This window comes from Canis lupus, chromosome 9 (assembly GCF_011100685.1).
Source record: "Canis lupus familiaris isolate Mischka breed German Shepherd chromosome 9, alternate assembly UU_Cfam_GSD_1.0, whole genome shotgun sequence".
NCBI classification, from domain to species: domain Eukaryota; kingdom Metazoa; phylum Chordata; class Mammalia; order Carnivora; family Canidae; genus Canis; species Canis lupus.
This window is the reverse complement of record NC_049230.1, coordinates 17,622,573-17,851,819: the sequence shown is the minus strand read 5'-3', so window position 1 is coordinate 17,851,819 and position 229,247 is coordinate 17,622,573. Positions and strand designations below refer to the sequence as shown.

The 229,247-nt window shown below is 39.3% G+C and overlaps 2 protein-coding genes and 1 long non-coding RNA gene across 3 annotated transcripts; 1 reads left to right on the top strand and 2 right to left on the bottom strand.

The window, feature by feature from the left end:
• Positions 1-21,151: 21,151 nt before the first annotated feature.
• Positions 21,152-148,325, bottom strand: EFCAB13 (EF-hand calcium binding domain 13). The gene is given in 29 exon segments (XM_038546015.1): positions 21,152-21,163; positions 21,737-21,890; positions 52,438-52,491; positions 62,977-63,048; positions 65,169-65,294; positions 77,497-77,640; positions 80,819-80,890; positions 83,049-83,192; positions 86,679-86,729; positions 88,326-88,475; positions 91,560-91,631; positions 92,393-92,536; positions 92,603-92,648; positions 96,153-96,199; positions 98,596-98,742; positions 101,038-101,112; positions 104,957-105,007; positions 105,279-105,371; positions 111,950-112,021; positions 113,368-113,409; positions 113,412-113,501; positions 115,745-116,237; positions 117,546-117,547; positions 119,230-119,301; positions 137,423-137,505; positions 138,277-138,404; positions 140,866-140,934; positions 140,936-140,981; positions 147,893-148,325. Coding segments are annotated over 29 exon segments (2,979 nt in total). The 5' UTR covers positions 148,123-148,325; the 3' UTR covers positions 21,152-21,153.
• Positions 148,326-158,210: 9,885 nt separating this feature from the next.
• On the top strand, positions 158,211-164,040 carry LOC119873237. The gene is made up of 3 exons (XR_005364343.1): positions 158,211-158,368; positions 163,165-163,339; positions 163,981-164,040. It is a non-coding gene; the product is annotated as an uncharacterized LOC119873237 (long non-coding RNA).
• A 3,933-nt stretch (positions 164,041-167,973) lies between these two features.
• On the bottom strand, positions 167,974-216,466 carry ITGB3 (integrin subunit beta 3). Its single transcript, NM_001003162.1, is given in 15 exon segments — positions 167,974-168,058; positions 169,954-170,120; positions 175,592-175,711; positions 177,789-177,889; positions 178,801-179,023; positions 183,601-184,030; positions 185,393-185,527; positions 186,242-186,331; positions 186,752-186,847; positions 188,731-188,892; positions 189,527-189,689; positions 191,003-191,255; positions 192,578-192,773; positions 200,463-200,548; positions 216,400-216,466. Coding segments are annotated over 15 exon segments (2,355 nt in total). The 3' UTR covers positions 167,974-167,992.
• Between the last annotated feature and the right edge of the window lie 12,781 nt (positions 216,467-229,247).

The window sequence follows — 229,247 nt, the reverse complement described above, 5'->3', positions numbered from 1 at the left end:
ATATCTTCTCCCATTCTGTTGGTTGCCTTTTGGTTTTGTTGACTATTTCCTTTGCTGTGCAAAAGATTTTTATTTTGATGAAGTCCCAATAGTTCATTTTTGCCATTGTTTCCCTTGCCTTTGGAGCCAATGTTTAGCAAGAAATTGCTGTGGCTGAGGTAACAGAGGTTGCTACCTGTGTTTCCTCTAGGATTTTAATGCATTCATGTCTCACATTTAGATCTTTCATCCATTTTGAGTCTATTTTTGTGTATGATGTGAGGAAATGGTCCAGTTTCATTCTTCTGCATGTGGCTGTCCAGTTTTCCCAACACTATTTGTTGAAGAGACTGTCTTTTTTTTTTTCAGTTGGATATCCTTTTCTGCTCTGTAAAATATGAGTTGACTATAGAGTTGAGGGTCCGTTTCTGGGTTCTCTATTCTGTTCCATTGATCGATGTGTCTGTTTTGTGCCAGTACCATACATACTGTTTTGATGATTATAGCTTTGCAATAGATCTTGAAGTCTGGGATTGTGATGCCACCAGTTTTGGTTTTCTTTTTCAACATTCCTTTGGCTATGAAGGCTCTTTTCTGGCTCCATACACATTTTAGGATGATTTGTTACAGCTCTGTGAAAAAAGTTGATGGTATTTTGATAGGGATTGGATTGGATATATAGATTGCTCCAGGTAGCATAGACATTTTAACAATATTTGTTCCTCCAATCCATAAGCATGGGACATTTTTCCATTTCTTTGTGTCTTTCTCAATTTATTTCATGAGTGTTCTATAGCTTTCTGAGTACAGAAAACTTTGGTAAGGTTTATTCCTAGGTATCTTATGGTTTTTGGTGCAATTGAAAATGACATTGACTTCTTAATTTCTCTTCTGTTCCATTGTTAGTGTATAGAAATCCAACTGATTTCTGTGCATTGATTTTATATTCTGTCACTTTGTTGAATTCCTGTATGAGTTCTAGGGATTTTGAGATGGAGTCTTTTGGGTTTTCCATATAGAGTATCATGTTATCCCGCAAAGAGTGAGTTTGTCAATTCAGATGCCTTTTGTTTCTTTTTGTTGTCTGACTGTTGAGGCTAGGATTTCTAGTACTATGTTGAACAACAATGGTGATAGTGGACATCCCTGCTGTGTTCCTGACCTTAGGGGAAAAGCTCTCAGTTTTTCCCCCATTGAGGATGATATTCGCTGTGGGCTTTTTGTATATGGCTTTTAAGATATTAAGTTATGTTCCCTCTGTCCCTACACTATGAAGAATTTTAATCAATAAAGGATGCTATACTTTTTAAATGTTTTTTTCTGCATTTATTGAGAGGTTCTTGCCCCTTCTTTCATTAATGTAGTGTATCACATTGATTGATTTGTGGATGTTGAACCACTCTTACAGCCAGGAATAAATCCTACTTGATTGTGATGAATAATCCTTTTAATGTACTGTTGGATCCTATTGGCTAGTATATTGGTGAGAATTTTTGCCTCCATGTTCATCAGGGATATTGGTCTGTATTTCTTTTTGGTGGAGTCTTTGGTTTTGGGATCAAGGTAATGCTGGACTCATAGAATGGGTTTGGAACTTTTCCTTCCCTTACCACTTTCTGAAACAGCTTCAGAATTCCCCTGGAAAGCCATTTGGCCCTGGACTCTTGTTTGCTGGGAGATTTTGATTACTGCTTCAATTTCCTTGCTGGCTATGGGTCTGTTCAGGTTTTCTATTTCTTCCTGTTTCAGTTTTGGTAGTTTATACATCTCTAGGAATGCATCCACTTCTTCCAGATTATCTAATTTGTTGGCATATAGTTGCTTATAATATATTCTTATAATTGCTTGTATTTCCTTAGTATTGGTTGTGATCTTTCCTCATTCATTCATAATTTACGTATTTGGGTCCTTTCTCTTTTCTTTTTGATAAATTTGGCCAGGGGTTTATCAATCTTATTAATTCTTTCAAAGAACCAGCTCTTAGTTTCATTGATCTGTTCTACTATTTTTTTTGTTTGTTTCTACTTCATTGATTTTTGCTCTAATCTTTATTAATTCTCTTCCCCTACTGGATTTAGGCTTTATTTGTTGTTCTTTCTCCAGCTCCTTTAGGTGTAAGGTGGGCTTGTGCTTTTGAGGCCCTTCTTGTTTCTTGAGAGAGGCTTGTATTGCTATATACTTCCCTCTTAGGACTACCTTTGCTGCATCCCAAAGGTTTTGAGCAGTTTGTGTTTTCATCCTCATTTGTTTCCATGAATTAAAAAAAGAAAAACTCTTTAATTTCCTGGTTGACCCATTCATTCTTTAGTGGGAGCTCTTTAGCCTCCCAGTATGTGAGTTCTTTCCAAATTTCCTCTTGTGATTGAGTTCAGGTTTCAAACCACTATAGTCTGAATATATGCAGGTATTGAGCCCAATCTTTTGGTACCAGTTGAGACTTGATTTGTGATCAGAGTAATTACTGAAAAATATGAATTTAGTGCCATTGTACTCCCTATAAAGTCACTGTTTCTGTATATTCTCTCTGTTCCCTTCTGATCTATGTTACTTTTCGGCTCTCTCAATCATAAGATAACTTTAAAAACAAGTAGAATCTTAGCACCTTTTTTTGGTGAAATTCACATAAAATTAATCATTTTAAAGTAAACACTTCAGGGGCATTTAGTACATATTCATGGTGTTGTACAAATATCACTTCTAGTTTCAAAACATCTTCATCATCCCCAAAGGGGAGCCCAGACATATGAAGTAGTCCCTCCCTACTTCCCTTTCTAACCAGCTCCTGGCAGCCACTAATCTACTTTTTGTTTCTATGGATCTGACTACCATCTTCCTACATAAAAAGCTCTCCTTACACAACTCCTTGAAAATTTGGTAATCCTTTTCTTTACAATTTGCTATGCATGATTAGATTTTTCCATGAGTATGGATTCCCTAGAAAGATATATTGAGACATTACAGTATAAAATATTATGATGATGAAAGTAACTAAGTAATCTGTACATAGGAAGCTAGACAGGATTTGTAATCTAAATGATAAATGTGAATCTTGAAGATTTCAGATATTCCTGCCTTTCTTGTCAGGCTTTTAACTTACCCTTAATGGATTTCACATCATCCAACATTTTATTCTGAGATACATTTCCAGCAGCTATAGGAAAAAGAACAATTCATATCAGAAGGGAAATGGTATGAACATTCACTTACTTATTTTATAACTGCAGTGAGACAACTATTTATAATTGAGTGAAGAATGTGTTCTGTCTCATTATTAAATTTAAAAAGAGATTACAGAAAGGAAAACTGTGACAAATACATGCATTTTTTGGCAACTAGGAAGAGATTGATGGCTGAGGGAAACACTCTTTTGTTAAAACAATCACTTATCTTCCTTCTTCTTTTGACTTCCCCTTTAACTTCTCTTACTAGTCCTTGTAGTTTTCTTCTGTTTTTAATTAGGATTTAGGCTGATGAATTATCTGACATTCTGATGGCATAGCGGTTGATAAACTGCAGACTAAATCTAAATGACAACATCTTTTCCTAATCATTTTCAGTAATTTCCAGAAGGGCCTGAACAGGTAAAAATTTTTAATTGTTCACACAAGCCACAAAACCAAGTTCCCTAGAAAGTCTTTTTGGCTTCTATGTAGCTCACCATCAATTGGCAGATTTTCCTGTAGTTTTTTCAGTTCCTCATCTGTGAGCTCGATCCTCAGGCTTCCCAGAACTTTCTTCAGGTCACTGACATGAACATTTTTTCCTTTGAAAATACAAGAACATTAATGCCTGAGAATAATCATTACATGAAATGGTGAAAAATTCATTCTTGCTATAATGTATCTCCCCCTATTTGAGGAGATATAAGGGGAAAATGAAACATAACTAACTACATAGAATTGTGAGGAACTTACAAAATAGAACATAATCCCTTAATATTTACAAAAGAAATGTCTCTTATTTCTGGGAACAAGTCTGTCCTGTAGAGAACAGATTTGTTTTACAATCGCAAATTATGATAACAGATGGACATTTTATATATTCAGCTGTCATTTATTATATTTATTACCTTGTGGTTTGAATAACATGATTTTCTCTTCATGATGACAATAATTAGATATCAGTTTTATAATACAATTGTAGATAATTGTACAATGTACAGTATAATGATCCAACAGCTTTATACATTACTCATTGCTCATCATGATAAATGTACTCTTTTGATGGGATCATTTAGCCCATTCACATTCAGAGTAACTATTGAAAGATATGAATTTAGTGTCATTGTAATACCTATTCAGTCCCTGTATTTGTGGATTGTTTCTTTGGGCTTCCTCTTTCTTTTACAGGGTCCCCATTAATATTTCTCACAGAGCTGGTTTGGTGGTCACATATTCTTTCAGTTTCTGCCTATCTTGGAAACTCTTTATCTCTCCTATTCTGAATGAGAGCCTTGCTGGATAAGGTATCCTTGGCTGCATCTTCTTCTCATTTAGTACCCTGAATATTTCATGCCAGCCCTTTCTGGCCTGCCAGGTCTCTGTGGAGAGGTGTGCTGCTAATATGATATTTCTCCTCATATAAGTTAAGAATCTCTTGTCTTGCACTGCTTTAAGACTTTTCTATTTGTCCATGGAATTTGCAAGTTTCACTATTAAAGGTCAAAGTGTTGAGCAGTTTTTATTGATTTTTTTTTTTTTGGTGGGGTCTTCTCTATCCTTGGATCTGAATGCCTGTTTCCTTCTCCATATTAGGGAAGTTCTCAGCTATGATTTGTTCAAATATACTTTGTGATCCTCTCTCCCTCTCAGCCTCTTCTGGAATCCCAATCATACATAAATTCTTCCTTCTCAGGCTATCATTTATTTCCCTAAGCCTTTTTTTCATGGCTTCTTAATTGGTTTTCTCTTTTTTCCTCAGCTTTCTTCCTTACCATCAACTTGTCTTGTCACTCACTCTCTTCCACCTCATTAATCCTAGCAATTAGTACAACCAGTTTGGATTGCATCTCATGTAATCTATTTTTAATTTTGGCCTGATTAGATCTCAATTCTGCAGTGACAAAGTCTCTAGAGTCCTTTATACTTGTTTCCAGTGCCATCAGTAGCTTTATACTTGTACTTCTGAATTGACTTTCTGACATTGTATTGAAGTCCAAATTCTGTAACTCTATGGCAGAGGGTACTGTTTCCATTTTTTTCTTTTGTGGTGGATTCTTCCTTCTAGTCACTTTGTCCATTGCAGAGTGGCTATATGGATGGGTTGAGTCAAACATATCAACCATGATATAAGTAAAATACACCCTATTTTACTGATTCTGAAGAGGTCAGAGACCAGAAAATAAAAGAAAAAGAACAAAATAAAACAAAAGGACCACTAAAGTGAAAAACAAACTTTAAAACAAAGTAGTAAAAAGGCCCAAAACTACAAAGAAGAAGAAAAATGAAAAAGAAAAAAAGTAAAGAGGAAAAAGAGAAAAGAAGGGGAGGGCTGGGGGATGGTGGTGAAGTGGTAGTGGGAGAGAATGTAGTCTACCTGAGGGGTCCTAGATGGTGATCCTCTTGGTTCTGAGTGTATTTTGTTCTGTCTGTTAGAAGATGCACAATCCCAAATTTATATAAACCAGCAATACTTTTATAAAGCCCCAACATTGACCACCAAAACATAAACAAGATAAAAGATGGGGGCAGAATGGGAAGGAAGAGAGAATATAATCTCACAGAATAAACCAGTACGGTATTCCACTTGGTTCTGGGTGTATGTTGGTCGTATTTTAGAAAGTATTAACTTTCACCATTGTAAAACAAAACAAGGCAGAAAAAACAAAAAACAAAAACCCATATCTCATATATCTACCAAAATTAAACTGAACATGTTGAAGGGAATCCAGAAGTGAAAAATATATTTAAGACATGTAATTGTAGAAATATCAAAGTCAAAAAGGAAACAACTTAAAAATGAGAACTGTAAAATATTGTAGTTAAGGTGGGAAAAGGGAAAAAATATAAGACTAATATATTTAGTATGATATAAAAACCAGTCGTAATGGAAAAAGAAAAAAAAGGGGGGGACCCTCTATTTCTATGTACTATTTTCCCTCGATTTTCTCTCGGACTTGGAGCTTTCCAGCACTGCTTGGTCAGTAAACTTGCTCTTCTCTTGTTTTTCCAGCTGGTCTTCTGGGGGAGGGGTCTGCTAAGCTGATTCTCAAGGAGATGCCCTGCCCAGGTGTCAGGCTCACTGTGACCTGTTTATCCTGTGAGGCCTTTGTTCCCTGGCAGCCCCGCCTCTCCCAGGCACAAGGTAAAACAAAGAGGGAAAACAACAATGGTGGTGGCCAGATTTCCAGCTCTGGAGTGTAGCCCCGTGAGTAACTAACTGCAGTCTCCCAGTCTGCACTGGCCTAGATGCTCCTGGAGGCTGGCGCGGGTGCACTAATCTGCACAGCTTGTGGGTACCCAGCAACAGGAGAGTTCTTGCTGTCCTGTGCTCTCCCTGCTTCTGCCAGTCCCAGGGGGAATGCAGAATCTCCAGCATCCACTTGGGCGGCCTGGGATCCGGGGCCCGGTGATGCTGGATCCACGCTCCTGGCTGTTCCAGGGAATGAAGCACAGCCACCACGGTCTGGAGATGGCCCGCCTAACCCCCGGGCTTCTCCCAAATGCTCCGGAGGGCTGCGGCGCTCCAGCCCCTTTACCTATATCAGACTGCGGTTTGCAGTGAGCTTTTCCCCAGGCGTCCCTCCTTTTATAGTGACTACAGGAATCTTGAGGCTTCACTCCCCTCCTGTGATTCTGCCCCTTTCCCTGCTGAGCACTTTTTCCATTAGAGAAAACAACCACGCAGATTTTAAAGTTCCGGTTTCTCGAGGTCTGGGCTTCCCTGTCCTGGAGGCTTTCATCGCTGCGCTTTAGCCCAGCTACTCGCGATTCCCCTCCCCCACTATTTATTTATTTATTTGTTTGTTTGTTTGTTTGTTTATTTAGCCTTCCTACCTTGTTAGAACCAAAACTTTACTCTCGGTAGCTTTCCAGATGTCCTCTCTTTAAATCTCAGGTCAGATTCGTAGGTGTTCAAGATGTTTTTAAAGTTATCTAGGTAAGTCTGTGGGACCAGGTGAGTTGAGGACCCCTACTATTCTTCCACCACCTTACCGCTCCATCTATTATTTTATTTTTAAGAATTTATTTATTTGAGAGAAAGAGGATGAGTGAGGGGGAGGGGCAAGTGGAGAGGGAGCAGCAGAGACAGACTCTGTACTGAGCAAGGAGCCCAATATGGAGCTGGTTCCCAGGACCCTGAGATCATGACCTGAGCTGAAGGCAGATGTTTAACTGACTGAGGCCCCCAGGCATCCCTATTCACCACTGTTTTAATTGGGATTTTTTGAAAGTATATTTTTCTCTACTGAGGTTCTAATTACTATTTTGCTTTCATGTTCACTAACCTAGGCAGATCAGTTCACTCTTGAGTTACATGATTTATGATTTACTTGAACAAAATATTCATTTTGAGGTTAACTTCCCAACTCTAATTATTTACATAATTTGTATTGTATTCAACTGAATTTTATAAAAATTAATATTTAAAGAGACTTAACATAGAAACATATTAAAGTACAAAAATTATGTCACAAATAGATGATTTTGGGGATACAAATTTTGTGAAGAAAGAGAACCAACCTAAAAAATTGTCACTCTTGGTAAGTTGAAAACTACCTGATTTTTTGTCAAATTTTAAGTGATAAAATACAGAATGTAATATACACAAACCCCTATATCATGAAAAATTTACAAATGAAGGTCTAGATAACAAATACTTACTGAAGAATTATAAGTATGTAGTGACTTAACGAAGTCATGTAACACTTATAGGTACACATATAACAAGTATTAGAACAGAGAACGGGAAAAAAAATATTATTCATATGATTGTTAAATCTAGGCCAAATAGAATCTTTGTTCTTTTTCTTCTGGATCTGTTGAGGCAGGACATTCCAAAAATTGTTTCTTTTCTTTTCTTTCCTTTTCTTTTCTTTTCTTTTCTTTTCTTTTCTTTTCTTTTCTTTTCTTTTCTTTTCTTTTCTTTTCTTTTCTTTTCTTTTCTTTTCTTTCTTTTCTTTTCTTTTCTTTTCTTTTTTTTTTAAGATTTTATTTATTTATTCATGAGAGACACAGAGAGAAGCAGAGACATGGGCAGAGGAAGAAGCAGGCTCCCTGCAAGGAGCTTTATGTGGGACTCAGTTACAGGACCCTGGGATCATGACCTGAGCCAAAGGCAGATGCTCAACCACTGAGCCACCCAGGTGCTCCCAAAAGTTATTTCTAACTAACTAGAAAATCAGCTAGCTAAGTTAGCAAAGCATGAAAATATCCATCAGTTTTATGGGGCTGCTGGAAATTTTCAGAAACAAAGATGATAACACCTAGTGGGTGTAAAACTCATTATTTGAGTATATGCTTCCTTGGGTCACATTTCAACTAACCTTGCCTTCTCCAGTAAATTCACATCTCCATCCTGACAGACATATTATGAGGAAAGCTTTTACCTAAATGGGAAGTTCAAGGTCTATTTGTCCTCAGGATTATAACTGGGGATCTATGCTTGAGACTTAATCTTTCAGAAAACATTTTAAGCTCAATCCTGATGGTAACTCCCCAGATGACAGATCACCAATAAGCAGTAATTTAAAAATTCTAACTCTGATTTTTAAAAAGAAGGATGAATCATTCAACATGTCCATGGTATTTCATGTATACTTTTTTTTAATCTAACAGTGTTTGTCATTGTCTTGATTTTAAATTATTATTTAAAAATGAGAAACAGAAATCAATGGCAATACTAGAAGATAGTCCCAAATAATGGCTATATTTCCCACATCATTCTACTTATTTTAGCAATGTTTTTAAAATTCCATAACCTCAGAAAGACAAAGAATAGTATTCTGTTATGAAACCTGGGGGTTCCACATTTAATCTCACTTTTCCTGTTTTTCTTATTTCATTGCAAGTAAAGAAAATAAGACAATGAAGACCACTTACATATTCTTTCTGGTACACTAAGTGGTAAAAATTAGAGTAAATTAAATAAATTAACAAAAATATATTTGAGGGAATAGTGTCTACCTTACATAATGATGGAATTAAATGTGCCTCAATAGGATAAGCAAGTATTGATTCCTCTAAGGTTATAAGATGGTTAAGTAATGTTCCAGACAGTTACTTCTTAGCTCTACTATAATGTTCTCAGACTAATATTGAACTTTTGCTTATTTACTTTGAGAATTCTTTTAGCCCCCATTCAGAATTTACTAAAATTTATTCAATGTTAGACTACCTTTAGCCCATCAAAGGATATTAGAACTTTGGGACAGTCCTTGGATCATGGAGTCTGGCTCAGGAATGTGTGGATTTAAGCAGAAGCTCAAGTGGTGCTGCTGGGCCTTCAGGCATTCCACACATTCAGGCCTGAGTGATCCTTTTCCCTTCTGGGATATCTGGAAGACATGGTCTTGTTCATTTGCTGTAGGAAATAAGTCCTACACTTCACATTCCTCCTTTATTCTGTCTTTTTAAATGTTCTTGAAGATGGTAGGGACAGAAATGCTATTTTAATAACTTCCTGCTAAGAGCTGATGCAGTTGATAGAGGATGTGATTCCTGATCTTGGGGTGGTGGGCTCAAGGCCTAGAGCTTAGTAAAAAAATAAAATAAAATAATTTCCCACTTTGGGCTATGTTCTATAATTTTTAAAAAATTTTTCCTGTGTTAAAGTTTCTTCTATTTTATGCATCTCATTCTCTTCCCCCCACAGCACTGTCTTCCTCTAATTCTGTCCAGGTCTAATAGTGGCACTGGCCATATTCCAGGCAGAAATAAAGTTGCTGAAAATATCAAGGAGCAAAACATGTTTACATGTAGTCTGAGTCACCTTTAATATTTCCATCTTCTTAATGCCAGAGTTTTCAGAGATTCTTTTATAGAAGCCCATACTAACCAATTCAAATATATCTTAAATACTCACCATCAACTGGTAGATCATGTATCAGATCATTAATTTCCTTTTCTGAAAAGTTCATCCCCATATTTTGCAAAGGAGTACCACTTTATTGACATCAATAATCTCTTCTGTGGGAAAAAAAGAATATAGGAAAAACTTATTAACTCCAAAATGTGACCATTGATATTATTTATGGTGCATTCTGATTATTTGCCTCATGAGAAACACCAAGATTCAATAAAGTCCATTCATAAATATTAAAGGGGTCAATAAGACTGTTAGAATTAGAATAGAAATCTTCTAGGTGATTGGGAAATTTTTAAATCATTTACACCAAAGGTAAAATCAAAATATGGTTAACAATTAGGTTTTTTTTTTTCTGAACTTTTAGACACCTTAACTTTATTTTTAAAATTTTTTTAAAAAAGATTTTATTTATTTATTCATGAGAGACAGAGAGAGAGAGAGAGAAGTAGAGACACAGGCAGAGAGAGAGAGAAGCAGGCTCTATGCAGGGAGCCCAACGCCGGACTCGACCCCAGGTCTCCAGGATCACACCCCGGGCCAAAGGCAGCGCTAAACCAACTGGGCCACTGGAGCTGCCCGACACCTTAACTTCAGACAAAAATCTGTACTCACATTCTGTTTCCATTTATGTGGAGGCCTATGTTATTCAGACCAATCTTTCTGCTAAAAACTGAAATCTTTGATAAAATGTAAAAAGCATTGGGGCACCTGAGTGGCTCAGTCAAAGTGTCTGCCTTTGGCTCGGGTCATGATCCCAGGGTTCTGGGATCAAACCCCACATTGGACTCTCTACTCAGTGGGGAGCCTGCTGCTGCTTCTCCTCCCTGCTTGTACTCTCTGGTACTATCTCTGTCTCTCTCAAATAATAAATAAAATCTTTAAAAACAAAGCATGTCCTCAAAAGTATTGAAAAGCTGGTAAGAGAGTAAGGAATTACTACTGCAAAATCTAATGGAAAGCAAGAACCTAGAGAAGTGAGCAGAACATTGTTACTGTTTTTGCTCAAATGATATTTGCTCCATCTGGATTTGAACTGTAATGGTTTGCCTCATAGAGTGTGGGTGATTCTGTCCAAATGCCCAGCAGAAGCAAGTATTCCCTAGGAATGTACTTCCATCCTTAGCCTCAAAGGGTTCTTTCAATAATTACCCAAGGAAAATCTCTCACAGTCAAAAGAATGCAGAATAAAACAAGTTACCTAAGAGAGAATAAGCATAAATAATAGGCAGTAGCAACATGCTTACAAAAACTTCAGATTTAGAAATTATCGGGCACAAATCATAAAACTATAATGGTTACTATGTTTAAAGCAATGGAAAACAAGCTACAAAATACCTGCAAGAAACGGGAAACAATACAAAATGACCTACTTTAGCTGAAAAAGAAAAAAAAAATACAAATGAAAAGAAGAGGGAATGATGAGGAAGGAGGGAGGAAGGAAATGGTCATCTGTACAGGAACATGAAGGGGACCCTGAGCCATATGGAATTCATCTTCCACCCACTAGTGAATCTACGGTTACAGGCAAGTCCTTGGGGCAACCATTGACTTAGTGCCAAACAGAGGTGCTGTCTTTCTTTCCTGAGCTTCTTAGTGGGTGACTCAGGATGTCTATGGGGCACTCTTGTTATGCACAACTACTGAGGCACGTATGACATCATCTGCACCCCTGGAGGCCCAAGCTAGAGCCAAATGAATACATCACCACATGGTCTAATCTTGACTCAGAATAATGCAAATCTATAGTGAATGTGGAATATTTTGATGTTAAATTTAAATTGGAAAGGATGGTCAATATTGCTGTACCAAAGAAAACAATAAATAATAGTGTACTATATGCCTTCATATTTCTTCATTATATTGGAATTTTTAACTTGGCAAGATAATAAACATGTACATGTGATAAGTCCTCTGATATCCTAAGTGGTTTCTAAACCTTAAAAAATCAAACTTCTTCTCATTAGGAAATACTTAACACAGCAAATGGAAGATGGGGGAAAAAAAGAAAAACCAAATACCTTACTATTAAAAATCATACAAAAAATATGTTTCCATAAAGAATAGCCAGAGCCAAGGTAGGGGGGTGGGCATGAGGAGCCGTGTGTGTGTGTGTGTGTGTGTTTGTGTGTGTGTATGAGGGCTGGGGAGTGAGGTGTTAGATCTATCAATATTAAAAGATTATAAAGCTATTAATATATTCAAAGCAATTTGGAACATGAATAAGCAAACCAACAGAACAGAATGTAAATTCCCAAAATAGACAAATGCATATAGAAATCAAATATATAATTAGGATGGCATCTCAAAATGAAGGGAGTGGTGACAAACTTTTAAGTAAACGATTTTGGACAACTATAGAGCCATTTCAAAAAGGTAAATGAGATCTGTATTTCCTGATGGAATGGAATGTGAAGTACATAGTATTACTTATGAAGTAACTCCTGGGATGGAGTTTCATATCAGGCTTCCTATGGGGAGCCTGCCTTTTCCTCTGCTTATGTCTGCCTTTCTCTGTGTGTCTCTCATGAATAAATAAATAAAACCCTTTTTTTTTTAAAGAAAAGAATTCTGGAGGTGGGTGGTGGTAGGGGTGGCATGGTCGCATAAAAATGTGAATGTATTTAATACCACTGAACCATACACGTAAAAATGGTTAAGACAGTAAATTTTATGTTATGTATATTTTACAACAATAAATAAATTGAAAATAAAAAAGAATGGAATACTGATACATGCTACAATATGGATGAACCTGAAAACTATATAGTAAGTGAAATAAGCTAGTCACAAAGACCACATACTATCCCATTTATATGAAATGTCCAAAACAGCCAAATCTATAGAGACAGAAAATAGATTAGTGGCTGCCTGGGACTTACAGCGTGGTGGGAAGAATAAAAGGGTGGGAGTTATAGGGTATGGGGTTTCTTTCTGCGGTGATTTGGACACTCATCAAGTCCTTTGATAACTCTATTAACCATAATGATATTGTGATTAGTCCCCAAAAAGTAAATTATAACCCAAAAAGGCAGATCCAATGACTCAGACTAGAAGGACATGGGGCTAAAATGGGGAGATGGCAAAGAGGAAATTAGAAGCAAGTAAGAAAACAAGTTTTGGTCTGTATCTCTGCATTGTATATGAAACTGTCTTCCTACCATGTCACTGAGAATTGAATAGACAGCAGTGGATTACAAACTTGCCTGAGAACATGGGTTCCTAAATGCAAACAAGGTAATAGTACTTCCTATAATGTCAGAAGATGATTGTGTGTGGGATAACTATGAGAGCATCTGGTACTAACAATTGGTAAAAGATTAGTATAAAGCTTTTGATTAAGTACAAAAGTCAGCAAATATTCAAGACATCTATCAATAGTCTACCCTAAATTACCAGTTTACTTCTCATTTGGTATAGAAACTCCTTTCATTTATTCTATTCATTAATTATTTATTATGTGCTTAATATGTAAAAGATACTCTGTTGGGAGGGATAAAGATGCACACTGAAGGATCAGGCATGGTCTCTGCCAAAAGAAGCTCTCATTTTTAAGAAGGGAAGAGTGGTACTCGTTCGTAATACAACTAGTTAAGTCAGTGCAAGGTGAGTAAAATGTTGCCTCTCAGGATTTTAGCTTATATTACTAGGATAATAATGATGCTACCAAAATTGTGAAAGAGTATGAAAACAAGAGCCAGAATTTCTCAACTACTGGAAATGCCATTGGCACCTTCTTCAGGAACAATTCTTCATCATGTTGAAAAGTCATATGAATTGCAAGGCACTTAGTATCCCTGACACTCAAGGAATTTAATGCTAACAATGCCCACCCTTACAATCACTTGGTGACAGCCATTTGTGACAACCAAATATGCCCTCAACCTATTTCTAAAAGCCCCATGTGGCTACTTCGGTCAAATACCACAATGAAAACTATGAACTCAGTTTCAGACAAAGTCTATGATGTCTGAGGGATGGTCATAGAAATGTCCTATAGAAATTCAAATACAAAATTCAATATTTGAATGAGAAAACTGATCTGAAGATATTAATCTGTACATTCTTAGAATATAGGGACATGGGAGGAAAAGAAGTTTTTCTAGAGAGAGTGTTAAATGAAACAATGAATTGAAGACAGAGCTTCATTCTGCTCCCTGGGATTTATAAAAATGAAAAAATAGGACTTATTTTTACATTAGGAATTAATTCTTCCTGAAGATCTACAAAATATCTTCTGAGTACCAATGTCACTAGTTTTAGAAATTCTCAGATGCAGGTTCACAAGCACAAACTCCCTTTGAAGGTACAGTCATTTCTCAAATACTCACCATTAAGTAGCAGGTTTTCTGTTGGTTTTTCCTGTTCCTTTTCTGGGAGCTTAATTCTCATTTCTCCCAGAACGCTGTCCGAATTACTCACATTAACCTTTCCTCCTTAGGAAAGCAATAGGGATAGAAAATGAGAAAAATTGAATGTTTCCAAAATATTAAAAATGCATTTGCCTGTGTATTATTAATTAGCCTGTGCTAATGCTATAAAAATAGAGAAAATATAACTCCTATCTTTGTATTATCATTTAACATTTTTAAAAAATTTAAATTCAATTTGTCAACATATATCATTTAACATTTAAAAAAGGACTATCAAGACTCATTTGACTTTTCTAATTATTCAGAAAAGTTTAATAGGATGGATAAACTGGAACCTATTTCCTTTTACCTTATCTTATGACAACCTGAGAGCAAAATGTGCCTAAGGTATAATTTAGCACCCAGAGCTGTTGGACCACAGATCACATTGTTCCAAATAAGAACAAGTAGTCATTCTCATTTGTCTAAACTTCCAGATCATTTCTGCTGAGCAATTGCTAATCCTTCACTTCAATGTTTGCTGTGTAGACCTTTATTTGATTTCTTAATTTAAGATTTTCTCATTTTATTTCCACTCTCCCTGTCCTCCGTTTTCTTTTCCCTGACTCTTCTCTGACTTTTTGTGGACTTTAGAAACCTCAGCATTGCTTATGATTCACAGTGAAAACAGTTGCTGATATAATAAATTTAACATAAGGTTTTAGGATGGCATTTATTTCTATTTAGAGATGTGTTCTTCTGTGGGTTTTTAAAATGTCTTCTTTGTGCCAAATTAGTAGCTTTAGAGATTCTTTCCATCACTTCATAAACCCAAGACTTCCCGAGTGGCTCAATGTTGTGTTAAATGCTCAGTGTTAATTTGCATGTTCAGGCTCAGATTTTTAAATTCCTTTTCTGTGAAATTCAACCTGTTTTCCAGAAGATTGTACAATTTTTTGATTATTAATCATCCCTACCTCCTTAGGAAATCGAGAGGAAGAAGACCAAAATTTAGTGACTCTTAAATGTGACCTAAACTATTAAATCCTATATAATACAATTATAAGTTTTAGTACAAAGACTACAGCTAAATAAATTCTTTGAATATTTAAAAGATATTCAATAACAGAGTTAGAATAAAATCTCTTTCCTTGATCAGTCCATATAGCAGAAAGCTTTAAAGGAAATCAATGAACTCCTCAGTGAAGTATAGTAGTGGGGATAACAAATTTCATACTTTCACCTAATAAGTGTGATTTTTAAAAAATTTTATTTAAATTCAATTTGCCAATTGAATTTATTATATGTAGTATAACACTCAGTGCTCATCTCATCATGTGAACTTAATTATCATCACCCAGTTACCCCATCCCCTCACCCACCTCCTCTTCTGCAACCCTTTGTTTGTTTCCCAGAGTTAGGAGTCTCTAAGGTTTGTCTTCCTCTCTTCTCTAATTTTTCACCACTCAGTTTCCCCCCCTTCCCTTAATAAGTGTGTTTTTGTTGACGATACCCAGAGAAAGTTTTCTTTTTCTGAGTAAATTTCCTTAAACATTATTAATTTTTTGTTTATTAATCACTCTTCAGGCTAGCCTTATTTTCTTCTTTGCCATAAATTATAAAATTTCAATAAATTATGGAACTCTGTCCTCCAAGATATAATGTAGACTGTCTGCAAAAGTACAGATGGATTAAAAGAAGCATAAATGTGCTATCAAAATATTTGAAAGGTGGCAAGTATCAAAATTTAATATTTTATGTCTTTTTTCATCTTTAAAGACCTTCATTGCACAGCAAAGGAGACCATCAACAAGACATGAAGACAACCTAATGAATGGGAGAAGATACTTGTAAATTATGTATCTAATAAGGGGTTAAAATCCAAAATATATAAAGAACTCATTCAACCGAACACCAAAACAAATATACAAACAATTAAAAATATACCTGCCCTATGACCCAGCAATTGCACTGTTGGGGATTTACCCCAAAGATACAAATGCAATGAAATGCCAGGACACCTGCACCCCGATGTTTATAGCAGCAATGGCCACGATAGCCAAACTGTGGAAGGAGCCTCGGTGTCCAACGAAAGATGAATGGATAAAGAAGATGTGGTTTATGTATACAATGGAATATTACTCAGCTATTAGAAATGACAAATACCCACCATTTGCTTCAACGTGGATGGAACTGGAGGGTATTATGCTGAGTGAAGTAAGTCAGTCGGAGAAGGACAAACATTATATGTTCTCATTCATTTGGGGAATATAAATAATAGTGAAAGGGAATATAAGGGAAGGGAGAAGAAATGTGTGGGAAATATCAGAAAGGGAGACAGAACGTAAAGACTGCTAACTCTGGGAAACGAACTAGGGGTGGTAGAAGGGGAGGAGGGCGGGGGGTGGGAGTGAATGGGTGACGGGCACTGGGGGTTATTCTGTATGTTAGTAAATTGAACACCAATAAAAAATAAATTAAAAAAAAAACAAAAAAAAACAAATATACAAACAAAAACCAGGCCAAACAAATAGTCTGATTTAAAAATGGGCAGAGGACTTGAATAGATACTTTTCAAAAAAAAGACATACAGATGGCCAACAGACACATGAAAAGATGCTCAGCATCTCTCATTATCAGGGAAATGCAAATCAAAGCCAAAATGAGTTATCACTTCATGCCAATCAGAATGGCTAGATTAAAAAAAGATAAGAAATAGTAAGTGTTGGTGTAGATGAGGAGAAAAGGGAGCTCTTGTGTACTACTGGTGGAAATGTAAATTGATGCAGCCACTCTGGGAAATGTAGGGAAGTTCCTCCAAAAACTAAAAATAGAAGTACCATTTGATCTAGTAATTCCACTTCTGGGTATTTATGAGAAAAAATAAGAAAACACTAACTTGAAAAGATATAAGTGCCACTATGATTATTGTAGCATTACTTATAATAGCCAAGAAATGGAAGCACCTAAATGTCCATTGGTAGATGAATGGATAAAGAAGATAATGAATGAATACACACACACACACACACACACACACACACACTGGAATACTACTCAGCCATAAAAATTAACAAAATCTTGTCATTAATGACAACACAGATGGTATTATGCTAAGGGGAAAAGTGAGACAGAGAAATACAAATGCTATATTTTGCTTACATATGGAATGTAAAAAAACAAAGCAAATAACAAACTCATAAATATAGAGAACTGGTGGTTGCCTGAGTAGAGGTGGGTGGAGGATAGGTGAAACAGGTGAAGAAGATTAAGAGGCACAAGCTTCCAGTTATAAAGAAAATAAGTCACAGGGATAAAGAGCATAGTATAGGGAATATAATCAATAATGACTCTAAGGTGTTACCTGTGATAGCTTTTACTCCATCCATTCCATCTGTTAAGATACTGACACCAAACTTCCCATTAGCTGTAAAAAAAAAAAAAAAAAAAAAAAAAAAAAAAAAGACTTAGTTGGAATCCAGAAAAAGAGCTTTAGAGTAAAAACATAAAGTTCCTATGCTGTGAAAAAACTCCAGGGAGAATCTAGTATTCCCACTATTTTATTTGAGTACATTTTCAATTCTTAATTTCGGGCGTACTAGGATTCAGTCTGAATTAGCAAAATGAACTCTGAGAGTCTAGGAAAAACATTTTGTGGTGCCACACTAGTTCATAAACTCTATAGGACAATTCATGCTGTCCATGTTTTCTCTGGAAACTCTGTTCTGGCAGGGATACAGAACTCATGAAAGTACCAAGAGTAAAAAAAGACAAGACCATAATTCTGATCTCATGTCTTTTACTAATAATGTACTTTCTGTTCTTTTTAATCACTGTGTCCATTTCAGAATGGCTGATGACTAATTATTACTTTACCACTGCATCAATGGCTACTAGTTCTTTGTTACTCCATGTGATTTTTTTCTTATTCTTTTCTTCTTATTTCAGTTTATCTCTTGATTCATCTTCCCAGACTCATTAATTCTCTATTCATTCATTAATTCATAATAAAAGGAGACAGAGAGAAAATCTCACTCCAAGGAACCACCGAACAGACCAATTAATGCCAGTTCTTAGGAATTAAGACTTTGAAACCGCTCCACTCCCCCCACTGTTCCCTCCAGTGGCTTCCAGGCTACTAGTTCTCCCTGCAAATAAATAATGTTACTTTTCAAAACTATTATGGAGCTGTCAGAGGATGGGAATAGGGCAAATTAAAATGTCACAAAGCTCACTATTCTCACAGAGATTCAGTCTTTTTAAAATAAATGGTCCCCAGATTGCAGCAAAACTTTGGTTAATTTTCAGGCCTGAAAATGTTAATTTTGATAATTTGCCAATTTTCTAATTGCTTTTTATGGAGGAGAGGATTTTTTTGGTGGGTCTTACTCTGCCTTTTTTCTGACATCCCCAAGTGAGTTTCTGAAGCTAAAAATTACTTTGTCTGGCAATTTTTGATAGCTCCACCTAACTGTTTTTTTCCTGATATCCCAGTGAATCTTAAAAGCATAAAGAAAATAAGCAAATAAGGATCCCTGGGTGGCGCAGCAGTTTGGTGCCTGCCTTTGGCTCAGGGCACGATCCTGGAGACCCGGGATCGAATCCCACGTCGGGCTCCCGGTGCATGGAGCCTGCTTATCCCTCTGCCTATGTCTCTGCCTCTCTCTCTCTCTGTGACTATCATAAATAAATAAATAAATAAATAAATAAATAAATAAATAAATAAATAATTTAAAAAAAAGAAAAGAAGCAAATAAAAAACTAACTACATTATTCATTGGTACACAATAGTACTGGAAAATTAAGGAATTATTTAATAAAAAATATCTTTTGGAAAAAAACCCTCACTCTATTAGAAGGGTATGAAACTTATGGCAAAGATATGACTAACTAGCATTTGAATCATAGGAAAAAACATATTTAGGGATGTCTGGTGGCTCAGTGGTTGAGAGTCTGCCTTTGGCTCAGGTCGTGATCCCAGAGTCCTGGATGGAGTCCCACATCAGGCTTCCACAGGGACCCTGCTTCTCCCTCTGCTTATGTCTTTGCCTCCCTGTGTGTGTCTCTCATGAATAAATAAATTTTAAAAAAAAGAAAAAAATTTACATGTAAGCAGTATTCAGTAAAATGTTTCTAGGTGATATTGCTTGATCTCACTGGATTGTGTCTAGCTAAATATTCTATTTTAGTTTATTTAAAGTGGGGATCACTTTGTGATTCATCAACTTCAATCCTTTTTTTTTTTTAAAGATTTTGTTTATTTATTCATGAGACAGAGAGAGAGAGAGAAGCAGAGACACAGGCAGAGGGAGAAGCAGGCTCCATGCAGGGAGCCCGATGTGGGACTCGATCCCTGGTCTCCAGGATCACACCCTGGACTGAAGGCGGCGCTAAACCGCTGAGCCACCCAGGCTGCCCATCGACTTCAATCCTAATGAATATTTTCTTTTTTTTTTTTTTTAATATTTTCTTTAATACCTATAATTCTGACCTTGAATCATGAAATCTGGCCCAAGGATATGGTAATCTGTGCATATATATAACTAGGAAAAATGTCATACATATTGGCTGAAACCCTGTAATCCTTATTCCTATGAAACCAACATTCTCAGCTTTAACTAGAATACTAAGAATTGTGAAATACTAGACATTAAGCTCTTTAGGTCAAGGACTATGCTTATTTTTACTCACCATTGTACCTGTAGCACTTAGCACAACACTTGATATATAGTGCTCATTAAATATTTGCTGCATAAATAGTGAAAAAGTACCAACTGTAGATTAATCTATTGAGAAAAAAATCATTCTTATTTCAAGATACATAAATCCTATAAAATATATCAGCCTCAAAACCCAAATTTTCACGAAGGCACATATCTAAATCACTTACCATCAACTGGTAGATTGGGAGTAAGATCATTAAGCTCCTCAACTGTAGGTTTGATTGCCATGTTTTCAAGAATAGAGTGAAGGTCATGGTCATCAACCTGCAACCCTATAAAAAAGGAAGACATGAAGAAATTAAAATAAATGTTAAAATATAATATTAATTCCTATATATGCTGGTTATTAATTTCATCATAAAAAGAGGCCAAGGACATTTAAGTTTTAAAGAGAGTCATTAATGGACTAAAATTAATCTATTCATTTCTAGTCAAAAGATCCAATTGTGAAGATAAGCTTGCATAACACAATACATCAAATAGTGCTGAGAAACCACTCAAGTCAATTTTAGCAGCAAAACAGCAGACCAAACAGTTTTTAATATAAATATCTTACAAGTCAAATTCAGTTTGTTCACTGTATTTCAAGATATACTATCTTAAATTTTTATAACTAGGCCTAAATTTTATTATGTCCATATCCTAAGTTGAGGTAAATCTTAATATTTAGAACATCTTTTAAAAATAAAGCAGAGGAGCAGCTCAGTCAGTGAAGTGTCTCCCTTTGGCTCAGGGTCCTGGGATCAAGCCTTGCATCAGGCTCCCTGCGTAACAAGGAGTCTCCTTCTCCCTCTGCCCTTCCTCCCCACCCCCACTCATAGTCTCTCTCTCTCTCTCCCCCAAATAAATACCATCTTTAGAAAAAATTAAAATAAACCAGAAACTTATTTCATCAATATGAACATACATATGCATTCAAACTAATTATGGAAATATATATGAGAATGGCAGGAAGCAATATTTAATAAGCAAAAAAAAGCAAAACCCAAGAGTCTCAATCTGACTTCTCAATTTGCATCTCACTCACCTTTTATATCTTCTGCACAAGTCAGCAATCTATTCTTATATATTTTCGACTAGCTGTAGCTGGAAGAAACACATAATTTAGGTCATAGACAAAGTAAATAGACATGCTAAAACAATAGCAAATATCCAAGTTCAGAAATATAGAGCATATAATAATTTTCTCCAAAAATTTACCTAATAACTTCTAGAAATAACAGAAAATATAAACAAAATTCTTAATAGATATGGTAAATCTATCAACTCTTTAGCATCTACCATGCCAAAGCAAAACACTTCTATATGTTGTATTTTTTAAGTCCACCATTTTTTTCCCTCTACTAGTGTAGATCTGCATCTCTCCTTATCCTCCTCCTGTTTCCTAGAGGGCCTAACCAAAGGTCTTTCAACAAATGAAAAATAACTATTAATATTTCTTATTCCAGATGACAAGAATTATGATTTATGAGCCTCTTGATTTACATGTTTTTAAATGGCAATTTATGCATTCCTATATATTAAAAATAATCATCTTTAAAGTTATGGATCTTTTAAAATTCTAACTTAAAAATGATATATAATAAACTTGGAGTATTGGATAATAAAAAAATCTAAGGATATAATCCTAAATCCCTGAAGATTCTACCTGACACTTACAATGCTGAATAACTCTCTTGAAGACTATTCTGATATTTGAAATGCCCACCATTAATTGGATGTAACTTCTCTAGCTCCAAGTGGTCTGTAGGGGAGGCCTCTATCCCCATTTTTTGCAGGACAATATCCAGCTCACTGAGGTCACCTTCTCCCCCTTCAAAATAAAAGAAGTAGAGAAACATATTTTTTAAAATACCATAATTTCAAATTATTAAAGAAAAGTAACGCATAATAACATCTGCTAAACAACAAGCAGTCAATTGCAGATACAGACAATAGTATTTCTTAAACATTGGTAAAAGAGATGCTCCCATAATGATGGTTATAAAGTAATATTTCACAAATAACTTAAATATAGGATATGAAATTAAGCTAGAAATCAATAGCAAGAGATACTAGGAAAATCCCGTAAGTTTGGAAATTAAAGAATCCCTCTCTAAATAAAAATCATGTGTCAATAAACTACACTGGAAGTTAGAATACATTTTGAATTGAATAACAATATTACATATTAAAACTTGTAAAGATGTGCCCAGAGGGAAATTTACACTCTTAAACACATATAGTAGAAAAGATGAAAAGATCAACAACCCAAAGTTCTATCACAAGAAGTTAGAAAAGAACAGTAAATTAAATCCAAGAGGAGAAGAAAAAAAATAAAGACAAAAGCAGAATTTACTGAAATGAAAAACAGACTTCAAATAAAATTAATGAAAGTGCTAAATGCCTGCACTAAGACTGACAAAGGAAAAAAGAGAGAAAGTACAAATAACAGATATTTCTCATGACAAAAAGGACATCACCAAGAATAGCACCAAGAAACAGGTTTAAGGAAGTAAAACAAATTTGGAGGATTTATACCCTAGATACCAAGACATATTTTTTTAAAGATTTTTATTTATTTATTTGAGAGAGAGAGAGAGAGAGCGCTCCAGTGAGCATGAGCAGGGGGAGGGGCAGAGGTAGAGGGAGAAGTAGAGGGAGAAGTAGACTCCCTGCTGAGCAGGAAACCTGATGTGGAGCTCCAGCCCAGGACCCTGGGATCATGACCAGAGCCAAAGGCAGACACTTAATTGCTTAGTCAAATGAGCCACCCAGGGGCCCCAATATCAAGACATTAAAGCTAGGTTAAACAGAAGTGTACTGATGCAAGGACCACTAAATAGATAAAAAAAGAAAAAAACCAAAAAGAATAAAAAGTTCAGATATAGCAACACATTTATGGTCTTTGATTTATTAAAAAGTTAGCCTTACATTAAAGGAGGGAAAGGATCACCTTGTTAATAAATGGTGCTGAATATCCATTTAGAAAAAAAATAGTGAACCTTATCCCATATCATATAGAAAAGTCAATTCTGAATGGATTATAGATCTAAATGTAAAAGGAAAATAATAAAACTCCCAGAAGATAAAATAAGAGATGTTTTCATGACCTTAATATATGCCAGTATTTCTTAAACAGGCCCCCAAACACTCTAATTATAAAAGAAAAGATTGACTAATTCGACTACATGTGAAAGAGAAACTTTGTTCATCAGAAGATAAAACACAACATGAGACCCTGCACCAACACCCTGGCAGAGAAGCTGAGGTCATCATCAAGTTTGAAATATTTAAAGTGGATATAAAATTCTTTCAGCAATACAGATAATTAAAGTGTGGTGTTGTGGGTGATGGTGCCATTGGTAAAATGTGTCTTCTGATATTCTACACAATAAACAAATTTCCATCTGAGTAGGCACCAACTTTTTTTTTAAAAGATTTTATTTATTTATCCAAGAGAATGCATGGGAAAGAACATGCAAATACATAAGTATGGGGGAGGGACAGAGGGAAAGGGAGAAGCAGACTTTCCACTGAGCAGGGAGCCCAAAGAGGGGCTCAATCCCAGGACCCTGAGATCATGATCCGAGCCAAAGGCAAATGTTTGACTGAATCACCCAGGCACCCCTGTGCTGACTGTTTTTGACATCTATGCAGTCACAGTTCTGACTGGTGAAGAGCCATACTCTTGGACTTTCTGATACTGCAGGCAAGAGGATTATGACAGAGTATGACCACTGAGCTGTCCAAAACCAGATGTATATCTAGTCTGTTTTTCAGTGGTCTCTCCATCCTCATTTGAAAAACATGAAGGAAAAATGGGTACCTGAGATAGCTCACCACTGTCCAAAGACTCTTTTTGTGCTGGTTGGAATTCAAATTGATCTCAGAGATGACTCCTCTATGACTGAGAAACTTGCCAAGAACAAACAAGTCTGTTACTACAAAGACTGTTGAAAAGCTGGCCCATGACCTGAAGGTGGTCAGGTTTGTGCAGTGTTCTGCTCTCACACAGAAAGGCCTAAAGAATGTATTTGACAAGGCTACACTGACTGCCTGGAGCCTCCAGACCAAGGAACTACAGGTGTACGCTGCTATGACTGTCTCTCCAGAGCCCTTCTGCACAGCTGGTATCAGCATCATACTAAAAGCAATGTTAAATCAAACTAAAGGTGAAAAATTAAAATGCTTTTGCAATAATGACAAATGCCCTGCACCTGCCCACATGCACTTGTTTGAGATAAGGTCCATGAGTATGGTCCCCTTCCCCCTCTTGATACTAGTTAATCTGAATAATTGTGTATTGTCAGAAAAGTGATTAGTACTAGTTTTTGTTTTGTCATTTCAAAAATTTTGTTTAACAGCAAGGCATGCTTGTGATGACTCTGTAACAGACTAATTTGGGTTGTTGCAGCTACTCCCAGGCTCCATCTACACTGGAGAATAAGCTGGAACATCTAGGTTTTTTTTTTTTTTCTTTTGTGGAGGAAAGGGAGAGTGTGTGGGAGGTTGTTTTTACTTAATCATGTTTTTAAAGTTCATTGGATTGCCCTTATGGGAGAAGGGTGGATTGATTCCACATTCCATTTCCTAGATCTATTTTAGAATGCTTGTTCCCCATCTGGTGCTCTTAGGAAGGAATATAGTAAATGCCTCAATAACATATGTTGAAAGTTGCCTTTCTCTCCATTCTTGAGTGGTCAAGTACTTGATGAATCTCATGAAAGTGGGTGAAACCTGTTCTGCCCCTCCTCTTTTCTAGAATGCATATATGTGACTAGACTGTGACTTTCAAGGAAATTTGTTTGCCATTTGCTGATTTTTTTTTGAAGTTAATTCCTAACTTCTTTCACTGATAAATGAAGAAAAGTATTGTACCTTTTGAAATACACCAAACGGATTGAGTATGTAACTTAAAAATGTTTTTCCTGGGGGATCCCTGGGTGGCTCAGTGGTTTAGTGCCTGCTTTCAGCCCAGGACATGATCCTGGAGTCCTGGAATCAAGTCCCACATCAGGCTCCCTGCATGGAGCCTGCTTCTCTTTCTGCTTGTGTCTCTACCTCTCTCTGTGTCTCTCATGAATAAATAAATAAAATCTTTAAAAAAATAAAAATAAAAATGCTTTTCCCTGTCAAAAAAGAAGATAAAATACACTGAAAAGGCAAAATATACAGTGAGATATTTACAATTTATAAAACCTGCAATGGACTTGTATCCAGAATACATAAAAAACTATAGATAAAGACAATAAATAAAAAATTCAATATGAATTTTCAGGGTAGGTGGTGAAGTAGGAGGATCCTAAGCTCACTTTGTCCCACAGATACACCTATATACATATACATTAGTGTAACTAACCCAGAAAATGACCTGAAGACTGGCCACACAGACCTTTCACAGTTAATTGAAGAGAAGAGGCTATATTGAAAAAAATTTTTTTAGAAAGGTGGGGATGTGTGGGGGTCCCCTGGGTGGCTCAGCAGTTTAGTGCCCGCCTTCAGCCTGGGGTGTGGTCCTGGGGTCTTGGGAGAGTCCTGCATTGGGCTGCCTGCATGGAGCCTGCTTCTCCCTCCATCTGTGTCTCTGCCTCTCTCCCTCTCTCTGTCTGTCATGAATAAATGAATAAAAAAAATCTTAAAAAAAAAAGAAAGGTGGGGATGTGTTTGGAACCAACTCCCAGAAAGACTAACCACAAATGAGAGGGACACCCCAAGCACAGAGAAAGGAGAGCAACAGACCTCATGCCAGGCATGCAAGATATGGAGGACCTGCACTGTGGAGACAAATCCCCATAACATTTGGCTTTGAAAACCAGGAAGTCTTAATTTTGACATTTTACCATCAGTGGATCACAGTAAGAACTTCACAAGAATATAGATATAGAAAACATAAAAAAGAACCAGATGAAGAACTCATTAATTGAAATTAAAAACACTAGAGTGAATAAATAGTAGACTAGCAGAAGCAGAAGAACAGATCAGCAAGCTGAAAGAGAATAATGGAAAGCAAATAATTTGAACAGGAGAAAGAAAAAATAAAAACAAAAAGCGAGAAGAGGTTAAGGGAACTCAGTGACACATCAAGCATAATAACACTATCATTACAGGGATCACAGAAGGAGAAAAGAGAAAAGTGTACAGAAAATTTATTAGAAGATATAATAGTTGAAAATTCCTAATTTAGGGAAGGAAACAAATCCAGATTCAGAAGACACAGTGTGTTCTCAACAAAATCAATTCAAGGAAGTGTGCACCAAGATATATAATAAAAATGGCCAAATATAGTATTAAGGAGAGAACTTTATTTATTTATTTTTAAAGATTTTATTTATTTATTAATGAGAGACACGGAGAGGGAGAGAGAGAGAGGCAGAGACATAGGCAGAGGGAGAAGCAGGCTCCATGAAGAGAGCCCGGTGTGGGACTTGATCCTAGGTCTCCAGGATCATGCCCTGGGCTGACGGGGGCACTAAATCACTGAGCCACCCAGGCTTCCCTAAGGAGAGAACTTTAAAAGAAGCAAGAGAAAACAGTTATATGTAAGGGAAACTCCATAAGGCTAACAACTGATTTTTCAGCAGAAACTTTACAGGCCGGAAGAAAGTGGTATGATATATTCAGAGTGCTGAAAGAAAAAAACAAAAACAAAAACCCTGCAACAAAGACTACTCTATCCAGCAAATATCATTCAGAAATAAAAAGAAAGCATAGTTTCCTAGACAAATGTTAAAGAGGTTCCTCACCACTAAACAAGCCTTACAAGAACTGTTAAAGAAATTATTTGGAAAGGAAAGCCCATAATCAAGAGTAAAAATATTAGGAAAGGAAAACGTTTCACAGGTGCATACAAACATAACAAAAGTAGCGGATTAATCACTTATAAAGCCAGTATGGAGGTTAAAGTACAAAGTCAGTACAATCAGTCAAGGGATTCACAAAATAAAAGAATGTATAGAAAGATATTTTATATATCTTTATATATATAAAGATATATAAAAGATATATATATATATATCTTTATATATATATATATAATGTGGGAATGTAAAAATATAGCACTTTAGAATGGGTTCAAACTTAAGCAACCAGCAACCTAGTATAGACTGCTAAATGCAAAAGATGTTATATATAAATGTAACGGTAACCACAAATCAAAAACCTGTAATAGAAATGCAAAAAACAAAGAGAAAGATGTTCAAGCATATCACTCAGGAAAGCCATCAAACCACCAGGGAAGAGAGCAAGTGAAGAAAGGAACAAAGAACTACAAAAATCTATCATAAAACAAGCACCATAAATGGTCATAAGTGCATACCTATCCATAATTACACAGAATGTAAATGGACGAAAGGCTCTAATCAAAAGACATCATGTTGCACAGCCATCAACATCTGTCTCAGACACCCATCAAGTGGACCCCAAATAACTACGAGCTTTGTAACATTGGGGAGGTGTGTCAGGAAACACTTCTGCTCATCGACGTAGATGCAACAGGGCCAGCAGTACCAGTGTCTTGTTGAACTCTCTCCCTCGTTCAGCTGCCCCTGCCCCGGGAGATTTGCAGTGTCCCGTCTGTCTGCAGATCTTTGGATCCTGCCCAGAAAACCCAGAAAAAGTTACATGCCCCAGTGGCACCACTCACTGTTATAGTGGTTACATTACTCTCTGGGAAGGTGGGATATATTCTGCATTGGACATTCAGGGCTGCATGACCCAAGGTTCCAGCTCCTTGTTGAATCATGCCAGGACAATTGGGGTCTTCTCTGTGATGGAGGACTCTAAGAAGAGCCGGACCCAGTTCTCCAGACTGGGGAGGTCCCTACACAAATGATGGGGTTTGAGCTATCCCTAGCCCCTGGTGTGGGATGCCTCTCTGCTGACCCCATTTCCCTATGGCTCTTAGCTCCTTGCTGACCCCTAAACTAACCTTCCCTCTGATTTCATTAACAAACCGCCTTGGACACTGAATTTGTTTCCTTGTCCTCTCCATGAATTGCCATCCCCTGGTACATCCAGATACTTCATGGCCTGATAACAACAAGTGGAAGCATCTGGGGGCAGCTGAACTTGCCCTCTGGGTGAGGGGATAGTTAAGCAGTGGTCACAGCTGTCTGATGATAAAGATATCGTCCTTGGGGCTCCTGGGTAGCTCAGTGGTTGAGCGTCTGCCTTTGGCTCAGGTTGTGATCCCGGGGTGCTGGGACTGAGTCCTGTGTCGGGCTCCCTACAGGGAGCCTGCTTCCCCCTCTGCCTATGTCTCTGCCTCTCTCTCTGTGTTTTTCATGAATAAATAAATGAAATCTTAAAAAAAAAAAAGACATTGGGTGATGAAATGAATAAGAAAGCAAGAACCACCTATATGCTATGTACAAGAAACTCATTTCAGATCTAAAAACGCATGCAGATTGAAAGTGAAGGGATAGAAAAACATTTATCATGCAAATGGAAGTGAAAAAAGAAAAGATGAGATAGAAATAACTATATTGAACAGTTGCTGGAATAGGTTTTCTTTCTCCTTAAAAGTTAGGAAAAGAACTCAGAAAGACATTTAAGACATTTAGCAGTTTCAACATAAGAAAAATACCACCCATGCTTATATATTATCATTCTAATACGAGAAGATTTGAGACATCTCCAGTTAATTACGCAGACTAAAATGAAGTCATGTTCTGGCTTACAAGTCTAGGTCAGATAAACAAAGCTTGTAGTTTTGTAACTATTCTTTGAAATTACATTATGTATTAGTAGCACTAATGATTCCATTAACAGATTGTTATTTTCTCTTGAATTATAAGACTAATTGTCTATAAATATAAAAGTGAAATCTGAAGAAAAAATACATATATTCTATCCTAATATTTACCCTCTAAGCCTCTGGTTCCTCATCTATAAAATGAAGACTGTAATAGTACCATAAATATACTGTTAATAAATTATGTAAAGCACTTAACTCAGTGCTGGGTACAGAGAAAGAGCCCACTAAATGGTACTTATTCTTATTTTTATTATGAAATTCAGACTTCTTTTTTCTGAAGTGTGGCAAAGAGAAGCGCACCATTGGTAAAACCTCTGCAGAAAGGAACTGGAAGGTATTATGCTGAGTGAAGTAAGTCAATCGAAGAAGGACAAACATTATATGGTTTTACTCATATGGGAAATATAAAAAATAGTGAAAGGGATTATAGGGGAAAGGAGAGAAAATGAGTGGGAAAAATCAGAGAGGGTGATAAAACATGAGAGACTCCTAACTCTGAGAAACGAACAAGGGGTAGTGGAAGGGGAGGTGGGGGAGGGGATGTGGTGACTGGGTGACAGACACTGAGAGGGGCACTTGACAGGATGAGCACTGGGTGTTATACTATATGTTGGCAAATCAAACTACAATAAAAATATATTTTAAAAGGGAACACTTCTGTCAAGAAATAGTATATTTTTTTTTTCAAAAATACTGGCGGAATTCAAAGTCAAAATTGTTCATTAGAAAAGATATTTCTATTAGTTGTTAAAGTGGCAGGAGTCACAAGGCAATGCTTACATAATTCAAAATAGTATTGCAAACCTCTATGTTTACTGCAGTATTATTTACAAAAGCCGAAATACAGAAGAAAACTGTCTATTGATAAATGAAGGAAGACACACACACACACACACAAACGCACACTGAACTATAGCTAGACACAAAAAAGAATGAGATCTTGCCATTTGTGACAACATAGATCTAGAGGGTATTATGCTAAGTGAAATAAGTTAGAGAAACAAGTACCATATGATTTCACCTATATGTGGAATCTAAAAAGAAAAACAAATGAATAATCATACAAAAAATAGAAACAGACTCATAAATACAGAAAGCAAACGGCTGCCAGAGGTAAGAGGAGTGGGAGGATGCATGAAATAGGTGAATGGGATTAAGAGGTACAAACTTATAGTTCTAAAACAAGTCACAAATGACAATTACAGGAGAGTGAATATAGTCAACAATATTATAATAATGTTGTATGGTGACAGAGGGTACCTACACTTACTATGGTGGTGAGCATTTTGTAATGTATATAATTACTGGGTCACTGCAGAATGCCTGAAACTAATAAAATATTTATGTCAACCATTCTTCAATATAAAAAAATCATGAAGAACACAGTTGTAAACAAATGTTTTGAAATCATGTGTATCTCAGTCTTTTTTAAATCTTTGTTTTTTAAAAAAATTTTATTTATTTATTCACGAGAGACAGAGAAAGAGGCAGAGACAGACAGACATGCAGGGAGCCTGATGAGGGACCTGATTCCGGGTCTCCAGTTTCACACCCTGGGCTAAAGGCGGCCTAAGCCACTGAGCCACTGGGGCTGCCCTGTATCTCAGTAGGACAGGTTTCGCTTTATTCATTAGTTTATGAGGTTCAACTTTTCCATCAGCTGTAAAACGAAGTACAAATTATAGAGATCACAATGAAGTTCACGAACAGTATGAATGTATTTGTTGTGAACCAGAGCATAAAAACCAAGTCTCCCATGATTGTTACTACAACTGTATTCTTTCTATCCTCCCTCTCCACATCATAAAACATGAAAAAATGAGTACAATACAAATGGTACAATGCTCTTTTAAAGTATTAAGATGTCAAATTGGCAAAGAAGTAGTCAAACTCTCCCTCTTCGCAGATGACATGATACTGTACATAGAAAACCCAAAAGACTCCACCCCAACATTGCTAGAACTCATACAGCAATTCGGCAGTGTGGCAGGATCCAAAATCAATGCCCAGAAATCAGTGGCATTTCTATACACTAACAATGAGACTGAAGAAAGAGAAATTAAGGAGTCCATCCCATTTACAATTGCACCCAAAAGCATAAGATACCTAGGAATAAACCTAACCAAAGAGGTAAAAATCTATACCCTAAAAACTACAGAACACTTCTGAAAGAAACTGAGGAAGACACAAAGAGATGGAAAAATATTCCACGCTCATGGATCGGAAGAATTAACATTGTGAAAATGTCAATGCTACCCAGGCAATTTACACATTTAATGCAATACCTATCAAAATACCATGGACTTTCTTCAGAGAGTTGGAACAAATAATCTTAAATTTGTGTGGAATCAGAAATGACCCCGAATAGCCAGGAGAATACTGAAGAAGAAAATCAGAGCCAGGGGCATCACAATGCTGGATTTCAAGCTGTATTACAAAGCTGTGATCATCAAGACAGTGTGGTACTGGCAAAAAAACTGACATATAGATAAATAGAACAGAATAGAGAATCCAGAAATGGGCCCTCAACTCTGTGGGCAACTAATATTCAACAAAGCAGGAAAGACCATCCACTGGAAAAAGGACAGTCTCTTCAATAAATGGTTCTGGGAAATTGGACAGCCACACGCAGAAGAATGAAACTAGACCATTCTCTTAGCACCATACACAAAGATACTACTCAGAATGGATGAAAGATCTAAATGTGAGACAAGAATCCATCAAAATCCTAGAGGAGAACACAGGCAACACCCTTTTTGAACTTGGCCACAGCAACTTCTTGCAAGATACATCTATGAAGGCAAAGGAAACAGAAGCAAAAATGAACTTTTTTGAATGGGACTTCATCAAGATAAAAAGCTTCTGCACAGCAAAAGAAACAGTCAACAAAACTAAAAGACAACCTACAGAATGGGAGAAGATATTTGCAAATGACCTATCAGATAAAGGGCTAGTATCCAAGATCTATAAAGAACTTCTTAAACTCGGAGAGGGAGGAGCAAGATGGCGGAAGAGTAGGGTCCCCAAATCACCTGTCTCCACCAAATTACCTAGAAAACCTTCCATTCATCCTGAAAATCTATGAATTCGGCCTGAGAATTAAAGAGAGAACACCTGGAATGCAACAGTGAGAAGAGTTCGCGCTTCTATCAAGGTAGGAAGACGGGGGAAAAAGAAGTAAAGAAACAAAGGCCTCCAAGGGGGAGGGGCCCAGGAGGAGCCGGGCTGAGGCCGGGGCGAGTGTCCCCAGGACAGGAGAGCCCCATCCCGGAGGAGCAGGAGCTGCACCAACCTTCCCGGGGGGGAAAGGGGCTCGCAGGGAGTTGGAGCAGGACCCAGGAGGGCGGGGATGCCCTCGGGCTCCCGGGGACACTAACAGACACCTGCGCCCCGGGAGAGTGCGCCGAGCTCCCTAAGGGCTGCATCGCGCACGGCGGGACCCTGCGGGACCTGGAGCAGCTGGAGGGGCTCCGGCGGCGGCTCCGCAGAGGGGGCTGCACGGCCCCGGGAGCAGCTCGGAGGGGCTCGGGCAGAGGAAGAGGCTCCGTGCGGAGGGGGCTGCGCGGTTCCAGGAGCAGCTCTGAGGGGCTCGGGCGGCGGCTCCGCGGAGGGGGTTGCGCGGCCCGGGGAGCGCGAATCCAACAGCGCAGGCTCCGGAGCACAGAGCGCCGGGACACAGCCCAGGATCCGGCCTCCCCCGGGACAGGCAGAGGCCGGGAGGGCCCAGGACAGCAAGGAAGCTCCTGCCCCAGCTGAGCAGATCAGCGGCCCCGCCCCGGAGCCTCCAGGCCCTGCAGACGGAGTTCCTGCCGGAGCTGAATCCAGGTTTCCAGAGCTGGCCCCGCCACTGGGGCTGTTCCTCCTGCGGCCTCACGGGGTAAACAACCCCCACTGAGCCAGGCACCAGGCAGGGGCACAGCATCTCCCCCAACTGCTAACACCTGAAAATCAGCACAACAGGCCCCTCCCCCAGAACACCAGCTAGACGGACAACTTCCAGGAGAAGCCAAGGGACTTAAAGTACACAGAATCAGAAGATACTCCCCGGTGGTTCTTTTTTTTTTTTTTTTTGTTTTGTTTTGTTTTGTTTTGCTTTTTGATTTGTTTCCTTCCCCCACCCCCTTTTTTTCTCCTTTCTTTTTCTTTCTTTTTTTTTTTTTTCGTTCTTTTTTTCTTCCCCTTTTTTTTCTCTTTCTCTTTTCTTTCCTTCTTTCTCTCCTCTCTTTTTCTCTTTTTCCCAGTACAACTTGCTTTTGGCCACTCTGCACTGAGCAAAATGACTAGAAGGAAAACCTCACCTCAAAAGAAAGAATCAGAAACAGTCCTCTCTCCCACAGAGTTACAAAATCTGGATTACAATTCAATGTCAGAAAGCCAATTCAGAAGCACTATTATACAGCTACTGGTGGCTCTAGAAAAAAGCATAAAGGACTCAAGAGACTTCATGACTGCAGAATTTAGATCTAATCAGGCAGAAATTAAAAATCAATTGAATGAGATGCAATCCAAACTAGAAGTCCTAACGACGAGGGTTAACGAGGTGGAAGAACGAGTGAGTGACATAGAAGACAAGTTGATAGCAAAGAGGGAAACTGAGGAAAAAAGAGACAAACAATTAAAAGACCATGAAGATAGATTAAGGGAAATAAACGACAGCCTGAGGAAGAAAAACCTACATTTAATTGGGGTTCCCGAGGGCGCCGAAAGGGACAGAGGGCCAGAATATGTATTTGAACAAATTCTAGCTGAAAACTTTCCTAATCTGGGAAGGGAAACAGGCATTCAGATCCAGGAAATAGAGAGATCCCCCCCTAAAATCAATAAAAACCGTTCAACACTTCGACATTTAATAGTGAAGCTTGCAAATTCCAAAGATAAGGAGAAGATCCTTAAAGCAGCAAGAGACAAGAAATCCCTGACTTTTATGGGGAGGAGTATTAGGGTAACAGCAGACCTCTCCACAGAGACCTGGCAGGCCAGAAAGGGCTGGCAGGATATATTCAGGGTCCTAAATGACAAGAACATGCAACCAAGAATACTTTATCCAGCAAGGCTCTCATTCAAAATGGAAGGAGAGATAAAGAGCTTCCAAGACAGGCAGCAACTAAAAGAATATGTGACCTCCAAACCAGCTCTGCAAGAAATTTTAAGGGGGACTCTTAAAATTCCCCTTTAAGAAGAAGTTCAGTGGAAAGTCCACAAAAACAGGGACTGAATAGATATCATGATGACACTAAACTCATATCTCTCAATAGTAACTCTGAATGTGAATGGGCTTAATGACCCCATCAAAAGGCACAGGGGTTCAGACTGGATAAAAAAGCAGGACCCATCTATTTGCTGTCTACAAGAGACTCATTTTAGACAGAAGGACACCTACAGCCTGAAAATAAAAGGTTGGAGAACCATCTACCATTCGAATGGTCCTCAAAAGAAAGCAGGGGTAGCCATCCTTATATCAGATAAACTAATATTTACCCCAAAGACTGTAGTGAGAGATGAAGAGGGACACTATATCATACTTAAAGGATCTATTCAACAAGAGGACTTAACAATCCTCAATATATATGCACCGAATGTGGGAGCTGCCAAATATATCAATCAATTATTAACCAAAGTGAAGAAATACTTAGATAATAATACACTTATACTTGGTGACTTCAATCTAGCTCTTTCTATACTCGATAGGTCTTCTAAGCACAACATCTCCAAAGAAACGAGAGCTTTAAATGATACACTGGACCAGATGGATTTCACAGATATCTACAGAACTTTACATCCAAACTCAACTGAATACACATTCTTCTCAAGTGCACATGGAACTTTCTCCAGAATAGACCACATATTGGGTCACAAATCGGGTCTGAACTGATACCAAAAGATTGGGATCGTCCCCTGCATATTCTCAGACCATAATGCCTTGAAATTAGAACTAAATCACAACAAGAAGTTTGGAAGGACCTCAAACATGTGGAGGTGAAGGACCATCCTGCTAAAAGATGAAAGGGCCAACCAGGAAATTAAGGAAGAATTAAAAAGATTCATGGAAACTAATGAGAATGAAGATACAACCGTTCAAAATCTTTGGGATGCAGCAAAAGCAGTCCTAAGGGGGAAATACATCGCAATACAAGGCATCCATTCAAAAACTGGAAAGAACTCAAATACAAAAGCTAACCTTACACATAAAGGAGCTAGAGAAAAAACAGCAAATAGATCCTACACCCAGGAGAAGAAGGGAGTTAATAAAGATTCGAGCAGAACTCAACGAAATTGAGACCAGAAGAACTATGGAACAGATCAACAGAACCAGGAGTTGGTTCTTTGAAAGAATTAACAAGATAGATAAACCATTAGCCAGCCTTATTAAAAAGAAGAGACAGAAGACTCAAATTAATAAAATAATGAATGAGAAAGGAGAGACCACTACCAACACCAAGGAAATACAAACGATTTTAAAAACATATTATGAACAGCTATACACCAATAAATTAGGCAATCTAGAAGAAATGGACGCATTCCTGGAAAGCCACAAACTACCAAAACTGGAACAGGAAGAAATAGAAAACCTGAACAGGCCAATAACCAGGGAGGAAATTGAAGCAGTCATCAAAAACCTCCCAAGACACAAGAGTCCAGGGCCAGATGGCTTCCCAGGGGAATTTTATCAAACGTTTAAAGAAGAAACCATACCTATTCTCCTAAAGCTGTTTGGTAAGATAGAAAGAGATGGAGTACTCCCAAATTCGTTCTATGAGGCCAGCATCACCTTAATTCCAAAACCAGACAAAGACCCCACCAAAAAGGAGAATTACAGACCAATATCCCTGATGAACATGGATGCAAAAATTCTCAACAAGATACTTGCCAATAGGATCCAACAGTACATTAAAAAAATTATTCACCATGACCAAGTAGGATTTATCCCTGGGACACAAGGCTGGTTCAACACTCGTAAAACAATCAATGTGATTCATCATATCAGCAAGAGAAAAACCAAGAACCATATGATCCTCTCATTGGATGCAGAGAAAGCATTTGACAAAATACAGCATCCATTCCTGATCAAAACTCTTCAGAGTGTAGGGATAGAGGGAACATTCCTCGACATCTTAAAAGCCATCTATGAAAAGCCCGCAGCAAATATCATTCTCAATGGGGAAGCACTGGGAGCCTTTCCCCTAAGATCAGGAACAAGACAGGGATGTCCACTCTCACCACTGCTGTTCAACATAGTACTGGAAGTCCTAGCCTCAGCAATCAGACAACAAAAAGACATTAAAGGCATTCAAATTGGCAAAGAAGAAGTCAAACTCTCCCTCTTCGCCGATGACATGATACTCTACATAGAAAACCCAAAAGTCCTCCACCCCAAGATTGCTAGAACTCATACAGCAATTCGGTAGCATGGCAGGATACAAAATCAATGCCCAGAAGTCAGCGGCATTTCTATACACTAACAATGAGACTGAAGAAAGAGAAATTAAGGAGTCAATCCCATTTACAATTGTACCCCAAAGCATAAGATACCTAGGAATAAACCTAACCAAAGAGGTAAAGGATCTATACCCTCAAAACTATAGAACACTTCTGAAAGAAATTGAGGAAGACACAAAGAGATGGAAAAATATTCCATGCTCATGGATTGGCAGAATTAATATTGTGAAAATGTCAATGTTACCCAGGGCAATATACACGTTTAATGCAATCCCTATCAAAATACCATGGACTTTCTTCAGAGAGTTAGAACAAATTATTTTAAGATTTGTGTGGAATCAGAAAAGACCCCGAATGGCCAGGGGAATTTTAAAAAAGAAAACCAAAGCTGGGGGCATCACAATGCCAGATTTCAGGTTGTACTACAAAGCTGTGGTCATCAAGACAGTGTGGTACTGGCACAAAAACAGACACATAGATCAGTGGAACAGAATAGAGAATCCAGAAGTGGACCCTGAACTTTATGGGCAACTAATATTCGATAAAGGAGGAAAGACTATCCATTGGAAGAAAGTCTCTTCAATAAATGGTGCTGGGAAAATTGGACATCCACATGCAGAAGAATGAAACTAGACCACTCTCTTTCACCATACACAAAGATAAACTCAAAATGGATGAAAGATCTAAATGTGAGACAAGATTCCATCAAAATCCTAGAGAAGAACACAGGCAACACCCTTTTTGAACTCGGCCATAGTAACTTCTTGCAAGATACATCCACGAAGGCAAAAGAAACAAAAGCAAAAATGAACTATTGGGACTTCATCAAGATAAGAAGCTTTTGCACAGCAAAGGATACAGTCAACAAAACTCAAAGAAAAACTACAGAACGGGAGAAGATATTTGCAAATGACATATCAGATAAAGGGCTAGTTTCCAAGATCTATAAAGAACTTACTAAACTCAACACCAAAGAAACAAACAATCCAATCATGAAATGGGCAAAAGACATGAACAGAAATCTCACAGAGGAAGACATAGACATGGCCAACATGCATATGAGAAAATGCTCTGCATCACTTGCCATCAGGGAAATACAAATCAAAACCACAATGAGATACCACCTCACACCAGTGAGAATGGGGAAAATTAACAAGGCAGGAAACAACAAATGTTGGAGAGGATGCGGAGAAAAGGGAACCCTCATGCACTGTTGGTGGGAATGTGAACTGGTGCAGCCACTCTGGAAAACTGTGTGGAGGTTCCTCAAACAGTTAAAAATAGACCTGCCCTACAACCCAGCAATTGCACTGTTGGGGATTTACCCCAAAGATACAAATGCAATGAAACGCCGGGACACCTGCACCCCGATGTTTATAGCAGCAATGGCCACGATAGCCAAACTGTGGAAGGAGCCTCGGTGTCCATCGAAAGATGAATGGATAAAGAAGAAGTGGTTTATGTATACAATGGAATATTACTGAGCTATTAGAAATGACAAATACCCATTTGCTTCAACGTGGATGGAACTGGAGGGTATTATGCTGAGTGAAGTCAGTCAGTCGGAGAAGGACAAACATTATATGTTCTCATTCATTTGGGGAATATAAATAATAGTGAAAGGGAATATAAGGGAAGGGAGAAGAAATGTGTGGGCAATATCAGAAAGGGAGACAGAACGTAAAGACTGCTAACTCTGGGAAACGAATAGGGGTGGTAGAAGGGGAGGAGGGCGGGGGTGGGAGTGAATGGGTGATGGGCACTGGGGGTTATTCTGTATGTTAGTAAATTGAACACCAATAAAAAATAAATTAAAAAAAAAAGAACTTCTTAAACTCAACACCCAAAAAACAAATTATCCAATCATGAAATGGGCAGAAGACATGAACAGAAATTTCCCCAAAGAAGACATACACATGGCCAACAAGCACATGAGAAAATGCTCTGCATCACTTGCCATCAGGGAGATACAAATCAAAACCACAATGAGATACCACCTCACACCAGTGAGAAGGGGGAAAAGTAACAAGATAGGAAACAACAAATGTTGGAGAGGATGTGGAGAAAGGGGAACCTCCTTGCACTGTTGGTGGGAATGTGAACTGGTGCAGCCACTCTGGAAAACTGTGTGGAGGTTCCTCAAAGAGTTAAAAATAGAGCTTAGCCTATGAGCCAGCAATTGCACTGCTGGGGATTTACCCCAAAGATACAGATGCAGTGCAATGGCAGGACCCCTGCACCCCAATGTTTATAGCAGCAATGTCCACAATAGCCAAACTATGAAAAGAGCCTTGGTGTCCATCAAAAGATTAATGGATAAAGAAGATGTGGTCTATATATATAATGGAATATTACTCTGCCATTAGAAATGACAAATACCCACCATTTGCTTCGACATGGATAGAACTGGAGGGTATTATGTTGAGTGAAATAAGTCAATCGGAGAAGGACAAACATTATATGGTCTCATTCATTCAGGGAATATAAAAAATAATGAAGGGGTTTATAGGGGAAAGGAGAGAAAATGAGTGGGAAATATCAGAGAGGGAGACAGAACATGAGAGACTCCTAACTCTAGGAAATGAACAATAGGTAGTGGAAGGGGAGGTGGATGGGGGGATGGGGTAACCGGGTGTCGGGTACTGAGGGTGGCACTTGATGGGATGAGCACTGGGTGCTATGCTATGTTGGCAAATCGAACTCCAATAAAAGTATACAAAAAATACATATAAAAAATAAAGTATTAAGATGTTAAACTATACAGCAGTAGAACAGAAACCTAAAGATTTAAAAGTTTTCTCCTCCAAACCATCATTTTGATTTGACCTCCTGACCTCTCTAACCTGCTCTCTTTTAGTCAGGGAAGGAAAGAAAACTGAATTTAATAAGTGTCTACTAAGCATATAGTGTGATTGGTGCTTCCATATACTATATCTCAAACTTCTGTTACTATTTTCACTTTTTAAAGAAAAACAAAGAAACAGCCTCAGAAAAGTAAAGATTCTTGTCTAAAGTCACAAAGCTAGTAGGATAGAAAACTGTAGCTGTCAGATTCCTAAATCAACACTTGCTCAATTCCACCAAATCAACCAGGCTGCTGTAGAATTAAAAGCAGCACAATCATTTGCATTAATATTTTTAAAACCGACCATGAGCATCCTTACACCTCAGAAAGAACCTTCCCTAGTATGATACTCCTAACCTCTTAATCAAATCTTCACTTCTGTTTTTTGCCTACATATTTCTTTTCCCACTTTAATGAAATGCAACCTTAAGAACAATAACTATGCTTTGTTTATCCCTGCATGGGTTGATGGACATTAGGATTGTTTCCAATTTGTAGCTGCTATGAATATTCACACACAAATATTTTTGTGAACATATATATTTATTGACCTTGGAAAAATACCCATCAGGGGAACTGCTGGGTCTTATGGTAAATTTATGTTCAGCTTTTCAAGAAATGGCCATACTGATCTCCATGGTGGTTAGAATACCCTCTAGCAATTGTATGAGGTATAATTGCTCCATATTTTGCTAAAACTTGGTCTTGTCGATCTTTTTAAATTTTGCTACTCTAAGGGATGGATAGCAGTGTCTCCTAATGATTTAAATTGCATTTCTCTTATAACTAATAATGTTCAGCCTCCTTTTGTATGGTCATTGGCCAGGTATATTTCTTCTTTTGTGAAATGTCCACTCAAATCTTTTGCCCCTTTCACTGGGTATCTTCTTATGATTGAGTTGTTCTTGTATTCTGGATATCAGTCCTTGGTCACATACATTATGCCAATATATTCTCCCAATGTGTGTCTTGTCTTTTATTTTCTTAACTGTCTTTCATAAAAAGAAGTTATTAAACTTGATGAGGTCCAATTAATCATTTTTAATATTTCCCGCCAACAGTGCAAGAGGGTTCCCCTTTCTCCACATCCTCTCCAACATTTGTTGTTTCCTGCCTTGTTAATTTTCCCCATTCTCACTGGAGTGAGGTGGTATCTCATTGTGGTTTTGATTTGTATTTCCCTGATGGCCAGTGATGGCATTTTCTCATGTGTTTGTTGGCCATGTCTATGTCTTCCTCTGTGAAATTTCTGTTCATGATTGGATTGTTTGTTTATTTGCTGTGGAGTTTAATAAGTTCTTTATAGATCTTGGATACTAGCCCTTTATCTGATATGTCATTTGCAAATATATTCTCCCATTCTGTAGGTTGTCTTTTAGCTTTGTTGACTGTTTCTTTTGCTGTGCAGTAGCTTTTTATCTTGATGAAGTCCCAGTAATTCATTTTTGCTTTTGTTTCTTTTGCCTTCGTGGATGTATCTTGCAAGAAGTTACTGTGGCCAAGTTCAAAAAGGGTGTTGCCTGTGTTCTCCTCTAGGATTTTGATGGAATCTTGTCTCACATTTAGATCTTTCATCCATTTTGAGTTTATCTTTGTGTATGGTGTAAGAGAATGGTCTAATTTCATTCTTCTGCATGTGGCTGTCCAATTTTCCCAGAACCATTTATTGAAGAGACTGGAGCTATGACATTTTAAATTGTATTAATGTATTTTTCTTTTTCATATTTCCTTTCTTCCATAAATCTTTTCCTATTCAGCCATAGATAAATAATCAGAGGGTTTTTTTTAATTTTCTAAAGCTACTTTTTACAAAACAAATCTGAACATTTAACATTTCATTTTACTGTCAACCAGATGGTTGAGGGGCCAAAAAAATGACATAGGGTTGTTCCTTTCCTATTCCTTTCCTTCTTTTTTTTTCTCCTTTCCTTCTCCTTCCCACATCCTGTTTGGATAGAAGAGGGGAAAATTCTACTTTATGTTCTAAGAAAATGCAACCAGGAAGAGAAATAGAAATAAAGATCTCTGTGTCTCTGTCTCTCTCTGTTTAAGTGTTCCTGCTGCCTACTGGAACTGCACTCATCTCTACTCTCAATTGCCCTTTCCAAGTCAAACTCTGAGAAAAGGCAGGATAGAAGAAAAATTCTAGATATTTTGGTGGTAAGCAGGTAAGGGTGGTAATCAAGGAGACCGTTTGTCATGTTTCCTATTTGGATCTCTGACATGTTAGCACCTCACAGAGTTTCCAGACAACATGGCATTGTCACCAGAATAGATATTGTGGTATGGTGTCTATAGGTAGAGGAAGGGCTGGCAACAGGCTACCCTGTTGCCCCTTTGGCTTGGTATGATATGAAAGATATTCAGTTATTCTCATGTACTCCCGGTAAGAAACGTGTAAGGTTTCTCAGAGATGGAGTCAATGGATCTGCCATGGGACACCAAGTCAAAGGGAAAGGTGATCTCTAGCAGAGGCTACGGGGTAGAAAGTACAGTCTAGGGACTAGTAGAATACTTGACTGAGACTCAACGGACCTCACGAGCAGTGAGTGCTAAGGCTTACCCAGCCAAATTAGTGAGGGAAGGACCATAGATCCTTGACTTTGTTAAAAAATAAAAATAAAAAATAAACAAACAACAGCAGACCACAAATTATTCAAGTAGTGAACTTCAGCAGGAGAGGTCACCAGAATGCTCAGGATTCTTGACATGTGAAACACTGGTAAAGAGGCTATCAAGAATCCAGAGGACAACATAAGGTCTGGCCACCCTTCTCTATCAGCAGGACACCAAGCTTTCCCTGACACTGGGATACTTTTCTCAGGGAAAATAAGGGAAAGGCATGAAAAACTGAGAAGTTCCCAAAATAAACTGGATCAACCAAAAAGAAACTTTTAATTTTAAACCAGAATAAACTAGGTTAACTTTATTTTTTTAAGTTTTTACTTAAATTCCAGTTAACATATAGTGTAATATTAGTTTCAGGTCTACAAGATAGTGGTTCAACACTTCCATACAACACCTGGTGCTTATCACAACAGGTGCACTCCTTAATCCCCATCACCTGTTTTATCCATTCCCCACCCACCTTCCCTCTGGTAATCATCGGTTCTCTGTAATTAAGAGTCAGTTTCCCGAGAAAAAAGGAGTGAAAATATCAGTGAGGATGACAAAACATGAGAGACACCTAACTGTAGGAAAAGAACAAGGGGCAGTGGAAAGGGAGGTGGGCGGGGGGTTAGGATGACTGGGTAATGGACACTGAGGGGGGCACTTGGCAGGATGAGCACTGGGTGTTATGCTAAATGTTGGCAAATTGAACTCCGATAAAAATAATTTAAAAAAAGAGTCCCTTTCCCAGTTTGCCTCTTTCTTTTCCTCTCTTTTCTCATTTTGTTTCTTAAATTCCACATATGAGAGAAATTGTGTGGTATTTTTCTTTCCTTGACCAGCTTATTTCGCTTAGTACTCTCTAACTCCATCCATGTCATTGCAAATGGCGATTCTACTCTTCTTTACGGCTGAATAATAGTCCACTGCATATGCATGCATATATACACATCATCCTTTTTTTTCTTTCTCAAATCTAGAGTTAGGGTTAGGGACAGTGAAGGGGATGTGCTTGGTATCCTGCAGTTTATAGGCCAATCCCAGAGTTACCATAAACCTAACCCTGGAGAGAAGTCTCTGAAATTAGATGAAATTTAATTGGCCAACTTAAGTCCTGTCCTCTCACTTTTCAACATATTATATCCCACTCACAGCCAGAATAGGATGGTGATTGAGAGGGAAATTAGTTAGAAAGAAATAAATAATACCAAATTTGATTCTGCTACATACATACACCTATTTAATATTTTTTTTCTTTCTGACAACTTTCCTACTTTCTGTTTCTGTTCCTCTCACATCATTTGTCTTTTCTATATTTAGACTTCAGGTCTATCAGTGATTCCAGAATACCTTTAGAATCTGCTTAGTCCTGATGGCAAAACCCAAATGAATGATTCTCTAGTATCCACATTCTAAAAACTAAATCACAAAATAGTTTCCTCTTCCAAGATAGTCATATCTAAGCTAACATTTTTCTCAACATATTTTACCAGATATGTATAGATCTAGAAATTATGACACAAAATTCTCAAGACAAAACTTTGAAAGGAAATGCTTTTGATCCACTGCCAAAGTTGTCAGTAAACATTTTACTTATCTGTGTGTTTAATTGCCATACTCCCCCCAAATATTTTGAAAGTTGATAATTTTCTTTCTTCTGAAGTTGGGAAAAGAACCCAGAAATATGTTTAAGACATCACCAGTTTCAACATAAGAAAAATGCCACTCATGCTTATATATTATCATTTTAATTCAACTGCAGATGAGAACAAAGATATGAGACATCTCCAATTAGTTACACAGACTAAAATGGAGTCATGTTCTGGCAATGCTCTTAGAAATCCAGGTTAAATCAACAAAGTTTGTAGTTTTGTAACTGTTCTTTGAAATTATATTATGTATCAGTAGCACTAATGATTCCACTAACAGCATTGTTATTTTCTCTTGAATTATAAGACTAGAAGGCGGAATTGGGGAGACCCGGGCTTGCGCAACCTAAACAGCGCCGGGAGCAAGGAAAGTGGCCGATGCGCAGCGCTGCCATGCTCGGGCACTGCTCCCTGGAGGACGGTTGAGAACCCGACCGTGTGGCTAGCTGGGCTCAGAGTGGAGGAGGGTCAGGATGGACGAGGACGTGCTGACTACCCTGAAGATCCTCATCATCCGTGAGAGTAGCGTGGACAAGTCCAGCCTGCTCTTGGGGTTCACAGATGATACTTTCGATCTGGAACTTACAGCAAGGATAGATTTCTTGTTCCAGAAGCGAGGCAGTGCCAGAAACCACTAGAATGGAAGCGAAATTGACTTCCATGCTCTTCCTGAAGATGGAGAAGTGGTTAAGGCCGTGATCTTCGGGGACGAACCAGACGGCCACTCTGACCAGGTGCCCTACATCCTGATCTGGCAGGACATGATCGAGAATCCCCCTCCTTGGATAAAACCATTTTTACCCCCCCAAAGCAGGACGTACCAAGATTCTAGCCCTGCGGAAAGCCGAGAAGGAGACCGACTCTACGACCCAACCCCTTTATCCGGTCTTCCAGGATTCCTCCCCGGAGAACCAGATCCTCCCGCTGACCTACTGGGCACCCCCTCCCCCTTCCACCCCTCCATTGGAGGCACTGGGGGCTGCAGAAGGGGCGCCACCCCTCCCTGATGAGGGAGTCCCTGTGCACGGGTCAGCAGTGGGGACACGTGTAGGGACCCACCTGGTGGCCCCACCTCCAAATGCGGGGTGGCCGACTCCACCACCCTTCCTCTCCCTGCCATGCCCCCCCCCCCAAGATGAGACTGACGGACAGCTAATGTTATATTGCAAAGTTCTCTGATAATGCGAGAGATCTAATGGGGCTTTTAGATACTGTTCTCTTTACCCACCAGCCTACTTGGGATGACTGCCAACAGCTCTTGCAGGTTCTCCTCACCACCGAAGAGAGAGAACGAATTCAGGTGGAAGCCTGGAAGTCTGTCCTGGGAGAAGACAGCTGACTCAAAACCCAGACCTCATAAATGCTGCCTTCCCCTTATCCTGCCCCACCTGGGACTACAACTTGGCTGAAGGTAAGGAGAGACTCCGGGTCTACCGCCAGACTCTAATGGCAGGTCTCAAGGCTGCCGCGCAAGCCTACCAATCTGGCCAAGGTCTATGATATAAGACAGGGTAAGGATGAGAGTCCAGCAGCCTTCTTAGAGAGAATCGTGGAGGCTTTTAGGCAGTGCACCCCTATGAACCCAGAAGCCCCAGAAACAAAGGCCGCAATTATCATGGCTTTTGTTAACCAGGCCACTCCAGACATTAAAAAGAAATTGCAAAGAGTAGAGAGACTAGGAGAGAAGAGCAGTCAGTAATAGTAGCACAAAGAGCCTATAATAATAGAGGAAGTCCGGAAGAACAATAAACCAAACTAAGTGAGCAGCAGACCCAAAACCTGGCCAAGATCCTGCTAGCTACAACCATGGATGACCCACAGGAAAGACGGAGACACCTCAAGAAGCTGGCTTCAGGGACAGGTAAGGAGGATGGTCCTGGTCCCCGTCGGGAGTGCCCTAAGGTGAACAAAAACCAATGTGCTTTTTGCAAAGAAAAGGGCCACTGGGTGAAAGACTGCCCTAAGAAAAGATCTTAGGCCCCTGCCAAGATCTTGGAAATGGAGAACCTGGACAATTAGGGGAGTTAGGGTTCGGCACCCCTCCCCGAGCCCAGGGTAACTCTTAGAGTGGAGGGGCAACCTGTTGAATTCCTAGTGGACACTAGGGCACAACATTTGGTTTTATTACAACCCCAAGGGAAATTGGCAAACAAGACTTCATGGGTACAAGGGGCCACGGGCACCAAACAGTACTCATGGACTACCTGAAGAACTGAGGATCTCGGCATGGGCCGGGTATCCCATTCCTTCATGGTCATCCCTGAGTGTTCCTACCCATTGTTAGGTTGGGATTTGCTCACCAAGATGGGGACACAAATTTGCTTCCACCCCGAAGGAGCAAAAATCCTAAACAAGGAGGGGCACCCTGTTCAAGTGCTTGTCCTGAGTTTAGAAGACGAATATCGTCTCTACCAAACACCATCAGCCCCAATGACTGACATTGACCGCTGGCTGTGGGAATTTCCCCAAGTGTGGGCAGAAACGGGGAATTGGGCTGGCCTGGCACTGACCAGCCATATACATAGAACTAAAGCCAGGGGCAGACCCTGTCAGGGTCTGTCAATACCCTATGTCCTCTCGTAGCATGTACGGGAATCACACCCCACATACAGCAACTACTGGACTCGGACATATTAAGGCCTTGCCAATCGGCATGGAACACACTCCCTTGCTGCTGGTTCAGAAACCGCACTCTAACGATTACAGGTCAGTCTAGGACTTAAGGGAAGTCAACTGGCGGTGAGTAGAGGATATGCACCCTACAGTCCCAAACCCATACACCCTCCTCTCCACTCTGCCTCCAGACAAAACTTGGTATACGGTATTAGATTTAAAAGGCGCCTTTTTCAGCCTGCCTTTAGCACTCAAGAGCCAAGACCTCTTCGCCTTTGAATGGACGGGCCCTGAGAAAGACATCAATGGACTCAACTACCACAAGGATTCAAAAATTCACTGACCATCTTCAATGAGGCCTTACACAAAGACTTCGGTGAGTTCCATTCCAAGCACCCTCATTTGACCTTATTACAATATGTAGATGATATCCTGTTGGTGGCGGAGGGGACCAGGACACATGACTGCAAGGCACCAGGGACTTGCTCCAGACAATAGCAGCTCTAGGATACCGGGCCTCAGCTAAAAAATCCCAGATCTGCAGAGCACAGGTGAGCTACCTTGGGTACAAATTAAAGGATGGACAAAGATGGTTAACGGATGCACAGAAGGAAACCATCTTAAAGATCCCACAGCCGCAAACCATCCGCCAGGTATGTGAATTCCTGGGGTCAGCAGGGTTCTCTGTCGATTATGGATTCTGGGTTTTGCCGAGATGGCCAGACCCCTCTATGAGGCCACCAGGCACCAGCAAAATTTTGAATGGACAGGGGCCATGAACAGAGCTTTTAATGACCTTAAACAGGCCTTGCTGTCTGCCCCGGCTCTCGGGTTGCCTGACCTAGCCAAGCCCTTCTACCTGTATGTGGACGAGAAAGACAGGGTGGCAAAAGGGGTCCTTGTCCAGTACATAGGTCCCAGGAAGAGACCCATAGCCTATATCTCCAAAAAGCTGGACACGGTGGCTGCTGGATGGCCCCCATACTTAAAAATTATTGTCGCGGTGGCCACTATGGTTAAGGACACAGGCAAGCTGGCCATGGGGCAAGAACTGCATGTTACCATCCCACATGCTATTGAAGGGGTACTCAAACGCCCCCAGACCACTGTATCAACAATGCCCATCTGACCCATTATCAGAGTCCTACTGCTAAACCCCTTCAGAATTTTATTTAAGCCACCAACAACCCTGAATCTGGCAATGCTACTCCCTAATCCAGACTGGGACCCCCCCCCCTACATGACTGTCAAGAAATTTTGGCACAGGTGCACAGAATCAGAGCTGATCTCCAGGACTAGCCACTGCCAAACGCAGACGCCACCTGGTACATGGACGGCAGCAGTTTTGTCTGAGAAGGAGTCAGATATGCGGGGGCCGCCGTAACCAAGGAAACGGAGACAATCTGGGCAGAGCCATTGGCAGAAGTGATCACACTGGCCAAGGCACTGACCATGGGAGAAGGTAAATGAATAAACATTTACACCGACAGCAGGTACGCCTTTGCCACCGCTCACATCCACGGAGCCCTTTACAGAGAGAGAGGGCTTCTGACAGCAGAGGGAAAGACTATTAAAAACAAAACAGGGATCCTTGAACTCCTGAGGGCCCTCTGGCTGCCCAAGGCATTAGCTATCATCCATTGTCCGGGACACCAAAAGGCAGACACACCAGTAGCCAGGAGAAACCAGCTAGCTGATTTGAAAGCAAAGGAGGCAGCCCTTTCGGTGACCCAGGTCTTAGCAACCACGCTACCCGATCCGGGGGCACCGACCCTGCCGAACACCCCCAACTATACTGATGCTGATTTACACTGGATCAAACACTTGCCTATGACCCAGTGCTTGCGTGGCTGGTGGAGGGCTGCAGACTCCAGCATCATCCTGCCAGAGGAACTAGGACGGCGAGTCCTATCCAAAATGCACTGGAGTATTCATATGGGAACAATGAAGATGGAAGACCTCATACGATACACAAAGATCACTATTAAATACTCTTGAGCAAAAATCGAGCAGATTGTGGCAAGCTGCCACACATGCCAGTTAACTAATGCCACCGCCCATGGATCTAACCCAGGCACCCGGCTCTGAGGGGACTACCCAGGAGCCTACTGGGAAGTGGACTTCACTGAGGTAAAACCTGGAAAATACAGATACAGGTATTTACTCTTTACTAGTATTTGTAGATAACTTTTTCAGGATGGACAGAGGCTTTTCCCACCAAACGTGAAACAGCACAGACTGTGACCAAGAAATCCTGTTAAGATTGGATCAGACAACAGCCCAGGATTCATCTCTAAGGTAGCACGGGGAGTGGCACTAGTACTTGGGGTAGATTGGAAATTACATTGTGCATATAGGCCTCAAAGCTCAGGACAGGTAGAGAGGATGAACAGAACATTAAAGGAGACCTTAACTAAATTAGCCCTGGAGACTGGCGAGGACTGGGTGACTCTCCTCCCCTTTGCCCTGTATAGGGTGAGGAACTCACCTATAAGATGGGACTTACCCCCTACGAAATCATGTTCGGTATTCCTCCACCTATTATCCCCAATTTAAAACCTGAGGTGCTTATGAGTTTGATGATCACCAACTCCTTTTCTCCCTCCAAATGTTACAACGAACCCATGAACAGGTGTGGCCTAAGCTGAGGGCCCTCTATGAGACTGGGCCACCCCTGGCCCCCATCGATACCAGCCGGGTGACTGGGTGTATATCTGGAGATACCAACACCAGACACTTCAACCTCGCTGGAGGGGACCCTACGTTGTGATCCTGACCACTCCCACTGCTCTCAAAGTCAACGGGATTACTCCCTGGGTCCACTACACCCACGTCTGGCCAGCTGATCCACACTCCACACGCCATTCTCAAGGGCTTTGTTCCAGAATGGAAAAGCCAACCAGACAAGGACAATCCCCTAAAGCTAAGACTGTGCCGTTCTCACTTATTTCCCACCTCCAAGACTCCCTAGGCTGAGGTTGTCCTTCAAAATAGATTAGACTCAGTCTTCTTACAACAAAGGCAGGGGGGTGGGGTGGGATGGGTTATGTGCTGCCTTAAACACAGGATGTTGCTTCTTCACTGGGATGTAAACAGGAGCGAGAACAGCAACAAGGTTGGTTTGAATCCTGGTTTAATCATTCCCCCTGGCTCACTCTGAGAGCAACCTGGACCCATGATAGGGTCCTTCCTTAGGTTCCTCTGAGAGGGGGAAATGTCAAGGCCGAGAAAATTAAGGCCATTCCACCTTAAGTTCAGCGTTAGCACAAGTACAGCCATCTCAGGCCCTTTTGGATAAGAGCTGAAATTTACATTACCTCAGTTACAGGAAAAAAAACAGCTTATAGGTTAACCCTGGAAAGCCCCATATTAGAATGAGAACAAAGCTCAATGCTCTTGAAAGCCCCATATCAGAATGTAAACAGAACTTGAGAAATTCCTCCACCCCTTCTGGAGGTCCCCTAGACCAGCCCATAAAACTAAGCTGGAACCCACCTCGGGGTCCAAGTCCCTGCTCCGCTGTGTCGGGTATACTTGGACCTAAGCTCAAGCTTGTAAATAAACCCTCGTGTATTTGGAAAAAAAAGAATTATTATATTATTCAATATAAGTGAAATCTGAGGAATACATACATTTTATCCTAGTATTTACCCTCTGGCCTCTGGTTCCCCATCTACAAAATGATGACTATAATAGTACCTATATCATAGATATAATATTAATAAATTAATAAATTACATAAAGTGCTTAACGCAATGCCTGGTACAGAGAAAGTCCCCATTAAATAGTAGTTATTACTATTTTTATTATGAAATTCAGGTTTCAGATTTCTGAAGTGTGGCAAAAATGAGCACATCATTGCTAAAACCTCTATAGAAAGGAACACTTCTGTCAAGAAATAGCAATATAGTGTTATTTCAAAGATACTGAAATTCAAAGTCAAAGTTGTTCATTAGAAAAGTTTTTTTTTAGTAGTTAAATTGGCAGGAGTTACAAGGCAATGATTACATAATTCAAAATACTATTGCAAACCTCTATGTTTATTGCAGCAGTATTTACAATAGCTTAGACATAGAAGAAAACTAAGTGTCTATGATAAATGAATGAAGATAGATGCACAGAAGACAGACACACACACACATGCACACACACTGGAATATATTATTCAGCTACAAAAAAGAATGAATGAATGAAATCTTGCCATTTGCTACAACATGGATGGATATTCCGGGTATCATGCTAAGTGAAACAAGTGAGACAGAGAAATAAATACCAGATGATTTCACTTTTATGTGGAATCTAAAAAACATATAAACAAACATACAGAAAACAGAAACAAACTCATAAATACAAAAAGGAAACGGTTGGTTGCCAAAGGAAAGAAGAGTGGGAGGATGCATGAAACAGGTGAATGGGATTAAGAGGGACAAACTTCTAGTTCTAAATAAGTCACAGAGATGAAAAGTACAGCATAGGCAATATAGCCAATAATATCATAATAACACTGTATGGTGACAGATGGTAACTATATTTATTGTGGTGAGCATTTTGTAATGTATATAATTTTTGAAACACTGTTGTATGCCTGAAAACTAATATAACATTTATGCCAAACAAACTTCAATAATAAAAAAAACTTTAATAGTTGCATAAATATGTTTTGAAAACATGAGTATCTCAGTTTTACATTAACTTCTCACCTATGATAGCTTTTGCTTTATTCATTAGTTTATTAGATTGAACTTTCCCATCAGCTGGAAAATGGGATACAAATTACAGAGATCACAATGAGATTCACAAACAGAATATGAACTTACTCATTGTGAAATAGAGCATCAGAAATCAACAACTTCCCATGATAGATGTCTATGTCTCTCCTCCATCTCCACATCATAAAAAATTTAAAAATGAGTACTCTGCAAATGGTACAATGTTCTTTTAAAGTACTAAGATGTTAAACTCTACTTACAGCATTAGAACGGAAACTTAAAGATTTAAAAGTTTTCTCCTCCAAACCCATCATTTTGATTTGATCTCCTGACCTCTCTAACCTGTTCTGTTTCAGTCAGGGAAGGAAAGAAAACTGAATTTAATGATTGTCTACTAAACCATGTAGTGTGATGGGTGCTTTCATACCATAACTCAAACTTTTGTTATTATCATTTTTTAAAGAAAAACAAAGAAACAGCCTCAGAAAAGTAAAGATACGTGCCTAAAGTCACAAAGCTAGTAGGAGAGAAAACTGTAGCTGTCAGATTCCTAAATCAACACTTGCTCCATTCTACCAAATCAACCATGCTGCTGGGGTAGAATTTAAAAGCAGCCAATCAAAAAATAAAAATAAAAAAAAAATAAATAAAAGCAGCCAATCACTTGCATTAATATTCTTAAAACTGACCATAAGCATCCTTACACTTCAGAAAGCACCTTCCCTAATATGATACTCCTAACTCCCAAGTCAAATTTTCACTTCTGTTTCTTGCCTACATATTTCTTTTCCCACTTTAATCAAATGCAACCTTAAGAACAATCACTATGGGGGATCCCTGGGTGGCGCAGCGGTTTGGCGCCTGCCTTTGGCGATCCTGGAGACCCGGGATCGAGTCCCACGTCGGGCTCCTGGCATGGACCCTGCTTCTCCCTCCTCCTGTGTTTCTGCCTCTCTCTCTCTCTCTCTCTCTCTCTCTCTCTATGTCTATCATAAATAAGTAAATAAATAAATAAATATTTAAAAAAAAGAACAATCACTACAACTTATCCCTGCATGGGTTGATGGATATTAGGATTGTTTCCAATTTGTAGTCATTAGGAATAAAGCTGCTATGAATGTTCATTCACAAATATTTTTGTGAACATATATATTCATTTATCCTGGAAAAACACCCATCAGGGGGATTGCTGGGTCTTATGGTAAATTTAGAAAAAAGAAAATCCTTTTCTACCCTAAGATCACAATATTATTTACCTATGTTTTCTTCAAGAAGTTCTCCTTAGGGCAGATATATAAATAGTTGTCTTTAACTAATAAATGAAAATTGAATTTTGGGTTTAGTTTTTATTAACTAAATTCATTGGAAACAATCTAACGTACATTACTTTTCAAAAAGTGGCAAAATATGCAAAATATACAAAAAAGAATTTGCCACAGATACTACTGAAAGTTTATTTTATTATTTTAAAGATTTTATTTATTCATGAGAAACAGAGAGAGAGAGGCAGAGACATAGGCAAAGAAATAAGCAGGCTCCTCACAGGGAGCCCAATGCGAGACTCAATCCCGAACCCCAGGATTATACCCCGATCCGAAGGCAGACACTCAACTGCTGAGCCACCCAGGCATCCCACTGCTGCAAGTTTAAAAAGTTTATATACTTAATTAAATCTCTAGCACTTAACATAGTATCACTTATTTAGTAAATATCTGTTAAATAAATGAATGAATTAGTTCATTAACAAATTTTTCACTCACCAGCAGATGACCTCCCATCTTTTATCCCATTCTTCTCATTCATGTCTTTATCAGCTGTAAAATAAGAAACTAGGTCACAAAGCTAAATACTTATAGTGAATTTTATAAAACTATTAATGTAAATATAGCAATTTAAGGAAGTTGTATGTATTGATCTAAATATGATCCAACTTAATTCCAAATAAATATAAGGAATAGGAAAAAAGAAAGCTATTAGTCAATGAAGATTCCTGTTTCAGAGACATAATGAATCATAATGACCTACAAAATAAGGCAGTTTGAAATAAATAATGAACAAAAAAAATCAGAATTCAAGTTTTTAGTATCTTTCAAAACTCACAATGAGTTCCCTTTTAGAAGGTGATGAAAAGAAGACACATTCAGGGTGCCTGGGGGGCTGGGTTGGTAGAACATGTGATTCTGGATCTTGGGGTTGCAGGTTTGAGCTCCGCACTGGGCAGAGAGATTGCTTAAAAATAAAATCTTAAAAAAAAACATTCATTCTGCTCATGTAAGGAGATGGTGATAAGGCATCTTTTCTTTCCTTGTGACCTAACAAAACTTTTAAGCAATCCATTTTAATGAGCTGCCTCTTAAAATTGTGCAAACCAACCAAGAAAAACAGGGTCTGTGCTTGATAGTATTTTAGGAGCCCTGGAAGGCAGCATGACATGCAGCCTGTGCTGAGAAAATACAGTCAGAGGAAAGTAGAGAAGAAATGGGAGCACTGAAGAGGGAGGGGGCAAGATGGCGGAAGAGTAGGATCCCCAAGTCACCTATCCCCACCAAATTACCCAGATAACTTTCAAATCACCCTGAAAACCTATGAATTCGGTCTTAGATTTAAAGAGAGAACAGCCTGGAATGCTACAGTGAGAAGAGTTCACGCTTCTATCAAGTACAACTTGTTTTTGGCCACTCTGCACTGAGCAAAATGACTAGAAGGAGAAACTCACCTCAAAAGAAGGAATCAGAAACAGTCCTCTCTCCCATAGAGTTACAAAATTTGGATTACAATTCAATGTCAGAAAGCCAATTCAGAAGTATAATTATAAAGCTACTGGTCACTCTAGAAAAAAGTGTAAAGGATTCAAGAGACGTCCTGACTGCAGAATTTAGATCTAATCAGGCAGAAATTAAAAATCAATTAAATGAGGGCAGCCCCAGTGGCGCAGCGGTTTAGAGCCGCCTGCAGCCCAGGGTGTGATCCTGGAGACCGGGGATCGAGTCCCATGTCAGGCTCTCAGCATGGAGCCTACTTTTCCCTCTGCCTGTGTCTCTGCCTCTCTCTCTCTCTCTCTCTCTCTCTCTGAATAAATAAATAAAATAATCTTTTTAAAAAATCAATTAAATGAGATGCAATCCAAACTAGAGGTTCTAATGACAAGAGTTGACGAGGTAGAAGAACGAGTGAATGACGTAGAAGACAAGTTGATGGCAAGGAGGGAAACTGAGGAAAAAAGAGAAAAACAAAAGATCATGACAGCCTCAGAAGGAAAAATCTACATTTAATTGGGGTTCCCCAGGGTGTCAAAAGGGACAGAAGTCAAGAATATGTATTTGAACAAATCATAGCTGAGAATTTTTCTAGCCTGGGAAGGGAAACAGGCATTCAGATCCAGGAGATAGAGAGATCTCCCCCTAAAATCAATAAAAACTTCTCAACACCTCAATCTTTAATAGTGAAACTTGCAAATTCCAAAGATAAAGAGAAGATCCTTAAAGCAGCAAGAGACAAGAAATCTCTAATTTTATGGAGAGAAATATTAGATTAACAGCAGACCTCTCCACAGAGACCTGGCAGGCCAGAAGGGGCTGGCAGGATATATTCAGGGTCCTAAATGAGAAGAACCTGCAGCCAAGAATACTTTATCCGGCAAGCCTCTCATTCAGAATAGAAGGAGAGATAAAGAGCTCCAAGATAGGCAGAAACTGAAAGAATATGTGACTACCAAGCCAGCTCTGCAAGAAATACTAAGGGGGGACTCTGTAATAGAAAGAGGAGGTCCAAGGGAACAATCCACAAAAACAGGGACTGAATAGGTATCATGATGACACTAAATTCATATCTTTCAATAGTAACCCTGAACGTGAATGGGCTTAATGACCCCATCAAAAGGCACAGGGTTTCAGACTGGATAAAAAAGCAGGACCCATCTATTTGCTGTCTACAAGAGACTCATTTTAGACAGAAGGATACCCACAGCCTGAAAATGAAAGGTTGGAGGACCATTTACCATTCGAATGGTCCTCAAAATAAAGCAGGGGTAGCCATCCTCATATCAGATAAACTAAAGTTTATCCCAAAGACTGTAGTAAGAGATGAAGAGGGACACTATATCATACTTAAAGGATTTATCCAACAAGAGGACCTAACAATCATAAATATTTATGCCCCGAATGTGGGAGCTGCCAAGTATATCAATCAATAACCAAAGTTAAGACATACTTAGATAATAATACACTTATACTTGGTGACTTGAATGTAGCACTTTCTACAATTGACAGATCTTCTAAGCACATCTCCAAAGAAACAAGAGCTTTAAATGATACACTGGACCAGATGGATTTCACAGATAATTACAGAACTTTACATCCAAACGCAGCTGAATACACATTCTTCTCAAGTGCACATGGAACTTTCTCCAGAATAGACCACATACTGGGTCACAAATCGGGTCTGAACCGATACTAAAAGATTGGGATCATCCCCTGCATATTTTTAGACCATAATGCTTTGAAATTAAAACTAAATAACAAGAAGAAGTTTGGAAGGATTTCAAACACGTGGAGGCTAAGGACCATTCTGCTAAAAGATGAAAGGGTCAACCAGGAAATTAGGGAAGAATTAAAAAGATTCATGGAAACTAATGAGAATGAAGATACAACCATTCAAAATCTTTGGGGTACTCTCACAGAACATGAGAGACTCCTAATTCTGGGAAAAGAACAAGGGGTGGTGGAAAGGGAGGTAAGTGGGGGTGGGTGTGACTGGGTGACGGGCACTGAGGGGGGCACTTGATGGGATGAGCACTGGGTGTTATTCTATATGTTGGCAAATTAAACACCAATACAAAAAAAAGAAACCTAAAAAAAAGTCATAGAATATGTAACATCTTGGGATAAGCTTATTAAACGCAGTATAAAGGCAAAATCTTTGGGATACAGCAAAAGCAGTTCTGAGGGGGAAATGCATCGCAATACAGGCATACATCCCCAAACTGGAAAGAATGCAAATACAAAAGCTAACCTTGCACTTAAAGGAGCTGGAGAAAAAACAGCAAATAGATCCTACATCCAGCAGAAGAAGAGAGTTAATAAAGATTCGAGCAGAACTCAATGAAATAGAGACCAGAAGAACTGTGGAACAGATGAACAAAACCAGGAGTTGGTTCTTTGAAAGAATTAATAAGATAGATAAACCATTAGCCAGCCTTATTAAAAAGGAGAGAAAAGACTCAAATTAATAAAATCATGAATGAGAAAGGAGAGATCACCACCAATACCAAGGAAATACAAACGATCTTAAAAACTTATTATGAGCAGCTGTACGCCAACAAATCAGGCAATCTATAGAAGAAATGAATGCATTCCTGGAAAGCCACAAACTACCAAAACTGGAACAGGAAGAAATAGAAAACCTGAACAGGCCAATAACCAGGGAGGAAATTGAAGCAGTCATCAAAAACCTCCCAAGACACAAAAGTCCAGGGCCAGATGGCTTCCCAGGGGAATTCTATCAAACGTTTAAAGAAGAAACCATACCTATTCTACTAAAGCTGCTCAGATAGATAGAAAGAGATGGAATACTTCCAAATTTGTTCTGTGAGGCCAGCTTCACCTTAATACCAAAACCAGACAAAGACCCCACCAAAAAGGAGAATTACAGACCAATATCCCTGATGAACATGGATGCAAAAATTCTCAACAAGATACTAGCCAATAGGATCCAAAAATACTTAAAGAAGATTATTCACCATGACCAAGTAGGATTTATCCCTGTGATGCAAGGCTGGTTCAACACCCGTAAAGCAATCAATGTGATTGATCATATCAGCAAGAGAAAAAACAAGAACTATATAATCCTCTCATTAGATGCAGAGAAAGCATTTGACAAAATACAGCATCCATTCCTGATCCAAACTCTTCAGAGTTTAGGGATAGAGAAAACATTCCTCAGCATCTTAAAAGCCATCTACGAAAAGCCCACAGAAAATATCATTCTCAATGGGGAAGCACTGGGAGCCTTTCCACTAAGATCAGGAACACGACAGGGATTTCACTCTCACCACTGCTATTCAACATAGTACTAAAAGTCCTAGCCTCAGCAATCAGGCAACAAAAAGACATTAAAGGCATTCAAATTGGCAAAGAAGAAGTCAAACTCTCCCTCTTTGCAGATGACATGATACTCTACATAGAAAACCCAAGGACTCCACCCCAACATTGCTAGAACTCATACAGCAATTTGGCAGCATGGCAGGATACAAAATCAATGCCCAGAAGTCAGTGGCATTTTATACACTAACAATGAAACTGAAGAAAGAGAAATTAAGGAATCAATTCCATTTACAATTGCACCCAAATGCATAAGGTACCTGAGAATAAACCTAACCAAAGATGTGAAGGATCTATACCCTAAAAACTACAGAACACTTCTGAAAGAAACTGAGGAAGACACAAAGAGATGGAAAAATATTCCATGCTCATGGATTGGAAGAATTAATATTGTGAAAACGTCAGTGCTTCCCAGGGCAATTTACACATTTAATGCAGTCCCTATCAAAATACCATGGGCTTTCTTCAGAGAGTTGTAACAAATCATCTTAAGATTTGTGTGGAATCAGAAAAGACCCCGAATAGCCAGGGGAATATTAAAAAAGAAAACCAGAGCTAGGGGCATCACAATGCCAGATTTCAGGTTGTACTACAAAGCTGTGGTCATCAAGACAGTGCGGTACTGGCACAAAAACAGACACATAGATCAATGGAACAGAATAGAGAATTCAGAAATGGGCCCTCAACTTTATGGTCAACTAATATTCGACAAAGAAGGAAAGACTATCTACTGGAAAAAGGACAGTCTCTTCAATAAATGGTGCTGGGAAAAATTGGACAGTCACATGCAGAAGAATGAAACTAGATCATTCTCTTACACCATACACAAAGATAAACTCAGAATGGATGAAAGATCCTAATGTGAGACAAGAATCCATCAAAATCCTAGAGGAGAACACAGGCAACACCCTTTTTGAACTTGGCTACAGGAACTTCTTGTAAGATGCATCCATGAAGACAAGAGAAACAAAAGCAAGAATGAACTATTGGGACTTCATCAAGATAAGAAGCTTTTGCACAGCAAAAGAAACAGTCAACAAAGCTAAAAGACAACCTACAGAATGGGAGAAGATATTTGCCAATGACGTATCAGATAAAGGGCTAGTTTCCAAGATCTATAAAGAACGTATTAAACTCAACAGCAAAGAAACCAACAATCCAATCATGAAATGGGCAAAAGACATGAACAGAGATCTTACAGAGGAAAACATAGACATGGCCAACAAGCACATGAGAAAATGCTCTGCATCACTGGCCATCAGGGAAATACAAATCAAAACCACAATGAGATACCACCTCACACCAGTGAGAATGGGGAAAATTAACAAGGCAGGAAACAACAAATGTTGGAGAGGATGCGGAGAAAGGGGAACCCTCTTGCACTGTTGGTGGGAATGTGAACTGTTACAGCCACTCTGGAAAACTGTGTGGAGGTTCCTCAAAGAGTTAAATATAGATCTGCCCTATGACCCAGCAATTGCACTGCTGGGGATTTACCCCCAAAGATACAGAGTCAGTGAAACGCCGGGACACCTGCACCCCAATTTTTATAGCAGCAATGTCCACGATAGCCAAACTGCGGAAGGAGCCTCGGTGTCCATCGAAAGATGAATGGATAAAGAAGATGCGGTCTATGTATACAATGGAATATTACTCAGCCTTTAGAGATGACAAATACCATTTGCTCGACATGGATGGACATGGAGGGTATTATGCTGAGTGAAATAAGTCAATCGGAGAAGGACAAACATTATATGGTCTCATTCATTTGGGGAATATAAAAAATAGTGAAAGGGAATAAAGGGGAAAGGAGAGAAAATGAGTGGAAAGTATCAGTGAGGGGACAGAACATGAGAGACTCTAACTCTGGGAAAAGAACAAGGGGTGGTGGAAAGGGAGGTGGGCAGGGGGTGGGGGTGACTGGGTGATGGGCACTGAGGGAGGCACTTGATGGGATGAGCATAACACTGGATGTTATGGTATATTTTGTCAAATTGAGCTCCAATAAAAAAAATAAAAAATAAAGAAATGGGAGCACTGCCATCTTCAGCAGAAGAGTGTGTCACAGCCACCACATTTTCCACAGCTCCAAAATAGATCAAATAGCAAAAGATCTCCTGTGACCCAGTAAAAGGAAAAGAGGTTAGAGACAGAAGCCAAAAGTCCCAATGTGCCTGACAGTCAAGCGGAGGTTCCACAGCCAGTACAGAAGGCAAGATAAAATGCCAAGTGAAAAGGGAGGTCATTGAGTGAATGCCAGCATGAAGATTTAAAAATAAATGAGGATAGGAGCAGACATATTATCATAATGATGGTAACCTCTGGTTTGTCTCAACTATAGTAACCTACCTGGCCGAAGCTGCTCCTTCATTTTCTTTTCTGAGCCCTACAACACCATTTCCATACCCGGACACACCAGTATTTCTATTTGGAATGCCTGAACCACCCGTCCTAATCTATAAAGTCCAGGTGAGGACTACTTAACCTCTCTTCCCAGTCTTCTGCAAACTAGGGAGTCAGGTACAAGAGCAGCCAGCTTTTCTGTATAATTCTATTGTCAAGGATTCATTCAGTGCTGTTTCCTTCACATCCATTTCCCTGTCAGTGTCAGGCCTCCTCTCCCAAGCTCCGCTTGCCTAGGGAACATTGTCTGGTCCTAGCTGTGGTTCCCCCATCACTCTTTCCTCACACCCCTTATTGTCATCATAAGGCAAGATGCCCATTCTCAACACTTCTAGTCAACATTATACTGGAGGTGCTAGCCAATAAAATAAGTCAAGAACAAGAGAAAGAAATAAAAGGCATAGAGAATGGGAAGAAAGAAGTAAAATCATGTCTATCTGCAGATTACATAATTATTTACATGAAAATCTTAAGGAATCTACCAAAATACCAGGGCTAATAAGAAAATTTAACAGAGCCACAGAGTACAAGGGTAATTCAAATAAATAGATTCAATTTTATCATATTGGCATCAAACAATTTTTCCATTTTATTCTTCAAAACCATGCTTCCAAACTGTCTTCTGAAGAACACAGGAAAAACTAGTATGTGAACTACAAAGGGTTCTGTACAACTTGAGGTTAGCCTTGGGAAATGAATGAGGAAGTAAAGGTAACAGAATTGAGAATAGTAATGGGGGCTTCCACTATAACAGAATATTTTTATTTCTTTAAAAATCAAAAAGTTAAAGGTCCAAAGCAAATATAGGAAACTATTAAATGTTGTTAAATCTATTATTTCCTATAATTTCTGTGTGTTTGAAATATTCCATAATTTTTTCAAGTTTTTACTTAAATTCTAGTTAGTTAACATATAATATTGGTTTCAGGTATGGAATATAGAGATTCATCACTTATATACAACACCCAGTGCTCATTACAAGTACCCTTTTTAATCTGTATTATCATTTTACCCATGGTAAATGGGTAAAAGTACCCATTTTACCCATTTTACTCACCTCTTTCCATCAACCCTCAGTTTGTTCTCTATCATGAAGAGTCTGTTTTATGGTTTGCCTCCCCCTCTTAATCTCCCACTATGTTCATCTAGTTTGTTTCTTAACTTCTACATATAAGTGAAATCATATGGTATTTGTCTTTCTCTGACTGACTTATTTTGCTTAGCACAATACACTCTAGCTGCATCCATATCACTGCAAATGGCAAGATTTCATTCTTTTTGATGGCTGAGTAATAGTCCATTTTATATGTATATACCACATCTTCTTTATGCATATATCAGTCAATGGACATTTGGGCTCTTTCTATTGTTTGGCTATTGTTAATAATGCTCCTATAAACATTGGGGCACAAGTACCCCCTTCAAACTAGTACTTTTGTAGCCTTTGGGTAAATACCTATTAGTGTAATTCTGGATTGTTGGGTATCATTTCTAAAATTATCAAAACAAAATAACAACAATGAAAGAATTCTGTGATCTGGTAGATTCAGGGTCTGCTGTATATCAACTCTATCAAACTCTTTTTTTTAATATTTTATTTATTTATTCATGAGACACAGAAAAAGAGAGAGAGAGAGAGAGAGAGAGAGAGGCAGAGACACAGGCAGAGGGATAAGCAGGCTCCATGCAGGGAGCCCGACGTGGGACCCTGGGCCAAAGGCAGGTGCTAAACTACTGAGCCACCCAGGGATCCCTCTATCAAACTCTTAAATGTATAAAGTCTCTTAATAGTCTGGTTGCAGGGAAATTTGTTTTATACTCTAGTGTTTTTCATATTTAGTCACAGGACTCTTTTTTATGACATATTCATAGATATCCCATGGGCCAGCATTCACGGATACCAGTTTTTGATACACTGCTTCATAAAGAATGACTTCCCAAAATAGTTTAAAGAATTATTCAATGCAAATTAATACACTAAAATAGAAATAGAAAAAATTTTAAAACACACAAGAAAAAGGTAGTAAATAACAAACAAAGCCAATAGTTATAATGATTAAATATTAAATTTAGATCTGAACTTTTTGGAAGCTAAGGCATAATGGGGAACTCAGGTTACTGTCTACACAAAGAAGCACACTGGTCTTTGGGAGAGAGAAAGGTTTTTTTATATATTAAATTTCAAGACATTTTTCATATTCATCACTAAATAGCATAATGGGCAATGCTTTCAGGAGATACAGTGACACTTTTGTTATGGCTGTTTTTGGCACCAGTTCTCAAAAACAGCTGAGATATATTAGAAAGTTGCCTCAAAAAAGGCATTTCTACAAAACATCTCTTCATAAATATTTTTGGCTTGTCAAAGCTACACGTGTGTGCCTATCCAAAAGTAGGTGGAGATGGTTGAAGAAGTAAACCTTGAGCTTCTGCAACCAATAAGCATGCTTAAAAATGGACAGTATAAAGTGATTTGAATGTGTGTATAATTTTGGCTTGGTGTCAGAAGTCTTCTTCTCACTTAAATGTGCAAACTATAAATCGTTCCTTCCTTTTTCAGCACCAGAGGGGCAAGAAAGGGCAGCCTACCAGGGAACTCAGAGGCCTAAGATTATGGAAACACCAGGCAAACCAAAAGAGGGAAAGGGTTCTTTTTTTTTTTTTTTTTTTTTTTTTTTTTTTTTTTAATTTTTTATTTTTTTATTTATGATAGTTACAGAGTGAGAGAGAGGCAGAGACACAGGCAGAGGGAGAAGCAGGCTCCATGCACCGGGAGCCCGATGTGGGATTCGATCCCGGGTCTCCAGGATCGCGCCCTGGGCCAAAGGCAGGCGCCAAACCGCTGCGCCACCCAGGGATCCCAAAAGAGAGCAAGTCTTTTTTTTTTTTTTTTTTTAATTTATGATAGTCACACAGAGAGAGAGAGAGAGAGAGAGAGGCAGAGACATAGGCAGAGGGAGAAGCAGGCTCCATGCACCAGGAGCCTGACCTGGGATTCGATCCCGGGTCTCCAGGATCGCGCCCTGGTCCAAAGGCAGGCGCCAAACCGCTGTGCCACCCAGGGATCCCCTGTTCTTAACGTTATAACTGACAAACATTGTGCTAAATTTAAACTTTGAATTAGTGTATAAAGAGAAATTTTTTAAAAACCCACAGAGCTAATACAAAGAAATAGCCAAAGAAAACAATATTCAAATAAAAGAAAAATAACAAACCTGAACAAAAATTCTCCTAATAGTAACAAAGGTTTTCACTAGTTTCTTGATAAAGAATTATTATAAATCAGTACCAGGAACCACTAATTATCATGTTAAAATGTCTCATGCAATTACACTTAAGTTAAAGAAGAGTAACTTGTAAACAACCTAATGCCAAGTGCTGTTTTAGTCATTTTAACTAATAATATTCTTTTCTTCATAAGGCCCTTACTGAAAAGATAACTGCAGTCAAGATTCTGGTCTCAGACTAGGCAAAAGAGGTAACTAGTACTCTCTAAAGAGTATGTTCTCTTAGTTGTCCTACACATTTGACATGTATAGAATAAAGACATTAGAAAACTAAGCCAGTGTTAAATCAGTTTAAGAACACCTCAAGAAAGGGAGGTGGGTGGGGTGATTGGCACTGAGGGGGACACTGAGGGGGGCACTTGGCAGGATGAGCATGGGGTGTTATATGTTGGCAAACTGAACTCCAATAAAAAAAAATTTTTTTTTAAAAGAACACCTCAAAACCCTAGCTGGGATTTTCCCAAGAGATCCACAACCCGCTTATTATCTATATTCAACTGAAAATTCTTACTTTCAGGTAGAGGTGAAGATCCTGAATTGATTAAATTGCCAATAAATTCTTCTAAATTTACTTTTCCATCCTCTGAAAGAAAAAAAATGCATGTCAATGAACAGGGAATATGATCAGAGATGGGCAACCATAGCATAATTGCCATACTGAAAAACAGTTTATAGATTTGGCCTTGAAATATAGACATACATATTTAATCAGAAAGACAGACTCATGCATATCTTTCAGACACATACACTAATCTCCTATAGATCTTCCTTTGTATGATGCTACTGAAAATGAGTAGGATTCAACTGGGTAGTAGGTAGAAAAGAGGCTTGGATAATCCATGAAGCAGATAGACCTCTTAAGGATTCTTGAAAAGTTCAAACAGATGCATGTCAGCTAAGATAAAGGATATCTAGAAATATTACTCACCCGTGAGAGCCACATTCTGCACTGATCTTTGAAGTGCATCTTGAGGTAATGGAACTCCTATATTTTTCAGGATGGAGCCTAGATCATCAGGAGTGACCACATTTTTTCTAATGGCAGCCAGAGCTTTCAGGGGGCCTTCGTACAACGTACAAAGTTTTTTTTTAAAAAAGCCACTCAAATATCAATAATGGGTCCTGGATAATAATAGTAATAATAATAACTACTAGTTGTAGTACTACTGCTACTTCTACCACTTATTAAGCATTCAGTCTGAGCTTCCTGGGCACTATGGTAAGTGCTCTATATATACCATTTCATTTAATACCACAAAAATTCTGTGAGGTTGTTACTAATATTTCCCCTTTTTAACAGATGAGGAAACCCAGCCTTAGAGAGTCTAGTCAGTCTAAGCATACAGTTACTAAACATGAAGCCAAAAGTCTAGGCTATCTGATTTTATAGGCAGAATGTAGCCACTAGGCTACACAAATCATTGCAAATATTTAATTAAAGACTGAAGAATGATTACATAAAAAGAAATCTCAGGACATTTGCTTATCTTCATCTCTGGCATATCTGAGGCTGGGAATTCCATCAAAGCTATGATAACTAATCATACAAGTAATTCTCTTGCCAAAAAATAGATAACAAGCCATTGTTTGATGTTGCTATTCTTAATTTTTTTATTCATTGGATACTTGGATGTATCCAACATATATACACAAAAATGTCCCCCAAATATTGGAAAGACTGGCACTGCTATATCAATACCAAAGAAAGGTAACATTGATTTCAGAAAGCATCATGCATGAATTGTTCAAGTAAGAAAGAAATTCTAAATGTTGTACTATGATAAACCCTATCATATCATTAATATTAACCCTGCAAGAGATTTGTTTATAAACCACATATCTAGGAAAGTTTTATAGGCCCATTTAAAAAACCAAAGTTTAAGGACAAAATATTTTGTCAATTGGAAAACATAACATTTTTGTTACATCCTAAACATCTTGGCTCTGGCAATAATTTAATTTTTGTAGCTACCTAAATTCAGCCTAAAACTTAGAGGAAATTAATCTCAAGAACATGGGTGACTCCAAGGAGACCCAGGGGATCCAAAACAGTTGTAAATTTACTAACCAAGGTTCATTTAGCCTAAACTTCAAGGAGACCCAGAAGTTCCACAGATATCATAGATATCTCACATTTGGAGAAGTCAGTTAACTTCACATCAAAACCAGAGTACATTCAATGTTTCATGGGTAAGATAGTAGAGTAATGGGAATACCTATTACATAATATGGAAGAAGCCTGTATGCTTCAGTATTTTCCTATAAGTTTTAATAGTTAATCTTCTTATGATAAAACCCCATTTTAACATCATCCTGCTAAATATCTCATTGGCAAGATTCCAAAAATACCAGTGTACCCCTTTTAGCACCATGGGGAAACAAAACTGGTAGTGTGCTATCACCACACCAAGGCCTGGCCATGTGCTTCATAGACATGAGAGAGTTTCATAGCTCCTGTCCAATAAGAACATATAATTCAAGCCTCAAGAGGCAAAGAATGGGAAAAAGAGGAATACAAAACTTCCCTAGGATAATTCAATATGAGAATAACCCCAAACAAATTCTCATCCAAGCCTAATAGAAAATACCTAATGTTACTGAATTCATTACATTTGATTCCTAATTGATCAGCTCTGTGGATTTATTAGTGAAAGTAAATACAAGTTTGGTATGTAATAAATGACTCAGAAAAGGAATACTTACTATCAAGAGGAATGGATGTAAGCACCTCCTGTAATTCTTCCTTTGGGAAATATATTCCCAGGCCTTTCAGCATAGATTTTACATCATCAACATCAACTTTCTCATTGGTGACTTTGTTTAAGGCATCTGCAAGTTCATTAACCTCTATCAGAAAATATTTTCAGTTTAGATACAAATGCTAAATAATTAGTTTAAGTCATAATTCAAAATATTAGTATAGATATCTAGCAATTTTAATTTTTTTTTATGATAGTCACACAGAGAGAGAGAGAGAGGCAGAGACACAGGCAGAGGGAGAAGCAGGCTCCATGCACCGGGAGCCTGACGTGGGATTCGATCCCGGGTCTCCAGGATCGCGCCCCGGGCCAAAGGCAGGCGCCAAACCGCTGCGCCACCCAGGGATCCCTCTAGCAATTTTAAAAGATGATATAGCACTCACCTTAAATACTCTCTCAAGGTTCATATGTATCTAATTCTCATTTCATACATATAAAACAGATCAGTTATAAAGCAGACTCATAGAAGTTAAACCTTGATATGTGTCTCCTTCTATCCATCTATCTTTACTTCTCATGTTTCCTATGTCCTTTCTGTATGTGTCCAGTGATCTCTCTGCTGCTCCCAGTCACTAACACCTTAATCTGCCTTTTCCCCATTTCTTTATTAAACTTAATTTGTCTTATACTGACTCTCTTTCACTTAGAGTTGAGAACCTTGGTATATAGGGTAATAGCTAATAAATTTGTTAACAGAACGGTTATTTTTTAAAATAATTGGAAACTGAGGTTAATATAAGACTTTTGTGCCTTCCCCCATATGTCAGTCTTCTTATTTAATAACACTAGTGGCCTAATATAGATAATAACATATATGTTACTTCCAACCCTAGGACCATTCACAGCTTCTTCCTTCAATCTGGAAAACTCTTCTCTCAACTCTTCAAGTAGTGGAATCCTTCTCATCCTGTAGTTTTAGCCTAAAACTAGTTTAGTCACATCTCAGAACATGCTTCCCTGACTATCCTATTTAAATTAAGCTACTACACCTTAATGTTGTACCTCCTCCTCGCACATTTTCTCCTTAACATTTAGCACAATTTGTAGTTATTTATCTGTTAATCTTTCTTCAATGAGTTCTCTGGGGTCAGAGATCAGTATTTACCTATCTTGCTTACCAGCACAGTGCCCCTTGTTTGTTAAAAGAATGGACTGAATAAATTGTCTTCCCACTTCTAGTGGCTCCTTAATCCAATACACTGTTAAAGTCAATTTTTAGAGACAGCTCAGCACCTGACACTCTCTTACCCAAAGAATATATTAAGACCTATTTGAGCTAACATTTGATACTCCCTTCAATGTAGACCTACCAACTATCACTCATTCCTCGTCTTTCAAATCTTTCTCATGTCCCCATTCTTTTCTTCCCTTCTAATCTCTAGGTCTTAGTGTTTTCTTGATTCCCCTCTACCTACCAAGATGTTACCCTTCCTTCAAAGACTTCCTCCATTTTGTTTCATAGGAATCTAATCTTCATCTGAACTCCTAAAATAATAAATATGCATCACTAATTTGATCTTATAGAATATTAGTTTTTATATAAATGGCCTAGTTTTTCATCTAAATTTTAAGATTCTCACAGCCTACCTCATGCATTTTTTGTGTTCAATGTATGTGTGCTGGTCATGATTTTAATCTGTAAATTATAATATAAAATTAATTTGTAAGCTAAACTGTTAAGCTATAATACATAAAAAATATATCTGCACGTGGAGTACAATATTTGCTTGTTGTGGGGTTCTAGGTAAGGCACAATTTATTTGAACTTCATTTTTCTCATTCTTTCTAAGACTCCTACTTAACAGGAGAGTCATAAAGAATAGTTGATAGGACATAAATTATGTGAAAGTGCTTACTTAGTACAACATCAAATACTATACAAATGTATTATTATTGGCAACCAACTATTATGACATTATTTGAAACTAAACCAAACAAAATATATCTTTAGAGACTATGAAATAAAACTATGCACTTTTGTCACTAAGATACTTTTTATATTGAAAATAAGAGTTGAAGAGTTTTGGTAAGTTCATAAAACATTAGGCTATTAACTCATTTCTAAAGGGAGTTAGAGTTTTTCAAAATTATACTCAAAAGTTAGATATTTCATGGAAGATATCTATCAGGTGATGCCACAAAACATTTCTGGGTGCCATAATTGAAAAGACAAATATTCAAGTTGGATGAATCACTGATCCCAATAAGTTAAACGTAACTATCTCCATCAGAATGAAAATTCACAAATTCTCCATACAACTACAAAAAGGAATGAGAAAGCTCTTTATATTCTGATATGAACAAATATACAAAATATATTGTTATATTAAAAAATCAAGGATATAGAACAATGTACACATTATACTTCCACTTATGCAAAAAGTGGGTAGAGGGAGAATAAGTATATATACATATATATATATATATACACAAATATATTCATATTTTCTTGAATGGACTAAATACTACCTATATAAGAAACTAGTTACTTATTATAGTTACTGGAGAAAAAGAATAGGAACTGAAGGGAGAGGCCAGATAGGAGAGAGATTTTTACTGTGTATCTTTAAATATTTTATTTATGAGTTATATTTTTATGTAGGTGGTCTATTACTTTTTGACAACTAGATTAGAATTTCCTATATTCTAAAAGTGTATAAAACTTCCTAATTAGATAGAGGAGGGGCAAGATGGCAGAAGAGTAGAGTCTCCAAATCACCTGTCCCCACCAAATTACCTAGAAAACCTTCAAATCATCCTGAAAATCTATGAATTCGGCCTGAGATTTAAAGAGAGAACAGCTGGAGTGCTACACTGAGAAGAGTTCGCGCTTCTATCAAGGTAGGAAGATGGGAAAAAGAAATAAAGAAACAAAAGGCATCCAAGGGGGATGGGCCCTGCGAGGAGCTGGGCTAAGGCCGGGGCGAGTGTCCCCAGGACAGGAGAGCTCCGTCTGGAGAAGCAGGAGCTGCACCAATCTTCCCTGGCGGAAAGGGGCTCACAGGGAGTTGGAGAAGGACCCCAGGAGGGCGGGGACGCCCTCAGGCTCCCTGGGACAGTAACAGAGGAACTGCGCCCCGGGAGAGTGCGCCGAGCTCCCTGAAGGGCTGCAGCGCGCACGGCTGGACCCAGGAGCAGCTCGGAGGGGCTCCGGCGGCAGCTCCGCAGATGGGGCTGCCCGGCCGGAGCGCGAATCCAACAGCGCAGGCCCCGGAGCACAGGGCGCCGGGACACAGCCCAGGATCCGGCCTCCCCACGGGACAGGCAGAGGCCGGGAGGGCCCAGGACAGCAAGGACGCTCCTGACCCGAGCTGAGCAGATCAGAGGACCTGCCCAGGAGCCTCCAGGCCCTGCAGACCAAGAGCTCTGTAGTTACTGCGAGGGCTGACTCCAGGGCTCAGAGCTGGCTGCTGCCACTGCAGTTGTTCCTCCTGGGGCCTCACTGAGCCCTGCACCAGGCAGGGGGCAGAGCAGCTCCCCCAAGTGCTAACACCTGAAAATCAGCACAACAGGCCCCTCCCCCAGAAGACCAGCTAGACGGATAAGTTCCAGGGGAAGTCAAGGGACTTAAAGTATACAAAATCAGAAGATACTCCCCTGTGGTTTTTGTTGTTGTTGTTGTTGTTTTGTTTTGTTTTTTGTTTGTTTGCTTTTTTATTTGTTTCCTTCCCCCACCCTTTTTTTCCTTTCTTTCTTTTTCTTTCTCTTTTTCTTTTCTTCTTCCTTTTTTTTTTCTCTTTTCTTTCCTTCTTTCTCTCCTCTCTTTTTCTCCTTTTCCCAATAACTCGCTTTTGGCCACTCTACACTGAGCAAAATGACTAGAAGGAAAATCTCACCTCAAAAGAAAGAATCAGAAACAGTCCTCTCTCCCACAGAGTTACAAAATCTGGATTACAATTCAATGTCAGAAAGCCAATTCAGAAGCACTATTATATAGCTACTGGTGGCTCTAGAAAAAGGCATAAAGGACTCAAGAGACTTCATGACTGCAGAATTTAGAGCTAATCAGGCAGAAATTAAAAATCAATTGAATGAGATGCAATCCAAACTAAGAGTCCTAACGACGAGAGTTAACGAGGTGGAAGAACGAGTGAGTGACATAGAAGACAAGTTGATGGCAAAGAGGGAAACTGAGGAAAAAAGAGACAAACAATTAAAAGACCATGAAGATAAATTAAGGGAAATAAACGACAGCCTGAGGAAGAAAAACCTACATTTAATTGGGGTTCCCGAGGTGGCCGAAAGGGACAGATGGCCAGAATTTGTAATTGAACAAATCCTAGCTGAAAACTTTCCTAATCTGGGAAGGGAAACAGGCATTCAGATCCAGGAAATAGAGAGATCCCCCCCTAAAATCAATAAAAACCGTTCAACACCTCGACATTTAATAGTGAAGCTTGCAAATTCTAAAGATAAAGAGAAGATCCTTAAAGCAGCAAGAGACAAGAAATCCCTGACTTTTATGGGGAGGAGTATTAGGGTAACAGCAGACCTCTCCACAGAGACCTGGCAGGCCAGAAAGAGCTGGCAGGATATATTCAGGGTCCTAAATGAGAAGAACATGCAACCAAGAATACTTTATCCAGCAAGGATCTCATTCAAAATGGAAGGAGAGATAAAGAGCTTCCAAGACAGGCAGGAACTGAAAGAATATGTGACCTCCAAACCAGCTCTGCAAGAAATTTTAAGGGAGACTCTTAAAATTCCCCTTTAAGAAGTTCAATGGAACAATCCACAAAAACAAGGACTGAATAGATATCATGATGACACTAAACTCATATCTCTCAATATTAACTCTGAATGTGAACGGGCTTAAAGACCCCATCAAAAGGCGCAGGGTTTCAGACTGGATAAAAAAGCAGGACCCATCTATTTGCTGTCTACAAGAGACTCATTTTAGACAGAAGGACACCTACAGCCTGAAAATAAAAGGTTGGAGAACTATTTAACCATTCGAATGGTCCTCAAAAGAAAGCAGGGGTAGCCATCCTTATATCAGATAAACTAAAATTTACCCCAAAGACTGTAGTGAGAGATGAAGAGGGACACTATATCATACTTAAAGGATCTATCCAACAAGAGGACTTAACAATCCTCAATATATATGCCCCGAATGTGGGAGCTGCCAAATATTTAAATCAATTAATAACCAAAGTGAAGAAATACTTAGATAATAATACACTTATACTTGGTGACTTCAATCTAGCTCTTTCTATACTCGATAGGTCTTCTAAGCACAACATCTCCAAAGAAACGAGAGCTTTAAATGATACACTGGACCAGATGGATTTCACAGATATCTACAGAACTTTACATCCAAACTCAACTGAATACACATTCTTCTCAAGTGTACATGGAACTTTCTCCAGAATAGACCACATATTGGGTCACAAATCGGGTCTGAACCGATACCAAAAGATTGGGATCGTCCCCTGCATATTCTCAGACCATAATGCCTTGAAATTAGAACTAAATCACAATAAGAAGTTTGGAAGGACCTCAAACACGTGGAGGTGAAGGACCATCCTGCTAAAAGATGAAAGGGCAACCAGGAAATTAGAGAAGAATTAAAAAGATTCATGGAAACTAATGAGAATGAAGATACAACCATTCAAAATCTTTGGGATGCAGCAAAAGCAGTCCTAAGGGGGAAATACATCGCAATACAAGCATCCATTCAAAAACTGGAAAGAACTCAAATACAAAAGCTAACCTTACACATAAAGGAGCTAGAGAAGGGATCCCTGGGTGGCGCAGCGGTTTGGCGCCTGCCTTTGGCCCAGGGCGCGATCCTGGAGACCCGGGATCGAGTCCCACGTCTGGTTCCCGGTGCATGGAGCCTGCTTCTCCCTCTGCCTGTGTCTCTGCCTTCTCTCTCTCTCTCTCTGTGACTATCATAAATTAAAAAAAAAAATTTAAAAAGGAGCTAGAGAAAAAACAGCAAATAGATCGTACACCCAGGAGAAGAAGAGAGTTAATAAAGATTCGAGCAGAACACAATGAAATCGAGACCAGAAGAACTGTGGAACAGATCAACAGAACCAGGAGTTGGTTCTTTGAAAGAATTAATAACATAGATAAACCATTAGCCAGCCTTATTAAAAAGAAGAGACAGAAGACTCAAATTAATAAAATCATGAATGAGAAAGGAGAGACCACTACCAACACCAAGGAAATTCAAACGATTTTAAAAACATATTATGAACAGCTATACGCCAATAAATTAGGCAATCTAGAAGAAATGGACGCATTCCTGGAAAGCCACAAACTACCAAAACTGGAACAGGAAGAAATAGAAAACCTGAACAGGCCAATAACCAGGGAGAAAATTGAAGCAGTCATCAAAAACCTCCCAAGACACAAAAGTCCAGAGCCAGATGGCTTCCCAGGGGAATTCTATCACACGTTTAAAGAAGAAAGCATACCTATTCTCCTAAAGCTCTTTGGAAAGATAGAAAGAGATGGAGTACTTCCAAATTCGTTCTATGAGGCCAGCATCACCTTAATTCCAAAACCAGACAAAGACCCCACCAAAGAGGAGAATTACAGACCAATATCCCTGATGAACATGGATGCAAAAATTCTCAACAAGATACTGGCCAATAGGATCCAACAGTACATTAAGAAAATTATTCACCATGACCAAGTAGGATTTATCCCCGGGACACAAGGCTGGTTCAACACCCGTAAAACAATCAATGTGATTCATCATATCAGCAAGAGAAAAACCAAGAACCATACGATCCTCTCATTAGATGCAGAGAAAGCATTTGACAAAATACAGCATCCATTTCTGATCAAAACTCTTCAGAGTGTAGGGATAGAGGGAACATTCCTCAACATCTTAAAAGCCATCTATGAAAAGCCCACAGCAAATATCATTCTCAATGGGGAAGCACTGGGAGCCTTTCCCTTAAGATCAGGAACGAGACAGGGATGTCCACTCTCACTACTGCTATTCAACATAGTACTGGAAGTCCTAGCCTCAGCAATCAGACAACAAAAAGACATTAAAGGCATTCAAATTGGCAAAGAAGTCAAACTCTCCCTCTTCGCTGATGACATGATACTCTACATAGAAAACCCAAAAGCCTCCACCCCAAGATTGCTAGAACTCATACAGCAATTTGGCAGCATGGCAGGATACAAAATCAATGCCCAGAAGTCAGCAGCATTTCTATACACTAACAATGAGACTGAAGAAAGAGAAATTAAGGAGTCAATCCCATTTACAATTGCACCCCAAAGCATAAGATACCTGGGAATAAACCTAACCAAAGAGGTAAAGGATCTATACCCTCAAAACTATAGAACACTTCTGAAAGAAATTGAGGAAGACACAAAGAGATGGAAAAATATTCCATGCTCATGGATGGCAGAATTAATATTGTGAAAATGTCAATGTTACCCAGGGCAATATACACGTTTAATGCAATCTCTATCAAAATACCATGGACTTTCTTCAGAGAGTTAGAACAAATTATTTTAGGATTTGTGTAGAATCAGAAAAGACCCCAAATAGCCAGGGGAATTTTAAAAAAGAAAACCATATCTGGGGGAATCACAATGCCAGATTTCAGGTTGTACTACAAAGCTGTGGTCATCAAGACAGTGTGGTACTGGCACAAAAACAGACATATAGATCAATGGAACAGAATAGAGAACCCAGAAGCGGACCCTCAACTTTATGGCCAACTAATATTCGATAAAGGAGGAAAGACTATCCATTGGAAGAAAGACAGTCTCTTCAATAAATGGTGCTGGGAAAATTGGACATTCACATGCAGAAGAATGAATCTAGACCACTCTCTTGCACCAAACACAAAGATAAACTCAAAATGGATGAAAGATCTAAATGTGAGACAAGATTCCTTCAAAATCCTAGAGGAGAACACAGGCAACACCCTTTTTGAACTCGGCCATAGTAACTTCTTGCAAGATACATCCACGAAGGCAAAAGAAACAAAAGCAAAAATGAACTATTGGGACTTCATCAAGATAAGAAGCTTTTGCACAGCAAAGGATACAGTCAACAAAACTCAAAGACAACCTACAGAATGGGAGAAGATATTTGCAAATGACATATCAGATAAAGGGCTAGTTTCCAAGATCTATAAAGAACTTATTAAACTCAACACCAAAGAAGCAAACAATCCAATCATGAAATGGGCAAAAGACATGAACAGAAATCTCACAGAGGAAGACATAGACATGGCCAACATGCACATGAGAAAATGCTCTGCATCACTTGCCGTCAGGGAAATACAATCAAAACCACAATGAGATACCACCTCACTCCAGTGAGAATGGGGAATATTAACAAGACAGGAAACAACAAATGTTGGAGAGGATGCGGAGAAAAGGGAACCCTCTTACACTGTTGGTGGGAATGTGAACTGGTGCAGCCACTCTGGAAAACTGTGTGGAGGTTCCTCAAAGAGTTAAAAATAGACCTGCCCTAGGACCCAGCAATTGCACTGTTGGGGATTTACCCCAAAGATACAGATGCAATTAAACGCCGGGACACCCGCACCCCGATGTTTATAGCAGCAATGTCCACAATAGCCAAACTGTGGAAGGAGCCTCGGTGTCCATCGAAAGATGAATGATAAAGATGATGTAGTTTATGTATACAATGGAATATTACTCAGCCATTAGAAATGACAAATACCCACCATTTGCTTCAACATGGATGGAACTGGAGGGTATTATGCTGAGTGAAGTAAGTCAATCGGAGAAAGACAAACATTATATGTTCTCATTCATTTGGGGAATATAAATAATTGTTAAAGGGAATAAAAGGGAAGGGAGAAGAAATGTGTGGGAAATATCAGAAAGGGAGACAGAACATAAAGACTCTTTTTTTTTTTTTTTTAAAGACTCTTAACTCTGGGAAACGAACTAGGGGTGGTAGAAGGGGAGGAGGGCGGGGGGTGGGAGTGAATGGGTGACGGGCACTGGGGGTTATTCTGTATGTTGGTAAATTGAACACCAATAAAAAATAAATTAAAAAATAATAAAAAAATAAGAAAATTTAATCTTCTGCATGCATATGATTATCAATTTCCATTCAGTTATTTCCAGATACTTCTTGAATGTATCACAAGGCTAGTTAACACCTACGTTTTTACAACATTATTAAAAATCTATGTCATTAGTCTCATTTCTCTACATTTATTTTCCACAGTGCAGCAAGAGAGGTCTTTGTCTTTAAAAAAAAATCTAGTTATGCCTCTGAATAAAACCCTTCAGGAGACAGAACATGAAAGACTCGTAAGTCTGAGAAATGAACTAGGGGTGGTGGAAGGGGAGGTGGGCGGGGGTGGGGGTGACTGGGTGACGGGCACTGAGGTGGGCACTTGACGGGATGAGCACTGGGTGTTATTCTATATGTTGGCAAATTGAACACCAATAAAAAATAAATTTATAATTAAAAAATAAAATAAATAAAAAAATAAAACCTTTTAGTAGCTTCTACTTGCCCCAAAAGTACAAAAAACAAAAACAAACAAAAAAAAACACATTGTGGGTAGGGTAAGAGGCTATAGACCAATACTCCTTACAAATGTGTTAAAGTCTAAGTAAAATACTAGAAAACAGGATTTAGCAGTATAATCAGAAATTAAAGTTCTAGATACTTAAGACATACAGGGGATCCCTGGGTGGCTCAGCAGTTTCGCACCTGCCTTTGGCCCAGGGCACAATCCTGGAGTCCCGGGATCGAGTTCCGCGTCGGGCTCTTGGCGTGGAACCTGCTTCTCCCTCTGCCTGTCTCTCTCTCTTTCACTCTATCATAAATTTAAAAAAAAATAAATTTTTTTTTAAAAAGACATACATTCTCATGGAGGGCAATTAGGCTTTCAAGGAGGAAAACTAGTTCTTAGAGAAAGAGAAAAAATCTTAGCTGTTACTATGGTTTGTGGCCACAGTACATCAGCAAATATTTATCTGTGGTATTAAATGTTCATGGGCTATGAGGCAGTGAAAAAGAACAAAAATGTCCAGAGTCCAGAAATAAATCTCCATATGTATTCAGCTAATATTTGACAAGGGATCCAAGAACATCCAATGGAGAAAGGACAGTCTCTTCAATAAATGGTTGGGAAACTGGATAATTATATCCAGAAAAATGAAATTAGGCCTCCATCTTACACAAAAGTTACCTCGAAATGAGTTAAAGACTTAAATGTAAGATCTGATATTGTAAAAATCCTAGAAGAAAACATAAGGAAGCAGCTTTCAGACAATGGTCTTGGTAATGATTTTTTTGGATGTGACACCAAAAGCACAAACAACAAAAGCAAAAATCAACAAGTAGGCCTTAAGTAAGCTCCAACTTAAAAGCTTTTGTACAGCAAAAGAAACAATCAGCAAAATGAACAGGCAACCTACAGAATGAGAGAAAATATTTGCAACCATATATCTGATAAAGGGTTAATATCCAGAATATGTAATTCACACAGCTCAATAACAAACAAAATGATGGGGAAAAAATGGAAAAAATGGGCAGAGTAACTGTATAGACATTTTTCCAAAGAAGACATTCAAATGGCCAACAGGACATGAAAAGGTGTTCAACATCACTAATCATCAGGGAAATGCAAATCAAAACCACAATGAGATATCATTCACACCTATTAGAGTGGCTATCATCAAGAAGACAAGAGATAAAGGTTTGCATGGATATAGAGAAAGGGATTCCTTGTACACTGTTGGTGGCAATGGAAATTGATGTAGCCACTATGGACAACAGTTGGAGGTTTGCCCCAAAATTAAAAATAGAACTACCGTATGATCCATCAATCCCCCTAATGGGTATATATTAAAGGAAATGAAAACAGGATATTTAACAATTATCTACACTCCCATGTATTTTGCATCATTATTCTCAAAAGCCAAGATATGGAAACAACCTAAATGCCCATCAAAAAGTGAATAAACAGATGTAGCATATATATATATATATGGATCTTGAGGGCATTATGCTTGCTTAAAGGAAATAAACCAGACAAGGACAAATACTGTATTTATCACTAATTTGTGAAATCTAAAAAAGCCAATCTCATAGAAATGGTAGTGACCATTGGTAGTTGGTAGTTTCTAGCAACTTAGGAGGTGTGGTGAGTTGTGAAGATGTTAAAAGGTACAAATTTGCAGTTAGAAGACGAGTAAGTTCTGGAAATGTGATGCTATGCCAACCTAATATGATATTATATACTTAAAAGTTGCTAAGAGACTAGACTTTAAATGTTCTTACTAGAAAAAATAAATTATAATTATGTGATGTGATAGAGGTGTTAGCTAACACTATGGTGATAATCATACTGCAATATATATGTATCAACGCATTATAACCCTTAAAGTTACACAATGTTATATGTCCATTATATCTCAATTTTGCAAAAAGGAAAAGAAAAATTCTATGGAGACTGAGTGAAAAAAAATACCTCCAAATCACTAATATTGAGAATGGAAATGAAGATATTATTGCAGATCAGGGAGATACCAAAAAAGATTAAAAAGTAGATGTCAATGACAACTTTATCCAATAAATTTGAAAATTCATATGAAATGGACAAATTCCTATAAAAACACAGCCTGCTAAAATTAATAAGAAAATATAGTATTTTTTTGTAATCCCATACAATTTAAGAAATTAAATCAATAATCCAGAACTTTCCCATAAATAAAACTCTAGGCCCATAAGGCTTCACCTGTGAGAGTTCTACTTAACATCTGAGGAAGAAAAAGTCACTTACAGAGGATAGAAAAATAAAGACTACTTCCCAACTGTTTTGAAAATGCAGCAAAGATAATATTCAACAATACTAGTCATTAAAATAATTAAATTATTTTGTACATTTATCAATATCTGCTTCCCTGAGCCAAGACCATGTGTAACATCCTCTGGTATTCCTGGATATCAGCATAGTTTACCTTCCAAAGGGTTAACACCCAGCAAAGGACCTCAAAGACTCTGTTGTACTCCATGCATTCTGATCGAATACTGTCCATGCCAGTCAGTTTGCAAAGTAACCTCATCTCCCAAGCACCACCACCTCCAGGGATAAACTAGGCCCTGACTTATGCCTCTGTTTGGTTTCATATGGCTCAGGCTTGGCACACCAGAGCAGCACTGGTATTCCCCAGTCATCCCCCTGTCACTGCCACAGGCTGCCTTCCATTTGCTGTGTATCCCATCCATACATCTCCCACCCCCACTGGTAGACAGATGATGGCCTTTATAATATAAATGCATTTAAACTACTAACCACGTTCAGGTACATTGCTTAATATTTCATTAAGTGAAACATTAGCTGCACAAAAGTCATTGTTCATCAATAATGCCTTGAGTTCAGAGACATCAATTAGATCATTCTGGAGAATTTGGGTGATAGCTAAGAGTAGCTGTGTAGCTGAAAAAAAAAAAAGAGCAAAGACTAATGTTTCAACAGCAGAAATAAGATTATTCACTTTCACTTAATAAGCTTAGGCTGCATAAAATGTTTTTTTTAAGATTTTATTTGAGAGACAGAGAGTGCATGCTCATAAGAGACAACCCGAATTGGGAGGGGCAAAGGGAGGAGAAGCAGCAGGATCCCCCTTGAGCAGCCCAGGATCATGACTGAAGCCAAACGCAGATGCCCAACCAACTAAGCCACCAGGCACCCCAGCATAAAAGAATTTTACATGAAACTACTCGTATAGTTTTAAAAGCCATTGTGTATTATAATAGCCAGCAGTTACTGAAAACCTACTAAGTGCTAGAGACTGTTTCAAATACTTCTGCTTCATCTATTTAAGCCTTATAATAATTCCAAGACAGGCATTATTATCCCTATTTTTGAGATGAAGAAATTGAGATTGGTGAGATTAAGTGATTTACTAAAGAATATATCAGTAGTGAGTGGCAGGGCCAGGATTCAAGTCCAGACACTATAGTTCCAAAGCCCATGCTCTTAACTAATATGCCTTTTAAGTTGACATCTCTAAGTGATCAACTTTATACCTTTGGCTACATAATACTCCATATATGGCCCCTGAAATAACTGTGAAGCATTACAAATAAATTTATATCAAAATTTGCATTATTTCACTTAAAGTTATGTTACAGAGACAAAATAGATAAGCAGCAGCAGCAAAAAAAAAAAAAAAAAAAAGCAGCAGCAGGTGCTGTTGCTGCTACAAGTCATGCTCTTTGTATTTATCTTAAAGCCCCATAAATCCTGACAGCTTTGGTTCCTTTCTAATGCCTTCAAACAGTTGTGGTTCTTGACGCTGTTTAATTTAGTCCAGATTTTACTAGTTATTCTCAGCAGGAGAGTTGGTTTGATAAGCTACTCCATCATACCCAAAGTAGAACCAGGTGGATCAAGCTTACAGGTAATCCTGATGCCCTGCTCGGGTTAAAGATTACTGCTTAGGTTATTACTTTACCACAAAGCTATAGTAATCAAAACCATGTGGTACTGGAATAAGAATAAATAAAAATCAGTGGAATGGAATTGAGAGTCTAGGAATAAATCCATACCCTTATGATCAATTGATTTTTGACAAGGATGCCAAAACCATTTAATGGGGAAAGAATAATCTTGTTAACAAATGATGCTGGGATAACTGGATATCTGCATGCAAAAGAATTACAATTGATTCCCATCTCACACCACATACAAATATTAACTCAAAATGAGTCAAAGATTGAAGTTAAAAGGCTTAAACTATAAAACTCTTAGAAGGGAACATTAATATAAATTTTTATGATCTTGGATTATCTTTAGGCGTGACTTCAAAAGAAGTAACAAAATAAAATATTAATTTAATTTCACCCAATTTAAAGACTTTTGTACTTCAAAGACACCACCACCAAGAAAGAAAAAAAGGCCCACAAAATGGAAGAAAAGATTTGCAAATCATGTGTCTGATAAAGCTGTAGTATCCACAATGTATAAACTACAACTTGACAAATAACTCAATTTCAAAACAAGCAAAGGATACATGTCTTCAAAGAAGATATACAAATGGCCAATAAACACATGAAAAGATGTTCAACATCATTAACCATCAGGAAAATGCAAAACCAAACCCTGGTGAGATCCTTGTTAGACTAGACTATACTTAGACAGTAACAAGTCTTGACAAGGATGTAAAAAATGTACATTGCTGGTGAGAATGTAAAATGAGGCAGCTGCTTTGAAAACACTCCAGCAGTTCCTCAGGCTGAATATAAAGTTATCATGTGACCATTAATTCCATCCCCAGGAATAGGGATGAAGAGAAATGAAAATATACATCTATACAAAAACTTGTACTCAAAAAATATACACCAATGTTCATAGCAGCATTATCCATAATAGTCAAAAAATGGAAACAACCCAAATATCTATGAACTGATAAATGGCCAAAGAAAATGTGGTATAACCATATAATAGACTATCCCACCACAAAAAGGAATGAAACACTCATTTATGCTCTAATACAGATTAATCCTGAAAACAGTATGCTAAATGAAAGAAATCTGCCATGAAAGTCACATATTCTAAGATCCCAATTATATGAAACACTCATAATAGGTAAATCAACACAAACAGAAAGTGGATTAGTGGTTGTCAATGGCTGAGGAGAGGTGGATATAACTACCAAAGGGTACAGGGTTTCTTTTTGAGGCAATCAAAATGTCCCAGAACTAGAGTGTGATGGTTGCACATCATCATCCATACACCTAAAAATACTGAACTGTATACTTTAAAGGGATGCTTTTATGGTATGTGAATTATATCTCAATACAAATGTACATCTGAATTGCATCTCAGCCTTTGGGCTAAGATCAAGTGTAAAATGTACATCTGATAAATAATGCCACCAGTTACAAAGATGTACTAATTTTAGAGAGATTAAAATGCAAAAAAAGAAAAGAAAATGTAAAAAGCATTTAGAAATACATTATTAACAGAGGTGTCTGCATCTGTGGAGAGTTCTTTGGTAGGTGTTCTCTGTAGACATGGGGGTTAGGAAAAGATGCCTGTATTGAAATGGTCTCCCTAATTTCAAAGATGATGAGAGGAACTTTGGGGACAAAGATCAACCAATAGTCTTTATACAGCAGGGGCAAAATGATGTCCTTAGGCAGATGATATGAATGATACGGAGATTAATACCACAAGGAATTAGACAATTAACTGAAGTTAAGATTTCCATAAATGAAATCAATGGGCAGTCCAGTTGGGGAAACCTGAAAACTCCAGCAGGCCTAATTTGAGATGACACAATAGAGAGTAGTTATGCTTCATCCAATTTCCCGATTGGATTTAATTCATCCATCCAGAACCCCCGGAATGAAGAAAAACTTACTGCCTCTTGGGTTAGCACTTTGTAATAACAGCAAAGATGTTTCCTATGTATCTTCATCAACCCTATTTCATTTCTTTCCATTCTGTTATAACTTTGTCCCATTTTCCTCACTTTGTCTTTTATAAGCTGCTCAAAATCCTTTTTAAACCTATAGATGCTATAGAGTAAAAACCTGACCTCTAGATAGTAATTTTTTAATATTTCATTATTTTAGTCATTTGTCTTTAACCAGTACTATTCACTTACCCATTCACTCTTTGAAATGTGGACTTTCTTTAATTCTTGTAAAGAAATCTTTCAAATTCACCTCCTTATTATCTGAAAAGTCAAAATCAAGTATGCTGATTGATATGCTTGGCACGAATTGGTACATAAAATAAAGACTGATTTATGATATCTAAAATTCCATTCTACCTTATTTTCTATCTCAAATGATTGAAACTATTTCAACATAATTTTTCAAACTTTAAGGAACCATCCATTGAACAGCTGATGATATTAATAGCTAACTTTTTTGAGTTCTTACTCAAAAGAACTTACATAACTTTTCAGTTCCTTATATATAAGTATCCTTTTATAATGCTTTACATTTATTAACAATCTTCACAATAATTCCATAACAAGGGCAGCCCCAGTGGCTCAGTGGTTTAACGTCGCCTTCAGTCCAGGGCCTGATCCTGGAGACCCAGAATTGAGTCCCGTGTTGGGCTCCCTGCATGGAGCCTGCTTCTCCCTCTGCTTGTGTCTCTGCCTCTCTCTCTCTCTCTCTCTGTCTCTCATGAATAAATAAATAAAATCCTTAAAAAAATAATTCCATAACATGTGTATGCTTGATCTGCCTATCTTTAAAAGATGAAAGCAAAGAGAAATTAAATAACTTGTCCAGGTCACAAAAGCCGAAAGTACTGAAAGCTATAGTATTTGAACTGAGGCAGTATAAGGTCAAACATGACAATGTTAACTATTAGGACATATACACACGCTTGAAGTAAGATGCAATAGTGTAACCACAGCAGAAAATATAGGACTATCAACTACATTAAGAAGACTTTAACTTACAACACAATGGAAAGTTGGGTAGCACAGAAACTATCACACTGCAAGTCCCTAGAGATGCTGTGTGAACTACAATATTCTACAAATACATGACTAAGTTATATGAAAAGGAAATAATAAGTTAGGTGAGCACAGAAATCCAGAGTAGGAAATAGTGAGTACTAAGCCTACAACTATTTAGGGATATGTATCAGATCCCATAGTGGCAAGGTGTTTTATCTAAATGCTCATGCATATTCACAAAAGAAAACTTGGGTCCATAATACATGAAGAGTTTGAATTTATTTTTTTTAAAGATTTTATTTATTTATTCATGAGAGACACACACAGAGAGGCAGAGATGCAGGCAGAGGAGAAACAGGCTCCATGGAGGGAGCCCAACACGGGACTCAATCCCAGGACTCCAGGATCACGCCCTGGGCTGAAGGCAGGTGCTAAACTGCTGAGCCACCTAAGCATCCCAAGAGTTTGAATTTAGATACCAAATACAACTGGGATGTTTAAAGAAGTTCAATCCTGTGAAAGGGAGATTAAAATATTGTATTCACTGGCCCAGATAAACAAAAAGGAGACCTAAATATTCCTAAGAGGCAGTGAGGAAAAGAAAATCTCCTGTAAAAAATCTCCAGCATCTCATGTGGGTTGGGAGTCTAAATTTACACTACTCTAAACCACTAAAGAATATACCATGATATGAGAAACCCCAGATCAAAACATAAAAATTGACTGAGGTCAATAATAATCTGTTTCCTGGCAAAGGCAATAAATAACCAAAATGTGATGGGGAGGTACTCTTAATCCTAAGACTCATGGGATTCCCATTGAAAAAACAACTAGATGGTTAAGATAAGCCCCAAAACCAGTGAAACTCATCAGTTTCTAGAAGTATTCCCACCTGATTTGATGCTTAAGCATGGCTATATAAAGGAAGAGATCAAGTACATATTACATGAACTTAAATGTAAAACAAAGGTAAATACATGCCCACCTGGAAACAACAACCAAAAACTAAATAATTGTTTTGAAATGTAGAGACGCTTGGGTATATTCTTTGGTTAAAAAACAGAACAGGACAAGTACTATAAAAGGACAGTTGAAGGTGGACCTCCTCTGAAGAAAGACTGCATGTCAAAATTAAGCTACTGGTGTCATGTCTTTGTTTTATTACATAATAGTATTTTCCACCCATGCTTATAAGAAATGAATGGGAATTATATAAATAAGCATATATATATCCAGATGAGTATGACCAGATAGATATGATCAATAAATATTTAAATTAACAGACTATTCTGGCTCTAATTTGTATCAGCCTAAGTCTCCAGTGTGACTACTATTTTATCCACACATATATGCTTTAAGACTGTTTCTCATCAACAGGGAAAAATGGAAAGAATCTCAAGCCAAAAAAACTGCTCACCACTGATGTCGCAAAACTTAAGGGCTTCACTGATAGCCTCCTCAGTTATATTAACATTCAAACTTTTCAGGGCATGCTCCAAGTCAGGTATAGCAATTTTGCCATTATCAACACTTGACAAGATATGAGCAGCTTCTTTAATCTCTACAAAAATAATTAAATATATATATAAAATACTATTGTTTTTAAAAGTTCAAAATCGTTTGTTCAAACTCCATTATAGGTGAACTCTCAAATTAAGTATATATAATTTAACTAAAATCTCTGTAAAAAAAGGAAAATATTTTCTATTTATAACAACCCACTTATTTCAAGCTGCATTTAAAACCAAAAAATTATGTGCCAAAGAGAGTATGATGAGTTATCTGAATCCATCAATCTATTAAATACTGAATGAGCTGTAAGCCTTTCTTAAATAATAGTTAAGTCTTTACCTAACTCTGGGAAATGAACAAGGGGTAGTGGAAGGGGAGGTGGGCAGGGGAGTTGGGGTGACTGGGTGATGGGCACTGAGGGGAGCACTTGGCGGGATGAGTACTGGGTGTTATGTTAAATGTTGGCAAATTGAACTCCAATAAAAAATTTTTAAAAAATAGTTAAGTCTTCTACATGTAGGTCTAAAGATTTCTATCAACTAATAAACAAAAAATGGCTAAAATTTGAGAGGAGAGCTTTTGATCCTGAGGGCCACTACCAGTCCATATTGAGCTTTTGTGTGATTGTCAAAGGGCACCCCTCTGTATGTTTCAATTACAAAGAGGCACACCTGCCTCTGGGCAGCTGCAGTCTAGCACTGTGGTCCAAGCCTGAAGAGCACAGTGAAATATGGAGTGCATTTCAGTCTCTACTTGTACCCTCTCAACCAGGCATCTTTGTGCAAGGCACAACCCATACAACCAAATGGGGTAGTCCTGTTGATACCCCACCAGTTTAAAATATAAAATGTGATCATTATTGGGTGTTTTAATTTTTCATCAATATCATTTCCCATTCTGTTTCCCTCTCAACCTCAAAATGAAGTCATTGTGTTTCCACAGTCTGAAAAATTGTTGTGTTATACCAACAGATCTCAAACTTCACTTGGAAAGAACCCTATAATACCATTTTAGACTTTTATTCATTCTATTAATATTTATTTTATAGCTACTAAGACCAACAATGAAAATGTTAGCACTCTCATCAGAGTTTCCTATAAAAAAGTTTTTCTATAAAACCCTGAAAACAGAGACTGAATCTGTCATATCTGCAAAAAAAAATAAATTATAATACATTATATAGTTGGTACTATGAGAAAAACACACACAAGTTAGTATGAAAGCACTGAGACAGTTCATCTAACCTACAACTCTGAAAAATCTTATGGGATGAGAAGTGACATTTGAGCTGAGTTTAGGGGGGAAAATGTGAGTTTGTCAGATAGGAAATGTATCGAAAGGAAACAGCACATGCAAAGATATGGAACCAAAAGCAAATAAAGCCAATTTAAATTATAATAAGTTAGGTGGCTAAATTATAATAACTGGTGGCTCAGTTGGTTAAGCATCTGCCTTCAGCTCAGGTCATGATCCCAGGATCCTCTCGCTTGCTGTCATAAATTAATAAAATCTAAAAAATAAATAAATTCTAACAAGTAGTATGGCTACAGAATAAATACAAGTGTAAAAGTGATGAGAGATGAGACTAATGAGATAAAACATTTATTGTCATTCAATCATTCCAAAAATATTTACAATTATATGAGTTAATAACAAAAGATTTGGAACAATACCTAGTTCAGTAAATATTATATAATACTATAATATTAGCTACTACTAAGAGCCTGCTAAAAGCCAGGATTATGCTAGGATCTGGAGCAAAGTGAAGACATGGTCCTTGGCCCAATGACCCTTCCAGGCATGTAAGAGAAGAATTATTAATCAAATAATCAAAAATATGACTGGAAAATACACAGATTTTAACATGGGCAGAGGACCTAAATAGACATTTTTCTGAAGAAGACATTACAGATGGCCAACAGACACATGAAAAGATATTCAACATCATTAATCTCAGGGAAATGCAAACCAAAATCACAATAAAATATCACCCTACACCTGTCAGAATGGCTAAAATAAAAAACATAAGAAATAATGAGTGTTGGCGAGGATGTGTAGAAAAAGGAACCTCTGGGCACTGTTGGTGGAAAGTAAATTGGTACAGCCACTGTGGGAAACAATATGGAGTTTCCTCAAAAAATTAAAAATAGAAATACCATATGACCCATTTAATTCCACTACTGGGTATTTACACAAAGACAACAAAAACACTAATTCAAAAAGATACATGCACTCCTATGTGTATTGCAATATTATTTACAAAAGCCAAAATATGGAAGTATCTCAAGCATCCATCACTAGGTGAATGAAAAAAGATGTGGTATATTATGAAATATGACACTGCTGTGAAAAAGGCTGAGATTTTTGCCATTTTGCCAACATGGGTGGACCTAAAGGGTATTATGCTAAGTGAAATAGGCCAGACTGAGAAAAAAAATTGATTGTACTTGTAAGTCAAATCTAAAAAGCAAAACAAACAAAAAGCAGAATCAGATTTATAAATACAGAGAACAAACTAATTTTGGCCAGAAAGAAGGACAATAGGAGGATGGGCAAAATGGACGAAGGGGAGTGGGTGATACAGGCTTCCAGTTATGCAATGAATATGTCATGGCACAATGTAGGGAATATAGTCCGTGCTATTGTAATAACATTGTATGGTGACAGATGGTAGTTACATTTGGTGTAACTAATGTGGTGAGCATAACATAATGTATAGAGAAGTTGAATCACTCTGTTGTACACCTGAAACGAATAAAACACGGTCTCCCATACTCAAATAAAACATGCCTCCCATACTCAAATAAAAAATTTTTAATGAAAATCATTTTATTTTGGTCTTAATGAATTAAGATGATTTAAGCTAATATTTGTGTTACTTTATTTTTTTCTAAGTAAGCTCTATACCCAACGTGAGACTTAAATTCCTGACCCCAAGATCAAGAGTCACAGGCTCTACCGACTGAGCCAGCCAGGTGCTCCATTTTTGTTTTTACAAGATAAAATATACTGAGCATTTCTAGTATTGTTTAAAAAATGAGTATTTATAATATGAAATAAATGCTATGAATGAGATATGATTTAATGAAAGCATATAACAAAGGAAGCTGACCTAGACTAGCAGGTGGGCTCCCTAGAGGAAACTGATGCATACCTGAAAGATGAGTAAACATTAACCAGACAAAGAGGGTCAGGGAATAAAATATGCAAAAGCTTTGTGGCAAGAGAAAAAGAGATTATCTAAGGAAATGAAAAAGCCAATATATTTGAAAGTACAGAAAGCAAGGGTAATGATAGAAAATTATGCTAGAGAACTAGGACACGTAGGATTTTGGTCTTTATCTAACAGCAATGGAAATGTTTAGAGAGTTATAAATAATGTGACATAACATAATCAGATTACTTTTTTTAAAAAAACAATATCACTTTGGCTAAAGTAGGAAAAATGGATAGGAATCCACTGGCACCTGGCAATGATCCTAAAAAATAACTCTTTTATAGAGAATGCTTTCTTATATACATATAAAGTTCTTACCATCTGCTTTTGGTAGTTTCAGATTTGAAGACAAAGTCTCTTTCCTAAAATCTGCAAATTTAGAGAAAGAGATTATGCCATAAGGAATAGCATCCTGATTTCATCCAGTTTCAAAAAAAGCCAACTGATAGATTAAATACTTCATTTCTCAGTAACATTTATTATTGACCATTCCCTTCTCAAAATCTTCCACTGGCTTCCAAAATATTATTCTCTACTCTTCCTCTTATTTCTTAAATTCCATGGATTTGTCAACCTCCAAAGCTCCTTAAATGTGGCTGAGAGTTTAATGTCACAAATGTTTCCTTTCTTCCTAAGAGGGCAGGTTAATCCCCAGGCCCATATATTCAACAAAATGTTTAATTATTAGTTTGAATCATCCTTCCGTAGTTCTGCTTGCCTATCTACCTAATTCTGAAGCTTTTCATAAGGACAAGTTGCAGTTATACCCTTCATTCTATACACTTTCTACAAAAAATGCAAATTGCTAGAGAGATCTATTTAAGGAACAAGTGATAGAAATAAAATATGTCCATTTGCATAGATGGACCATATTACAGTTAGAGAGCAGTTTAGAATAACTCACAACGAGTCCAGGTATTACCTTGAAACAAAAGGTTAGAATAAAGATGCATTATATTTATCTTAATTTTTTCTACTTGTTCTAAGCAAGATAAAAAAAAAACTAACCTATTAAAAAGTACTTTCAAAATAGTAGGTTTGGCAATTTTATAAGATAACTCTAAAACAGGATTTCTCAACCTCAGAAAAATTACATTTGGATCCAGATAATTATTTGGGGAAGAAGTGTCCTATACACTATAGGATGGTTAGCAGCATCCCTTGCTTCTACTCACTAGACGCCGGCAGTCCTCACCCATCAGTTTTGACAATCTAAACTGGCAATTTTTCCCTGAGAGGTAAATCTGATCTTATTTTCTAGCTGAAGCTAAATTTAAAGATAGGAAATGGCTTTCCAAATATAGATAAAATCCATCTGGGTATATCGCAACTGAGAATCTAGATGGGTCAGATAATTCCTTTGCAAATAACAGCTCAACACTTATATTATATAGAGTGTTATATAGACAATGTTTTTATTGTTCATTTTTTTTGTTTCATTTCATTGTTTCTATTGTTTATTTATTTAAAAATAAATAGAGTCAGTAACTTGTACTTTTCAAAGGGTCTTTTGCCTAAAAAGAAAGAAAGCTAGAAAACTATTAAGACCTCTCTAAAATTCATAAAAGGAAAGGGATTAACTTTGAAATGAAACTACTATAGAAAGAAACATTTTTTTTTTTGAAAGAAACATTTCAAAGCCATACAACAACATATATAAATACTTGGAGACCAACTTTACAATACAGTCCAGGAGATCATCCAGGAATCTGATACTATAATAACTAAATGCAATAACTTTGGATGTAGAAAATAAAGTATATTCCTAAATTTGATCTGTAGTAAATCACATTTCAATACATTTATAGTATTATTTAGGAACTGAATATTAACTAAATATTATTTAGTTAGAAACTATGTGTTAAGATTTAATTAGTATTTTAGTAAAATATTTTTAAACTTTTAGATAAAATTTTAGAAGAAATACTTATTACAAGTCACTGGTTATCTGCTCAATCAATTCACCCTCAACAAAGGAATCATCCAGTATTTCTTGAAGAATTTCATCAGTGAAATAAATTCTATTGGTGTTTCCAAGTGTATCTGCATATTTGTCCTTATAAGACTGATCACTTTCTTCCATAGAATCCAATGTATTGATGATGTTATTCAATGCTACAAACACAGAGAATATACATACAACATGTAATTCAGCCCATGGATCTAAATCTTTAGAACATAACAATAAAACTGATGGACTCTTCTACATTTGCCTATCCAAAATGGCAGTCACTACCCATATGTGGCTATTGAAATAAATAGAGCAATCCATTCTCCACTATAGTTTTCCATAGCCCCTTATCTTTATTTTTAAAACTATTTTGTTAAAATTCTGGGTGGGCTATTCCTGTATGAACAAAAAAATATGCTAAAGTTTCTCTAGTTATCTATTGATGAGTTCACCATTTCAGTAAAAAAAAAAAAAAAAATCCTCCATTCTTCACAACTGTTCTCAAATCCCTATCCTTCCCTTTCCACTTTCTTTCCCTATACCCCTTGCTTTTGTAAGCTCACTTCACCCAATTTAGAGAATCAGCAAAGCCTATTATGTTTAGCACAATAACATCAAACATATAGACTAGGAAATCTATGACTGATCTCCCTTAATTAAAAAAAAAAAAAAACTTCAGGGGCACATGGATGACTCAGTCAGTTGGGCATGACTCTTGATTTTGGCTCAGGTCATGATCTCAGGATCTTGGGACTGAGCCCCACATACATTGGGTTCTACACTCAGCATGGAGTCTGCTTGGGATTCTCTCTTCCTCTCCCTCTGCTCCTCCTCTCACTGGTACCCTCTCTCTCTCAAGTAAATAAATGAATGAATAAATGAAATCTTTTTAAAAAATCATTTACATTTCTAAAGCACATATCTAAAAAATCATCTGTCAGGATTCAACAAGAGAAATGTATAATACATTACTTTAAAATTAGCTAATTTATGTAAAAGTATAATTTAATACATTATGGTGTTCCATGATTTAGTCATTAGTTATCGGTAAGGAATTTAAAAAACAGGCTATGTGAGGAAGGGCTGAAAGGAAATGTGAATCTAGAGAAAAGATGATTCAATGTGAAAGAGAAAATCTAAGAGTTCTCCTCATATCCCTGGAAGGCTACTGACAGGAGGAAGAGTCCAAATGTTAAATATGGTTTAAGAATGGAATTATAATGCAGGATTTCCACCAAATAATTGGAATAATTGACTAGTTCTACAACTGTCCAAAATTATGAAATGGGCTGCTTCAAAAAGTCACAAGGATTTCCATGATAAATATTAGGATAAGTGTGTACTACCATTAGCCTGTCCCTGAAAGCCACTAATGTGGCTTTTAAATAAACATATAATAATGAAGAAACTCCATATCTAATGAGCATGGAAACTATCAAATCCTCTACTACAGACCTCATTCTCTGGTCACAATAAAATAAAACTAAAAATAAACAATAAAGATAGGGCAATAATGAAATTAAAATTGATTTAAAAAAATTTTTAGGGCAGCCCCAGTGGCTCAGCGGTTTAGCACCACCTTCAGTCCAGGGCGTGATCCTGGAGACCCGGGATCAAGTCCCATGTCAGGCTTCCTGCATGGAGCCTGCTTCTCTCTCTGCCTGTGTCTGTGCCCTCCTCTCTCTCTCTGTGTCTCTCATGAATCAATAAATAAAATCTTTAAAAATAAATAAATAATTTTTATGTAGTTATTTATTTTTAAAGATTTGTTTATTGATTCATGAGAGACACAGAGAGAGGCAGAAACATAGGTAGATGGAGAAGTAGGCTTCCTGAGGGGAGCCTGATGCAGGACTCAATTCCAAGACCCCAGCATCATGACCTGAGCCAAAGGCAGATGCTCAACCACTGAGCCACCTAGGTGCCCAAAAAATTGCTTTAAAATTTAAAGTTTTCTCTTAAACAATTCTTATATTAGGAGAACATCAAAATATGCCTGAAAATACTTAATTCTTAAATTATAAATAGAAACACTAAATATAAATCTAAGAGGTAGTGCTTTAAAAAGAGATGATTAAAATATTATATTAGTAAGCATAGAAAAAGTACATATTAAAATAATTTTTTACAGAAGAATTTTTAAGAATTAATATCCATTATTGATAAAAGTTTTTGCAACCCTTTCAGAGGATAATTAAGCAGTAGTTGTTAACATCTTATATCTGCATATATTTTGTTCTAGCACTGTGACTTCTGAGGAATTTTATTCTCCCGGAAAACTTTGTGCACATATATACATACAAGGATGCTCATCAAAATGTTTGAATGATGAAAAATTGACAATAACCTAAATATTATCAAAACTGTTGTGGATAAAATTATAGTACACCCCCACAATGGAATATTATGCAGTCTTTAAAAAGAATGAGGTAGTTTATATGACATAATGGGACATGGAACAGTATCTAAGATACACTATTTCTTCAAAAAAAGCAAGTTGTGAATATTATGGACATAGTAGTTTACTATTTAATAATTTCAGAATATACAAATATTCATAAATACAAATTAAAAAGCCTATAAAGTTACTTACCAAACTTTAATAGGGGTATTTACAGAGGGTAACATTACAAGAGCCTTACGCTTTATATTTCTTACATATCTGGTCACTAAATTTTTTTAAAAGACTTATTTATTCATTCATGAGAGAGACAGAGACAGAGACCGAGACAGAGACACAGGCAGAGAGAAAAGTAGGCTCCTTGCAGGGAGCTCGATGTGGGACTCAATCCCCAGACCTGGGATCACGTCCTGAGCCAAAGGCAGAAGCTCAACCGCTGAGTTACCCAGGGGTCCATGGTCACTAATTTTTTTTAATAAAAGTTTAAAAATTGCCATTATTACAAAATAAAGTTTTCTTATTTAGATTTTGGAAAACATTACAACTTTGTGATTTTCCCAATTTTTTCCATTGAAGTAAACATTTTAAAAAAGATTTTATTTATTTATTTGGAGAGTGCACATGTGCACTCTGTAGAGGCCCAGAGAAGGCCAGGGAGAGGAAAAGAATCTAAAGCAAACTTGGTGCTGAACACTGAGCCAACAAGTCGAAATGTTCAAATATAGATGAAACAAACATTTGACACAATTATTACAAAGATTTAAGCACCAAGTGTTTGACTAGGTGACCTCTGAATGAGATCTGAATGTGCTGTGGTAGTTCAAAAGTTTTACCATAAAACTCTTACCAATAAAGTTGGAAAATTCCTGGGTGTTCTTCAAAGTCTTCATACAGTCTTTAACATTTACCATGTTGTCATCTGGAAGAAAGAGAAAAGTGATAGACAAGAATCCATGGACAAGGTCATATTACAAAGCTAGTATGAAAATCAAAATCAGAATACAATTTCTTTTTTTTTTTTAAGATTTTATTTATTTATTAATGAGAGAGACAGAGAGAGAGAGGGGCAGAGGCAGAAGCAGGCTCCATGCAGGAAGCCTGATGCGGAACTCGATCCCGGGACTCTGGGATCATGCCCTGAGGCAAAGGCAGACACTCAACCGCTGCACCACCCGGGCATCCCCAGAATATAATTTCTTAAATTCTTTATGTGCAAGATACTTTGGATTCATTTTCACCCATTATGCCTTGCAATTCACCTTACAAGATTGTAGATATACTAGTTCTTATTCTACCTGTAAGGGAGCCAAAATACCAAGAAGATTATAAGTCCAATAACCACTTGGCACAAAGTGGCAAAGCTCGGTTTACTATTCAAAGAACTGGAATTTCCAAATTATTCATTAGTCACTAAATCAAGACCTATCTCAGGAACTGATACCCAGAAGCCCACTCCCCGCAAAATTTCAACCTTCTTATTAAAAGCATTCTCATAACTGCAAAAGAGGATATAAAGGAGGAAAGGCTCCTTTTCAAGATGTTTACAGTAATACAAGCAAATATCTGTAGATATTTGCTCAAAGAAGAAACCACATTTATTTGAACAAAGACCTTGCACACTTTCTTTATAGGTACTCCTACCCAAAACAAAAAAACTGATAGTAATATTTAAATGCTTACCAGAAACAAAATTTGATTGAAGAATTTTCTCTACCTCCTTTTCAGGTGACTTAATCCCAATATTTCCTAGAAAGCTCTCTAAGTTCTTCCTAGGTATCATGTCACCTTCAAGCAAATCAAGAGCTAAGGTAATGTCCTGTAACTCTAGAAATAGAAAAAAGTTATTTGGTAATTGAACTAACCTCTGATTTAAAAAACAACAGTAGCTACCACTAAAGACTTTTGTCAGTGGCAGTCTGAGAGTTCTTATCGCATCCTGAATTGAAGAATAAGAAATACCAGGGAAGAACCCAGCCCTCAGGGAATACTAGTCCAGCAACAGAATACCCTTAGTCTGTCATGTTTCTTTGGTGGCCAATATAAAATTGGCACAACCAAAACGATCCATATACTGAATTTTTCACTGCAATTACACAAAGTAGCTATTTGACCAGGAAGCTCTAATGGTAGCAAACAAAATTATCTGTATCAAAGTAAAATAAATTTCAGAATCATGAGAAATGTAAAATATGAAACATGAATATCACAAGGACTCCTTAATCTTTTTTTTTTTTTTTCAATTCTACCAAGATCCAGTTGTACCCTGGCATCTGGAATTTTACTTTATTTCCAGCTCTTACAAAGGAGGCAGTGTTAAGTCAGACAGACTTGCATTCATATCCTGGCTCCAGGATTTGTCACCTGGAACTGTGTGACCTTGAGCAAATTATTACTTACCTCCTTTATAAAATTCAGAAGTCATATATCTAAAATGAGATAATACTATCTACCTCACAAGGTTGAAGTGGAGATTAAATGTGATGATGTATGAAAAACATTTAAAACAATATTAGATTTATGGCAAGCACTTAATAAATGTCATATTAATAGCAATAAAGTTACTACTACTATTATTACTAAAACCATCAGGAATTAGCTATAAATAGAAATCACAGCTTTTTAGTACCTTTGATCCTGCCTTGCTTTCTATCCTCCTAACATCATAGGGAGGCAACTGCAAATGGCAATTTGAGCTTTGCTAGCACCTAAAAACCTGTATCAGCTCTGCTTCTTTGTTTTAACTACAACTTGGTTTCCTTTAAAATACAGTTTCCTTGCATAAACCATCTTGAGTAGAGACTGCTCATCCTCTTATGTTCCACATAAGACTAAGAAGTAGAGAAACACTTCTAAATTTCTGCTGCTGCTGTCAGGCTATTTTAGTTTCAACTTCAATCAAACCTTATCCCTCCCCTCTGCAGTTCAGGACTGTCATTCACCTACACCACCCTCCTGACACCATCATCTATTACTTTCTGATCACATTTTCACCATCTCTGAGGATCTTGGTATCTTGTTCATAATCCTCCCTCAACCCCATTTCCCATTATCATTTAATGATGATAAGGATGACCTTGACCTTTTAACTCCAAAAAGCTTCTACTTCCTTTCCAAATTCATCCATACCATTGGTCATCCTTGATTATCATTAACTAAAATTTCCTGCCCCCCCCAAATCTTAAACTACAAGATCATATACCTGACCATAATCCCTTAAAATTATGTGTGTATGTCGAAGGAAAGCATAGAACTTTATTCACAATATGTCTACTTTCTAGGACCCTCCAAGTTCACCAACAGTCAAGGCACAGTAGACTAGCCTTCTCCATTAGTAATGAAGGGAACATTTTGAAAACCAAGTTCTAGTATGCCAGACAACCTCGCAAGCAGGCTTTTCTTTCTTTTCTTTTCTTTCTAAATATTTTATTTCTTTACTCACAAAACACAGAGAGAGCCAGGAACATAGGCAGAGGGAGAAGCAGATTCCATGCAGAGAGCGCGATGTAGGACTCAATCCCAGGACCCTGGGATCGCAACCTGGGCCAAAGGCAGATGCTCAACCACTGAGCCACACAGGTGCCCTGCAAGCAGTCTTTTCTAAAGAGAGAAGCTTAAGGCCTGCTGCATTAATACTTTTCTTCTACTGTGGTACTTCCTAACTCTTCCCTGTAGTTATTGGCCTTATAGTGTACTAGCTGACAGGTGCCATCCCCCTAATCATTGTGACCATCTCCCAGATTCAGGTACCTAATCTCTATCTGTTCTCTTTTCTCAATTCATTTCAAGCTTCATTTCAAAATTTTTTTTCTTCCTCCTCATAAAAAGTTACCTGTCCTAAATACCAGTCTCTTTCTGAGCTCTGCATTCTGATCTCAAAATTAACTACCATTTACCAAGTATATAATATGTGCCTAATAATTAGGTTGTGTGCTTTACATGTGTTTTTGTAGCTGAGTCTGACAACTCTATCAGAAATATGATTTTATCAGCTTCCTTGTTTTAAAGATGAGGAAGCCAGGATGGCCTAGAGAGATTACCATCTCTCTCTTGTTGTGGTAAGTCAACAAACTACAAACTCCATAGCCCGTGTTCTTTTCTACTTCTTTTTTTTTTTTTTTAAAGATTTTATTTATTTATTCATGATAGTCACACAGAGAGAGACAGAGAGGCAGAGACACAGGCAGAGGGAGAAGCAGGCTCCATGCAGGGAGCCTGATGTGGGATTCGATCCTGGGTCTCCAGGATCGCGACCCGGGCCAAAGGCAGGCGCCAAACCGCTGCGCCACCCAGGGATTCCTCTTTTCTACTTCTATGCATTGTTTCCTAGAGCACAGCTAACCTAATTAACTATACTATGTTGGTGCTAACTATATTATGTGACCCAAGTAACACATTTATATGTCAACAGGGAATTATTAAATACTTTTCCTAACCTAAAACAGAAACAATAATGTCAGAAACTTCATATGCCAGGGCAGAGTGGTTATTGAAAATCTGAAAAGTATTTGCCTACTTCTTCATATCCAGAAATGATTCAGCATCTGTTTCCCTAAAAATATACCTATGTTGTTACTCTTTTCTTGGTAAATGCTTATTGATCGAATAATCATTTGAGTGGGTTATTCAAATAAATTAGCAGTGGTACAAAGTTTTAAACTTATTTTCCAAACAAAAAGGTACACAGACTCCATGAACATGATCTTCATTGGTTTTAGTTCTGTTTTTAACTTTTAAGCAAAAATGGAAGTCAAGGAGTAGAAAATACCTATGCTACCAAAATGTACATGACCACTCTTGTATTTTAACAAAAACCAAAGAAAGAAACATGAGGAATGTCTACTAAAGGAAGTAGTAGAAGATTTCTGAGAAACTTTATAATACAGAAGCCTATATACTGGGTAGAATCCTAAGTCTGAGGCTTAAAATGATATAGGAAATATTCATATCTGAAAAATTTTAAAGCCAGTAGCTGACTTTACACAAAGTCAGGAAACAAAAAAAGGGATTTAAAATAGCTTTACACAAACCCCATTCCAGAAAAAAAGCCTTTTTCTTTCATCATGGAAGTTGCCAACTTTTAATCAAAACCAAATTTTGCTTTAAAACAGATCAATGTTGGGCAGCCCCAGTGGCGCAGCGGTTTAGCGCCGCCTGCAGCCTGGGGTGTGATCCTGGAGACCCAGGATAGAGTCCCGCATCGGGCTCCCTACATGGAGCCTGCTTCTCCCTCTGCCTGCATCTCTGCCTCTCTCTCTCTGTGTCTCTCATAAATAAATAAATAAAATCTTAAAAAAAAAATTAAAACAGATCAATGTCAACACTTTAACCAGAAATTAGCAGAACTAGAAACACTAAAAAACAAAAGACACCCATTCAATAAAAGTAAATTTAACAGTCACAAGTAATCTAGTATTTACCTTTTAACCTGGAGGCATCACACGTCCTTTACTACTTTTCCAAATTCTTCTACTTGTATTTCATCATTCTCTGCAAGAAAAATATTTTCCTTTTAAAGAGAACAGAGAAAGAGAGAGAGGCAGAGACACAGGCAGAGGGAGAAGCAGGCTCCATGCAGAGTGCCCGACGTGGGACTCGATCCAGGGTATCCAGGATCACACCCTGGGCTGCAGGCGGCGCTAAACCGCTGCACCACCGGGGCTGCCCCAAGAAAAATATTTTTAATAGATCAGTCTCACTAAGCAAAAGTCAGGATCCAATGAAGCAATCTATAAAAATGTAAGTCATTTGATGTACTCATAAGAATCATATTTCCTTTTCATATTGTTGACTAGCCAAAAGATTAATTTTATAGAAAGAATAAACCTTCAGATTACAGGAGAAAGGCTGAGTTTTCAATCTCCATCAATCAAGAGACTGTGCAATCCATAATCCATATTCCTAGAGATAACACTAACAAACTTCAGTTTTAGTTTAACCTTTTAAATATTTGAAGATAAAAATACTGTACCAGATTAACTTTAAGATTTTTCCAATGCCAGATGGCCCTATAATTTCTAACACATGTTTATACCCATTTCTTACACAAGAACATGCAGATACTAGATTACAAAGTCAAAGTGACAAACACAGAAGACAGAAGTTAACTTTGTTTTCCCAGTCAGAGACAGGGAACCTCAGACCAAGGATTTAGAATCACTGTAGTTTATGATCATAGGATAGAACAGGGCGCTATAAATAAAGTGAGGTATTTGGGAAGCATTTCTAAATTTGCCCAATGATAAATACCATTTCTAGTTTTCAATGCCTTTTTGTAACCATCATAAAAATACTTTTAAAAAAGTTTAAATATACTTTAAAATATTAATGAGTCGATATGTCATACCATCAATAACCAATAAATAATTTTTCAATCTCACTAAGTAGAGGGAATCTAAATCAGCTTTTTTTTCCCTTTTTAACACACCATGATCAAAAAAGAATATCCTAGGTCAGTCATTTTTAAGTTTTTCTTTGTTTCTAAGTCTCTGCTGAACCATGTAAGCAGTTCACTTACTCAACTTTTATAGATTAGTCAGTGAAACTCAACCTTTATGATTTATATATTGAGGTACTCTGTAAGATTTCATTTAGAAGAAAAGGATTCTACTGCTTTAACAGCGCCAACTTAAATACAAAACCAAAAATAACAAGGTTCAAAACTTTGCAAACCACTGCATTAAAATAAGAATTAAATCACTTTGTACTGAAGGTCCAATGTTAAAAGAAGAAATGATATGACAGATGGGGTTTACAAAGTTTTCAAAATCATGCGTATATTTGGATTTAAATGGTAGAAAAATCTACATTTTATACACTGTGTTTTTCCTTTGTAAGTATATAATAATGAATAGGATACAGTATATGGGGTTTTTATTATCAAAATAAGTAATTTTACATATAGCCAAGTTACTTTAATAATTCATAAAATAATACCTTATTGGTCTGATTAAAATAAATGTTATCTAATACTTTTTCTGGCTACGTATTGCCTTCAAGTTCCACTCACTCTATCAAAAGAAACTGAAGTTTTGCAATAAAAGGGGGGGTTAAATCTATCTCTATTATCGAGTAGTAAGTACTCCTCTATTTTGACCATCGCTCTTCATCTCAAATATCTCAATAAACAAAACAATCAACACATCTAAAGTCCAAAATTACCAGCAGCACTTAAGCAGCAGCTTAATGGAGAAAAAGGGGTAAGTAATCCTCAGAGGGAAAGACAGTTCTTTGACTAAGACCCCAGACACATGCTTGTGTTACTAGCCTAGTTTGGCATAAACATTATACATACAAGAGTTACAGTAATACATTTGTAACTTCATGAGGGAGTAGAAATGTTCACCTGTGCTTGTATACTACCCTTTCTCCTGCCTGCAGAACATTAGCAGTAAATGATAATCTTATTTTAAAAATTCTAGTCTATGATCTTTGTTTTACAGTACTTTTGTGAACTTATTTTTTGTTTTGATTCCTTTTTTACTTGCTAACTAAGTAGAAGTGGTAGCCACCATCAGATGTGTTTTTCTTGCAAATTAAGTAAAAGCTTATTTCAACAAAACCATATGGATATCCTAATTAAGTAGTGTTAATAAAAAAACTGTAATAGATCACTTAACATTTCCTAACAATCCCTTCTGTGTTCACTGTGCTCATTTTCCAGTAACATGTTACACAACTTGAAAGTAGTGAATGCATATTTGATTAATTTAGAGTAATAATAAATTAGATATTAACATTTTTTCTATAGGACAATTTGAGCTTTATTTTTCCTAAATGTGTATATTGGCATATCACCAAATAGAAGATACAAGGAAAAATAAAGATTGATAGAAGACAGAACATATTCTTGTATATCTTTTAATTTTAGTATTTGGAATACTTACCATCAATTATTGCTAATTTCAGTGCATCTATGAATTCTTTTTTTTTTTTCAAGTTACTATTCATCCTAGACAGAGTGTTCCACAGGTGAGATGCATTCATCTTCTCTTTGCTGAGCTTGTGGAGGTTTTCAATGATAGCAGGCAACACTAAAGGGTAGATAACACACAAGTTTTAACAACATGCTTGTCCAAGAAGTTAATACAGTAGGCTTATTATCTCGACTAGTCAGGAATCAAGGTTTTTATGGTTAAGAATAATAAAAAATACAGCATAAATGATTGCCAATTTTCTTTCTTTTTTTTTAAGCTTTTATTTTTATATAATTCCTATGCCTAATGTGGGGCTCAAACCGACAATCCCAAGATCAGGAGTCCCATGCTCTACTGACTGAGCCACCCAGGCATCCTTGCCAATTTTCATGTATCAAAACACAATAAAATATTTAATATCAAAATTAGTGTGTCTGAGGATTCTGAGATATTCTAAGAATTTATAGTGATCCCACCCCTGAATAACCATATAAAGAGTAATTTGCATTGCATTATAATTTAAACATGTCTGAATTCATAAATAAACCCAATTGATAAAACCATGAATTAAATAGCTTTTGTTAGGGCAGCCTGGGTGGCTCAGCGATTTAGTGCCACCTTCAACCCAGGGCCTGATCCTGGAGACCCAGGATCAATCCCACGTTGGGCTCCCCGCATGGAGCCTGCTTCTCCCTCTGCCTGTGTCTCTGCCTCTGTGTGTGTGTGTGTGTGTGTGTGTGTGTGTGTGTGTGTGTGTCATGAATAAACAAAGTCTTAAAAAAAATAAATAAAGGTTTAAAAAAATAGCTTTTGTTCTACATCTTCCCCCAAAATTCTTCCCTGGATCTTATTTTCTCTTCAATCTATCACTGCAGACCATGGGATGAAGTTTTTGTGTTTTTTTTTTTTTTTTTTTTAATTCCAGCAGACTTTAATGGAAGTTTAATGTGTGTGTGGGGTGAAATTATCTCACTACAAATGTGTAAAAGATCACTCTGCTGCTGTATTGAGAAAGGATTCTCTGGAAGATCAGGCATCTAGGAAGTTACTGTAGCAGTTCAGAGAAAAAGAGGACAGTAGCTTCAACAAGGGTAATAGTGATGAAGCTAATGAGAAGTGGACAAATAAAGGATGTGTTTTGAGAATGAACCTGAGAATATATTAACTTTTTTAAGATTTCATTTTTAAGTAATCTCCACATCCAAGGTGGGGCTCAAACCTATAACCCAGAGATCGAATCACATGCTATACCAACTGATCTAGCCAGATGCCCCAAGTCTCAGAGTATTTAGTGATGAATTAAATGAGAGGCTGGAGCCATCAAGAACTCCTACGTTTGAGAACTGAGCAATTGGGTGGATAGCGGTATTAAAAACTGAGAGAAGAGGGAGGGGGTAAGATGGCGGAAGAGTAGGATCCCCAAGTCACCTGTCCCCACCAACTTACCTAGATAACTTTCAAATCATTCTGAAAACCTACGAATTCGGCCTGAGATTTAAAGAGAGAACAGCTGGAATGCTACAGTGAGAAGAATTCGCACTTCTATCAAGGTAGGAAGACGGAAATAAATAAAAAAAATAAATAAGCATCCAGTGGGGGAGGGCCCTCCAGCCGCCCCCACCCCCCGCCACCTCCCCCGTGAGGAGCCGGGCTAAGGCCGGGTGGGGAGAGCCTCCAGGACAGGAAAGCCCAGTCCGGGAGAAGCAGGAACTTTAACAATCTTCACGGATGGAAAGGCGCTTGCTGGGAACTCAGGAGGGGCAGAGTGGAGCCCCCAGGTTCCCGACATCACTAATAGAGGAAGTGCACCCCAGGGGAGAGCGTGCCACACACCCAGGTGCCACTAACCCCAATTTTTAAAGTATTAACTTTATTCCATTTAAAAAATACATATGAGATCTTATATTTCTTTACAGGTGAGTTAATGAGTGGCAAGAGTGTTTTTCTCAGCTTAACACACTCACAGCTTAACATAACACACTCACAGCTTAGCATTAAGCCTGGTACGTAACAATGGCTCAATAAAGTTACTGAATTGGAAGATTACAAACAGCTGAAAGTAGAAAATCTGCATATTAGCACTCAGCTATAGTCACTAGATGGCATCACTTCCCCAAATTGGGAAGACATTTTAAATCGTCCCAAAATGCATTTTATATACATGGTTCTAACTCTCTCTAGCATGAGGATAAACAGTAAGATTATGATAGTTTTCAATTCATTTGCACGTGGAAGGTGTTATAGATATAGGGATCATTAATGGAGAAAATTAAGGCCAACCATATTAGCAGTAAGCCAGGCATTTATTTGCCTGATGACCTGTAGAGTGACTACCTCTTTTGGTATATTATAGTCTTCTAAAATCTGTCATACTATTTGATATATTAAATGCACAAAATATAATGTTCTTACATAGTTTTTCAGAGAAGCATACCGTATTGGTCATCACTGTATCAATGAATTCTTTAAAATTCACTTTTTTTGTTTCTAAAGGGAAAAGAACATTTTCTTCAGTATCTTCAAGTATTAAATTATTAAGACAAATACTGAATTATGTAAAATATATTCTCTATTTAGGGAGATTAACTAATACCACTAAAAATATACAAGTATATGAGGAAAAAGCAATTCACCTTACAGGGAGAAAAAAAAACACTGAAAATTGCCAGGAAAATTAATCAAAATACTTCTAGTCACAAGTGTACATTTCTAATTTTAACTTACATTACTTTATCTTGGCCTTGCAACAACTCACTAAGGTATGTAGGTCAAAAATTAGCATGTTATTTTCCATATTTAAAAAAATACTTATACATGACATCATGATTTTTTTTCCAAGGTCATAAAAGGAAATATGAGATCAGAGATTAGAAGTGAGCTATCTTGACTTCTGATTTCTTTTACATCAGGCTACCATTCATATTGCTATCTCTATTCCAGTATACTACTGAAACTATTAAACACTTTAATAGTCATTTTTACTTAGAAAATGTCTTTCCTTAATTATATATAATATCCCAATATTAGGATGGATAAAAAATTTTTAAGAATTTTCCAGGGCCACATATAAAGGTTTTATATAAATATAACAAGGTTTTGAGAACTCTACTCCTTTGCTTATCCCACACACACAAAAAAATTCTAATTCTAATCTATAAAAGCCTATTGTCCTATTCCCAAGATTAAATATCTTTGAAAAGTTTACTTTAAGGACTACCAAATCATTTTGTATTCTTTTTTTTTTCATTTTGTACTCTTAACCAAATATTTGGAGACTTTAAAAAATGAGATTTTAAAAAATTCTGGGGGAATGTTAGAGTTAATGAAGATTTATATTCACTAACAGGAACATACAACTTTCTAAAGCAATAGATTCCCTAATTTTTGATAATATCTATTTGATACACATACATTTCAGCTCACCACTGAACCCACCATCCAAGAACATTATTAATACCACTGTATCTGCTTCTGTGCTTTTCTAAAACATTCCATTCTCCTGTTTCTCTACAGAGAAACATGGTTAAACTTTTAAAATCTCTTGCTTTTCTACATGTCATTTTAAACAGGATAAACAAAATATTCCTTTATAACAATCTGAGACTTGCTTTTTTCATTCAATATTATATTTCTAAGAATGATCTATAGTATATTACTATAGTTTGCTTTCATTAACATATACACTATTAGTATTTCGTTATGCACCAAAGGTATATATCACAACCTCTTTATACATTCTATCACCAATTATGTTGGTTTTTTTTTTTTTTTTTTTTTTTTTTAGCTATTAAGTTCAGTGCTGCCATGAACATTTTTAAACATGTCTCTTGTACCTGTGTGCAAGAGATTTTCTGAGATCTATAGCTAAACATGAATTTTCTAAGTCACAATGTATGAAAACCTTACAAAATACTACATAATGTTTTTCAAAGTTCCTTTACCATTTTTGCTGTATTTACCAACAATTAAATTAATAGATTTAACTTTAGCCAATCTACTGGGTATAAAAAGATATTTCATTGTGACCTAAATTTTGCTTTTCCCTGATTATTAATGATGTTGAGAGTCTTTTCATATGATTATTAGTAACTTATGTTCCTTCATCTAGCAATGGCTGTTCTTGTAATTTAGCCATTTTTGTATTGGGTTGTTAACTTTAGGGGTTCCCTATATATTCTCCACAATGATATTTTGCTATTATGAGTGTTCCAAATAATCTTCACTCCATTTGTGACTTGTATTTTCATTCTGTTTGTATTATCTTTTAATAAAGAAAAGTTTTTAATTGTAGTCAAATTTATCAACTTTTCTTTTCTGGTTGATTTCGTATCTTAAAAATAAACCTTCCTCTAAAATTAACAAGTCAGGAAACAACAAATGTTGTTGGCAAGGGTGTGAAGAAAGGAAAACCCTCTTACATTGTGAGTGGGAATGCAAGCTGGTACAGCCACTCTGGAAAACAGTATGGAGGTTCCTCTTCAAGAAGCTAAAAGTAGAGTTACCCTATATGACTCAGCAATTACACTACTAGGTATTAACCCCAAGGATACAAATGTAGTGATCCAAAGGGGGATGTACACCCCAATGTTTATAGCAGCAATGTTGATAACAGCCAAACTATGGAAAGAGCTGTCTATTGATGGATGAGTGGATAAAGATATGGTGTGTATAGATACACACATACATACACACACACAAATGGAATATTACTCAGCCATCAGAAAAGATGAAATCTTACCATTTACATTGACATGGATGGAACTGGAGAGTATTATACTGAGCAAAATAAGTCAATCAGAGGAAGACAATTATATGGTTTCACTCATATGAGGAATATAAGAAACAGTGCAGAGGATCCTAGGGACAGGGAGGGAAAAACAGAATGGGAAGAAATCAGAAGGAGACAAACCATGAGAGACTCTTAACTATGAGAAAGAAACTGAGGGTTGCTGGAGGGGAGGTAGTGGGCAGGGGTAACTGGGTGATGGGCATTAAGGAGGGCATGTGATGTGATGAGCAATGGGAGTTATACACAACTGATGAATCACTGAACTCAACATCTGAAAATAATGATGTTCTATATGTTGACTAATTGAATTTAAATAACACATAAAAATAATAATCCTTCCTTAGAAAATTTTTCATCTCTTTTCTTCTAAAACTTTTACTGTTCACATCTAGAAATTATTACTGAATATGATAAATAGATAGGGATCTTTTTTTTAATAGATAGGGATCTGATTCCATTTTTTGCGTTTGAGTAATTAATTATTGCAGCACCATTTATCAAATGGTGTTTTCTCCCCTCTGTGATCTGCCATCTCATTACATATGTTTCCATTTTTGTGTGTGGATATATTTGGAAGTTTCTGATCCTGTCCTATCAGTCAATTTCTCTATAACCTGTGCCATTCTTACACTGTTTTATTTACTATAGTTTTATAATGAGTCTTCACATCCAGGAGAGCAAGTTCCCTCCAATACCACATGTTTTTCTTCCTCAAGAGTGTTTTAACTATTCTTGGCCTTTGTTCATACATACAAATATTAGAATTAACTCATCAAAAAAGTTAAGGTTTTAATAGAATTGCTTTGGATAAATTAATTAGGAGAATTGACAGTCTTGGGCTCTGAATTCATGAATATGGGATATATTCCCATGTAGGTATTCTATACTGTCTTAACAAAGTCTTATCATTTCCTCTACATAGGTCTTACATGTCTTATATTTGTTTCTATTTCTTTTTTCCTTTTTTTTTTTTTTTACTTATTATGGAAAACTAAATATACACAAAATAAAAAGTATACACAAAAAGCTTTTGTAATAAAAGCTCATGTACTCTCCTTGTAGCTGCAAATATTATCAATTCATGGCCTATCTTAGATTACCTATAATCCCACCCACTTGTCTACATCACTACCACCCATTCCCTTCAGAAAAGTTGTTGCTAAGTTACAAGAGTGTAGATACTCAAAACTAGTACCTTCATTATGAATTGTGGGCTTTGAAATAATAAACAGTACTTTGTCTCATGTAATGCTTTTGTCCTGACTTCTATCTTGTCAGAAAGCAAAATCACAGAACTTTCTTTTTGTTTGCATTTTTGCCTATAGGAAAAAAAATGTCTGAAAAGGCAGTTAATACTGGTTATTTCTGGTTAATGGGATTTTGTGGATTTTGTTGTACTTTGAGTATTTTTCCATATTGATTTAATTTTAATGGACTTTTTTCTAATAAAAATAATGAAGTTATTATCTTGAGGAGAAAAAATAGCAAAGTGATCCTCTTTCATATGTGTCAACTCAGTTTTCCTGAAAACGTATCACTTACCATTAGCTTCAGTCAATTCTAAAATCTTCTTAAATTCTGGCTTAGAAAGGTCATTCATTTAGGGAATATAAATAATAGTGAAAGGGAACAGAAGGGAAGGGAGAAGAAATGGGTAGGAAATATCAGAAAGGGAGACAGAACATGAAGACTCCTAACGCTGGGAAACGAACTAGGGGTGGTGGAAGGGGAGGAGGGCGGGGGGTGGGGGTGAATGGGTGACGGGCACTGAGGGGGACACTTGACGGGATGAGCACTGGGTGTTATTCTGTATGTTGGCAAATTGAACACCAATAAAAAATAAATTATTAAAAAAAAGAAAGGTAAACTCCAAAATGCTGAAGACAAGTATTCAGATCCTCATAATTCATATTTTCATCTTTACTTTCATCAACGGCTTTAATGACATCAGTGAACACTAAAAATAAAGCAGTATGCTAACAAGTATTAAATATCAGTCAAGAGGGATCCCGGGTGGCTCAGCAGTTTAGCGCTTGCCTTTGGCCCAGGGCGTGATTCTGGAGTCCTGGGATCGAGTCCCGAATCGGGCTCCCTGTATGGAGGGAGGGATAATATATTTAATAATTCCTCTGCCTGGGTCTCTACCTCTCTCTCTCTGTCTCTCATGAATAAATAAAATCTTTAAAAAAATAAATATCAGTCAAAAAAGAAAACACCAATAGTAAGATGAATTTTAGTTCTAACACTAAGTTAACAAACATATAAAAGAGCTTCAGGAATGTTATGCAAAAAAAGAATTACCAGGATCTTTAATAATACTAAAAACTAATAAGGTAAAAAATCAGAGCCAAAAATATATTCTCCTTTACTACAGTCTCTGTATCTAAGGAAGTGCCAATTTAATTACAATTTAAATGCATAGGAATAAAAATATTATACAATTTCCCCCATTTAATTCTCTAATAACTTAAAATTTCCTAGTAATCTGTTTCTCAGTAGCAGAGACAGGAGTAGAAAATCTTCAATCTCATATGACATAAGGGGGAAAGGTTTTGTAGCAATACATGGCTCAGTCTTTGGTAAATTTATCCTAGTTTATCTTCTGTATATATAATTACTTGGAAATAACTATCCTACATGTCTTTTTAATATCTTGGACTATGTGTTTCACAAATCTGGGCAGTATTCCATCCATTGAATTTAAACAGATAATTTTTTACTGCAGTCAAAGCTTTCTTAAAATAACTTGCAAATATATAGAATTATTAAGGAGGTTGATAGATATGTGTGCATGTGTGATAAACTTTGGAACAAATTAAACTTAAGTAGACGTTTTCTAATAGGTGATTAGGATAGGTAAAATGAGGAAGCTGGGCAGTGGAAGGCATTAAAGCCATTATCAGGAGTTAACATTAGGAGTCACTGAAAATCATTATGGATTGCTAAACAAAGAAATAACAATCAAAATGATGTCTGAATTAGATGATTATTTAAAAGATGATTCTTATATATAAATACATACAACAAGATACATGTTCCTATCTTGTGAAATGAATTTTTAGGTGAAAGAAATTCTCACTTAAAAGTAAACAGATGACGAGTGACATCAGCAAGATCGTTGAACAAGAAGCCTCGGACCCTTCTTCCCTCAAATACACTGATTTAGTAGAAAATAAAAAATAAATTCCCTTTGTCACTAAAGAGGGCACTTGATGGGATGAATACGGGGGTTATACTATATGTTGGCAAACTGAATGTAAATATTTTTTAATAAAAAAAATAAATTCCCTTTGTGAGAAATCAGAAACTTAACTAAAAGGCTCTTAGACCCCAGGAGAAGGCAAAACCAGAGGCACTGAAGCTGGTAGGAAGATTTGGAACAACCTCCCGCAAAAGCTGGAGAGCCTGCCTCCAGCACAGCACCATATGATCCAAAAATGCTCCCAGCTTCATCCATCCAGCAATGGTTCATACATCCAGCAATACAACTTTTCCAAAAGGCCTCCCCAGAAGACTGGCTTCTATCTTGCCAATCTCGGAACCCTGATGGGTCTAGCACAGCTAGCTGATTAGGTAGAAAAAAAGGTGGTGTGTTGAGCTGGTAGATGCAAGTGATCCTCCTGTCCGCTCAGCACAGAGTAGACAAAAATCCTAGCTTTTAGTTTCCCCCTGGAGAGGGAAAGAGTTTATCCATCCATCTAGCACATCAGCTTTTCAAGAACCAGCATCCGTCTTGCCACTCCTGGCCTCTGGGGAAGGAAAAAGTTGGTAGAGGCCCAGAGAATATCTGGCTGGGCTGATTGGTGTACAAGGACAGTATGTGAAGACCAGGAGGTGCTTTGTCTATTGCACAGACACCAACACAGAAAGTCCAAATGGAAATTTCACAATTAAAAAATACAATGACTGAAATGAAAAGCTTAGTGGTTGGACTCACCAGCTGAAGGGAAAAGAGAAAGAATCAATGAACTGAAAGACAGCAATAGAAATCACCCAGCGAACAACACTGAGAAAACTGATAATAAAATGAACAGTTTCAGGGACCTGTAGGCATATAAGAACAATCTAATGGGGCACCTGGGTGGCTCAGTTAGCTAAGCATCTGACTTTGGCTCAGGTTGTGATCTGAGGGTCCTGGGACCCTCACATGGGGCTCCCTACTCTGTGGGAAGTCTGCTTGTCCTTCTCCCTCTGTCCCTATCTACCCGCCCCACCCCCCCCGCTCCTGTTTGCTCTCCGTCAAATAAATGTTTAAAAATCTTAAAAAAAAAAAAAAAAGAACCTAAACCTAACATTTGCATTCCAGAAGAAGAGAAAGAAACCATGGTTAAAGAGGTGCTCAAAGAAATAATGTTTAAACATTTCCCAAATTTTTAGATTTTTAGCAAGAGACTAACCTACAAATCCAAAAGAAAAAAAAAGTAAACCTTAAACACGTGACTAAAATCTAAAGAAATCCATATCAAGACACATCATAATTAAAGTTAAACTTCTAAAAACAAAGAAAAAATCTTGAAAGGGTCCAAGGAAAAACACTGTAGGGAAAGAAAATCAATTTGAATTAAAGGATTTATATCAGAAACCATAGAAGCCATAATAAAGTGGCACAATACTTTTCAAGTACTGAAAGGAAAGTACTACCAACCTAAGATCCCATACTCAGAAAAAATATTCTTCAGGAATGAAAAGGAAATCAGGATGTTCTCAGATGAAAGAAAACTAAGATAATTTGTTGCCAGTAAACCTATGAATGGCTAAAGTTCTAACAGAAAGGAAAGGATAAAAGAAAGAACTCTTGAATGTTAGGAAGGAAGAAAAAAAAATGGTAAGCCAAAATATGGGTAAATATAGTGTGTTTTGTTCTCTTGAATTTTTTTAATCAAGTTAAATGGTAGAAACAAAAATTATAATACTGCCCAATGTGGTTTTAAATATATGTAGAGAAAATATTTAAGACAGTTATATCACAAATGGGGGAGGAATGTAAAAGGAAATAAGGCTTCTGTATTTCACTTGAACTCGTAAAATGATGGCATCAGTAGACCGTGGTAAATTATGCTTATATAATGTAATACCTGGAGCAACAACTTAAAAAGCTTCACTTTTTAAGTGTACACTTTAAGATATACTCTGAAACACTACAAATAAATCAAAATGGAATTCTAAAAATGGGCAAAAGAGTTGAATATATATTTCACCAAAGATATATGAATGGCTAGTAAGCATGTACAAATATACTTGACATTATTAGTCATTAGGGCAATGTAAAATAAAACCATAGTGAAATTCCACTATGTATTTATTATAATGGCTATAAACAAAAAGATAATATCAAGTGTTGATAAGGATATGAAGAAACTAGAATTTTCATACATTGCTGACCATAAACTCTGGAAAACAGTTTGCCAATTTTATTAAAAGCAAAACATGAATTTACCACACATACTAGCAATTATTCTCCTAGGAATCTATCCAAGAGAAATACAAACATATTTCTGGTATGTTTAATTTCAGCAATATTCATACTAGTCCCAAATGGCAAATAAGAAATGTCCATGAACTGGTGAACCATCAATAAAGTATATCCATAAAATATAATTTGGATTTACTTAGTAATAAAAAGGAATGAACCACTGATACATACAACATGAATTAGCCTCAAAAAAAAAAAGTGAAGGAAATCAGGCACAAAAGACCACATGTTATATGATTTTGTTTATATTAAATGTATTAAAAAGAGAGGCAAATTTATACAGATAGAAAGGAGACAAGTAAGGCACCTACATGGCTCAGTTGGTTAAGCATCTGCCTTTGGCTCAGGTCATGATCTCAGGGTTCTGGATTTGAACCCTGAGTCAGGGAGTCTGCTTCTCCCTGTCCCTTTGCCTCTCCCCTACTGTTCACCCATACCCATACTCTCTCTCTCTCTCTCAAATAAAAAAATAAAATCTTTAAAAAAAAGTCAGTAAGTAGTTGTCTGGGATGTAGGTAAAGATTTAACTGCAAATGGCCAAGAGATAATTTTAGGAATGGTGGAAATATTATAAAAAATGGACTATGTCCACTTCTGGTCCAATTTCCAAAGAACTGAAGGCAGCAGCTCAAAGAGATATTTGCATACCCACATTCACAGTAGCACTAATCACAACTGCCAAGAGGTTGAAGTAACATAAGTGTATATTAATGAATGAATGAATGAACAAATAAAATATGGTATACGCATGCAATGGAATATTAGCATGAAAAGGGAAGGAAATTCTGACATATGCTACAACACAGATGAATCTTGAGGGTATTATGATAAATGGAATAAGCCATTCATGAAAAGACAAATACTGTGTGATTCCACTTAAATATCTGGAGTGGGCAAAATTCACAGAAACAGAAAGTAGAATGATGGCTGCCAGAAGATAGAGGGACAAAGATGGGTAGGTGTAGTTTAATGGGTATAGTTTCAGTTTTGCAAGATGAAGAAGTTCTGGAGATTGGCTGTACAACAATGTGAATATACTTAACATTATTGAACTGTAACTTACAAATGGTTAAGATGGCAATTTTTTATGTTATGTGTTAAATACCACGATTAAAAATAAATTTTAAAAATGATATAATGGGGAAATGGTTGGAGGAAATTAGCTGTGACCAAGATATTAACTCACAAAACAGCAATGAAACAATGACTAAGTTGGTGAATAAATTATTGTATGGTGAAGCATTCAAGAAATTGATTTGATAATAGTGCCTTTAAGAAATCCAGACGCTGGGGATCCCTGGGTGGCGCAATGGTTTGGCGCCTGCCGTTGGCCCAGGGCGCGATCCTGGAGACCTGGGATCGAGTCCCACATCCGGCTCCCTGCATGGAGCCTGCTTCTCCCTCTGCCTGTGTCTCTGCCTCTCTCTGTCTCTCTCTGTGACTATCAAAAAAAAAAAAAAAAAAAGAAATCCAGACACTTAAGCACTTGCATTCATCAGAAATGACAAATGATAATTTATTTTTTAAAATTTTTATTTATTTATTTATTTATTTATGTATGTATGTATGTATGTATGATAGTCACAGAGAGAGAGAGAGAGAGAGAGAGAGAGAGAGAGAGAGAGAGGCAGAGACAGAAGCAGGCTCCAAGCACCGGGAGCCCGATGTGGGATTCGATCCCGCGTCTCCAGGATCGCGCCCTGGGCCAAAAGCAGGCGCCAAACCGCTGCGCCACCCAGGGATCCCCGACAAATGATAATTTACCTTTAAATATGAGACTCTTGGGACACCTGGGTGGTTCAGTGGTTGAGCATCTGCCTTCCACTCAGGTCATGATCCAGGGGTCCTGGGATGAGTCCCACATCAGGCTCCCCACAGAGAGCCTGCTTCTCCCTCTGCCTATGTCTCTGCCTCTCTCTCTCTCTCTGTCTCTCATGAATAAATAAAATCTTTTTTAAAAAATGAGACTCTTCATCCAGGTATAAGAGAAAATCTCTTCCTTTGGATTAATTTTTCCTTATCTGAGAAATCTTTTGGGAAGAGACAAAAAGCTTATCTTTCTTTTTAGCATAGGAATAAATAAAAGGAAATAAAAACAACAAGCCTTATCTTTCATTTCTTTTAATCTTGCTGAAAAATATTTAATTATTTGTATAAAAAAATAAAATCATTGCAAGCAAAAAATTTTAAAGACTTAATTGTGGTGATGGTTGCATGACTATAAATTTCATAAAAATTGCACGCGTGAATTATATGTGTATAATTACACCTCAATAGAATCGTTTTTAGAAGCACTCTAAAACAAAGGTAAATCAAAACAGTGTTTCATTCAAACATGTTCCTTATAAAAATTAAATCAAATCCCCAATAAATTGCTATGATGGAATCATTACCTATTTGATCTCCTCATAATCTTACTATTACTGTACATTTATGTAGTACATTATAATGTTTAAAATCCACATAACAACTCTGTGAGGTAAACAAGTTAGCTATTATTACCTTGATAGAGTAAGTTTTTAAAAAACTGGCAAATGGCTTGCCTGAAGATTTCAGGACTATTAAGTATCTATCTGAAAAGCAAGCTTAGTTCAGTTGAACCTCTTTTCAACCTAACTGCTTCTTTCCTCCAAATCATTTTAAAATGGGATCCCTGGGTGGCGCAGTGGTTTGGCGCCTGCCTTTGGCCCAGGGTGCGATCCTGGAGACCCAGGATCGAATCCCACATCGGGCTCCCAGTGCATGGAGCCTGCTTCTCCCTCTGCCTGTGTCTCTGCCTCTCTCTCTCTCTCTCTCTGTGACTATCATAAGAAAAAAATAAATAAATAAAAATAAAATGATTTGAATTTTTTTTTTAATTTATGATAGTCACACAGAGAGAGAGAGAAAGAGAGAGGCAGAGACACAGGCAGAGGGAGAAGCAGGCTCCATGCACTGGGAGCCTGATGGGGGATTCGATCCTGGGTCTCCAGGATCGCACCCTGGGCCAAAGGCAGGCGCCAAACCACTGCGCCACCCAGGGATCCCAATTCAAATCATTTTAAAATAAACTTCCTACCTACCATCACATTTAGGAAGACTTTGCTCCACAGAGAGAGCACTCATAAAGTCATCTAACTTCACCATTCCACTTTCTGTAAAGTTGTGTTTTGGCATAAAAGGTAAATTCATATTTTAATACAACTAGGAAAGAATTACTTCTCTTTTATTTCATCATCATCCTATTGAAACTTCATATCTTGTCTCCCTAGATGAGTCTTTCTTAATTAGGTCAGCTCATTTCAACAATTACTCAACAACTTTTAAATATCTATTATAAAGTGCAATGGACTGCGTTAGGTACTTGATATAGAAAAAAAAAGAAAAGTGCCCATATAGACGGACCATGAGAAATTTGAGTCTATTTTACACCATCATGAAAATTCAGTCAATATGCACAAGGTGCATCAAGCTCCCTTGACAATACTAACCAATCCTTTAGAGACCCAAGTGTCCCTCCTCTCTACCCCTAGTATCCAGCTGATCCAAATAACTACCTATTTTTAGATACAAACATTCCATCAGTGATCATGCTAGTCCATTAGTGACAGAAAGGGCTCAATAATTGTAACAGCACCTATTCCTTAGATTTTTAAAAAGTCAAATCTTTTCTATTTGCCTTAGCTAGGACATTTTGCCCAGGTTCTAAAAATTCATTTCTAACATATTCCCAAGTCTGTCTCTTCCCAAAATGTTGCCTCTGACCTCTCCTCAACTGAACTTCTGCTGTGGACAATTCTTACTAAATGATAAAACAACTCTCTAATACAAAGCCTTTCCTAAAAACTTAAACTCTCAATCGCTTCTCAGCCTTTGGCTAAGATCAAGTGTAAAAACTTAAACTCTGCCTTAAATTTAGGCTGGTAACTGAGATATGCCATTTAACATCTAGATACTAACTGCTTGCCTTTTGTTTAAGTATCCCTAGCCCTAAATTCCTAGCTGTAGCACTCTTCCATTTTGGAATCTCCAATTCTTTCTTCTTGGGTCCTTAGGCTAATTGCTTAGAGATCCCTGTACCCCTTGAATATTGTGGTCTTACTGCCTGAACCTCCCTATAATTGGATCAGGCTTCCCTTAGCTAGGGATAATCATGGAGTCTTACATAAACAATTCTGAGGTACAAAAGGCCTAGCTCCTCCAAACCAACACATTAGATCAGACTTTCCAGGAACTACTTTCCTCTTCCTCTTCCTCCTCCTCTTCTTCTTTCTTTTTTCTTCTCCTTCTTCTCCTCCTTTCTTCTTCTCCTCCTCTTCCTCCAACCTCCTTCTTCTTCTACTACTACTACTACTTTCTATCTTTATACCTGTTCTTTTAGAATCTTCTTTAATATAGCCCATTCTGTTCTTATCCTAGTTGAGAGAACTTACTCAATCATTTAATACTATCCCATAAAAGTATCTAATTTTCTCAAAAAGTTTGGCATTATCAGTCTCACCATTTTGAGTAGTGTCTGTCACAATCTTCTTGAACTCTTTGATAAAGTAATTCCTATCGAAGGCAAAATGGATTGAAGTTCTTCTGCAGCAATGTAATTTTGTTGGAGTTTATTGATAGCTTTGTAGATGTTTTCTAAATATACAAAATGTAGAGGACTACTCAGAAACAGAATTTATGTGTCTTAAGCAATGATTAGTATCCAAAATCTTTATGTAGTAATCAGAAAGAAAGTTTTATCTACTTATTATCATCTCATAGGACTTTTTTCATATTTCTGTTGTAGCTTACATTATACCTAAATACTTCCCTTATAGCTCTCAAACAGAAAACAATCTTGAAGGTTGTTTTTTTAAAATTTAAATTGAATTAGCCAACATTCTATAAACATTTATAAACTATTTGTTTGGAGGAACAGCCTGTTCAAGTGGCCCAGCCAATACTGCTTGGTTCTGATTAGAACATAATGAATGGGCTCAGGACATCAAAATATCAAGGTGTTCAAATTCTAGAATTCTAAATAAAAAATGAGAGTTCTTCCCCTTCTCATCACTTTAGTCTATCGTGCTTTCAGTTCACAATCTTCAAAATCATAAGATTTTATTTATTTAAAGATTCTATCTATTTATTCATGAAAGACAGAGAGAGAGGCAGAGACATAGGCAGAGGGAGGAGAAGCTGGCTCCATGCAGGAGCCCAATAAGGGACTCGATCCTGAAACTCTAGGATCACGCTCTGAACCGAAGGCAGATATTCAACCACTGAGCCACCCAGGTGTCCCCAAATCATAAAATTTTAGTAGATACACATGGCTATGATGATCCCTGTAATATCACACACTAAGATGGACATAATATCACTTCAGTGGTATTCCAGCCAAAAATGCATAACCTGAACTTATTCATGAAGAATACAAGGAAAACTACAAATGAGGGACATTATACAAAATAACTAGTCAATACTCTTCAAAAGTGTCATGGTCATGAAATCATCCCAGATTGGAGGAGATTAAGGACACATGACAACTCAATGTAATGTATGATCCTGGATGAAACCTTGAACCAGAAAAAGGACATTTATGGACCAAATGAAAAAAATTGAATATGGTTTCAGAATAGTAAATATTATATCACCATAAATTTATTGGTTTTGTACATTTACTGTGATTATATCAGATCTTAACACCTGGGAAAACTAGATGAAAAATATATAGGGATGTCTTTACCTTTGTATAATTATTATGATTTTAAAGCTATTTTAAAATGAAAAGCTAAAAATGTTTTAAAAATGTAAATCAAGTGACAGTCATATTTCATAGATGCTCAATTACCATCAATTTATTTTGAGAAGTTATACCAGATAAACTATTTCATACTTCTCTACATATGGAACATTAAGTATGGCAATGGTAGGTGATTTGATTTTAGTGACACCAGGAAGATAGATAACCATTTTATTCCACAATCTTCTACTCACTGGCTAAATGCCTGTTCTTCCATTATTCCTTTAACGAGGGTTCTAATTCTTCCTGGAATATAAAAAACTCAGAAATAGGAATAAGGCACAGAGTAATAGTAGTGCATTAGTAAAGGAATCAGAATGAAAATCTGATTGTGCCTCCTTAATAGAACACACTCCTTTTTCAAATGAGTTATTGTAATATGCATTATTGTATAAGAATCACTAATATTTCGCTAAGCACTAATTTAACAATCCATGTAATATGAAATGCAATAAAAAGGTCACTAGTTTCTTTAAAGAAAATAAACTTAACTTCAGTCAAGGACTAAAGGAAGGAGAATTTAAGTTCCATACGTACTATTTCTGTAATAGAGGTACCACAGAAGGAAGAAAACACATATTGATTGGGAACTATTGCTCATCTTTGAAGAAGACCATAAAGCCCTGATGAGCTGAGATATATAATATTAATTTTCTCTTGATATTCCCACATCCATAAGAAATAATATCTGAAGTATTATTATATTATACTGGATATGGATAGCATATATTTAAGTTATGGAATCTGAGCAAAAATTTCACATAGACTTCTTACATACTTGGTTAAATAAACTGTAAAATAAGCATTTCCAAAAGACTACAGGTCCTCTCTTTTCTTGAACTTGAGTGAGTCCAATTAATCACTGAATCAGCTTCTTGGTCAAAGTTAGGCATCTGAAAAAGGGAGCATCTGGAAAGGCACAATCACCAAAACCACAGTTTATATGCATTGGCCTACAGACCAGAAGTCATGGTTACTCAAAAGTACTGACAATTGAAATGCATACAATTATCTAATAACTGATTGATTCAGTATGTTTCTCTGATGATTCAAGAATTCAAGGACCTAGATTTTGACTTACATACATGATACTAACCCAGAGCATTCATTGCAGTTTTTTCCTTTGATGAAACCTGTTTTAGGGGGCTGGAATGCCTTCTCACAGTTGGCTTCTGAAGTTTGGGGATACTAAATGTATCACTTTTATCCAGAGACTTTTTGAGGCTTGTAATACTCTTCAAGTTATGTGGTATAGACTTTGAGTCATGAATTTCAATCTTCTCTGAACTTTTCTTAAAGCTTATGCCATCCTTTGAATATAGTTCCTGGAATCCTATATTGCTGCTATCAACCTCACTTAGGAATTTTTTTATTTGCAAAGGATTTTTTGATCTTCTAAATTCAAGGTAATCATTATCCTCTATAATTTTATGGTATTGGAGGTGTTTTCTACTTAACTTTGGGAATAATGATGGTTCAAATGGTCTGGAAGATAAAATGTTTTTCTTCCTATATTGTAGATAGCATTCTGATATATTTGATAACTTTCTGTTAGAAGTAGATTTGTCCAGGGCTTGACCATTCCGTAACTGCTAAGCAAGAGAAACATATTTAATTGTTTAATTTACCTGTACAATTTGAAATAGTTTTTTAAAAATATTAACTAAGTTCTCATGAAAACTATTCAAGAAATTATCAATTGCTTAAATAAATAAAACAAAGTTAACATGTAAAAAAAAAAACAGAAATGAAAACCAAAAATGAACAATAATATATTGACTAGGTTAAATATAATCTTCTGGTTTGATATATTTAAATTCTTCCATCCTAAAATTACACTAAATCAAAGCGATAGGTTCCTAAAGCACATAGTTCTCATTCCCCACTCTTTGCCAATTTTGAAAGATAATAGGCTGATATGTCAATACAGCTACAAATCCCTTAGTTATGAGCATACCAAACTACAAGGAAGTTGTAGTGGGGAAATTTTTATCTTTAAATCAGAGTACAAATATTTACTCTTCTAAAGATACTTAGTAGTTGTGAGGGAAAAATAGCTTTATATATAAAATAAAATCTTTAGAAAAATATTAATACAATGTCCCACTGGAGCTTCAATTATAAAGTCCGCTTGATGGCTCTGAATAGTACGTTATATTTGAATAACACATTTAAAAGTATTTCAAGTGTTATAATATTTGATCCTCAAAACAACCCTATGAGATCAAGATGTTATAAAATCAAAGAAAAACAAGAAACTTCAATAGAGTAGCAGTAAAATCTTGACTATGAAGTCATTTCACTTAGAGAAAATAGAAAGTTTCTTAGTTTAGTTTGTGTTAGAATGAACAAGGAAAATATTTGGATTCTAAATGTCTGGAAATGCTTTTCTGAAATTAATTCTTTTTTTTAAGTTGACATATAACATTGTATTAGTTTTAAGAGTAAAAAGTTTAGAAATCATCTCTAAGATCTATCAAAAAGAAACAGGCGAGTGAATGGGTAAAAAAATAAGATAAAATCTTTGACACTTCTGCTTTGGACTAAGACAATGTGATAGGGAACAACTTTATCCTCAAACCTTAAATAACTAAAAAATTGGATAAGTTATGTGAAAAAAATCATTTTCAGGCATTGGACAATAAGCAGCATAGGACTAAGTAATCCTTTAAAAAAGAGAAACAAACCAGCTGGGAATCCTACAGCTGTACCAGCTTACTGTCTAGAAGGAGTTTCTTTTTCTTTTTCTTTTTTTTAGAAGGAGTTTCTAACTGTAGCATAGGAAAAGTAAAACCTGAATAGAGCCCGCTGGTTTGAATGAGTAGAGGAAACAGAGATAAGAGACCAATAAGGCCAGAGTCTAAAATGTGGGAGTAGAGTGCCAAAAAAGAGAGAACTGCTGAGTTCTGGAGATTACCATTAACTCTTTGAGTATTAATTTGCACATACATGAGAAGATACTACTCAAGGACATGGAAAAAATTACCAGGAAATTGTAGGTAGAACAATTCCTATAGCTCACTGATAATTGAGAATGATTTATGATCCCATTAGCCAGAGCGGAAAGATCTCATAATACATGGGGCATCCAGTAAACTCATCCAAAGAATGCTGCCTTAGAAGCAGGTTGATTTTGGCTCAGGTCATGATCTCAGGGTCATAAAATCGAGCCCCACTTTATACTCCATGCTGGGTATGGAGCCTGCTTAGAATTCTCTCCCCCTTTTCCTCTGCCCTTCTCCCTCATCTCCCTCTTTAAATAAACAAATAAATAAATACAATATTTAAAATCAAGCAAATAAATAAGACTATTATTAATTCAAAGAGGGAAAGGTTTGCACAAAAAAGGGAAAGTAGGGCAGCCCCGGTGGTGCAGCAGTTTAGTGCCGCCTGCAGCCCAGGGTGTGATCCTGGAGAACCTGGATCAAGTCCCACGGCGGGCTCTCTGTATGATGCCTGCTTCTTCCTCTGCCTGTGTCTGCCTCTCTGTCTCTATGAATAAATAAATAAAATCTTTTTTTTAAAAAAGGGAAAGTAATCACAAGATACCTACTAAATGGCTCAGCTATGAGTAGTGTTTACATAAACATTTTAGCATAAACATTGAATTAAAACTTAATCAAATTACCATATAACTATATTGGCAGCATGGGTAAGTATATGAAGAGTAAGTGGTTGTGGTGGGGACAGGGAAGATGAAACAGAGCTAAATTCCTATTTTTCATTTTAGGAACTTCACTACATCTACCCCAAATTTTAAAAATCAACAAGTAACAATACAAATATGTTACTTACAGTCACTAAGCAACTATCAAGTAATCATTAAAACATTTAAAATGTTTGTTTTTTGGAGAAGCTGAGGAAAGGATCAGGTGAGAGAGTGCTTTATTTGTAGTAAAATTATATACATAAATAATCTTGATGAAAGGATATCTGGAAAGAATAAGGAATGTCATGATGTGCAATAGGAAGAGATTTAAAAAACATACTTAATGAAGAAAAACTGAACTAAATCATGAATGATAGTGAAGAATGTACTAAAAATTTTTTAACTGTTGGGCAGCCCGGGTGGCTAGGTGGTTTAGCGCTGCCTTCAGCCCAGAGCCTGATCCTGGAGACCTGGGATTGAGTCCCACGTCGGCCTCCCTGCATGGAGCTTCTCCCTCTGCCTGTGTCTCTACCTCTCTCTCTCTCTGTGTCTCTCCCTCTGCCTGTGTCTCTACCTCTCTCTCTCTGTGTCTCTCATGAATAAATAAATAAAATCTTAAAAAGAAATTTTTTTTTAACTGTCAATGTCAGGATGTCAGAATGACCCACAAATTGCAAATATTATCTTTTTTCAGTTTACTACTTTGTTTTGAAGTTTACTTTGTGTTGCAAAATATTAAGGGAAAGATAAAAGTAAAAAATCATAAGATAGTTGTATAACCAATTTTAATTAGGTATATTTAGAGTATTAACCTTTTTATTTCCCTAATTTGAGAGTTAGAGCAATGATTCTAGAGAACCTATAAATTAGGGCTTAATTTAAAGACAATTTATTTATAAACAAAATTTGTTTAGCATCAAGAGCTCACTTACAAAAATCCTCATACTGGTGCTGTAGTTCATCCAAAGTAAATACAATATCTCTAATATCCGCCCTGTGGTTACCTGTAATAAGTTCAAATTTTGTATTTCTTTTTTGAACACAAAAATTACTTTCATCCTATTATAATATAAAAACAACACAAAAATGTTTGGAAGGATGAGTGGAGGGCCAGCTATTACAGGTTTTGAATAATATCTGGAATTGTGAGTTAATAACTCAGTACACACTGAAACATAAGACTAAGACCATTATTTTCTTTTCTCCTTAATAAAAGAGTTTTCCATCAAAAGAAATTAAGTCACATTTTAAGCCCCAAAGCTAGGTAAAATCAGGATAATATTTAATAAATAGTTTCTGGAGAGTTTTCCATAGGTGGAATTTCCTCACTAGATCATGAGCTCTTCAAGAGCAGAGGATGTGTCATTTGTTTCACCAATGCCTAGCAAAATATCCACTTCCCAACACTTAGAAATTATTTTTGAATGAGTAAAATAGACTGAAGAATAATGCAATGTCTACCTTGTGGACAGCAGAAAACCACTGACTTAGCACTTTATATGTGCCCAGCACTCTCATAATGATAACTTCTATCATTCTTGCCCTTGCATCTAAGACCATTTTCCTTCTTGGACAGGGCAGGACGGAGGATGGGTTCAGAGGCAGTAACCTTAAATAACATCATTCCCAATTGTAAACAGAGGCAGAAAATGCTTTTCCCACTACTTCTTGCCTCCAAATATTTGACTTTGCTTGACATGCAAAGTGAAAAAGACCAGGAGTTGACTTATCTACTTATAAAAATACTAGGTTTATTCTTTAGTCTATGCATAAGAAATCAACTGTTCTATTATATGCATGAGTGAAGACCCTGAAAATAAAAGATGCAAGTTTATAAGTTTGCCTTCTGAGTCAAAGAAGAATTATATATAATATAGTTTTAGTGTTAAGTTTGATTCATTCTGAGTCTTGAAAATTGGCAAACTATGTCAGGTGCAGGTTTTTCAATTACTGCAAAGCAAGGTTAAGTATTTGACCTGTCTAGCATTCAAAGAAGTGCTAGACCAATTGATGTCAAGTTGTCTTCTGATTAGGAACTGCTTCTTACATTCTGTTTTTTATTTCCTCAATATTTAACCTAATTCTCTTCGATTATGGTCCTAACACCCCACTTAGTCTCTCCAGTGAACTCCTGGCACTTATTGATTCCATGTCTCAAGTTCTTAGATCATAGCTTAAGTCCTAAAATAATTCAAGGTTTCAGCCCTCAAACTCTTGATCAGTGAAAAATATTCTGTTGGACCATACATAAATTAATCCAGTGGGGAAGGCCATAACTTGTTTATGTCTGCTCTCCACTTAGAAGACTCCCTTCTCTGGAAAGAGGTCCAGCATCAACCAGTGAGAATGCAGTTGCCAACTATTTATAGATTCACTAGCTCTTGCTCAAAATTTACTCCTTGCTTCTACGCAATCATAGATACTTATCACAAATGTGCCAAACAAATATTTTCTATTTAAATAGAACCTGTAGCCAAATAAACATTACAAAATCTGAAATTACTATTTTGGCCCCTATGTGGCTTATCAAAACCTTAATGAATAATTCCTGGTTGAGAGTGAGGCAATCAGTATAGTTATAGGCACCATTTATTTTGTAAGGGAAGTTCAAAACAGCCTCCCACTCATATATGGTACTTCTGGAGGAAATTCAACCTGAAAAATATAAATACCTAGTGTGGAAAAATTATCCGAATCATCAAAGTCATATTCAAGGCAACACCACTTTGAAGGTGTTGAGTGACTATTAATACTACATTTCTGTAATCTTTACAATAGCTCCACAATATCAAAAACCACTCTATCAAAAATTATGCTAGTCACTACTTTTCACTCAGTTCAATGATCAGATCACTAATCACCATGAGAGAAAAAACTACTGTACCAATATCCCACTTCAGAAACCAAAACTATCTGATACTCCCACAACTGTCATCAAGTTATTTTCCATATTCCTCCTGCCATATCTTAATAAAGGAAATACTTGTTGGACTTCTTGCAAATTCCAATGGCATAATTCTTTCCTCTTCTTTATGAATACTCATAAAGATGAACATACTCTCCATGTATCATTATTATGCCAAAAAAACACAAACCAAATACAAAACAAGTTGTTAAAACCTATAAGAGAGTGCTATGCCTTCTACTAGGGATAACCGAGTTATATCACTCCTTACTTCAAAATTCTGTCATAGAAGAATCCACGTCTCTTACCTGGGTAATCCAAAACTTTTGGCATTCTGGGGTTGTCCTTTCCTTTAATATTTAAATAAAATAGTTCAGACCCCAAACCATACACTACAGGAACATAAATCAACACTCCCATCAAAATTTGAGAATTCCTGAGTGTTTTATACTCTTGTGGTTGATTTTTGTTTTTTCTATTCCCCTGGACTCTTGATCTCACTCATATTACCACATTCAATCTCTCTCTGTTATATTCTCTCCACCCCAAGCCTACCTAGCACAGAACCTACAGATCTTTTTCTTTAAAAAAAAAAAAAAAAAGATTTTATTTATTTATTCATGAGAGACAGAGAGAGAGATAGGCAGAGACACAGGCAGAGGGAGAAGCAGGCTCCATGCAGGGGCTCCAGGATCATGCCCTAGGCCCAAGGCAGGCACTAAACCGCTGAGCCATCCAGTGATCCCCAGACCTTTTTCCTTTAAATCTACCTATCAACACTACTAACACAAGGCCAACTTTTACTAGGTAACTTGCGATTAATGGGAGTAAGGGAGTTCTTTTCTTTTTTCTTAAAGATTTTATTTATTTATTCATGAGAGACACACAGAGAGAAAGAGAGAGAGGCAGAGACACAAGCAGAGGGAGAAGCAGGCTCCATGCAGGGAGCCTGATGTGGGACTCGATCCTGGGTCTCCAGGATCACACCCTGGGGCTGAAGGCGCTGCTAAACCACCAAGCCACCTGGGCTGCCCAAGGGAGTTCTTTATAGCACAGCAAGCAACTACATACTATTGTCCTAGAGTTCTATAGCCGCTCTTTACTGATTGCAGGACCCCCATCCACTCTTAGCTTCCCTCAGTCTTCTTTCTCCAGCTACCAGTTAGCCACCACTGTTGTATTCTAAGTTCCTGTTGTTTGCTTATATAGAGTACTTCACCTTACCTTGTACTTTCACCTTCCCTTTACCTTTCTGCTCAAACTAGGTGTCTCCCAACAGGTTTTAACTCCCATAATCAAACAAACCTATTAAAATGATTTTCCTAGCCAAAAGAACAAGGACGTTCCCTATGAGGAATTTTACCTTAAGTCACAACCAGCTTATAAAAATGACAAAATGAAGATATCTTGTTCTCCCTGGTTAGAGGAGATGGAGTAAAGGGTGAGAGTTATTAACTCATTCAACATATATTTGTTGAGTAGTTAATATGTACCATAAGCACTAGTAGGTACTAAGGATACAATATGAGCAAAAGTAGACATGATATCTGCTTAGTTTTATTTGAGATACAAATCTTAATAAAACAATAAGAGGAAAAAAAGGAAAAAAGAAAACAGTAAGAAATAAAAATTGCAACTATAGCTAGTGCTGTGAGAGTATATAATACGAGAATTTGACCTAGTTAAGAGAAGTCATAGAAACTTCCCTATAGAGTTAAGTTTAAATCTAAAGTATAAGTAGGAACTAACTAGTAGGAGCAGAATGTTCCAGGGAAAGAAAAGAACATATGCAAAGGCTATGGCAAGAGGAGGCATTGGTATACTACTGAATATCCATGAAGGCACAGTAACCAAAATAAAATGTGGTCTGCAAAAAAGCTGGAGACCTATGGTAAAGGACAGCTATTGCAAAGCCCTGAATGGAATGTTAAAGGGTTCTTTATCCCAAGAAGTATTAGATTTTTATGCACAGAGGTAACATGATGAGATGTGTGTTTTCAAAAGATTATTCTGGCTACAGTGTAAAGGAGGAAAGACCAGATATGGGTGGACTTGTTAGGAGGAACACTGATGGTCCTAAGGAAAGATTATGGTAACTTGGACTAAAGTAGGAATATTGGAAAATAAATTTAAGAGACATCTAGGAATTTTAAATAATAGCAATTCATAATGATTGCATTATGACAACAGAGTTGTCAAGGATAATTCTCAGGTTTCTGCTTCACATTTCTTGACACTATTCTAGGTGCTAAACACAATAATAAATGTTTATATTTAATTCCTACAGCAATCCTATGAAATTAGCATAACCCTTCAGTTTAGCTCCCCAAATAAAATAGAAGGCCTAGAATTCCAGACTGGAATTCCCTGTCAAAAAAAAAAAAAAAAAAAAAAAAAAGTGCTACAGTGATCTCATATATGATTTCTCTGCTTCTGGTAGAACATGCCGTAAAGGCTATTTAATAATATAGCTTAGATTAATCTTTAAAGTCCCTGTTTTATGGACATCTCATGTCTCAGAACATTCCCCCACTTCTGTCTACTCACACAGAACCATAAATGACTACCTAGTAAAACCATACAGCCTGGAATACCTGGGTAGCTCAGTTGGTTAAGCAATCAACTCTTGATTTCAGCTCAGGTCTTGATTTCAGGGTTGTGAGACTGACCCCCAGCATTGGGCTCTGTGCTGGTTGTGGAGCCAGTATAAGATTCTCTCTCTGCCCTTCTCTCTCCTCTCACTCTTAAAAAAAAAAAAAATCCATGCAGTTTGGTTCTATATTCACAGCACATTTTAGCAACCAAAGGCCTACTAAAAAGCTACCACTAACAAATGACAAAAAACAGTGGAAGCCCAATGAAAAATATGTCATGTCTGATTATTTTTCTGCCATATTTATACAAACTACTCCCTCAGTCTCAAATATTTTTACTCTTCATACCACCTTCAACCAACTAACCCCTACTGATCCTTCAAGATTTAGCTCAGACTCACAACTTCTAGTAATCTTTCCATGGTGTTTCCAGGATACATTTGCAGCCTATCTACATTCTATAATAGTATTTGCTACACATTATAATTTTCATTTTATTTAATTCTTTCCACACTAGAATGTGAGCTCCTTTGGAAAAACAAGTGTGTTCTATTCATCTGTGTATTACTTAGCACAGTTCCAAGCACAATAGATATTAAATGACTATCTGACTCATTAAATGAATGGATAACCAATGAATCAATCATTTATCAGTCTATTATTATCAGACACCCTCTGGTGACATGTAAACATGTAATACAAAACATCTGTTAAATATATTTATAATGTTTAAACGAAATCTACATTTTGTGGAGAATAACTGAAAAGTATAAGAAGCATTGTGTAATCAAAGCTATCTGATAAAATTTAAAATTCAAAAAATATAGGTCTCCTAACTTGTAAAGCCAATGCCCTTGACACTACAGAAACCATCTCTACACAGATAAGAAAGTGATTTTTGGAAAAGAGGTTAAGTTTGAAAAGAAAATAAATCCATTTTTCTCTTAGATTTTTACCAAACATACCAAATATAACAATTTTAGAAATTTCTCATCTAATTTTCCTAGACTATCTCTTACCACAGACATCAGTAAGCAGTGATGATGGCAAAAGGCAAGTATCAAGAAGAAAAAGGAGGAGAAATAAAGGATCAATCAGAAACTGATATCCAAGATATAGATATAGATACACACACACTATACACACACACATACACACACACACACGAATTCAAATAACTCACTGTCTATACTAGCATGTTTTATCACTTCCTGAAAAGTTTCAGGGATTACAGGGCTATTCAAAACAGCAGCCAGTTCATCAATTGCAACTCGACCACTTTTTATCCTACAGAAAAATCTTCAGGGCATTCTGGAATGCTGCAAAAATACAACAAAGAAGTTATTTTACCATGAGAATGAATAGCTTTTCTTGGAGGAGCTGATTTTGTGTCAATAACCCACCAATGGAAAATAACTTTACAAAGGCATAGAATTTTCTAAAAATTTACCTATAAATAGGCATTTGCCCAATTCTCAGCACATTCCTAGTATAAAATGTAATTTTTTCTATTACCCCTACTGATATAATATTAGCAATAATAACTGGTGTTTATTGAATGCTATTCATATGCCACGCATTGTGCTAAAAGCTATGGGCATTGTACTAAAAGGTATGGGTTTGGGATGCCTGGGTGGCTCAGTGGTTTAGCACCCGTCTTCGGCCCAGGGCATGATCCTGGAGTCCCAGGACTGAGTGCCACATTAGGCTCCCTGTGTGAAGCCTGCTTCTCCCTCTGCCTATGTCTCTGCCTCTCTCTCTCTCTCTCTCTATGTGTGTGTGTCTCTCATGAACAAATAAATAAATAAATAATCTTTTAAAAAATAAATAAAAGGTATGGGTTCTCTCATTATACTATATTAATCTCTTAGGTAAAACTTTTAACTAAAATAATTTCTTACCACCAGTGGTATAATCCGTAAGAGCAAGGCTGCTTAATACAAAATTTGAGGGTATCATTAATTGCTTAAAAATGTAATTTAGAAAAAATAGTATAAAAGAGAGAAGAATGGAGTAGATGCAAAATTTCTCTTTAGGTTTTTTACCATATTACAAAAAGTTTAACAACAGGTTAACCACTATAAAAGGTCTTCTATTTCTCCATAGAAACTTCATTTTCTTTTTTTTTAAACTTCATTTTCTTATGCTAACAGTCCTTAGTATCAAAAATGAATTGGAAAGAACATAGTTAAAAGAAAATATTCATATTAATGAGAGAATTTTCCCTAAACAAATGTCTTTCTTAAAATCTAAACAGATTGATATCTGGTCCTAGTGCTAAATTTAAGTGCTCCTCAGACCACCGCATCTCTTAATTTGATAAGGAAACATAATTCCCACAAGCAATTCTAGAAAGCAAATAATTTTATAGTCAGACCACATTTTCTTGGAATGCAGGATATAAGAAGCATAATGAAAAAAAAAAAAAAAAAAAAAAAAAGAAGCATAATGATCCAAAAGGTATTGATTTGCACAGTCAGGGAGGAAGAACTGGGCATTCATTATTCATTCATTCAATTAGTAATTATTGATCAAGTGGGCAAAAGTGGCAGAGGAAGTACCTCTGAGAATCCTTGCCTCCATAAAAGTAATGAGAACACTGGCAAAAATTGTCAGAATCAATTGTTTTCAAAATTCTGGATATAAATCAAAGGCTTACAGCAATCCAAGGAGTGTTTTTTCAAGAAAAATGCTGGAATCTCAGTAATAGTAAACTTTGTGGCATTTTAACTTGCCATATTCCCATCTCACCATCCCAGCTTCCCAGAAACTGAAAACTAAGAGCCTACAATAATGAAAAACAGCAGCCTGACAGCCAATACAGAAGAATGAGGTTGGAACTTCTTCAAGGTCCCATGCCTTAAGAACTGGTGGTTCCCTGGAAGACCCTACTTGTAAAGCTGTCCTTATTTGACTTGACTCAAAGCTTGCCCAATGCAGAATCTTTTCCCCAGGAGTACTCATCAAAAACAATCAGAGGCAATTAGTTAACATTATGACTGCTTCAAGCGGTGAGTAGCAACTGAAGCAAGCACTGAGTGTTATATGTAAATGATGAATCACTAAATTCTACTCCTAAAACCAATATTATACTGTATGTTAACTAACTAGAATTTAAGTAAAACTTGAAACAAAAAACAACAAAAAAGTCATATTCTGAAGTCCTTGCTCTTCGATGCTATTGCCGTTTCTACAATGACCTACTAATTTTATAAAGTCAAACCCACAACTGTTCATCGAGAATAAAGATAAAAGCAACAACAAATTTCCCATCTAAGAGTATGAAAAAAATGATGCATTTTGATTAACATCCTACTCATGTATCTTTCTATCTCTCTTTATGCACATCAATGATTGTGAATATTTCACCCAAATGAAACAGTACATATTAAGTCCACTGTCTTTCCACTCAAAAAGATGTCATGGGTCTATTTCCAAATCAATAAAAACAGCAAACAATAGGCTAGCAAACAAGCTTAAAAGGAAAATCTGAGAAATGAGATGTCCATAGAGGGCTTTGAATTCTAACATATTCTTGAGCATCTGGATGGCCACACACATAGATAAGGCCATACCCAGGAAAGCCTCAGCAGTTCCTGAACTCTCACCTCTAGTTTACCCTGCGGATACACAGGAGCAGGAAGTGAAAGCTAAAGAAGAGTTGAAAACTATCTGAGTTTTGAAAGCATGCCCCAATGCACACATAGAATCTCTCTGGTTCTCTTCTACCTAATAATTGACAACTAATTATACCTTACAAAGGCATCATAAAAATACAGGCATACATATAACACAAAAGTATGTATGTATATATATAAAATATATAAGAAAAGTTATATTTACTGTGAAATTGTTTATAATGCTAAGATAATTAGAACCAATTAAATATTCAATAATAAAGGATTTATTAAACACATTATAGTGTGTATACATTTTTCAGATACCATGCAGCTATTAAAAAGTAATACATTGACTCATATCTACTGGCATGAAAAACCTTTCAAGACACAATATTCAGTTTAAAAAAAAATCATGCTAGACAATATATATAATGTGTATATATATATATATATATAGCATGATCCCTTTCTCTTAAAGTAGAAGATAATTCTATTTTTAAAAATTTTCTTAGTGTCTTGATTCCTAAATGTATGCTTGATCTTTTTACTTGCCTCTATAAGATTTAGGCCCTCTTATTCTCCTCTGCCAAGTAATTGATAACTCATTTTGTCTTATAAAATATATATGTATGTATACATACATATATATGTTCATAATTGCATAAAAAAGATTCTAAAGTCAACATTGAACTAATAACCTAGGAAGGATTAAAAAGGGTCTTTTACATTTTTATACTCATATATTGCTTGGGTATTTTATAAAAATAACATATTCAAGAATTAGGCATATCGTTTTAGGAAGTAAAGAAGAAACTTGGGACTTCTTGGTTGGCAGCAGAACCTTTAAATAAACAAAAATAAGTTTAAAATAGGAAATTGGGACTTGAAAAACAAAGGAATACATGGAAGCTAAATTGTGGCACGAAAAGTAGGCAGCACTTAGGAACCCAAACACACATATAAATCTATGGTCAAGAAAAGGCTGTAAGGTGAAAACCAAGTAGACAAAGGAACCAGGAGAAACCCAATGCTATAGGAGTTAATAAAAATGCTAAGTAGGAAATAAGGAGTTAACAAAGGAAAAACAAGCCAAGCATCATATCTATATTGTAAAGTGCTGTATATGGTAGGTCATTTAATAACATTTATTACATTAATGAATATATACACATTAAAGAGTTTTTCTTGTCTCTTGTTTGCTTATCCAGGTATATGAAGACTATCATATTCATATATCCTTGATTCTAAGAAAATACAGTCTGGTTGACTACAAAAATATATAATCCCAAGGACTGATTATAGGAACTTGATCTTGCCTAATGGAAAAACCAGGGAATTGGTTTTTGTTTTGTTTTAAACCAAGAAACTATTCAAATTAGGTCATGAACACTAGAGATCTCAGACTTTTAGAAGCACTGTTTCTATCACTAAGATGAATAATTCTTCCAATCACTTTCTTTGCAATTTATATCTAGTGTAAACTAAAAGTTGTTAGGTGATCCATCAGTATATGAAATTTTAGGGAGAAACAGAAGCAGTAAGGAGAGTACTGTTAACATATAGAAGAAAACAGGAGACCTCAAAGGGGAAAAAAAAAAGAAAAATACATGAACAAACGTATGGAAAAAGAATGAAGTTGACACGTATAGGGATTTTTGATTAACTGGAGCACGGGTTTTTGCTTGGAAAGGATTCTACGGAGAAAGGAGGAATGGCAAGCAAAATTATGACAAGGTGAGGACGTCAAGCATAAGACTTTGGAGTACATTTGTTCGTTCAAAGGAAGAGCATCTAAATTTTTGAGGAGAATGACATGATAAAAATTACATTAAGAAAATTAATTTAGCAGTTGTGTGCAGAAAAAGGTTGAGATTAGAGAAAGAAAATTAGGATATAATGGAAGTGATCCAGGTTTTTAGTACCTTTTATGAAATAACGCGTGTAATCTTTCTCAACCTAGACTACTGGGGGGAAAAGTACTTAAAAGATTCAGGAAAAATATAACCACCCCACCTTAAAATCAGTTACAATCAAAATCATTCTTCTCTATAATTTTGAAGAATCATTTTTTTTAACCTGGATCCTGAGAGACCAAGTAACAAACATCATTCACAGCCTTAAAGAAATCCGAAAAGTCCAGCATTCCATTAACTATAATAATGGTTGAGGAACAGAAGGGGAAAAAAAACTCCATCAGCAAACTCACTAAGAACATAAGATAAAAATGCTAAAAATGTGAATAGAGTTAACTGATATTGGAATAACATAGTTGATACATACATAAGGGTAGTCAGCATTAACATTAAATATAGAATGTAAAAGAAAACTCAGCAGAAAAAAATTTACATATTGTAATTATATACTAGTTTTCATTAATAATAATAATGATATAAAATTAAAGTTACTGCAGTGCTCTTTGCTCAAAGCTCTAATTTTTATATTTGTAATTAGATTCCAAAAAAATCTTGCAACATGTCAATTTTACATACACAACGGTTTTATCTTAAAAGAATAGGATTGATTTCATTGAGTTCTAGAAAAGTCCTCTATACCAAGGGTTTTAGGGAAAAGCCCTCTATACCAAGGGTTTTAGGGGAGATTATGGATCCAACTGAGATTGTAATGAAAGTTTTGCCTCACATTGTTCCATCTCCCTCTCTCCTCCTTTCCTTTCCTCTCCTCTCTCGCTCAAATTACATACACATATAAACAAAATGCATTAAATCAAATGCACAAAATATTGCACAATATTAAACCAATCCTTATCCCCCCAAAACCATCTCATTTCTCAGGTAAAAAGTAATGCCTATTTCTTAAAAGAAGAAAAACAAGAAATCTAAATAGTACTAATGAAATTTTCAGTAAGAAATTTTTGATTGGCTTGAATGAGAAGTTAAAATTATGACTTTTTTTTGCATGATAATGCATAGGTCATCTCTAATAGCAACTAGAGCTAAAAATCCAGATTTACAAAGTGTGACAAAACACAGAATCAGGTTCTTAAATCCTATTTTCTAGATAAGCATAGATCTGTGTCAAGGAACATCTGAATTTTTCAGGATTTTTCAAGTTAAATTAACTATGAAGTCATTTCTCTCATCATTTAGTAAATTTGGCTAACTTTGAAAGGGTTTATCTATGTTCAGAAGAAAATTATTATAAACACACATTTCAAATGTCATCTGAATTAAATAACCTATAAAAGAACATTTCAGGGCTTCCAGTGGTCTGCAGGATTCTACCTTCAGAGAATTTGACAAGGCTTAGTTGTTCTCATTTCTAAGCCACAGAAATACTTTCTCTCTAATATTGAAAAGTTTGTCAAGTTGTCTGCCTCAAAACTTCTTTTTCAGTATAATAACTTGAGAGTGGTTTCTTCTTTCCTTCAAAAGACAATGAAACATCTGTACAAATTTCAATTAACTACTTTGATTTGTTTTCTGACTTCCATGTGATCTAGGGTTAAACAAAAAGTTTTTAGACAAAACATCAAAAGCACAATCCATACAAGAAATAATGGTAGGTTAGACTTCTATAGAAGTATGAATTTATGCTTTTTGAAAGACAAGCCAAACACTAGAAGAAAATAGTCACTAATCACATATCCAGTAAAGGACTTGTATTCAGACTATATACTTTCAAAATACAATAATAATAATGCAAACACATTTTAATGGCCAGAAAATATACAGATAACAAATAAGCATAAGAAAATATATTCAAAATCATTTGCTCATTCAGGAAATGCAAATTAAAACCACAGTGAGATAATACACCTATTAGAATGACTAGTTTTTAAAGGCTCACCCATTCCAGGATTGGCAAGAATGACAAGCAGCTGGAACTCTCATATATTGCTCAAGGCAATGTAAAATTATTTAGCTGCTTTGCAAGCAGTTTAGCAGTTTCTAAAAAGTTTAAATATATATCTACCATATGACCCAATCATTCTACCACCAGGCATTTACCCAAGATAAATGAAAGCATATCATCACACAAAGACATACAAATGAATGATTACAGCAGCTTTATTAGTAATAGCCAAAAACTGGAAACAACCCAAATGTCCATTATTAGTGAATGGATAAACAAATTATGGTTATAACCATAAGAAAATGCCACTTAGCAAAAAAAGAAATAAAGTCATATGCACAAAAGCATAGATTAATATCAATACAATTAAGCTGAATGAAAGAAATCAGACTAAAAAAATGAGTACTTACTACATGATTCCATTTACATAAAATTATAGGAAATGAAAACTAGTCTGTAATGACAGAAAGCAGATTAATATTTGCTTAAGGTGTGCTGAGGGGGCTTGTGGAGAGAGAATGAGGATTTGCAAAGGGGTGGGTATAAGAAGTACTGAATTTTCACAAGTATATACATACGTCAAAATATTCAAATTATATACTTTATATGTTGATTATACCTCAATAAAACTATAAAATATGTAGATAATTTAAAAATTCATTGGTATAGTTAATTATGAAAACTACAAAGTTTTATAAAAATTTTTAAAACAGACCTACCATATTATCCAGCAAGCTCACTTCTATATATATCTCCAAGGAAACAGAAGCACTATCTCAAAGAGATATGTGCTCTCCATATTCATTGCAGCATTATTCACAATAGCCATGAAATAGAAACAGCATAAGTGCTCACCAACATATGAACAGATAAAGAAAATGTGATATCTATATAACTATGTGTCTATGTATACACACACACACACACACACCTATATAGTATATTTTGGGAGACAGAAGAAATGGGCAGATGTTTGTCAAAGGATACAAACTTTAGGTATAAGATGAACAAGTTCTGGGAATCTAATATACACCATGGTGAATATAGTTAATAATATACTATATTGTATATTTGAAATTTGCTAAGAAAGATCTTAAGAGATTAGTGTTCTCATCACACACACACACACACACACAAGTAACTATGTGAGGTGATGGGTGTGTTATTTATTTGATTGTGGTATTCATTTCACAATTAACATGTATATCAAATCATCATGTTGTACACCTTAAAAATACACAATTTTGTCAATTATATCCAGTAGAGCTGAACAATGACATAATTTGACATAACCATTTTCCTATGGATATACACATATCCTATGACCCAGCTGCTTCATTTCTAGAAATCTATCCTATAAAAATATTTACACAAATGTGCAAAAATTGATAAACAAGGGCAGCCTGGGTGGCTCAGTGGTTTAGCGCCGCCTTCAGCCCAGGGCCCTGATCCTGGAGACCTGGGATCAAGTCCCATATCGGGCTCCCTACATGGAGCCTGCTTCTCCCTCTGCCTGTGTCTCTGCCTCTCTCTCTGACTCTGTGTCTCTCATGAATAAATAAATAAAATCTTTAAAAAATAAATAAAGTCTTGAATATCTAAAGTTCTACAGTTTTATTGCTTTGAATTTCTAATAATAATTACTTAAAAACCTTAAAATTTTCATTCTTTCACCTAGCAATTTCAATTTTAGCTATCTTTTGTCTGATGAGCTAAAGAGAAAACATTACTTATAAGCACAAATATATTAGAAAGAACTCATATTTATATAGATTATTTGTTATATAGGTTATTTTTCAAAACAATTTTTTTGTTTTTTTATTTGGCCCACAGAATAAATCACAGCCATTTAAATGGATCTGTGCTTATTTATTATATGGAAAGTTGACTAACATATAATGTTAATAGGAAAAGGTAACAAAACTGTATGCATGTGAGTCCATGTATATTTTTTAAAATCATGTGTTCCTGGCATGTGTATATACCACACACACACACACACACACACACACACACACACACTCTAGAAAAATCCTAGAGAAATATATATAAAAATGCCAAAATTCAGCTCTAAGTGGAGAGAATACACATAATTTTTATTTTCTTCTGTATTTTTATTTTCTCCTGTACTTTCAGAGAATAAATTATTTCCACTTTGAATAATTATCTTAATATAAATCTCCAAAAAATTAAGTCAAGACAATTAACATAGATAAACATGTCAGAAAAAATAGAGCTGATTCTTAGCCTTTCTAAAAGTTTGGTTTATATTTATTATTTTATTTTTATACCCTCTGAAAGCTGACTACAGTAGACACTCAAAAAATGTTGTGGTGACTTGGACAGATGGACAGATGGATACATGCACACTATTGCAACTTGTCAATTTGATGCAGGAACACAGGGCTAGCTAAGGACAAGGCATGAGCCCAAGGCAGCACATTGACAAGTCCTTGAAACAGGCAAAGGGACATTCCTCTACAGACTCAACTGCCTCGATGTTAATACTTTGCTAAGGGCAAAAGGCAGTCTTAGTCCGACCCCCAGGATCCTGTAAGTCCACTTTAACATATAAAATTTCCTTTAGAAATTTCCTTTATTTCTAAACCCCCAAGGTACATGTTGGCTTTTACTCCCCAAGTACATGGCCCACCGATATACATCTGAAGGGTCTCATGACTAAGGTTTTATTAGACAATAATAAGTGACCTTTTCCCAACAATAAGCTAGTCCCCTCAAGGTCCTGGAAACCTTGCTTCCAAAATTCCTTAGAGAGTACCTCTCTCAACTTCCAGGGGTATAATCAGCCATGCCTCACAGGTGGGGGGCAGCAGCTCTTCCTGCCCATGGGTCCTGTCCCCGTGCTTTAATAAAACCACCATTTTGCACCAAAGACATCTCAAGAAGTCTTTCTTGGTAGTTAATTCTGGACCTCACCCCACCAAACCTCACCTATATTCCAAAACTTCATCAAATTCAATACTATTAGATTGCTTAGTAACATTCTATTGGTGGTAACATCCTCTCCTAGGATTTTCCACCTACAAATCTTTTATAATAATAAATCCACATCTTATATTTGAGCAGCTTGATACTTTCAACCTTGAAGTATTAGTTTGCATTTATGTGTACTGAATTTATTTTATTTCTGACCACCCCTTCAACTTATCTCTACCATTTTTTAAATTTTTATTTATTTATGATAGTCACACAGAGAGAGAGAGAGAGAGAGACAGAGAGACAGAGAGAGACAGAGACATAGGCAGAGGGAGAAGCAGGCTCCATGCACCGGGAGCCCGACGTGGGCTTTGATCCTGGGTCTCCAGGATCGCGCCCTGGGCCAAAGGCAGGCGCCAAATCGCTGCGCCACCCAGAGATCCCTATCTCTACCATTTTTATTCTAAACTTGTCTCTCCTCCTAACAAGCTTGGAATGGTCTGTAAATGTAATTAGTTCTTTATTATCTACTTCTTTGATTAAAGTACTGAACACTGACTACAAAAGAATAATTCCTTTTCTAGATGTTTTTAATTGAAGTTATTAGGATTTTGATTTGCATTTCCTTGACTAATGATGACAGAATATATTTTTACATGATTATTGGCTATACACATTGTCTTTTATGTGAAACACTTGTCCATGTGTCTTACCCACTTTTCTAGTCCATTGTTTTTACTGATTTGTATGAGTTCTTTACACATTCTATAAACTAATCCTTAGCCAATTCTGTGAATTGCAGATATTTTAAAGTTAGTAACTTATCTTTTTATTTCAAGGTGTCTTTTGATAAATTAAAGTCTTAATTTTAATATAATTAAATATATTAATCTGTTCTTTAATACTTAACATTTTTGCCTTAAGAAATTTTCCCTATGTCATCCCTATCCCATACAATTAGCAAAAATTAAAGTCTAAAAATGCCAAATGCTGATGAAAGTATGTCATAATCCAATCTATTAATTAACAATCCTATTAGGTACCTGAGCCCAATTTTTTTATTATCATTATCATAAATGTGCAAAAAAGTTTTATAGTGCATTATAAAGCTTAGCTTTCCTATGATTTGTAATTAACCTGACCAAAATATAACTTAACATCTATGTTTTCAGACCTTAAACTAATAATGCAAACATAAAACTTACCATCAATATCAATAGTCTTTAGTGCCTTTTGCATTTCCAAATCACTTATAAAAATCTTGAAGGTGTGATGGATTGTTGGTAGATCATTCACATAAATCTTACCACTCTGAATTTTACTGAAAATTTTACGGGCCTTCTCAAGTGCTAAACACACACACCTAAGCAGTTAGTTAATGCAAATAATAATTATCTTATTTCCCCTACACCCTCTCTCAAGGAAAAACAATAATCACTAAAAGAAGAAAGAGGAATAAATCTTTCTATTCTAATTCTCTGCTTTAAAATCAATCTCATGACTTATGTAGGTATGTCTAAAGTGAATGGCCTCCAAGTCTTTAAGTTTCCTAAAGAACTCTCGAACTGTGAAAAAAATCATGCAAAATTCACATGGTAAAGGCTTCCATAACTTTCCCTGGGAATGTTGAATCCTTCTGTGCTCACCTATCACTTGGTATGTATCTCAGTCAAAGCTCTTGGTATATTGTGACTGTTTGCATGTTAGTATCTCTCACTAAACTGTCAATTTCTAGAGGGCAAGATATTTTGTTCTTTAGTGTCAATGTCTAATTCAGGATAGATCCTCAAAAAATGTCTGGACTGAATTTAGTTCAGTGGATACTACACTTAGTTTTCAAAAACAAAGGTGCTAGATAACAGCAGTAAATCCAGAGAAAGACTAAAATATTGATAATAATGACTTTAATAATAGGAGTTTTAATAGAATATTGGAAATGGAAATAAGGTTTCAGTGAGATGGAAAGTAAATAAATAATTAAGGAAAACAACTCTTTCAAGAAGCTTCTTTGAAAAACGGAGTATAAAATTGACATAGGCCTGGGGCCCCTGGGTGGCCCAGTAAGTTAAGAGTCAAACTCTTGGTTTTGGCTCAAGTCATGATCTCAGGATTGTGAGATCAAGCCCCTCATTGGCTCCACACTCAACAGGGAGTCTGCTTGAGATTCTCTCTCTGCCTCTCTCTTCTCTCTTTAACCCTCCCTCCTCCTGTTCACACTGCTCCCCCCTCTAAAATAAATATATATTTTAAATTGACAATGAGACAATACAGAAGGCCATAGATATTGTTTACAATCCTAAGAGTTTTCCTCACCAGGAAAAATGTTTTCCTTTTTTTCCTGTATTTACATGAAATGATGGATATTAATTAAGCTTATTGTGGAAATCACTTCATAGTATATGCAAGTCAAGTCATTATGCTGCACATCTTAAATTTATATAGTGCTACATCTTAATTATATTGCAAAAAAACTGGGGTATAAAAGATACCTGATATAGGGGCATCTGGCTAGCTCGTTAGTAGAGCATGCAATTACTGATCTTGGGGTTATGATTTTGAGCCCCATGTTGGGCATAGAGATTATTTTTATTTTTTAAAATATTTATTTATTTATTTGAGAGAGAGCACAAGCAGGAGGAGTGGCAGGGAGAGGAAGAGGGAGAAGCAGGTTCCCTGTGGACCAGGGAACCCGATGCAGGGCTCATTGTGGGGCTTGATGCCATCATGGCCTGAACCAAAGGCAGACACTTAACCTACTGAGCCACACAAGCTCCCCTACAGATTACTTTTTAAAAATGCCTAATATGATGACCAGAGTTAAGGTAAGAGGAAAACTATGCCAAATGATTCCCTTAAATATAGAGGAGAAGCCCAAGATATGGGAGAGCTCAGTGTCAAGAAGTGAAGAGTACTATGATTCTTAATATTAAGATACCAAGAACTAAATCCCAGTAAAATCAGTGACTCCAGTGCTTACTAATGTATTCATTAGATATAATATCAGACATTTTTCCAAAAAACTGAACTAGAATAAGCACATATGTTATATTTTGCCTATCTCATCAATACAACAGAAGATATTCATGAATACTTAGTTTACTTATGCTTGCTCACAGGCTATAGCATTTGTCATATCATGTAATATTAGTTGATATCATATGCCATTAGGAGTAAAGAGACACTAACCACTGAAACAATTCCTAAAAAAGCACACAATCAGGAAATTTATTCAAGAAATTCTAGAACCTATTATTACCACTTAATTCTTGTGAGTATAAGTGTCCTTGAGGTACTTCATTATATAATATCTTGTAGAGGCTAGAAATCATTTCCTTTTTCCTGTCAAAGAAATAGCCACATTAGAAAGCAGCACAAAGACAAATCAAAACCATACACAATGCCATTTTTCCACTAAAGTATTAGCAAACCTAGTAATGGCTTGAGATTCTCCAGTCTCTTACTCCATAAAAACCTTTCTTAAAGAACTGTCCAAGTGATAGTGAATCACACATTCTTCATCCCAGAATTCCCACCTTGCTTCTTTTAGGTGTTCTAGGGAGCAGAATTTACCCTAGTCAGTATGTCATGCCCATGACCCACCATCCTTTGGTTGTGGTCCAATTTTTACTACTCTTAATTCAAGTCACAGCAAATTTTCAGAAAGTTATCATAATAAGGAAAAACAAGAATATCTTTGAATAACAAATATCCCAGATTCCACAATCTGCCAGTAAAAACATTTTGAAAAGATGATTTATCTAATCCTATAACATATAAATAACTGAAATCATAGATTTAGGGTTAGGGTTAAAAGAAATCTCAAGAGTCCATCTAGTATAAGATTCTTGTACAGATGTGGAGACAGGCCCAGGGATATAAAGTGAATTGTACAAGAGCCTAAGATAGCATATGAGGTTAATTAGGACTCAATTCTAAGTCTTTCATTTCCGTATACACTGGGCTCAGCTCTACACTACCTTCCTAAGAGCATACTTTTAGTTTGCACAAACTATTTTGCACACTTTATGTGGAAAGGATAGATGATTCCAAAAAGAAAAACCTCAAATCTGAATGCAACAATTAGGGAAAAAAATACAATTATTTAAATACCCAATAACTGAGGAAGATGTACAAAGGGGTGATAAAGTCTTGTGAATGCTGTACTGATTCGGCAACTTGAATAAACAGTTTTCTTTCCTAGTCATCTTCTTTGACATCTTCACTGAGGAAGAGGCAAACTAGAGCCAAATACAAGAATGTTGGTAGCTGAGATCACATTAATAAACCAGCATTATTGGACAATAAACCTCTCAAAAGATAGGCTCATCATATCATATCTAGGTTCCTTACTGATACAAAATTGCTTTTTGTAATGAAATTAGTTTATATATACTAAAATTTGAAATAAACTAATTTTTTTTGCAAAGCCACATTTTTCTAAGTATGCAACTAAATCATCTTCTAATTAATATTGTGTCAATTTATAATAATGGATTTTACAAAGCAGGGAAAATCTATGTTATAGTGAAGACAAGACCACCAGATTCTAGGCTATATATAAGCTTTGGCTATATGAGCAAAATAATGTAAAGAACCAAAAATGTTATTCAAATAACACAGGTAGCTATGCTTTATTCTTATGATTGAGAAAATGATCCACTTAACATGTATGTATAAACATGATTCAAAAGTGGCAAGTAGATAGAAAGCATCACTTTAGAAAATGAGAACTGTAATATTAGGTATCTTCAATTTTACATGGAATCTAGAGCCTTGTCTTTTAAAGACCATGTAGGATGTAGAAAGAAGACCCTACAAAAAGACCATAGAAGATCAGTAAGAATTGGTCCTGAGATCTCACATAGAGCAAAAGTTTAAAAAGGCAATGTTACCACCAAAAGTAGCCTAGGGAAAAAAAAAATACAACAACAAATCAAAACAATTTATCTCCCAAAAGAAGTATGCAAAGTAAAATTTATCTTTGTCTCAGCTCCAGGCTGTAAAAAAAAGGAGAGAAGAAAGAATACTTCTCTTGATTAGTTTTAACTATAGGTCTAGCCACATATGAGCATAGAATTCAAATCTACACTAAATATATGGGATAGGAAAACAGAAACCAAAAAATTCATTTAAAGTGATCCCATGTTTGGGATGCCTGGGTGGATCAGTGGTTGAATGTCTGCCTTTGGCTGTGGGTGTGATACCAAGTCTTGGGATCAAGTCCCACAACAGGCTCCCTGCTTCCAGCCTGCTTCTCCCTCTGCCTATATCTCTCTACCTCTCTCTGTGTGTCTCTCATGAATAAATAAAATATTTTTTTAAAAAGTGGTCCCATGTTTGTAACACCTCTGAAGTGCAGGGCAGAAGCGAATTCAAATTCTCTTGTAAAAGGGTACTCTAAATCTAGACTCATCATGAGATTCCCACAGATTTAGATATAACTTAATGAGTGAGAATCAGACAAAGCAATAAACAGAAGATTTGGATCCCTCAAGGATTTTATATTAGGTTTATCGGATATCTAGAAACAACTATGGAACATGAGCAAAGAACACAAAAGGAGGGATATTATGAGAAGAACCAAATAAAATTTCTGTAAGTAAAAAATATAAGCACTAAAATTAAAACTCAATAGATAGATTAAACTGCAGATTAGATTCAGCTGGAAAAAGAAAATCTAGAAAACAGTTGGGAGAAATTGCCCACACAAAATAGAGAGTGTATCTAAATACATCATATATTGAATATAGTAGGTTGAATGGCAGCCCCACAAAAGATATGCCCATATCCTAATCCTCAGAACCTGTAAATATGACTTTATTTGGATAAAAGATCTTTGCATATGGAACAAAGTCAAGGATCTCAAGATGAGATCTCAATGACAGCTTATAGAAGTAGAAGGAGACCTGAGATACAAACACAAGGGAGAAGACCATAAACAGAGCAAGATGGTGGCCAAGAATGAAGTTATGTTGCCACAGCCAAGGAACCCCTAGAGCCATTGTTACAACAGGAGAAGTATTAACAGAGGGCACAGTAATACAAATAAAGGTGTAATAGAGAAAGAAGGGGGAAATGTCATATTCTTCTGAAAGGGTTGCTTGTTATATTAAAAAAAAAAGAAGAGGAAGAAAAGGAGGAAAAGGGAGAGGAGGAGCAGGGGAATATATAGATACACACACACATACACAATGGAATGTTACTCAGCTAACAAAAAAATGAAATCTTGCCATTCACAACAATGTAGATGGAACTAAAGGATATTATGTGAAGCAAAGTAAGTAAATTAAAGAAAATTATCATATGATCTCACTCACATATGGAAATCAGGAAACAAAACAGGAACATAGGGTAAGGGAGGGAAAAATAAGACAAATCCAGAGAAGGAGACAAACCATAAGAAACTCTAAATCATAGGAAACAAACTGAGGGCTGCTGGAGGGGAGAAGGGTGAGGGGATGGGGTAACTGGGTGATGGGCATTAAGGAGGGCACTCGATGTAATGAGCACTGGGTGTTATTTAAGACTGATGAATCACTCACTGAACTCCACCTCTGAAACTAATAGTACACTATATGATAATTAATTGAATTTAAATAAAATTTTTAAAAAGAAATAAAAGACTAAATTGTGATGGAATGTTTGAAAGCTAAAAACAACACTAAAAAGTAAAATATATATTTTCAGATCATTATTTACCTCAGTTCTTTTAGTATGCAATTGTACTTGTAAATTTTTCTTTCTCCTGACCTTTTTTTCTCCTGAAAAAATCAGAGGATTTTTCTTCACCACAGAAGAATATTGACGTTTCATACCTAAATTGCACAGAAAATTGAAATAATACCTGAATTGCTTTTTTTCTTATTTAAATCTTTTATTTGTAGAAATTTTCAAACATAAACAAAAGTAAACAGAGTAATGTGATGGTTTTCCCATGTACCCATCACCCAGCTTCAATAATGGGCAATCCTATTTCATCCATATCCCTATCCTTACTCCCATTTCTTATTACTTTGAAGCAAATTCCAAGATCGGATTATTTCATGTGTAAAGATTTAAACATGAATTTCTACAAGATGTTTTTTCTTTTTAAAAACATTTAAAACATGATTATGACTCTCAGAAAATTAACAATAATTTCTTAATATTATCAAACAGTGTTCAAATTTCCAATGTTTCATAAACGTCAAAATTTTTTAACACTTTGCATCAGGAATCAGTAGGGTCCCCATTACAGTTTGTTGATGTGTCTTTTAGATCATCTTTTATCTATAGGTTCTTCTTCCACGTCTTTTATAATCATCATCATCATCATCATCCCCAGATGATTTGTCTTAGATATTTTCCACTCTGGATTTTGCTAATTATATCACCATGGTTGTAGAATTGTAAAGACTTGATTGGATTAACGTTTTTTTGTTTTTTGGCAAAACCACTATATAAATGTTAGTACTTTCCATTGGGAGGCGTGTTATGCATAAGTAGTTCTCTAATTGTGTTATTACCTGCTATACTTATACATAATAACTAGACTCAGCAAATCATCAGGGACTATAAACTCTTTATATATAAATCTATCATTCCTTCTTCACTCATTACTAGAATATTTTTATAAAGAGAAACTTCCTCTTGGGTACTATTTGATTACCCAGTGGTATAGTTCATACAGAAAGGCAGGATAATTACTTTATTCTTTCCCTTTATTTACCACTTTTCATAACAATGATTTGGCTCACTTGACAAAATAATTTTATATCATTTTGTACACCTGGATTTACACACATTAAATTCATCTTACTTCCTTGTAATTATTATCCTTATTGATGCCCTAATTATTTCATGTATGATGGGATCCTCTTCAAGTAGGCTCTTGAGTCCTGTTGATGCATCCCTGGTAGGAGTCTTTGTTAGTTTCCTTATTTCTGTAGCACCAGATGCTCCAGGCTCATCTGTACATTTCCTTTCCCAGACCTGCAATCAGTTATTTTTCCAAAGAAATGGTTCCCTTTAATAAATGATCATTCAGACTAAAATCTGGGCACTAGAAGCTGGAATGCTTTTCAGTAATTATCCTGCTTCCTTATTACTTGATTTTTTTTCTTGTTTCTGCTTCTTTTCCTTCTTCTTATTGGACTGTCAAGAACTTTTGTCATGCAAACATCCCATTAAACTATACAACAATGAAATGAGTACAATAAGCCTGAATTAAATTTGAAAGAGAAAATCCCTTAGAAATTGAACACTTTGCTTCAAGTAATCAAAGGTAGACCTACAACTCAAGGACAACCTTAAAATTACTTTGTGTTTCTGGGACTCTGTAGACTAGGAATAATTCTGAGCTTGGCAAGACTCAAACTTGTCTGCCCTCTGGAATCACCTAGGAGCTTTGAAAATACTAACATCTGTGTCCCATTCCCAACTGTATGACTTAGTTATTTTGGGAACGGGCTGATACTTGTAATTTTTTAAAAATAGCCAGGTGTTTATAGTGGCATTATCTACAATAGCCAAATTATGGAAAGAGCCCAGATGTCCATTGACTGATGAATGGGTAAAGGAGATGTGGTATAAATATAAATATATATATATATAATATATATATTATATATATGCAATAGAATATTACTCAGCCATAAAAAATAATGAAATCTTGCCATTTGCAACAACATGAATGTGGTTATAGAGTATTATGCCAGTGAAACCAGTCAGAAAAGGCAAATACCATATGATTTCACACTCATATGTGAAACAAAAAATTATAGTGGGGAAAAAAGAACAAAACCTAGAAACAGACTCCTAACTACAGAGAACAAACTGATGGCTACCAGAAAGGAGGTGGATAGGTGGATGGGTTTAAAAAAAAAAGTGATGGGGTAGATTCTAATGTGCAGACAAATTTGAGAATTACTATGCAAACAACCACAGTCTCATTCCTACCCAGAACCCACATCAATTGGTCTATAACTCAGTCTTTTACAAGAAATAATTTATTAATCCTTACAAAGCAAAACTAAAGACTCTTTAGCAGCCTTGCTATCCAAGGGCTATTTAGGTCATACATAGGACAATGAATGGATTGAATATATAACAGCTTTAGATAAACTTGGCTCTAAACAAAATTGTGATATAAAGGTAATTTTTATCATACACAGCACTCCCCTTCCTTTACAGGTAGCTTGCCCTTTTGACTCTCTATCCCTTTATATTCAATCCCCTGAATTCCTACCCTGAGAGTGACCTTACATTGCCCTTCGCCACTATCCCACCCCCATGAATTTGCCCTATGATTCATCTCCTCTGTAGTTCTCCACTCACAAAGGTAATGACTTTAACTATTTTGATTATGACCCAGAATACAAAATACATTTCTACAAGATATAGTACACATATACAAAGAGACAAAGAACTGAAATAATTTCACAATACTTATTATGTGAAAAAAAGACTAATGTTTTCAACATTATTCTAATTTCTTTTTAAACAAAATACCAGTAGTGACCTCCTAAGTTGATTTCATAACACACAGATGAGTCATAATCTACGGTCTACTGCTACTTTACATCCCCCATCCTCTCTCCATATATCTCCATTGAAAGGATCTTCATATTTCTGAAATAATTATGACTTCCACAATACTATATGATTTTTTAAATCTTTTCTCATTTTCCTAAAGTATAAGTGTATTTTAGTTATGAGTTGCTTCAAATATTTTATAGAATTTGGATGACTTACTATAAATAATGAATAAGTAAAAACATTTATTCTGTATCCTATTCCTCTAGGGCATTGTGCCCTCAGGTATTAACCTATTATATACAATGCTAATAAAAGAAAATAAAGGAACACTTCTACCACCTCCCATTCTTTTCTGAGTGACAAGTTTTATTGTGGTGTTCTAGAAATAACTATCTTGCCTTTCATCATCTAACACAAAGGACTAGTGAGTACCCCCATGACACTATCAGCAGATTTGTCAGCAGAAACCTGCAGGCCAGAAGAAAGTGGTATGATAAATTCACAGTGCTGTGGGGGGGAAAAACTGCCAACCAAAATACCTTATCCTGTAAAGCTGTCCTTCAGAATGGAAGGACAAAGAGTTTTACAGACAAAAAAAGGTGAAAGGAGTTCATCACATTAGATTGGCCTTATAAGAAGTGTTAAAGGGAGTTCTTCAAGCAAAATGAAAGAATACTAATTAGTAACATGAAAACAAATCTTACTGGTAGATGTAAATATATACTTAAATTCAAAATACTCTAACATTGTAATGGTGTAGGTAAAAGACATAAAACTCTCATATAAAGGTTAAAAGGCCAAGGTATTAAAAATAACCATAGCCACAATAATCTGTCAATAGATACACAATATAAAAATATGTAAATTTTGGGGGATCCCTGGGTGGTGCAGCGGTTTGGCGCCTGCCTTTGGCCCAGGGCACGATCCTGGAGACCCGGGATCGAGTCCCACGTCGGGCTCCCGGTGCATGGAGCCTGCTTCTCCCTCTGCCTGTGTCTCTGCCTCTCTCTCTCTCTGTGTGTGACTCTCATAAAAAAAAAATGTAAATTTTGATATCCAAAATGAGGAGGTATAAACATGTTGAACTTTTATATACCTTTGAAGTTACGTTGATATCACTTAAAATAGACTTATAGCTATAAGGTGTTTTATATAAGCCTTATGGTAATCACACAGACAAAAAAACATACAGTAAATACTCAAAAGATAAAAAGAAAGGAATCAAAGAATATCATTAGAAGGGCACCTGGCTGGCTCAGTTGGCAGAGTAAACGACTTTTGATCTCAGGGTTGTAAGTGCAAGCCCCACATTGGGTGGGTGTAGAGATTTCTTAAAAATAAAAAAAAAAATTAAGCATATCACTACAAAAAAAAAAAATCATCACATGACAAAGGGAGAAAGCAAGAGGAAGAAAGAACAAACAAACCCAGAAAATAGTCAACAAAATGGCAATAAGTCCATATCTATCAATAATTACCTTCAATGTAAATGGACTAAATTCTCCAAACAAAAGACACAGAGTGACTGAACAGATTAAAAGAAAAAAAAGACCCAAATATATGCTGCCTCCAAGAGGAGGAAGAAGGAACATACATCAATATAATAAAGGCCATATATGATAAGCCCAGAGCTAACATCATACTAAATAGTCAAAAACCGAAAGCTTTCCCTCTACAATCAGGAAATAAGAGAAGGGTGTCCACTCTCACCACTTTTGTTCAACATAGTACTAGAAATCCTAGCCAGATCACTTAGGCAAGAAAAAGAAATATACGGCATTCAAGTTGGAAAGAAAGAAGTTAAACTGTTTCCAGATGGCATGATCTTTTACACAATATAGAAAACCCTAAAGAGTCTACCAAAAAACTGTAGAACTAATAAATAAATTCAGTAAAGTTGCAGGATACAAAATCAATATACAAAAATCAGTTGCAGAAATTTCTACAAACTAACAACCAACCAACCATCAGAAAGAGAAATTAAGAAAACAATCCTATTTACAATAGCATCAAAAAATAAAATACAGGGGTGCCTGGGTGGCTCAGTCAGTTAAGCATCTTCCTTTGGCTCAGGTCATGATCTCAGGGTCCTGAGATCAAGCCCCACATCAGGCTTCCTGCTCAGCAGGAAGTCTGCTTCTCTCTCCCTTTCTTCCTCTGCCTCTGCCCACTACTTGTGCTCATATTCTCTCTCTTTTTCAAATAAATAAATAAAAGCTAAAAAAATAAAACAATTAGGAGTAGATTTAACCAAGGAGTTTTCAGTTTTAACTCTGAAAACCATAAAACATTAATTTTTTAAAAAAACTGAAGATAAATGGCCAGACATTCTTTATTTGTGGATTAGAAGAATTAATATTGTTTAAATACCGTACTATCCAAAGTGATCTATGGATACAATGCAATTCCTATCCAAATTCCAGTGGCATTTTTCACAGAAATAGAACAAATATTCCTAAACTTTGTATAGAACCACAGAAGACCTCAAAGAGCCAAAGCAATCTTAAGAAAAAAAGAGTAACACTTCTAGAACATAAGCAATAAGCTCTTTGACATTGGTGTTGACAGTAACTTTTCAGATTTGATACCAAAAGCAAAGTCAACAAAAGCAAAAATGAACAAGTGGGACTACATCAAACTGAAAAGTTTCTGCACAGCAAAGGAAACCATCAGCAAAATGAAAACATAAACTACGGAATGGGAGAAAATATTTGCAAAACCATATATCTGACAAATTGATAGTCAAAATATACAAGGAACTCATGCAACTTAATAGGAAATAAACAAATAATCCAACTGGGGCGCTGGCTCCATGGTTGAGAGTCTGCTTTTTGGCTCAGGGTGTGATCCAAGAGTCCTGGGATCGAGTCCCACATCAGGCTCCTTGCAGGGTGCTTATTTCTCCTTCTGCCTATGTCTCTGCCTCTGTCTCTGTGTCTCTCATGAATAAATAAAATCTTTATTTAAAAAAAATCCAATTTAAAAAGGACTTGAATAGACACTTTTCCAAAAAAGATATACAAATGGCCAACAGATACATGAAAAAGGTGCTCAACATCCCTCATCATCAAGGAAATGCAAATCAAAACCACAATGAGATATCACCTCACAGCTGTTAGAATGGCTATTTTCAAGAAGAAACGAGTATTGGCAAGAATGTGGAGAAAAGGAAGTTCTTGTGCACTGCTGGTGGGAACATAAATTGGTGTAGCAACTACGGAAAACTTTGGAGTTTCCTCAAAAAATTAAAATGTAACTACCATATGATCCAGCAATTCCACTTCTGGGTATATATATTCAAAGGCAATGAAAACAGGATCTCAAAGAAATATCTTCACTTCTGTGTTCACTGCAGCATTATAATAGCCAAGATATGGAAACAATCTAAATGTCTATCAACAGATAAATGGTTAAGGATGTGATCTCAATCTCTCTCTCTCTCTCTCTCTCTCTCTCTCTCACATACACACACACACACACACACACACACACAGGAATACTATTTAGTCACAAGAAAGAATGAAATCCTGCCATTTGTGACAACATGGATGTACCGTGAGAGCACTATGTGAAATAAAATAAGTCAAATAGACAAAGGCAAATACTGGATGATCTCACTTATATGTGGAATCTAAAGAAAGCCAAATTCATAGAAACAGAGAATAGAATGGTGATTTCCAGGGGCTGCAGGCAGGGGAAATAAGCATAGGGAGAGGCTAATAAAAGGGTACAGACCTTCAGTTAAAAGATAAATAATAAGGTCTGTGAGTCTAATATGGAACATGATGACTATAGTTGATAATACTGTATTGTAAAATTGAAATTTACTAAGAGAGTAGAACTTCAGTGTTCTCACCAAAAGTAAATAAGATAAATATGTGAAATGAGTAAAAGATGGTAATCATTTCACTATGTAAACATATATTTGTCATCACATTGTACACTTAAATTTATTATTTTGTCAAAAAAAGACAAGCTTACTGACATATGGATAATTGCCCTCCTATAACTAGAAGTCTATGATGGTTTATAGGCTTCTATTTGGTTGTGAGAGAAGTGAGAAAAAAATGGAAAGAATGGCTATCTAGAAATCAAAACTACACTCCGAAGAAATGGCCACAAAAAAGCATGATCCTCTATATTTAGTACATTATGAGAACTTATGAGCTACATTTTTGGTTTTCTCAAACTTGCGGAAGTATAATTCAACTAAGTTCAAAGTTTGACTCATATTTTTTTGGATTCTAGTCTCAAACCCCTATTTTCATGTGAAATTCTCTTCTGTGTTGTTTTAGAAAACTTGATGTCTTTCTTGTTGTTCATATGTCTTGATGTCAAGTTGGTTACAAAAGAATTACAGCCATGATCTGATAAATTCATATTGTTTTTCTGCCTGTGAAGCAACCAAGAGGCAGAGTCAACTATGTTCTCTTTGCACATATAAATTAAATTTTGACATTCTAGGTCAAATCATTCATTGTTGATCAGCATTTTCTCTAAAATGATGCTACCAAACAGAATTTTATCGAAGGATTTAATTATTAGTGCATTGGTACAGATTAGGTACATATTCTAAACACCACCAACTATCTTCAGTGCATTATGCAGCTATAAAATGCCCAATATTCATGAACGTATCTAACAGCTGTTGAATCTGGTTCTTAAGGCATCTTAAGCTTATTTCATTACACTAAAAACTGTTCTGTGAAAGACACTCTCAAGAGGATGAGAGGATGAGCCACAGAGAGTAAATATTTACAAAAGTCATATCTGATAAGGGGCTGAATTTTTTTGTATATTCAAAAAATATACAATTCTTAATAATAAGAAAAAACACAGCCCAACTTAAAAATGGGCAAAAGAGGGACACTTGGGTGGGCTCAGTGGGCGTGATCCCAGGTCCCGGGATTGAGTCCCACATCAGGCTCCCTGCGAGGAGTCTGATTCTCCCTCTACCTATGTCTCTCTCTGCATCTCTCAGGAATAAATAAAATCTTTTTTAAAAAACGGCAAAAGATCAAGGTGTCTGGGTGGTTCAATCAGTTAAGTGCCCGACTCTTGGTTTCAGCTCAGGTCATGAACTTGGGGTTGTGAGGTTGAGCCCCACAAAGGGCTCTGTGCCCAGCATGGAGCCAGCTTGGGATTCTCTCTCTGTGTCTCCCTCTGCCCCTCCCCCACGTGTGCATGTTCTCTCTCAAAAAAAAAAAATAGGCAAAAGATCTTCTTTTTTTTTTTTTTATTGGAGTTCAATTTGCCAACATATAACATAACACCCAGTGCTCATCCCGCCAAGTGCCCCCCTCATTGGGCAAAATATCTTAATAGACACCTTACCAAAGATGATGTACAGACAGCAAAGAAGCACATGAAAAGATTGCTCAGGTCATTAGGAAATTGCAAATTAAAACATCAAGATACCGCTACACATCTATTAGAATAGCCCAAATCCAAAATACTGACAAAACCAAATGCTGGCAAGGATGTGGATCAAGAGGAACTCTCATCCATTGCTGGTGGAAGTGCAAAATGGCATGGCCACTTAGACAGTTTGGTAGTCTCTCACAAAACTAAACATACTCTTACCATATGTTGCAACAATTGCACTTATTGGTATTTACCTAAAGGAGTTGAAAACCTATATGCACACAAAAACCTGCACATTGATGTTAACAGCAGCTTTATTAATAGCTGCCAAAACTTGGAAAAAAATGTCCTTCAGTAGATGAATGGATAAATGAAATGTGGTATATCCAGAAAATGGAACACTACTTGGCACTAAAAAGAAATGGGCTATTGAGGGATGCCTGGGTGGCTTAGGGGTTGAGCATCTGCCTTCAACTCAGGTCATGATCCGGGGGTCCTGGGGTTGAGCCCCACACTGGGGTCCCCAGGGGAGCCTGCTTCTCCCTCTGCCTATATCTCTGCATCTCTCTCTCTCTCTCTCTCTGTCTCTCATGAATAAATAAAATATTTTTTAAAAGACATGAGGTATTGAGACATTAAAAGACGTGGAGTTGTCTTAAATGCATATTACTAAGTGAAAGAAGCTCTTTTGCAAAAGCTGTCATATGATTCCAACTATATGACATTCTGAAAAGGCAAAACCATGGAGACTAAGAAGATCAGTGGTTGACTGTGGTGATTGGGCAGGGGAGAGGGGTGAGATGAATAAGCAGAGCACAGAAGATATGCAGGGCAGTGCAACTATTCTATATAATAAGGGCAACATGTCACTATGCATTTGTCCAAATTCATAGTATGTACAACACTGAGTCAATCCCAATGTAAACTATGGACTTTGGGTTACAGTGATATGCCAGTGTAGGTTCATTGATAGTAACAAATGTACCACTGTGGTGCAGGGTGTTGATAGTGAAGGAGGCTACACAGGTATAGGGGCAGGGAATGTAATTTTGCTGTGACTCTAAAACTGCTCTAAAATATAAAGTTTCTCTTTGAAAGAAAAAAAGCAGCAGCTATATTACTTCTAAATAGACACACACACACACAACAAAAAGGAACTAAAGCCTAGGAGCAATGAACATGTTTAGAAAAAGAGGAATGAAGTTAGAAATATATTCTTTCGAAATTAGGCTGTTTGCTTAAAGCAACTGGAATGCATCTAGTTGATCAAAGGTATATTAATTTTTAATCCCTGAACAAATTACACAATTACACAATTTATAAAGCAGATCACTAAGGGAGTTTAGAGAACCTCTATTTCTGCATACAATGGAAATTAAGGGAACGAATTTAAGGACTTTTAGGATCTGCATACATTTGTCTTACAACAGAGGCACATCTTTAACAACTTGCTTCAAAAAAGCGATCTGATTTGCTGCCTTAATGAGATATTTATTAGGAATGATGAAAAATTTCTTAGAGACATTGAGAAAAATGACTCAAAATAGAAACTAGGAAGATAAGAGGAAGATCTAAAAATATAGAGAAGCACAAAAACCTGTTTATCAAATACCAGATGAACAGAAGCAGTTAAATAGTGGACAGACACTTTAGGATACAGAACAGGAAACAATCTCTGAAACTCCATGGTTAGAGATGTATGAAGTATAAATTATATAGCTAAAGTAAGACAAACTGGTATGCTATATTAATATCATTAATTTATTTTAATTTTTAAGAATTCACCTTCAACATCAGTTTATGAGGGCACAATCAACAAAGTATTAAGTATAAGAATATGGAACAGGTTAATATATATATCACACATCAAAGCACTTAGCAAAAAGCCTTGAAATTGGTGTGGGTTTTTTTGGATTATACTATAGATACATCTTACCTGGTGGCACCAAATCCATTAAAAGCATAAATTTGAAGGGTTAGAACTCTCAGTTGACAATATTGAGTTTTACCTGAGCCCCGTGCTTCCAGAAAACAATAAAGATTAAAGGAATCCCCCTCACCCTTTTGTATTCTGGAACAGGGCTTGCTGCAAAGAACCACCCCCCATATACTTTAGATAAAACTCACAGATGCCCTCCTTGTTTACTTATAACAAGATCAAAATTCCCTTTCTTTGTTTCATGAATGATTAGCCAAACTGTTTTAACCTCACTGATCAATCAGAACAAAATGCTTATTCACCAAGCTTTGGTTAAGCTTCTCTCCTTCTTCCAGGACCCTAAAACACTCTCTGATCTATTTATCTGCTCATGCCATTGTTGACTTCTGTATATAATAGATAGATAGATGATAGATAGATAGATAGATAGATAAGATAGATGATAGATAGATAGATAGATAGATAGATAGATAGATAGATAGATAGCCCTTCTGCCTAGCCCTTGAGATGCTTGCAGATCTTCTGGTCACAGCCTTCTCCCTATTACAATAGCCCCCTGTCCTGCTATTTCAATAAATAGTCCATTTTCTCCCTCGCAATAATCTTTTTTAATAAAGTCTCTCCTTACTAAGTCCAGGTTTGTTTTTGTTTGACACAATACTAGCCAATGGATAAGAACATTCCCTGAATCTTCCATATTACTTTCTAGCTAGATTTCCACATCATCAACTATGAAATCTACAATCTCTCATGTAGGTTTAAATCCTTTATTCTCCTGAAAAATTATCCCAGTTCGTATCCCCCCCAAAATAAATTTCATCATATACCACAGATCTCTTGATACTACACAGGTTGCTGGGATGAGATATTTCAGTATATACCCATAAAAAGACCTCAAAAGTCACCTTAGTTGTTAAGCAAGATCTTGTAACTATATTGCTCTATGAATCTGCTTACTGATTATGGATATGAGCTAATGTAAACTAATTCTTAGTGTAAACTAATTTTTTTAAAAAAGAAGAGGAAGGAGTCTTTAGAAACTGCTTTGAGGAAATATCTGGCAGAATAAAAGTACCTTAGCTTCCATTTTTCAGTTTAGAGGTAAATTTTGCCCTTTGGGACTCAAAAGCCTTGATGAACAAGTATGAATGAGCAATAGCACAAAAGGATTTCCTGTCCAAAAAAAAGAAAAAAGAAAAAATCATATGACTGTTTAAGAGACTTACTTATATTTACCTACCTAAGGTTATCCTTGTAACACAGCATAAACCAAATAGGTATTCCCCAACCCAGATATGTGTGTGAAAGCTGGGGGGAAAAAAGCAGTTAGTAGATTGTAATTCACAGGAGATCATCTAGTCCCTTAACTTTACCTTTTAGTATAAGAAGTAGAGAAATCCAAACTCAAATGACATAAAAAGCAGAAAAATCCAGTTATATTTATTTATTCAAATAAACCCAGAGAAGCAGAACTACTAACATGGCAGCAATCATTGATGTTATTAAATGCTTACCGTGTACCAGACGTTATAATAAACACTTTGACATAAATTATTTCATTTATTCCTCACAAACATCTTTTAAAGAATTATCATTACCTTTATTTTACAGATGAGGAAAATAAAGATTTAGATCAAGTTCCACAAGATTACATAGCCAACAAATAGTGGACTCAGAATTTGAACTTCAGCAGCCTAACTCAAGCGCTCATGGTCTTCAGCACCCTATAATACTGCCTGTCAAAAAAAAAAAAAAAACTACTGCAAAAAAAGCCTGTTTTAAACCAGACTTCCACATCACATACCAACCAATTTTAGAAATTCCCCACATTTTCACAATGTTTTTGTACTCATATCTGAGTCACATTGGATGTGCTATTTATTACATTGCTAGTTATATCATATTGTTAGTTATAATTATCAGTGTCATTTTCATACTGTCAAGTTTAACTGCAAATATGAATATTCTATTAGAGATAGTACTTTAAAATCATTTATTTCTGAAATGTTATACTAATTACTGTTGAATGGGGTATGTCCAACATTCTTGGAATTCAAAACACATCAAAAATAAAATGAATCCATCTCAGAAGAGAGATGTAGACCTAGATAAGTAGGTAAAACATGTAGTATGTTTTCTGTGATAAATACTAAAAAAAATGTAAAGTAGGGGAGAAGAATATGAAGTATGGTGTTGGGGAAAAGATGCAGGGAATAGACAGGGGAGCCAAGGAAGATTCTACTGAAAGGGAGACTTTTGAGTACAGACCTGAAGGAATTAAAGTGGAAAGCCAATGAATATCTTAGGAGAAAGCATGTCAGCCAGAGAAAACCAAGTACAAAGGCTCAGAAGTAAGAAGGAGCTTCATTGTTCAAGCAAGAGTGGGAAGGCCCAAAAAGCTAAAGCAGAGAAGGCAAAGGGAAAGGAGACAAGGGGAGCAGAGGAGTCAAGGGAGGCAAGCGGATATAGAGGGCCCCTAGCTTGTGTGCTGAGACGGGAACCCACTGGAGTGTTTTGAGCTTAGAGATAACATGATGTAAAGTCCTTTCTGAAACAATCACTATAGTTGTAAAAGGAGGAAAATCAGGTGAGTCTAGATTCCTAAAACCCAAGTGAGAAAAAGTACTTCAAAAGAAGAATGAGGGCAGCCCGGGTGGCTCAGCGGTTTAGCGCCGCCTTCAGCCCAAGGCCTGATCCTGGAGTCCCGGAATCGAGTCCCGCATCGGGCTCCCTGCATGGAGCCAGCTTCTCCTTCTGCCTGTGTCTCCGCCCCTCTCTCTCTCTCTCTCTCTCTGTGTGTGTGTCTCTCATGAATAAATGAATAAAATCTTTATTAAAAAAAAAAAAGAAGAATGGGTAATCGACTGGGACAAGTGCTGCCATTAGGTCAAGTAAGATGAGTACTAAATGACTGATTAGGTTTTCCAACATGGAGGACACCAATAATCCTAAGAGAAGCCATTCAGGTAGCATGCTAATTTCTTAATTACATAAAGAGTAGATGTGGTTGTGGAAGCTTGTGGAAATCCTCTGATTAGTTTTCTAATACATATATATTTTTTAAATTTTTTTTAATTTAAATAGGCTCTACACCCAACATGGGTCTTGTACTCAAGACCCTGCGATCAAGAGTCACATGTTATATCAACTGAGCCAGCAAGGCATCCCTAAGTGCTTTAGTTTTCTTAGTAGAAAAGGAAGCAACATAATCAACTAAGAATAAGGATATGAGAAGACATACTAGAGGTTTGAGGACAGAGATACTGTTACAAAACAGTCCTCTAGGAAAATGGAAAAACTAATAGCCCATGGGTACCTGATATAGTTGCTGAGCAGCATCAGGGCCCCTTGAGGAAGTGATCATGAATTTACATGAATTTAAAGTAAAACCAGTAAGTATAGTTGTGTTTTTTTTTTCTCTTGCTATGTTCAATTCAGAAATTCTGGCACTGAAGCAGAGATCTAGATTTAATCTAGGATTACAATTTAGCCAAGAAAGTAAAACGAACGGAAAATGTGAAAGGGAACCGGGGAATACAAAGGAGTGGATTTTTTTTTTAAGATTTTATTTATTTGGGAGAAAGAGAGCACAAGCAGGGGGGGAGGCAGAGGGAGAAGCAGACTCCCCCCTGAGCAAAGGGCCTGACTCAGGGCTCGATCCCAGGACCCTGGGATCATGACCTGAGCCAAAAGCCAATGCTTCACCGACTGAGCCACCCAGGCACCCCCAAAGGAGTGGTTTTAATTATTGACCATGAAACAAACTGAGTAGGTGGATGGGAAATAAGTACAAGAGAGGGTGAATGACATTCAAAATAAAAACCCAAAAAAGATAGACTGAAGATCCTGGTGGGATCCAAGGATTATTAGAGCCCAGAGTGAGCCTGAAGATAGGACTGTGATGGAGGGAGAGTGGAACATACAGTACTCTCCCCTCCCTTATCCTTGGGGGATCCACCCTGAGACCCCCCCAGTGGAAGCCTGAAACTACAGAGTGGCAAATCCAGTATATATTGTTTTACCTCTACACACATCCCTATGATAAAGTTTAGTTTATAAATTAGGCACAGTAAGAGATTGACAATAAGTAATAATAAAATAGATTACAATATATTGTAAAAAAGTTATGTGAATGTGGTGTCTCTAAAATATCTTATTGTACTGTACTTATCCTTCTTGTGATAATGTGAGATGATTAAAGGCATATGTGATGAGATGAAGTGAGGTGAATGAGGTAAGCATTGTAACATAGCGTTATGCTACTACTGATCTTCTGATATAGGTCAGGAAGATCATCTCCTGAACCATAGTTGACCACAGGTAAGTGAAACCATGGAAATTGAAATAAGGGGGTGCTAACGAGAATAAGAGGTAAAGGACTACTGTATTAAGATAACAGAGTTGGAATTATTGGTAATACAAGATTGAGAATAAGAAATAGGGAACAAGTGACTGAGGACAGATTAAATGATTGTAGGAGGACAGGAACTGAGAGAACAGAGCACAGGAAGGATCATCTGTATGAATGCTAAAGTCACAAGCATTACAACAGAGGTAGAGTTAGAGCAGCAGAAAGCCAGGGGCTGAAATTTGACTGAAGTAATAGGGAATGATAGTGGGTAGGATAATCCGATAATGTGAGATGCAAAACTGAGCATTTTGCAAATGGGATGAAAAAAAGTCTGGAAGCACATATGAGAATCAAGAAGTCATCTCCTCCCTGCTCTTGTCCCAGTGGTACTAGGAGAGTGAGAGAGAAGACATCCACCACCATCTATACTTGTGTTCTGCCCCCCACACTCCCAAATACACACTGTCCTTTCTCATTTTCCCTTACATCTTGGTCGTCACTCTCTGATTTATCAAAAACTATAAAAAAGAAGTAAAGAAATTCAAAACCCTCTGACACATGACAAGTATTTTTTAAAGTATCAAACTGATTCAGTCTTTATATAGATAAAGCTATCATTATTACTGGAGGGTTTTCCAATCCTTGGCAGAGTATAAAATTTTCAGTATTTTATAATTTAAGTATATATTTTATAACTTAATAGACATATTATAAGATATATATAGGGGAGGAAGACATACAGATGGCCAAAAGACACATGAAAAGATGCTCAACATCACTAATCATAAGGGAAATGCAAATCAAAATCACAATGAGATAGCTGACATCTGTCAGAATGGCTAAATTCAAAACACCAGAAACAAGTGTTGGCAAGGATATGGACAAAAAGGAATCCTTGTGCACTGTTGGTGTGGACACATATGGTGCAGCTACTGTGGGAAACAGTATGCAGATTCCTTAAAAAGTTAAAAGTAGAAGTACCCTATGATCCAGTATTGCACTACTGGATATTTAGCCAAAGAACACAAAAACACTAATTGAAAAAGATACATGCACCCCTATGTAGCATCATTTACAATAGCAAATTATGGAAGTGGCCCAAGTGTCCATCAATAGATAAATGGATAAAAAGGTATATGTATATACAATTGAATATTGCTCAGGCATTAAAAAAAAAAGAATGAAATCTTGCCATTTGCAACATGGACAGATCTAGAGTATAATGCTAAGTAAATAAGTCACTCAGAGAAAGACAAATACCACATGATGTCACACATCTGTGGAATTAAAGAAAGAAAGCAAAGAACCACAGCAAAAAAAAAAAAGAGACATAACAAAAAAGAGACTCTTAACTATAGAGAACAAAATAATGGTTACCAGGGGGAGGATGGCTGGGGCAAATGGTGACATAAGATGGGGATTATAGTAATGAGCACTGAGTAATGTATAGAACTGTTGAATCACTATATTGTATACCTGTAACTAACACTATATGTTAACTATATTGGAACTTAAATATATAAATTTTAAAATAAATAAAGTTGGGGAGATTCCTTGTCTATTGTTACAAGAAATCATAGGAGCCGTAACAGAACTAGAATGATTTTAGAAATCTTTCTGGTCTAATCCCCTAATTATATATAAGGAAACTTACACAGAGAAAGATTGTGATTTGCCCACACAGCATACACGAAATAGCAAAATTCTGGTCCCTGACTCCCAATTCCAGGGATAGCTTTCACTAAATTCATGGCTTCTTAGTAAACCAAGAGGCACCACTAGGCAGAAAAACGGAGAATCTAGCTTTATTTTGTTTTTAGTGCGCTGTGGTTTATCTTGTGCTTTCACCCCTGCAGTTTCTCACTTGGGGAGTTACCACCACCTCCACATACCCAACTGCTTCCTTCCCAGGGGGGAAGGGTGACATCCCTCCACCACAGTATTTTCCGCTCTTCCCAGTCTTCCATCCGGCTTCCCTCACAACCCGCCCCCCCCCCCCCCCTCACTCACCCTTCCCTTGCTGCGCTGACTGCAAACGGCTGTGAAAGCACCTGCAGACACCTCTTCAGGGCACCTGCATCGCCCCTAATTGCCACCTTTAACAAATACTGAGTGAACTTCCACTTCACGCAAGGAATGCTGTGCAGCATTCCAAGAGGCCCTGCTTGTTTCGACTTCTCCGGGAGAAAGTCAGCGGACACGTAAACAAGGGAAACTACCCACCAGACGACAACTGCTCTAACACAGGTGTCAGCGGATGCTGAAGGCGCAGGGATGCCCTCCACCCTTCTAGAACCAACACCATTCCCGAGGCACTGTCCGACCCAACCCCGTCACCCCTCCGCCCCTTTACTGTTGGGCCCAATCACCTCACTGCCCCTTCTGGAACCTTCCTCCATCTCCGTGACGGTTCCACGTGCTCTCTCGCACCGTGCTGCACTCTTCCCTCAGCCTCCTCTTCTCCTCTCACAGCAAGTCTTTGCCTCCCTACCTCTGTCCCCTGAGGCTCACACCGTGGACCTCCTGGGCTCCCGGGGGTGTACCCGCCTCGCGCCTCACGGCCGGGTGCCCTAAACCGCCCGGATAGGTAGGTCGTCGCCTCAAGCCCCACAGCACCTCGCGCAGCACGGCGCTCTGGCTCTGCCGCCTTCCCGAGTTCCCGCGCGGCGAGGCCCCGCCCCCAGGTCACCTGACTGGGGCCGACGCTCCGCCCACCGAGCCCCGGGGCTGGATGCGTGCGGAACCCTGGCTGGCTCTCCAGCCGCCGCGCAGGGGTCCGGGGCCGCGGGGAGCGGCTCAGCTCGCCGCCGCCTCCGCGCCGACTGGACTGCGCTGCGGCCCCGCCGCTCCACCCCACCTCACAAGGGCCTGTGACTTCCCCCAGCCGGGCTCGGCGGCCCAGACGCGAGTGGCGCGAGTGGCGGGGCTGTTCCGTGCGGGCTTTCCTCCCCTCGCCCCCCACCGCCACGGCACCTCGATTTCGCCCTCCATCCGGCACTCCCGGTGCTTCCTAAGGCTCTCCTGGTTCTCTGGTGAGCCGTCTGACCCCAGTCTCACTACTTCTCAGTGTTATCTTCTATCCATCCTCGGAGTACTTCCCGCCCTCCCTTCTAAAACATTCGGTCCTTCGCGGTCTCTGCTCCTGCATAACGCACAGCAGCAGAAAGCCACTTGTTCCGCTACTTGGCTGAAATGAGTTCCAGGCTGCCTTTCGGAGGCAAAACGCTTCCTTTGGGAAGAGACTTGTTTTTTTACTTTGTTTTTCTTTGAAAATCAACTTCTTGTGTGTGTGTGTGCATCCTAGAGCCCAGATGATATTGGTAATAGACTCAAAGCGATTTTTCATGAATTGCCCTGATTATGAGGTCACTAAAATTTATGAGTCCAATTCAGTGAAATTAATCATTTTTAAGGTTTGCTAAAGTTGCAAATGTTCTATCAAGGAGCATTTTGCAAATATTTTCCCCCAAAAGCCCACGATTTAAGGTATGTTTTCTTTATGTGTAGATAAATTTATTAACATTAATTGATCCAGCCTGAGCCCTATGTTGGTAACATCGTGGTGAACAGCGTGGGCTTCAGAGACAGATATATTCAGGGCACCTGGGTGGCTCAGTGGTTGAGCGTCTGCCTTCAGCTCAGGTCATGATCCCAGGGAGCTGGGAGCAAGCCCCACATCAGGCTCCCCATAGGGAGCCTATGTCTCTGCCTCTCTGTCTTTCATGAATAAATAAATAAAATCGTTTAAAAAAAGATCTATTCGAATACAATTATTCAGTCATTATCCTACTTACTGTATGCAGTGGAGCAAACTACTTAGGCTCTTTAAGCATCAATTTTCTCATTCAGGATTGTGATAATTCAAAAATGTATAGGTAGTGTGCTCAATAAATGCTAAAATAGTTAATTCCTCCAGAGATCTACTGTGCCTGTTTGTATATATACTATGCCTGTTTGCATCTTAAATCTTGCTCTGTAGGTATTCTCTAGTACTTTTAACATGTATCTGATTTATCTCCCTAAACAGTCTGTAAAGAATCTGAGTTCTGAGACCATGTCTTTTCTGTCAACACCCCACCCACCACTCCCTACTTCCTCACTTTCCCCCCTTCCACTGTTTAGTCACCTCTATTGATGAACTCAGCCCATTTTCCACCTATTCATAAAGCATAAACTTCTAATGTGTAAGGATTATAAATGGTTTCAGTCTGTGTGTTGATCAAAAGGTTGTGGATGCTTCACAAATCTTGAACATTTGTAGTTTTTAGTACTGAATCTGCTGAGTTAGTTTCTGTATTAGTTTCACAGACCACCTCCCCACTAAAATAGCACCAAGAGTGTATTAATTAGGATTAGATTCTTTTACCAGTAACAGAAAATTCCTAAAAATGGTGGCCTAAGCAAGATAGAATTTTATTTCTCACATTCAGGAGGTTCAGAGATAGTCACTCAGGGGAGCAGATAATTGTTTACCATAGTTGTAGGCACTGTCTTCTATCTTATTGCTCCACTGCCTTTCATTGCAGCGACGGCTTAAGTGGGGTAGTGCAAGTACCCTTTAATCAGGCAAAAGCCTCTGTAAAGATTTTAAGGTTATGACTCTTGGGGGACGCCTGGGTGGCTCAGAGGTTGAGCATCTGCCTTCAGCTCAGGGCGTGATCCCAGAATCCAGATCAAGTCCCCCCTTGGGCTCCCTGTGGGGAGCCTGCTTTTCCCTCAGCCTATGTCTCTGCCTCTCTCTCTCTCTCTCTCTCATGAATAAATAAATCTTAAAAAAAGAAAAGGTTATGAGTCTTGGATAGTCTCATTCAAATAATATGACCTCTAAGAATCTTAAGACTTTTGCAGAAGGTACAAAAAGATTTAGCTCACAGATATTTATCGATAAGGCTTTTATCTCATGGTCTAAAACTCAAAAAGATTCACAGGAGATTCACAATTTTTTTTAAAAAAGACTACTGTATTATCAGAAACACTGCCAGCGGGGATCCCTGGGTGGCTCAGCGGTTTAGCGCCTGCCTTTGGCCCAGGGCGCGATCCTGGAGTCCAGGGATCGAGTCCCGCGTCGGGCTCCCGGCATGGAGCCTGCTTCTCCCTCCTCCTGTGTCTCTGCCTCTCTTTCTCTCTCTATGTCTATCATAAATAAATAAATAAATCTTAAAAAAAAAAAAAGAAACACTGCCAGCTTGGGCTGAGTCAGAGTACAAAAAGGAAAAAGGCCTTTGGACCCTCAATTCTATTAGCAGGCAGCAGGTTGAGAAAACCATTTACAACATACACTACCTTTAATGGGAAAAAGATGACTTACAGGGTAAAACCAAGAGCCTAGAGAGTAGAATGAAAATCCGTGGAGAATTATTCCCAGGGCTTGAATATGGAACTGTGAATCTATACCCAGTGAATTTAAGAATTGCTATGGACTGGGGGCTTCTGCGAACCTCCTGTTTTCTGCTTGTTAGAATGGGAGTGTCTGTAGCAGTTACCTTATCTTTTACATTGGTTGTTGTAGGAAGGAAGCATATAGCTTTTTTTTCTGTAGGGCTTCAAATAGAGAGGTACATATTCACATGGATGAATATAAGGAACTAAAAAAAAAAAAAAAGGATCTATATCCAAAAAGTTTCATCTGCCCCAGGACCTAATGTAGTGGACAAGACTGAACTTTGAATGAATGCTAGAATGGCATACAACTCTGGGGCCTTGGGAGAGATGAGTGCATTTTGCATGTGGGAGGACTATAATTTGTGACCAGAGGGTGGACTGTGGCAGTTTTAAAATATGTCCACAAATTCTTTCGTGTATTAGTTTATTCCTATCACTATAACAAATTATCACAAGCTTAGTGGCTTAAACAATTTACTATCTTACATTTCTGGAGGTCTGAAGTCCAAAATTGGTCTTGCAGAGCTAAAAATAAAGGCTGCATTCCTGAAGACTCTAAAGGAAAATGTATTCTTACTTTTCCCAGCTTCTAGGGGCTATCTGCATTCCTTTACTCATGGCCACCTCACTCCGACCTGTTCCCATCATTACATTTCCTACTCTCATTCTGACCCTCTTACCTTCCTCTTATAAAAACTCTTCTGATATTAAGACTACCCAAATAATCTATTAAATTCCCCTGTTTCTATTCTTAATTATATCAACAAAATCCTTTATTCCATGCAAGGTAACATATTCACTAGTTCTAGGGACCAGAACATGGATACCTTGGGCAATGATTCTATCTACCACAATGCTCATCTCTTCAAGAAGTGGCATCTAGTCCACTCTTCTTGAATGTGGAATATGGGCTAGATGTAGTGAGCTACTTATAATGAATAGAGTATGGCACAAGTGATGATATGACACTTCAGGATTGTGATAATTTACAAAACTAAGTCATGGGGCACCTGGGTGGCTCAGCCGGCTGGGTGTCCAACTGTCAATTTCAGATCAGGTCATGATCTCAGAGCTCTGAGACCAAGCCCTGTATCTGGCTCCCATGCTCAGTGGGAAGTCTGTTTGAGATTCTCTGTCTCCTTCTGCTCTTCCCTCTGCTCATACTCTCTCTTTCTCTCTCTCAAATAAATCTTTAAAACAAAACAAAAATTAAGTCATAGGGGTGCCTGGGTGGTGTAGTTGGTTAAATGCCTGCCTCTTGGTTTCAGCTTAGGTTATGATCTCAGGGTCATGAGATCAAGCTCCATATTGGGTTCTGCCCTCTGCCTGGAGTCTGCTTAAGACTCTCTTTACCCCTTTCTCCTGCCCCTCTCCCCTGATCTCTCTCAAACAAATATATCTTTTTTAAAAATTAAGTTATAGGGAAGCCCTGGTGGCACAGCAGTTTAGAGCGGCCTGTAGCCCAGGGGTGTGATCCTGGAGACCCAGGATCGAGTCCCACGTCGGGCTCCCTGCATGGAGCCTGCTTCTCCCTCTGCCTGTGACTCTGCCTCTCTCTCTCTCTCTCTCTCTGAATAAATAAATAAAATCTTTTTAAAATAATAAATAAATATATAATAAAAATTATAATTTATTAAACTTAAAATTAAGTCATAAAAGACATTACAGCTTCCTCCTTGCTGTCTGTTGGATTACTCACTTGGGGAGAAGCCAGATGACATGCCACAGAAACTGTGAGATGGTGTTTATTGTTTTAAGCTGCTAAACTGTCGGATACTTTGTTATGTAGCAAAAAAAAAAAAAAAAAAAAAAAAACTACTACAATTCCTTAGGTCACATCTTGATCCATAACGTCTGCTTAAATTCTAACTATTATCTTTACATTCCATCCTTCCTGAAAAAGGAAAGGGAGAAGAAAGGCATGCTCCTTCCCTTTAGTGGCACTTACTGGAAGTCGTATGCACCTCTTCCATTTACATCTCACTGTCTATGAGATAGACATGGCACACCTAGCTGCAAGAGAAGCTGAGAAACAGTATTTATTCTGGGCAGCCATATGTCTAACTGAAAATTAGAAGTTCTAATAATATGTGAGAAGTGAAAACAGATATGGGGGCACAATTAGCAACCTCTGTCACAATGGGTGATTATAAAGGTTGGGAAAAGCAAAGTCTAGCATATGTCCATCAACGTTTTTCCTTTTTCTTAATGAGGTATTTTCATTGGCCACCGAATGATGTTTACACACCCAACACTCTGATCTCTCCAAAGAATCATGCCAATTGTGTATGAGTCACAGGAAAAACCAACTAATACGTTATATAAAACACAATGAATGGTGAAATTTTTTTCTTACAAAGTTCGTTTCAGGGGTACTGATAAAGAATAATTTACTATGGAGATTTTTGCCTAAAGACTCTTAAACTTCCTATATGTTAATTTCTAGATACTTATATTCTGTGAGCATTCTTTGATGTACTGTCAGAAGATACACAGCTGATGGAAAATGTTTCCTCTCTGCAAGAGATTGGAGAGACCTCACTATGACAGCAGTTGTAAGGAACACAATCATGTTCCTGACAATTTTCTTCTCACATGCTAAGTAAATGTTAGGAGTGATGGTAAGTGGACTTTTAAAATTTTATTTAACAATATAGTTAACCCCAACCACAAGCATTTAAAACTACCTCCTTGTATAATTTAGTCAAACTACAAAAAATTAGAAATGCATTTCCAGAAATAAATTACAAAACCAAATAGAAGTTATTTTTCAATAAGTATTAAATGGCTTCCTTGAAAAGCGCATATTATTGTTTCCTTACATCAATGTGAAAAAGGAGTGCCCTATAATTCCAAGACAATCTGCTTATAATTTGTCCCAATGGTCATTAGAATGGCTACTACTATAGTAGTAGTAATTCAGACTGCAGAGGTCAAGAGTTGGGGGATTACCAATGTGATTTGACATGTAGCTTTTCATTTCATTTTCACAGAAAGTCCTCCATTTTCATCCAGACATTTAGTCATCAGTTATCATAATGTAAATATAGTGAGTCTTACAAAATTTCACCATAAAAGGACTCAGTGTATGTTCACATAATCTTTTTTATGATGTCATGTAATGTGTTTTTTAAAATGTATGTTACATAAGGAATGCAAGATTCAAAGGCAAAGATTTTGAGTGTACTTCAATCCTGTACTGTTGATGCTCAATACATTTTAAATAGCAAAGTCAAGTTAAAAATTCTTTTTTTTTTTTAAGATTTTACCTGTTTATTCATGAGAGACACAGAGAGAGGCAAAGAGAGGCAGAAACACAGGCAAAGGGAGAAACAAGCTTCCTGCAAGGAGCCTTATGCGGGACTTGATCCCAGGACCCTAGGATCACAACCTGAGCCAAAGACAGCCACTCAACCACTGAGCCACCCAGGTGGCCCAAAGTTACAAATTCTAAAGTCTTATCCTATAGAATGATAACACTAAAAATGAAGATATTGATCCCATCCCCTGTGAATAAAAGTCTTCTTAGATGCCTGCCAAGGATCCTGTTGGTTGTTTTGTTTTTTTTTTTATTCCTCTGATTTTGATCTATTACTTCTTTTAGTTTTTCATGGGAATTTGTGGCTGTGCGTGATCCCAAGAAGCCTTTGATCACTTAACCTGGAAAATGGGTCAAAAGTAAATCTTCATGTTATGTGGGTAGATACTTGGTTTTCTTAATCTATCAAGCTATGTTCATGATCTTTTAATAACTGAACTGACTTACTGAAAACTTATTAAGCCAGAAGTATGGGTATGTGACTCCTTATGTATGCAACAGAATCACTGGGAGGGCTTACTGAGAGAGAACACTGAGCCCCACTCCCAGATTTTCTGGGTTAGTAGTTCTGGGGTGTGGCCTGTGCATTTATATTACTAACAACTTCCCAGATGATACAGAGGCTGCTGGTCCTTGAGACCTACGGTCTGAGACCCAATTCCTTATATAAAAGTTGAGTGTAAATCATCTTCCCTTAAGCCTTTACTGTACCGATGTATGCCTCCCGCAAACAAAACCTAGGCTGAATTGACAGTCTGTTCTATTGAGATCACACAAGTTCCAAAAAATATCCCCAATTAAAAAGCAAAACAACTCTAACTCTTAGAAACTGTAATAACCTATTTATTTTGAAAATGTTTAAAGTCTAAGAAAAACTCTGGGCTCTGAGCAAACTTCAGTTCCTGTAGCAGTCATCATTTGGTTACATTTGGAAACATGCTTGTTCTAAAATAATCATTTTTGAGGCAACGACACTTACTCTTTTCACCCAAAGAAAACAGAAAGAACAACACAGGAAGAACTGGGCAGGCTTAGGTCAATTCGTTTTGGAAAACACATTTAATTCACTGTTGCACAACTCAAACAGAGGGGTGGCTGGGAAGTCAGGAAGGCACTTAAGTCATTTCAACCAGGAATACTTAACAAAGAAAAGTATCTTGAAGTCATGGATGGTCTAAGAATATCTGAGAGGTAAAGAACTGACTCCTTATGGGACAACTTGTAAGGAACGTTCAGAGCTTCCCATTACTGTCCACAGACCCTGAGATTGAACATAAATTATTTCCAGAGGAGCTGAGCATGAATAATAACCTTTTGGGGCTGTGCTGATGCCAAAATACTATTTAGATGTTCACCCCATGTGATGCCAAAACTGACTTTTCTTTGCTATCTCGTGAACAGGTTCTCCCCATATACAGACAAAGAGTATTGGTCTTTTAAAACCTAGAAGCCTCGTTCCAGAAGCTCAGACAAGAGTCCTACTGATTATTTTAATCTTATAAATATATGTTCTTCCTCTTTTGATATAGTTTCTTCATATAAACCATCTTATCTAAATAAAATGTCCAACTACTACTCTAATAGACTCTTGTCTCAGTAGCCAAAGGATATAGTTAGGTTTGAAATTTCTTGGACCCAACCCTCTACTGTACTACCATCCCTCTACTGCACTTCCATCCCCTTCACTAAAGGGTAATCCATGGGTGAGACAAGGCTCAGTCATTTGCCCCATTTCTAATTCCAAGGCTTATTCTCAATGTTAACACATGAATACAGAATATATATTTCAGCTACTTCTTACGGATGCCTCTTCCATATGCATGGATGCAAATGTGTGCAAAGTGAACTAGGAAATAATAAACTAAGTGGAGCTTGAGTGCTACATCAGGAGATGTAACTGCTAACAAATGTTGAGGAAGGGCACTGGGTGTTTTTCTGTATGTTGGCAAATTGAACACCAATAAAAAATAAATTTATTATTAAAAAAACATCAATGAAAATAAAAAAAAATGTTGGGGAAGGGGTTCTAAGAGAGGATAGAATGAGGCTCTTTCATTGGGAAAGGTGATATGGAATGATATCTGCGCTTGTCAAAGCCAGGTCTCTCAGATCTCCCAACTATAACAACAAATAGTAACAACATCTCACAGAATCTTGACTGTACGTTTGATGTCTCAGGAAGTCCCAGCATCTTAGAATATCAATACTGTAAGAGACCTTCTAGAGTGGCTGGTCCAAGCCTACCATTTTTCAAACTAGAAAATTGAGCCCCAGGGAGACTTGCCTTAATCGAAGTTAAAAATTCCTTAGCTGCAACACTGAGGCTAGGGCTTAGATTTCTCTGATCATCAGACCACTGTGTATAGGTCCTTCCCTTTTTCTTGATGAATGGCAGTGAAGATAGTTGTTAATGTTAGACTAAGGTAAACACCAACGGAGCAACTGTTATGGCTAGGAAAAAAGAACAGCCTGTATTCCATCTCCTTAGAAAGAGCCCAACATGCCCATGGGTCCATCCCCAAAGGCTTCCAGAATGAGAGAGCCCTTACAGACCTAGCAACTGAGCAGCAACTTGCTATGAATGATGCCAAGTGGGAGGGTTTGTATCCAGTCCAAGTCTGTGTAGGTTTTGTTTTTTTTTTTAATATTCTCCCTCCTCACCATCAAATAAAATTACAAGTATATGTGAGTGTGTTTATATACATATTCCTTTAGATTAAACAAGCCTCATCATGGTTTCAGGTGACCCAATGAAAAAATAAAATAAAATTGCAGTCACAGCCTCCCAAATTAAAGACTGAGTTAAAATGAGGTTGCCCAGCCCATAGGAGAATAGGCCACACATGCTGATACAACTGGTCCATCATTCCAAATGTGGCACTTATTCCCATCAGACTCAGAGACCCATGGGAACTATTCATTCACAAGACAGCCAAGAGGTAGATAAATGTAATCAGCCGCATGGATGAATGTAGCACACGTTAGCACCAGGTTGGGTGTGTGGAGGTGCCTTGGACAAGGCGGGGAGGGCCTGAAGAGTGGGGCCAGACCTCGGGCTCTAATCGTAGCACTCACCCTGGGAGGAAAAGCATTTGGTCATGAAAGAAATTCCCAGTATGTTTACAGCAGTGAGAGTGTGGAAGTGGAAGGTAAAGAAGTGATGCTGGTCTAAGGGTGACGCACTTCTAAACGAACTTCTAGGGTGGAGCTGCCAATGAGACAAATCTTAAGGGTTATGATTATGAACTGGGGACCCTGGCACATTCATCCAGGCCATGCACGACCCCTGAGTAGCCCTACCATCCTCACTCCCAACACAATTGCTAGCAAGGACTCCCTTTATGAGGGAACCATACTGGATTGAGGTGATGGCAAAAGGCACAGGCAACTCTGATGGTTCAGCTTGCCTCTGATTTCTCCTTCAGCCTGAGGGAAGGGAAAGGAGATAAAGGCCTAGCTGACACAAGACTGCCAAGCCCAGCAGTTGCTATCAGAGCCACTGAGAGTCAGGCCTGAGAACCATAAACTCAAAGTAGAATCAAGGCCGCTTCCTCTGGAATGAGAGACTCAGCCCTGCCCTTCTCTTCAGAAAAAATGGCCTGGAAAGGAGAGCTGGCTTCTCACTGAGGTAATGAACACCTGCTCAGCTATGTCACCCTCAGGTTAAGCAGGAAAGATCCCTGAAGGAGGCATTCTGTGGATAAAGGCTGAGGAGTTCCGCTGACCTGGGACACACCACAAACTTTAAATTACACATTCCCCCACACGCAACACACTCACACAGACACACACACACACACACAGAGCCACACCTCCGCATGCTGCCATTCCTCCAACCCACCCCACAACCAGCCCCCAATCCCGCCCCACAGATACTGTTCCCTGTAAACATGACAGCAGAGATGTCCACAATTCTGGGACAGACTGATAGTGATCTGAGGATGGCTCCTTGGTGTTAAGTGCCCCGGTAGGTGATGTTGGTAAAAGTGGATGTGGCCTCTTTATACAGTGGGTTGTTGGCCTGTGGAAAGAGCAGAGAAGTGTCTTACAGCAAATTCCTTGACTCTTCCCTACCCTCCAAGGGTTACATTTCATCTGAAAAGTTTACACAAGACACCCTTCTCTGAGTGGGATATACCACTGACGAACCACTTAATGTTCATTGTACCCCCATATTCACTCTGAAGATGGGAGGGGATAGGAAAGAAAAGCAGAGAGAAGGGGGAATGCCATTCTGGGGCTATGTCTAAGAGGTTGAATCCAGCCCATTACTTTTTGATGATCACCAAACATTTCAGGATCTCTTTTCACCATTATTGATCTCTTGCCTCTCTCCTGAACTCTCTCTTTTGCTCTTCTCCCCATTTTTTGGTTTGACAGTGCTGGGGATGTGGGCAGAGATCGGAAATGTAGCAGCTGATAGCTGATATTTGAAATTGAGAAGACAGGGTTTACCCAGAATAATTTAATTTGTTAAAATTTTAATTTAATTTGAATTTAAAATTAAATTTTCTCATCTCATCCCTCCATGCACTATCCACATATTGTCACATTGGCAGTTAAAAATAAACCCTCACTGGGTTTCCCAAATTCTTTTCTTTTAATATTTATTCATTTATTTGGGGGGAGGGAAGAGGGAGAGACTCTAAAACAGACTCTGTGTTAAGCACAGAGCCTGACACAAGGGCTGTCTTACAACCCTGAGATCATGACCTGAGTTGAAACCAAGAGTCACATGTCAAACCAACTGCACCACTCAGGCACCACGACCCAAATTATTTTCTTTTTTTTAAATTTTTTTAAAATTTATTTATGATAGTCACAGAGAGAGAGAGAGGGGGGGGGGCAGAGACACAGGCAGAGGGAGAAGCAGGCTCCACGCACCGGGAGCCCGATGTGGGATTCGATCCCGGGTCTCCAGGATCGCGCCCTGAGCCAAAGGCAGGCGACAAACCGCTGCGCCACCCAGGGATCCCCCCAAATTATTTTCTAACAAAAAGTGACAAATCCCATAAGATCTGGTAGCTTTTAGGAGTCATTTCAAGAAATACAACATATTCTCATATTCCTCAGAGGTTCCAGATTTCTACACTGCACTAACAGAAACATCTCAAGTTTCTTGAGGCTCTTGGGTACAAAGGCCTGAAGTCACTATCAAATGGGAACAAACTTTCAGCCTCCCCCTGGACATTGATGGAGTCAAAAGCCATTTGGAAGGCCCAGGAAAAAGTTAAAATGTGGAAGATGAGCCAAAGGAGAACAGAGAAAAATTAAGTATACAGAAAGTTCTCCGTAGATGCTTCTTTCATTTAATTCTATCAGAATAAACTGTAGGGAGAATATTTATTAAGAGGCTGGCCCAAAAAATAATTCCTATCATAACTTAATTCCCTCCCACAATAGGGCAAGCTGTTTAAACTTTCTGTGCTCAATTTCCTTATCTATAAAATGGGAATAATAACACTGCCTCCTATCCTGGGCTGTTATAGGGATGGAAGAAGTGAATCCTCAGCAAAAGTTAGCTAGCTTTTTTTTTTTCCTGTTTGTATTTAATGCTTTGGACTTCATCGGTATATAATACATTATATGTTCTCAATGTAGGATTCACAAGTTTGTTGTCTTCCTCAATTGGAGAATAAGTCACTGCATTTCATTGCATCAGTGTCCAGAGCAGAGCTGGGCCCTATGTATGTTCCGTCAGTACTCACCAATGTGGCCTGTGGTCACTATGGGGTAGAGAGGGAATTGGGTGGTTTCCAGGAATAATAAGGACAATGGGACCATCTCCCAATTTCCAGAACAGAGGCTAACCGGAAAATTATGGGCTAGCTGAGCCTGGCTACCCTACACATCTACTGTTTCTACTTGAGGCTCTCAAACCAATGACTGAAGAAAATGCCCAGCCCAGCCTCTTACTGTGTCCCATTTTGCTCTGGCTCGCTCTTCCTCAAATTTAGCAAACTCCTTCCGATCATGGATGGTGATGAGGAGCTTCCAGATGAGCAGAGTAGCAAGGCCAATGAGCAAAATGGCCCCCATCACTGAAAGCAGGACCACCAGGATGTCAGGACCCTTGGGACACTCTGTGAGAGGAAAGCATAGAGCAGAGATGTTATGAATGCAGCAGAAGTCACTTGAACTGGCTGTGAATAGCACTTCTCGACAAACTAAGAAATTATTAGAAGATTCTCTGAAGGAAACAAGACTTATAAAATGCATCAACTAATTTTTTAAAGGAAGGAGTGTCAATCTTTAAGACAGCAATAGTCTCTCCTGAGTGGTTTATATCAGAGGTCATAAGCAGGTCACCTATGGCAGAACCCAACCTATGCAAGTGTTTATTAAAAATCTGATTTTATGTTAACTACACTGGAATTAACATGAAAACTTAATTTTAAAAATTTGATTTTGGGCAGCCCGGGTGGCTCAGCGGTTTAGCGCCACCTTCAGCCCAGAGCATGATCCTGGAGACCCGGGATCAAGTCCTGCATCGGGCTCCCTGCATGGACCCTGCTTCTCCCTCTGCCTGTGTCTCTGCCTCTCTCTCTCTCTCTCTCTCTCATAAATAAATAAATAAAATATCAAAGAAAATTAAAAAATAAAAAATTTGATTTTGTTGGCAACATGAATAATCAGGAGATTCTCCCCCTAAAATTTCAGATTCTTCTTCTTTGCTTTAAAAAACAATAATCAAGGACAAACATTATATGATCTCATTCATTTGGGGAATATAAATAATAGTGAAAGGGAATATAAGGGAAGGGAGAAGAAATGTGTGGGAAATATCAGAAAGGGAGACAGAACGTAAAGACTCCTAACTCTGGGAAACGAACTAGGGGTGGTAGAAGGGGAGAAGGGCGGGGGGTGGGAGTGAATGGGTGACGGGCACTGGGGTTTATTCTGTATGTTAGTAAATTGAACACCAATAAAAAATAAATTAAAAAAAATCAAAATATAAAAAATAAAGCAAAAGGTCTGGAAACATGGAACCCACAGGGCAGCCCTGATTAGATGTGAGGAGCAGCTGTCCCCTTTAGATGGGATACATTTTCTGGTTGGCCAGAGCTCATCATTCTCTTTCTCCACTAAACAGAAGCAACATGTAACTTGTAATTGAGGCCATGCTACCTTGGGCTCTGGAGATAAACTGCCTGGGTTTGAATCTTGGCTTACCACTTGCTTTGTTTTGTTATTTAACCTTTCTGGGTGTCTGTTTCCTATTTCTCCATGTTTAAAATATAGAAAGTAATAGCACTGATCTCCAAAACTTAGAAAAATAATTAAGTTAAATATATTTAAAGAATTTAGAACACTGCTGGCAGAGACTCAGTGCTCAATAAATTTCAGCTACTGTTATTACTGTTATTACTATTATTACTGTTCTTGCTAAATCCGACAGTTTTCACTAATTTATTTGCTTAGTTCCTGGAGGTATTTGTGTTTGTTACCTTGACTCAGATATGCACATCCCTGAGGGCGGGGAACCTATTGACCTTATTAGCACACTTAGAGATTAGGAGGCCTGCCAACCAAGACAATATTTTGGGCTCCTTTGCAAAATATTTCATCATCTAAAATCCTAAACCTATTGAGAGCTGACTTTCTTTTCAACCCCCGCCAACAACCAAAACAGACAGAGGTGCGTCACCCCTCTGAGGGCCAAGCTGAGTATGCTCCGCAGAGCTCTGTTTCCCATTAACCACGGGTGTGTGATGGGTGACCTCACTCCAGTGACTTCTCAGGTGTTATGTAATTAGGTGTTTGGATATGTGAATATGGATGGGTCTGGAGAGGTGGTCACACCCACTTTCCACACTGTCTCCCACCTTCTTCTCTAAACATGTATACTGTGCTCACCACACACAATCTAAAAACAACCACCAACACAAACCCAAGCTGGCTATTTCCCAAGCCACCAAATTATAACCTGTCTATAATTAAAGGGGCATCTGGAGAGAGGCTGAGGTCTCAGTGTCTGAGTTCCCAAGAGTGAAGGGCCTCAGTTCTGTGAAAAATAATTAAGAATTCTCTAGAAGATAGGGCTGACCCTCAAACCTCAAAGTGAAATCTCTTTAATTCTGCATATCAGTATGGGCAGGACAGGTAGAATGTCAAGAGGTCTTCGGGGGAAAAACATCTTTTAAGCATTTGTCCTGAAAGGGGTAGATGGCAGGCTTCCTAGAAGCAGAAGACAAGATCAGGTGGTCTTTAGAGAGCTCTCCTAGCCACAGTGATGAGGACCCATGGTGAGGGACCTGAGGTCAAGAAAGGCTGGGTAGAACGAGCAGATTTGACAAAAGTATAAGGAATCCAGTTAAATGTGAACTTCAGATAAGCAATGAATGACTTTTTAGCCTAAATATGTACTAAATATTGCATAGGATATACTGTATTTACCAGGCAACCCTATCTGGAAGTGAGAGGGCTCACCTCAGGGGATCCCACTCCATGGAGGTCGAACACCACCCAGCCAATGCCAAGCCCTTTGCCAGTGCTCTATTGCCCTGAAGTGGCCCAGCCCTTCAGGGAGAGCATCTGCATGGGCATGATCATGAGTTATGGAAGAGAATGAGAATAATCTCCTTCTATACTCCAGGATATGAAGTACTACATTCTGCTTGAAGCCAGAACCCCTGAAAATGGTAGGAGGTAGTGGGTGAGAGGGGAGGCAGAACTTGGAATTCCAGGGCAACAAGAAAGGAAATGTAGGTCTGGGATCCCATCTCCTAATGTGGAGAAAAGGAACTATATCAGAAAAGTTACCACCCCACCAGGGGTTACTTGTACCAGCTCAGGTTATCACTATCTTTGTTCCCCACAACTCCCAGTAATGGACTCCAGTCTAAGAACATCAGGTCAAAAGATTTTGGTAAGTGATATAGCAGAAGTACCAGCAAGGATTATTGTAGAAAAGAGATAAAGTGGGATTCCTGTGTGGCTCAGTGGTTGAGCATCTGCCTTTGGCCCAGGGCGTGATCCTGGAGATGCAGGATTGAGTCCCACATCAGGCTCCCTGCATGGAGCCTGCTTATCTCTCTGCCTGCATCTCTGCCATTCTCTGTGTGTGTGTGTGTGTGTGTGTGTGTGTGTGTGTGTGTTTCTTGTCAACAAATAAATAGAATCTTTAAAAAAAATAAAAATAAAACATAAAGGAAAGAGATAAAGTGATGTTAAACCCCAAAACAAGAACCTACCACCCTTCTGAAATGAGAAAGGACAAAGGTGCAGATAGGGTGGGTATGGAAAAATCCATGAAATATGTTAACAGAGGTGGATGGGAAAGTGTGAGGAGTCATGGCCAAGTAATCCACATCTGCTCCCCCACAGATACATATCCAGACTCTTCCCTCTCCCCTTCCCATATCAACTTCACCTTGCATCAGTAAATAAAGCTAAGGCCATTCCCTTTCTTTACCTTCCTTCTCCCTTCTAAAGGGTGAGAGCCCTGGGAAAGGCTGGTGAACAATATCACAGAGGGGGGCACCATGCTCTTCTCTACCCATGAGGCCAGCAACACCCTGGCTGACATAGATGAGGCAGAGTTTCTTCCCACTCTCACCCCTTTCCTTCTCCAAGCAGCCAAAATTCTCCCAGCAGATATCAAGATGTATACAAGTCTGCCTGTCTCCTAGAAATAATAAGTCCTATTAATTCATTCAAAAACCGTTAAATATCTTCTCTGTAGATGACTGAGCCAAATATGGATATAACAATAGATAAGAAAGACAGTTCCTGTGTTCCAGGAACTTGTGATTTACTGAGGGAGATGGGTGACTAAAGATGCAATTTAATGGTCTGATGAAGGCCCTTCTAAGGGAAGCATAGCTGCTTTGAGAAGCAAATAGGAGCACCCAACCAAATCAGCAAAATGGATGCTGGAGGCAGTCTGAAAAGGCTCACTAGGGGAAATGATGTGTCCAAAACAGAAGCACTCAAATATTGGGTGTATCACATCTGCCAGGAGCACTAACCAAGAACACAGAAGCTCATGGAAGTAGGACAGGGCTCAGGACTCTGGATTTTTTTTTTAATATTTTATTTATTTATTTATGAGAGACACAGAAAGAGAGGCAGAGACATAGGCAGAGGGAAAAGCAGGGAACCCCCACAGGGAACCAGATGTGGGACTTGATCCTAGGACTCCAGGATCACGATCTGAGCTAAAAAGGCAGGTGCTCAACCACTAGGCCACCCAGGTGTCCCAGGACTTTGGATTTTAACAACAATACAAAAGTTTGAGACCCATTTTCCTAAGGCAGGGGCCAGCCAACTATGGTCTGGGAGCCAAATGTGGCTTACTACCTGTTTTTGTAAATATACTTAGGCTCATGCATTAAATGTATTGCTGCTTTCCAGGTACAATGGCAGAGTAGTCATGGCAGAGACCACATGGCCCACAAAGCCTAATATACTTACATGGTCCTTGGCAGAAAGAGTTTGCTGGACACTGGTCTGAAGGAAGATTTGAAGAAATTCCTACAGCTGTTAAGAATGTCAAGCAATCAACTGATTTAGTCTCTGCCTTCAGACACTGATCCTTCACTTCCATAAGTTCTTATCTACCCTCTGCCATACCATAGCCCTTGCCCCTCAGCAGGTGTCATAATCAATTTATGTGCTCCTTTCCCCTGACCTGTGAGTGCCACATCTGCTTTATTTATTGTTACATTCCCAGAACCTAGTCCACTGCCTGATATATAATAAGTACTCGAATATATTTTCTAATGATTCATAGCTTAGTCTGTTATTTAAGAGAAAGGAAGGTGACAGAGGTAGTAAGGGGAAGCAAGCAAATTTATTGTATTAGATGGTGACAAACCTGCAGTTGGTCTGTGTATGATAGATGAGCTCCTCCTGCTTCCAGAGGCCTATCTTTTCAGTGTTCAGGGCACGTTAGCTTGGTGCCTCAAATCCAGTACCATGTCTCATGGTCAACCTGGTAAGGTCAACATGAGGCCTTCCTCTGAAGCTGCAGGCTGGTTGCTCTTGGCAACCACCTAACTTTTAACAGAGCAGATGCTGAAAAGCCCTAGACTTTAAATTCCTTACTTCTTAACACTGCCACCTCAAAAAATGCCATGATACATTTTGTCCCTTCATGGGATCTATATCTACCTTCCTTTTTAAAAAATTTTTATTTATTTATTTATTTATTTATTTATTTATTTATTTATTTATTTATTTATTTAGAGAGCATGAGCGGGTGGAGGGGCAGAGGGAGAGAATTTCAAACAGACTCCATGCTAAGTGCATAGTCTGATGTGGGGCTCAATCCCACGACCCTGAGATCATGACCTGAGCCAAAATCAAGTTGGACACTTAAACAACTGAATGACCCAGGTGCCCCTCTATCTTCTTTTCCTTACCCACCTTCTTATTTTTCTATCTCAATTAGCAAAGTCACTTTGTCACTAACATTTGTATTTAAATATTATCCATACCCAGATGACAGGCCCTAACTTATCACTTGTAAGGTCAGTTTTAACCTAGCTGTTGTATAAGTAGAGGAATAGGAGGAAACTACTGCCTAACATGGCCCTCAGGGTTCACTTACCTGGCTCTTCTACCACATAGAGAATGGACTTTCCACTGGAGTCTTCATAGTACTGAAATCTGACAACACAGTCATCCTCATTCTTGTATGTACAATTCACTGCATCCTTGCCAGTATCCTCTAAGGAAGGGAAAAGATGGGAGAATGAAAAGCGAGTCAATTCCTGGAAGATGGAATCATTCCCAAACCCCAGTCATGAAACTTCTGAGAAAGTATATAAACACTATGTATAACATTAGGCAAGATGCCTAGATTTGAGATAGCCTGGAAATTGCCTCTAGATGACCCTCACTTCTGTATTTTGTTCCTCCCAGACACTTTTAGGTTCTTATTCCTTCCTTCAAAAAGGACATAACATGTTACATGGTCTGATTCAAAGCTCTACCACCTGCTGGCTGTGTAATGCTGGAAAAGTAACTTGACCTCATCAGCTATCTCCTTCTTCATCTAAAAAAAGAAAATGATACTCTACCTCACAAGGTTGGTAGAGAACTAAGTGGCTTAAAGTAAACAGTACCTAACACACAGTGGGTGATCTCTTCCCTCTCTTTCCTCTCTCTGCTTGTCCAACAATTCTTAATAGTTTGTTGACTCAGCATTTATATTTCTTCAATTGTTACTTCTGATCCAATGTTCCCCTCTAGAGCCACCCCCTCTTCTCTGCCTCCCATCACATTTTGTAGGCTTCACCCCTTCTGATTCTAAAACCTCTTATCCTGACAGGGAAACTATAGGTACCCCTCCATCAGCTGTACTATGCCCTACAGTGATGAAGCCAGATGAGTAAAACTGACACAAGATGAGGTTAAGCAAATGTCCCAAGGTCACATCACAAGTACCTGACAGAGCAGAATGCAAACATGAGTCTCAGAGCACATCCTACAGACTTGAACTCCACAAGCCTTCAGAAAACCAGTGGTATAAGAAAACAACAGAAAGGGTAAGGATTTCCAGATTTAGTTCTAAGCTTAACTTGTTCGGGCAAGTTGTGTAACTTTCCTGAGATTGCATTTCCTCATCTGCAAAATGAAGGTAACAACAATACTACAGTTCTACTTTACTAGGTGGTTGAGGAAAGGGTAAGATTGTATTATGAAAGGACACCTTCATAACTTGTATAAGTTATACAATCCATAAACAAGCATTCATTTTGATTATTATCATGGCATGGGGGAGGGGGTAAAAGCTAACCCGTGATATACAACTAGTCTAGGTAATAAAAACATCTCACATCTCTCTCAGCAGTCTCTGCCCCCTAAACTAATCATAGCATATACCCAATCTCCTCCAGAGAAAAGGCTATCTCTTCAAATTCAATCCCCAAATCCTTACCCCCACTCCCAGCCCCACTTCTGATATTAGCCAAAGGGTTCAGAGATCTGACCATTTTCTGTAACACCCACAGCCAGAAGCTGGCTGTGTCTTACTGTGGCTGTCACTAAAAAACATGTTTTCTGCCTTCATAGGAGATGGCTATCTCAGGAGAGATTACCATCTATCTCCATGAAACCAGCCAATGCCTAGCTGACCCAGAAATCTTATCAGATTTGCTGACAGCGGGAAAGATTATCTCCTTTTAAGTCAAGGTAAAGTGCAAATCAGAATAACTGCAAGCAAGAGTCTTGCTCCCCACTGTATTTTTATCTGTCTTATTCCAAGAAGGGCCCCAGCGTAATTATTTTAGCTATAAATCCATAAGGGTGAAGGTTTCCCTCCAAACCAGCAAAGCTGCATACCTGGGTATCATTTAACACTCTTAGTTAAGTAAACTTAGTAAATGCTTACTAGCTTACTAAAAGGACGACTGTCACTCTGTGCCTCAGTTTCTCCATCTGTCAAATAGAATGCACTGTCTTCTCTTTCTTGGGGAGGTAAAGTTAGGGTTGCCTGAAATCAGTTATTTAAAAGTTATTTGTAGGGGAAAAAAAAAGCTATTTGTAGGATCTTGCTGCATCTGTGGGTGCTGGGAAGCAGAATGGGGAGGGACCATGAAACAAATTAGTAGAGGTGCAAGAGGATTCAGGGAAGCCAGCTTTTATGAAGTGCCTAGTGTGCATCAGGTCTGCACAACATGCCTCTGAGGTGGGAATTACTCTTCCATGTTACTGATGAGTGTTGGACAGATGCTGGGATTAATTGAAAAACTCTAGAAGCTGTGTGTGTGTGTGTGTGCAACTCTAAGACATGTTGAACTTACTAAGCTCCTTCACAGACTCAATCTCATCACGACAGTAACGGTTGCAGGTATTATCATCATGGAGAGTTCCTCGGTCAAATTTCTTACACTCCACACACTCCCTAAAAGAGAGAGGACACCAAGAGTAAGACAAGGGAGAAGCAAGCCTACACAGTCTGTCTGGCTCTGACCACCACACACCAAAAAGCTGCTCCGCCGCAGAAAATAAACACCTGTAAAACAATCCTGGGAGCCCAGAGGGTCAACTCTGGAGTTCAGAGTGAGAGGCCTGGCAGACAGAGGACCTCAGCACCCTCATTAAACTTCTTCATTTCCCATTCGAGAGAGTATGAAAGGAAATGAAGCCTACACCAGTTTGGGAAGCCTTAAAGGCAGAACCAGTCACATAGTCTGGGGGCCCAGTGCAAAAGGAAATGTTAGGTCCCTTGTTCAAAAATTACTAAGAATTATAAGACAGTACCAGCAGAGCAGTATACCAAGTGTAGGCCCCTTCTAAGCACAGAGCACTGTACAAATGCACAGACTGTGCACCCATGAGTCCAGCCCTGTTTAAAGTAGCAAGAGAAATGGCAGAGCATCCTTGACCCCCAGATGAGTGCAGTTTGTGCTGGTGACCTTCTCCCATCTCACAGCGTCCTTCATAACTCCAGCCCACATCTCCCCCAGCATCAGTACATTAGCAGTGGAACATTCTCCAGAAGCTCCCTGGTTTAGCCTTCCTCCCAACTCAGGGATTCAGGAATGGCAGCCCAGGGAACTGTTTCTCCAACTACAGTCCCATGGGAACTACCCTGGCCCCTGCAGGGTAGGCTCTCCCTCCAACTTTGCCCAAACTTTTCAGTGCAAAGAGGAAAGCTAGACTCCTCCCCAGCAGCTTCCTCTTCCTAAAGCTTTGGTGAGTAAGAGACAGGCCCTAGAGGGATTGGGGGGCTTGGGGTAGATTCCAGCCTGAGGTACCCTCTCCCTCTTTCCAGCACCCAGCTCTCTCCTATTCACTTCTCTGCCCACTCACTTCTTAAAGGTGCAGGCGTCAGGGCAGGTGGGGCACTTCTCGCAGGTGTCCCCGTAGGAGCCAGGTTGGATGCACACGCAGCTGCCACACTCACACTTGCCCCGACCGCCGCACAGCAGCCCGTTGCTGGACATGCACGTGTCAGTGCGCGTGGTACAGTTGCAGTAGTAGCCGGTCCAGTCGGAGTCACACAGGCAGTCCCCACAGCTGCACTGGCCATGGCCTGGAAGCACACAGCCCAAGGGGGCAGGGGGCAGGTGAGGGTCCCCACCCCGTGGCTCAGCCTGCTCCCTGCTCTACCTTCCTCTTCTGTCCTCCTGCCACCACTCGTTAGCACCACACCAAGTGGTTCACCACCTTCTACACTTTCCTTCCATCATCCCCAGGCCAAATCAACTGTCATGTGTTCTCCTGGCACTTGCGTGTACCTTTATTTTAACCCTTACAGTCAGCCCGTTTGTTTCCCTATCTGTTTCTCTTTCTAGATCATGACCTCCCCAACGGGAGAGGACCCATATCAATTTGTCATCAGTAGTGATTAGCATAACATCTGAAACAGAGTAGGCATGCAATCAATGTTTGTTTACTTATATATTCCTTTACTCAACAAATATTTATTGAGTTCATGCTGGGGCACTGGAGATTCGGCAGTGAACAAGACACACAAGGTCTCTATTTCCATGGAGTTAATCTCCTCAAATCCTGGAAAACATACACACATTCACCAGCATGTACCCCATGCTGCATGATCATTGCCAAGAGCCATCAGCCCTAGAAGGGAAGACCTATTCACTCTACTGCATGAGTGTAGGAATGGGAGAGAGAGGGCTGGGGTGGGGGTTAGGTTGGTTAAATGCAGGTGTTACATCCAGTGCTACATTCCCCCTAAGCATTTAACAAGGCTTGAAAACTCGGCTCCCAAACTTGGAAGAAAAGGTGACTCATTCTCAAGGATTCTGAATCAGGAAGAAGTGGATGAATAATAAAAATCTGATTGTTAATCAGAGGAAAGGCAGGGAGCAAGGCGGAAGTAACTTCAATTGGTCTGAAAACCACGCCACTTGTGTGAGCCAATGGGCCCCAAGATGGTGGAGGAGAGAGAGAGGTGCATAGGCAGGCTCAATCAGCCACTAGCTGGCACCTTCTGCTCCCCAGTGATAGCCAGGAGAGCGGGGCCCCCCAGTGTCCACTACAACCAGCTTTTAACCATAGGTCCTGGACAGGGAAAGGCAACCCCACAGAGGATTGGCAACACTGAGAGGCCTCAGCCTCCTCAGAAACCCCTGTCCCATAGTGTTTCCTCTGTGGGGCCAAACAAAGTAATCTTTGAGAAGATGATGTGCCAGGCAAGCCAGTGGGTAAGGCTGGGAGTCAAGTGGCAGGCTAGAGTCAGCAGGCGGATCCCAAGCCCCGGGAGGGTCAGCCCTTGAAAGGAAGCCACAGTGTGGTAATGTCACAGGACTGGCACCCCTCCAGCAAAAGGGTGGCTGAGCCTGGGTTCACAGGAAAGTCAGAGGAGGGAGCAAGGAATGAAAAGAAAGTGTAAGAGAGAGGAAGGAAATAGAAAAGAAGGCAGCAGGGGAGGGGTAGAGCTTAGGGAAGGGGAGGGGAAAGGCAGGAGCAGGCATTTCAGGTCCCAGGGAATGCAACTACTCTCCCTATGCAGCTTGACCCTCTGGGCTGACGCTTAGCTCCACTCTTCAGCCTTTATGAGACAGCCCTCTGTTTGACATCCTCTACTTCCTCCATGAAGCCACCCAGGCTTCCTCTGTCTACAATGAGTCTCTCTCCAGTGGACTCCTAGAACTCCCAGAACTCCTAGGACTATTCCCCAAGGACATCTCACTTCCAAGATTTGGCAGGTTCTGCCTCATGTTGTGAATTATCTTTAGGTAAGTTAATTAAGGGCAAAACTGTCTTACTTGTGTCTCTCTATCCCACAACACTACAGCACAGAACTCAGGGGTGGCTCAGGGTACCTAGTCAATCTATGCTCATGGATGTGGCAGGAATGAGAGTCCCTTAAGGACAAGGATGCACTCCCTGATGTTTGGGGCAGGAGTGCTGAGAACATGTAACCACAAAGACCATGCCCCAGTGGGGAGGGGGGGAAGGGGCGGGGAGGAGGAAGGCCAGAGCTGGGGAAATAGCTAAGTCATAGCGTGCCACCCTCCTGAGCCAGCTTGCAGCATAAAACAGACCACAGGCCAGCTGCTCTGGGAAGAGACAATGGTGAACCAGTCTACAAGCTGACAGGTCAGGAATCACACATGACCCCTGTTCACCCATAGGGACCAAGTGCCTGGCACAGAACAGGTGCTCAATAAGTGTGTGTTCCTGAGTATCTGTTACTGGAGAGTATGATGGTGGCACCACAGGATCCAGACCTGAAACCAGGAAGCACATAACTACTCTCAGAGTAGGGTAAGGAAGGCCTCTCAGAGACGACTGCGGCTGGCTGGGGTTCCCTCATGAGTTAAGCTGGAGCACACACTGAGGACGAGCTGTTCTTGCACCAGTAGGAGGCAGGAAGCAGGCTGCTGACCCAGGCAGCTTTGTTTTATGGCTTCAGTGCAGCCAGCAGCAGAAGGATCTGCTGGATAGGATCCCTCCCACCCTACATCACACCAGACCAGGAACCATGAGGCAAAGGAATAGTAGACCTCCCTCTGTCCCTGGTGCCCCCAAGGGGCTGTCTGTAGGCCTCTCCTAGGACCACCCTCTCCCCCTGAGTCCCAAGCTTCTCCACATGGTCTCCCACATCAAACTTACTCATTCCCTTTGGTGCTTTGAATATGATGTAAGTACTATTAAATATTAAAATGAGCTGAAATTCCTGCCTCAGCCCCTAATTCAAACTGCTGTTTGTATGTGTGTGCGTGTCTGTACCTGCTCTCATTCTCTCATTCTCTCTCCCCTCATCTCCCTGATGTTATTTCTCTGCAAGCTCTCTCTCAAATTTTGTTGGCATGAGTAAAGGAAATAATGTGGCAGATGATAAAAATAAGCGGGGAACCTGCGTGGCTGTGGTTGAATGTCTGCCTTCGGCTCTGGTCATTATCCCATGGTCCTGGGATCGGATGAGTCCCACACTGGGCCCCCCACATGGAGCTGCCTTCTTCCTCTGCCTATGTCTCTGCCTCCCTCTCTATGTCTCTCATGAATAAATAAAATCTTTTAATAAATTTTAAAAATAAGCCATTCTTATGTTACTTAGCCATCCTTGCTTTAGAATGACAGATTTACCTTTCTAATCAAGCTTTCTTTTTTAAGATTTTATTTATTTATTTGAGAGAGAGAGAGCACACATGAGCAGAGGGAGGGGGAGAGGGAGTGGCAGGGGGAGAAGCAGACTCCCCACTGTGCAGGGAACCCTATGCAGGGGCTCCATCCCAGGACTCCAGGATCATGACCTGAGCAGAAGACAGACGCTTAACCAACCAAGCCACCCAGGTGCCCCTCTAATCAAGCTTCCTTTGCATTCAGAATGCAAAGGAAGTCAATCTGAGTCATAGATCTGATCACCATGAAAGCCAATTATAATCTCTGTTGATTGGCTACAAAATATACCCATAAACCAATCCCAACCAATTTGCAAATGTCTTCAATCTCTCTGTCACAAGAGGGATCAAGCCTCAGTGATCATAACCCAGCAAAAACCTATCCCCAGTGCCCCAAGAACTACTCAGAACTGCCTATTTGCCTCTGAGAGTACTGTCAGCATGTCTGCAGATAAAGACTACACTCATGTCAGTTTGACTTCTTCTAGCTGGGGAAGTATCCTAGAAATGGTCTTTGGGGCAAGAAAAAACCAGCTTGAGATTTTCCATGGTCCTCAAGATCTTACTGAATTTTGTAATGAGAAGGACAAAAACTCAGTATCCTGAGGTAGGACTCAAAATCATAGTCCTCCATCTGTAGGCTGGACCTCTCAATGGCAATGATTTCCAATTTATGTGCTGTCCAGCGCACCAGCCACTGGCCACAAATAGTTCCTGAGCAAAAGGGGAACTGAATCTTTCATTTTTCATTGAATTTAAATGTTTAAATTTTACTTAAGTTATAATTCAATTTGCTTAATTTAAGTGTAAATAGCCACACGTGGCTACTATATTTGACAGCACAGGCCTAGAATCCAAAAAGCAATAGCACTGCCAATAATGATAACAAAATAGTGCCAACATATAATACATATATAATTTTCCAGCCTTTGTTCCAAGCATATTGCCTCACTAAATGTGTTCTATTGTCTTCCTTTTTTACTATTTTCCAAGTCTTATGATGAAAAGACAAATTCATGTAAAATAATTATTACTAATTTTACTATATATTCTGATAGCATGAAATTTTGAAATCTGTAACTACTAAAAATCTAATTACTATCAGTCAGTGATTTTTTTTTTTTTACCTAAAAAAAAAGGGATTGGTCCATATCCTTCAAACGATTAGGAATCAATGACTTAAAGTATTACCAAAAGGGCAGACGAAAGAAAAGAAAAAAAAAAGCTGTCTTCACCTTCAAGCTTCCCCACTCCTCCCCATGCTATTCTAGGAGAGAAGTCCCCTGGAGCAGAAGCTCACTTCCACTTCTGTGTGTGCCCCAGGAACAAGGACTCAGGGAGCTGAGAGGAATTAAAGAGAGCCTCCTTCTGTTTTCCATCGTGGGAGTGGAACACCATCCACTCGGCTCTGTCTGCCAGGCCTTCCTGTGCCTACCTAAGCCCTGGCCTAAAGTTTCCAGACTGCCAATGTGTGAGCGAGAATGCGTCCAGGGATAGGAGGGCAGGCAGTTGTACTCACCTGAGCACATCTCCCCCTTGTAGCGGACACAGGAGAAGTCATCACACTCGCAGTACTTGCCCGTGATCTTGCCAAAGTCACTGCTATGGCAGACACATTGGCCACACAGGCACTCGCCCCGCTGGCTGCAGGCGGGCTGGCCCTCCCGGGGGCTGCACTCGTCCTGCTGGGAGGGATGATAGTCCTCTTCCGAGCATTCACACTGGGACCCCAGCCAGCCAGGCCCACAGAGGCACACCCCACACTCAAAGGTCCCATTGCCATTGTTGCAGCGGTGACTGGAAGGCTCAGCCTGGGCCTGGCAGGCACAGTCACAGTCAAAGGTGACCTGGATGGTGAGGCTGTCTTTGAAGCCCACAGGCTTGATGGTGAAGGACTTCTCCTTCTCCTGGGGGCAGCCTCGCACTTTGGCCTCAATGCTGAAGCTCACCTGGGAGGAAAGGAAGATCACATTCAGACATGGGTGGACCCTGTTTACACTCTGGCCCCAGCGGAGAGAAGCTGTGCCCTGTCCTGTCCAGGGAATGTCCAACCCCCAGAAATCTGGAGTTCCTCAGTTTCCCCACTACCCAGGTCTGCAAAGCAAAAAGAAGAGCCTGGGGACAGGGCAGTCCAGGGTGGCTCAGTGGTTTAGAGCCACCTTCAGCCCAGGGCCTGATCCTGGAGACCCAGAATCGAGTCCCACGTCAGGCTCCCTGCATGGAGCCTGCCTCTCCCACTGCCTGTGTCTCTGCCTCTCTCTCTGTGTGTCTCTCATGAATAAATAAATAAAAATTTTTAAAAAAGAGCCTGGGACAGTTGTCCAGTTATATCTGGGTGCACAGATATGATTTACAGTCATAAGAGAGGCTAGGGTTTTCTTAATTCCACACACAAAATAAGCCAGCTCAAGCAGAACAGAACCTGTGATCTTATAAACATTCTGCTCTGGCCAACTAAGCTAGCTGGACTGATGACACAATGTCATATGTCTTTGTAGTAAGACATACACAGCACTATTTTGCACCACATGACACCACACAGTCACCAACCACAGGGTCAGGATCTGTTTAATTTCCATATGACATTTCATCACTGGAGCAATCGTACACCTTTCTGGCCAATATTTCTTAGATGGGGTATATGTACATGTTCTAGAATATAGATAGATATACAGACAGATGGATAGAGACAGATATACAGATGATATGGATATAGCTACCCCCCTTCTGCTTCTTTCCCTCTTCACCAACCCCTCCCCTTTAGGCAGAAGCAGAGGAGAAGCAACCACTAAGGAAAGAAAGCCATAGAGACCATAGAGGGACTGGAGGAGCAAAATGTACATTTGCATTCTGAAAGTCTATGACAGTGGGTGTTTGGTATTTTTGACGGTTCCATTTGCTGGTGAATCTTCAGCATCTAGAATGATGCCTGGCACAAAGTCAGTGCTCAATAAATACGTATAGATAACACTGTCACTTTACATTGTAGAGGAAAGAAAGGTGTTACCTTGGTTAGGGGCTTAAGGTAAGAGATATCTGCATTTGCAATCAACTAGGCATACACAAACAGAGGTAACTTAAATGCAAGTTTTTTTAAAATCCTGATGGTGAAGTTTACATAACAGAGAAGTTTAGACAACAGGAGCCTTGGAGGAAAAGGTTGGCAGCTCCATTATATCTAACTTGTTATGACCTTCAGGAAGAAGTTGTAGGGAAAGAAGGGGAGGGGTGATCCCAGATGCTGGGGGGGCGGGGTATAGGCTGGGGCAAGAGGTGCAGCTTCATGCCCTGCTCAGCTCAGCCCACCTCACCGTGTCTCCAATCTTGAGGCCGACACAAGACTTGAGGCCCGGGATGACCTCATTGTTGAGACAGGTGGCGTTGAACGATAGAGACAACTCCTCAGGGAGGTCACGCACTTCCAGCTCCACTTTAGAGCGGATTTTCTAAGCAGAAACAGGCAGAAGAAGGTAAGGAGATGAGCTGAGAGGAAGGGGATAGGAACCAATTCCATTCCAAGCAAAATCTATCAGGTGGCCCTGGATTCACACTGGCAGGGCCAGATGCTGAGGTTCACCTAGAAGCCGCCAGAGGAGAGCATCCCCAGGAGCCTGTTTCTTACTATATTTCTTGCCCAAGACCTGCTCCTCTCTCTCTCCAGTGGGGACTGGTGCATGGGTGAGTCTGAGTAGAATCTAAACCATCTACGCCCTCCTGCAAGCCTCATGGACATGCAAAAAGGGAGTGCTAGTCCTGCTCACCTTGGAGAGTAGCATTTTTTTCTAATTTTTAACCAAACTCACCTTCCCCATGGTTCAGCCCCCCTCTACTCTCTCATGTTGGAGCCCTATTCCTCACCCTATCCTTCCTCCAATTTGCTCCTTCCTCATCACCATCTCCAGCCTCTTTTTCCTTCCCACCTTCTCTAAGCTCTTCACCCATTGCTTCTAATACTCCCTGGCATTCCTTTATGAGCCATTTCTCTCTCTGAAAGCTGCATTCCTCCTGGTGCTGGCCATCTGCCAGTGTCTAGAAGAATAAGAGGAAGGCAGTGAAGGCTGCATGGTGGATTAACATCCAGGACTCCCAAATCTAGCCCTGCTGGGTAATGCCAAGTGAGGTGGATTCTTAGCAGGCCCATCCCCAGGCAGGACACTTACTCCATAAGCATCAACAATGAGCTGAAGGACATTGCTGGAATCCGTAGACAGAATCCCCACTGTGGTCCCTGGGATGAGCTCACTGTAGTTCTAGGAAGGAAGACAAAGATGGGCAAGGCTGACTGAATGAAGATAGTCATCTCCAAAAGCCCTCCCAAATGAGACCTTGAAGGGTCTTGAAGCGAAGATGGAGGGAATGATGGGATATTTTACCTGTCACTGCCAGTAATAAATCTAGCAGTTTTTCAGCCTTGAGTATAAAATTATAAAGAACCTCTCACATCCCCCACTAAATGATTCCCCTCTGGCTCTGCAAACACCAACACACCCATCCTGCTAGGTTCAAGGCTGGAGGAGAGACTATAAAAAGAACTCATTAGCTCCTGGGAAGAGGTTGGAGGAGAGGCTCTCCTGGTTGGGGACACTGGCCAATGCTTGTGTGCACTGGTTTCCTGACACAGGTCCACCCATCACGGGCCCCACTCCAGGAAGCCCTGAAGATGTAGTTACCTGGTAGAGATTGACCACATTTTCCGTTACTGCAAAGATCAAATTGATGTTTTTCTGGGAGAGCTTCTCTGTCATCAGTCCCAGAGAGGGATAATCCTGTAAAAAGAGAGAACATGGAGTTTGGTTAAGAATTCACCTCTGTTCACATACATCCCTGAATTCTAAGCCTTAGGACTCAGCTGATTTGGGCTGTGGCCCAGACGGTCGTGGTGCTTGAACCTTTCTACCCCATGATCAATATGAGGCAAGGGAGTAAGTAGCAACACAAACCCAATTGTGAACTCCAGGGATAGATGAAGAGGCAGAGGTTGGTGGTATCAAAACCAAGCATCTCTTTCTTCCCACTAGACTTCAATGCATTCATACCAAGGAGCAGCTTCCATGAGCCAGGTACTGTCAGGCCTCATTTTGTTTTCTATTAACTCATTTAACAAACACTTATTGAATGACAAATATATCATAGTCTCTGCTGCCAAGGAGTTCATAGGCTGGTACTGAAGACAGGTACATACAACTACAAAACAAAGTGAAGATCCAAAGAGTGGCATCACAAGGTGATGTTGGGGCTCAGAGGAGAGAGGGATGGGCGAGGAGCAGGAAGGAAGGAGGGGGCTGCAAAGCAGAACTTGCAGTCTTCCTATCCCTTGCTCTCCCATACGTGTCAGGCCTCATTTTGAAGTTTCTTCATTTTGTAGCTACTGATAAATGCCTTGGCCCAGTGTGTGCATCCTAGTGGCACACCACCCTGTGGTGGTCTCAGCCTTCCTTTCCAATCAGCATCCACATCTCTTCCCCTTCCATTTACCACTGAGCTAGCATACTCTTTCTCCCCCATGGAGTGGCCTTCTTTTTGGTAATCCTCCTCCTTCCTTAGACCCAGCCTAGGTCCTGCCTTCTATAGGAGGCCTTTCCTGACCATCCCAGTTCTGATGAGCTCTCCTCCTTTGGATTCCCCAAAGCCTTTATTGACTGCACTATTTAGCACTAATCACCTTCTTTACTAGTAGCACATCTCCTCAACTAAACCAAAAAGGGTATCTTAGATAGTCCCTTTATCTCCCTCAGCCCCTGAGGGAAGCACTAGGCAAGGCACTAGATTAGGTGTCAGGGATAACTGACTCGCCCAATGCCTTGCAGTGCCCAACTTAGACATGGCTGACACCAAGGAACTCAAGCCATAACAGGGATGCTGGTGAATTGTGAACATGTCCCTGGGATCCTAGACCTTGCAGGGAGCTCATGAGATCATCCAGCTCGGACTCCTGCCTTTACACAGGTATACCGTTAAGCCACCTAGACAAGCTGTTTTGTTGTATTGTCTTTAAGAGATGAAGAGTTCATACCTACCCCCCAGATACCCAGAGTATCAGTATTCTGAGGGTCTTACATTTCTTTATGGCTTACAGTAATAACTCCATTCCTCTTAATTGACCCTCAAAGGCCATAGAAAACAACTTATAAGAAGTCTTCTCATATATCAGTTAAACTTTCTTTCAAGCTAAGTGACTTGGACCCCTTCAATCTTTCCCCACAGGAACAGATATCCACTCTTTTGATGATCTTTGTCTCTTTATCCCCTATCTTCTTCCAATAACCACAAGTGAACATGGCATTCTAAGAAGAGGCTAATCTGTACACAGTACACAGGAAGGCCTGCTTTCCAACTAGACCTGCAAAAGTCTTTTGGGTCAATTCTGGAGGCCATGATACTGCTGCTGGTGCTGGAGGCAGTGGAGACAGTGGTGGCAGGAGCAACCACAGCCAGGACTACTTATAATGGCTGTGCAGTCTGTCCCCTGGATGAAAGTGTCCAGTTGGTACGGGGGGTGGGGGGAGCAGTGAGAGGAAAGGCTGACACAAGCCCTGCACCCTGCACAGGGAAAGAGCTGCCATCTTCATACTCACACAGAAACTCTGCCTGGGTAAGCGTAGCCCTGGCCATAGTAAATGGGGACCACAGGCGGTACCAAGAATCTCACCATGGTAGTGGAGGCAGAATAATGGTTGTCACTGCCAATGTGACACTGCCCATCGTTAGGTTGGACAATGCCTGCCAGCCTTCCATCCAGCGCTATATGGGTCTTGGCATCAGTGGTAAATACCAGCAAGTGGGATGCATCATTCCTCCAGCCAATCTTCTCCTGTTTTAAAAAATAAATAAATAAGCAAAAGAGAGAAGGCAACTTTAGCCATGTCATTGGTACAAGACAAAGACCCAAGGACTTCCACGCTGAAGAGCTGAATAAGTCATCTTGAAGAAAGGCTTCAGTCCCAGTCCTTAGAACACAATCTGGAGCTTTTCCAATTCAAGGGTTTCTGTTCTCTTAGGAAAGGAGCCTCAGCTGATTAGTTCAAGCAGTTGAAAGACACATACTTCAACTCTAAATATAGCTTTTCCACAATAATCATGTAGCCTGTCTAGAAACCCACCAGCACAGGTGGAACTGAGCTGGGCTACAGAAATCCCATCTGAACATCTGTCCACTTTGCTAAGGTTAAGTCAACCAGGCTTGACTCTGATACACTTCCAGAGAAGGCAAGAAGATACTCTACCCAGAAAACATCTGGGGTCAATGAGGTTCAAAACATGTCAGCTCTGGCCAGGGAGTGACACAAACAAAGACTGCCTCTCAGGAGAAACTTACTGCTCACACCATACAAAACTCGGCTTACTTCCTATCTCTTTTTCACACTAATTCCCACAGCTGAACCATTTCCTTCCCCCATTTTAATATATGACAACCACACCAGACGTTCAATGCCCTCCAAACTCACATCACAGACTGTAGCCTGCATGATAGCATCAAAGCCGCCCTCTGGGGCATCTCGGTTCCGTGACACACTCTGCTTTTTCACTTCCTCATTGAAGCGGGTCACCTGGTCAGTTAGCGTCAGCACATGTTTGTAGCCAAACATAGGCAAACAGGTGGTCTTCATACTGGGGATGGAGGGGGATAATTTAAGCAGACACCCTGATGGGAAAGGCTGTATGGGAAGTGAGAGTGAGAGAAGGGGAGACAGAGAGAGCACAATGCCCAGGCCAATTCTCTACAACCACAATTACCCAGACCGTTCAGACTCCAAACCCCTCACATCGCCCGAGCCATCACAATGGCTTTCCCTTCTAGCGAGGGTGGAAGATAAGACAGTGAGCTGTGGAACCAGACTGCCTGGGTTCAGGTCCCAGCACTTCATCATGGGACAAGCTTCTCTATAAAAATGAAGACATGATAGGTTATATCTCCTAAGAGTTGTTGTGAGGCTTAAATGAGTTAATTCATGTAAAGCACTTCTATTAGAGTGAGGCTATGGCTCACTATGCTATCACTTTAGGCTTAACATTTCTCTGAAGTAACATTAACACAATGATAAAGCAAAAGTTCATCAATAACTTAATGTCCATGAACTATTGACACATTGACAGATCTGTGCTCGACAAGAGCATTTCTGTCCTCAGCCCAGTGGCTTGTTTAATCGATGGCTGACATCTTTGCTGGTGAAACTTACAACCCAGATAGGCTAAAAGGGTACATCATATAAATTCAAAAACTAAAAAGTAAATTCATATGTTGTCAGGCTCAGTAACCATCATTTTAAATTAGTACACTCCATGGATTTTTAAACTCTCCACCAATTAAATAAATAAGCCATTCAGCTGTAAGCCAAAGTGTGAACAGAGACACACATCAACCTTTGGATTTATCAGAAGGTTCAATAAATATCATTTCTACTCTATTTATACTCCACTAGGACCTAATCCCTTGCACTTTAACTCTGTAGGACTATGAGTTAATACTCCTGATGAGGAGGAGGACAATGGAATCAATTCTTCTGAAATCATAATTCCTCTATTTACTTATCCATAAATTTCTCTCAACTTTTTATCTCATTTTCCTCCCATTCTCTCTGGTGTCCTGCTTATTTGTGACCAAAACCAAGAAGGTGATTAGTTTTCTTTCTGGAAATTGTCTACCCTGTGGATTCTAAATGCCCATCTGTCTAATACTCTGGGTCCCAAGGGTCATAGAGGTTTTGGCAGTTACTACCCTCCAAACAGCCTTGGATTCTATTGACACATCACTCCACATTAATAGGCCAGCTCACTTGCCAGACAGGAAGACCAAGGTAGAAAGGAGATATGATCTGGCCAGCAATAAAGCAATCCTAGAGCCAGAAACAGGAAGCAGGACTTGGACCTGCCTGAGACAAAGGGGAGGAATGCTGCCCTGGCTTCCACAGGGAGGTACTTACTCATAGCAGGGGTTTTTGAGGGCCTCTGGTGGGGAGATGTACATGTATGGAGACACAGGCTTGTCCACAAAAGCCCCGAAGCCAATCCGCAAGTTACTGGTGAGCTTGTGCATCTGGGAGGCCAGCTTGGTGCCTAGGTTCTGGATGCTCGACAGATCATCCTTCATGGAATAAGACAGGTCCATCAAGTAGTAGATGTCCACAGGGTAATCCTCTACTTGCCGAACTTGGATGGAGAAATTCTTTGAATCATCTGAAAGGCAAGAGGATGTTAGTTTTTCTCCTTTTCTCCAAGATTTCATAAGTGGATTTGGACACACTTGAAATTAAGTAACTTCTTGATCAAATCAAACTTGAAAGCCCTGGTCCCTTCTCCTCTTCCCTTGCAATTCTTTTCTTCTTCCAATCTCTTGATCCTCTTATGATTAACCTCTTTTTTTCCCCCATTCTAAAATTCTCTACCCTTTCCAAATGCCCCCCTGCCTAACCCTCTGGGTCCCAAGGGTCACAGAGGTTTTGGCTGTCACTACACTTCAGACTCTGTAAAAGACAGGAACTATGTCCTGCCCTTCTCTGAATCCCATAGCACCCAACAGATGCCTTGCACAAAGAAGGTACTTGGCGGGCAGCCCGGGTGGCTCAGTGGTTTAGTGCTGCCTTCAGCCCAGGGCGTGATCCTGGAGACCCAGGATCGAGTCCCACATCAGGCTCCCTGCATGGAGCCTACTTCTCCCTCTGCCTGTGTCTCTGCCCCTCTCTCTGTGTGTCTCTCATGAATAAATAAATAAAATATTAAAAAAAAAAGAAGGTACTTGGTTAAATCTTTTTTTTTTAAAGATTTTATTTATTTATTCATCAGAGAGTGAGAGAGAGCACGCGCATGCAAGAGAGAGAGAGAGAGGGAGGGAGAGAGAGAGAGGGAGGGGGAGAGGGGGACGGGCAGAGACACAGGGAGAGGCACAGGCAGAGACACAAGCAGAGAAAAAAGCAGGCTCCATGCAGGGAGCCCAATGTGGGACTTGATCCCGGGACTCCAGGATCATGCCCTGGACCGGAGGCAGGTGCTAAACCACTGAGCCACCCAGGGATCCCCCAAATCTTCTGAATATAATTGGAAAGTCTAAATCAATGCTTCGAAAAGCCTGTCTCATAGCCTAATCTTTCCTTCCCTGTAGGTCTCCTGCCCCTATATTCTCTGTCCCTGTGCCCCTCATCTAATCTCACCTGGAAAGGGGGCTTAACAATTATAAATTGCCTTCTCATCTTCTCATTTGAGCCTCAACACAAGGTTGTCAGGTAAAACAGGCATTAGGGAAAAGAAGAAATAAGCATTTTGTCAAGTTCCTTCTCTGTTAGAAGATTTAAGTAACTTGCCCAAGGTCAAAGAGCTAATCTACGGGAGAGTCAAAATTCAAACTCAGATCTTCTGACCACAGGTTCCAATACCTTCCATTATCCTGCATTTTCCAGCCCAACACTGCCCTCAATATCCTTCTCTTCCCACCCCATTTCCATTGTGAAATGTCCTGTGCCCATCTGTCCAGGGTCTCTCCCTGAAAAGAGCCCTCAACCTACCTGGCCGGAGCCGCAGCGCAATCCTCTGAGGGCTGACTTGAGTAATCTGGGAGCTGTCTCCAGAGCCCTTGTTGCTAAGGGGCCTGGCCTCCAGGATGCGGACCTCACTGATGGGGAACTCAATGGATTCCAGGGCACAGTTATCCTTCAGCAGATTTTCCTTCAGGTTACAGCGGGGAGAGCCCAGAGGCAGGGCCTGTAAGACAGGAGCCCAAGGTGAAGCCTGTGATTGGTGCTATGTGGCTCTCTGTCTCCCATAGGCTAGGCCAACTCCCAACAGCCTAGAGCTCACCCAGCCCTCTGGAGCTAAACCAGCAAAAATGAATTTGGGTGGTCCCTCCTAAGATAGCTCATCATACAGAAGGGGGAAACTGAGGTACCAGAAAGGTTAGGTGAGTACCTATTCACAGATTGGTAGCTAGGAAGAGGGCTAGAATTGTAAAATGCCTGTTAGACCAGTGGTTTTCAGGGACACCTGGGTGGCTCAGTGGTTGAGCCTCTGCCTTCAGTTCAGGTCATGATCCCAGGATCCTGGGATCGAGTCCTGCATCAGGCTCCCTGCAAGGAGCCTGCTTCTCCTTCTGCCTATGGCTCTGCCCCTCTCTCTGTGTCTCTCATGAATAAATAAAAATAAAATCTTAAAAAAAAAAAAGGCCAGCAGTTTTCAAACTGAAATGTGACCCACACCTGGATCCCAAAAATCAATGTAGGGGACTCAGCCTCCAATTTATTCAATAAAATTCAACTGAATAGAATAGAAAGTATCAACATATATACATACATAGTAAAACTAAATACTGTTTTATGAAATGTTTATATATGGGGAGTTGGATAAAATAAATGACAATATGCAATGCATTTCTTTCTCTAGGTCAGGGTCAAACAGTTTGGAAGCCACTATGTCAAGACACTGGCTAGGGTGTGAGATCCCAGAGGGCAGGGGCTATTCCCTCTTTTCCCAGCACCCAACCCAGGAGTCACCACAAAGGTCGTAGGGGGAACAAGGATGGGGAGGCAGCAGAGCTGGGCCTAAGACTGGAGTAGACTGACAGAGACTACATCTCAGCATTGTCTCTTGCTAGCTGGTTCCTTGGGTAAGTCACCGAAGCTCTCCATGCCTCACTTCTCCAGCTATAACAAGAAGATAATAAAAGACCACACTTACAGGGATGTTATGCAGGACTAAATAAGACAATGCTTATAAAGATTTATTTATTATTTGAAAGAGAGAGAGGGGGGGAGGGAGAAGGGGCAGAAGGAGATGGCAAGAGAGAGAATCTCAAGCAGACTCTAAGCTCAGCACAGAGCCTAATGCAGGTCTCGATCCCATGATCCTGAGATCATGACCTGAGCCAAAATCAAGAATTGGCCGTTCACCTGACTGGGCCACCCAGGCACCCCAAGACAATGCATATAAAATCCACAGTATAGTGCCTGCCATGGAATAAGTGCTCAATAAATATTAGCTGTTGTTATGAGATGCTCTATAAATAGCTCCTGGATAAGTGAGTTATGAATAAACTCCACAAGCTTGGGCAGATCCCATGATGCCAGCCACTGACGAGAGCCTATCCTATCACTTCACTTTAAACTTCCTCTCTCACCCTGGACAAAAGGTAAACTGAGTACCCTTCCAAACACCCTGGTGTGTATCCCTTGGCTCTCTGAATCGCTGTGTGTCTATACCTGAGTACTGAGTGGAGGGTGTGCTGCAACGGAAAGAAATCAGGAATCAGGTTCAATCCTGGCTCTACCACTAGCTGGCCCTGTGCCCTCAGACTACTCATTGCACCCCTCTGAGCCCTGGTGTTCTCACCTGCTGGATAAGGGGGTAGGTGACATGGCAATTTCGGTCCCTTCCTGCTCTGTGCCCAGCTAACACAGTTAGCCAGCACTGTGTGGGTGTCAGTCTATGAGGGCTCCTTCCTTGCAAGTCTGGGGTGGGGAGGACCGGCTAGAAAGCTGGAAAACTCTTCCCTGGGCCTGTATCACAATATTTAGAACTTTGGGCCCTCAATCCTCACCTCTATCACTACCTATTCCTTCTCACAACTGTCTCCAGAAGTCAGCCAAACAACCCATACCATTATCCCAGAAAACTGGCATTAACATATTGAGAACTCAACACATGTCAGGCATGGCAATACGCACTTAATGTGGATTCCTCCGCATGTGGAACCCTCCTGTGTACAGCTCTCTCAGGCTGGAATAATAATAATAATAATAATTATTATTATTATTATTATTTCACAAGTGATAAACCTGGGGCTTGAGGAATTCACAAATGAGGAAGCCAATCTTCCAAGAAAGAAATCTAAGGCTTGGAGAAGTCAGCCACCTGCCCAAAGTTCCAGAGCTAAGAACGGCAGAAGTGAGGTGCTTCCTAGATTGTCTGACTGACATGATCCTCATAAAAGGAGAGTTTGTGTTCAATGCCATATAGAGTGAGAATCGAGGCAGAGAAGTAGAAGTATGCAAGCAATGGTCCCAGAAAGACCACACCTGAGAATGCCCTAGTAGGGAACAGAAAGTATGAAGGGGATGTGGAAGGTGTGGGAAGGAGAGGTAACATTCTGCCTCCTTGGCCCCTGCAGGTGGCTGGTAGCCTTATTTCAAGGGGAGGAATTTGGCCACAAGTAACCATCCATACTCAATAAATCAGAACTCCATAGCCTAAAGCCCCTCCTGATGCTTAAAGTCTCTCTCCCTCTCATGCCCAGCTCTTGTCTGATAGGCTGAAAGGCTTCCCCAGGTGGATGGGAGTGTGAACATCAGCAGGGATGTAGACTGAATGTCTGTATCCCCCCAGGATTCATATGTTAAACCCTAACCCCCAAAGTATTAAGAGGTAGGGCATTGGGAGGTGATTAGGTCTTGAGGTAGAGCCCTCATGATGGGATTTGTGCCCTTAAAAAAGAGGTCTCAGAGAGTCCCCTGGCCCCTTCTGTTGTGTCACAGCAAAAAGACAGCCACTACAACACAAAATTTGCTGAAACCTTCATCTTGGACTTCTCAGCCTCCAGAACTGTACAAAATATGTTTGTTCTCAAGCCACCAGGGCTATGGTATTTTTGTTATAGCAGCCTGAATAGACTAAGATAAACAGCATGAAGACTACCTTGGCCCAGGCATGAAGTAGAAAAAAAATTGGAAGCCAGCAGCTTCCTTCTTTCCCACTCAGCCTCACAAGTGTGATTTGGATAAATGGGAATGGGAAACAGTGCCTAAACCTTAAACTTCTTGGTTCCAAAGATTCCAGCAGAGGCATCATGGATCCTCCAAGTCTCCGAAAGAGTCAAAAATGCCCTCCCTGCTCCCAGCCTGGCATAGGACAGGATGGCAGAGGGGAGAACTTGGGAGCATTTGGAGTTCTAGTGCCCAAACTCTTCTTGCTGCCCCTGCAGGCTCTCCCAATTCTTCTCCCTGAGGAAGCAGTCTCCTGTTCAGAGCACTCCCACCTTATCTCTGATTCCAGCTGCCCACAAAACCCCACAGAGAAAATCTTCCCAAAAAGGCGATGACTGGATAGACCCAGATGCAAGGAGGAGCTGATCCTTTCCAGGACTCACGCAGATGCCGAAGGACTGGGGGAAGGGGAGACTGGGAAATGAAATGAGAGCAGTATGGAGGCCACTGTGTATCTTTAAGCTGCATCCAAGAAGGGAGAGAATGTTCTTGAGGGGGTTTTCTGACTCCCTGTTTTTTCCAACGCAACAGTGCTTATTACAAGAAGGTCTGAAGTGCTAAGCCCTGCTGACTGTCCTTATGGTTTGTTATGAATTTCCTTAGAAATATAAACACTGAGAAACAAAAACTGTTTCCCTCCCTCCCTCTGTGGTCGCTGACATCAGAGGTCAGGAAGACAACAGGCCTGCTCTTCACCATGCTCTCCCTGAGAGCCTCCTGTCCCAGAAGGATACAAAAGTGGTGACCTCAACACACTTGGGCAACATTCCCTTTCTTACTAACCCAGACTGGGAAAGTAGAGGAATGTCTCTAGGTTACTCAGAGAAATAACTGGAAGGAGGGAGGAGGAATGTTAAAGTTCTAGTTCCCAGTGAAACCGGATGTGACACAAAAGGGCAGAAATAACCAAGACCCAGGGGAGGATCCTGAGCACAGAGGTGGGAAGTTCCAGCCCACGCGTGGCGTGAGCTGAACCCTCTCCCTCTCCTGGGAGGATGATGCACACTATTAATCCCATTCTCCATTCATCCCATTTTGGAAATTGGGAAAATAAAGCATGAAAAACTGTCATTATCCTACCTACCTATCTCACAGACTTTGGCAGGGGATCAAATAAGACTGTGAACATGAAATGCTTTCAAAATATGAAAAATCTCAATATAAGTCAAACATATTCAAATCCTTTTGATATGATATGATATGATGTCATATGATATGATGGCATATATCATATCATTGCATTTATCTGATAAATACAGATAGAAGGTGGCTTTTTCTACTATTACCATTAAAATTACTACTATTATTGTATACTCTTTTCTTGGAAGACAAGGGACAATAGGCCCTGCTACTTATTTTTTCTCCCAGAGAACTACCAAATGCCTCCAACTGAAATAAATTAACGTTGTTTTCTTGATTGTTTCAGTGAGAACAAGAAATCACTTGAGCATATAGAGAAGCAGAGGAAAAGAAAAGCACTTTGATTTATAGCTAGCTGTTGGTATCCATACCCCACTGTTTGGGGGGAGCACTTTTAATATTATACTTTTATTTTTACAACAAGTTGAGCAAAACTCTCAAGATGAATATTTAAACTCTGGATGTTGAAAAAAATTAGAAAGACAAGCTGCAGACAAGTAAGAACAAAATTATGCTGTGACTAAAAAGGAATTAAATAATGGCCCCATACGTGTTCCCTACAGATGCAGAGAAGAAAATATGTACTCCTACTAGAGTCTATTTGGCTAGACCCAAACTCATTCTTCTTTATTCATCCTTGGCTGTCAGGCTGAGTGTGAGCTGGTCCACCTTCTGATGTGTACTCAGGACTATGTAAGAATTCCTAGTATTTCCCTCCATCTTAGAATTGCCAAATTTAGCAAATATTTGAGACATACTTATATTAAAAACTATTTGTTGTTTAATTCAAATTTAACCGGACATCCTATATTTTATCTGGCTGCCTTAACTCCACCTCTGCCTACCATGATCCCAGATCAGCCCCTTTGATCAGTAAGGTTTGCCAAACCTGCTATCGTAACAACCCATTCCAATGCAAAAGGTCCATGATCTGACCTGGGAACCTTTATATTGAACAAACAATCCCAAGTGACTCCTACAACCAAGCAAGTTTGAAAGGTTCTAGATTCCAACATGGCACCAGTGAAGCTGAGACCATGAGTTGAATCTCTGTGTGATCTTGGCCTCTTGGTGATATTCACAGCCAAGAGGCAGCACACCACTCCCACCCATATCAGTATGCAACACCCCCAAGAACACACCCTATGCAGATGGCCCCAAACTCTGCACTCATCCACTTTGGCTATGTTTTCCTATGACCCAGCCAAGCACTTGCTATACACACCCAGAGCTGCTGTCCTCTAGGACCACGGGAAAGCTGAGCCCAACCAGTTGTTTTTCCAGGCACTGCCAACCCTGCCTGCAACTGCCAAGGTAAGGGAGGCAGAAGTAGAGGGCCCTCTAGGGTCAATTATTCAACAAGTCACATACAAAATGGCCCGGAGGGTTCACTTCTGGTTTTGTAAGTCAATAGCCAAGACACTTTCAGTGGTTAAACTTGGCCTGTGCAGGGGAAATCCTCAGGGAAAAAAAAAAAAAAAACACCAGCAGTCAAGTTCAGGTTAGAGCCTGGGATTCCCATCTCCCACTCCTCCCTGGAGGAGGCTGGCTGACACACTTTGCCTCACACTGGGCTCCTCTGCTATCTCTCTTCCCCTCCTCCTCCTTTCCCAGAGATAGTTGTAGTCATTCACTAAACGCTTGGCTTCACCCACTTTCCTGTTTATATTCCATTCTTCCAGAGAATATATTATTGGACCTTCTACTTCCACTCATCAGTATTTTTTGGTTCATGATGCACTCATTTCCTCTCTGACTCCCCCACCACTACCACCATCCCTAACTTATGCTTTGATCCTACCCTGCACCTTCTCCCCATGTCCTCCCCTGGTCTGCCCCAGGGGACACCATTCACTATAGTCATCTACAAATATTCTGCACTTGACTCTCCAAAATCTGGTCACATGACCTATGGGCTCTGTCTGGTTAGGCCTCAGCATACCTCAGCTACAGGGCTTGTCCCCTACGCAGATCAAAAGGGGGGACAGACACTCCAAGTATAAGTTTTCTTTTTCCCCAGACTCCTCTTAGTCACATTTGCCTGCACTTTCTGTTCACTTTGGGTGGAAAAGGAGAGAAAAGGAATGGGGAGCATCCTCTGAGTGGCACTAGGGCTTCTCCCCTGGCTAACCCATCTGCTCTAGCCAGCTTCAGGCCATTGAATCCAAGAAGCTCTCCCTTCTTCCAGGATGTAGTTGCAGAATTCCAACTTCCTTACAAAAGCAGCTTAATAATATTATGATGGCAACCAAGGGAAGGAAGATACGGCAAATGAGAAGGGAGGAGGCCACATCACACTTGAGTGGCCAGCTCAGCCCAGAGGGGTGGAGAACCTGTGGGGGTGGAAGGGATGGATTCACCCACCCCCTCCCCACCCCTCACTCCCAGCCCCAGGGAATGTTTCATTTGCTAAATGAAGTCAATGTGGCCCAGATGTTGGGCAGCTGCCTCTGGAAGGAGTTCCCGTGCTGAAACTGTACAGAGGCAAAGCAGTGTGTTGGGCTGGCCTCTGCAGCTCTGGCAATCCTCCTGTCTAGGGGTAAACACAGCCTCCCAGCTCCCACTCCCTCCCCCCCTCCTCACACCCCACCAGCCAACCAGGAAGGTTGCCTTTTTAGGAAACTCAGCAGATTGGGAAGAGAAGCAAAGAGAATGAGGAGGCCTGATTCAAGCAGTTGAGTAGTTGAGCAGTCATAAAACTGCAGAGGGCAGAGACATGCTTTTATGACAGAGAGGTGGCCTCAGGTGGCTGGAAGTTCAGGTAACCACCTGGGGGAGGAGGGCAGACCAATGACTCAGCCTCAGACTCTGTAATCACTGGAATCACTCCAGCTACACTCACCACCCCCAGCCCTCATAGCTCCAAATTCCTGTCCCAGCCACAAACACAGCAATTCCCTCAGACACACTCATTCCCTAGGGCCCCAGACACAACAAACCCTCTGCCTAGACACAGCTAAACCTTTCCTGTCACCCTCCTATGCTCACCAAATTGGCCCAGCACCTTGTCTCATTGACACCTAAGGGAGGGAAGGAAGGAAGAAAATAAGAGAAAGAGAGAGGAAAAGGTAAAGGCTTTGGGGGTCTGGACTTCACAAGAGAAAAGATCCTCTGACAGAACAGCACCCATCCCCCATGGAAGTGCAAGATTTCTCTTTCATTTGCCTTTTTAAAACTCTGAGATGTTTGTAAGCCAGCATCCCTTCTATACCAACAACCTTCTTCTGCCTCTCTGATACCTGACACCCTGGGGGTGCTCTACCCTCAACAAAAAGCAAGCAAAGTGTGGTAAAGAGGGACAATGGCTACAGTGAGACCAGGGATCTAACCAAACTGGTTCACGCTAAGTGTCACACAGCCCAATACGGGTGGCACTCCAGGCAACAACCCCATGACAGCTCACTTCGACTTCCATCAATAGGAAGGCTTCACCCTGGCTTTGCTCTGGAGGGACAAGGGGCTTGTGTATTTAGCAGGGAGGAGATGCCCCTCTGGATCCATTCCTGCATGAAAGCAGCCAAGCCTGGGGAAGAACTACGGTCACATGTCTTCTCCTTACCTCATCTGAGCACCAGGCACACACAGGACTCACAGCTAGACATTGCTGGCAGGAGTGGACACCTCGTGTGGTACAGATGTTGGACACTGCAACAGAGACAAAGGCATTAGCACCCAACCTGGCCTGACAGTGTAGCTGACCTCCTACAACCTTTCCAACTTCCCCAGTCACCCAGATTTATAGCTCTCAGATGCACACAGCAGGTCTGACCATACCATAGACATTCACCAACCACAGGCTGTGCAGTAAGGAGGAAAGAATGAGAAAGGTCGCTCTCTCTGTGTGTCTCTCATGAATAAATAAATAAAATTTAAAAAAAAAAAAAAAAGAGAGAAAGGTCGGAGGAAATGCATCACCACCCGCATTGATGAGGCCCCAGTGATGACAAGTGCTGGATCAAGACTGAAACCTGGGCCAAACTATCAGATCATAACTGATGGAGAGGCTTTAATTAATACCTGGTTTGACACCTACATGGTGCATAGCTAAATCTGAGGCCCAGGGCAATGTAATGTGCCCTCTCTCCAATTATTCTAGTGATCGATTCACAGCCCCTACTCTGGAATCCAAAGCCCTGATGCGCTAACATTAACACATAGCCTATGTATGGTGGGGGGCGGGAGTGCGGATGGCCATGGGAACGTTCCACTGGCCTGCCAGGACAAAGCAAAGCTTCCAAAACCTTCTCAAGCATCCCAATACGTATATCTTTGGGTCAAGGTGTAGACTGGTCCAGGGAAAGCTCCAGAAATGTCAGAAAAGGCTTAGTGAGATAAACTGGAGGGTGTAACATGGATCAGAGTTGGAAGTCCTGGAAGATATTTGAATCCTGAGTGCTCTTTTTTACTAGCCATGTCATGACTTTGAGCAACTCAGCTAACCTTTATGAAATGGTAATATCTATCTCACAGGATTTGTGCAAAGTATTCAGTGAGGTAAAAGAGAAGCATGTGGTGCCCTACAAAATGTCATTCAAATATGAACAGTCTTCACACTGTCAAAAGACAGAGAAAAAGCTAGAGGGAAAAGCAGAGACAAGCAGAAGGACCAAAATAAACCAGGGAAGCCTAGCCAAGAAGCAAACTTCAGGCGTTTACTTAGAAGTTCTCCCCCTCCCTGCTTCCCCTAGCTCAGCCTTCTTGGGCTTAGCCAGGTAAACCTCTGCTTTCCGCAATGCCCCCAGGAGGGTCTTTTCAAATATAAAGGTCTCTCAGCCTGAGGAAGATACATTCCCCTCTGTGACCCAGGTCCTCCATCCAATTTTCTAAAGTGGTCCCTTGCCCGCATCTGGGAAGACCAGCAAAGCCATTTTTAGGGAAATCAACCTGATCGGTGGGGTGTTTTTCCAGTGCCCCTAAAACCTCTCATCAAGCTGAATGTCTCAGTCCATTTTATTATAGTGTGACTAAACTCCCTTCCAACATCCAGACAAAACATACCCAGAAAATGTGCGCACACACACACACACACACACACACAACACAGTATTGTCAAAAAAAATTATCCGAGATTTGGAAATAGGCAAGGAAATACTGGATGTCCTTTCAATGCAGGGTGTTGACAAGTAGACCCACCATACCTAGGGATTATCTGATTTTCTTGGGGAATATACCTTTGTTTGACTTCTAGTGATTAGGATATTTTAAAACTCCATAAGGATAGAGGTTAACTTGTAGAAAACCAGTTACAACGGAAATAATTCTTGATGAGAACAGTATATATGATTCTTCTCCAACAGCACTGCAAATAATCTGTCTGGTATCAAAGGTAACCCTCTGAAGGTTAGGGTTTATTGCCTTGTAGAACATTAACTAATTTCGAAACTGTCAGATAATTGATTTAAACATTCCTCTGACTGACCAACTATAAATTTCCCTTCCCTGAGTTTTCTAAAGATTTTTAAAAATAATCTCTCCACCCAATGTGGAGTTTGAAATTCAAACCCCAAAATCAAGAGTCACACACTCTACTAACTGAACCAGCCAGGCGCCCCTCCCTTCCCTGAATTTTCTTGGAAACTAATCTTAATAACTTACTGCTTCCCTCATTAATTTAGTTGAATAAAATTTTTGACACATATTCATGTTATGTTTGTATGGTAAACATACTTTAAACTCTTTAAACATTACATTTTAACGATATCCATCTCCTCTAGGGTCTCACTGGAGGGCAGAGAGATCCATCAGAAGGGTATAGACCGCAGATCTGAGTCACCACTACTAAGGTGGCCTTAGGCAGTCATTTAACTCCTCTCAGCCTGTTTCTTCACAGACTATCCTTAACATATTACAATTACTCATCTGTCTTAACAACACTGCCATCCAATAGATTTTAAGCCCCTCAAGGTCTGCCCTGCCCAGCCCAGCCCCAGGCCTTGCTCAAAGCAAATGCTCCATAAATGTATACTGGAGCAAACGGAGAGAAGTATTGGACTAGATCTGTTTTGTTTTGTTTTTTAAACAACTGAGCTCCAAATTATGCAAGGAATTCTGATATAGAACATGCAAATTGGTTGAAACAGTTCCTCTGACAATTTAAATTTTCATTGTTTTCCTAAAAACACGAGAATTTTCTGTGGAATCCTGGAAGCCCCAGACTTCCTCAGAGCTTGACTCTAACTTCAAAGGCCCTTCCCAACTCCACGGTTCTGTAAATGGGGTGCTGCTACCAGCCCAAGAATAATCCCTGGGCCCGAGCCTCTGATGTGACTGCCCCTTACCCATCAAGCACGAGGTCTGTGAAGTAGGAATTATGGCAGTGGTTCCTGGCCTGGCCCTAAGGTTCCAAGGCCACCTCTGAGCTGGGGCAACCTTCAGCCACACCCTGTCTATCTATAATGGAAGAAAGGTAGCTGGTCTTCCCAGAGCTCTGGGCTTCAGAAGGCCTCATGGTTCAGATCACACGATGCGACCAAGAGGCCTCCCTCGGCAAGGGCTGCCTGGCCACGTCTCAGCTCACAGTGGCTCTTTTCCCAGCCAGATGTGAGCACAGCCCCTCTTACTGCCTTACTGGAAGAGCTCTGAGAGGAGCATAGCCTGAACTATTTTAGGTCTCTGCCTCTCTCCTTGAGGTTTCCATGGGAATTGGCATCCAGGGGGTAGTTCGATTTTCACTAGGGTGGGGAGGGAGCAGAAGCATGAGGAAACCTTGGGGAAGAGTGAGAAGAGAGGATCATGGGAAGTATGGGCACATCAAATTATTTTTGCCAACTTTTTTCCCAGCCTGTCCATTTTTCCATCCATTCATTCTCAAATTAGCATTTATTTGTCTATGAGTCCTTGACTTGTAGCCAGAATAGAAAGCCTTGCCAGATGGTAAATAAATAACAGCAGGCCCCCTCCCAGTGAATGGGCGGCCCCCGACCCCAGAGGATGAGACAAGCTGCTGGGATTTGTTCCTTAGGAAGTCATGCCTGGGGAGTCATGTCAGCCAGTTCCCTTTACCGCCTCTGTCAGTGAATCACAGGTTGATTTCGTGAGAACCAATGATCCCCCAACAATATACCCCCCACCAAGACCTGCCACCAAGGGCAGGTTCCCTGGATTGCAGTGGCTAAAAGTGACTGACTCATCAGAAGTCTCTGTGCCTGGGCCATGCCAATTCAATGAGCTGGGGCTCTGAGGCCACCCCTCCCTCCTGAACATGTGGAAGGAGTTTGGGCCTCCTTTTCCAGTCATTTATAAGGCTCTGTTCCTGCTCAGTCTCAAAGGCCCAGACTCAGCCCTGCTAGAGAAGTGGCGATCCCCTTCAGAACTTTATCATTGAAAAGAATTAGCAACCCCCAACACCCATTTCCTCTGACAGTTTAGCTAAAGCCAGGAAACAAGGTGGATTGTCCCTTGTTCTCATGGGTGGCTGTAAGGATTCAATGAATCAATCCCTGTCAAACTCTGAGCACCACAGGCTAGTATACAGGAAGGGCTCACTCACTGTAGGCAGCTGCTGCTCTAGATGCTATTGGTTTTGTCCTCCCTGTTTTTATCCTGAGTCCCAAGCTGTTTAAGGCAGGTGAATGTTTTACTTTTTTCTTTTTTCTCAGAACTCACTACATTGTCAGGACATAATACATACAGTTGAGCATGCCCTGAATGGGGCAGTGAAGCCAGGAAGCGCTAGACTAGAATAAAATGATCAGTTGTCAGATCTCACTTCTAAATGGAGTCAGGAATATTAGTGTTCAAAAATCCAATCTGGGGGCACCTGGGGGGCTCAGTGGTGGAGTGTCTCCCTTTGGCTCAGGTCATTATCCCAGGGTCCTGGGATTGAGTCCCACATTGCGCTCCCAGTAGGGAGCCTGCTTCTCCCTCTGCCTATGTCTCTGCCTCTCTCTGTCTCTCTCATGAAAAATAAATAAAATCTTAGAAAAAAAAATCCAATCTGGGAGGGCTGACCAAGAAGAGGAGACCAATTCAAAAAGACAAGACCGCCAACACAGTTGCCTGGAAAGCAGTAGAAGGAAAGGCTGTGGTTTGGCACATCAGCCTAATTCACAGAACCAGAAGAGAGACAAAGGATGGGGAAAAAAATGGAGAAAAAAAGGGGAACAAGGAAGAGAGTTGGAACAAGTGGAAGTCATAATGCGTCAATGAGAGCTATTTTGAGGACATGCTGTCCAATGAGACAGGATGTTAGACTGCAGGAGCAGGCCGGGGAACTTCAGGAGAGGGTTAAGTGGGGTTAATGGAGAGGTGTTTAGTGGGGAGAAAGGATGATCCATGCTGCATATGCTATGGACTATCTTACTATCTGCCAGAGAGGAGTTCTGGCCTAGGTCCCCAGCCCTGCCACTGACCTTTGGCTGGTCACTTCCCAGTTAGGCCCATGGGGATACTGGGTGACTCAGGCAATGCCTGAGCCTCCATTGCAGTCACCTGGCTGAGTGAGTCATCCAAGAACAAAACATCTCATGCTAACTGCCATATGGATTCACAACTGGTTTCTCCAGAGCAAGCTGCTGAGAAAATTTATTTTATTTTTGTTCTTTCATCACATGTAGAACAGCTCAGTAATCTAAAGAAGGGGAAACAGACGGGAAAAGTGGTGTCCAAGCTAATACATACCTCTAAGTATAAAGCTCCAGTAAGCCATTACTCAAAATGGCAAGCAATCCAAACTACCACATTTCACCATATCTAAGATCATGGATATAGAATGCATCCTAATTTCAAAGATTTTTTTAAGTTGTTTTAAGTTCATGATATGTAACATCAGAAGACATTCGTGTATAATTTGCCTCTACCATATTAAAATGCATTATGGATTGAATTCTGTGCCCCCAAAAAAGATACACTAAAGTCCTCACCCTTAGTACTGATGACTATCACCTTATTTGGAAATAAAGGTCTTTGCATATATGATCAAGATAAAGTCATTAGGGGAGGCCCTAACCCAATATGACTGATGTCCTTGTAAGGGGAAAATACCATGTGAAAACAGACACAGAGAAAATGTCATGTGATGACAAAGGCAGAGATCAGAGTAACCCAACTGGAAGGCAAAGAATGCCAGGGTACCAGACCTCCACTAGGAGACAGGAAGTAGCACAGGAAGATTCTACCCACAGCCTCAGAGAAAGCATGGTCCTTCTGACACCTTGACTTCAGATTTCTAGCCTTCAGAGAAAATAAATTACCATTGCCGTAAGCCACACAGTGGTTGCAGCCCTAGGAAGCTAATACAAAATGGACTTGCATTTCCATAGCATATATGACACCATTTTGAGGAACACTGCCCTGAAATACTTTGCATAATAGAGAAAAAGCCATCCTGGAATGAAAACTGCCATGGTTAATCCATCTGTAGATAATGGGAAAGTGGGTACTTTGGCTTTATACTTTTCTACTAACATACATCAGTGATGTTGGCATTCCGTCATTCATTTATTCAACCAATATTCATTGAGCACCTACTGTGCCTGGCACTCTCCTAGGCACTGAAGACATTGTTGAACAAAACAAGCCCCCTACTCATACGGAGCTTAAATTATAGTGAGAAAATAGAAACAAAAACATACACAACAAAATATAATTTCAAACACAGGCAAATGTTTTTTTTAAAAGAACAAACAGAGTGGGCGGTCTGGGTGTCTCAGTCAGTTAAGCATCTGCCTTTGGCTGGGGTTATGATTGCAGGGTCCTGGGATTGAGTCCTGCATTGGGATCTCTACTCAGCAGGGTGTCTGTATCTCCCTCTCCCTCTGTATCTGTTCTCTCTCTCAAATTAAAAAAAAAAAAAAAAAAAAAAAGGAAACCATAGAAGAATAGCATCAATGAGAGGAAGTAGTCCCTTATAAAGAAAGTAGTCAAGAAAAGCCTCTCTGGGGGCAGCCCGGGTGGCTCAGCGGTTTAGCGCCACCTTCAGCCCAGGGCCCTATGCTGAGACCTGGGATTGAGTTCCATGTCGGGCTCCCTGCGTGGAGCCCACTTCTCTCTCTGCCTGTGTCTCTGCCTCTTTCTCTCTCTCTCTCTCTCTTTCTCTCTCATGAATAAATAAATAAAATCTTTAAAATAAAAAAAAGGCCTCTCTGGACCTGAATAGACATTTTTCCAAAGAAGACATACATATGGCCATCAGACACAGGAAAAGATACTCAACATCACAATTTCCCTCATTATGAGGGAAATGCAAATCAAAACCACAATGAAATATCATCTCACACCTTTCAGAATGGCTAAAATTAAAAAGACAAAGAATAATAGTTATTGGGCAGGATGTGGAGGAAAAGGAACCCTCCTGTGTGTTGGTGTTGATGTTAATTGGTGCAGCCACTGTGGAAAACAGTAAGAGGGTTCCCAAAAAAATTAAAAATAGAAACACCATATGACCCAATAATTCTACTACTATTTACTCAAACAAAACAAAAACACTAATTCAAAAAAGATATATGCACCTGTATGCTTATTGCAGTGTTATTTACAATAGCCAAGATACGGAAGCATCCTAAGCGTCCATCAATAGATCAGTGGATAAAGATGTAATACACACGCGCACACTCACTGGAATATTGCACAGCCATAAGGAAGGACGAGATCTTGCCATTTTTTATGACAACATGGACGGACCCAGAGAGTATTATGCTAAGTGAAGTAAGTTAGGCTAAGAAAAACAAATACCATATGATTGCACTCATATATGGGCTCTAAAAATACAAAACAAATTAATGAACAAATAAAAAGCAGAAAGAGACCTATAAATACAGAGAACAAACTGATGTTTGCCAGAGGGAAGGGGGGTAAGTGGATGGGCAAAATGCGTGAAGGGGAGTGGGAGATACAGGCTTCCAGTTATGCAATGAATAAGTCATAGGAATAAAAGGTACAGCATAGGAAGTATAGTCGATGATATTGTAAAAGCGCTGCATGGTGACAGGCCATGGATACACTTGTAAACGTAGCATAATGTATAGAGATGCTGAATCACTATGTAGTACACATGAAACTAATGTGACATGTATCACCTGTACTCAAATTTTTAAAAAAAATTTTTTTAAAAAAAGAGGAAAAAATGAAAAAGAAAGGCCTCTCTGAGTTGACATTCCAAAATGATATGAAGGAGTGTGTCTTGGGAAAATCTAGGGGCTGAGCATTCTAGAAAGAATCCATGACAAGTGCTAGATGGACCTCAGTCTGTTAAAGCAATAGCAGGAAGAGAGAGAGAGGAGGAAAGAGGCAGAGAAGCAGCAAGAGAAGCAGTCAGGGAGCAGAATGCTAGGAAGCTATAACCACGGTAGGGAATGTGGCTTTCATTCTCTATGTGATGGAAAGCCCCTAGAGGAGTCTGAGCAGAGGTGAGCATAGAAAATATCATCCTGGCCACTCAAAGGAAGGCAGACATTAGGGAAACAAGATGGAAAGAGACCAATTAGGAAGCTATTACAATAATCCAGGCTACAGATGGCAGGGATTTGGATTGGGAGAGTAGCAGGGTTAACAGTGTGGTCAGACCTAGATATGTTCCAGGGCCTTACTGATGGATGGCATGTGGGGCATGGCAGAAAGACAGGACGGATTTTGCCCCCTAACAAGTGGATCCCCTTGGACAAAGCTCAGATGTTTTGACCACTGGCCATACCCTTTCACTGACTCTTCAGCCAGTAGGTCCTGCCCTTGTAAGTGAAGCAGGATCATGCCTGGTTAGCATCTCCAACCGGGTTAATTAGGGAGCCATGTGCAGAACACTGCAGAAAGCCCATCCTCAGAGTCCTATCTTCCATATGGTCGTCATATAAAATTAACATTCAGTCCCTGAGCAACATCATAGGGCAGCAGTGGTAAAACAATGAACATTATTATTGTGTAACAGTGGACATGATGGGGAAGACATGCAGAGCCATAGGCAAGAGACTTCAGATCCAAAGGCACTTTTGCCATCCGCTGGCTGTGTAACCTTGGCCAGGTCCTTTCATCTCCCTGGGGCTCTAAGGTCCAATGACTCTTTCATTCTTTATTCAAGGACTCATAATTGCTCCCTAGTATTTAACAGGCCTAATGCAGCCACATCAGCCAAGTATGGGAGACCCCAAATCATTGCTTCCTTTTCCCCATGCTCCCAAATATGGACATACTTCATGCAGTGCTAGGATTAAATGAGATAATTTTATCTACCTGCAGTGCATGCTCAGTAAATGTGTTAGATTCCTTCCTGTGTACCTTCACTCTAACTCCTTCCTGCATTAGGAATGCCCATCTACATCCCCACCACAGCCCCGCCTCAGGATCAGATTCACTGGGCCTTCTGCCTCTAATAGGATATGCTGAAGAAATCACAGGCCAGGAGACAAGAGCTCCCTGGGCTAGACTCTACCAACGCCCCAAAACTAGCTGTATGATCTTGGGCAAGTCATTTTGACTCTCAGGGCCTCTCCTTTTTGCTTCTCTGTAAAGTAGTGTTGGATTAGAAGTGCTGCCAGCCCTGGAAGTATATATTCCAGCCAGAAACCATCACCGGTGACTAACGCTCTAGGAGGTCCAGCATCGCAGAGGCCAAGACCCCTCACACAATGCACAAATGTCCATTTCTTCCTAATAGCTTAGTGGAGATTTGATGCAAATGCATCTCAAGCTCTGGAAAATTTTATCAGCACTAGCCCCACCTCCCATCTGACTCACTCAGTAGAGAGAAAAAGCAAGCCCGTACCAAGCTCTGTTTGAGGCTCAGCCCAGCAGTGCCCTGTTGGTGACCTCCTTGGCATCCAGCACTCTAGTTCTGCTACTTCTCCTCCTCCAGTTCATGTCTGGTGGGTATGGACAGCAGGTAACGGTGCTGCTGCAAGTCTTTGTCGTCCCCATCCTAGTAGGAAGGCAAACTGCTCCCACCATTCCAGAAGACAATTTGGCAAAACCTATTAAAATTTAAGTGTAAAATATTCACTTCCTTTGACCTAGAAGCTTTAGTTCAAGAAATTGAGCCTGTAAAAACACTTGAACAAAGGTGCCAACAATGAGCAAGGCCATCCCCCGCAGCTTTATCTGTAGTAGCAAATAATTGGGAATGATCCCACCGTCTGCCAACAGGGAACCAGTTAAGAAAATTCTGCTACATCCGGGATCCCTGGGTGGCGCAGCGGTTTGGCGCCTGCCTTTGGCCCAGGGCGTGATCCTGGAGACCCGGGATCGAATCCCACGTCGGGCTCCCGGTGCATGGAGCCTGCTTCTCCCTCTGCCTGTGTCTCTGCCTCTCTCTCTCTCTCTCTGTGTGACTATCATAAATAAATAAAAATTAAAAAAAAATAATAAAAGTTTTAAAAAAAAAAGAAAATTCTGCTACATCCATTTGACAGTATGCCTGCTGGCTAGAATTCTTACGATAAATAACGGAAAGATATAAACTCACATAAAGATATGCTTAAGATATATTATTGAGTGACATTGATCCTATTGTGGGTGATCCTACTTGAGAAATAACAGTAAGGATAAGTAACTGTTTATGGTGACATATACATAGGGAAAAAAAACTCGAGTAACTTAACAGCAGTTATCTCTAAGGACAAAACTACAAGGGACTTGGCGCTTTCTGCATTATTCTGTTTCTACACTGCTTGGCTTTTTTTTTTTTTTAATACAACAGGCTGAATTACATTTATAAGCTAAAAGGAAATTAAAGCTGATTTTAAATGTTCTCTGTCCTCTCTCACTTTTTACACTGGCATTCATCTAAGTGCAGACTCCCCAGGGGTGCCTGGCTGGCTCAGCCAGTTAAGCATCTGCCTTTGGCTCAGGTCATAACCCCAGGGTGCTGGGATGGAGTCCTGCATTAGGTTCCCTGCTCAGCAGGGAGGCTGCTTCTCTTTCTCCCTTTCCCTCTGCAGCTCCTCCTGCTTGTGCTCTCTGTCTCTCAAATAAATAAATAAAACCTTTAAATCAATTAACATACATACATACATACATAAATAACTGTAGACTCCCCAGAGCATGCCTGGCTTCTTATAACATGGAGCACCTGTGGCATCAAAACCCTATAGATACTCTTTCAATCTGCAGTTCGGTGGGAACTCCAAAATAAACATTGGCCCACTCCCTTCAGGAACCTCCCAGGAGAGAGACAATCTGTTCTCAACCTATAGAAGTTCCAGAACGGAGACACCATGTTACCCTCCATCTCAAAGAGGTGGTCAAGCCTGGCCGCCCCCAGCAAAGGCAGCAGAGGTTTAACCTAGAGGAGTTTATCTCGTGCTGTCACTAAAACAAGGGTTTGGAACCATGGGTGGATCTCATTGGCCCAGGTTTCTCTATCCAAGAATCCTATTTAGCAAAGAGATTAAGGTTGGCTACAGGGACTTTTAAAGTGGCTACTGGATGTGCCTTTTGCTAAATTTCTGGAGCATTCTTCGGTTGAGAAGTTTTTTGAGCCTGTTTTTAGCTGAAGACCTCCCTTTCCTCACCCTCCACCCCCAAAGAAATCTTTACATGGAGTTCCATGTTATGAATTAGTTAAAGGAAAAACTTCTCCACCTGAAGGTACGGATGTGCAGGTGCAAACCAAAAAGACTCCCCCTCCATCTCCTTCCACTTTGCAGCCCCTGAGACACCTAGTGCCTGAGGCCCAATGGGAAGATGGCTTGTGCAAAGTTACCCAGCAAGCTGATGAAAAAGCCTGCACAGGTGGGAATCAAAAATAGATTTCTCAGTTCCCGACCCATAGCTCTTTTCACACCTGAGGTCTGTTTTTTTCTCTGCATGAAAGGAAGTAGGTTTTGTAAGTTAAAAACAAAACAAAAACAATAACAAGTTTAGGTAAAGGAATACAGACACACATGACGATTATTATATATATACAAGGAGGAAAATCTAAATTGAACACACCATCTGATTTTAAAAAATGGACATTATGGGAGAATAAAATTAAAGGGTAACCAGAAAAAAAGGGGGGGAACTAGCCATTTTATTCTCCAGCTTTTGACTGTCTTAAAAAAGTTCACCTCATTCTCTCCTTGAATGTTGGAACGTCTTTGCCAACTGAACTAAGAAATGCTGGCAAGAGTGAGACTAGTCTTTTTGTGGCAACATGACTGAAAACCAGAAGGAAGACTTGTATTTTCAGAGATGCTACCAAATTTTTTTAAAGATAGAATAGCCCCAGGTTTACTTAACAGCTTCTGGCTCTAAGGATTGTGACATACCGTATTTGGCCACAAAATATGCACTGCTTTCCAGACCAATAATAAAAGTGCTGGTTGCTGCAAAATCCTCCCCAATATCCTGAAGATATCACTACTTAGCATTTGGGAAGTCTAATGGCTTATAACATGGCCCAAATGCATTCATCCAATTAGAAAATTTAGAAATTGAAAGTTGCATCTGGGTTTAACTGACATAGTCCACCTGCTTTCAGGGTAACTGTCTCAGCACCTGAGGAAGATGGAGTAGCCTTAGCTACCAGATACATACACAACAGGGGTGAATCTCAAATGTGTCATGCTATGTGAAAGAAGCCAGACTTAAAAGACTACATGTCCTATGACTTCTTTTATATGACATTCCACAAAAGGTAGAATTGTAGGGACAGGAAACAGATCAGAGGCTGCCGGGAACTCAAGGTGGGGATAGGATACTGACAGCAGAGGAGCTTAAGGGAAACTTTTGAGATGATGGAAATATTCTGTATCTTGATTGTGGTGATGGCTACTTGACTAAATGTGTCAAAATTCAAAAAACTGTACACCTAATAAGGATGGATTTCATTCCATGCTAATTACGCCTCAATAAACCTAATTTTAAAGAGTGTTCCTGGAGATACTGTGCACATGGGGAAAAAAGGCAGATTTTTTTGTTGTTGTTAGTTTCACATTTAAATAAATGTCTTCAGTCTACACAGGGAGACAGGCAGTGTCACTTTCCCGCTCCTATCTGCATTGCCACTCAGGACCTGAGTTCCTTCAGGCACAATGATCGTTCCATTCCAGAAGGGTCAGGGCTCAGGGAAGGAGGGAAGGCAATGGGGTGAAGCAGCAGGCCAGCTCTGTGGGCAGCAGAGGGAGCTGGGGCAGGCCAAGTGGTTTATCCCTGAAGCTGCTCTGTCACTCCCCCAGTTAATTATCTGTCTGCTGATTCATGAGTTGTGGTTCCTGTGGGCATGCTTCCTGGCTATTTCTGCCAACAGAGGCAAGAAGGATTGGTAGGGCTGGAAGGGGATGATAACCAGAGATCCTGAGTGGGGTGGGGAGTTTCTATTAGGAAACTCCAGAGTCATATGCATTCTCCCCCTCCTCACTATTGCCTCCTGGCCCCATCTGATACTGCTGTCCCCAGGAGACCTCTACCACGAACAGTTTAGAGGCAGGTTAAAGGAGAATGCTTCTCCCCTGTATGTCTTCTCCCAGGAAAGGAAGAAAAAAGCAGACAATCCATAGAGGGTCCCCTGAAAACAGAGGTCTAAGGCACCATAGCACAGAGATCCAAATACCCAAAGAATTCATGGTCTCAGCTATATTCTAAAATTCCCCCAGAATGCTCAGATGAAACCCTTGAGGATCCTCTGTGAATGAATGCAGATATTCAAATATTGAGTTTCTTACAATGAGGCACATCACCTCTAGATGCCCTCTCAAAGCGTTCCCATTGGCTGTCAGTGTAGCAAGGCACTGGGCCTAGCACACCGAACAAAATAGACATGTTCTTCTCCTCATAGAACCTGAAATCTTGTGAACGTCTTTTACTTTCCTCTTTCCTCAGACAGAACTTCAGATTTTCTAGTGGATAAAGCAAATGTATGAGCCTCTTCATCCTTGGTCTCTTCTGTGGGTTCTTGTTGGGTCAGAGTGGCTGAGATATACCAAAACACCAATGGGGGAATGCCATATAGGTGTGGGAAAAGGGACCCCATCAGTCTCATTCTGGGAGCCTGAGTTGCATTCATGCACTAAGCAGTAATAGCTCATCTCCACTATATGTAGATACCAAGAATAATGGCAAAAATAAATGCCATTTATCGAATGCTTTTTTGTGCCTTTATCTCATTTAAGTAGCACAATCATTGAATACTTTACAGATGAGGAAACTGAGGTTTCAAGAGATTAAGTAACTTGCCTAAGGTCACACAACCAATTAGAGACAAAATCAAGAATTAAACCCACATCTGGCTGGCTTAAACCATAACTGTCCCCTTCCCCAGCCAACAAGCCTTCCTGCCATGTCTCTCCAGGCAGAGGGCTTCATTCAGAGAGTTTCCAGGATACAAACTCAGAAGAAATTAGCACTTCAGCTCAGAACTAATCAGTTTAGATGGTGACAGCAAATAAAACTTGTTACCCCTTAGGTATCAAGTTAGAATACAGGCTTATATATGTGAAAGCCACAAAACCCAATACCTCTTGGGTGAAGCCAAAAGATCATCTTTGTATACAAATTCCAAAACTCTACTCTCAAACAACCTCTCTTCCACCCATACCAGACTCTCCTATTCTGGGACAGCCTCTCTGTGCCACCACCCAGCTCTTTCTGTGTCCTTTCAACACTCTGTGTACCAACAACCCTCTTCTACTCTCATCCTACCACCTGCTCCCCCAGGAATCTGACAACATCTGCAACCCAGCCCTCAACCCTGAGTAGGATCCAAATATAATCAAAACCGCTCTTATGGGGGCTTTCTTACTCTGGAGGTCTAACTCTAAAGCCCATGCTCTTAAATACTATTCCAACCTGCTTCTCATCCAGGGCTAGCTCAGTATAACCCATCACGACAGCTGGAATCATCCCAATCATAATGATGAATCTGTGAACAGATCTCCCAAAGGATACTGCAAACTAAGGTATGTCAATGCAGTGGAATCCTTTTTTTTTTTTTTTTTTTAATGCAGTGGAACCCTATATGGATCATCACAACTCTGTATCCAGAGCAGCAAAAATACTACAAGTGAGAGGTGGGGGAGAGATACACCAAAATAACAAGTACATTCTTCATCCTCACTAATATTGAAATCCATAATGCAAGGCTCTATCTTATGTTACTTTACTTTCTTCTAAGTCTATAAGAAAATACAATGATTAGACTCAAATCATTCAGAAAGCTGTAGATGTGAAAAGAAAGCAACAATTGTTTTGAGTTCACAGAAGCAGGCATTTGGAGGAGACCGCTCCACTGCCCCATCCACATCAGATAGCATCTGAACTGAGTCTCTAACACCTCCTTAGGGCACAATGCTGGAGCTTTGTATTTCAGTACTGTGTCATCAAGCTGCTGACTATAGGATGAAGACATCGCTGACCTGATTGAGCATCTATCACATGGGAAGCTTCAGCAAAAACAACTTAGCCCCCCATATATTATCTGTAACTCCTCCACCAAGACATCATTCATAGATTGTGGTGATGGCTTCATGGGTATATATGTATCTCCAAATTCATCAAATCATATACATTAAATACACACAGTTTTTTGTATGTCAGTCATACTGAATAAAGCGATTTTTAAAAGATATTGTTGCCTTGTCCTGTATAATTTCTTACACACATACACACAAGATCTTGAAGGCAGTCGTCAAAGTATTTCTTAATAGCTACCTTTGATATGGATTTATCAGCAAATCTTAATTTTTTAATACCTTCTGCAGGATTTAAATTGCCTTACAATGAGTACTACTCTTTTTCATTAAAAGTGTATATAGGTAGAGTTGTGCACCCTCTGCAGAGGAACGCCCCCGAGGAACGGGAGCCAGAGCTCTCTCTGGGAAGGTCACCGGGGCTCCGGAAGGACCAGGGGCAGCATCCCGGGGCTGTAATCTCCTCTGCCCCTCCCCGGCACCAAGGAGGCTGAATGCCAACTGCCTCGGCATAGTGTGTGCAGCAGCAGGAGAGACAAAGCCAGGGATCCAAGCCAGTTCCTGGGACCCTTCGTGTGGCTCCTCGCACACACGGGAGGTTTTTCAGATGTAAGGGCACCGCTGCCACCGGGGGACACTGCCGGAGTCAGAGCCCTCACCCTCCTGCGAACCGCTCCCCAGGGGAGCCACCAAGGAAAAAGACTAAGAAAAGAAAAACTTGGGAGAAAGTGCAATGCAAAGGGCTGGTAACGTCGAGGAGCTGGCACCCCGCGCGCGCCCACGGTCGCACGCGAGCAGCTGCGGCCACATCCCCCGGCCGCGCGCGGGGACAGCCCGGGAAGCCGCGGCTGGCGGTGCCCACGGTGCCCACGGCGCCCGCCCGCCTCCGCAAGCCCCAGACCACCTGCGAGGCGCGAGCCCGGGACCGGCGCCCCCACGCCCGGGCAGGCGCCTGGCTCGGCCAAGGGCTCCGGGGTCCGGGAGCACCCGCCCGAGGCGGCCCTCCAGCCGGCACCGCGGGGCGGGGAGCTCCCCGGCTGCGGGCCCCGGCGACGCCGGCCTGGCCCCGCGCTCTCGGGGCCGCCCCCGACGCCAGGCTCCCGGGCCGCCACCTCGGCCGCAGGATGCGCGGCGCGGGAGCTGCGGGGAGCCGCGTCCCCGCCGCGCGGGAGCCCCACTCACCTCCGACGCCGGTGCCCGCCAGCGCCCCCAGCAGCAGCACCGCGGCCCAGAGCGGCCGCGCCCGCATCTCGCCCGCCGCCGCCGCGCCCGACCCGCCACAGCGAGCGGCGGCGCCCGCGGCCACTTTTCCCGCAGCGGGAGGGGGAGGGGACGCGGCGGGCGGGACGTCACGGGGCGGGCCCCGACTCGCGCTTCCTGCCCCGCCGCTTCCCCGACCCTGCGCCGGGCACGGGGCGGTGGGCCAGCGCAGCCCCTTCCCCGCCTCGCCTCCGCCCGCCGGGATCCGCCGGGATCCGCCGGGATCCGCCCGCATCCTGCCCCCGGGGTCCCCCGGGGTGCGCTTAGGAAAGCGGGGAGCCTGCGGCCCCGCTCCTGAGCCAGTCCCGCTTCCCCGAGACACCCGCACGGCTTTCTCTTTCACCTGCACTTCTCGGCACTTTCCCTCTGGACCTTGAGTCTGATTCATGCACATTTGATTTGTTTGTTTGACAAACCGTGTGAATGCTTACTCTGGTGCCAAGCACTGGTTCAGTCCTTTATTATTCCTGATTTTTTTCCCCCTTGGGATAGTTTGGTTTTCCGGAAAGCCTCTTGAGACCTCTGAAGCTTGTGTAAGCGGTGATGTCCATAAAGGGCCTCTGTCTGCAAATGCTCGCACCTAGTAGTTGATAGTAGTTTCAACCTACTGCCTCCAAACGCGAAGTCACTGGCTTTACAGCTTTGTCCTGTCTTCCTCAGAGGTCTCCTTCCCAGTCCGCCGATCGTCCCGTCCTTCCTCTGGGTCTCTGGGTCTTCTCCAGACCAGAAACCTCAGGCGGCTCAAAGAGGCAAAAACCAGCGCTGTGAGCGGGAGACCGCCAGTGGTTGGGGCTGGTACCCTTGAAGCGATGGGTGGCGCAAATGACCCTAAAAACAAGACCTGATGCATCAAGGCGCATGGAAGTCTCTCCAGCTCCTGGGCTTTAAACAGCTTTAAAGCTGCCCTTGGGCTTCCCTGAGCCTTCTCTTGAGACACCCAGGATGCCTGAAAACTGGCCCTCACTCGGTTTTGCAGCCTCATCTCCCACCCTTGCCCAGGGAGATGCTTCACATTCCCAAACACTCCATGTTTTCTGTCTGACTGATTTTCCTGAATTTTCCACCTGGAAAATTACACATATCTTTCAAAACACCCCAGATGGAATCTCCTCCGTGTAATCTTGTCTGGCAGCCCATTCCTCCAGCCCCACCCTCTGCAGAGGTGGGCACTTCTTCCTCAAACCCACCTAACACTAGATACACCAAAAGAGCAGCACCCAGTAGCAGAAGTGTTGCTAGCAAGTTGCAAGGGGACAGAGGAGGAGCCAACGCACAAAGGGTAGATTGGCTTCCTGACCCCAGTTTTGAGACTCCAGCTCCACATACCTCCCCTGGCTGGGGAAGGGTGGATCAGAAGCCATGTCAACAGTATTGTCGTTGCCCTGGCACAAAATCCAGATCACACGCATGGTCACATCTCTGCCTAGATGTTTATGTATTTGCTTAATTCTCACAATTAATAACCCAGCTCCTGGTCACCTAGGTGTTTCCTCAGCCTCGCTCTGCTGACACCAGTACTGACTCAATAAACCTGCTGTCCACGTCCCCAGCCCTTTCACCTTAAAGAGCTTCCATTATTAAACCTTGCAGCTAAGGTCCCCTGTCGACAAATATGCGCAACTTTCGTTTCCCCCTTGTTTGTAATATTCCTTAGATATAGATTTCTGGGAGGTGGGAGGTGGCTCTTCTTGGACTTGAAAGATGTCATTCCAACTTTCTGGCCTCCACTGTTTCTGATGAGAAGTCAGCCATTGTTTACACTCTTGTTCCCTTGTTCCCTTGTCTTTTCCCTCTGGTTTTGTTGTTTACTTGTATGTTATTTATTTTTTTTTTTATGATAGTCACAGAGAGAGAGAGAGAGAGAGGCAGAGACACAGGCAGAGGGAGAAGCAGGCTCCATGCAGGGAGCCGGACGTGGGACCCGATCCCAGGTCTCCAGGATCACACGTTAGGCTGAAGGCGGAACTAAACCGCTGCGCCACGGGGGCTGCCCTGTATGTTTGCTTTATATGTATAAATAAAAAAATCGTTTATACTTACAGAGAAGTTGCAGAATATTCTTTTAAAGACTTCTCTTTTATCCTTCACCCAGTTTCCCCTAATGTTAACATCTTATATTACCAAATCATAATTATCAGACACAGGAAACTAATATTGATACAATATTATTAACTAATCTAGATACAATATTTGGATTTTTGCCAATCTTACCATTAGTGTCCTCTTACCAGTCCAGGAGCCAATCAAGGATCTTGTACTGCCTTTTTTTTTTTTTTTTGGCAAGTGATTTTCTTTTACTTTTTTTTTATTTCAAGTTTTTATTTAAATTCTAGTTGGCTTTTTGTTTGGTTTTATTATTTCAATTTTTTATTTAAATTCTAGTTAGCATATAGGGTAAAACTGGTTTCTGGCATAGAATTGAGTGGTTCCTCCGAGGATGCCATATTGTGTTGTCATCATGTCTCATTAGTCATCTTCTTATTTTTTTTAATTTTTATTTATTATTTATGATAGTCACACAGAGAGAGAGAGAGAGAGGCAGAGACATAGGCAGAGGGAGAAGCAGGCTCCATGCACCGGGAGCCCGACGTGGGATTCGATCCCGGGTCTCCAGGATCGCGCCCTGGGCCAAAGGCAGGCGCCAAACCGCTGCGCCACCCAGGGATCCCTCATTAGTCATCTTCAATCTGTGACACTTTTCAGTCTATTTTTCTCCTCACCTTGACACTTTTGTGTCAATTATTAGGCCAGTTATTTTGTATGTCCCCCAGTTTGGGTTTGCCTGAGGTTTTCTCATGATCATATTGAACGATTCTATTTTTTTAAGGTTTTATTTATTTATTTGAAAGAGAGAGAGAGGACATGAGCAGGGGGCAGGAGCAAGAGGAGAGGGAGACTCCCTGCAGGGAGCCCAATATGGAACTCCATCCCAGGACCTTGGTCACATGGAAAGGTGGTGTCAATTAGACTTCTTCACTATAAAGTTACTATTTTTCTCTTTGTAATTAATAAATATTTTATGAAAGACACTTCACTTCTATATAAATATCCTGTTTTTCTTCAGACTTTCACTAATTTTAGCATCTATTAATGGTTCTTAACTGCAGTCAGTTACATGGTGTTTGATCAATAGTGATTTCTACCTTCCTTTCTTTCTTCTGCCACTACTAGTTGGTGTTCCACAATAAAGAAAAGCTGCCCTTTCTCTCTCATTTTAAAACTTCAGTTATCTATTTATAGCAGTATTCATGGATATTTATTTTATTCCATCAATTATAAAGCAACCATTTTCAGTTGCTCAAACTGTCTCAGATTTGTCTCTACCTGCTTTTAAGTTTTCCCTTTATCTTTGTTTTTTTGTTTTTTTTACCAGCTTGACTGTAAGGTAAAGAGGTGTTGTTCTCTTGGTATTTATCCCGCCTAGGTTTGATGAGTGTCTTGAATATATAAGGGGCCTATTTTTCACAAAATATAGAGATTTTTAAGCCATTATTTCTTCAAATATTTTTCTGCCCATTCTCTCTCACTTTACCTTCTGAAACTCCAATCACACATATTTTAGATATTATCTAAATACCTATAATTATACAAGTTACTATAAGTATTATATAAGTATATATAGTACATATAAGAATATACAGTGTATACGTAAGTATATATAGTATATACACATTTATATATATTTTAAGTATTATATAAGTTATTATTATAAGTATTTAGATATTATCTCACAGACCACTGAGGTACTAGTTTTTGAAGACTTTATTTATTGGGACACCTTGGTGGCTCAGTGGTTGACCGTCTTGCCTTTGGCTCAGGTCATGATCCTGGAGTCCTGGGATCAAGTCCCACATCAGGCTCCCCATAGGGAGTCTGCTTCTCCCTCTGCCTACATCTCTGCTTCTTTCTCTGTGTCTCCCATCTTTCAAAAAAAAAAAAAAGATTTTATTTATTTATTTGAGAGAGAATGAATAGGAGGAGGGGCAAAGGGAGAGGGTCAAGCAGACTCCCCACTGAGCACAGAGCCCCTCACAGGGCTTGATCCCAGGGCCCTGAGATCATGATCTGAGCAGAAGTCAGATGCTTAACCAACTGAGCTACCCAGGCACCTCTAGAACATGGTCCTTACTCCTAGGGTATGTGGACTTCCTGGATCATCTAAGTACCCAAGTTGTTCAGTGAGGTTCTGCATTCCAGTTGAACTCAAACTCTAACATCTCTAAGCATGTGCAACTTGTAGTGTTCTGCTTGGCTCCCAGCTGCTCTCCACTAAGGCTTATGGACTCTTACCATGTGCCTGTGCAACTCATCCCTCATCCAAAGACCCAGGGAACCCCCATGCAGACTTCTAGGGGCACCTCTCTGGGCAGCTCTTTCTGCTTTAACAGCCTTCCCCACAAATTACAGCTCCCTCAGCAGCCTTCAACTTCAAGCCATGCTCTTGGGCTTGCTGAGATCACCATGTATTTCTTAGACTCCACTTCTTTGCAGTGCAATCCAGAAAGTCCCCCCAAGCAGAAATCAGGGCAGACATAAGGCTCACCTCATGTATTTCCCTTCCCTCAATGATTTTGGTTCTGTTGCCTACTATGTTCAGGTCCTAAAAGCAGCTCCTCAAATATTTTGTCTACATTTATGGTTTAATGTGGGAGAGGAAATCCCATACCACTCTGTCTTAGTAAGAAGCAGAACTTCTGAATTATGAGTTTCTTTATCCTCATCTTTTCCACCACTACTGAACAATGAGATCCTTGAAAGCAGGGACTGTACTCTGTTATCTTTGCATCCCCCATAGACCCTCAGTAAATAAAAGAATCTCTTCTGTTTTTTCTTTTACTTGCTTAGCAACTAATTTTAACTACTAATGAATTTCTTAAATAAGTTTTATAAAATAGTAACCAAGCAAACATGAACACTGAGTGTCTATTCTGTAATTTTCCCAAGTGCCATGCTCCCCAGGATAGAGGGGAGGGCTATTCAATGCATAACATGTAGATTTTCTCCAAGACCCATTGAAGAGGCAAAAATCATGCTATCTGGCCTCTTGTCTGACCATGGCCAGGCTGACACCTAAATTGGGATCATTTCCCCATGCGCTCTTCCATTATCTGCTCCCCTGGGGAGGCCCTACTCCTATTCTGTTCCTCATTGTCACCACTATAAATTGGAGGAACCAGGTTTGTGGCCATTTCCTGTACCTCATGCTGTAAGAGTCATGCTTAATTCTCCTTTGTGCTAAGGATCAGAAGGTCTTTGGATTCAGGCCTTTGTCCTATATGTTACTAATTACTTGATTTTGAAAAACTCCAAATTCTCTCTGTACTCATTTCCCGTATCTGCAAAAAATAACTATCTGTTCCCTGCCCTTTGCTTCACTGCCAATCCCACTCTACCCTCTCCCAAAATATGCCTGGTTATGAGGTTCTATGAGACCATGGATATGAAAGACCTTTGGAATCTGAAAAGCACAGAGGAAAAATATATTGTTGTTATTGTTACTATTTATGGAGAGACTGTAGATCCCTTGATGCAAATCCATTCTTCTAGTTAAGGAGACTAAGTGTGGAGTAGCATATTGGCTCAGAATCTTCTCCTCCTACACATCTGGCAGAGCTGTTCCTTTGACTTGAGGAAAAATGGGCTTTTCAGAGTCCACAGTGTCTAAAACTGGTATAGCTTACAATTTCTAGGCTCTGGGGGAGCTATCTGAGAAAGTACTCCTAGCTTTTATCAAGGTAAGTTGGGGAGAGAAGAGCTCAGCCTTGGTATTTTATATTCATTCACTAGCACAAGTCAAGTGCATACTATGTTCCAGGTGCCTCTCAGGATGCAGTGGCAAAGAACACCAGGCCTGCCTCCCAGGGCTCAAGGCCAGCTGGCCCAAGAAGATCAATTTCTGTCTTGGAGTGCATCCTCACATGAGCCAGAACTGTCTCTGCTGAGAAAAAAAAAAAAAAAAAAAGTGAGAGCTCAAGGACTTTCCATCCCAGCTCAGCACACCAGGTGCCACCTTAACCAATACTGGATTCAAGCTCTATGCCAACAGAAGGCATCATATAGCTGCTTACGCTCCATCTCAGACCAGTCCAGGCCCTTTCCCCATCTACCCCTGAAGCCAGGGTAATGCCTTAATCCAGTAACAGAGCTGCTGCTTAGCTTTGGGCCCCAGATTCCTGCTTTGGTATCTTTCTAAATCCCCAGTCAGCCTCACTGGGGCTCTGCTCCAGTGGGTGCAAGCTCGTGGCTGGGCTCCAGACACATTTCTTAGTCCTCTCAATGCTCTCCTTGCTCACCTTCTTGAGAGAGAGAGTCATGTAAGGATCAAACTCTCAATAGTAGAGCAGTCAGGATTAGAATCCTGGCTTCATTATTTGTTGGTAACCTTGGGCAACTTACTTAACTTCCCTAAGCCTCAATTTCTCCATCTGTAAAATGAGGGTTAGATGGGAAAAAATTAATGTAAGTCATTTAGCAGTCACTAGCATGTAGTAAGTATCCAGTAGATGTGAGCTTGTTTTTCTACCTTAGAATCAACTCACCTCTGTTGAATCCCCAGTCAATCCCCAGATTCTGCCTACAAGTCAAGATACCCATGGCTCCTTTATTGCTGCCTATCACTAGACCCCTGAGCAATGCTGGCCGAAGTGAGATGAGAGGACATTATAGGGTTTGGGAGGGGCCCTTGCTGGTCAAACTAACCATCCCCTGACAGCTCCTGGGGTAGGTCCCCTACCATGTTTCCATCCACGGTGGACCTTTGCAATATATATACAATGTGTGGTATATAACATATATACCCTTCCCTTCTATATACCTCCTTCTTTACAAATATGGATCATCTTCCTTAATCCTCATAATAACTCCTTTATCAGAGGCAGAAACTAAGACTTAGATAAAGAAGCAGGTATTATTATTGTTATTATTTCAGCTGTCATTTATTTTGTGGTTATTCTATGCAAAATATTGTGCTAAGAATTTTTCATACTTTAGTCAGCACGAGATAGGCATGGAAAACCTGATTTTACCAGTGAAAAAAAGGGAGGCTCAGAGAGATGGAGGAATTAGCTGAAGAGCACCCAGGTAGTGAGTGGGAAAGCTAGAAGGAAAAACAGGTTGATCTTATTCTACAACCCATTGTCTCCCTTACTAGAAGTGTGGGTATAGGAAGGCAGTCACCCCCAAATGTTTCAAGTGGGCATTGATATGTTAACAGGAGAGACTCCTATTGGAATAAATCATTCTCACATTGCCCATTTCTGAAATAAAATTAGGAAGTCCACAAAGATAAAGTTATCCATAGGGTCCCTGCAGTTCAGATCACATTCAGGAAGTCTATGCAAGGGAATTATGGTCCAAGAAGGCACACAAGGCCTTTCCCCCCACCCCGACTCCCACCTCCCCTGAAAAAAAAAAAAAAAAGCCTTTTCCCTACCCTCCCACCCCCTTAGGCTGCTCTATTTCCAGATCCTGACCACTTCCTGTCTTGACTATCATAAGAAGTTCTCAGCCATGCCCAGCTGACTTCTGAGATACGGCAGCCACACCGGAAAAACCTGGGCACTAGACCAAGGTCTGGGCCAGAGGGCCCCTGGGATTCAGCCTTTCCCTGAAAGGATGACAAAGAGTGGGATGACTGTGAGCTGGGAGTGTGATCAGCAGTATGGCTCACTTCCCTGTGGCTCTGGCTGTTTCCAGTCCAGGAAGACCTGCAGTCCTCAGCCCTGTCCTGGAAGCCAGGAGGTCTAAGGAAGGTGTAGAAGAGGAGAGCCCATTCCTCCTTCACTCACACAAGGACCCCTGGCAGGAGAGCTCCAAGACCTCTATGACCCCCTTTCCCCTCACCCTCCTCGCCACATTTTCCTCCCTCAGGGGCTCACACCTGTGAGCACTCCACTGGCTGAATCTCCCCATCCCTAGCTAGTTTCTCCCAACTGCCATCACCTGTCCTCCTGATCCTGTTTCATTGGTCCTTCCCTGGGAATTTGCACCCTCAGCCCCATCCTCTTTTTTTTTTTTTTAATTTTTTAAAAATTTTTATTTATTTATGATAGTCACAGAGAGAGAGAGAGAGGCAGAGGGAGAAGCAGGCTCCATGCACCGGGAGCCCGAAGTGGGATTCGATCCCGGGTCTCCAGGATCGCACCCCAGGCCAAAGGCAGGCACTAAACCGCTGCACCACCCAGGGATCCCAGCCCCATCCTCTAAATGTGCCGAGGATTTTGTATGTGGTAAAACCTTCACCTGGGACCATCCTACTGAATGAATGCCCTGTTTTTCTGGAGCTTTCCTTTGCCCAGATCACAAAATGAAATGTGTTTCCTATTGCCTCAGAGTTCTTACTGGGTAATCCATTGGATAAGTGAAGATGACAGAGTGGTGACAACCTCATAGCTAACACCCATTGAGGGCCTATTATGTGACAGCCATTATGTTAAGTGCTTCATACATATGACCTTGTAAACTCCTCACAGAACCCCTTAATGAGATAAGTATCTTTTCTAATCCTCATTTTTCAGATGAGGATACTGAGGTATGGAAAGGGACAGTCACTTGCCTAAGGTTACTCACTGACAAACCATAGTCCTCAGCTCCAAGAGCTGCCATTCTGACTTTTGGAGCCCAAATATTCAATTAACAAGCCATACCCAGGAGCCTTCAATGCCTGCCCCCAAAAAGGTAATTGATAGACATTTGGGACACTCTGGTAGGGGACCATGGGTGCCCTTTGAGGCAAGGGGACAGAATTCTCAAAGTCTCTCAAAAACTAATTGTAGCATGGCAGAAAATGGAAGAGGTGCACACAATAAAATTGCCAAAGGTACATGAAATAAGCTACATGGGTTATAAGACATAAGTTCCAGTCTTAATTTAACTGTGCAATTTTTAATTGTATTTTTTATTAAGATAGGATAAAAAGTAATTTAAAAATGTCAGAGTGATGGGCAGCCACGGTGGCCCAGAGGTTTAGTGCCACCTTCAGCCTGAGGTGTGATCCTGGGGAACCGGGATGGAGTCCCACGTAGAACTCCCTGCCTGGAGCCTGCTTCTCCCCCTGCCTGTATCTCTGCCGCCCCCCCCCACCCCCGTCTGTCATGAATAAATAAATAAAATCTTTTTTAAAAATGTCACAGTGATTATGTATTAAGACCACTCCCAAAAAGTCCAAGTCCAAATGTTCAGGAAAAAGACATTTAGTAACCTATCCACTGAAGCAGCAAATCTTATCACACAAGTGACTCACTGCCTCTCCGCACCCCACCAACCCTGGAATACTCTCCTTGTGTTCCATATCTCCCCCAGTAACCCTCAAGACTCATCTCAAGCAGATGCCCCAGATGCCACAAAGAAAGGACCAGAAGGACAGGGTCACCAGGAAGGCATCTCCTCATTCCACTTTCCCAGTTGGACCCTCCAGTAACATACCCCACTCCCCCCAAGGTCTGCTCCCTGGTATGGGTCTCTGGTCCCTTCTTTACTACAAATCACCTTGGTATGTTGGATTTTGTTGCATGCTGGTTTGTTTGTTTTAACCCGCTGGCAGGTTTGTATATATGCCATGGGGTGTGAGACTCAGGAGTGGGGGCGGAGGCATCCAAGGAAGGCAAGGGTGCTATAGCTGGAAACTCAACCCAGACTTAGGCAGCAAGTGGATATGGGTCTGATTCCTGAAGCTTCTGTTTGCTCACTAAGTGCCCTCATGAGACTTAGTCTCTGCCAGCCTCAGTTTCCTTGTTTATAGAGTGAGAATAATCACAACTGTCCCAGGAAGAGTGCTAGAAAGAGTAAATGAACATTATATGTGAAGCACAGAAGAGCATTAGGATATGTAGTAAAGGCAGTTGCTTTTACAATAAACAGTATTTCTCTCTCCATTTGTTTGTCAGGAATTTCTATTATTTGATGGTTTCCCAAAAGAATAAGAGTTCTTGAGTGAATTTGCTGTGATGAACACTGGTTGATGTATGGAAGTGTTGCATCACTCTATTGTACATCTGAAACTAATATAACACCGTATATTAACTATACTGGAATTAAAATTTTTTTAAAGTTCTTTCATTTTCCTTCTTTTGCTAGAGCTCTTCCTTCTGCTGAGATTATCCTTCTCCCCTACAAAGCTAATAGTTATTGAGTCCTTACTATGTGATAGACACTGTTTTAAAAGCTTTACATGTATTCATTAATTCATCTCCTAATAATCAAACAGTAATACTATTATCAATACTACTATTATCTCCATTTTGTAGATTGAGAAATTGAGGCTCAGAGAGGTTGAGAAACTTGCCAGAGGCCACACAGCTCCAGAGCGTAGACCCACTGTGACCCTGAAACAGTATTCTAACCACTGCTCTACCACTGCTGTGAGTGTAGATCAAAATCACCCCCAGCCGCTACGGTTTCCATGACAGCTCCTCCTCCTCCAAAGAGACTTCTCTGACCTCTTAGGTAGAAATCAGCCTGCTTCTCCCTTTCAAGTTCCCTCACTTCTACACGGACAGACATTTTTCCAAAGAAGACATACAAATGGCCTACAGACACACAAAAAAATGTTCAACATCCCTCGGCATCAGGGAAATATAAATCAAAACCACGATGAGATACCACCTCACACCAATAATTAATAAGTCAGGAAACAACAGATGTTGATGAGGATGCAGAGAAGGAGAACCCTCTTACAATACTGATGGGAATTCAAGCTGGTGCAGCCACTCTGGAAAACAGTATGGAGGTCAAGAAGTTGAAAATAGAGCTATCCTAAGACCTAGCAATGACACTACTGGGTATTTACCCTCAAAGATACAAATGATGTGATCCAAAAGGGCACCTGCACCCCAATGTTCATAGCTGCAGTGTTGACAATAGCCAAACTATGGAAAGAGCCCAGATGTCCAACAGCAGATGAATGGATAAAGAAGGTATGGTATATATGTATACCGTGTATATATGTATACATGCACAATGGAATACTAGTCAGCCATCAAAAATATGAAATCTTGCCATTTGTAATGATGGAACTAGATGGTATTGTGCTAAGTGAAATAAGCCAGGGAAAGACAGTTATCATATGATCTCACTCATGTGGAATTTAAGAAACAAAACAAAGGATCATAGAGGATGAGAGGAAAATATAAAACAAGACAAAATCAGATAGACAAACCATAGGAGACTCTTAATCATAGGAAACAAACTGAGGGTTGCTGGAGGGGAGGGAGGTGTGGGGATGGGGTAACTGGGTGATGGAAATTAAGGAGGGCACATGATATAAGACTGAATATAAGCACTGAGTATAAGACTGATGAATAACTGACCTCTACCTCTGAAATCTATAATACATTATATGGTAATTAATTGAATTTAAATAAAATTTTTTAAAAATTAAATTAAATTAAAGCAAAAAAAAAAAAACAATTCCCTCACTTCCTTGCTAGTATCTATCTTATAAGCCTTTGTCTTCTGCTTGATATTTTTGTATTTGTGCACAACAGACGTCTTAGCTTACCTATCAGGCTTGATATTCCTCAAGGGCAAGGACCAGTTTCTCTTCCATTTCAGAAACCCTAAAGGCCTGGCCAAATGCCAGCTGCCATTATAAGAAACGAGGCCCTGGCAAACTAAAGCGAAAACAAAATTCTAAGTCAAATGGAAAGTTGCAGTACCAGCAATAAAATGCTTTAAGCAAATGTTTGTGAAACTCTTCACATTCCAACTGGTAACCACGCTTTTAACACTGGATGTTTGACCCTGGCTTCTCCACAACATGTTGGGTAGAGAAGAGCTGAGTGAAGAGCTGAGCATGGGTGGAGAAGGAATGGGAGAAGGGGGAGGGCCCAGGTGGTCATTGTGCTGGGAGGCTGAGGGAGCCCTGAAAGCAGCACAGCCAGATGCATTGTTGCAGTCCTCATGGGCTGGGACCAGAGTCTCCTGTGCCACAGAGAAAACTGAGACACGACACCCCCAACTCCCTGTCCCTACACAGACTGTTACCCTTGGTTGCCAGATGCACCAGGGAAGATTTACATAAATGCAAAATGACTAAGTTTTTGTAGAAAATGCACACACTCTCTTGGGGATGACCAAAAATTTATGAGCTTGGATTCATCTCCATTTGACAATGGACCCTGTGATAAAGGAAGGGAGAAATGACTGCAGAAATTCAATGAGCTCCAGCTAGGTGGTGGGGTGGGTGGCATGCCTATGCAGTTCTCACTTGGCAGGAACATTTATTCAGCTCACTGGGGTTGCAGAGGAAGAATAGATGGTATTGCCTCTCTAAACCTAAGTGTGACTCAGGGATGTCTGGGAGAGAGGCAGAAGTGAAGAGAGTCCTAAGAAAAAAGAGGATGAGCTATCTTAGAGGTCATGGAAGCCCGGAAGGAACTGTGGCCACACCAGATGCAGTGTCAAAACATTCAGGAGAAAGATAAACAGAATCCCACAAAGGCTCTGAAACAGCGGTTCTTAACCTTTTTTGGGTCTCTGACCCCTTTGACAATATGATGAAAAGTACAAATCTTCTTCTGGGAAAAAAGAGCATGAATGTGCCCACAGGAGTCTTTATGGATCAGAATCTCTGTTCCTATTGCCAGAGGAAGGGATGGTGTTCAACAGCAAATTGCAAACAACTAAGGAAACAGGGGGAAGGGGCTCCAAAGAGGCTGAGAGAGCTGAGGAAAGCAAGTTCTCTGTGGGGTTCTTATCCATAAAGTAGAAGGAGCAGAGGGCTGATTGGAAACAATGCAAAGTTGTGGCATGGGGCTGTGAGACAAAGGCCA